The sequence below is a fragment of the Chiloscyllium punctatum genome, chromosome 2 (genome assembly GCF_047496795.1).
Source record: "Chiloscyllium punctatum isolate Juve2018m chromosome 2, sChiPun1.3, whole genome shotgun sequence".
Lineage (NCBI taxonomy): Eukaryota > Metazoa > Chordata > Chondrichthyes > Orectolobiformes > Hemiscylliidae > Chiloscyllium > Chiloscyllium punctatum.
The window spans coordinates 97,957,575-98,223,612 of record NC_092740.1 but is presented as its reverse complement, the minus strand read 5'-3'; the positions used below and the strand labels follow the sequence as shown (position 1 = coordinate 98,223,612).

General features: G+C 41.1%; 1 protein-coding gene across 1 annotated transcript; it reads right to left on the bottom strand.

Moving 5' to 3' along the window:
- Positions 1–38,805: 38,805 nt before the first annotated feature.
- On the bottom strand, positions 38,806–259,592 carry LOC140493413 (kelch domain-containing protein 3). Its single transcript, XM_072591833.1, has 18 exons — positions 259,531–259,592; positions 238,688–238,754; positions 237,730–237,772; positions 232,194–232,272; positions 230,068–230,156; positions 219,187–219,333; positions 216,765–216,816; positions 194,459–194,559; positions 184,048–184,133; positions 183,865–183,946; positions 158,369–158,454; positions 136,657–136,744; positions 128,451–128,499; positions 77,489–77,576; positions 54,932–55,032; positions 50,970–51,054; positions 46,174–46,278; positions 38,806–38,910 (listed from the first exon to the last, which is right to left on the bottom strand). Exons 1-18 carry the CDS (start codon positions 259,590–259,592, stop codon positions 38,806–38,808), a joined length of 1,515 nt encoding a protein of 504 aa, XP_072447934.1.
- Positions 259,593–266,038: the final 6,446 nt, after the last annotated feature.

Sequence of the window (266,038 nt, the reverse complement as noted above, 5' to 3'; positions counted from 1 at the left end):
CCTCCCAGTCGGAGAACACTTCAGCGGTCCAGGACATTAGACTACGGACCTTTGGGTGACCATCCTCCAAGGCGGACTTTGGGACAGGCAACAACGGAAAGCTGCCAAGCAGAGGCTAATAGCCAAGTTCGGCAGCCATGAGGATGGTCTCAACCGGGGCCTTGGTTCACATCACACTAACAAATGACCCCATTGCACTAAACACACACACCCCTCATTAACATTCCCCCCCCCCACCCCACCACACACACACATATAAGTTTGTGGGGGTGAATTTGAACTTGCAGAATTACATTTTGCTTTGCTCAAAAACTGCATGAATCCATATAAGATTCTGTAAATCCATTATTTTAAGATTAGAATCAGTCTGACCACTGTGGCACAGGCAACCTCACACAGGGCAGCTCACACCTTCAATGCATTATCTGGGCTGACATGACACCAGTTGTTAAAGTTCACTTGAGAATGTAACTTTTAAAAAAGTTTTGGGATTTACATATGAAAGAACTGAAACCAACATGGTTAAAAATCACACAACACCAGGTTATAATCCAACAGGTTTAATTGGAAGCACTAACTTTCAGAACGCCACTCCTTCATCAGGTGGTTGTGGTGGTAGCACAACCACCTGATAAAGAAGCGGCACTCCGAACGCTAGTTCTTCCAATTAAACCTGTTGGACTCTAACCTGGTGTTGTGTGATTTTTAACTTTGTACACCCCAGTCCAACACCGGCATCTCCAAATCAAAACCAACATGGTCATTCTAACAGATGAGAGACTTAACAAACAATCTAGGTCTTTTTCAATATATAATTTCAGTTACATCAGACTATAAACTTTTCCTATAAATTCTGTGTCTTACAATCTTATACTCCACAACCACCAGATGAAGGAGCAACGCTCTGAAAGCTAGTGCTTCTAAATAAACCTGTTGGATTATAACCCGGTGTTGTGAGTTTTAAACAAGATTTTGGGTGTGTAAGAAGTTTGTTAAACATTTATACCCAAGTGCCTCCCACATCATGCCACCAGCTAAGTAAACTTTGAACCAGATTCATAAAAAACTCATTGGTTCAAAAGTGGAGAAATACATGTAGTGGAATGTCTTTTTTAAATAACTAACAACTATTTTGGGATATTAAAAACAAAATTGGCCAACTGAATGGCATGCTGGGACAAGAACTAAAGTAGAAAGCCAGGAAGCTTGCAGAATTCACTGTCAAATTGGATCCGGCCAGACAGATATCGAGCCATTTACCTTGATTGACTATATTGAATATGTGTTGATGAGAAAATTCCACAAGGTATCAGATTGGAATTGCAGTTTGAAGTTGTTTTTAAAACAACCCAGTTCCCAGGGTCGGCTCAATCAATAGGGAAATTACAATATCCAATAAACCCTTCCTGGGACAGAAACCCATTTATATGGAATAACTGAATTATGTTAATTACATTGTCGTATCAAACTGCTGTAACTACACAGGAGGAATGTTGGTTACTATGCCGACATAGTAAGCTGTAGTAAATCATTGTACTGGAGAATGACAGAAGAACTGTATTTAAAGGGGCCACTCAAATCAGAGGGGCTGAAATTCCACATGTCAGTGCAAGAAGCAGGAACCTTGGGAGTAAGAAGAACAGCCTCAACCTTAGTTTGGCCAACAGTAATCTCAGTAGTGTAAACTTCTTTAACGAGCTTCCAAAGCAGATATTAAATCAATGTGAGAACACAGAAATTTAAGAACTGTAAGGTTACTCAGGAAATAGAACGATGGGTTTCACAAAATTGTGTTTCAATGACACTAAGCCACGTCTTATGGTAAACTATGTCTCATTATAAGTAAGCAAGCAAGCAAGCATGTAAATCAAACAGATACAAAACTGACACTTATAGAGCCTGCTCTGCAAGTCATTCGGATCATGGCTAATCCAACATTCCTGCCCTTTCCCCAAAGCCCTTGACTTCCAAACTGATCAAGAAACTATCTCAGCCCCCCAAGTATATACAAGGACTCTGCTCTCAAAGCTCTCTGTGGCAAGAAGTTCCAAAAACTCACAACCCTATGACAGAAGAAATTCTTTCTTACCTCAATCTTAAACTGGCATCCTTTATTCTGACAAAATGCACTCTGGTCCTAGACTATCCCTAATGGGGAAACATCCTCTCAACATTTACCCTGTCAAGCTGCTTAAGAATCTGACATATTTCAATGAGATCACCTCTCATTCTTCTAAACTCCAGTGAGTTGAGACCCAACCTGTTTAGCCTTTGCTTTAAGATAGTCCATCCATACTGGGGATCATCGTAGTAAACCTTCTCTGAACTGCCTCCAAAGAACTCCAACTGCATCTACTGATGTAGGAAATGAACTGATATTTTACAGCTTTGTAGGTAATTTTATCTCTAAAGCTCAGTGATCAAGAATTATGACTGGCAAAATCTGGTACTAAATTTAACAACTTTATTAAGAATTTTAAAAATCAATATAAAGTTTCAAGCAGTTTGTAAGTTTAACGCTAAGGTAATCAATCTAAGACGACTGTAGGCCAATCTTTGACTGAGATCTTAATGCTTAGTTCATCAGAACTATCCCCATAAATCATACATTCTGTCTTCTTTCTTTGAATTCTCCTAGTTGACAAGTATCTTTTTCTTGAAGGCTTCAGTTTGGGTCTTTTTCAAGGGTTTACATAAAGAATATAGGTTTTGAAAGAGCTGAGGTACAGTTCTTTTCTAAATGTGGCTTAGTTGGTTGGGTTCACGGTCAGCTATTAGTGTATTTCCAGTTGTTTACCATTGTCTTATCCATATACAAACCTGGTCCTGCCCACATTGATTCCAGATATTTTCTGATCAACTACACACCTCTAGAACAGATGGGACCCAAAACAAGACCTCCTGGTCCAGAGATTGGGACAGTTCTATGCTGCAAGAGTCCTGAGGGAAAGAGCAAAAGTAGGACATCAGTTTTATTAAATCAGCCTCTGTCTTTTCCAACAATTTTTACTGATTCCGGATATTTTGTAATCAACCTCTTCAGAGATGTTATGACACACATCGGGACCAGGTGGGCCTTGAACCCCGATCTGATGGGTGCAAGTAAGGTCATAAGAGCCCTCCTGACTGGTTTTAATCAGCGTCAAGATTAGAGAAGTGTTGGAAAAGCACAGCAGGTCAGGCAGCATCCGAAGAGTAGGAAAATCGAATTTTCAGGCAAATGAAGGGCTTTTGCCCAAAACGTCGATTTTCCTGCTCCTCGGATGCTGCCTGACCTGCTGTGCTTTTCCAGTACAAATCTAGTCTTGACTCTAATCTCCAGCATCTGCAGTACTCACTTTCACCTAATTGGTTTTAATCAGCTTCCACTGATTTCAACCAGCTTGCTGCAATTCATATTTCTATAGAACTCAAATTGTTCCATTCAATTCAGGATTATCAGTAACAGGCACCTATAAATTTAGTAAGTATCTCATTTATCCAATTTTCATATAAACACTTCTCTGAAAATGTAACCAGAATATTAGTCCTTTCCTTGCTGCTTATTGTAGGCTAGCTTTTGAATATCCATAAAGACAAATTGCAGAATCATATAGAAATTTGTGAGGAAGATGTTGTTCTTTACCCCAAGCCTAAGGCACAGTGGATGAGAGTAGTATAGCACAAGTGTGTATGTAGAATATAAACGAACATAGAAATATCTCAATGGACCAAACATTTGGCACTGATATGGAGAGAAATTTATTCAAATGATGTAAATCTTTGGAATTTTCTGAGATGCCTTTGGCAGCTCAATTGTTTATTCAAGACTACTCAACCTATGCTACCCATGGTTATAGTCCAACAGGTTTAATTGGAAGCACACTAGCTTTCGGAGCGTCACTCCTTCATCAGGTGATAGTGGAGGACTCAAGCCTATGACACAGAATTTATAGCAACGTTTACAGTGTGATATAACTGAAATTATACATTGAAAAATACCTTGATTTTCTGTTGAGTCTTTCATCTGTTTGAAAACCATGATCGTTTCACTTCTTTCATGTGTAAATCTCAAAACCTTTTTTTAAAAGTTGCATTTTCAGGTTAGCTGTTAACAATGGTGATAGCTAGACAATATGTTGAAGGTTCTGGATTAGTGGTGCTGGAAGAGCACAGCAGTTCAGGCAGCATCCAAGTAGCTTCGAAATCGACGTTTCGGGCAAAAGCCCTTCATCGAAGGTGTTGGCCCCCTGTGTTCTCTGTCTATGCCATGATGTTTAGATTGATTCTAATCTAAAAAGTGAGATAATAGGGTTTTACGTGAATTCATGCAGTTTTTGAGCAAAGTACAATGTAACTCTGCAAGCACAAATTCACCCCACAAAATATATGTGTGCATGTGGGGCTTTGTCTGTGTGTGTGTGTGTGTGTGTGTGTGTGTGTGTGTGTGTGTGTGTGTGTGTGTGTGTGTGTGTCTGTCTGTCTGTCTGTCTGTCTGGGTTGGGGGTTGTGTGTGTTTGTGTGGTGAGTGTAGAGTGTCTTAAGTCTGTAAGGGGGTGCATGTGAGAGTATGGGAGTGTGCGCGCGTGTCTCGGGTGGGGGATTGTGAGTGTCTGTGAGAGAGAGTGTATATGTGTGTGCATGAGTGTAGAGTGGTCTAAATCTCTGAGAGGATGCCTATGAGTGTGTGTGTCTGTAAGGGTGTGTGTGGGTGTCTGTGTATGCGTCTGTGTTTATGTTTGTCCGTGTGTATGCACACATATTTTGTGGGGTGAATTTGTATTTGTACAGTTACAGAGATTGGGGCTGGGGAGATTTTGAAACTGGTGAACTCTATGTTGAGGCCATTGGACTGTAAGCTCCCAAGGCAGAATATAAGGTGTTGTTCCTCCAGTTTGCCTGTGGCCTCATTTTGACAGTGAAGGAGGCCCAGGATGGACATGTTACCAGGGGAGTGGGAATGAGAATTGAAATGGCTGGCAACCAGAAGGTGGTGTTGATTGGAGTGTACAGAACACAGATGATCTGTGAACTGGTCCCCGAGTCTGCACTTGGTCTCCCAATGTAAAGGAGACCAAATCGGGAGCAACGGATGCAATAGATCAAGTTAGAAGTGCAAGTGAATCTCTGCCAGATTTGCAACGATTGTTTGGGGCCTTGGACGGAGGTGAGAGAGGTGGTGTCGGGCAGGTGTTGCACTTTCTGTGGTTGCAGGGAAAGGTGCTGTGTGTGAAGGAGAGGTTGGTGGAGTGTGTGGAACTGACAAGGGAATCACGGAATGAGTGGTCTCTGTGGAAAGCAGATAAAGGTGGGGAAGGAAATATCTGTTTGGTGGTGGGGTCTGACTGCAAGTAGCGAAAAGGTAGAGGACGATGCATTGGATTTGGAAATTGGTGGGGTGGTATGTGGGGCTTTCTATCCTAACTGTGGTTGGGGTGATGGGGGGGGGTTTAAGGGCAGAGGTGCGGGAAATGAAGGAGATGCGGTTGAGTGCATTATTTGTCACGGAGAGAGAAAATTACTCCTTGAAGTAGGAATACACCTGAGATGTCCTGGAGTGGAATCTCTCATTCTGGGAGCAGATGTGGCCAATACACAGGAATTAGGAGCATGGAATTACATTTTTATGAGTGGGTGTGGATGAGAGGAAGTGTAGTCGAGGTAGCTGTGGAAGTTGGTGAGTTTGAAATGGATGTTGGTGCTAACTCTGTTACAAGAGACGGACACAGAGAGATCTAGGTAGGGGAGGGAGGTGTCAGAGATGGTCCAGGTGAATTTGAGGTCAGGGTGGAAGGTGTGGGTGAAGTTGATGAATTGTTCAAACTCTCCTGGGAGCAAGAGGCAGTGCTAACATGTCATCAATGTAGCGGTGAAAAGCTGATCGATGGTGCCGGTGTAGCTGCAGAAGAAGGACTGTTCCACATATCCTACAAAGAGACAGGCATAGCCAGGACCCATGTGGGTACCCATAGCTTGTAGGAAGTGGGAGTCAAAGGAAAAATTGTTCAGGGTAAGGACCATATCTGCCAAGTGAATGTGTTTGTTGGTGGAAGGGGACTGGTTGGGCCTGCGTAAGAGGAAGAAATTGAGGACTTTTAAGCCCTTCTCATATGGGAAACAGGTATAGAGAGACTGAATGTCCATGGTAAAGATGAGGTGTTGGGGGCTGGGGAATTGAAAGTCTTAGAGAAGGTGGAGGGCATAGGTTGTGTCCTGAACATAGGTGGGGAGACCCTGGGGAGAAGACTGAGCCAAGGTTTATGGATTTTGGGTAGGAGATAGAAACTCCTAACTCCAGCTTAACACTAAGCCCCAGCCACAAGCCCTGCCAGGTATTCACCATCCCTGCAGGCATCCCCTTTACTGAGGGCGAACGGTCAGTCCTCAGCATAGGATTCACCTTCATTCCCCTACATCCACACGTCAACGAACTTCACTCACATCAGGATGTTGAACTCTTTTTTTACCCCCCCTGCCTCCATGCCTATTTCTTTGTGAATCCAACTCACCCTTTGTAGACCCCTTCTCCTGCCTCCACCAAACTCCATCCTCCTGGATACCTCCTCCTGGCTTCGTACCCACTCTCAACCTCTTCATCTCCAACTGTTGTCGCGATATCACTCAACCCTTCCCACCTCCTCCAACTTCACCCCATTGGAACAGACAGCCCTCCCCTCCAACCCCAACTTCACTATTAAACCAGTTAACAATGGGGCTGTGGTAGTAGTATGGCTTACTGACCTCCACAATGCTAAAGTGAGATGCCAATTCTCTGTCCCCTCAATCATGACCCCACCTCTCATCATCAAACCATCATCTCCCAGACCATCAACAACCTCATCAACACAGGTGATCTCCCATCCACAGCCTCCAACCTGATAGTTCCCCAACCCCCCCTTTGCCTGTTTCTATCTCCTACCCAAAATCCATAAACCTGACTTCTCCAGTCGACCAATTGTCTTTGCCTGCTCCTGCCCCACTGAACTCATCTCCACTTATCCTGACTCAGTCTTCTTCCCTTTGGCCCAGGGACTCTCCACCTACGTTCAGGACACAACCCATGCCCTCCACCTTCTCCAAGACTTTTAATACCCCAGCCCCCAACATCTCATCTTCACCATGGACACTCAGTCCCAGTACACCTGTACTCCCCATGAGGGCCTAAAAGCTATCCAGTTGTTCCTCTTCTGCAGGCCCAACAAGTCCCCCTTCATCGACACACATTTGCTTGGTGGAACTAGTCCTCACGTTCAACACTTGACTCATCCCACTTCCTACTAACCAAAAAGATTGCTACGGGCACCCACATGGGTCCAGGCTATACCTGCGTCTTCATAGGATATGTAAGACATTTCTTCTTCTGCAGCTACACTGGCACCTTCCCTCACAATCATCAATGCAGCAGAGGAAAAGGTATCAGCGCTGCCCGCTAGGAGCTTGAACAGTTCATCAACTTCCCAACCTGACCTCAAATTCACCTGGACCATTTCTGACACCTCCCCCTCCCTTCCTGGGCCTTGCTGTCTCCATCACTGTTAAATGACTTAGCACCAACATTCTTTTCCAACACATTGACTCCCACAACTACACCTCCTCTCACTCACTCTCCCACAAAAATGCGATCCTGTATTCCCAATTCCTCCATCGTATCTGCTCCCAGGTTGAGCGATTCCACTCTAGGACATTCCAGATGTCCTTCTACTTCAAGGACCATAATTTCCCCTTTCCGTGATTAATGATGCCCTCAACCACATTTCCTCCATTTCCCACACATCTGCCCTCAAACAACACCACACCCCTTTCCCCCCCCCCACCACCACAATAAGGATAGAGACTGCTGGTCTTCACATACCACCTGACCAATTTACAAATCCAACACATCATCCACTGCCATTTTCGCCACCTACAGTAGGACCCCAACACCAAACAGATATTTCCTTCCTCACCTCTATCTGCTTACCATAGGGACCAGTCACTCTGCGACTCCCTTGTCAGTTCCACACTCTCCACTAATCTCTTCTCCACACACAGCACCTTTCCCTGCAACTGTGGGAAGTGCAACATCTGCCTCCACTCCTCGCCTCTTACCTCCGTCCCAAGGCCCCAAACAATCGTTCCAATTCTGGCAGAGATTCATCTGTACTTCTAACCTGATCTAATCCATCCAATGTGGTTTCCTTTACACTGGGGAGACCAAATGCAGATTTAGGGACCGGTTCGCGGAGCATCTGCGCTCTGTACACTCCAATCAACACCACCTTCTGGTTGCCAGCCATTTCAATTCCACCTCCCACTCCCCTGGCAACATGTCCATCCTGGGTCTCCTCCACTGTCAAAATGAGAGGAAACTTGTAGAACCACACCTTACATTCCACCTCGGAAGCTTACAGCCCAATGACCTCAACGTAGAGTTCCCCAGCTTCAAAATCTCCCCCGCCCCAGTTTCATCCTATGTCTAGCCCTCCCTACCTCCTTGACCTGACCTGACCTAACCTGCTCATCTTTCCTCTCAGTATCTGCTCCACTCTTCTCCCTGACCAATCACATTAACCCTCTATCTGCATCCTTCTATCACTATCCCAACTGCCTCTCCCCCAGCCCCACCCTCCATTTACTTCTGAGCTCTCTCTCTGCTCTCCAGTCCTGATGTACTGTCCTGACTTTCCTGCTTCTCTGATGCTGTTTGACCTGCTGTGCTTTTCCAGCTCCAGATTTTATTGAGTCTGTCTTCCAGTCTCTGCAGTCCTGACTATTTCCAAGCAAAGGAGTCTCCGTCAATGACATGCTGCTGCATATGTTACCTGCCTCCCCCACCTAAAGAAGCAAACTGCTGTTATTCTTTAAATGTGCTGGCAATCTTTTGTCTTGGAAGACGATGGCTTGTGCTAATGGTGTTCAAGTCTGTCAAGTATTACCTTGTGTGGCTCAGGCATCCCACTCAGTCATGGAAGTTTCTGTTGCAGAGGAAAACACTGGATTAGACACTGCACAATATTGTGGCCTCTCAGTTTTCACTTATTCATTTTAATGCCTGATTTACTAAGGTTTATTTCAGGAAACCAGCTATTTAAACTATTACTATTTTGCTTATTGAGGCCAGCAGCAAACACAACATATTTGAGCTATATAAGCATCCAATGGAGTCACAACTGGTAAGGTGAAAATGCTGGTTAATATATCATATGATATATATTTGTCATGTGCAATAAGCTAAAACATCTAAAGGAAATTTTGATTGACAGGAAAAGCTCTCATCACTGAATGCGAGCAAGTTCTATTCCAATTATTGCCCTATTCGGCTCAGACTTCAAATGAAATTTAAACCACCTGTACTAAACTAATATCATTTTCATTTGAAATCATTTTCCTGTATTTAAGCAAGTAATAAGGATGTGCATGTCAGATGACAATTAACACTCCTTGCCCAGATAACTTCACCTATGGCATGTCAGCTCATTAAGAGCTGACAGGCAGTAGGTATGTGGGTTTCTTGACCTAGCACAGGCTTCAACACTTATCTTGGATCACCAGATTGCCTTCAGAATATGACAGCATCTAGGTCCCAAAGATGCCAACACCTAAGGAAATTCAGCAACAAAAATGTGTTCTTTATCTTCTTGTCATGGAGTCGGGCTTGTGGTGAGAGGGATTTCAGGCAGGTCAGAAGCAAGGGCAGCAGGATGGCTCTTGCTCCTATCATGCCTCTTTTTTTCCCCCCAAAAAGAGGAAGGAATTCCCCCCCCCACCCCCAACCCCAACCTCCCCACTCCAAGCCTACAGGCAGGTCATCAAGGTTTCCCATTTCAGAAACTAGTCAACTTTCTTGCCTGCTAAGAAGCAGCGATTCCAGGAGGTGTTGCATTACACCTTTACATGGCCTTTAATTAAACTAGTTTAATTGGCAGGTCAAGGAAGTCCCTAATGGATCTTCTCACCCAGAACTAAATTGGTGAAGTGACAAGAAGGGGTGATAGCTTTCCAGGATTATCCAGGGAGGAGTAAATTCATTCTATAGTCTTTTTTTTCCAATGATCTTTCATTATCAGTCAATAATAAAAATAGTTTATTAAAAATGAGTCTTTCAGGGTTCCTTACTGCCTTTGTCATTCACAGTTAGATTACTGAATTACTGAAGAATATGTCAAGCCGGTCTAACTCTGTATCTCTTCCCTGTTAATGCTTAAGCTGGTAAACCAGAAAATGAAAAAGAATAATTCATAATCAAATACACTTCTCCAACCACATCAATGACAGGAAATGTTCATAAACTATGTTGTTTGGCAGTAACGCACTTATTCTTTTCCCAAGAGATAACGACAGCTGCATTGTGCGCAGATTATCTTTTTAATAAACAAAGCCTAACTTAAGTCATTCAACCATTAAACACAACAGCTGTTGAGCTAAGAATGGGCCAAAAGCCACAAATAATTATATAATGTTAACTTACATTCTTTGAAAATTGTTGATATTACCAAAATGAATCTGAGATCTGTTACTCAATTGCAGAAATTAAATCTACCAAATCAGACCCTCACTATGCACATTTCAAGAATCCAAAACGACTCAGTATACAAAAGAAATGAAACTGATGGACCATCCAACATCAACTTCAGCACTGGAAATAACAATGACAAACTGAGTGTCAAGCCAGCACAGTCCTCTTTGCTAACATCTGGGAGCTTTTGTCAAGTTGGAAGGGCTATATCACAGACTAGTCAAATGTCAGCCTGACGTAGTCATACTTATGGAATCATACCTAATAAATAATGTCCCAAACATGCCATTACTTTCACTGGGTAAGTCCTGTCCCACAGTCAAGATAAACCTACCACAGGTTAAAGCCTCGTGGTGTATTGATGGGAAGGAGTTGCCTTAAATTTTTTTCAACTTTAATTCCAAATCCCATGAATTGTCAAGGTATTAGGTCAAATGTGGTCAAGGAGACCTGACGATTGGCACGTCCTGCACCCTCTCAACTGATGATTCAGCTTTCAGCCACGTTGGTCATCACTTGGGAAAGCACTATTGATGGCAAGGGAGTGTAACGTATTCTGGGTGGGGAACTTCAATATCCATTGCTGAGCGAGGACAGCAGAACCACCAAGACTTAGTCAGATTGGTCAGTAAAGGGCACAGCTGCTAGACCATGTGTACTGCAGGTGTTAAGGGAACCACTAAGAGGAAACATGTATTTGACTTCATCTTTACCAAACCACTTGTCTCAGCTGCATTTATTCATGATAGTATTGGTAGGAGTGACTACTGCACAGTCCGTGTGGTGACAAAATCCCATATTCATACTGAGGTAACTCTCCATCGCGTTGTTTGGTATTGCCACCACGTTAAATAGGACAGAATATGAACAGATCCAACAACTCAAAACTGGACATCCATGAGGGACCAAAAGCCATCAACTGCAAAAGTGTGTTCAACTACTCTCTATAACCTCTTGGCCCAACACATTGCCAAATATCTTGAGCAAAACTAGAGTCAATCGGAATCAGGGATGAAACTCTCTGCTTGCTGGAAAAATACCTAGAACAAAGGATAATGATTGTGATTGTTGGAAGATAATCATCTTAGTATCTCAGTTCCAGGACATCACTGCAGGAGTTCCTCAGGATGGTAGTCTAAGTCCAACTCCTTTCAGCTCCATCATTAATAATCTTTTATCCATTATACAGTCAAATATTTCCTGATGATGCACAATATTTTGTACCAATCATGACTTCTCTGATACGGCAGCAGCTTGTGTTCATATGCAGAAAGGCCTGGACAACATCCAGGCTTGGGTTGATAAGTAGCAAGTAATATTTGTGCCATCCAGGTACCAGGCAATGACCAAACTAATCTAATCATCGCCACTTCACGTTCAAAAGCATTACCATAACTTAAGCCCGCTGCCCCACCCCACCATGATCAATATCCTTGGGGTTACCTTTGACTAGATACCAAACAGGACCAACAATATAAATACAGCAGGTACAAAAGTAGATCAGAGGATAGGAATTCTATGGCAATTAACTCACTTTCTAACATCTACAGGGCTTAAGTCAAGAGTATGATGGAACACTCTTCATTTGAAATGGGGAACAGAGCTCCAATAATACTGAGGAAGCTCAATCCCATCCTGAACAAAGCAGCTACTTGACAAGCACCCTCCACAGTTATTCCCTTCACTATGATGCACAGTATCAGCTGTGTGTACCATGTACAAGATGCACTGCAATAACCAAAGATCCAACATAAGCAACTTCTAAACCCATTATCCTTAACACTTAGAAGGAGAAAGGTAGCAGATACACAAGATTACCATCTCTTGCAAGTTCCCTTTGATGTTACACACCATCCTGACTGGAACTATACCACCATTCATTTAATGTCACTGTGTCAAATGCATCTCCCTCCCTAATTGCACTATGGGTACGCCAATACCTTAAGAACTGCAGAAAGTTCAAGAAGGTATCCCACTACTACCTTTTCAAGGGCAGTTAAGGATGGGCAATAAATTCTGACTGAGCTAGTGACACCACATCCCATGAATGAATAAGAAAAACTCGCTATCCTTGCAGCTCAATTGTCTTTCATTACTGTACTTCACGGCAAGTCATATATTGCTGACTGTAATTTAAGAATGTAAACTGTGACAAAATTGGAACATTACTATATAAGTTCAATTAATTGTTCAGATTATTTTATATTAATCATGCATCTAAAGGTGTTAAAACAATATCTATATAAGATCTTTCCCATAATAACAACAACTTGCATTTATATTAGGTCTTTAAAGCAGTTCACAGGAGCATTATCAAAAATAATCACGTTGAGTTGATATGGAGGTATTAAGACAGAGGAACAAATGCTTTATCAAACAGATGATTTTAAAGAGCATCTTAAGGGAGGAAAGCTATGGAGAGAGAAAATGTATGCAGTGAATTCCAAAGCTTAGTTACCAAGTAGCTGGTAGTACAGCCACCAGTGATGGATTGAAGAGGCCAAAACTGGGCAAAGGCAAAGCTGTTTGGATATTGCAGAGGTAGCGGAGGTTAATTCTGATTTTCCCTCCACCGTTGTTGCCAAACCTGCTGAGCTTTTCCAGCAATTTCTGTTTTGTTGGCAATTTCTAGCATTCACAGTTCTGTGTTTTTTAGTTTCATGTAATTAATAATGCTGTAATTGATGTTGTTCTGGTCCAAGATGGCAGCGGAGTAGGGCACATGTGCCAGATCGAGTCCACTCCAACTGCTTTTCTTTTTCCATCTCTTTTCTCTTTATTAAACTTACTTACCTCATCCTGAGCTTGGATGGCAGTGGCAAGAGTGGACCCAGGGTGCAGTCCTTGGATCGGCCTACCACAGACCTCGAGCCGGTTCAGGGTGCGGACTTCGTGCGGTCCCAAACTGGACCCAGGGTACAGACCAGGGTGCGCCTTGACCGGGCCCAGTGCAGAGGGGAATGAGACTCAACTTATTTTTCCAGAGTAAGCACAGGACCTGGAATCAATGGCTGCTATATTGACAAAGACAATGTCAGTGAGGTATGCCCAGGGCAAAAGATGGTGTCTGAGGATCGGTGACTTCGTTGTGGATTGGATCTGACACTGGCAAAAGTGAAGCAGCAGCACAAGAGCATCATGGCAACAATGAGGTAGGCCCAGTGGTAAAACAACAGTCTGACTTTGGTTGGTCTAGCACAGGTGGTGATGAGGCAGTGGTGGAGGAGTATTGGCCCAGTGGCAAAGATGGTGCCTGAAGATCAGCGACTTCAGTGTTGGTTGGTTTGGTGATGAGCTGCCTCAAGACTGATGGACTATACTCAAGCTAGATCGTTTTTTTCTGTTTCTCATTTTTTGTAAATTATACAAAATGGTGCAGTTTTGAGGCTTAAAATTACATTTTTTTCATTGTATTTCACTGTATTCTTACTGTAAAATACACCTGACAATAAAATCAAAATCAACAACCCAGTTTTTAATATTTCTGTTGCAAACGGAAGACAATTAGATTGTTAAGCAATAATTCTTTCAAGTTCTAGCATAAAGTGCATAGCTTTAAGTATTGTTACAGTAATGAAGCATGTTTGTGAGAGCTACAGTGTGTTAATTTTTTTTCCCGGTGTCTTGTCTTCACATGATCTTGCTGAGTCATTCAAATTATCTGGGACAGGCCACAGTATAAATCATTCTGAAGTATTAAGTTGATTGACAATGATGCCTAGCATACATCAAATCTGAGTGTAATTGTTTCTTCATCGTTTTAGTGACTTCCGTGATCTAATCCTCCAATTGGAGCTCATACGTTTTTGTGACAAACAATCAGAATGTTATTTTTAATCCATGTTTTATTTCAGGATTTGATGTTAGCTCTTCTACTCAACTTTATTGTCAGTGACCATTCCTTTGAGTTGATCCTGTGTCCTCTATGAAATCAGAATTGTCTCCATCTGCCCAAATATGGATAGATAAATGATAGTGAGATCCTCAAATCAAACAGAAAATTCAATTTTTTTGTCATATAAGTAGTACGCAACCCCTTTCAAGATTCAATACTACACTTAACAATAGCTTAGAAAAAGAAATGGTGTTTTTGCTTTAACCTGGAGCAGTATCCCTTTATACCAAATATTGTTCACAAATCTATTCAATGTGTTGTGTTGTGTGTTGGTTTACAACTTCATAACAATTTGCCCCTGAAGACAACAAGAATCATATGATGGCATGTATACATTTCAGAAAGGCAAAAAAACACTCGAACAACAAGGGTTCTCTGATCAATGTGGCTCACTCTATTGTTTATCCAGACATTGGGAAGGTGACAGAACACTCCAGTTCATAAGAGGTCTAAGACCCATTTTGAGACAATGAAGCTATGAAAAATAACTGATCATTAGGAAAAAATCAGAACTCAGACTGTACTAATTATATATGATAGAATCATTCTATCCTAAATATAGACTCAGGAATGAAAAATCCCTCAGTCAGTATTAAGGAACCATTGCCAACCATACATACAGTGTAGCCGCTCACTCCCCCCAACTCCCCACTCTGCCCCATACACATTTAAAAATCAGAAGCACTTTTACACACAATGATCAGTCATAAAACAATCATAAGCACCCATCAGTATGCATTCAAAAATCAGATAACCCTCATTCCAGTCAGAAATCAGACACTTCTTATAATATTTTCAGGAATCAGACATCCTTCACTACACAGCAATCAGACACTCCTCGCTGCACACAGTCAGAAAATAATCATCCTTCACTACATGGGCAAGAAATCAGACATCCTTAAACTATACAGTAGGAGGACAGACACATGTTTGAAATCAGACAGCCCTCATCATGCAGAGACAGAAATTAGGCAGACATCACAATTCTGACAAAAAACAGCAATCTTCATCATAGTCAGAACTCAAACACTCTTCACTGCATAGTCAGTATCAGACAGCCTTCACCATGCAAGGAGAAATCAGACACTCCTCATTGCACAGTCCAAAATCAAACAATGCCCTCAAACAGTCAGCATCATATACCCTTCACTGCATAGGCTGACACCCTCACTAGCATGAGGAAACTGAAACTCAATATCCAAAAACTGTAATCGACTACTTTGCTTTCAATACCCAATTTCTTTCAATAAAAAGCTGAAGCTTTTAAATCAGACATATTTATGTTCTTATGGACTAGCCACACTGAACATTGCCCACCATTCTGCAGTATGACTGACGTACATTGCCGTTTCACTGTTAAGTACAGCGCTTCTCTGAATTAGAGTTTTTTCAAATTCAAATAATTTACATCTAATATGAGGAATCATTTTCCAAATTTTATTCAGTTCTTAATTAAATTGTATTTTGTTGCACAGTATTGTAAATCAGACACTTTTTTGTATTCAGAACTCTATATTAGGTGCTAAGTCCATGACGTAACAAACTACTAGATTTGAAAAGAATATTATTGTTTTGGTGAATGTAGCACAGTTAAATGCAATAGTCAATAAAACGTTTCTCCAATAAAACAATTACTTACCAAATTTCTTTTATTTATAGATCAGTAATGATCTTCAAAAGTATAGGTAAAGGGATTTCAAGAAACAAGAAGATGATCTTTACTTCCCTTGTAGTATGTTAAAGGTGATATATTCTCAAGGTATTTTCAGGAGCAGATCCTTCAGGCTTTGTCTTGTAAATTTGAAACATTTTATTAACTGGAACTGGAACTGGAACCATTTCAGGTTTATGATGAAAGTAGTTGCTTTCAGATTTGCAGATGTTATTCAGGAAAGCTCACGTTTTCCAATCAAATCTTGATGACGCAATGTGGTTCCTGATTTTAATTCAGATATGAATATCACTTGTTGCTGAAGGAAGATGCAATATATCTCAGAGGGGCATGTTACAATTGCAGCAGATTACATGCAGCTCTGTACTGGTGTGTAATTGGTGCCATGGGAAATAGTTAATTGGCAAAATGAAATGGAATACTGGAGGGACCTTCAAAGTTACCTGAACCAAGAGATATACCAGAGTCTGCAAAGACTATCCCTAAAAAAAAAAGAGGAGCAATAATATTAACCACAAATTATACCCTGTACTGTTAACTCCTTGGGATTGGGAAACATGACAAATTATGTTGCCACAGGTTTTTTTTGGGGAGAGTAGAGTTAACTGGACATGTATAATAATATAATATGCATTATACATAAATTCCTACAGCAGTTGTGAAAAGGACAAGGAATGCAGTAAATCAGGACAAATGCTGGACAATTTGCACTACCATGTCATCAGTATGAGAAAGATTGGATACTCGTTGATAACCATAAAACCTCTACAGTGTGGAAATAGGCATTCTCTCACATCAACCCTCCAAAGAGCATCCAACCCAGACCCAGCCCATCCCTGTAACCCTGGATTTCCCATGGGTAATCCATCTAGCATACACATTCCTAGATACTCTGGGCAATTTAGCAAAGCCAATCCACCTAAGCTGCACATCTTTGGACAATGGAAGGAAACATTGCCACCCCAACCACACAGCCACTGTACCATAAGACCATAAGACATAGGAGCGGAAGTAAGGCCATTCGGCCCATCGAGTCCACTCCGCCATTCAATCGTGGCTGATGGGCATTTCAACACTCACTCACCCGCATTCTCCCCGTAGCCCTTAATTCCTTGTGACATCAAGAATTTATCAATTTCTGCCTTGAAGACATTTAATGTCCCGGCCTCCACTGCACAGGCCCACCACTCTCTGGCTGAAGAAATGTCTCCGCATTTCTGTTCTGAATTGACCCCCTCTAATTCTTTGTAATCTCCTCATGAATTTCAGAAATTGCTGTATTTGTGCGGAATGAAATTCAACTCCAAATGTGTGCTTGCATTTAGTGACCCAAGTGTCATATTCATGATGACATTTGTGTTCCCCCAATGCCACTAAAACACAAAGGACCAGAAAATGAATAACTGGAATTCTACAGTCTCATTCTTGCAAGTTGTAAATTGTCCTGAAAAGTTTTACAAGTTAAAATGTCAATTTGATTTTCCTTACTTTGTCTTATTGTTTCTTTTTTCAATTCAAATGTTCTTTTCCCACTATGTTTCACTTACCATGATACTGTAACACAGTGGCTCAGTAGTCAGCACTGTTGCTTCACAACACCAGAGCCCTGGGTTCAACTCCAACCTTGGGTGATTTTGTAGTGAAGTTTGCACATTCTCCCTGTGTCTGTGTGGGTTCCCTCCAGGTGCTCTGATTTCCTCCCATGGTTTAAAGATGTGCAATTTAGGTGGATTGGGCATGCTAAATTGCCTATAGTGTCCACGGATGTGTAGGTTAAGTGGATTACCTATGGGAAATGCAAGGATAGGGTAGTGGGTTCAGCCGAGGTGGAATGCTCTTTGGAGGGGCTGTGTGGACTGCTTCCACAATGCAGGGATTCTGTGTGTCAAATTTGACTTTAATTCATCTTATTTGTTGCTGTATCTTCTCTATCTTTAAATTGAATTGAAGCGATAGACAATTAGTTGCATCGCTAATCCTTTATTCCTAATGAAGGGCTTTTGCCCGAAACTTCGATTTCGAAGCTCCTTGGATGCTGCCTGAACTGCTGTGCTCTTCCAGCACCACTAATCCAGAATCGCTAATCCTACTGATCTTTATGCATTGTTATCAGTTCACACTCCTTGCAATTTGTGGCAGCAAACAGTGAAGAAAAGAATCTCATTCACAAGACATCTCATGAAATGTCCTGTGCAGGTTTATTGTTCATAGTGAATCCGAGGTAATAAAAAAATTATTTAATTCGAAGAAAGCCTCACAATTGGAGAATAGGAAGCAGTTTTGTCCAGCTCCTGCTCCTCAGTAAATTAATAACCTCAAAACTGACACCAGTTTTTCAATAGAATGTAGGTTTAAAAAATGTACTTTTTGTGGGATATTAATATTGTTTACAAGGTAAACAGATGGTGTTATCCCACATTGACTCTGATGAAGTGGTTGTGAACTGCCTCTTTCAAGTGCAACAGTCCATTTTATGTACTATATACTTAGAACACAGTTTGTAAGGGAATTTAAGGTTCTTGACCCAGAGAGTGTAAAAGGAATGATGATGCAGTTTCAAGGCAGAATGATGTGTGACTTGGGGAACTTGGAGGCAGTGGTTTTCTCACATGTCTGCTACTAGTGTCCTTCAAGGGAGTGAAGATCACGGGTTTGAAAACTGCATTGGTAGGTGAAAGGAGTAACATGCAGATGGCACACACTGTTGCCAATATGTATCAGTGGTGGGAGAATGAATGTCGAGTGTGGTGGATGGGGTGATATTTATCACCAAGATTCTTGAACGTTGTTGGATCTGTACTCAGCCAGGTGAGTGCAAAGTATTCCGTCACACTCTTGTGCTTTGCAGGTCGTAGATAATGTTCAGCTAGCTGAGATTAGTTATTCACAGAATTCACAGCTTTTAATGCTATTGTAGTCATTTTATTTTTAATCGCTGGTCTAGTTCAGTTTCTATTCAACAACAATATCTAGGAACAGAAACAGAAATTGCTGGAGAAACTCAGCAGTTCTGGCAACATTTATAGAGAGAAAGCAGAGTTAATGTTAGTTGATAGTAGCTAGGAAAATGTGATATTAGAGAGAGAGAGAGAGAGAGAGGGAGAGAGAGAATGACAGTTAGGCACACAAAAGGAATTCATGTTTAGAGTGTAGATTTGCTCGCTGAGCTGTAGGTTTGATATCCAGATGTTTCATTACCTGGCTAGGTAACGTCATCAGTGGTGACCTCCAACTGAAGCGAAGCTGTTGTCTCCTGCTTTTATTTATATGCTTGTCCTGGACGAGGTTCCTGGGGTTTGTGGTGATGTCATTTCCTGTTTGTTTTCTGAGGGGTTGATAGATGGTATCTAGATCTATGGCGTTGTGGTTGGAGTGCCAGGCCTCTTAGGAATTCTCTGGCATATCTTTGCTTAGCCTGTCCCAGGATAGATGTGTTGTCCCAGTCGAAATGGTGTTTTTTTTTTCTTCCGTGTGTAGGGCTACGAGGGAGAGAGGGTCGTGTCTTTTTGTGGCTAGCTGGTGTTCGTGTATCCTGGTGACTAACTTTCTTCCGATTTGTCCTACGTAGTGTTTGTGGCAGTCCTTGCATGGAATTTTGTAGACGGCGTTGGTATTGTCCATGGGTGTACTGGGTCTTTTAAGTTTGTTAGTTTTTGTTTGAGAGTGCTGGTGGGTTTGTGTGCTACTAGGATTCCGAGGGGTCTTAGTAGTCTGGCTGTCATTCCTGAAACTTCTTCTGATGTATGGTAAGGTGGTTAGGGTTTCTGGCTGTGTTTGGTCTGCTTGTCGTGGTTTGTTTTTGAGGAATCTGCGGACTGTATTTTTTGAGTATTCGTTCATCTTGAATACGTTGTTTAGGTGGTTCTCCTCTGTTTTCCAAAGTTCTTCTGTGCTGCAGTGGGAGGTGGCTCGTTGGAATAGTGTTCTGATACAGCTTCGTTTGTGTGTGTTGGGATGGTTGCTGGTGTAGTTAAGTATTTGGTCAGTGTTTGTCGGTTTTCTGTATACGCAGGTTTGTAGTTCTTCGTTGTCTGTTCTTTCGACTGTGATGTCCAGGAATGCGAGTTTGTTGTCGGTTTCTTCCTCCTTGGTGAACTTTATGCCTGTGAGGGTGTTATTGATGATGTTAAAAGGTCTCCTCTATCTTATTTTGTTTTGTGATGACAGGACTGACACCCCACGATTCTACGGACTACCAAAAATCCATAAACCAGGATTCCCCCCTCAGACCCATAGTCTCACTACCCAGAACACCAACTTACAGACTAGCCAAAGAACTACACGTGAGACTGAAATACCTAGAAGAGTCACAGCACTCCATCCACTCCACCCAGGAATTCCTAAAAATCATCAAAAACACCAAAATAGAGGAAGACGAAACAATGATCTCATTCGACATAATAGCACTGTTTACCTCCATCAACATCGGCCTGGCAAAGGAAACACTTACCACACTTTTAGAAGAGACCATCACAAACATCCCAACCACCATCAATCACATTACCAACAAAAATATCATGAAGCTAGTGGACCTGTGCCTCACCACCCACTTCACTTTCAACAACATAATCTACAAACAAACCAACGGCACACCCATGGGATCTCCGCTATCAGGATTCATAGCAGAAGCAGTAATGTAAAGGCTAGAACAAACAGCACTACCAACCATCGAACCAAAAATCTGGGTCCGCTTCGTAGGTGACACCTTTGTCATCACAAAACGAAACAAGATAGAAGAGACATTTAACATCAACAACACCCTCACAGGCATAAAGTTCACTAAGGAGGAAGAAACCGACAACAAACTCGCATTCCTGGACGTCACAGTCAAAAGAAAGGACAACAGAGAACTACAAACCTGCGTATACAGAAAACCGACAAACACTGACCAAATACTTAACCACACCAGCAACCATCCCAACACACACAAACGAAGCTGTATCAGAACACTATTCCAACGAGCCACCTCACACTGCAGCACAGCCTAACTTCGGAAAACAGAGGAGAACCACCAATACAACATATTCAAGATGAACGTATACTCAAAAGAATACAGTCCGCAGATTCCTCAAGAACAAACCACGACAAGCAGACCAAACACAGCCAGAAACCCTAACCACCTTACCATACATCAAAAGAAGTTTCAGGAATGACAGCCAGACTACTAAGACCCCTCGGAATCCTAGTAGCACACAAACCTACCAGCACTCTCAAACAAAAACTAACAAACTTAAAAGACCCAGTACAACCCATGGACAATACGAACGCCATCTACAAAATTCCATGCAATCAGTGCCACAAACACTACATAGGACAAACAGGAAGAAAGTTAGCCACCAGGATACACGAACACCAGCTAGCCACAAAAAGTCACGACCCTCTCTCCCTCGTAGCCCTACACACGGAAGCAAAAAAACCCACCATTTCGACTGGGACAACACATCTATCCTGGGACAGGCTAAGCAAAGACATGCCAGAGAATTCCTAGACGCCTGGCACTCCAACCACAACACCATAAACAAACACGTAGATCGAGATACCATCTGTCAACCCCTCAGAAAACAAACAGGAAATGACATCACCACAAACCCCAGGAACCTCGTCCAGGACAAGCATATAAATAGAAAGCAGGAGACAACAGCTTCGCTTCAGTTGGAGGTCGCCACTGATGAGGTTACCTAGCCAGGTAATGAAACATCTGGATATCAAACCTACAGCTCAGCGAGCAAACCTACACCTGATAATTGGGACCATAAGTAAGTGAAAATGGGATGGCTATGCTGATAGCAGCCAGTAGGATGAAGGGCTTATGCCTGAAACTTTGATTTTCCTGCTCCTCAAACACTGCCTGACCTGCTTTTCCAGCGCCACACTCTCGACATTGATAGTAGCCAGGACCTGGGGTGAGGGGGTGACTAAAGATGTTCACATTATAAAATTATTGAACTTGATATTGGGTCCTGAATATTGCAAGGGCTCCAAATGCAAAATTAGATGTTGTTCTTCCTGCCTGCATTGAGCCTCCTATGAGTACTACAGCAGGCCTGAGCTAAAGATGTCGACCAGGTAACACAGTAGTGTATTGAAGCAGTAGGTAACTGAAAGCTTGGGGTCATTTTTGCGGACAGAATGTGGGTGTTCTGCAATGCAGTAGCCCAATCATTTCACCTCGCAATGTAGGAGAGAGACCACATTTGAGCAGTGAACACAGTAGACTAGATTGAGTGAAGTGCAGGTAAAATTGCTGCTTCACCCAGAAGCTGTTATCGAGTCTTGGATAGTGAGGAGGGAGGAAGTAAATGGGCAGCTGTTACACTTCCTGCAATTGCATGAGAGAGTTCCATGTGGGTGTCGGAAGTGGAGGAGAAGTGGAACAGGGTGTTCTTGAAGTTATGATCTCTGCAATGTTCTGACAAAGGAGGGAGGAGAATAGGCATCTGGTGGTGGCATCCCACTAGAGATGCTGGAAGTAGCATCTTATGATCCTCTGGATATGGATGCTGGTAGACTGAAAAGTAAGGACGGGGGAGGATCCTATAGTGTTGTGGGAGGGGAGAAAAGGGGTTAGGGCAGAAGTGCAGAAAATAGATTGGATATGCCTAAGTGCCTTGTCAACCATCGTGGTGGGGAATTCTCAGTTGAGAAAAAAGGTGGCCATTTCTGAGGATTCCCCGTGGAAAGTGACATCGTCAGACAAAAAGTGACTGAGATAGAGAAATTGGAAGAATGGAATGAAATCTTTATAGGAAGCAAAGCTTGAGAATGTATAATCCAAGTAACTGTGGGAACCATGGCTTTATAAAGATAATTGCTAACCTGCCTATCCCCAGAGATAGAACCAAGGATTTTGAGGAAGGGAAGGGAGAAGTCAGAGATGGACCAGGTGAAGGTGAGAGCAGGTGGAAAATGGAAACAAAATTGAAAACTTTTTCAATTCCAAACCAGAGAGACAGAAGCTACATCAATGATTTCGTCAATGTATGGGGAAAGAATTATGGGGAGGGACCAGAGTAGGATTGGAACAAAAAATGTTCCATGTGCCCCACAAAGAGTCAGACTCAAATTGGTCCAATGCAGGTACCTACGGCCTTACCTTCAGCCTCCTTCATCATCATTCAGAGAAAATAATTTTTTAACATACTGATCGCTTTTTTTGTCTGATAAGACCAATTTCACTTACCTTATTTGAATTGTTAACACCCACCTGATAGAACTAGTTCCCATGGACAATGATGTCAAGCATCTGGAATAATTTATTCTTCCTTATTTTGTTTTTAATGTTGTTCTTTGTTTGTTACCTCCTTTATGTGTGAGAGCTTATTATAAGTTTAGAAGTGCAGTCGTTTGTCTGCCCTCACTCTCTTCCACATATCTCAGGGGACCTTCATTATTCTTAAGCAATAGAACAGCCCTTTTCATGTATTGTTGATTATATGCACATCTAAATAAATGTAACAGTTTGCTTTCAACATGCTTTGGAACATTTATCTTTACGTCAGCAAAGTCCTTGTTACATTTTCTCTCCATCAAGCCGTTCCAGCAACAACGCATCCTTCTTTTTCAGGCACATACATTTTAGCATATCTAAATATTTAACTCTTTTCTGTATAGTTGAATTTTCAAAGATACTTAATTTTAGTTAGCACTGCATAACATTTGTATTTTTGTGATAAATTTACTTTGTTTGTGCTGTTGAGTCAGGAAGTTAGTGTGCGTTCTTACATTCTGGACATATGCTGTGGGTGCATATTTTAATTTGTGGGACAAAAAAAAAACTAACTGTTAAAACATACAACACGATAGTAATATTACTATAAAGGATCTCTCTTTAAACATAGCCTAATCTCAGTATGATAAAACTAAATTATTAGTAACATCCATATTGAACATTTTCATGTCTACAAACTGTTGTTTGCTAAATTAATATGGTTCATATGAATAACAAGTTGTTTGAATGGTTTAATTAAGAACAGTAAGCCGGTTAACTCAGTTGCAGTGTGTGTGAAGTAGTACTATTGGGACAGGTTCAGTCCTTGCACTAACAGTTCTTGGGCCAGGCCTCTTCTACTTGCTCAACTGAGATCACGGAATCATAGACCATCACATAATCAAGGATGTAATAAGAAGAGAGAATTAAGGATAAAATTTTGCAGACTGATCCAAGAGCTACAATAAACTAAACTCTTGTTAACCATATACATGTTATATTATTCTAATATGAATTAAGAATTATAAATTTGATAAGAATCCAGAGTGCTATATCACTCACTACTTTTGATATAGGTACTGTATTAGACTATATCAAAACCCTCAACAATGTGTTAGTCCACAGCACAGGTTGAGATCTGAGAAACATATTAATTAAAGTTTCAGCATTGGACTCCAAACGTATTCCGGGAATGATAAGACATATCAATACAGCAACTAGTATGCAGTTAGTTTTCATTTTGGACTTTCTCTGAATCTTTGCAGTTCTATGTACAGCATGAAGTTTAATAATTTCTGGTAACAGTTGAACAGATTTATTTTAATAAGGTAAAAAATAGACAAAACTGGAGGGCATAAATCCAGCAAGGAGTGATCATCTAATAGTTGTTATGGACCAGACCAAACTACCTCAAAATATATTAAGAAGATGGCCTTGACTCTAACTTTTCTTATTTCATAGGTAAGTGTAAGGTGTTGCATTCTAGATGCAATTTTATTGGTCAAACGACTAGACTTTAAGCAAAACACACCTTATTTTCACACTGCAGTTATACAGACAAAATAACCATAAATGAAAAGAATTAGCTTAATTGTAACTCTATCAAAATGCTTAACAAAATAGTCTATATCAATTACTACTAATTAACTGCTCTAATTCACCCTTAGCAAAGGCAAATTCAGTAAAATATATAATCTCACATGCAATTCTACATCAGGAAGAGAACCCCAGCTTTTAGTTATAAAAGCAAGAGAAATCAGAGCTTCCACATTCAGCTTCAAAACCTGAGCAACTGCAGAAAGATAAAATTAAAACTCCTGCATCAGTGGGAGCTTGACCCCACCCTTTCAGGGTGCTTCTATTGTTCTAACTTTAAAAACAAACCCAAGGCCTCATCAGCTGTTTAATTTATTATATTTGATCAGATTGCTTAGTATCTCTGTCTCAACCTATCTTCATAAGAAAATCAGAACAAATACACCTTCCAAACCAAAGTATCATCATTCAGTGTTAAACATTCAGTTTTTCCCATGCATCTTCCTGCATTCCAGCCAAAATCTACACACATGTAAAAATTGATAAGGATTTAGCATTGATCTCTCAGGTTTTTTTTATATAAGTCTGAATTTTAACTCTGGAGTGAGCATTACATGTAGAGAATAGGAATCAATTTTGTATCATTCATATATATGTCATAATTCAGCCATCAGAAAAAAACCAATACATTAACTGATTTTCTTTTAAAAGATGTTAAGCTTATATAACCTTTAATAATACAATTTGACTGTACAAATATGCTTTGGAAACTGTGTATATCAAGTCAGTCTTTTATTTTCAAATAAAAATTGTCAGTGAATGGGAACTGTTATCAAAATGGTGCACTATTATTGATAATTTAATCTCAAGGACTTCAATACAAAATGTGTAAGGTCAAGCAAAGTAAATCCCTATTTGTCTTGGCTATGTTTCCTCCGCATTCCTCTTGATAGTAGACATAACACTGACACATAATATGAGACAATTCTAATGGAAAAAAAAGAAACTAATTTAATATGTACGCCACCCTTTAACATTGCACGTATACAATTTTCTCAAATCAGTATTATCGGGATTTCTCAATTACTTTGAATTCCACTTACCAAATTTGTCATTTCATCCAAGTCTTAAATACATGATTTAATATAAAAAGTTTGTAACTGTACTATGTAGTATAAGCATTGATGCATTAACATGCTAAATGTATTTAATTGATACAGTAAATAAGTACATTTAGCACATAGCCCAGTTATTTGAATAGAACAAAGAACATTACAGCACAGGAACAGGCCTTCGGCCCTCCAAGCCTGCGCTGATCCATATCCTCTATCTAAACCTGCCACCTATTTTCTAAGGATCTATATCCCTTTGCTCTCTGCCCATTCATGCATTTGTCTAGATACATTTTAAATGATGCTATCGTTCCCACCCCACCCCCTCCGCTGCAATGCATTCCAGGCAGCCACCACCCCCTGCTTGAAGAACTTCCCATGTATACAGAGGAACCTTGATTATCTGAACAAGATGGGCAAGCAGTATTTCGCTTGGATAATTGACTATTCAGTAAATTGATTCAATGCCCGTCCTCTGGGGCTCGGAGTTTTCTTAAGTTTCCTTTTTCCTCACCCTGCCTGCCGTTCTCCCCCTCTGTCACAGAGTTTGTTTATGAGCAGACACACATTTGTGTGTAAGGGGCTTGCTGCATTGCTGAAGCCCCCTCACTCCCCCACTCCCATTAGTTCAATGGGATTGATATAGCGAGCACTTGTTGAGTCCGCTCCCATTCAGGAGACTAGGCAGCAGCACACTACGTGTGAGCACCTGACCGACCCCCCCCCCCCCCCCCCCCCCCTCCACTACCCCGTCCAACCCTGCTCCTGTCCACCCCTGTTGCCCCCCCAAACACCATCCAATTCTGCCCCCGTGCACTGACCTGCCCCCCCCCCGTCTGACCCCCCTCCCCCCCCCCCATCCCCACTTCCCCTGTTAGACCTCCCACCTCCTCCGGGCAGCCAGACTGGACAGCAAAAGTAGGACTGCTGCTGCCTTTGAAAAGGGAGTCTCAAAATAGCATTTACACGCACACACACAACTTTTTACTGCAACGTTTTGACAGGTTCCGCCTTTGCCCTGTACAGGAAATGTTGGAGAGATTATCTGGGGAAGTGGGGGGGGGGGGGGGGTTTAAGGTACAGCCCTATGTAGAATTCCATGGAAAGTGTGGACAGAGAGAGAGAGGGGGCAGGCCGTCAGTCATTTGGAGGTGGTGCCTGGGCTCTTATCGATGTCCAGGACTGTTCTCTGCAGCATTTCAGTAAGCCAAATCCACTTTTAATCATTGTAAACAAAAGACGCAATCAGTGTTGGAAACGCCTCTTTGATGTAATGTTTCTATCAGGATTTTGAGATCTTCTTTGGATAATCCGAAATTTGGATAATTGATATTCAGATAATTGAGGTTCCTCTGTATCTCCCCTAAACTTTCCCCCTCACACTCATGTTCCCAGTAATTGAGTCCCCCACTCTGGGGAGAAAGTTTCTTGCTATCCACCTTGTCTACACCTCTGATTTTGTAGGCCTCAAATCAGGTCCTCCCTCAAACTCCTTCTTTCCAATGAAAATAATCCTAATCTACTCAACCTCTCTTCATAGCTAGCACCCTCCATACCAGGCAACGTCCTGGCAAACTTCCTCTGCACCCTCTCCAAAGCATCCACACCATTTTGGTAATGTGATGACCAGAACCGTATGCAGTATTTCAAATGTGGCCAAACCAAAATCTCATAACTGTAACATGACCTGCCAACTCTTCTACTCAATACACCGTCCAATAATGAAAAGCATGTCATATGCCTTCTTGACCAATCTACTGACCAATGTTGCCACCTTCAGGGAACAATGGACCTGAACACCCAAATCTCTCTGTCCATCAATTTTCCCCAGGACTTTTCCATTTACTGTATAGTTCACTCTGGAATTGCATCTTCCAAGATGCATCACCTCGCATTTGGCCGGATTGAACTCCATCTGCCATTTCTCTGCCCAACTCTCCAATCTATCTGTATTCTGCTGTATTCTCCGAAAGTCCCTTTCGCTATCTGCTACTCCACCAATCTTAGTGTCATCTGCAAACCTGCTAATGAGGCAACCTACACCTTCCTCCAAATCATCAATGTGTATCTTTTGCGGGGGGGGGGGGGGGGGGGGGGGGGGAGGGGAAGCTGTAATACACTCGCAGTAAAATGGCTGCCCCCTTAACTTTCCTACGTTTTCACATAAAGCCTCAATTGAAGATCCTTCCAAAATATCATCTCTCCTTAATACTGTACTTGAACCTTTAATTAGTAATGCTACACCACTACCAATTTTATACCCTCGTCTGCCTTGCCTAAAGATCCTATGGAATGGTGCACTATTGCTGATAATTTGATCTCAAGGACTTCAATGCGTTATACGAATATGCTAAAATGAATGGACAATAACATTTCACTGATGTTTGTTGCAAATAATAACACAGCACAATTCAATCCAAGATAAATCAAAGAATTTATATTCTTACCATTTCAGTCTTTTGAGTAAATCCATATTTTGCAGAGATTTTTTCATCAGCATTTTCTTTCCATCCTTAATTACCAAGGTAAGCAACATGATACCAGGAAACTAACTACTTCAGATATACATGTCCTGATTCTCAAGTCAGTTTTTGGTTAGAAATACAAAAGATTGTTCCATTGTTGTGATCATTTTGCTTGTCCCTCTCCTGATTCCACTTATAGCTATTTAGTCATTGTAAAATAATCTCTTGCAATAGCTTTTCCTCCTACCCCATTAGTTCTAGATGCCCCAAATAATTTACTCTTCACCACTGCCCACCCCTGACATGTTTCCCATGTTTATGCTACCCCTTAATGAGATAATCTGAAGTCATAGCATTGTATGTGTACATCAAAAGCAAATACCTCTGTGCAAGCTCTTGAACATCTAATTGTCCATGACAGTATATCAAACAAGCAGATCTAGATCAGACAAATTTTCTTTCCATTAATTGTTTTTTTTAAAAAGAATTAAATTCATGGGACAGAGGTATCACCAGCTATGCCTGCATTTATTGCCCAGAAAACAATTAAGAGTCAAGCACATTGCTGTGGATCTAGTCACATATATTCCAGACCAGGCGGTAGTTTTGCTTCACTTAAGGGGCATTAGTAAACCATATTTTTAAAAAATCAACAATCAACAGTGACCATTAGGCTAGCTTTTTAATTCTCAATTTTAACTGGATTCAAATTTCACCATCTATCATGGTGATTTGAAGTCTTGTGCCCAGACCATTAACCTGTGGATCTGGGTTACTAGTCCAGTGACATTACCACCAAGCTATCACCTATGTCATGAGCTCTGTGCCTAGCCATTGGTTCCATCCCATTTCTGGCTACCACATTAGACTGAACCAAGCTGGCTTCAATATTGGCTTCCTAATTATAGAGTCAAAGAACTGTACAGCACAGAACCAGACTCTTTGTTCCAACTAGGCCATGCCAACCAGATGTCCTAAATTAATCTAGTCCCATTTGCCAGCATTTGGCCCATATCCCTCCAAACCCTTCCTATTTATTTATCCATCCAGATGCCTTTTTAATGTTGTAAATGTACCAGCCTCCATCACTTTCTCTGGCAGTTCATTCCATACACACACCACACATTGCATGAAAAAGTTGTCCCTTAGGTCCCTTTTAAATTTTTCCCCACAAACCTATGCCCTCTAGTTTTGGACTCCACTACCCTGGGCAAAAGACCTTGGCTATTCAGCCTTTCTATGCCCCTCATGATTTTACAAATTTCTGTCAGGTCCTCCCTTAGCCTCTGAGTGCTTTAGCGAAATGAACTCCAGCCTATTCAGCCCCTCCCTATAGCTCAAGCCCTCCAACGTTGGCAACATCCTTGTGTATCTTTTCTGAATCATTTCAAGTTTCACAACATCCTTCCAATAGCAGGCAGACCAGAATTGAATGTAGCATTCCAGAAGTGTCCTGTATAGCCACAACATGCCCTTCCAACTCCAATACTAAATGCATTAACCAATAAAGGCAAGCATACCAAATCCTTTCTTCACTCTCCTGTCTACCTTTGACTCTTTCAAGGAACTATGAACCTGCTGAAATTTACATTTGACTCTGTGCTCTATCCATCACCAAGACATACTATTCCCAGTTTTTTTGTATGGTCCACTTCTTTATCAGCTCATTTGCTGCTGAAATCCTTACAATGATTTTATGATCTGAGAACTTGACTATTCCAACAATCTCATGGCTAGCCTTCCAATTTTCACTGACTGTAACATAATTTTATCCAAAACTGCTGCCTGCAGTGAGTTGGAGGCATCCTATTGGATTGAAAATTGCTTGATAGTAGTACGCAGAAAGTAGATATAATAGGTTTGTATTCTTATTGGTAAAATGTAACCTCCCTGGATCTGCATTATGGATTCAGTTTTTCACTATATTTATAAATGAATTGAATGAAGGAGTAGAGAGATTGGCAATAACACTAAGTTGGGTGAAATGGGAAATAATGTAAGTGGGAGAAGAAATGCATAGACAGCTTGCTAGATTAAAAAGTGCATAGAAATGTGGCAAAGGAAGCTTAACTTGGAATCTACGAGGCCATCAATTTTAGAACCAAGGAAGGTAGGTTGAAGTAATTGCTAAATGACAAGAAGCCGTGAAATGTAAGTGCAAAAATCACTGACAACTAGTGGCCAGAAGTAGAAAAAAGTTAATTAAATCTATGGGCTGAACTTAAGGTTTTAGGCTAAGCGCTCAGTTTATTGGAGGATTTGTAACATGAGGCCTAACAGAATTTCTCATCATATTTTACCAAGTTCATTACCAATGGTTTGCCTCAATAGAATCCACATCATCGGATTCTAGACCCATTTACCACCTGATATTCCCAGAAAAATTTCCCAAAGTCCATATTCATGAAAAGACCAAAATTCCATGAATCCAAGCCATTTGTAAAAGACAATTGTGGACTTGGATGACCACTACAATTCTGAAGCTGCTCTGCTCAATGACAGACACAGTGTGAAGACATCAAAGAAGGAAAAGATGGTGCTGCCAGGACCAGGAACCTGGATGTCCAGGTGGAGGGGGTGGTGCAGAGAAGGGGTGTCCCATTTCTGCAGGACCATCAGAGGAAGACACAGACCAGATCCTGGTTGTTGATCTGAGGTTGCCACCAAGAATCATAGAGATCTTTATCACAGAAAAGGGCCCTTGATCTATTGCATCCATGCTAGTCAAAATCAAACACCCAACTATTCTCAGACCATTTTCCAGCCTGGTATGCCTTGGTATTGCAAGAGAACATTTAAACAGTTATTAAGTTATGAGGCTTTCTAACTCTACCACCCTTACAGGCAGTGAGTTGCCGGTTCCCATCAACCTCTGGGTGATATTTTTCCCCTCACATCTCCTCTAAACCTTCTGCTGCTGCCATAAATCTATGCACTTGATCACTGATCCCTCCATCAATGTGAAAACTTCCTTCCTGTGTACCCTATCTATGTCCCACGTGATTTTAGACATCTCAATCATGTACCCTCTCAATCATCTCTGCTCTAGGGAAAACAACTCAAGTCTGTCCAATCTCCTTTCAAACTGAAACTCTCCAGCACAGGCAAAATACTGATAAATCTCTGCATTCTGTCTCATGCAATCACAAAAAACAGATTCCAGAACTACACACTATACTCTAGCCATGTTCTGACCAATGTTCTATATAGTTCCACCATAACATTCCTGCTCTTAAACATCCATGTACTGACCAATAAAGGGAAGTCTATCATATGCCTTCTTAACCACTTTATTCACCTGTGCTCGTACCTTAAGAGACTGGTGAATATGCATATCAAGGTCCCTCTGATCCTTGGTGCTTCTGCGAGTCCGACCATTCATTATATATTCCCTTGCCTTGTTTGTCTTGCCCAGGTGCATCATATCACATCTATCCAGATTGAGTTCCATTTGCCACCGATCAGCCACTCTAACTGATCTATATCCTCTTATTGTCCAAGGCCATCCTCCTCACTATTTATCACTCCACCAATTTTTGTTTCATCTGTGAACTTGATAATTAAACCTCCTACTTTCAGGTCTAAATAATTTATGTAAACCATAAATAGCAAAGGCCCCAGCACTAACCCTTTGTTGGATCCTACTGGACACAGACAGCCACAGAAATACACCCTTGCTTCCCACCACTCAGTCAACTATGTATCCAATTTTCTAAATTTCCTTGGATCTTACCTTTGGTATCAATGTGGAACCTTATCAAAAACCTTGACCCCATCTACACACCTGGTCACTTCTTTGAAAAATTCAATACATTTGGTCAGATATGACTTTCCCTTATCAAATCAATGTTGACAGTTCTTGATTAATCCCGGCCTATCCAAATTCAGAATTACTCTATCCTGCAGAAGTGCTTCCAAAACTTTCTTCACCATTGAAGTTGGACTGACCGGTCTGTAGTTTCCATGCTTATCCTTTGGCGGTCCTCCTGTCCTCTGGCACCTCTCCTGTGGCCAGAGAGGAATTGAGAAGTTTTGCAAGCGCCCCTATTGTTTCCTCTCCTGCTTTTCATTACCTTTCAACTCCCGGCCTGGCACGAACATCTGTGTTACCCATTTTCAGTTTTCTCATTCCGGGAAGAGTGCGGGTTGGCTGACGCCAAAGAATTCTGAGCGTAGACTCCTGCCCCTCACGTAGTGGACGCCGAGACATCCCTGTCCTGCCAACCAATTAAGTACCACTCCTCAAACTGATACACGTACACAGCACACTTTTATATCAGCGTACACTCTCAAAATATAAACTAAACTCTAAATATCTCCAGATCCTAAGATCCAGGGGAGAGAAACACAAAATAATACAAGACAGTATTCTGACAACCAACAAATGAAAATGCACACGAACCAGATCACAAAAAGTTAACAGTTCAGGGATTGTGGACACTCGAAGAATTCACATGCAGACAGAAAACATTTATTACCTCAATCAAACACAAAAGTTGGTTTCTCTCCCTCCTACAATCTATGAACATTTTCTTCCAATCTCAGGTTTTTTTTAATGCTTATCTACTCGCAGTGAGGATGAGATGTACAAACAGTCTCACGTCCAATGATATACAATCCGTAAGCACCAGTTATAGTGCACCCTCATGATATGGGAGTGTTGTCTCCGCGATTCCAGCACTCGTTTTGTTAATTCTACACAAGCTTGGAGTAAGACTGGTTCTGGCAATACAGGTCCTGCTGGCAATAATTTAGCCATCTGTTGGTTGTTTGGTTTCATATATGTTTCCCTTTATTCATGTGTCGATCACACTAGGCTGGCTTTTTCAGTGAAATCCTGCCTGTGGGCGGCAACGCTCGCAGATCTGCCATTGAGGACTTGTAGCTGTTGCGTCCGGCTAACTTTCAACCGCTCAAAAGGTCGTGACTGTGCTCCGTTACTAATTTTTTGTCTACCGCCCTTTGATATAGAGTAGACCTTCGTGTAAAGAGAATACATAACACTTGTAGGTGTACCATCTATTTTCAAAAGGCACCGACCATTTTATTTTGTTTCCTCCTGCTTTTGTTCCTGTCTTTTCTCAGGATTCCCTTTACGCCACTCCCCTGCATCACCCAAGTCTTAACTTGGCTTTCTTCTATATCCGCTAACTGTCCTATTAACATTACAACTTCACCTTCTGGACTTCCCTGTGCCGGCTCCGACAGAGCCACGAGTGCGTCCACCCTCCGTTCACCGCAGGTGGGTCAGTCCACTGGCAGTTCCCTTTGCTATAGTAATCAAAGGGGCAGTCTCCTGCTCCCAATATTTGGGAGCTCAGAAACTGAGCCAACCTCTTTACTAGCGCCACAAGCCCATTATTACAAGACTATCATGGGATAAGCAAATGTTTTCTCCACCAGGGTGTCCTCCTTCTTCTTGAACAGTTGACTGGAACAGGGTGTCTCGAAGACCCTGCGGTCGCCTCGACCAGCGTCCGCAACATTGATTCACCCAGACACCTTAGCATGTATCGGAAAGGACTACACAGAATATACTTTCATCAAATGCGCATAAAAATTAATAGTTACTTATCAGATATTCATAATAAATGATATTGCAAGGTCTTCGAGGATAAATCATTCTAGGAAACTATTGACTCAAACCTTCAGTATTGAACTTCACCAGGTATGCTCACATATTTGAATTAACAATTTTAAGTTGTTGGATAATTATGGGTTATTCACTTGGCTAAGCAAGTTTTGTTGTCTAAGATACCTTCCAAATTGTTAAAGTGCTCTTAGTACTACTTTATCACCTGCTCCCATTTTATAAACATTACCTTTGATCCAGTGTACTGAGCGTCTTCAACAAATCTGCTTGCTTCTTTGTCTATATGTGCTTTTGTATGAAGTTATTAATGGCTGACACCATGGGGATTATCTCACCTTCACAGGTAACAGGTGGGATATTTTCAACCCATCATGATCTTAATCCAAGTTGCATGTACGAGTAGTCTATGTTTGCCCTTCATGTTTAAAGTATCCATTCATTAAATCTTTTAGTTAGTCCATTCATTTACAATTGAACTGCTAGTACAGCCTTCCATCTCCAAAGACAATGTTTATAATGGTGTTTCAACTCTGCATCAAACATCATCTCACATGACTGAAAACAACATTCTCCCCCCATCCATCCATCCATCCATCCATCAACTATCCAATCCAGGACTGAATGGACAGGCTGACACCTGAAAAGAATTTGCATTCACAGCAGCATCAGGAAAACCAATATCATAGCATCATCTATCAGCTTTGACAATGTGACACTAGAGGATGCTGATAAGTTCACCTATCTAGGGTGTCCAGTCACCCGCAATTTCACAGTATTGACATCAACATAATCAGAAAAGCTGAAGCTGTTATGCCAAAGGTGAATAAGAGATGTGGAACATTAGCAACCTAATTCAGAACACCAAACTGTGAGTCCATCAAGCCTACTCACCCCTTTCGTGACATCTAGACAACACAAACCAGTCATAAGAAAAGAATAGACAATTACCATTCATGTTCTTTCAGATATATCCTTGTAAGGCATCTCTGGATTGTATAAAGGGTATGTTTTGTCATTTTTGTGCTTGTTAAAATTGTGGACTGAAGTGAGAAAGAACTGTTTGAAAGGATTGCTGCATGTTTTGAAAAGCAAGTACTCTAGCACAGATGGCATGTATTGTGTAAACAGCTGTTTGAACAAGCAGTAAAATCAAAGTTTGGATTCTACATAACCTAGAGCTGAGGGGTAGTGTACAAATGCAGCTGGGTGACAACTGGTTTACCGATGGACCAAATGATAGAAAGCATTCATAAGTTCTAAATAAAAGCAGAAAATGCTGGAGAAACTCAGCATTTAGTATTTCTGGAAAGAGAAAATAAATTAATGTTTCAAGTTGCCTTCATTGGTCAGTGCATTGAGCATAGGAGTTGGGATATCATGTTGTGGTCATATAGGACATTGGTGAGGCCACTTTTAGAATACTGCTTGCAATTTTGGTCTCCTTGCTTAAGAAAGAAATTGTTAAACTTGAAAGGGTTCAGAAAAGATTTATAAGGATGCAACGGGAATTGGAGGTTTTGAGTTATAGGGAGAGGCTGGATAAGCTGGAGCTATTTTCCCTGAAACATTGGAGGCTGAGAGATGACTTGATAGATAAAATGATGAGGGACATGGATAAGGTGAATAATCACAGTCTTTTTCCCAGCATATTTTGTGTCCAAAGCTAGAGAGCATAGGTTTAAGGTGAGTGGGGAAAGATTTGAAAGGGACCTATGGGAAACTTTTTCATTCAGAGGGTGGTGGTATGTATAAAACAAGTTACCAAAGGAGTTAAAGGCATCTGGATGGGTACATGAACAGGAAGTGTTTAGAGGGATATGGGCCAAATACTGGCAAATGGGACTAGATCAGTTTAGGACATTTGGTTGGCATAGACAAGTTGGACCGAAGGGTCTGTATCTATACTATATAACTCTATGAGTTCAAAATGACTCTAGTTTAATGTCAGCCCCAGCATGGGTGTACCTGTGAATGTAATACTTGAACAGCAGTAATAAATGTCTGTTGGATCTTTCAATACCGCAGTACCCATATCTAGATTGCTATGCTGCAGAAAGTAACATATGTATTACTGCTTCAGTTAAGAACCACACTGGAGTCAAAATATCAGTTCATGCTTCTGCGGTCTGATGGTATTTCATCAGGTCAGTTGGAATGGTGGATACAGTAAACAACCTCTGCCAAACATTACTGGCAGAGGTTGCACTGGATTTGGTTTCAGATTTAACTCAGTGGAATGCACTTCAAGTCTTGGTCCAAATCCCCCCGTTAGCAATGATGCAAAGCAATCACTTCTGATTGTGAAAATCACTGCAGCTCATTTGTTTGAGGTTTTTTGGTTGGGACTTTGTGGAATAATGATGCTCCTGTTCTGATGTACACATAGTGAACTCGCAAAAAGGAGCACCGCAAAGACCCCCTTTTATCAATTCAGCTGTTGCATTCAGGTTAAAGATCTCAGAGGTTTTCAATGGGTTAGAGGGTGGTTGAGTGGTGGATGGGTGGTTTAATGATTGGCTGGGAGGATGGCTGTATGAGTGGGTGAGTCTGTGAATGAGTGGATTGGTGAATTGTGGGCAACAAGAGGGTAGGTGAGTAGATAGATGAATGGTGGTTGATTGGGTGCATGAATGGTGGGGTATAGTTGGTGATGTAGGAAATTTGCTTTGGGATCACTAGATGGGCCAGGGCTGGGAAGTCAATTTATTTGGGTTGGTGGTACATATATACAGACACACACAAACACACACAGTCAGCCTGCCTATAATGCTGTGTCATGGTAGCCTTCTTTTTGTCTAACTTATTTACCAATTTTCATGATAAAGCAGCCTTTACCACTTCTGCCCACTTCAAATGCCTATAATAATATGACAGAGGAAGCATTTAAGGCTCTTCATCAACAATTAATTGGGCCCAAGAACCCACTTTACTTGCTGGAAACATGCCTGGTACAATGTGGGAAGGTGGGCATTAAATCTAGCCCAATTTTATCCCAGTAATAGTGTTGAAACTTACATTTATTCATATAACTTCAATATTAACTGAGGTGGCTTAAAAACACTTGCATTGAGAACATTCAGAAAAGATTAAGTATGCTGATTCTTGAAATGATTTGGCCTTATGAGAAAAGATTGAACAGGATAGTCTTATACTCATTGGTCTTTAGACTTAAGAGGCAACCTTATTGAAACATGAAAGTTTCTTAAGGGGTTTGACAGGGTAACTCAAAGTACAGTTTCAAAATGAGAAGTCTCACATTTAAGATGGAGATTTGACAGTAATCCTTCTCTCAGAAGATCATTAGTGTTGGAATTCTGTTCCCCAACAAGCAATGAAGGTTGGGTCATTGAGGAAGTGGCCTTGTGGTAATGTCACTGACATACTAATCAAGAACCTTAGGCAAATGTTCTGGGCATATAGATTTGAACTCCACCATGTCAGGTGATGAAAGTTGAATCTAGTAAAAATTTGGAATGAAGCGACCAGCTAACATAAATTGTGTTATAAAATGAAGGTTGCCCCCCCCCCCCTTAAAACTAAAACTGAAACTCACAAACAGGAGCACCTTGCCCTATAATCTGTTTAAAGAGTGTGAAAAGTGGTATAACTTGCTTTTCAGCAAACTCCAGTGGTTAAATAAAATAAATCCCTGACACTCACTTTATAAATCAACAAGTAACAATTTATTTATTTAACTGTAACAGTGAACAAATTAACTAAACTATTAAGAAACCAAATACATCCCTTCTAACTACTAATTATTCTAGAATATTCAAATGGCATGCTGTTCCAATAACTACAAGTGCCACTCAGATACAAAAAAGTAGAATTTAGTCTCTCGAAATTACAGCCAAGTTACGCATCTTCTGGAATGTTCTGTGCCTTCTCTCATCAAGTCTCCTGTCAGAAATGCTTCCTCTGATTTTTCTTTCAGGAATGCCTTTTTCCATCGTTGGTACCAATATCTTTGAGATGATATTTTTTCTAATACATAGATGACCGTGAGAGCCAATTTCTCTCAAGAGTGAGAGCTGAGAACTGATAGCTCTGGCGGATGGCAGTTAGCTCTGAGGTCTTTGTCCAACTGTCCCCTTCTTTTATATCCATGAAGACATAACAATATTTCTCACATTGGATTGGTCTTATGTTGTCAAAACCATCAGATTTAAATTTAATAGGTTTTTGGTATCTAAGTACCTAGTTCAAATTGATTGGCTAAATTTAAAACCTGTTGTCTTGATAAAACCTGCTGCTTGGTCTGCTAACTGTGGCCTTTATCCAAATCTACAATTACTCGACCCAACTTTGCAACAATTGTAAAAACCAACTGGTTCCCCAGGGAAGGAAATCTGTTGTGCTTATTCAGGCTGGCAACATGTGACTTCAGATCCACAGCATTGTGATTAAGTCCTAATTGCCCTCCTGGATGCCAAACATGCCCATCAACAAATAAATGAAAGCGAGTCGAGGGTTATCAGGGACAAAAAGTGGAGTCAAGGCCTGCTTGAAAGGTGGAGCAGGCCTGGGGGGTCAAGTTAACTACTCCTGCTCCTGTTTTTATGTTCTTAGCTCTCAGTATCAATTAAAACATCAAAGAATTTCAGCTGAACAAAGAAATATGTAGAAATTTAGAATTCATAGTGAGGAGTAAGTCAGCCACTTAAATACAGTCCTATTAAGGAAAACTTACAAATAGATAAAGCTTCCATCTTATTCCTTATAAGACTGCGTGTCAATACTACCTTGACTTTTCTCATACCTATTTGCAGAATTTTGGTACCTAACAGTAGAAGAAGGAAAGGCTAACAAAATAGGGCAATTTTAAACATTTTTAATTCTCAATGTTACTCCTCACATTCCCTTAAATTGCTGCATTAAGGAGAGTAGCTGCTGACTACGCATTTGAAGGTTTTTCTGCTCTTCACGCAACTTCTCTTGTTCCTGAAGCAATTCCGCCTGTAAATGGAGATTAATTTGTTAATTTAAAAGGGTATCTTCCCTCACAGCTGATTTTATCATCTTTGCATCCATCGCTTACAAATCTTTGGATCCATTGTTTACAAATCGGACCATTAAAAATCATCTTTTTAGAAGTGTTTTCATCTTTTGATCAGAAAAATGGATATTTTTACTCCAACAACAGGAGCCATTTTTTGTACTTTGTGAATGTTCATCTTTGTGGACATTTCATCGACCCCTCTCAAAACCTATAGTCAACCCATCCCTTTTAAAGAGGAAACAAAAACAGAAATTGCTGGAAAGGATTAGCAGGTGTGGAGAGACATCAGAGTTAATGATTTGGGTACAGTGACCTTTCCTCAGAACCTTCCTTTTAAAGAGGAGCTGTACTCTTGAAACGAATTGACAGCAAACTGTTTGGACTTAGATAGCAGCAAAAGCATTACAAATAGAGCAACTAATAACAAAGGCACTTTTACTTTTTCTTTTCTGATGCTAATGCATCAGGAGACAAGGTAGGAAAAAGGAAAGAAGCAACATTTTCATGAAGATCCAGAAAGGGAACAGGCTTGGCTGGCCAAATAGCATATTCCTATGTCGTGTATTCAAGGCACTGAGAAGCAAATGAGAGCAGGTGGCATAAAGCGCAAGCTGCAGATAGTGTGACCATAAACCTTTCAATTCTATCTTATTTTCCCTAACTGCAAACTTCTGCTTCTGGATTTTTGCCTTCAGATACCTGAGAAGTGCCACCTGGGCAGCCAGTGCATCGTCACTAAATAGGGTGAGAACCACAGCAAACCCCTGATGATGCCAAATTAACAAAAAAAAGAGCAAATGCATTCATGGATTACATGGGACTTACCAGCTCTGGCCTGTAAAAGACAGGTATATTATTAAATTTTCTGTATCTTAATCTTTATCATTAAATCATAGAATCCCCACAGGGTGGAAATAGGCCCTTTAGCCCAAGTCCACACCGATCTTCTGAAGAGTAACCCGCCCAGACCCATTTCCCGACCCTATTATCCTATATTTACCCTTGTCTAATTCTCCTAACCTACATATCCCTGAACACTATGGGCAATTTAGCATAGCTAATTCACCTAACCTGAACATCTTTGGACTGTGGGAGGAAACCGGAGCACCCAGAAGAAACTCATGCAGACACAGGGAGAATGTGCAAACTCCACACAGATATCGTGCAAGAATGGAATTGAACCTGTCAATGAACCGTGGCTCAGATATTAGTGTTGCTGCCTTACAACCCCAGGGACCTGTGTTCAATTCCACTTTCAGGCAGCTGTGTGGAGTTTGCACACTCTCCCCGTGTCTGTGTGGGTTTCTTCTGGGCGCTCTGGCTTTTTCCCACAATCCAAAGATATGAAGTTTAGGTGCTAAGTTTCCCATTGTGTCCAGGATGTGCAATCTAGGTGGATTAGCCATGAGAAATGCAAGGTTACGGCGATGGGATGGGTCTGGTGGGATGTTCTTCAGAGGATCAATGTGGATTCAATGGGCTGAATCTGTGACTCTACGATCAATGCTCCTCCTGCAGCAGGTCACTGTTAGGTGTGCACACCAGATATTTACTCCCAGGATCTACATGTGGGCCAACTTGGCATCTGAGGCCACCAATTGGGGAAATTGTGGTGGTGAAATCTAAGAGCAAAGGTGTAGACAGTCTCATGGTGTTGGGTTAAAATCAACGAGGTAAAAACAATGACTGCAGATGCTGGAAACCAGATTCTGGATTAGTGGTGCTGGAAGAGCACAGCAGCTCAGGCAGCATCCAAGTAGCTTCGAAATCGACGTTTCGGGCAAACTACCTGGTCAGGTCCACGCCCCCAAACAACCCACCCTCCAATCCTGGCACTTTCCCCTGCCACCCGCAGGAACTGTAAAACCAGCGCCCACACCTCCTCCCTCACCTCTATCCAAGGCCCCAAAGCAGCCTTCCACATCCAAAGTTTTACTTGCACATCCACTAATATTATTTATTGTATCCGTTGCTCCCGATGCAGTCTCCTCTACATTGGGGAGACTGGGCGTCTCCTAGCAGAGCGCTTTAGGGAACATTTCCGGGACATCCGCACCAATCAACCAAACCGCCCCGTGGCCCAACATTTCAACTCCCCCTCCCACTCTGCCGAGGACATGGAGGTCCTGGGCCTCCTTCACAGCCGCTCCCTCACCACCAGATGCCTGGAGGAAGAACGCCTCATCTTCCGCCTCAGAACACTTCAACCCCAGGGCATCAATGTGGACTTCAACAGTTTCCAGTTTCCTCATTTCCCCTTCCCCCACCTCACCCTAGTTCTAAACTTCCAGCTCAGTAACTGTCCCCATAACTTGTCCGGACTTGTCCTACCTGCCTATCTTCTTTTCCACCTATCCACTCCACCCTCTCCTCCTTGACCTATCACCTTCATCCCCTCCCCCACTCACCCATTGTACTCTATGCTACTTTCTCCCCACCCCCACCCTCCTCTAGCATATCTCTCCACGCTTCAGGATCACTGCCTTTATTCCTGATGAAGGGCTTTTGCCCGAAACATCGATTTCGAAGCTACTTGGATGCTGCCTGAACTGCTGTGCTCTTCCAGCACCACTAATCCAGAATCATGGTGTTGGGTGTAATACTTTAGTATGTAAAGAGTTCTGGCTAACTAACAGGAAACAAAGTCAGATTAATGGTTTATTTTCTGTTTGGCAAACAGTAGTGAATGGAATGTCACAGGAATCAGTGTTTGGAGCTCAACTATTTGCAATCCATATTAACGATGTGGATGGATGGACAGTGTGATTTAGTCGATTTTGCTAATGTTACGTGGACAAATAGGAAAGCATGGGTATGTTGTGAAAATGACACAAAGAGTCTGCAAAGGGATACACATATTTTAAGTGAATGGAAAGATAATTTGGCAGAGGAAGTATATTGTAGAAAAATGTGAGTTTATGCATTTTGAAAAGAATAGAAAAACAGAATATTATTTAAATTGAGTCTTCAGAATGATGTCATACAGAGGGACCTAGTTACTTGTTAATTAATCATGGAATCTTAACATGCAGGTACAGAAAGTAATCAGAAAGGCAATTGGTAAGATCACACTCGGAGGGCTGGATACAGTTTTCCTTAATTAAGGAGGGATGATAATTGCTTTGAGGCAGTTTAGAGAAGGTTCATTAAATTCATTCCTGGGATGAAAGGTTGTGTACATTGCATCTATACTTATTGGAACTTGAGAGGTGATCTTTATTGAAGGTAATGTAATATACATTTATATAAGATTCTGAGAGAGCTTGATAGGGCAGATGCTGAGAGGACATTTGCCCTCATTGATGAATCTAGTACTATGAGCACAGATTAGGAATGAAATGTTATCAAGTTAGGATGGAGATGATGAGAAACGTTTTCTCTCATAGTGTTAGTTGTACAGTCATACAGCATAGACACAGACCCTTTGCTCCCCCATGTCTGTGCTGACCAGCAAACAGCAAATTACTCTAAACTTGTTTACCAGCACTTGATCCATAGCCTGGCATTTTAATTGCTTGTCCAGATGCTTCTTAAATGTTGTGAGAGTACCTGCCCCCACCACCCTCTCAGGCCACATGTTCCACATTTCTACCACCTTCTTTGTGAAAAATCTTTTCCTCAAAGCCCCCGTGTGAATTCCTCACATTAACCACTTGCCTTCTGGTTTTAGACACATTGCCATGGTGAAAAGATTCTCATGATCTCCCCTGTAATGTGTCTCATAATTTCGCAAACAGGTAGTTCTCCTATAATGCTGTAGTTATAGAAAATTGTGCAATAGGAATATGCACTATGAGAAAAACAGGGTTAGGGGTGAACCATCAACAATGCCAGTAAAAGTTGAAACAAAATAGTAGTTAGCCTAACACAAACAACACCACTGTCTGAGTAAATTTTGACCTGTTGTAACTGACCTACTGTAAGGTATTGTATAGTGCAATTCATCAGAGTCTTCATATGATTACTCTCAATTGGCATCTATACCTGCTGTATGCTTCTTCTGATCCCATCCAAAGGTAACATTGCACAAGTCAAATCCTAGAATGAAACCTGCCATAATAGACAAAGCATTGAATCTTAATTTCTTTCACTAAGTGTCAGTTTTGTCAAGTTTCTTGGAGGGTTTCACATCATGATGCTTGGGGACATCTATCACCTTATTTTACAAAATCCACCTGACTTATTACCTACCCCACCCTTTGGTGCACCTCTCACGCATTTAGATTAGATTAGATTACTTACAGTGTGGAAACAGGCCCTTCGGCCCAACAAGTCCACACCGCCCCGCCGAAGCGCAACCCACCCACACCCCTACATTTACCCCTTACCTAACACTACGGGCAATTTAGCGTGGCCAATTTACCTGACCTGCACATCTTTGGACTGTGGGAGGAAACCGGAGCACCCAATTTAAGCGCCATCATACCCCTGTCATTTACAAAACAACTCACCAATTCCTGGATATTCCAGAATTGACCAACATATGTGTTGCAGCACCATCTTTAAAAAGATATTGTGCACCCAGACAAGACTTGTCAATCCAGAACTGCCCTGCATGGTTCCTGACATTAGCCTGGATGTGGCAGACAATGGGAAATTGGTGCCTCCATTTGTGGGCAGGGACATGGAGGTGCTGCAGATGAAGATGGGGTGATGCAGAGGCAGGATGTCCTTTTCTCCCAGGCCAACAGAGGACACCATTCTACTGGAATCACACCAACCTGGACCAGTGTTACCATCCAAGGGCAGTGCAGTCTCAACCATCTGAAGGAATACACAGAATGTATAAAGAAGATCAATGACCTTCTCCACTCTGCCAGTGAAAGTGGCACCATCTTCTTGTTGATACCTCACACTCTCTATTTCTATTACAGTACCATTTCGTGCAATGTCTTCCCCATTCACTCTCATCCTCGCTAATATCTGACCCTGACTGACCCTGAATCTCTTCTGCACATCCTATTCACCCCCTCAGGACAGCTCACAAAGGAAACAGTGTGCCACCCACCTTTCTCTCCCTCACCCACTATGTGCAGACTTCCCTGGCTCTGAGTAGCTGACTGACCATGTCCAAGCCCCTGTACTGGTATTTTTCGTAGTTGGTTACCATAGTGATTAGTTACTGAAACAGTTTCACATAGATCCACAGATATCCTTTAACACCTAATATATTTTTTAAACAAAAAGAGAGAAAATAAATCTCTTAATACAAACAACAACGAAGGTACCAGTGTGGGACTGGGGTGGACAAAGTTAAGAATCACACAACACCAGCTTATAGTTCTTCACTAGCTAACTGAAGAAGAAGTGGCAGTCTGAAAGCTTGTACTTCTAAATAAACCCGTTGGACTATAATATGATGTCGTGTGATTTTCAACTACGAACAACAAAGCCAAGTTTCAAACTGCTCCTCATCACTATCCTTTTACTGTTAGTCAATTCCAGTGAAATTTCACTCTTATCACAACTCTTTAAGTATTTAAATTAACAGATTGTTCCCAGCTTCTTGTCTTCAGGCTGTAGAGATATTTTCACAATGCTTTTCCAAGTCGACTAGCACAATACCTATCATGAAGCTCCTCACAAGAAAGCGATCATGCGATGCCGATGCAAGGTCCTGTCCTCTGCACACATAGTGCTGGGAACAAGAATCGTGTAACAGCAAACAGGTGTTTGCTTTAGTAAAAAAAAGTTCAGCAATTCACAAATCGTGTTACAGATAAATCATGTTTAATAAATGTGCTTTATAGGATAACTACCTATGCCTTAATCAGATACCCCTCAGCCTCCTCTGCTCCAAGGGAAACAAACCCAACCTATCCAATCATTTCTTATAACTGAAAATTTTCCATCCGAGGCAAAATTCTGGTGAATCTCCTCTGCACTCTCTCCTGTGCCAGCATATCTTTCCAATAGTGTGGCAACCAGAACTGCAGACAGCATTCCATCTGTGATCTAACCAATGCTTTATAAAATCATAAGAAAACTTTCTTGCTGCTATATTCTATAACCTGACGAGCGAAGACAAGCATTCCTTATGTCTACTTCCCCATCTTGTCTCTCTGTGCTGACACCTTCAGGGATCTATGGACTTGTACACCAAAGGCCCTTTGTTCCTCAGTACTCCCCAGGGACCTACCATGCATTGCATACCTCCCAGAATACCTCACACTTATTAGGATTAAATTCCATCAGCCATTGCTCTGCCCAACTTACCAATTCATCAATATCAAACTGTAGCCTGAGACCATCCTCTTCATTATCAACAATACCACCAATTTTTATGTCATCTGTAAATTTACTAATTATACTTTCTATATTCACATTCAACCTGTTAATGTATATAAAATATATCAAGGCTCCCAGCACTGATCCCTGTTTATCACAGCTGGTCACAGACTTCCAATCACAAAGACAACTTCCACCATCATCCTTTGACTCCTATTTATGAGCAAATTTTCGAACCATTTTGCCAATTTGCTTGGGATCCCATGGGCTCTTAGCTTGTGGACCATCCTTCGATTTGGGACCTTGTCAAAGGCTTTACTGTGATCAATGTAGACCACATCAACTGCAATATCCTCATTGACATATTTTAGTCAACTTTTCAAAAAAACTCAAGTTAGTTAGTCAGACTGGATCTCCTTCCTGTTAATCTTTGGAGTACAATGGAGCAATGGAGACAGTGTCTTAGAATACATTCGAGGTTGAGTTTGACAGAATTTAACAAGGGAATGAAAGGTTTTGGGGTCAGACAAGATAGTGAACTCAATCAGATCAGCCATTTATCTTACTGAGTGCTGGAGCAGACTCAACGAATGACTGGCTTACTCCTGCTATTTTTTACGATGTGAAGGTCTTTGTCTGGGGTGGACAAAGTCAGAAGTAATTAGGTTATAGGCCAAGAGGTTTATTTGAATTCACAAACTTTCAGAGTGCTGCCCCTTCATCACATGAAATAATGAAGGATGCAGCACTGATGAACTGTACCTTCACCTGATGAACTAGCAGCTGTTTGAAATTTTGTGATTTCAAATAAACCTGTTGGATTATAACCTGGTGCTGTGTGATTCCTATTTTTTATGTTCTTGAGTTTCTGGCTTCAGGTTTGAATTTTCAACACATATTTCCTTTTGTGCTAGTACCAGCAATGATCCAAGTTTACTCCTTAAGTTTTGGAAGTGCATCATAACATTTAGGAATAAATGGACAATTCCCACCCTTTGTCTGAACAACACTTGTCTTTCTCGATCATTTTGCTCAGCCCGTGTTTTAAGCCAGGCTTCATTCTGAGATTTATGTTTTTCTAGCATCTCCTGAAGTTCCTGAAAGACAATGACAAGAACATTTTATTCACAAAATCTAAAAAAAATTGGAATTTATTCAAATTGAATTTGAAAATTTTTTCCCCAAAATTTAGGGTTTTAATTTTTCAGGTCTTCCAGGTCACAAAAGAAAGACACTCTAAACTGAAATAAAGACAAAGTATCTGTGGAGAGAGGAACAGAGTTAATATTTCAAGTCCAATGTGACTTTTCTTTGAAACCCTAAATTAAGTTTGAATTCTATCATGTTGAAATTAAAAGTCAATTTTGGCAATTTGCTCAAACTAAAAGTATCTACAACACCAACAAAGAGAACACTGAACATTATACGTTATGGGTTTGCTATTATGATTCTCAATGCAGTGCATTCCTTATTTGGAAAGCAAAATGTTTAGTCCGAGCATTATCCCAAAGTGTAGCAAATTATAGCACCAGTCACCTTGACAGAATATGCACAGATTTTAGCTATTGGTTTAGGAAGGATATGGGAATACGTCTTAGCCAGCAGGATGCATGTTGCAAAGTTAAATGAAAATACAATTAAATGAAGAAATATACAATAGAAAGTAACTTACTATTTAAGAAAAAAAATTTTAAGAGTCAGAGAGCATGGAAAGAGATCCTTCAGTCCAACTCATCCGTGCCGACCAGACATCCTACTCTGACCTAGTCCCATTTGCCAGCATTTGGCCCATTTCCCTTTAAACCCTTCCCATTCATGTATCCATCCAGATGCCTGTTAAATGTTGTAATTGTACCAGTCTCCACCACTTCCTCTGGCAGCAAATTCTGCATGAAAAGGTTACCCTCAGGACCTTTTTAAATCTTTCCCCTATCACCTTAAACCGATGTCCTCTTGTTTTGGACCCTCCTATCCTCAGAAAAATACCTTGGCTATTCACACTATCCATGCTCCTCATGATTTTATGAACTTCTGTAAGGTCACCCCTCAGTCTCCTACTAAAGATGTTGATGCTACATAATTGAAACATGTATAATTGCAAGTTCAGGGTCTGTTTTGACATTGTAACTCATTCATGCAATTAATTCTAGGTAGTTGATATCACAGTTACCATCTTGCAAATAGATTTCATATAAATTATTGTAACAACATATAGCTTATAAAATAAAGAATCTCCCTTCAAGATTTTCCAAAGCACTTCAAAACTTATTTTATTAAATTGAAATATAATCATTATTGCAAAGTAGAAGCAGGTGACAGCCAACATGACCACAGAAAAATACATAAACTATAATAAGATGAATAACCTCATATTGAGAGTGGAATTTGATAACCATAAAAATGATTGTCAGGATCATGATAAGTTAAATGATTGTGGCATGCAGCCAGCATTAAGCACACTGTTGAATACCTGCACATTTGAATTGAATTAATTGTCACATGTACCGAGGCACAGTGAAAAGCTTTGTCTTGTGAGCAATACAGGCAGATAACAAAATTAAGTAGCATAGATAGTAAATAATAGGTAAACAGTGGAAAAAACAAAAACACAGGTACAAGCGCATGTTAAGAGTTTGTGAGTCCATTCAGTATTCTAACAACAGTAGGGTAGAAACTGTTGTGAAACTTGCTGGTGTGTGTGTGTGTGTGTTCAGGCTTCTGTACCTTCTCCCTGATGGTAGAGGTTGCAGAAAAACCTGCAGATGGATCTTTGAGAATGCTGATGGCCTTTCCTTGACAGCGGGCCTGGTAGATGGATTCTATAGATGAGAGGTTATAGTGGAATGCAAAATCATGTTGGCGTAGCACAATTTCACACTACCCTACACTACTTGAAGCAGATCTGCTTAGAAGGAAGGTGTACTTTGGTTGGACAGGTGCTGGAAACCATTCTAAAAGATTTTGATTTGCGCAACAGGTCAGAAAGAAAGCTTCAAGATTGGACACAATGGCACAACTGGTTTAATGATTTCATAAGAGAATCAAGGTCAGTGAATATATCTTCAAATGTCATATCTCACCAACTCCATCACTATCCTCACACCTTCAAAATGCATCACATCACCCCTAGCACTTCCCATTAAAATTCCATTAATCTTAAGTGAGTCCCACCTCACTTCCATGCACATAACATATGTTAGTCACACCTAGCACAAAGGAAAATGGTGATAGCGTTTGGAGGCCAATCACCTCAGCCCAGGACAGTTGTTTCTCAAGGTACAGCCTCACACCCAGAGTTGCAGTTACTACTGCAGTACACTTCCTTTCAACATAAGGTCAGGGTTATAGGTGTTCATTTATGATTGCACAGTACCCAGAACTATTCGTGATTCCTCAGATACTGAATTAGTCTGTGTCTAAATACAGCAAGACTTGGGCAATATGCAAGCTTGAGCTGACAAGTAGTAAATAACATTTTTGCACTACAGGCAATGACTACATCCAACAAGAGAGAATCATCCACGTGCCCTTGATGATCAACAGCATTACCATCACTGAACTCCTCACGTGTGACTACCATTGGCCTGAATTTGAAATGGGCAGCAGGACAGAGGTTGGGAATTGTGTGGCAAGCACCTCCTTAGTCCCTAAAGCCTGTCCACTATCTACAACACACAAGTCAGGGGTGTGATGGAATACTTGCCTGCTTGAGCGCAGTTTCAACAACATTCAAGAAGATTAATTTCAGCCAGGATAAAAAACTCACTTGACTGACATGCCATTCAGCCTCTTAGCTATTCATTCATCCACTAACAAGATACAAATGTACATTGTAGTGACTTGCCGAAACACCTTCCAAACCCATGATCTCTATCCCCTTGAAGAACCTTGGCAGTAGATGCATGAGTACACCATGACCAACAAGTTCTTATCCAAGCCTCGTACATTCATGACTTCAAACTCTTTCATCTTGCCTCAACTGGGTCAAAAGCTTGAGATTCTATTCCTAACACTACTACTTGAATAGCTATACCAGACAATGTACAAGAGTACGCCAGCATCTTCTCAAGGGTTGGGCAGTAGGGTTGGTCCTTACAGCTTGGCGATCCCAAGAATGAATTTTAAAAGCAGATGTGCAGAAAGCAACATACATGCAGTTAATGGCTTCATACTTCACGGCAAGATGGCAACCTGCGAATTCATGTTCTCACATTGCTTGCTTGTTTGTGGCAAGAGAGAATGAAATGTATCCAACTTTCTTGACATGCAAAGCATCACTGCCCTTTTGTATTGCAACAGCATGGAACAAATTGCAAAATTTTGAAAGTTTTACCTGTTCTAACTGAGAAAAAAGATTAAGGATCCTGGTCAAAGTAACATTCAGTCACCAGTAATTCGATCTTTGCCTTGCTCAGAGACTATAGTTATGTCTGCAACAGGTGGTAGATTTGAGCGAGAATATCCTTAGTGAAGAGGAGGCATCTGACAGACTGGCCTGAAATTTTCACAAAGTTGGGCTGACTTAGGAGCTTTTAAAAATTGTAATAGGACCTCAATTATGGGATTCCCAACCCCATTTCTGGTGCCAGCTATTTTTGGCAACACAAAATGAAGGTGTATGTAGCAAGCATGCATCATGCACCCTGGCCTTTTGGCTCCATTGCAGTGGACAACTCATAACTGCAGTAACTTTGTGGATTTAGGCCAGATCCTCCATGATTTGTGGTTCATTTCACCTCAGAAGAATCTTGAATTATGGTTTGGATCAGGAATCTTTTGAAAGTTGAGTTCAAAAGGTCTTGCCCATGTTCCCCATAACCCTTGTTACCATTCCACCTCCATTAGCCCAGAACTCCTTCGACCTCCATACTCTCTTTATGGACACTCCATGATCTCCATGTTCACTTTATGCCCTTCTATGGCCTCCATAGCATCAACATGTCCATTTACCCAGAGGACAGTGTATTCTGAAAAAATGAACAGATCTAATAACAAATGTAGAAATGCTGAGGAGAAAAACCCAACTGCTGTTCCTACAGCTCTATGAAACTTTCAATTGTACAGAACAATTATAATATAAATAATAGAAACTTTAACAACTGTATATCTCCTAATTTCATCTAAATCAATATTTAAATGTCGACAAATGAGACCACAGAAAAATGTTTTACTATAACCACATACAGATGCTAATCATAAAACAAAGACTCCATTCATTTGTCAAAACAGTTAATACTTAGCTAATACATTTGGAAGTCTTAGAACATCAATGTGCATTAATAATGGGCACTGGTGGAGAACCTAACCCTGACTTTTCTCTCAATGACTTCCATAAAAATCAGGCAGGACTTGTGGCCTTTGGGTAAACACCATAAAGATTAGAACAGTTCCAATGCCTCATTGCCTGAAGAAGAAGCATATCAGACTTGAAATATTAACTTGTTTTTCTCTTAACAAATGCAGCCAGACTTGCTGAGTACCCAGAGTAATCTTGAGAGCTATTCCAATTTCTCTTCTTTGTTGCTAGAGTATCTGAGCTGAAAATGTGTTGCTGGAAAAGCGCAGCAGGTCAGGCAGCATCCAAGGAACAGGAGAATCGACGTTTCGGGCATCAGCCTTCTTCAGGAATCTTCAGGAAAAGATTCCTGAAGAAGGCTGATGCCCGAAACGTCGATTCTCCTGTTCCTTGGAAGCTGCCTGACCTGCTGCGCTTTTCCAGCAACACATTTTCAGCTCTGATCTCCAGCAGCTGCAGTCCTCACTTTCTCCTCCTGCTAGAGTATCTCACCTGTTGCTGATTTTTGTATTGCTTATTGTAAGCCTCTTTTTCTTGCTGAAAAGCTATTTTGGCCCGTGCAAGTTCTCCTTTCTCACTGTGATCAAAAATTGGACAAAGATTATTCACATATCTGTTATTCTGTTTTGTATGCAACATAAATATCCTTTTTAATACAGTTAGATTAGTGAGCTAAATGGTTATCTTACAGTCCATATCGCCAACAATGTGGGTTTGATTCCTGTTTCAGTTGAGCTACACCTGAGACCAGGCTCATTGTTTTGTTTTTGTTGGGGGCTACATTTTGGCTTTCAGGGAACTCCTTTTTCAGCCTCAATAATGCCCTCATTATGTGATCCAGTAACTTAGTTGCAAATTTTCTGTATTTGTGCGTATATGTGAGGGGTTTTGACATTAAGGTAGAATTTGAAAAATTCATTAACTTTGCCAATAATCATCAAAGCCATAATGCACAAGGAAAGAATTAATCACATAGGCACCACTGTAGTTGAGTTGGCACAAGACAACAGGCATAAGTTAGCAATAATTGTTTTTAGAAAATAATTGATACATTTCCATCCATCACTGTCAATATGCCTTCTGCAAACTGATGAGGTCACAATTTATTTCCAATATGTCTTTGCACATCAGGTAATTCATTGTATGTTTGACACTTTGAGATGTGAAAACACATAAATGCATATCTTTATGAAATAGAACTGTTTAAAATTAATTTATACAATTAACACCGTGTTCATGTATAATAGGATCAACTACATTATTGCCCAATAGTAGCCCCTGAACTCCGACAGCTTTAATTTAGAAACTCCACATAATTTTAAAAAATTAATTACCTCAGTGCTCCTAATACCAGTGACACAAGATATCCTTTATTGAAAAGATTAAAACTGTTTTCTTACATTCGCAGCTCCTTTGTCCTCTTTCAGATCTTTTTCATCCTTTGTGCACCCTCTTCCCCTTTCAAAATGCTCATTCCCCTTTGCAATTCCTCATAATTGCAGCCCCTCTTGCCCCATTGCACCTTCTCTTCCACTTTCAGACTCTTTCCCCTCTCTCAACATATTCAGTAGTCTTTCTGCCACTTCCCTACCCTCTTTGCAGCTTCTTTTCCGCATCTCTCCCCATCTTGCAGATCCTTTCCCCACTTTGCAGACTTTTACTTCTCTTTCTATGTCTCAGTCCCCCTGCAGCATTCTCTCCCCATTTGCAGCTCTCGTATACCTATTTTGCAGTGCCTTTCCACTCTCCTTTTGCATCTCCTCCTGTTTACCTTTGCAACTCCTCATACCGCACTTTGCAGGTTTACAACTCCACCCACCCTCATCACCTCCTCTCCCTTCCACCCTACAACCATCACCAGTCCTTAGACAATCAATCTTGCTCCCTGGGCATCAATGTCACATCCATGCTCATCACTCTCTCCAACCTCAACCCTAATCTGTGTTTGCCCTCTGACTTTACTCCTTGACCTTGGCCCTTGGCCTCGGGCCTAGTAGCCTCACAACCCACTCCCATTCATGTTTTCTCCATTGCTTCCTAGGGAACCATTCAGTAGTAAATGCAAGAAAAAAGATCAGCCTGTGATTGGAACAGTAGATCCTCACCATACATTTCCTTTCTACTTAGAAATCGAGTTTGCTTTGGTTGCTTGCCCCATGCTGGAAATCTTTCAGGAAACTTCGGGATTTTGAGAGTGAATTCACCTACTGTCCCTTTGTTTTTTTAGCCTTGCTTAGAAGTTATTTTGTCCTAAACCTGAGAGTGGCAAGCAACAGTGAACTACCACAAAGAAAATACTGCCAAGGACACAGCTCAGTATTAAGCATCAGCAGCTAATGATCTGAAGGGCGGGCAGGACCCAAATGAAGAAATAATCTATTGAGATTGCCTATGTTGGCATGAGAATTGTTTCATTCTGTAACAGAAAGTAAATTGCAGACTTTATAGGTGTTGTGGAAAAGTTTTCTAATCCTATCACCACTGAACGCAGATCAGAAAACAAAAGTCAGCATAATTTGTTGGAAGATGCAAAAACTAAGAATAAGAATGAGCAGTAAAATCCACTTGAACTCACTGACATTGAACAAATTGGGATAGAGCAGATTTGATATTTTGCCAAAGATGAACCAACACAATATCAAGAGTAACATTTCAATGCTTACTAAGTGATAATGCTAAATTAACAGCAGGGCTCTGCTAATAGAACTGAGTCCATGGAAATCTTTAATTCACCAGTAACACAACAACAGAATGAATGAAAATGCCCAACCTAATTGGCAAGTTGCATGTTGAACGTAAAGAACTGATATACTTCAACACAGACAGATTGAGAATAAATATTTAATTGAATAAAATCGAGATGAGTTGTATATGACTTCACTGAAGACAGACTAACATCCACAGATTCAGGACCCAGTCAAAAGCAATGAGTTTCTTGCCCTGAAAACCCAGATACAGCAAAAGAAGATTGCTTGATCTTAAGAGCCAGGATACTGTGAGGAAGAAAATAATTGCTTTAAAATAATAGCCATCATCAATGATGACCCTTAATGGTCCACCAATTGATGTTATGGGCTAACTACTTGAGGTAGGAAAGAGGAGTTTCTCTGTGAATGGAATTCAGGAGATTAAAGGTCCTCCAGATAAAATAATAGACCTACTACTGTACTGGGTTTAGCAAGAACATCATCACGCACAAAGGACATCCAGGGAATAAGTGAACCTCTCAGAAGAAATGGGTTACAGTCAGTCAGAATCAAGATTAATTGTCCTCAATCCAATGCCTCTCAATTTTCTAATCTGAAGGAATGCATACTGGAAAATTTGTGAAATCTCCAGACCACATGAACTGTAAAGTCAGAGAGAAGGAGAGATGAGATACTGGCAAATTTAGAAAGTAAACATATATGTGAATGTGTAATAGTTAACGATAGGGGGAAAATTGGAGAAACGAATATCGAAAAAAATGGCTTGAAAGAGTTAATGTTGAAACTGCATTAAGCTCTAGCCAGTCTCATGATGTTACAAAATCATGGGATGAAGATGAAGCAGTCAACCTCAGGTGCTGATGGAAACTACAGGTCTGGATCCATGTCCCACCTTCCCCAGACATATGTTATAACATCCTTGAACAGGTTCATTAAAAACAACTGGAAATAAGATTTGGAAGCATTATTCTACCTTAGCCACAAAATGTCACCGGTTAGTCCCACAACATATGGGAGACACAGTCTCAGAATAAGGTGAGGCAATTTAGAAATGAGGCGATGAACTGACCAATTAAAAACATTAAAATATATGGAGATACTACAGGAAGAAGATGTGGAAACAGACTAGCCACAGTCTCATTGAATAACGTCTGGGTTCAAAGGAATGAATGATCTACATTCTTATGTTTGTTCTGAACGTACAAATGTACTTGCCACATTAACAGCTCCTTTCTATAGCTGTCCTCCACAAATATATTTACCTACCATCTGAAATCTACTCGACAGCTAATTAATGTTGAACAGGAATCAGAAGTCGGTTTTGCACCAGAAACATTGCAGACGATCTGACGAAATAAATTACCTGCCAGCATACAAGTCTGCAAAATTTGCTGTTGCATTGACAATGTAAAGTCTAAGATCACACTTTCACGCATCATTCTGCAACATTTATGAAGAAAGAAGTGAAAAAATCTTTGTTACTCCACCTTTCTTTTCTTTTTTAAGACTCCTATTAAAACAAATTCATCAACCAAGCTTTTTGTCATTCATATTAATATATGCTCCTTTGACTGGGTGTTCATTTGCTCTACTTGTCTCTATGCATGTATCTTCAAAAGTACAGTTTCAATTATGGTAGAGAATGAGAAATTATATTTCATGTAAATTGATTAATCCAATGTTTGCACTGATACCAATTATATTAAAAGTGAGTTTAAAGTATATTTAAAATGTGACATAACATACATATCCAGTTTCTGAAACTCCACGTCCAACATAGCGAAAGCATTTGTGATCATTTCTATAGCTTGCTTGTAAATGGAACTCAAATCCCTGGATTCTGTTGCCTACAAATAAAATTTAAAAAAGAAAGATCATAAGGTGTTCACTGCAGCTATAGACCTTTGGCATGAACATCTTGGATTATTTCATATCTGGTGAGCTTATGATCTCACTTGGGCTTGGGATGGAAACTTCAGATGTAGTTGATGCTATTCACTGAATCAAGTACAACATGGTTGATGATTGTCTAACCAAATTCTCAGTGGAAAATGGTGTGGCATAGAGAAAAATTTACACTATGCCCCTCAACCTGCAGCATGGTGCAACGATGAAAATCAGGCAAGCATTTTTTAGCACCATCAAATCAGCTTGTTTCGATTTTCTCCAAGGTGTAGTTTAACATCTGAATGGTAATTGAGATTTATAAACTACATTGCATAAATTCTTAGCATTATTGTAAAGTTGACAATCTGATGGATGAGCACCAAACTGACTACAAAAGTTGACTTGTGGAGTTTCAAATATTGTTTCATAAAATCATAGCATTCCTACAGTAAGGAAAGAAACTATTCAGCCTATTCAGTCTGCACTGACCCTCTAAACAGCAACCCACCCAAACCCTGTAATCCCACATTTACTATGGCTAATCCACCTAACCTACACATCTTTAGAATATGGGAGAAAACCTGAGCACCCCGAGGAAACCCAACAGAAACAGGGAGAACGTGGAAACTCCACACAGATAGTCACCCAATGCTGGAATCAAATCCAGGTCCTGAGCATTTTGAGGCAGCAGTGCTAACCATTGCGCCACAATGCCAGTGATTGTCTATTAAGTTTTTCTGTTCTCTAGAACAAATTGGGGTGGCCATGCACTTTTAATCATCTTTTTTTTTGGTTTTAACAGCCAGTAATTTTCCTATTCACTTCTTACCCTCCTTTCAGGAGTGATCAAGCAGTTTTAAAGTAATTTGTAGAATTCATACTCCAGCTAAGTTAGCCAAAACTAAGAATTAACTTTGGGGCTTGCTGAGTATAAGACACTTTTATGCATCAAGTCAAGAAATATTACTGAGCACTTTGCACAGTTTTAAATTATACTCATTAGGTACAATATTAACTTCCCAGCCTAGGCAAGCTAAGACAGATGAACATTCCTGAGGCTTTGCACAGATGCAAAAATCTGGCTTTTTTAACTAATAAGACTATTTTTGATTTAGTATCTCTGCAAGACTAAGTCTGGCAACTTCATCGATGACCTCCATCTTAAGTGGCGATGTTTGTTGATGCTACACGATGCTTAGCACCATTCAAAATTCCTTAGAGACTGATTCAGTCCATGTCTGTATGCAGCAAGATCTACATTCAAGATCCACTCACCTTCCTTACTATGGCTGACTGAGATCATGCCATCAGATGGATGAGAGGGACTCCAACACAATATAGCTTTTTAAGTCCAACCCTCATAGACCCATGAGGCATCTGGGTTCTGTTCTCACAATCTTGGCATGAAGACTGTGGGGCCTTGTATCAATTTAAGTCTTTCACAATGCTGCAGATAATGCCTTTGTTTTTAGGTGTTCTTGTACTCTCCTGCTTTCCTCAGTAACAACTAACTTTCCTGGTGGGGATGTCAGTTACAAAATGTCCTCTTGTTTCTTTGGTCTGCCTGCTATTAAGATTTGATTGGTTTCTGGAGCTAACCTGTTGATTGGTCACTTCTGAGAAGCTCACAATAAATATCCCAACATGGGCACCTAGTTTATCAGTCTAGAATTGAGGCCAAGATTGGGATTGCAACCAAACCAGGAAAATTCACTTATCGTCTTACCTTCCTTAGATAAGGTGACCAAAAGCTTTCCTCCAGGTATGACCTCCTGATGCCCTATACAATTGTACTCAGACTTCTTTACTCTAATATCTAATCCTTTGCAACTTAAGCTAGCATAAGGTTTGTCTTCCTAATCGCTTGCTGTTCCTGCATGTAATGGTTTTGTGATTTACATACATGGAAAACCAAGTTCCTCTGAATGCATTCACTTTTTAAAAAAGTTTTTCCAGCCCGAATACATAACATCATACTTCTTTACATTGCATTAAATCTGTTGTGGTTTTGCCCAATCACGCAATTGTTTCTATCCCTCTGTATCCTGCTTCTCAGCATTCTGCTCATGACTTACTTATTGTATGGACTGTCAAATTCAGCAGGCTGTCTGGGCTGTTACTCAGGATGAATATGCAACACCAATCTCTTTAACACCAGGGCGTGCTTGGTCTTGTTTGCTACAGGAAAAGCACAGCAGGTCAGGCAGCATCCTTGGATCAGGAGAATCAATGTTTTGGGCGACTTGGATGCTGCCTGACCTGCTGTGCTTTTCCAGTGCCACACTCTCAACTCTGATCTCCAGCATCTGCAATCCTCACTTTCTCCTTGCTACAGACAAACCTAATCCTGGTCTACAGCAAAGAATCTCTTGTAGTTGACAAGTTTTTTTGTTGCATGTTAGCAACTAGCTTCAAGTTACATTGATATGAGGACATTGTCACTGAGAGTTTGAAGAGGACCAGGTATTAGATCTCATCCTTAGTTCTGTTCTGCCACAAGTCATATCACCATTGTGGATAATGCTTATGACACTAATCAGTATTAACCTTTCTAAACCTTTTCAGATGAATATACAATTACTTTGCCACATAACTTTATTTAACCATCAAATTTACTTACATTACATTCTTTCCTTATCTCAAACATTTAGACTGTAAATAGCTGAAGCTGCCTAAGTAGAATCACAACATTTAAAAGGCATTTGGATGAGTATATGAATAGGAAGGCTTTAGAGGGATATGGACCAAATGCTGGCAAATGGAGACTAGACTAATTTAGGACTCATGGTCGGTATGAACAAGTTGGATTGAACAGTCTATTTCCGTGCTTTTCATCTCTATGATTCTAATAACCATTGAAGTACACTACCAGTTACAGCTCAGCAACCTGAAAATATTTTATTTGTTCCTATGTCTGGTTTCTGCTCATTAAACAATCTTAATTCCACTCTAATACACTATCTTCAATCCCATGTGCAATATCTTGTCAAACAGATTTTCACATTTTGCGTACTGCTGACACTAAGGTATCGATCTTATAGTTCCTGTATTTTTCCTTTTTCCTTTCTTAAATAGCTGGAATATGCACACTACTTTATATCTTCATAAACTATTCTGGAATCTAAAGCATTCTGAAAATTAAAATCAAAGCATCCAGTACCTCTGCAGCTACGTCTCATAAAACTCTGAGGATTTTAATAATTTGGTACAGGGAATTTGTCTCCTCATAGTTCTATTCATTTTCCCAATAATATTTCTTCACGTAGAGACATAGAGGTCTACAGCACAGAAAATGGCCTTTTGGCCCATAGAATCTGTGCTAATCAAAAATAACCAGCTAACTATTTTAACTCCATTTTCCAGGACTTGGTCTATAGCCCTGTATGCCTTTATATCACAAACGAACACCTAAATATTGCATCTACCTAATACCTTATAGGCAGTGAGCTCCAGATTGCCATGACCTCCAGGTGAAAAACAAATTTTTCACATCCCCTCCAAACCTCCCACCTTCAATCTATGACATGGAGGTTTGCCTGGTATGGAGGGAAGGTCTTACAAGGAAGGGTTGAGGGACTTGAGGCTGTTTCGTTAGAGAGAAGGTTGAGAGGTGACTTAATTGAGACATATAATATAGTCAGAGGGTTAAATTGGATGAATAGTGAGAGCCTTTTTCCTAGGATGATGATGGCTAGCACAAGAGGAAACAGCATCAAATTGAGGAGTGATAGATATAGGACAGTTATCAGGGGTAGTTTCTTTACTCAGAGAGTAGTAGGGGCATAGAATGCACTGCCTGCAACAGTTTTGGACTTGCCAACTTTACGGGCATTTAAGTGGTCATTGGATAGGCATATGGATGAGAATGGAATAGTGCAGGTTAGATGGGCTTCCGATTGGTTTCACAGGGCAGCACAACATTGAGAGCTGAAGGGCCTGTACTGTGCTGTAATGTTCTATGTTCTATGCCCCCTAACACAATGGAAATTCCACCATCTGCTCTAGTAAGATTTGAACCTGGATCCCCAGAACATTACCTTGGTCTCTGCAACACTACACCATCACCTACCCTCTTAAAAGCAGTCCTTCAGCTCTGCCCCTTGGGCCAAGAAGTCCACCATGCACATTCAGTGATCTCACATCCCCAGATACCTGGCTGGGGGAGTTCCCTTGCAATACCCCCGATCCCCTAGCCCTGCTACATCACTAAGAGTCCTCAAGTCAGGCTCACCGGTCCTCCAGTCCAATCCAGAATAAGGTCAGCAGATGTTCTTCCCTGAAAGGCATGAGTGAACCAAACCAAATGGGGTTTTACAATAATTAGCAGTGATTATATTAGATGTGCTACTTACTGCCAGATTTTATTTTTAGTGAAGTCAAGTTTTATTGTCAGCCAAGTTGGGATTTAAATCAAGGTCATCAGAGCATTTGTCTCAATAACTAGTTCAGTGATTATACCACAAGACCATATATCCCTGGGATTGCTCCAGAATGTCAGTTTGGGATTCTGGATTACAACTTTGTGACATTACATACCATCCCCTCCTAGAATTTTAAATAGCCCCAGTTGCCCTCTTCTATCTCACCTAAGAGCCCAATCTGCACATATCAGCCTAACTAATGAGTCCGAAGATATTTTCTAATCAACCTGTTAGAAATATTATGACACACCTCTGGAGCATGTGGAATTGAACCAGGCCTACTAGCTCAGAGGTAGGGACATTACCACTGTACCACAAGAGTCCTTAAAAACTTGACTTGGATAGGGCTCAAACGCACAACCTTTAAATAATTCCTTTATCAATCGATTAGAAGTCCAATGTATTGGCCATTACACTACAGAACCTCACATCCTCACTTATACTGATACAGTTTTGCAATAATTGTGTTGTCCAATATATTCTCCAATAGGCACATGCCTCAGATAGATGGTGAATAACTGCCATTGGCCCAGACATACCAAGGAGTGATAAACATAGTCAGATTGCCACTTGACTCATTTATTATTTTGTAAATATTGAGCTCTGCATTTCTGGCCAGGTATTCTGATTCCAGCTTCTTCTTGTGTAGCTGAAATCAATATTATCCCCCTTATAGTGCAAGATGATTAAAGGAAATCAAAGCAGGCGATCTTTTGCAGCAGTGTGTCATTTCTGAGATTTAAATACCAGATACTTTAACACATACTGTAGAAGTGTAATTATGTAAGGTAATAGGGTTCTGGCGACCTGGGTTCAAATCTCACCAGAGCAGATCGGGAAATTTTAATCTAATGAAGAAGCTGGAATTAAGAGTCTAAAGATGACCATGAAATCATTGTTGATTGTTAGAAAAATCCATCACTAATATCTTTTAGGGAAGAAAATCTGTCTAACCTACATGTGACTCCAGACCCATAGCAATGTATCTGTAATTGCTATCTGGACAATTAAGGATAGGCAATAAATGCTGGCCTAGCCAGCGATGCCCACATCCCTTGAGTGAGTGAAAAAAGAATCATGGGGGAATGTGTGGCAATTGGTTAAGGGATTAAGATGCTAGATGGATAGAAAGCTAGGGTGCCATGATGGTAGGGTGTGAGGTAAGTAGGGAGTAAATTGGATAGGGTGTGGATAAGTAGGGTGCCAGATGGGTGGAGTCCCAGGTGCTTGTAGTGGCACCAGGTTGGTAGGGTTCCAGGTGGGTAGAATGCTGGGTAAGTACTGTAATGGTACGTCAGGGAAGTTTTCGATGTTTCAGGCTGGCGTCAGCTACTGAGATAGGAATAAGTCAATGACAGTGGTTAGGGGAGAGGCACATGGCTGCAGGCAGTGGAATGTCCTTTTTAAATAAATAACAGCTCTTTTGGGACACAAAAAATTGGCCAACTGAACGGCTTGCTGGGAAGGGAACTGTGATACAGCAATAAGCTTGGAAGCTTGCAGAATTCACTGTCAAAATGGATCAGGCCAGACAGAAATGAAAGCCATTTATCTTGATTGACTATATTGAATAGATATTGAGGAGATAATGCCACAATGTTTCAGATGAAACAATAGATCAGAATTTCAGTAAAACTGTTTTTGAAAAAGCCTGTCTCCCAGTTTGGTTTAATCAATCGGCAAATTACAATATCCAATACTATCTTTTGTAATACCCTTCCTGGAATAGAAACTCATTCACATGGAATAATTGAATTATGTTATTTACATTGCTGTATTAAGCCTTTGTAACTACATAGGAGGAATCTGCACGTTGGTTAACATTTTTAATTCATTAACAGGATGGGAATGTCACTGGCTAGGCCAGCATTTATTGCCCATTCCTACTTGCCCAGAGGACAATTAACAGTCAATCACATTGTTGTGGGTCTGGAGTCACATTTAAGCCAGGCCAGGTAAGGATGACAGTTTTCTTCCCTAAAGGACATTAGTGAACCAGATGGGTTTTTTAAAATGACGATTGACAATGATTTTGTGATCATCATTAGACTCTTGATTCCAGATACTTTATTGAATTCAAACTCAACTATCTGCCATGGCTAGATTCAAACACAAGACACCAGAACATTAGTTGGGTCTCTGGAGTAATACTGGATTAGTGGTGCTGGAAGAGCACAGCAGTTCAGGCAGCATCCAACGAGCAGTGAAATCGACGTTTCGGGCAAAAGCCCTTCTTCACTGTATTGGGGAATGATCCAGAGAACTGCATTTAAAGGGGCCTTTCGAATCAGAGAGGCTGAAATTCCAGACAACATTAGCACAAGAAACAGGAATCTTGAGAGTGAGAAGAACAGCCTCAGCCTTAGTTCAGCCAGCTAAAATCTGGGTAATATCAACTTCTTTACTATCTTGAGCTTCCAAAACAGATTTTAAACCAGTGTGAGAACATACTAATTTACAAACTGCAAGGTTACTTGAGAAATGGAAGGAAAGCTGGGTTTTGTAGAATTACACATATCGATCTTGTGTTTCAATGCTAATAAACTACAGCTCATGGTAAACCATATCTCATTATCAGTAACTAAGCAAGTAAATCAAATACATATGGCTTACACGGCATGTCAATGCCAGCACTTATAAAATTAATTCCTGTAATGTGGGCATTGCTGGTTGGACAGCATTCATTACCCATTCCCATCTGCCCTTGAGAAGGTGATGGTGAGCTGTTGTCCATATGGTGCATGGAGATCCACAATTCAATTAGGGAGGGAGATCAGATTTTCAACACACTTCATTGAAGGAACAGTGATTTATTTCCAAAGGGGAGTGCTTAGAGGGGAATATGCAAGTGGCATTGTTCCCATTGTATCTGCTGCCTTTGTCTTTCTAGATGGTAGTATTTGGGGGCTTGGAAGATGGTATCTAAGGAGTCTTGGTGAGTTTCTGCATTGTATCTTTTAGATGGTACAGACTATTATTACTACTGAGCGTGGGTATTGGAGGGACTAGTTACTTGTGCATGTGGTGCCAATCAAGCTAGCTGTTTTGTCCTGCAAAAGCTGAATAATAGTTGTTGGAGCTGCAGTCATCCAGGTATGTAGAAGGTATTCCATCTCTTTCCTGACCTGTGCCTCGTATATGGTGGACAGGCATTTGGGTATCAGAAGATAAAATTATTTGGTGTAGAATTCCTATGTCTGAGGTGCTTAATTTATAGTCCAGTTCATTTGCGGTCAATGGTAACCCATAGGATGTTGATAGTGGGGAACTCAGAGATAGTGGATCTCATTTAATGTCAAGGAATAATAGATTCCCTTTTGTTAGAGATAGTCATTACCTGCCACTTGAATGGTATGAATGTTACTCGACACTTGTCAACATTGCCTTGGTTTGCTGCATTTAGGCATGGAAGACTTTACTATCTGAGGGCAGATGGTGTGGATGTCATGTCCAAGAAGGAGTTGGAATTGTGTTAGGTTGTGAGAAATTTGGTTTGGATGTGTTGGTTGTCAGGATTCTTGGGATATAAGGCATGAAAAAAGATGTAGTTGGGTGTGTACGATTTATATTTGGGCTGGGAGCAGATCAATAGAACATAAAATAAAGAACAGTACAGCCAAGTTTTTCTAGCCTCTCGTTATAGTTCATACCTCTAACCCAGGCAGTATCCTTGTAAACCTCTGCTGCACCCTCTCCAAAACCTCCACATCTTTCTTGTAATGTGGCGATCAGAATTGATCACAATACTATAAGCGTTGCCTAACCAAAGTCTTGTAAAGCTGCAACATGACATCGTGACTCTTGTACTCAATACCCTGACCAATAAAGGCAAGCGTGCCACATGCCTTCTTTACTACCCTATCGACTTGCAAGACTAGTTTAAGGGACCTTTGGACTTGAACCCCAAGATCCCTCTGTACATTAATGCTATTCAGGGTCCTACCATTCATATAACATTTGATCTCCCACAGTGCAGCACTTCACATTTACCTGGATTAAACTCCACCCTGCCATTTCCCTGCCTATATCTGCAACTGACCTATATCCCATTGTATCCTTTGACAACTTTCTCTACCATCCACAATTCCGCCAATCTTTGTATTGTCTGCAGCTGAATAATCCACCCATCTAAATTTTTATCCAAGTCATTCATATATATCACAAACAGCAGAGGTTCCTGTACAGATCCCTGCCGAACACCATTAGTCACAGACCTCCAGCCAGAAAAACACCCTTCTACCACTACCCTCAAGTGGATTTTTATTTGTTTAACTTTTCCTGGTAAGTGTTAATATAATGGAAGCTGTACCCTCCAAATTCTCTGATGGGATGGGCTATTGTCAGAGTGATTCAGATGCAGGATAATTTCCTATTTCCTATTTCCTGGGAAATTCCCATGCTATGTCGCACTTCTGGGATTTGCTGCTGTCCTCAAGCACATCTCCAGTTTGCACTGCATAATAGACTCCCTGGCCATTAAAATATCCAGGCCTTTGTCTTAAAGTGCTGCCTGAAAAGCTATTTATCAATTGTAGCTATTTGAAAAAGGAAGGATGAAGATCATCTAGACTCGCAACGTTATATTGCTCCCTCACCATGGATGCAGTCTGATCTGCTGTGATCTCCAGCATTTGTTGTTTTCACAAAAGAACAATTATGTTGTTATAGAGTCATAGAGTTGTATAGCATGAAAACAGATCCTTCAGCCCAACCCGTCCATGCTGACCAGATATCCCAACCCAATTTAGTCCCACCTGCCAGTACCCGGCCCATATCCCTTCAAACCCTTCCTATTCATATACCCATCCAAATCCCTCTTAAATGTTGCAATAGTACCTGCCTCCACCACTTCCTCTGGCAGCTTATTCCATACACGTACCACCTTCTGTGTGAAAAAGTTGCCCATTAGGCCTCTTTTATATCTTTCCCCTCTCACCCTAAACCTATGCCCTCTAGTTCTGGATTCCCCAAACCCAGGGAAAAGACTTTGTTTATTTATCCTATCCATGTCCCTCATAATTTTGGAAACCTCTATAAGGTCACCCCTCAGCCTCCGATGCTCCAGGGAAAACAGCCCAAGCCTGTTCAGCCTCTCCCTATTAGCTCAAATCCTCCAACCCTGGCAACATCCTTGTAAATCTTTTCTGAACCCTTTCAAGTTTCACAACATCTTTCTGATAGGAAGGAAACCAGAATACACACAATATTCCAACAGTGGCCTAACCAATGTCCTGTTCAGCCGCAAATGACCTCCCAACTCCTGTACTCAATACTCTGACCAATAAAAGAAAGCATACCAAATGCCTTCTTCACTATCCTATCTACCTGTGACTCCACTTTCAAGGAGCTATGAACCTGCACTCCAAGGTCTTTTTGTTCAGCAACACTCCCGAGGACCTTACCATTAAGTGTATAAGTCCTGCTAAGATTTGCTTTCCCAAAATGCAGCACCTTGCATTTATCCGAATTAAACTCCATCTGCCACTTCTCGGCCCATTGGCCCATCTGATTAAGATCCTGTTGTAATCTGATGTAACTCTCTTCACTGTCCACTACACCTCCAATTTTGGTGTCATCTGCAAACTTACTAACTGTACCTCTTATGCTCGCATTCGAATCATTAATGTAAATGACAAAAAGTAGAGGATTCAGCACTCCACTGGTCTCAGGCCTCCAGTCTGAAAAACCACCCTCCACCACCACTCTGTCTTCTACCTTTGAGCCAGTTCTGTATGCAAATGGCTCATTCTCCCTTTATTCCGTGAGACCTAACCTTGCTAACCAGTCTCCCATGGGGGACCTTGTTGAACGCTTTTCTGACATCCATATAGATCACATTTACTGCTCTGTCCTCATCAATCCTCTTTGTTACTTCTTCAAAGAACTCAATCAAGTTTGTGAGACACGATTTCTCACGCACAAAGCCATGTTGACTATCCGAATCAGTCCTTGCCTTTCCAAATATATGTACATCCTGTCCCTCAGGATTTCCTCCAACAACTTGCCCACCACCGACGTCAGGCCCACTGGTCTATAGTTCCCTGGCTTGTCCTTACTACCCTTCTTAAACAGTGGCACCACTTTAGCCAACCTCCGGTTTTCCAGCACCTCACCCTTGACTATCGATGATATAAACATCTCAGCAAGAGGTCTAGCAATCACTTCCCTAGCTTCCCATAGAGTTCTAGGGTACACCTGATCAGGTCCTGGGGATTTATCCACCTTTATGTGTTTCAAGACATCCAGCCCTTCCTCCTCTGTAATATGAGCATTTTGCAAGGTGTCACCATCTATTTCCCTACTTTTTATATCTTCCATATCCTTTTCCACAGTAAATACTGATGCAAAATATTTGTTTAGTATCTCTCCCATTTTCTGCGGCTTCACACAAAGGCTGCCTACTGATCTTTGAGGGGCCCTATTCTCTCCCTCGTTATCCTTTTGTCCTTAATGTATTTGTAAAAGCCCTTTGGATTCTCCTTAACTGTATTTGCCAAAGCTATTTCGTGTTCCCTTTTTGCCTTCCTGATTTCCCTCTTAAATATACTCCTACTGCCTTTATACTCTTCTAAGGATTCACTCGATCTATCCTGTCTATACCTTACATATGCGTCCTTCTTTTCTTAACCAAACCCTCAATTTCTTTAGTCATCCAGCATTCCCTATACCTACCAACCTTTCTTTTCACCCTGACAGGAATATACTTTCTCTGGATTCTCACTATCTCATTTCTGAAGGCTTTCTATTTTCCAGCTGTCCCTTTACCTGCTAACATCTGCCCCCAGTCAGCTTTCGAAAGTTCTTGCCTAATACCATCAAAATTGGCCTTTCTCCAATTTAGAACTTCAACTTTTAGATCTCATCTATCCTTTTCCATCACTATTTTAAATCTAATAGAATTATGGTCGCTGGCCCCAAAGTGCTCCCCCACTGACACCTCAGTCACCTGCCCTGCCTGATTTCCCAAGTGTAGGTCACGTTTTGCACCTTCTGTAGTAGGTACATCCACATACTGAATCAGAAAATTTTCTTGTACACACTTAACAAATTCCTCTCCATCTAAACCCTTAACACTATGGTAATCCCAGTCTATGTTCAGAAAGTTAAAATCCCCTACCATAACCACCCTATTATTCTTACAGATAGCTGAGATCTCCTCACAAGTTTGTTTCTCAATTTCCCTCTGACTATTAGGGGGTCTATAATACAATCCCACTAAGATGATCATCCCTTTCTTATTTCTCAGTTCCACCCAAATAACCTCCCTGGATGTATTTCCAGAAATATCCTCCCTCAGCTGTAATGCTATGTCTTATCAAAAACGCCACTCCCCCTCCTCTCTTGCCTCCCTTTTTCCCTTTCCTGTAGCATTTGTATCCTGGAACATTAAGCTGCCAGTCCTGCCCATCCCTGAGCCATGTTTCTGTAATTGCTATGTTCCTAACCATGCCAGGTTCATCTGTCTTCCCTGTTAGGCTCCTCGCATTGAAATAAATGCAGTTTAATTTATTAGTCCTACCTTGTTCCTGCCTGCCCTGACTGTTTGACTCGCTTCTGTTCTTAAGTGTACCAGTCTCAGATTGATCTCTTTCCTCACTATCTCCCTGTGTCCCATCTCCCCCCCCCCCACCTTACTAGTTTAAATCCTCCTGAGCAGCTCTAGCAAATCTCCCTGCCAGTATATTAGTTCCCTTCCAGTCTAAGTGCAATCCATCCTTCTTGTACAGGTCACTTCTCCCTGAAAAGAGATTGCAATGGTCCAAAAATGTGAGTCCTTCTCCCATACACCAGCTCCTCAGTCATGCATTCATCTGCTCTATCCTCCTATTCCTGCCCTCACTTGCTTTTAGCACCGGGAGTAATTCAAGTATTACTACTCTCGAGGACCTCCTTTTTAAATTTTTGCCTAACTCTCCGTAATGTCCCTTCAAAATCTAAACCTTTTCCCTTCCTATGTCGTTGGTTACAGTTTGGCCAATGTCCTCTTGCTGGCCCCTCTCCCCGTTGAGAACACTCTATACCCTCTCTGAGACATCCTTGATCCTGGCACCAGGAAAGCAGCACACCATTCTGATTTTTCGCTGCTGGCCACAGAAACATCTGTCTGTACCTTGGACTGGAGAGTCCCCGAACACAATTGATCTCTTTGATCCTGATGTACCCCTCATTGCATTCGATCCAGTCTCAATACCGGAAACTTGGCTGTTCATGTTACGTTCCCCTGAGAATCCATCACATTTTCCAAAACAGCATACGTGTTTGAAATGGGTATAGCCACAGAAGGCTCCTGCACTAGCTGCCTACCTCTCTTACCTTTCCTGGAGTTAACCCATCTATGTGACTGTATCCGAGACTTTCCTCCTTCCTATAACTGCCATCCGTCACATACTGTTCCTGTTGCAAATTCCTCATTGCTTCTAACTGTCTCTCCAACTGATCCATTCGATCTGATAGAATTCGCAACCAACAGCATTTATTGCAGATATAATCCGCAGTAACCCTTAAACTCTCTTTAAACTCCCACATCTGACAAGCGCATATCACTCTATTTAAGGCCAACTTTGCCTCTTCACAATCTACAGATCCTGAAAATAACACCGTCGTATTCCTCTACAAAACACTGCCCCAGTTAAATTAATAGTTATGGCTTATATTTTAAGTTTAATCAAAAGACATATCTCAAAAATGTATAATCATGAAAGAACCCACCCTACTCACTACTGCAGACTTTCTGTAGGTCCCACTTAAAAACAATACACTTATCTACTTCTATGCTGTGAACTTCGCCCAAACAATTCCTCCAAGATCAGTTGTGAATTTCACTATTTGTTAATTTTCCCAGATGCACTCTGATGACCAGCAATATATGAATTCAAAACAGCAAAGGCAGTAACTGTGCAGGTTCACTGTGGTGTCAGTTTCTTTCTCTCTCTCTCTCCTGCACTGACCTCACCATGCGCTTCCTTTGTCTGTTCTTCTCCATTTTAAAACTGATGTTGTTTTGACTTTTTTTTTCCAAAGTTCCAAAACAATGCAACAGCATATAAAACAGTAATTGCTGCTCCTGGAATTCGAGGAAATCACCTCCAACACCTAAAATACCTCAATAAAGGAGCAGGTGTTACAGCCAGAAATTTTTCCCATCCTCCATCTTAGATTACCCAGAATCCTTCCTTCTTAAACAAGAGTTATGTATCATTCAGTTTATGGATGTATTTATCAAAATATAGTTTATGTTTCTATTAACCTGAAATCTGAAGGTCATTTGCTCAATGAAACCAAAACAAAGTCTGCTTTTGACACTTTCTTTATTCCAATTATCTTTGCTGTCTTGAAGTGATAATACATTGAGATTTGCATGGCCTCTGTATAAAGTGCTATAAAGGCTTTTGGAAGGATGTTGGTCTGATTGTTCTCAAACCTTCTTGGGAAATCTAGTTGCACAAAGGATGCTAACTAAAGAATTTATTTTTGCTGGCATGTGGTTTTTGTGCAATAGTTGAGGTGTGTGACCAATAGGCTATGCCTCATGGTTGCTGATTATGGTTAAAGTGTGGAATTTAACGTGGGCAATGAGCAGTGTCGCAATATCAAAATGTGTTCAGCTTTTTTCTTCATAGAACTATTGAACCAAGAGATTGGAAGGAATAGGGCACTACTGGTAAAAAAGGAGATTTCTTGAGGCTGGTCATAAGCCAAAGATCAAAAATGTCTGTACATTGGCCTGGATGTTCTGATGAACAGATAATTGCTTTGAAATGTAGATGATGTTGCGCATGGAGACCCTGTGAATTCCCCATCACAGCTGACTCTGAAGAAATTCCCCAGGAAACTGAAAATTCTGCTCAACAATTCCCTATCATTTGGGATCCTCTGAAAGTATCCAATTAAATAAAGACTTTGAAATGTTCCTCTGCAGTCGGGATCCTCTGAAAGTATCCAATTAAACTAAAGACTTTGAAATGTTCCTCTGCAGTCAAGTAAATAGTTGCTCAAGAAAAGTTTGGTTCCAAAACACCTAGTGTACTTGCTAAGGATAAGGAAGCACTCTTACACACAAAACATGGTAGATGTTTGGAACTCTCTCCCACAACGCCATTGGATGCAGTATCATTTGTTAATTTTATATCTGAGATACACAATTGTTTGTTCAGCAAAGGTATTAGGGATACCAGCAAAAGGCAGGGCCACAGATCAGACATGAGCTCGTTGAATGGTGGAACAGGCTTGAGGGACTGAATGGCCTACTCCTGTTCTTATGTTCCTGAGTAACTGTTCAACTGTCCCTGCATTTACCTCATATACCTTAATTGCACTGCATAAGGCCCCTTAACGGCCTGATCCAAACCTCCAACCCAACCTCTTGGACCCAAAACCTCCCTCACCCCAATGACCACCGGACACTGCTGGGATCTGAACCCCCCCCCCCAGCCACCATACCCAATATCTCCCAGCTCCAGACCAATGCCCTGGACCATAACAATTCCTTTCCCCCGCCACTGGATCATGCTCCCACTCCATCACCAGAAGACCCAATGTCCCCACCCCTTGGCACCCAAACGCCAGTCCCAACATCAAACCTAACTCCCCTTCTCCCCTCACTGGGCTCAATACCATGTTTTCCTGGGATCTTAAACTGCACACCTCAGCTCTCGCTGGGTTAGTCTGGGACCCTACTTACCTGGAACCCTGCACTAACTCCAGCTGCCTACCCTCCCAGCACACGAACCTCACATTTATCTTATATGCTTACCTTTTCACTAGAACTGTCTGTGATGCTGGAAGTTTAAGTTACATAATACAATCACTGAATGCTGTGACAGGGGACTGTTCTGAACTATGAGCATTCTGTCAGGATGGAAATATGGCTTTGCATTTCTGAAGGAGCCCTGATTGAAATTTCCTGTCAGAACACACAGCTCTTTTGTTTTGTAAAGAAAGGAGCAGAGTGACTATCCGTGTATTACATTGCTTTTATATTTTATCTTGTAATGAATCTGAAATATTGAAGGTCACAAGTTTGGCAAGCAGCAAATTCCTGTTGGATAACATTTGCTACATTCTTGGTCCCCCTTTATACTGGAGTGTTCTGTGCCTTCGAAGATGAAAGCAGATAAAGAGAATTTGTTTAATATCTCTGCCACTTTGTTATTTCCCCATTGTCCTCTTTCCCTCACTTTCATTCAGACAGCCCTGGACAATTAAAGCAGAAGGCAAAGAGTTTCAATATCTGTACAGGTCATTAATGTTTAAAGAGAAATTTGAACACCAGTAATTCACTGTCAGGACTATGACAGATGATTTCACACTTTTCTTAAAAGAGAAACCTTAATGTACAGATAAATAAAAACAAAAGCAAGCAGTACTAATTTCAAAAGGTACTTTATAACTATGATTGCCAAGCATCCAGTTTTACTTTTATTCCCTTATCTTACAAAATCTTGAAGATTCATTCACTTTTTCTAGGACCCAAATATATGCCATACCCTCTGGGATTCACTTTGCTTTTCTCTCAATGTTCACGCAATTTGCTGACATATGAAATTTTACAGTGACTCTTCCATTAGCTTTGGGATGAGAAATCCCTAAAATATTTCAAAACCTCTTGACTTTTCAGACTCAGACTTCCTCCAGCAGCATTCTTGATTGCCATTCTATTCAATATTTATTCTCTCAACCACTAATGCATAGTGTCAGTAGCATATACCAACTAAAAAATATACTGCAACAATTCACCAAGGTTCTTTTGAATAGTACCTTCCAAACCAGCAATCTCTTTCATTTAGAAGGACAAGGGCAGCAGGTACATGAGAATACCAAAACTTTCAATATCCTCTCCAAACAATGTGCCATCCAGATTTGGAACTAAATCTCATTCCTTCTCTGTTGCTCGATAAAAACCCTGGAACTCCCTTCTTAAAAGCACTACAATGACTGTAGTGGTTCAGAGCAGCACTCTGAAGGGAAGGGCAATGAATGTTGGTCTAGCTAGCAATGCTCACATCCTGTGAAGCTTTTAAGTGAGTTCCAACCTACTCATGACAAAATTCCTCTGTGAGAAACAGTCAGTCAAATTAAATTCGAGAACCTTCGAACCCACACAACCCATATGGCAACATGCTATGTTTTGGCATTCTTCAAAGCAGAAATGCAATCTAATCAACACTACATTTGATTTTGAGACCCAATGAGTATTCTTTATCTCTAATGAACGTGACTGCCCTCTCTCCAGACTTGCTAGATCCATCAAGAATCTTCCATGTTCACAAACTGCCCCCAATTTCTTTTCATCTGAGAAATACATAAATTATCTAAATTATTTTTAAAAATATGTGTAGACCTCCTGGCTTCACTACAAACTTAGAAATGGGTCATTCATTGTTCAATTTCTCTCACTATTAACCCTGACTGAATCAGATAAATTTAAGTTTCTTTTTCAATGTAATTAATTCAGTCTTGATTGAAATGAATTGACTTTAGACAATTAAGTTCTTAGTAAGGTCTCCCAGGAATTCTAGAACAAGGGGGCATAGTTTAAAAATTAATGCCGGACCAGAGGGATATTAGGAAATGCTTCCATATGTAAAGGATCATAGAGGTTTGGAACTTCACAAAGGTCAGCTGTTGATAGATCAGTTGTTAATTTTAAATCTGAGTTTGATAAACTTCTGTTAAGCAAAGGTATTAAGGGATTTGGGTAAAAGGCAGGTATATGGAATTAGACCACAGATCAGCTGTGATCTCATTGACTAAGTGGAACAGGCTTGAGCAGCTGAATGGCTCGATGGCACAAATCAAGATAAATGGATCTGATCTCATAGCCATTAAGAACTGGGACTTTGACATTCAGGGACAATGTGAACTTTCTAGAGGAAAACATGGTGGGGTAACACTGTTAATAAGTGATGAAATGAGGACAGTTATGAGAGATTATCTGGGCTCAGATGATGTTGACTCTATTTCGGTGGAGGTGAATAACTGCAAAGGAAAGAGGAAACTGGTAGTAGTGTATAGACCCCGAAACAGTAGACAAACTGTAAGAAAGGGCATACACCCACAAATAATGGACGTAAAAAGAATAGGGAAATAATTGTGGATGATTTAATCTGCTTTTCGATTGGGCCAATCAAGTTAGAAAGTGCAACTATGACAACAAATTCATAAGGTGCACTAGGGAAAGTTTCCTAGAGCAATACATCATGGAGTCAACTAAGGAACATGTTGTTTTGGACATGGTAATAGGTAATCGGGCAGCTATAATAAATGGCCTGAAAGTAAAAGGTCCCCTAAAAGCAGGGATTGTAAAATATTTGAAGTTAATATTCAGTTGAAGAGTGAGCGAGTTTTGAGAACCTCATAGAATATTTCCCAAATTGGGGCTGTTAATCTGGTCCAATCAGGGATCCCTGGCTAACAGATAAAAGGAGGAGTGTGGCGGGCTGCCTTAGAGTGGCCGGAAGGTGGGAGGAATGGGGGCTTGCTGGGTCTGTATTGTCTGCACTTTTTTTTAATGTAACTGGATTGTCTTATGTATAAAGGTCATTGTTGCTGTCTTTTTATATTTGAAACTGGGATTTGTGGTTTGTCCTCAATTCCCTGTAAACTGGTTGAACGATAGGGTTTGGGCCTGGCTTTGCTGCTCCTCTCTCTTGTAAAGTTGCTGTTGTAAACAGCTGTAAATGTTAACTGTTTTTTGTAAATTGTTTTGTAATTTGTTTAATAAAATATTATAAACAGGAAAAAAAAGGAGTGTCCTCCTGCAGCAAAAAAAAGAAGAAAAAGGAGGAGTGTCAGACATTCTGACACTTTCAGAGCTAGTTCTGAGGGAGTTGGATCAATGTCAAAGACTTATCATTTGTAAATAAAGGGTGACTTGATGACTGGATATCAACCTCTGAGGCATTATTTCAAGAACCTTGTGTCAGAAACAACCATCTTTCACTTAAATAAAAGGAATTAGAGTGAAATGAGGACAGAGCTAGCTAAAGTGGACTGTGAAGATGGATGAGCAGGAAAGATATAAGCAGGCAATGGCAGACATTTAAGAGAGGTAATTCATGAGTTTCCATTAAAAAAAATCCTACTCAGAAATAAAGATTCTAAGAGAGTAATAAACCAACCATGGATAACCAAGCAGGTTAAGGAGAGTACAAAGTTGAAAGAAAAAGCATATAAGGAGGCAAAAATCAATGGGAGCACTGAAGACAGGGATACATGGAGAATCCAGCAAAGGAGGACTAATAAGATAATAAAGAGCAAGGAAATAAACTATAAAGACAAATTAGCAACGAATATAAAAACTTGACAATTAAAGCTTCTTCAAATATATGAAAAGGAAGCGAGAGGTCAAAATGAACATAGATATCATGGAAATAAATCTGGGGATATAGTTACAGGGAAGAAGGAAATGGCAATGGTATTAAATGTATATGTTATATCAGTGATTATGGTGAAAGATACCTTGAACATTCCACTAATTCTAAAAAGTATCAGAGGTGACTTAAATTCCATCAATAGAGAATCAGTATTAGATAAACCAATGAGGCTAAAGGCCTTGATTTGCATCCTAGGCTCCTAAAAGAGGTGAAATGGTTGAAGCATTGGTTGTAATTTTCCAAACATCCATGAATACTGGAGGTTTGGAAATCTGCCCTTATTCAAAAAAGAAGGGAGGCAAGAAGCTGATAACTGTAGGCCAATTAGCCTAACATCTATTGCTGAAAAAATGTTGGAGTCAATTATTAAGGAAGTAATATAAGCACATTTGGAAAAACATATTCTAAATCAAGCTGAATCAGCATGGCTTCATGAAGTGGAAATTGTGTCTGACTAATTTATTACAATTTTTCAAAGAAGTCACAACCAGAGTGGATAGAGGACCAGTATTGTATTTGGACTTATAGAAGGCATTTGAAAAGGCACCTTACAAACAATTAAGTCATAAGATAAGAGCTGATCATGTGGACACAGTGTATTGGTGTGGATAGAGATTTGGCTAATGGGCATGAAACAGTGAAAGGCAATAAGGAGTTCTTTTTCAGACTGGTAGCCTTTAACCAGTGGAGTTTCACAGGAATCGGTGCTGGACCACAACAGTTTATAATATATGTTACTGAAGGAGGAAGGAAGCAAATGCATTATTGTCAAATTTGCAAATGACACAAAAATAGGTGAAAAGGCGATTAGCGAGAGGGATACAAATAGTTCACAAAGAGATATGGATGGGTTAAGTAAGGGAAAATAATTGACAAATGGAGTGTAACATGGGAAAATGTGAAGAATATAATGTTATTTTAACAGAAAAATTGCAGAAAGCTGCAACACTGGGACTTCGGAGAATTAGTGCATGAAACAAAGAAAACAAACACACAGGTGTAGCAGGTAATCAGGAAATCTAACATTGGTCCTTAGTTCAAGGGTGTTAGAGTATAAGAGTAGGGAAGTCTTATTGGTGAGACCATATCTGGGGTGCTGTGATCAGTTTTGGTCCCCTTATTTGGCAAAAGATATTTTATATCTTAAGAAAAGGTTTACTAGGATAATCACAGGTATAGAGGCATTGTCGTATGAGCACAGGCTAACAACTTGGGACTCTATTCATTGGAGTTTTGAAGAATTAGAGATGATCTAATTGAGAAAAAAGGGGCTTTATAGAGTCAATGCTAAGAGGATGTTTTCACTTGTGGGACAGACTTGGAACAGAGGGCAGAGACTCAGAATAAAAGAGTGCCAATTTAAGACAGATTTGAGGAGGAATTTCTTCTCTCAGATGTTTGAGAGTCTTTGGAACTCCTTGCCACAGAGAGCTATGGTGAAAGTGTATACTTAATGCTGAAACAGATGATTCTTAACATGTATGGGAATTGAAGGTTATGGGGAAAATGCAGGTAAGTGGACATGAAGAATGTCAGATTAGCCATAATCCTAGCCTCAAGCGGAGCAGCTTGAGGGGCTAAAATGGCCTACTCCTCTCCTATATCTTATGGTCTTATGGCCTACTCGTGTTCCTACTTTTCTCTGTTAATCTCCAAACCTTAAAGTTATATTCCTGAAACAAAAGGTTATATTCTAAAACATGTGAATTATGCAATCAGATATCTACAACAAGGGTTAAGTCTTCAAATAAATATTTCTTACATGGTCATTTTTTTACATATCTCACAGAGATTTACTACACACCTCAAAATGTGCACTAATTAACTACATGAGTAAGTGCAGTCATGCTGATTTTCTAATCTGCAGGGATTTTGTTTTTTTTACCTTTAACTACACCTACACTAATTCCCCCACAGATTCTCAATTGGTGTATTACAGTCAGTAATTTAATTTCATTAAAGAAAAAAACAGTGTATCTGATGATTCAAAAAATTCTAAACTTTGCTTTCAGACTTTTGGTCAACAGGGATATTTTTCCTTTGGCTCTTTTGTTGAAAACATGACCCCTGCAGACCCTGATTTTTTTGTGTTGTGTGTGTGTGTTTGCTTTGGGAAAAGGGGGATATAAGTCTAATTCCAAGTTTTAAATTAAATGTTAACTAATGTTAGCCACTTGTTTTTAAGAGCACATGCTTTTTTTTTAATAATAACTGAATTATTTTGATTTCATTAAAGAAGCTTGGTAAAATTCTCATTTATTGTGGAAAAAAAAGTAAATCAATTGGCCATTTTGGCAATCAAATCTAAACATTTTGACTAATTACCACACCTCACTTGCACTGCAAATTGAGCCCTGTTATTCCTAGAATTGTCATAAAGTGTAAAGAGTTAGAAAGTTCACAAAGATTCCTCAATTTACCTGTCTTTTAGACCCAAGTTGACAGAAAGCATGGAGCAAGTTTCTGTACTTTAAAAAATGACTATGTAATACAAGTAAATAGACTCTAGTTACAGGCAGACAATTATGTACTGTCAGCATATAACTCTATTAAATCAACCTCTTGTAAATTCCTGCTCTCACTTTGTCTCACTCACAAGCAAATGTGTTTTGGATGAAGGGAAATCTGGCAAAGAAGTTCAGTGGTCTCTGTTCACAGGATCTACTGAAACAGTTCTTGTGTTGGTCAGAATGCTGCTTCTCAGTCTCCTTCTGCAGATATGTCCTCTCATTTGCAAGAGACAAAGGATAGTTTGTTCACTTATAAAAGGTCGCTCACTTATGAATTAAATGTCATAGCTTATAGCAATAAACTGGCTTTCTTCAGGCTTAAAATGGCTTTTACTGCAGAGAACAGAAAGACCTCCTGAGCTGATAGAGATCTGATGACTTTTCTGAACCTTGTTTACAGCACCAGCTGTTCAGTTCCCTGGGAACTAATCACATGCTTGTTGGCAAGCAGAAGGCGTTTGTTATTGATAATTAGTCAATAGACCACAGACCAATCAGCTACTTGCACCCACCAAAGCACCATTTATACACAACTCCTCAGCTCCAATGCATCTGATGTACATTTTAACTACTGGTCAAACAAATTATGTAAATGGTACTTTCAAAACATGCACCAATCATTTTAGTTCACAACTAAAATACAGAAAAATTAAAAAATCATCATCTTTACGTAATGGTGGGAGCAGTGGAGCTTGATTACCAGTGCATTCCTCCAATACTATTGCAACAGACTTGTGTGAAATGATGTTGAACAATATGAAATAGTTCATAATATTCACAAGCTCAGAGTGCAGTTGACTTAAAATGCAGTCACAAGATTGAAAATTGGATAAGTGTCACACAAATGCACTACAGGGTATGAGATTAGAACAGAGGGACACACTGTGAGGTAAGAGTGCTTTATTCTGTGGCTAAGCTGAGGTATGGATGTCAAAAGTGGAATGTGCATGAACACTCTTCATTTTCACATTTTCATAAGCAAAGTATTCATAAAGCAAAACCACTTAAATTTATAAAGATCATCAATATCTAGCAAACTAGATCACCAATAACTAGCAAAAGCTAATCAGTTACATAGTTAACAAATATTATTGAAAGTGATTTACTTACTGGCACAGGTGGTGGTGAGTCTGCTCGTGCAGGAAATGGGCAGACTGCCAATTCATATTTTACCTTGGGGATCCTTGTAGGTGAAAACCTTCATAACAATAATTTTTTATAATTAAATGAAATTGCACAGAATAAATGACGATTTTCCGCTTAAATGATTTGCTAACGAGATGATTATTTTTAAATATTTCCAATCCCTTGCTTTCAAGTAAAGCATCAAAATACTAAAACTATAGTGCAGGAAGGGGAACAGGTCAAAGGCTGGAAATTCTGTAGCAAGTAACTTACCTCCTGATTCACAAAGCCTGCCCACAGATGTAAGTCAGGAATGATGATGGAATATTCTTCATTTGCCCAGATGGGTGCAGATACAGCTCAAGAAGCTTGACCTCATCCAGGACAAAAAAGCCTTTTCTCATTTTGCTCTTCCATACTTGAACTATCTTCACTTACAGGATCCGTATCCCTCTATTCCCTTCCTATTCACATATTCATCCAGGTGTTTCTTGAATGCTGTTATTGGGTCTACTTCCATCACCACCTCTGGCATTGCATTCCAGGACTTACCACCCTTTGTGTGAAAAACCTGCCTCGCACATATCTTTTAAACTCCTCCCCCCCCCATACCCCCTGCACCTTGAACCTGTCCTCTTGTCATTGACCCTCCACCCTGACAAAAGCCTCACACTTTCCACTCTTATCAGTGCTATTCACAATCCTATAAACTTCTATCAGGTCAGCCCTCAACTTCCTGCATTCCAGTGAAAAGAAACCCAGCAAACCAACCTTTCTTCATGGCTAAAATCCCCCATACCAGGCAACATCCTGGTAAACCTTTTCTGTACCCTCTCTAAATCATTCATATCTTTCTATGTTGTGGTGACCAGAACTGTATGCAATTTTCCAAGTGTGGTCTAATTAAACTTCTATAAAGCTGCAGCATAACTTGCCTATCCTTATAATCAATGCCCCTTCTAATGAAGGAAAGCATTCCATAGGTCTTTTTTACTATCTTACCTACTTGCGCTGCTGCCTTCAGCGATCTGTGGACCTGCACACCCAGATCTGTCTGCACATCAATACTCCTAAAGGTTATACTATTCACTGTATAAATTCCACCTGTACTTGACCTTCCAAAATGCATCACATCACATTTGTCCAGATTAGACTCCATTTGCTATTTTTATGCCCATGCCTCCAACTGATCTGTATCCTGCTGTATCCTCTGACAATTCTCCTCACTATCCATAACTGCAACAATCTTTGTATCATCCACAAATTTAATAATTAGACACGCTATGTTTTCCTCTGAATTATTTATGTAGATCACGAATAGCAGAGGTCCCAGTACAGATCCCTGTGGAACACTGCTACTCACAACCCTCCATTCTGTCCTTCCGCTGCTACCCTCTGTCTCCTATGACTAAGCCAGTTCTGTATCCATCTTGCTAGCTCACCACTAATACCATGTGATTTCACCTTTTGTACCGGTCTGCGATGAGGGATCTTGTCAAAGGCTTTACTGGAGTCCATGTAGACAAAATCAACTGCTTTTCCCTCATTAATCATCTTCATCATCTCCTCAAAAAACTGAATTGAGTCGGTGAGGCACGACCTCCCCTGCAGAAAACTATGTTGTCTATTGCTAATAAGTCCATTTGCTTCGAAATGTGTTTCGATCTTGTCCCTGAGAATCTTTTCCAATAATTTCCCTACCACCAACATGAGGCTCACAGGCCTAGAATTTCCTGGATTATTCCTGCCCTCCTTCTTAAACAGTGGAACAACATTGGCCAAACCCTAACCACCTGACACCTGGAGGAAGAACACCTCATTTTCCGCCTTGGGAATCTGCAACCACGTGGAATTAATGTGGATTTCACAGTCTCCTCATTTCCCCTCCACCACCTTATCCCTGTCCCAAGCCTCTGACTCAGCACTGCCCTCTTGACCTGTCCATCCTCTTTCCTGTCTATCCACTCCACCCTCCTCTCTGATCTATCATCATCTCCGCCATGTCAATCTACCTGTTGTATTCTCAGTTACCTTCCCCCCCTCTCAGCCCCCCGACCCACAAGCCTCATTCCTGATGAAGGGCTTATGCCAGAAACATCGATTCTCCTGCTCCTTGGATGCTGCCTGACCTGCTATGCTTTTCCATCAATTTCTGTTTTTGTTGCTAAAGGCAGGCACGTCACCTGGCAACGCATCCCATGGTATTAAAAGAGATGGTGGGGGAAATAGAAAATGTGCTTGTGATAATTTACCAAAATTCGCTGGACTCTGGAGCGATTACAGAAGATTAGAAACAGAAAATATGATGCCACTGTTTAAAAATGGAGGTAGTCAAAAAGTGGGCAACTATAGACCCATTCATTTAACTTCTGTTGTGAGGGAAATGCTTGAATCTAACATTAAGGAAGAAATAGTGAGACAGCTGGATAGAAATTCTCCATCAGGCAAGTGTGGGTTCATGAAAGGCAGGTTGTGTTTGTCTAATTTACTGGAATTCTTTGAGGACATTAAAAGCATGGTGGACAATAGGGAACCAGTGGATGTGATGTATTTGGATTTTCATTTGACAAAGTGCCTCACAAAAAGTTACTGCATAAGATAAAGATATACAGTATTACAGGTAAGGAATTAGCATAGGTCAAAGATTGGTTAACGAACAGAAAGCAAAGAGTGAGGATAAATGGATGTTTTCTTGATGGAGATCAATGACTAGTGGTGTGCCTCAGGGATTAGTGTTGGAACTTCAATTGTTTACAATTTATATAAATGATTAGGAATTTGGGAAGAAGTGTAGTGTGTCAAAGTTCATAGATGACATTAAGATGAATGGTACATCAAAGTGTGCAGAGGACACTAAAAATCTGCAGAGGGATATACATAGTTAAGTGAGGCCTGACAGATGGAGGGACCTGGGATCATTGTAAATGAATCACAAAAGATGCAGATGCAGCAAGTAACTAAGAAGACAAATGAAATATTGTCCTTCATTGCTGGAGGGATGGAGTTTAAAAACAGGGAGATTATGCTGCAGCTGTAGAGGGTGCTGGTATGCCTTCATCTGGAGTACTGTGCACAGTTTTTGCCTCCTTACTTGAGTAAGGATGTACTGGCACTGGAAGGGGTGCAAAAGTGGTTCAATAAGTTGATTCTGGAGTTAAAAGGGTTGGCTTGTAGGGTGAGATTAAGTAGTCTGGAACTATACTCATTGGAAGTGGGGAGAGGTGCAGGGGAGTGTGGATTCTTTTAGAAACATATAAAATTATCAAGTGAATAGACAAGATAGAATCAGGGAGGTTGTTTCCACTGGTCAGTGACAGTAGCACTGGGGGCATAGCCTCAAAATAAGGGGGAGCAGATTAAGGCCTAAGTTGAGGAGCAAATTTGTCTCCCAAAGGGTTGTGAATTTGTGGAATTCCTGCCAAGTGAAGCAGTTAAGGCCACCTCGTTGAATGTTTTAAGGCAAAGATAGATTTTTGAACAGTAAAGGAATTAAGGGTTATGGTGAGTGGGCGAGTAAGTGGAGCTGAGGCCACAAAATGATCAGCCATAATTTTGTTGAAAGCCACTGAAGGTCTAAGGGCCTGATGACCTACTTCTGCTCCTTTTTCTTATGTTAACAACATTCATTCCTTCCACCACCAATGCTCAGTGGCAGAACTTTGTAGCATCTACAAGATGCACTGCAGAAATTAATGAAGGTTCTTTGAAGAGCACCTTCTAAATCCATGAACACTAAACCCATGAAGGACAAGCAAAACAGATGCATGGGAACACCACCACTTTGAATGTCTCCTCCAAGCCATTCACCATCCTAACATGAAAACATGTTGCTGCTCCTTCAGTGTTAAAGGGTCAAAATCATGGAACTTCCTCTATCGCTGCATTGTGCATCCAGCTACAGCACGTGACAGCAGCATCTCAAGAAGGCACCGCACCATCAACTTCTCAAGGGCAATGGAGTGGGAGTGGGTGGGGTGGGGGCAGGCCAGTGTTTGGTGAAAATTAGTGTGATTGACTGTGGGTCAGGGTGAGAATTGGGAGTCAGGTAGCCAGGAGTTTGAGCAGGTCTTACCTCCTTCTGGTTAACTATTAAGGTTAGTAAATCAGAACCCTCCAAAGTCTCCGAAATTAACTCAGAGATTGGAGACTTTTTGGCAAGGTTCCCATTTGGAAGTTTAAATTCACTGCATAGTTATTGCATCAGGACTTTCAAGGGATCCTGAAATATAATTGTTAAGGTATCACCAGTCTCCAACTTTCTGGATACTGAAAGATCTATGCCCAAATCTTTCTCTTAAGTATTTATGTTCCTGTCATATGCACTATGTGACTTGTGCAGTATGCTGTTGGAAAATGTGAGCTCTGACTATCTAATGCAAGTTATTTTTACTATATTTTCTCCATTGCACTGATACTGTGGATGTAGTGTGGTAATAGCTTAATATTCTCATTTCTCAGTTGCATCCTCCTCCACCCTTATTTAATTAAAGATCATTTACAGGGAAGTTGTCAATACAGTGCTGTTCATACCCCTGGTGGTTTCTGCTTGTGAAACTAAGGAGAAAAATCATTTTTAGCTTCCTGCACCATATGAGACCATTTCCTCTTGGCTGCGCTCAGTATAAAGAAGCACATTAAATAATCCAGAATAATTACTCAGCAGACCTGAAAATCACACACACAATTAAATTGGTTTCATTCCCTTTTGTCCCTGATGCTCCAAACTGCAGTGATTCAAGCTCAGTTATAATTCTATTTACATTGGCAGGTCCTTCCAGGTGCCTTACACAAATCGTCATGAAATTTTGTTTTAGATTAGACAATTATTATGGTAATCAAGATTAGAGTGGTGCTTGAAAAGCACAGCAGGTCAGGCAGCATCCGAGGAGCAGGAAAATCAATGTTTCGGGTAAAAGCCCTTCATCAGGAATAGTGATTACTATGGTAGGCAATTCGACCCTGAAGAAGGAAAGTGTTTTGCTGCTCAGTCAATCCTATTGTTATCCAACATACACAGAAACAAAGTGTTATATTGAATGTCACTGGATGATTGAGAGTAGAGTTGCTGATTGCTCCCAGCTTCAGTCATTGATACAACTTGGAAGTTCTCTGTTGAAGATTTTTTTTAATGAGATGAATGTCTTTTTACTGCAAGTGAAATGTTAATCATTCACGTGACACAAGTATAAGATTAATTCTATTTGAATTGGTAAGATTCCAATGCCTCAACAGCACGTTCCTTGCTGGTATTGTTACTTAAAAAAAAGACAGATTATATCTACTGGAATAAAGAGCGCATACAGAAATGTAGCGGCTTACTGAACATTGGAATGGGAACTTTGCAATCTTAATTTCCATCCCTTCGGTTCACAAACGAACTATGTTGCCAATTTTCAGTGAAGCATTGACACGTTCTCAGTGAGTAGATTTGGGCAAAAAAAAATTTGGCAGTTCAGATTAACAATGCACTCAAACCCGATGAATACTATTCAAAGTTGTTTTTGTAACACAATGCAATGTGTTAGGACATGGCAGTAAACCCTCCCTCTAATTAAACCAAGCCCACAGGAAAGCTCACCTCGCTTTGTAATCTGTTAAAGTTTGAGTGACAGAGAACTACCCAAAGTCCATTATTTAACAAAAACTATCAATTTAATTCTTTATTGATAAAGTGAACATTAAACAACAACTATTTACAACTCTAAGCCTCCATTCTCTTCAAGGTTTGTTATCTACCTCCCACTCTATAACCATATACTGATCCAAAAAAGCCCCTATTCAATTTACAGAAACTCTATTTTCAAACCAAACAGTTGCTGTCAACTCTGGAGTACCAAGTTAAAAATCACAACACCAGGTTATAGTCCAACAGGTTTATTTGGAAGCACTAGCTTTCAGAGCGTTGTTCTTTCATCAGGTGGTTGTTGAGTACACAATTGTAAGACACAGAATTTATAGAAAAAGTCAGTAGTGTGATGTAACTGAAATTATACATTTAAAAATACCTTGATTGTTCGTTAAGTCTCTCATCTGTTAGAATGACTATGATAGTTTCACTTCTTTTATATGTAAATCACAAAACTTGTTTTAAAAGTTACATTCTCAGGTTGTCAGACCTGTAGCAATTGGTATTAGACAGATAAGATGTTGAAGGTGTTAGCCTCCTGTGTTCTGTTATCTGTGCCATAATGTTTAGACTGATTCTAATCTAAAAAAAATGAGTTAACAGAATCTTACATGGATTCATGCAGTTTTTGAGCAAAGTACAATGCAACTCTGCAAGTACAAATTCACCCCACAAACGTAAATATCTATGTGTGCATGTGGTATGCATGTTGTGTGTGTGTGAGTGTGTGTGTTGGTGGTGGGGGGAGGGGGTGAGTTGTGATTGTCTGTGAGAGAGAGAATGTGTGTGTGTAAAGGGGTCTAAGTCTGTGAGAGGATGCATATGTGAGTGTGGGAGTCTGTGTGTCTGTAGGAGTGTGCATGTGTGTGTATCTGGGGTGGGGGGTTGTGAGTGTCTGTGAGAGGGAGTGCATGGGTATGTGTGAGGGTAAAGTTGTCTAAGCCTGTGAAAGGGTGCATGTGTGAGTGTGAGAGTGTGTGTCTGTAGGAGTGTGCGTGTGTGTCTGGGGTGGGGGTTTGAGAGTGTTTGTGAGAGAGTGTTTATGTGCGTGTGAGTGTAAAGGGGTCTGTCTGTGAAACACTGCATGTGTTAGTGTTGGAGTGTGTGTCTGTAGGAGTGTATGTGTGTGTATAGTGCAATGGTGGTCACCTGTAGTGTGACATGAACCCAAGGTCTCAGTTGAGACCCTCCCTATGGGTACCGAACTTAGCTATCAGCCTCTGTTCGACCACTCTTCGCTGCTGCCTGTCCTGAAGTCCACCTTAGAGGATGGTCACCCAAAGGTCTGAGGTCAAATGTACCCCCCACCCTAGACACACACACACACACACACGCACACACACTCCTACAGACACACACAATCCCACACTCACACATGCATCCTCTCACAGGCTTAGACTCCTTCACATTCACACACACACACATATACACTCTCTCTCACAGACACTCACAAACTCCCATCCCATACACACACACATGCACATTCCTACAGACACACACACACTCCCACACTCACACATGCATCCTCTCACAGACTTAGACCACTTTAGACACACACATATACACTGTCTCTCACAAACACTCACAACCTCCGATCTCTCTCTCTCTCTCTCTCTCACACACACACACACACACACACACACACACAAGCACACATTCACATTTGTGAGGTGAATTTGTGTTTGCAGAGTTACATTGTACTTTGCTCAAAAACTGCATGAATCCATGTAAGACTCTGTTAACCTATTTTTTAGATTAGAATCAGTCTAAACATTATGGCACAGACAACAGAACGCAGGAGGCTAACACCTTCAACATCTTATCTGTCTGACACCAATCGCTACAGTTAACCTGAGAATGTAACTTTTAAAAAAGGTTTTGTGATTTACATATGAAAGAAATGAAACTATCATGGTCATTCTAACAGATGAGAGACTTAACAAACAATCAAGGTATTTTTCAATGTATAATTTCATTTACATGACACTGTAAACGTTTTCTATAAATTCTGTGTCTTACAATTGTGTACTCCACAACCACCAGATGAAGGAGGAGCGCTCCGAAAGTTAGTGCTTCCAATTAAACCTGTTGGACTATAACCTGGTGTTGTGTGATTCTTTTTAACTTTGTACACCCCAGTCCAACACCAGCATCCCATCTCCAAAATCATAACTCTGGTGTCAATCTTCCTCTGTTCATAGATCTCCCTGGGCTATCTTCAGTCTTTGCTGCACAGATTTTTCATATGAAAAAGGTCCTTTTGACAGAGAGTTTTCAGACAGTCTGTCTGACAATGGCAGGTGGTGTTCTTTCTGGCTAACTGTCCAACATGTCTGCATTTTACACCCCAAACATTGTATCATCTCATTGGTTCAATGTTGTCAAAACAGTAAAATTCAAATTTGATTGGGTTTAGTATCTTTGGGCATAATTTGAACTGATTGGTTAAATTCAAACTGCTGTGAAAGCAACTGGTGTGTAGGTTACAGCCAAAATGTTACACCTTTAATTTTCTAGCACACTCTGTGACATGACAGGTGCTTGCCAGCTTTTACTCTCTTTTAAAGGTACAGTACACACCTTCAACTTCTTAACAAATGTTATTACTTGAAACAACAGTAACAATGCTCTTTCTTTGGCTTTTGAATACAGAAATATATATATATATATATATATATATATATAAAACATATATAATATATATGAGTCATAGAGAAGTACAGCATAGAAACAGACCCTTCAGTCCAACTTGTCCATGCCGACCAGATATCTCAACCCAATCTAGTTCCACCTGCCAGCACCCGGCCTATATCCCTCCAAACCCTTCCAATACACCCTTCCATACAACCATCCAGATGCCTTTTAAATTTCACAATTGTACCAGCCTCCACCACTTCCTCTGACAGCTCATTCCATATATGTACCTCCCTCTGCATGAAAACGTTGCCCCTTAGGTCTCTTTAATATCTTTCCCCTCTTACCCTAAACCTAGGCCCTTTAGTTCTGGACTCACCCACCCCAAGGAAAGGACTTTGTCTATTTATCCTATCCATGCCCCTCATGATTTTATAAACCTCTACGAGGTCACCCCTCAGCATCTGATGCTCTAGGGAAAACAGCCCCAGCCTATTCAACCTCTCCCTTTAGCTCAAATCCTCCAACCCTGGCAAAATTCTTGTAAATCTTTTCTGAACCCGACCAAGTTTCACATCTTTCCAATAGGAAGGAGACCAGAATTGCATGCAGTATTCCAACAGTAGCCTAACCAATGTCCAGTACAGCCGCAACATGACCTCCTAACTTCTGTACTCAATACACTGACCAATAAAGGAAAGCATACCAAGCGCATTCTTCACTATCCGATCAACCTGCGACTCCACTTTCAAGGAGCTATGAACCTGCACTCCAAGGTCTCTTTGTTCAGCAACACTCCCTAGAACCTTACCATTAAGTGAATGAGTCCTGCTAAGATTTGCTTTCCCAAAATGCAGCACCTTGCATTTATCTGAATTAACTCCATCTGCCACTTCTCAGCACATTGGCCCGTCTGATCAAAATTCTGTTGTAATCTGAGGTAACCTTCTTCGCTGCCCACTGCACCTCCAAGTTTGGTGTCATCTGCAAACTTACTAACAATGCCTCTTATGCTCACATTCAAATCATTTATATAAATGATGAAAAGTAGTGGACCTGGCACTGTTCCTTGTGGAACTCCAGTCACGGCCTCCAGTCTGAAAAACGTTGGTATACTGTTGAATCTTATCAATACTTTATCCATTAAATCCACGAAACACATCTGCTATCAGATTCTTATGAATCGCAACATGTATAATTTGTAAATCAAAAGTCGATAACATAAGACATCAACAAAATAGACTCATATTCTTGTCTTCATAGCATTTCAAGAATGTAAGAGGATTGTGATCTGTATCTCCGACACATTGTTCGTGACATAGACATTAAAATGTTGTAAGGCCAGTACCAAACTCAATAGTTCCTTTTCGAGTGGAGAGTATTGGTGGGTGTTGAGTTTCTTTGAAAAGTAACCAACTGGCAGTTCAATTTGGTCATCATCTTCTTGTAGTAGTACAGCTCTAACGTTACTGTCAACTTTGAAGGGTTTCAGAAAGTTTGGTGTAGCTAAAACTGGTGCGGCAGTTAATACTGCTTTTAAATTGTCAAATGTCTCCTGGCATGTTCGGGCCACCAGAATTTTGTATTCTTCTTCAGCAAGTCTGTTAATGGTTGGAACGTTGGAACAAACTTCCAGTAGAATCCGCTTAGTCCCAAAAATCGAAGTACCTCTCTGTTCAAGATTGGTTGTGGCCTTCATCTTTGTGTTCTTTTGGGTCAACCTTCCATGACCGATATTATGTCCCAAGAACGTCACCTCTGCCTTCACAAATTCTGTTTTCTTTAAGTTTATTACCAGTTTTGCCCCTCTTAATTGTTCAATGAGTTGAGCCAACTGTACCATGTGATTTTTCCCAGGACTCACTAAAGATCACTGCATTGTCCAGATAGACTGCACTGTTTGTTAACCCAGCCACAACTCTGTTCATGAATGTGGCAGGTGTGTTCTTCATTCCAAAGGGCACCATTTTGAACTGATAAAGCTCATTTAGGGTTACAAAGGCAGAAATTTCTTTTGCTTTCTCTCATAAAGGTACCTGCCAATAACCACACAGTAAGTCTAACTTTGTGATGTAACTGGCTTGTCCAACTTTCTCTATACAGTCCTCCGAGCTCAGTATTGGTTATAAGTCTGATTTTGTTACAACATTGCCCTTCCAATAATCCACACAAAATTGTTGAATCCTGTCAGGTTTGTGAATTTACATGATGAACGAACTCTACTCGCTCTGACTCGGTTTGATGATATCTTCATTGAGCATCACCTCCACCTCCTTCTGGACCTGTCTGGCTTCGAAAAGATTAAGTCTGTAGGAGTGTTGTTTCATCAGAACAGCATTTCTGACATCTACCTCATGCACAATAGCATTAGTCCTCCCCAGCTTAATCCTGCATATTTCCTCATACTGCTGTAACAAACCTTTTAGCTGCGTTCTTTGCTCCTGAGGCCGATTGTTTATTGACCTATCCCACTACTCAAGGAATTCCTCATTGTTTAACATATTTTGAGGCACATCAAACTCCACAATATCTGAATTTGATTTCTCACTCTGTGGGACAATAATTAACACCAGTTTCTCCAGTTCCCAGTCTTTATCAGATCATTTACCTGACTCAACTTTTTCTCAATTTGCTAGCAACTACTAAATCTGGCTTTGAAGGGATCTCCTACCACTAGTAACAATACTAATACATCATCCCCATGGGAAACATCCGAATTTCCGAGTTTATCTGCCACCTGCTTCATTCTATGCTGTGCCCATTTTTAATTTCTGTTTAGCTAACTCATCTACCTGATTTAATCTCACCCTAACCTCCAATACATAATCCAAGTGTGAGATCACCAACTGTGGTCCTGTCCATTTCTCTTTAATTAATTACAAAGGGTCTCTCACGTCATGTCCTTATATTAACACAAAGGGAGCAAACTGTGTAGATTAATTTAGGGCACCCTATTGGCAAACAATACGAATAGGATACCTTCATCTCAATCATTTAGGTAATCCTGAAAGTACGCTCTTATCATGTCTTCAGGGTCTGATGCCACCTTTCTAAAGCTCCTTGATGATATGCCTTTGATTTAAAGTGCTGTATGCTAAGCTATCCATGACTTCTTTCAACAGCCTAGCAGTAAAATTAGACCCTTGGTCTGACTCAATCTCTCTGGGTAGCCCATACCATGTGAAGAAAGTACTAACTCCTCTACCACCCTTTTTGCCTTAATACTCCATAATGGAATTGCCTCTGGAAATCTGGATTCTGGGGAATCCAAAATGGAGGATGGGAAAAATTTCTGGCTGTAAAAGCAGCTTTTTTTTAGGTATTTTAGGTGCTGGAGGTGACTTCCTGGAATTCCAGGAGCAGCAATTACTGTTTTATATGCTGTTGCATTGTTTAGGAACTTTGGGAAAAAAATCAAAACAATAGCAGTTTTAAAAGGGAGAAGAACAGACAAAGGAAGCACATGGTGAGGTCAGTGCAGGACAGAGAGAGAGAAATAAACTGACACCACTGTGAACCTGCACAGTTACTGCCTTTGCTGTTTGAATTCATGTATTGCTGGACATTGGAGTGTGTCTGGGAAAATTAACAAACAGTGAAATTCACAATTGATCTTGGAGGAACTGTTTGAGCGAAGTTCACAGCACAGAAGCAGATAAGTGTATTGTTTTTAAGTGTAACCTACAGAAAGTCTGCAGTAGTGAGTAGAGTGGGTTCTTACTTGATTATATGTTTTGAGATAAGTCTCTTGATTACACTTAAAATATAAGCCATAACTATTAATTTAACCCTGGGGCAGTGTTTTGTGGATGAATAAACAGTGTTATTTTCTGGGTCTGTAGATTGTGAAGGAGCAAAAATGGTCTTTAGTAGAATGGTATGCGCTTCTTATCAGATGTGGGAGTTTAAAGAGAGCTTAAGGGTTACTGCAGATTATATCTGCAATAAATGCTGTTGGTTGCGAATCTTATCAGATCGAATGGATAGGTTGGAGAGACAATTAGAAGCAATGAGGAATTTGCAACAGCAATAGTATGTGATGGATGACAGTTATAGGAACAGGGGAAAGTCTCAGATATAGTCACGTAGATGGGTTAACTCCAGGAAAGGTAGGAAAGGTAAGCAGGTAGTGTAGGAGCCTTCTGTGGCTATACCCATGTTGTTGTTGGAAAATCTAGGGGGTGATGGATTCTCAGGGGAACGTAACATGAACAGCCAAGTTTCCGGTATTGAGACTGGATCGAATGCAATGAGGGGTACATCAGGATTCAAGAGATCAATTGTGTTCGGGGACTCTCCAGTCCAAGGTACAGACAGATGTTTCCGTGGCCAGCAGCGAAAAATCAGAATGGTGTGCTGCTTTCCTGGTGCCAGGATCAAGGATGTCTCAGAGAGGGTGTAGAGTGTTCTCAACGGGGAGAGGGGCCAGCAAGAGGACATTGGCCAAACTGTAACCAACGACATAGGAAGGGAAAAGGTTGAGATTTTGAAGGGACATTACGGAGAGTTAGGCAAAAGTTTAAAAAGGAGGTCCTCGAGAGTAGTAATACTTGAATTACTCCCGGTGCTAAAAGCAAGTGAGGGCAGGAATAGGAGGATAGAGCAGATGAATGCATGACTGAGGAGCTGGTGTATGGGAGATGGACTCACATTTTTGGACCATTGCAATCTCTTTTCAGGGAGAAGTGACTGTACAAGAAGGACGGATTGCACTTAGACTGGAAGGGAACTAATATACTGGCAGGGAGATTTGCTAGAGCTGCTCAAGAGGATTTAAACTAGTAAGGTGGGGGGGGGATGGGACACAGGGAGATAGTGAGGAAAGAGATCAATCTGAGACTGGTACAGTTGAAAACAGAAGCAAGTCAAACAGTCAGGGCAGGCAGGGACAAGGTAGGACTAATAAATTAAACTGCATTTATTTCAATGCAAGGGGCCTAACAGGCAAGGCAGATGAACTCAGGGCATGGTTAGGAACATGGACCGGGATATCATAGCAATTACAGAGACATGGCTCAGGGATGGGCAGGACTGTTCCAGGATACAAATGCTACAGGAAGGATAGAAAAGGAGGCAAGAGAGGGGAGTGGCATTTTTGATAAGGGATAGTAATACACCTGTGCTGAGGGAGGATATTCCTGGAAATACATCCAGGCAAGTTATTTAGGTGGAACTGAGAAATAAGAAAGGGATGATCACCTTATTGGGATTGTATTATAGACCCCCTAATAGTCAGAGGGAAATTGAGAAACAAACTTCTAAGGAGATCTCAACTATTTGTAAGAATAATAGGGTGGTTATGGTAGGGGATTTTAAGTTTCCAAACATAGACTGGGACTACCATAGTGTTAAGGGTTTAGATGGACAGGAATTTGTTAAGTGTGTACAAGAAAAGTTTCTAATTCAGTATGTGGATGTAACCTACTAAAGAAGGTGCAAAATTTTACCTGCTCTTGGGAAATCAGGCAGGGCAGGTGACTGAGGTGTCAGTGGGGGAGCACTTTGGGGCCAGCGACCATAATTCTATTAGATTTAAAATAGTGATAAAATAGGATAGACCATACCAAAAATTTGAAGTTCTAAATTGGAGAAGGGCCAATTTTGATGGTATTAGGCAAGAACTTTCAAAAGGTGATTGGGGCCAGATGTTTGCAGGTAAAGGGACGGCTGGAAAATGGGAAGCCTTCAGAAATGAGATTAGGAGAGCCCAGAGAGTCCTGTTAGGGTGAAAGGAAAGGCTGGTAGGTGTAGGGAATGCTGGATGACTAAAGAAATTGAGGGTTTGATTAAGAAAAAGAAGGAAGTATTTGTAAGGTATAGACATGATAGATCGAGTTAATCCTTAGAAGAGTATAAAGGCAGCAGGAATATACTTAAGAGGGAAATCAGGAGGGCAAAAAGGGGACATGAAATAGCTTTGGCAAATAGAATTAAGGAGAATCCAAAGGGTTTTTACAAATACATTAAGGACAATAGGGTAACTAGGGAGAGAATAAGGCCCCTCAAAGATCAGCATGGCGGCCTTTGGGTGGAGGCGCAGAAAATGGGGGAGATACTAAACAAGTATTTTGCATCAGTATTTACTGTGGAAAATGAAATGGAAGATATAGAAAGTATTGAAAAATGTCCATATTACAGAGGAGGCAGTGCTGGATATCTTGAAAAGCATACAGGTGGATAAATCCCTAGGCCCTGATCGGGTGTATCCGAGACCTCTGTGGGAAGCTAGGGAAGTGATTCTTGGCCTCTTGCTGAGATATTTGTATCATCGATAGTCACAGGTGAGGTGCCAGAAGACTGGAGGTTGGCTAACATGGTGCCACTCTTTAAGAAGGGTAGTAAGTACAAGCTGGGGAACTATAGACCGGTGAGCCTCATGTCGGTGGTGGGCATGTTGTTGGAGAGAATCCTGAGGGACAGGATGTACATGTATTTGAGAAGGCAAGGACTGATTCGAGATAGTCAGCATGGGTTTGTGCATGGGAAATCATGTCTCACAAGCTTGATTGAGTGTTTTGAAGAAGTAACAAAGAGGATTGATGAGGAAAGAGCAGTAGATGCGATCTATATGGACTTCAGTAAGGTGTTCAACAAGGTTCCCCATGAGAGACTGGTTAACAAGGTTAGATCTCACAGAATACCGGGAGAACTCACCATTTGGATACAGAACTGGCTCAAAGTTGAAGACAGAGGGTGGTGGTGGAGGGTTGTTTTTCAGACTGGAGACCTGTGACCAGTGGAGTGCCACAAGGATCAGTGCTGGATCCCCTCCTTTTTGTCATTTATATAAATGATTTAGATGCGAGCATAATAGGTATAGTAAGTAGGTTTGCAGATGACGCCAAAATTCAAGGTGTGGTGGACAGTGAAGAAGGTTAACTCAGATTACAATAGGATCTTGATCAAATGGGCCAATGGACTGAGAAGTGGCAGATGGAGTTTAATTCATATAAACGTGAGGTGCTGCATTTTGGGAAAGCAAATCTTAGCAGGACTTATACACTTAATGGTAAGGTCCTCGGGAGTGTTGCTGAACAAAGAGACCTTGGAGTGCAGGTTCATAGCTCCTTGAAAGTGGAGTCACAAGTAGATAGGATAGAGAAGAAGGTGTTTGGTATGCTTTCCTTTATTGGTCAGAGTATTGAGTACAGGAATTGGGAGGTCATGTTGCGGCTGTACAGGACATTGTATCAGCCACTGTTGGAATTTTGCATGCAATTCTGGTCTCCTTCCTATCGGAAAGATGTTGTGAAACTTGAAAGGATTCAAAAAAGATTTACAAGAATGTTGCCAGGGTTGGAGGATTTGAGCTACAGGGAGAGGCTGAACAGGCTGGGGTTGTTTTCCCTGGAGCATCGGAGGTTGAGGGGTGACCTCCTAGACGTTTACAAAGTTATGAGTGGCATGGATAGGATAAGTAGACAAAGTTTTTTCCCTGGAGTCGGGGAGTCCAGAACTAGAGGGCATAGGTTTAGGGTGAGAGGGGGAAGATATAAAAGGGACTTAAGAGGCAACTTTTTCACGCAGAGGGTGGTACGTGTATGGAATGAGCTGTCAGAGGAAGTGATGGAGGCTGGTACAATTGCAACATTTAAAAGGCATTTGGATGGGTATATGAATAGGAAGGGTTTGATGTATATGGGCCGGGTGCTGGTAGGTGGGTCTAGATTGGGTTGGGATATGTGGTTGGCATGGATGGGTTGGACCAAAGGGTCTGTTTCCATGCTGTACTTCTCTATGACACTATGATACACACATCGATTATGGTTAGCAAGTACTGGTTCCCACTTTTAGTTCTCAGGATTGGACCTACAGAATCAATCATAACCTGCTTTATGATTCTTCGAATGCAGGAATTGGCAACAAAGGTGCTGGCTTTATTACTGCCTGTGTCTTACCTATCATTTGGCATGTATGACATGTACAGCAAAAGTTAACTATATCCTGATGCATTCCAGGCCAATAGAAATGTTTTTGTACCTTAGCCTGAGTCTTCTGTCCACCTAAATGACCTCCTACAGGTAGTTCATGTGCTACCCATAACACCTTCTGTCTGTATGGTCCTGGCAACACAATTTGGTGCACTACGGCCCATTTCTCCTCTGCACTCACCTGCCGTGGCCTCCAGTTTCGTCTTAGGATTCTACCTGTAAGATAATAACTCTCAGAAATATTCTCTGCCTCCTTTTCTGAGTATGTATCAACATATATATCTTTTATTATCTTGTCTTTCTGTTGTAAGTCCATCACCTTTCAGGACTAAACTTTTCTGCCTGACTTTCTGCTTGTTTAGGATTTTCCTGCACCATTTCATCAAACAGGGTGTTCGCTAATTGAGCCTCAACTCCTTCATCTTTCTCTTCATCTTTTGCTTTATGCTGTGGCTTATGATAGTGGGATCTTGTTATGATACAGTAGGGGAAAATTTCAAGGTATTTTTCTTTTAACTCCTTAGTTCCCTGGTCTTCTTTGGGCTTCTCCACAACAGTGGGTGTTACTCCCACCTTGGATCCTGCCAAATCTTTCTCAAGAGCAAACTGGATTCTTGGGATTGACACTATTAATCGCTGCCACTGTTACTTCCCCAGTCTTGAGTTGGTACTCCAATCTGATCTTACATATGGGAAGGCTGAATTTCTGTCAATCTATCCAAATTACCACTCTCTAGTAGGCTAACAGATCAAAGAGAGTACAAATACGTTCAAATCTTACTATTAGAGACTGGTTAGATCCTGTATCTCTCATAATTGTAACTTGTTTCCCTTGTCCCCCTGTTCTTTCTGAGCAAACTTTACCCACAGAGGCAAATTCTTTATAGAGATCAGACACTAACTCCATACCCAGCCCTTGCCTAGGCTGTGCACTCTCCTGCAGGCTCCTCGACATTTCTTGGGGTTTCCTTTACTACTTTTACTAATGCCACTGGCTTAGTGTCTTTTTACAACATATTTTCCTACAATGCTTTTCTTTAACAACCAGCACTGTGACTTTATGAGTCCCACCTTCGGGCAGTGAAACACCTTTTCCCAGTGCTCTTCTTAAATCACCAGCACTGTATTTTCTGTGTCCCGCTCCATTACAGTGAAAATACCTGAAGCCTTTTATCTCCATTTTACCCCCTTAGGCTTCTTTTTTAACCTGTGGTAAACAATTACCAGTGTGCTCTACCCCTTGTTTTGTAGTGTAGGATCTCCCCTTCTCCCAATTTCTATCCCTTACAGGACGAAATTCTTGCCAGAGCTAATGCACCAATGCATATTCATCAGGCATCTCTGCTGCTCTTCTCACTTCTTGAACTTTCTGTTCATCCACATGAATTCTTATGTTCTCTGGAAGTGAGTTTTTAAAACTCCTCCAGCTCTCTGAACCTCATAGGTCTTATCTATTTGTAAGGCCTGCAGCCATCTATCAAAATGACTGTGGTTAATTCTTTCGAACCCAACATAAGTCGGACCTGGTTCTTTCCTTATGTTTCTGAACTGCTGTCTATGCGTGCCTGGTACCAATTCGTAAATATTCAAAATAGCCTGTTTGACCTCTTCATAATCTCTTGACTCCTTCATCTGAAAGCGCTGCAAATACCTCATTAGTTCGCCTATCAGTTTAGTCTGAACTAGCGTTACCCACAAGTCCTCTAACCACACCATCTGTCTTGTCAATTTTTCAAATGAAATAAAGAAGACTTCAAAATCATTCTCATCAAAATGTGGCAGTGTTTTAACACATTTATATCTATCACTACCTTCTCTCTTCATTGCCATCCTGTTAACTTGACTTTGCTGACTAAGTAGCAACTTCTAAAATTCAAACTCTCTCTCCCCCTTTCTTCTGCCTCTCTTTGCTCAGCTATAAACCTTCTTTCTCTCTCTTTTTCTCTCTCTCTCTATCCCCCTTTCTTTATCTTCCAACTCCATTTTCCTCAAATGTAATTTAATTTTTTCTAACTTATCCTCACTTTTCTGTTTCTCTGACACACCTAAGTGCTTGAATAGCTCCCTTAAAATTTCAGCTTTACTTCTGTCCTTGGTTAAACCCAATGTGAATCTCTTTGCTAATTCTAAATGTGTGGCCTTTTCTTTTCTTTCTAAACTTTCTTGGCAAATTTGGGAATCATCTTCAAATCTCAGAACCTCTTTAGCAATTTTAAGAGCCATTTCTCTCACTTTTAATTTAACCAACCACAAATAACCGAAATTAAACAAATTGTTTCCTCTACATTTTATTTAAAGATCTAGGACACTAATTGGCAAGCATTTTAATCTGCTGGGATCTTTTGCCCCAAATCTGCCCAAATCTCAGACTGGTTCTGTCTCAACCTGTCCAAATCATGGACACGAGCCCCCAAACTGTTCCAACATGGCGGTAAACCCTTCTGCTAATTAAACCAAACCCACAGAAAAGCTCACCTCACCTTGTAATTTGTTAAAGTATGAGTGACAGACAACTGCCCAAATTCCATTATTTAACAAAAAAATATCAATTTTATTCTTTAACTCTAAAGTGAATATTAAAGAACAATTACTTACATCTTTAAGCCTCCTTTCTCTTCAAGGTTTGTTATTTACCTCCCACTCTATAACAATATACTGATCCAAGAAAGCCCCTATTAAATTTACAGCAACTAAATTTTCAAAACCATAAAGCAGCTATCATCTTCGGTGTCAATCTTCTTCTGTTCATAGATCTCCCTGAGTTGCCTTTGGTCTTCTGCTGCACAGAGTTTTCATATGAAAAAGGTACCTTTGATGAAGAGTTTTCGGGCAGTCTGTCTGACAGTGGCAAGTGGTGCTCTTTCCAGTGAACTGTCCAAAATGCCTCCTTTTTATACCCCAAACATTAGATCATCTCATTGGCTTGATGTTGTAAAAATAGTAAAATTCAAATTCGATTTAGGTTTTAGTATCCTGGGGCATAATTTAATCTGTTTGTTTAAATTTGAACTGCTGTGAAAGCAACTGGTATGTAAGTTACAGCCAAAATATTACATCTTTCAATTTTCCAGCACATTCTGTGACATGACAGCTGCTTGCCAACTTTCACTCTCTCTTAAAGGTACAGTACACGCCTTCAACTTCATAACAAATGTTATTACTTGAAACAACAGTAACAATGTTCTTTCTTTGGCCTTTGAATATAGAAATTATGAAGTAAATAATTATTCAATAATAACACTAAAATAATGGACTTCTATTCCCAGAAAGAATGTTGACTGGAAAGTAGATGCCTACAGGTAGCTCAACAAGCAGTCACAACATACTGGAGATGAGCTAAAGAGGATGAGAGTGGGACTTATGTCCCTTAATGAGAGAAAGTCCTGCCCTCAGGAGATGCCATTCTATCTGATTGGCAGCTCTTGTGGTCCCACCAGTGTCACTCCCTCGAATGAGGTGGCCTTCCCTTCCTTTTTGCCACTTTTCATCTCAATAATTAAAAATGGCCTACCCACAAAAGCCATATTATGGCAAAAATAGTGAATTATCTTGATGAACAGACTTGCCAACAAGGTTAATTGATGTAGACTATTTAATTTATAGTTTAACTTTATTTCTGATGATCATCTCCAATACTTGCTTACCTATTCATCTTATTTTCAGACAAGTATAAATAAGTTCAGGAAATAGTGATGTAGTTTAAGGCACCAATGCAGCTCATTAAAGACAAACGTTCAAATATCAATTTTATGGCATATTTTAGAATACTTAAATTAGGTGTATTCCTACTATAAAGACAAAATCTAAAGCAAGAAGCCATCATTCATAGAAGTTCGGGAAAACATGAACATTTAGATAAAAATATATAATTGTCCAAAGATGTATGGCAGATTATATAATTGGTCCGAAAATTAAGAACATGAAGAACAGAGATTGACAAAAACGTTAATCAAGAAGAATAAACTAGGGTATGAGAGCAAATTATCTGGGAAGGTAAAAAAAAGATAGTAAAGATGTTACGGGTATTAAAAAAGGTGGTATTAAAATGAATGTTAGCCCGCTAGAGAATGGAAATGGGGACTTCATAGCAGATGAAAACAATATGGTGATGAAATGAACAAATATTTTGCTTCTGTGTTCATTACACAGAGTATAAAAATATTCGGGTAATAGTAGTTAATCTGGAAGTGGAAGAGAGAGAAGAGCTTTGCAAAATCACAATGACAAGGGAAACAGTACCAAGCAAACTGATGGAGCTACAGGTTGGCAGCCAAGAGGTGCACATGAGCTTCATCCTAGGGTATTAAAACAGGTAGCTAATGAGATAGTTGCTACATTGATATTAACTTTCCAAACTTCATTAGGTTTAGGAAAGGTTCCTTTGGACTGGAAGTTAACAAATATTCAATAAGGAAGGGAGATGACACCTTTTGTCGGAAACAAGTTAGAATTACTCATTAGTTATAGCTATGCACTTGGAAAACCTCAAGGTCTTCAGGAAGGATCAACATGGCTTTCTGAAAAGTAAATCATGTTTAATTAATTTATTGGTCTTCTTTGAAGGAGTAAAATATGCTTAGGCGAATGGGAAACATGTGAATATACTATTCTTAGATTGGTGGAAAGCATTTGGTAAAGGTACCACATCAAGAGTTATTATGGAACATAAAAACTCTTGGCTTCGGATGTGAGATATTAGCACGGACAGAAGATTGGATATCAAGCAGAAAACAGAATATACAGATAAATGTGTGTTTGTTTGTTGGCAGGATCTGACAATTGCAGTCCCCAGGAGTCTATGACAGGGCCTCACCATTTTGCAACTTAGATCAATGACTTAGATGAGGGGAGCAATGCATGTTAACTAAATTTACAGATGGCCCAAAGATCAGTAGGAAAGCATGTTATGAAGACATAAGGAGTTTGCAAATGAATATAGATAGGTTGAATGAGTGGACATAATACTGGCAGATGGAGTACAAATGAAAAAAAACCAAGTTATTACTTAAATGGAGAATGACTAGATCAGATTATCAGACCAATCAAGAAGCTCATATCCTATGAGGTCCACCTGGCTGACTTTGTTACAATCATTACATCCCTCTCCCACTGAGTCCAAGGACATAGGCTGGTTCTCTTTTTTTGTAGTTTCTCCTGGAGCATTTTAACAGCAAGTCAGGTTCCTCCAACTCTTCCTCTAATAGAGGTGAGGTTTAGAGAACAGTAGCTCACCTCTTGTGCACAGGGCCTTGGAGGATATTCATCCTGTTCTTCAAGTGGCAAAGGCTTTGAGGCGGCAACATGTGTCAGATTCTGAGGTACATTTCATGCTTGATGGAGAAGGAGAATCCATGAGTTTGGGAACAATCAGAAAGGTTGTTGTGGAGCCAAGCAAGTTTTGCTCCTGCACTGTTTGCAAGTGTGCAGCTTTCATATCATTCACCTGCTTGTTCAGGACCCAATCTTCATGCGTTACTGGACCTGACCTCACATCAACCATGGCATGGGAGTTGCAGTGGGAGAGGGACTCCCTGAGATTCTTGTAGAGAGAGGAGGAAAACTTCTTCAAGGCAGGCATCCTTGCAAGAGGATTCGCAGTAGGGTTAAAATCAACGAGGTAAAAACAATGACTGCAGATGCTGGAAACCAGATTCTGGATCAGTGGTGCTGGAAGAGCACAGCAGTTCAGGCAGCATCCAAGGAGCTTCGAAATCGACGTTTCGGGCAAAAGCCCTTCATCAGGAATAAAGGCAGTGAGCCTGAAGCGTGGAGAGATAAGCTAGAGGAGGGTGGGGATGGGGAGAGAGTAACATAGAGTACAATGGGTAAGTGGGGGAGGGGATGAAGGTGATAGGTCAGGGAGGAGAGGGTGGAGTGGATAGGTGGAAAAGGAGATAGGCAGGTAGGACAAGTCCAGACAAGTTAAGGGGACAGTGCAGAGCTGGAAGTTTGGAATTAGGGTGAGGTGGGGGAAGGGGAAATGAGGAAACTGTTGAAATCCACATTGATGCCCTGGGGTTGAAGTGTTCTGAGGCGGAAGATGAGGCGTTCTTCCTCCAGGCGTCTGGTGGTGAGGGAGCGGCGATGAAGGAGGCCCAGGACCTCCATGCCTTTTACCCATTGAGGGTCAGTCCCATAGTTCCTATACTAAAAATCCTTCCCTGAAGTAAACAGTCTCTCTTGCTTCGTGGAGTTTCACTGGTGCTCCTCATGCTGTTTCACCCACCAAAACCAGGTCTGGGAAGATCAGTTTTAACCTGGTGCAGAGTCTTCGTTGCATTAGTAACTCTGCTGGAGCTGTTCCTGTTGTTGCATGAGGGATGTTCCTATAATCAAATAGGAACCAGGACAGTTTGATATCTAGTGAATCTCTAGGCTGTTTCTTTAACACTACTTTCAAAGTTTAGATTGCATTTCCCGCCTGGCCATTGGATGATCAATAGAGTGGAGTTGTCCTTATATGTCTAATACCATTTGACTTCCCTGGTGGTGAATGATGGCCCATTATGTGTGACCAACACTTCCAGGATTCTGTGTAATGCAAATGAGGCACAAATTTTTCTACCGTTATCCATTTGATAGATGAACTCTACGCACGTCCAACCACTTAAGAGTCATTCACAATGACTAAGAATATTGAGCCCATGAAAAGACCTCCATAGTTGATGTATAACTGAGACCAAGGTTTACTCAGCCATTCTTATTAATGTGGGGGAGCTGCTGGCAGTAATTTTTGTTCTTGGTGGGCACCAACGTGGATATATCCACATCCAATCTTGGCCACCAGATGTATCTTCATTTTGGAAAGCCCTAGAAGACTCTGGTGGAGTTCAGTAGCAACCTTTGCTGGGCACAATCACTCTTATAATCTGGTCTCTCCAGGCTCAAAACGGTTTCAATGCTGGTTTCCCCCATCACCATCAGCTGTTTCAGTTTTGCCTGGATCAGATCTTTCTGTGTCCAAAGTTTGATATTGTCAGCTATGACTGGAAGTGTGCCCAGAAAATTTGAAACCATTGCTCTTCCAATAGCGGTACGACTGGTGGTGTGTCTGCCAGTGAGAGATAGCTCAATGCATCCCAATTTGCGACTTGGCTTCCTGGATAGTGTTCTAACTTGTAATTATACACACTTAGTATTAGAGCCCACTGCTGAATTCCACCTGAAGATATGGGTGGCACTGCCTTATCCTCTTTAAGTAGACCTAGCAAGGGTTTGTGATCCATTATCGTTAACATTTTATGTCCATAAAGGCATTGGTGGAAGTTCCTGACTGCAAATATGATCACCAAGCTTTACTTCTCTATCTGGGCATATAGACACTCTGCATTAGCTAAAGTCCTGGGTGCTCACACTATTGGGCTTTCCTATCCATTGTGCCACTTATGAGTTATTACTACCCCAATTCCAAAGGGGAGGCACCGCACATCAGTATCAGATCTCTCTTGGGACCATAGTGTGCTAACACTTTGGAGATGATAGCTGTTTCTTCACTTCCTTAAAATCTATGGCTTGGCTATGTGATCATTTGTAAGGCTGATGCATTTTTAAAAGTTGTTGCAAAGATTTCAGGATGGAGGCCCGGTTATGGTTGAGCTTTCCTAATAATTTACCAGTCCAAGGAAAGACCTAAGCTCCAGAACAGAAGTAGAAGCCAGGGCACCTTTGATCACCATCACTTTATCTTTGAACAAGTGTACCCTGGTCTTGTTGATTCTGTAGCCTACATAGGTCACTTGGGGTGCCTGAAACACACATGTTTCCCTTCTAAGGCATACACCTACCTGGGGGAAGCACCAAAGGGCTATGTCCAAGTTCTTTAAGTGCTCCTTATTGGTCTTCCCCGTTATCAGCATGTCATCTAGATAATTGGTGACCTGAGGTAAACCTTGTGAAACGTTCTCCATCATCCACTGAAAAATCGCAAAGGCTGATGGTACTCAAAATGGCAGATTTGTACATAGGTACAAACCTTTATGGGTATTAACTGTAACATATTTCTGGGAAATCTCATCTAACTGCAATTGCAAGTACGTATGGGTCCAGCTTTGTGAAGGACTGCCCATCCTGCTTTGCATATACATTCTCTGAGAGAGAGATTGGGTATTTATCCAGCTGTGAAAAGCAGTTTACCATTTGTTTGACATCCCTACAAAGGCGAACCAACCCGCTGGGCTTCACAATCATTCTGCCAGCACTGCTTATTCTGCAAACTGGACCAATTTGATGCTTCCTTCACTTTCCAGCTTTCTGAGTTCTGTCTCTACTTGCCCATAAGACAAATGACACTGGGAAGTTCATGCAGAATCATGGAATTGCTTCCTGGTAAACATGCGAAGTGGCCTTGGCTCCTCTGAAAGTCCCTAGACCTTCCTGAAACCCTCTTGGGTACTTAATTAAGGTTTTACTCATGCAGCCATTTTCTAATTGAAAAATGGTAAGCTGATCTCGGTGATTTCTTTCTCAACCAATTTTGCCTCTTCAAGCTTGTGCCAAAGCCTTTTACTACAAAAAGTAGAAACTGAAACAGCTGCTTCTCATAAGAGACTTGACCTGAAGTTATATCCTTAATTCGTTTAAGATTCCCTGGGAGAAGTTCTCAGTCAAGCTGAGGTATTGTGCAAATTTAAAATTTGGAGCCGAGAGTGAATATTGTTAAAGACTAGTTCTATGATCCCTGAAGCAGCCATGTTGGTATCAATCTCCAGGTGACCACTTAACCAGATGTTTATTTTGATTTTTATGGGAAAAATAGATTTTTTAGTATTACAAGTACAAAACAATACAATTCATAACAATACAAAAAAATCACAAGTTGAAAAAACCCAACCCACCCTCATGTACAAAGGTATAAACATATATAGAAAAATATAGAATAAAAAAGAACTGGCTATTTAACTACTTAAAAATAATAACCAACAACAAACTAATAAATAGAATAACTCAGCCCATCCAAACAAAATGTTCATACGTTCACAGTTCCTCCTCTCTGGATATTGGACTTGTAAAACACATTTGTTACAGCTATATAAAAACCCTTGTTAGTGTGGCAGACAAATCTGTCTCCAGGTAGTCCAAAAAGGGCAACCATGTCTTATAAAAATTCTCAGTTTTCTGGTGTATCATATTTGTGAGAAAATCCAATGCAACATGCTCCATAACAATCTTCCGCCAACCCGACAGGCCCGGGGAGTTTTCAGATATCCAACCTAGCAAGGTATTCTTTCTTGCACAGAAAATTAGGATATTGAAAAGCTTTTTCTTATGCGCATCTGCAGGAAATACAGTGGGCAGGCCAAAAGGAGAGAGATAGAGTCCTTCTCCACCCTTACACCCAAAATGCTCTCCTTTGCATCCGCCACAGCACTCCAATGTGTTTGAAGCTTATCGCAAGACCAGAGACAATGGGTAAGAGTGCCCGTGCAGACCCTGCACTTGGGACTTGTTGAAGATACCCCTGGTTTAAATTTTGATGAATGGTCCAGAGTCAAGTGGACCCTGTGGAGAATCTTCAATTGTAAAGCATGGGTCCTATTGCAAATTGATATCTTCCTTGCATTCCCCCAAATATCCTCTCATGCCTCTGAGGAAACTTCAACACCCAAATCTCTCTCCCACACCTTGCAGAGTCGATCAAACTCATCTGAGGGGGCACTCCCTAGTTGATGATATAATGTGCTGACAGAAAGTGTACTTAGAACATATAGAACATAGAACATAGAAGAATACAGCGCAGTACAGGCCAGTTGGCCCTCGATGTTGCGCTGATCCAAGCCCACCTAACCTACACTAGCCCACTATCCTCCATATGCCTATCCAATGCCCGTTTAAATGCCCATAAAGAGGGAGAGTCCACCACTGCTACTGGCAGGGCATTCCATGAACTCCCGACTCGCTGAGTAAAGAATCTACCCCTAACATCTGTCCTATACCTACTACCCCTTAATTTAAAGTTATGCCAACTCGTAATAGCTGACTCCATACGTGGAAAAAGGTTCTCATGGTCAACCCTATCTAAACCTCTAATCATCTTGTACACCTCTATCAAGTCACCCCTAAACCTCCCTTTCTCCAATGAAAACAGCCCCAAGTGCCTCAGCCTTTCCCCATACGATCTTCCTACCATACCAGGCAACATCCTGGTAAACCTCCTCTGCACCCGTTCCAGTGCCTCCACATCCTTCCTATAGTATGGCGACCAAAACTGCACACAATACTCCAGATGCGGGCGCACCAGAGTCTTATACAACTGCAACATGACCTCAGGACTCCGGAACTCAATCCTCTACCAATAAAAGCCAGTACACCATATGCCTTCTTCACCGCACTATTTACCTGGGTGGCAACTTTCAGAGATCTGTGTATATGGACACCAAGATCCCTCTGCTCATCCACACTACCAAGTATCCGACCATTAGCCCAGTACCCCATCTTTTTGTTACTCTTACCAAAGTGAATCACCTCACACTTAGCTACGTTGAACTCCATTTGCCACCTTTCTGCCCAGCTCTGCAGCTTCTCTATATCCCGCTGTAACCTGACACATCCTTCCTCACTGTCAACAACTCCACTGACTTTCATATTATCCGCAAACTTGCTCACCCAACCTTCTAGCCCCTCCTCCAGGTCATTTATAAAAATTACAAACAGCAATGGTCCCAAAACAGATCCTTGCGGAACACTGCTAGTAACTGCACTCTAAGATGAATCTTTACCATCAACTACTACCCTCTGTCTTCTTCCAGCCAGCCAATTCCTAATCCAAACCTCCAACTCACCCTCAATGCCATACCTCAGTATTTTTTGCAGTAGCCTACCATGGGGAACCTTATCAAACGCCTTACTAAAATCCATATACACCACATCTACCGCTTTCCCCTTGTCCAACTCCTTAGTCACCTTTTTGAAGAATTCAATAAGGTTTGTGAGGCACGACCGGCCTTTCACAAAACCATGCTGACTATCCATGATCACATTATTCCTATCCAGATGTTCATAAATCCTATCCCTTACAATTCTCTCTAAGACTTTGCCCACAACAGAAGTGAGACTCACCGGCATATAGTTACTAGGGATATCCTACCTTTAGCACTTAGCACCCTCATATCTATGTCGGATTTGTAGGGCTCAGTCAAATGTGTGGTCTTCTTTTGAATAATATCCCTAACTTGGCAAAAAACAGAAGAGGTCTCTATTAGGTAACTCATACTTCCGTACTAACTGATCGAAGGACATTATTACGTCTCCCTCAAATAAAATCGCCCATGCAAGACACACCCCTAGCTGCCCAACATTTAAATCCTGAATCTGTCATCCCCGGTTGAAAACCTGGCATACCCACTAAAGGTGAAAACGAAGATGTTTTACCAACACTGTCTTCCCTCTGCCGAATTGCCCTCCATGCTGTAACAGTGTTGATGACCATTGGGTTATGGCAATATTTCTTAACTGTCCTCATTTTGTCCAAAAACAGCAAACTGGTAAAGGGACACCTTACCTGGGAAGCTTCAATATCTAGCCAAATTGAAAGAGGATCCCCACAAGCTCAATCACTCACATAAGATAAAAGTGAGCTTAGTTGGTAATTTTTAATGTCCAGAAGGTCCACTCCCCAATCTGTGAGACAGATGCAGTTTAGCCAGTTGAATGAGGGGCCGCTTACGATGCCAAATAAAGGAGCTGAACCAGCTGTTCAGCCTCCTGAATGTTTGCTTACTGAAAGTCAGGGGGAAGCATCCGTATAGGGTATAAAAAACGGGGGAGAATATTTCTCTGAATAATTATCCGACCCAACCACGAGACTGGATGTGCCTCCTATCTTTGAAGACCTTGTTTAATTTTAGCAAATAATTGGATAAAATTGGCTTTGAACAGTCAATCCAGAAGTGGAGTGGTGAATATGCCCAAATACACAAACCCTCCGTGACCACCTAAATGGGAATCCATAGTCGCCCTCAAGACCTAGCTCCTTTGTAAGACCACCCATTGGCATAGCCTCTGATTTCGCGAAATTAATCTTGTACCTGAAAAAACGCCAAACGCGTGAATGCATTGTATCAGGTGAGGCACTGAAACTGCTAGATTTGTCAAAAAAATTAGGACGTCATCTGCATAGAACAAAATCTTATGTAATTTTGACCCCACTTCTGGAGCTGATATATTGGGATCCCCCACGAATGGCCTCCACCAATGCTTCAATCACCAACATAAAAAACAATAGTGAAAGGGGACAGCCCTGCTGGTTGCCCCTAAAAATATTAAAATTGCTTGATTGTACTCCATTGGTGATGACTGTCATGAGAGGGCCACTGTAGAGAACCTTTACCCATCTTATAAAGACTTCGCTCAAACCAAACCACTCTAGAGTATAGAAAAGGTACGGCCACTCAACTTGGTCAAATGCCTTCTCTGCACCTAGAGAAATCACCAATCCCTGTATTGACTGCTGTTGTCAAGCTTGACTTACATTAAGCAGCATCCTAACATTATTGGAGGATCTGCAACCCTTTATGAAACCCGTCTGATCCTCTTTAATAATAGAAGGTAACACAGTCTCCAGCCTTAACGCAAGAGTCTTAGAGAGGATTTTAAAGTCCACATTTAAGAGTGAAATGGGCCTGTACGAAGCACAGTCTTCCGGGTCCTTCTCTTTTTTAAGGATAAGTAAAAATATTGGCCTCTCTCAGAGATGGTGGGAGACAATCATGGCTGTATGAAGTCAAAAATCACACACCAGGTTATAGTCCAACAGGTTTAATTGGAAGCACACTAGCTTTCGGAGCACCGCTCCTTCATCAGGTGATTGTGGAGGGCTCAATCGTAACACAGAATTTATAGCAAAAATTTGCAGTGTGATGTAACTGAAATTATACATTGAAAAATTGATTGTCTGTTAAGCCTTTCATCTGTTAGACTACAGTGATAGTTTCACTTCTTTCATATGTAAATCACAAAACCCTTTTTTTTAAAAGTTGCATTCTCGGGTTAGCTGTTAACAATGGTGATAGCTAGACAATATGTTCCCGGTTAGGTATTTGCCTGGCTTGTCACCATGCTCATATAACCTTTGCTTTGCAAAAGCCTGCTGCTTCTTTGCCATCTGTGTAAGCATGACATTCAATGCAGACTACAGTGCCTAATCCTCTGTAGTTTGACCAATCCTCTGTAGTATAAGCCTTTTCGGCTGCCTTCAACCATGCTTTAAGGAGACGTTGCTGCTCACCCTTCTGCCGCTTCCTACTGGCAGAATAGGAAATAACTAACCCCCTCGCATAAGCTTTGGCAGTTTCCCAGAGGACGGATGAACTACCAACTGAGCCTAAGTTTATGTCCAGCAACACCCAACATTCCCACAAAATACTCAACAAACTTATTATCGTTGAGGATAAAGGCATCCATTTGCCAGTGCCTTGAACTCACTGTAACATCCTTAATCCTAACCATAAGGTACACTGGAGTACGATCTGAGATGGTAATATTACCAATCATACAAGATGCCACCAAGTCCAGGTTTGCCGCAGTGGTCAGAAAAAAATCAATCCTAGTGTGACATCTATGCGGATTGGAGAAAAACTTAAAATCCCTACCTGTACGGTGGAGACGCCTCCAGACATCCACCAACCCTAAGTCCCCACACAGATCCACTAACTGTTTAGTTTGTACAGAGGGTATCTAGGGACTTTTGAGCAACTGCCTACCGTGGGATCCATGAGACCGTTAAAATCTCCTCCTATAATGATCTGCCAGGACTCGAGATTTATCAGTTTAGAAAAAGCATCTACCAAATATTTGAGGGGATGAGCTGGAGGGCAATAAACATTTAAAACACCATATTCTTCCCCATTTATCAAGGCTTTAAGAATTACAAACCTCCCATGTGTGACTTTTACACACTCTGGCAACTTAAATGTGAGATTCTTCCTAACCAATATAGCCACTCCCCTATTTTTGGTATTAAATGATGAAAAATAAACTCGGTCAAAGCCAATCTGCTGTAATTTCAGGTGCTCCTTGCCATCCAAGTGTGTCTCCTGTAACAAAGTATTATCCACCTTCTCCTTTCTAAGACTCAAGAGTACCTTCTTCCTCTTAATTGGTGAGTGATTTCCCTTGATATTCCAGGTACACCATTTAATCAAGTCATGAGCCATAACCTTCTGCAATAACATTTAAATTCCAGAGAGGAAGAACCCGAACCACAAATCACTGAGCCTTAGTGTTGTATGATCCACCAAATATAAAAACTCCATAAACTAAAACCACTACATTTAACAAACCTACAAAGCAATTAAAGACTAAAAACAATGAAAACCAAAAAAACAAATCAACATATATAGCGGCAACGGTACTGAGTAGGGGAACTCACCCCCTTGGAGAAAGTGAGGACTGCAGATGCTGGAGACCAGAGTTGAAAAATGTGATGCTGGAAAAACACAGCAGGCCAGGCAGCATCTGAGGAGCCGGAGAATCGACGTTTTGGGCATAAGCCCTTCTTCAGGAATGAGGCTGGTGTGCCAGGCGGGCTGAGATAAAAGGTAGGGGGGAGGGGATTTGGGGGAGGGGTGCTGGGAATACGATAGGTGGAAGGAGGTGAGGGTGAGGGTGATAGGCCGGAGAGGGGGTGGGGGTGGAGAGGTCGGGAAGAAGATTGCAGGTCAAGAGGGCGGTGCTGAATCCGGGGGTTGGGAGTGAGATAAGGTGGGGGGAGGGGAAATGAGGAAGCTGGAGAAATCTACATTCATCCCGTGTGGTTGGAGGGTTCCTAGGTGGAAGATGAGGCGCTTTTTCTCCAGGCGTCATGTGGTCAGGGTCTTGCGATGGAGGAGGCCAAGGACCTGCATGTCGTTGGAGGGAGGTGAGGGAGGAGGTGTGGGCGCAAGTTTTGCACTTTTTGCGGTTGCAGGAGAAGGTGCCGGGAGTGGAGGTTGGGTTGGTGAGGGGTGTGGACCTGACGAGGGAGTCGCGGAGTCCCACCACCAGGGATATATTTCACTCCCTACCCCTATCAGCGTTCCGGAGATACCACTCCCTCCGTGACTCCCTCGTCAGATCCATACCCCCCACCAACCCAACCTCCACTCCCGGCACCTTCCCCTGCAACCGCAAGAAATGCAAAACTTGCGCCCACACCTCCCCCCTCACCTCCCTCCAAGGCCCCAATGGATCCTTTCATATCCGCCACAAATTCACCTGCACCTCCACACACATCATTTACTGTATACATTGCACCCGATGTGGTCTCCTCTACAGTTGGGAGACAGGCCGCCTACTTGCGGAACGTTTCAGGGAACACCTCTGGGACACCCGGACCAACCAACCCAACCACCCTGTGGCTGAACACTTTAACTCCCCCTCCCACTCTGCCAAGGACATGCAGGTCCTTGGCCTCCTCCATCCCTGGCCACACAACGCCTGGAGGAAGAGCGCCTCATCTTCCACCTAGGAACCCTCCAACCACATGGGATGAATGTAGATTTCTCCAGCTTCCTCATTTCCCCTCCCCCCACCTTATCTCAGTCCCGACCCCCAGATTCAGTACCAACCTCTTGACGGCAATCTTCTTCCCGACCTCTCCACCCCCACCCCCTCTCCGGCCTATCACCCTCACCCTCACCTCCTTTCACCTATCGTATTCCCAGCGCCCCTCCCCCAAATCCCCTCCGCCCTACCTTTTATCTCAGCCCGCCTGGCACACCAGCCTCATTCCTGAAGAAGGGCTTATCCCCGAAACGTCGATTCTCCGGCTCCTCAGATGCTGCCTGGCCTGCTGTGTTTTTCTAGTATCACATTTTTTCAACTCACCCCCTGCCCTGAGGGGGCAACTACCCGTCGCATAAATAGGCATCTAACCATTCCAGCCACCTTCACTTCTCCGAGCTAGAGCCGCACCGCAAACACAAGCAGAAAAGAGTAAACACACCATGGCATACCAATATGAATAAAAAAAGAATTCTTTCTAAAAAAAAGGAATAAATACCCCACCCATCCTTTGGCATATCCTAACTTTGAAATCGAAAATATACATCTCAACCACCTCCCAACGTAGTTTAAACCAAATTATTATCAATAGGAAAAAAAAAGAAAAATAAAGCTCCAATCGGACTTCCTCCATTTCTTTTACAAAACAATAAACGCATACCTACACAATGCTATTTATCAATATAAAATTGTTCAAATTAGGTTAAATTGTCCACAAAGTCTCTTGCCTTCTCCGACATGTCAAAGAGATGTATGGATCCATCTAAGGTGAACCGAAGTTCCTGATGAAGGGCTTTTGCCCGAAACGTCGATTTTCCTGCTCCTCGGATGCTGCCTGAACTGCTGTGCTTTTCTAGTACCACTCTAATCTTCACTCTCCGAGACATGAGTTCTCTTACTCAGTTTAGGTCTAGTTGGACTCTTGTTGTCTTGAGTCCTCATACTGACAGCAACTACAATGGCTGCCAGCCCAGATCCTGAAGAAAATTCTAACCATACGGTTAAGGCATGGCTTTGTTTTGGGTTTTGCTGTGGGATGACCTATAGTCACTCTTTGCCAGATATGTCCTGAGTGAGGTTATGACCGACTATTGATCAGACCCGATTCAGGAATAATTTCTTGCCCACTGTCTATTGATCAGACCCAATTCAGGAATAATGTCTTGCCCACTGTTATTAGACTTCTGAATGTATATCTCAAATTTTAAATTTAATGATGATCTCGCTTTTTGTGCAGCTGCAATATTGAATTCCTTACTCTGTTCTATTGCCTTTATGCACTTTCTATTATCTGCTTCTACAGCACATAACACAAAACGTTTCACTGCACCTAGGTACATGTGACAATAGGAAATCAAATCAATTGTCTTCATTCAAGTGGTGATCCCCAGGCTCAGTCAGACTGGTGAGAGTGCCCATTCCTATCGAATATCCTGCAACTCATATGCTCTACTTGCATCCAAAGATAAAAGCCAGTTGTAGTCCCTGTTTAAAGTCCAGTTGGACTTCTGCTAGTAGGCGCTTTTGCATGATTACATCATTAATCTCACATACCAAACTGTCTCTGAGCATCTCATTAAGGGTTAAACCAAAATTACATAACTCTGCCAGTCATCTTAACCTAATCAAAAATCCTGAAATGGATTGCCCTTGTTCTCGATGTGCTGAGTAAAACTGATAACGTCTCAGAATTAGAGGAGGCTTGGGGTCATAATATTCCTTAGCTAAATCCATCAACTCTTGAAAGGCTTTAGTATCTGGTGTCTCAGGAAAAGTTAAGCTCCTAATAACCGAAAATGCTGCAGGTCCACAAACTGTCAGGAGTATTATTTATTGCTTTCCATCTGCCCCAATATCATTTGTCTGGAAAACAAAATGCATCTGGGCCCAGTCTTTGATGGCAGGATTGAATGAGTCAAGCTTTCCAAATAATGGCATGATGCCAGAAATGCTTACCTCAATTCAACTATTGCAACTGAATTTCTTCAGGAGTGTGCTTTTCTTTTGTCACCACTGAAGTAAGTCCACAGCAGCTGCTATCCCATCACCAAACCACCCTCATTTACATGTGGAGAGTCATTGACACTGATCCAGTTTCCTCAGAACCAGCTCTCAAAGTGAATAAGTTGCCTAATACACCTGTTCTTATCTGTCAGTCAGGGCTCCCTGATTGGACCAAATTAACAGCCTCATCATTCTATGAGGTCCACCTGGCCAACCCCGTTACAGTCACTGAAAGGACATGTACTTTTTGGTTTTTTTTTAAAAATACATTTACCTGAGTGGCTTGTAGTAATAAACTTACCTCTCTAACTGAGGAATGCTTGTTTGGTTTATTTGTTACAAGGTTGTATACAGTTTTAAATTGGCAAACCAGTATCCTCTGCTAAAGTTTTAAAAATACTTGTTGCTGTTAAATGAGGAATAGGAAAAGAGGAAAACCAGTGACCTTTCCTCTCTGCATCATAACATTCATAAGGATCTGTGGTTTCTGCACATCAAATCACAATATAACGAGAAAGGTTTAGATTGTTAAAACAATGTTTGCTATTGCAGACTGGTTTGTCAAATTTGCAAGTAGATTAGCAGTTTCCTTTCTACTCTGATGCTCTCGATTTTCAAGTTATCTGAGCAATATGAACAATAGGCAAGTGATAAACCATTGCAAGAAATGTTAGCATCCAATCAATTTCAGGCATTTCCACCTCTTTCCTCTGGCCTTACAGGTCTGAATATTAAGTAATGACTGATGATCGAAGTAAAGAGAAAGATTCTTCTGCTAGTCGACTTCATAAACTTCAAAGTTTGTTGGTATAAATTAACTTCTAAAATGTCACAAATACCATTGGTGAATATCAAGGTCCTGTGTCTAATCTTGTTGAGGGTGACAAAATTCTCTGGCAGGTGACAAAGAAGGAGGCAAGAAATGTTGACATTTAAGACAGATAATTAGCCACACAAAGTGCAAAAGACAGAGAAGTGAAAAATCACTGCATGTTCATCCCCTCCCTTCCCACTAGAGAAAATCATCAAGAACTCTGCTTTTCCACCCAAGGGAAATTACAAATTGTGCACAATTTAGCAGTAACTAGTGAGAGCTTGTAATTCTGGTAAACATACCAATTACTTGCGTAATAATCTCAATGATGATTTTCCTTCAGAATCTTAGTGCTTTAAATTTGTAGACTGCTTCTGAATTCAGGAAACCCAATTCCCTCTCTAACCCTGGCTGTTGCATAATCAGCTCATTAATCAGATCAGTCAATTGAAATTGAAATAAACATCGATATTACAGTGATTATTGAGGTATTGACCCTTCTGGTCTCTGAATATTTGGAGACTGGACATACCTCAAAGAAATTCATACAAATTCCTCACAGGTTCTAATGGATATTGCCTGGCAAGTTTAAACTTCTGATGGGTAATTCCCCAGCTCTGTGGGAGCCTGTGCAAATGTCTGAGACTCTGAGTTACTACCCTGTCTAAGTGCTACCCTGTCACTCTATCCAGTTACATCACTCATATTCATTTGTTAACACCCTTAAAATCTGTATAAATGTCCCACAAGCCTTTCAGTGTGTTAGTGAGTGATGAAATATGACAATATAGCAGTTTGTGCTGTTACAATAGAGGGCATGATTTGGCTTCCCTTGACCATCCTGCACTACAAAGAAGGATTCCAATTTCAAGAGCATGAAGTCCTGGCCAGAAATGCAGAACTTGGTTGTACAGGTTTTAGTACAATCTGATAATGATTGTTGTTCTGGGAAAATTTGGGTTAGTCGCGCCATTATATTATAGTGTTACATTCCTAAAATTAATAACTAAACAATTTTTTAAAAACTTTACATACATTTTTCTAACCAAAGGCAATATTCCACTTCATCATAATCATCTTTTTCATTTTGAGGTTCAAAGTTTCCTCTCTATTGTCTTGATTCTTTGTTCCTACTTCCCATTTTCCAGGTGGGAGCAATTTTCACTTGCTGGAAAACAACTTTAAAGTCTAATTTTCTAGTTTTAGTTTTAGTTTTCCAATATATATTATATCAAGCCTCTCAAAATTATCCTTAGTTGAGCTGTCACCAATTTTTAATCTATAAAATCACATCCAAACAAGACATGATGCTCTTGGCAGACATAGGCTTATACTTAAATATGAAAACTCCCCAAATCCAGATTCTCCATAGAGGTCATTTTAGAAAATCCTTTCTTCTAATATGCAATACTTCACATGCATTTCAGTGTCATGTTTTATTTGCCATTGTTCTAACATTTGGCAGTTTGTCCAATTAATTTTGTAAATTCTGAACTGCCTTTCATAGCTAAAATCACAGAAAAGAGATCATGCAGTCCAAATTATGCTAGTTCTTTGAAGGAGCAATTCACCTAAAGCCACTTAGTTGTTTTTTTCCCATATTCCTGCAACATCTTGCCTTTACAGATAAATCCCACTTAAAAGCCTCAAGAGCCTCTGGCTTCACCATGCATTTAGGGAGTGCATTCCAGATTCTAACCACTTCCTACATGAAAATGTTTTTCCTCAGGTCTCCATTGCTTCTTTTGTTAATTGCCTTAAGTCTGTATTTTCGTTCTTGATCCATCCATAAATGGGAACACTTTCTCTTATCTAGTCTATCCACATCTTTGTCATTTTAACTATCTCAATTGAATCTCCTCTGAGCCTTATTTTGTCTGATGAGAAAAATCACAAATTCTCTAATAAGATAAAAGCAAAGTACTGGGGATGAAATTAATCATGATACTAAAAGGTACTGGAAATACTCCATGGGTTCAGGAGAGAGAAGTAGAATTAACGTGTTCAATGTGACTCTTCTTCAGAAGTGAACTTCTACAATGTATTGATGTAAGCTTTATTTTATACTTCGATTGGGAATGGGTATCAATATTTGTTACCCATCTTTAATTGTCCTTGAAAAGGTGTTGATGAGCCATTTTCTTGTATCCTTTAAATCTGATCTGTTATGGTTCTGTTAGGAATGGATTTCCAAGATTTTGATCCTGTCATAGTGAAGGAATGGTGATATAGCTTCCGTGTCAGGAGGGTGTGTGGTTTGAAGAGGACTTTGCAGATGTTGTTGAACATGTGCTGAACTTGCCCTTCTGGGGAGTAGAAATTGCTAGGTGCTGGTGAAGGAGCCTTGGTGAGGTGCTGCGTTGAAGTTTGTACACAGTACACATTGCTGCCACCATGTGTTGCTGGTGGAGGAGTGAATGTTTAAGGTGTTAAGTCAGGTATCAATCAAACATACCTCAAGATTCTCCAGTGTTGTTGGAGCCACACTCATCCATATAAACAGAGAGCATTGGTTCACAACTCCTGATTTGTCAATTAACTTCCCAATCTCAGGAATAATTCTCAAAAATCTGTTCTGCCACCTCTCAAATGCCTTCACATCCTTTCTAAAGGGGTACACTGAGTCAGTGTTTTATTCAAAGTTTAAAGTAACTTCCTTGCTCTTATGTGCTGTACTTTTAATATTAAAGCCCAGCATCCTTAATCTCTTTCAACTTCTCCTGATATTTTCATTCATTCGTGCGTGAAAAAACCAAGTCTCATCTGCCTTCTAAAACTGCAACCTTCATTTGATATCATCTTTCTGCTTTCTTCCTACTAAAATAAATCACGTCGCACTGCTATACATCAATTTCTGCTTGACATTGATTCATCTATTATACTAACATGTAATAACATAATACAACTATTGTGGGCAGCACGGTGGCTCAGTAGTTAACACTGCTGCCTCACAGCACCAGGGACCCAGGTACGATGACTGCCTCAGGTGACTGTCTATGTAGAGTTTGCACATTCTCCCTGTGACTGTGTAGGCTTCCTCCGGGTGCAGGCCAGATGAATTGGCTATGCTAAATTGCCTATAGTGTTAGGTGCGTTAGTCAGAGAGAAATGGGTCTGGGTGGGTTACTCTTCAGAGGGTCAGTATGAATTTGTTGGGCTGAAGGGCCTGTTTCCACACTGTAGGGTATTAAATCTAAATCTTAAATTAAACTAGTAATAATACAAATCAATTCCATAAAAGAACAAGCTTGTTATGTGTGATGATTTTTAAAAAGGTCAAAAATGAACATGCATTTATGTTTCAAAGGATGCCAAAAGTTTGATTTATTTATTGTCATGTGTATTTATCATAAATACAGCAAAAAGTATTGCTAGTGTGTTGCCATTCCCTAGCACTATCTTAAAATGCAGAAAATAAACCAAAACACAGACTATAAAGCCAAAAAACCAATCAAGTTCAATTTATAGTCTCAAGTCAATAAAGGTAGATCATTTTTGGAATAGCTCACACTTCGTGCTCAGCCATGGGCCTGGATTTGGTCTCCTTGCTTAATAGACAGTGAATTAATTTGAAAAAATATAGTTATTATTGTCATATAGCTTCAAAATGTAAGCTATTGATATAAATAAAAAGCAAATGCTAGGGGAAGCAACTTACTCAATAATATTCTCCATCTAGGCATAGCTCTTTGAACAGCGAGAGCATTTGCTGCTTTCGAAACTTTAGTTTTCTTTCATTCTTAATGTATCATGAGATTTGAACATGTGAGTGGCCCAAAGATCATGAAGCAGGTTCTTTCTTCCACTGGCATCTGGTCATTTCACGCATAAGGGAAATAAGGTGAAACACAGAAAACACAGTATTTACTTGGAATTATGCTTCTGATTTACTTCTGGTTGAGGAAATTGTCATCAGTCTGATCCTTGTAACCGTGGGCTTCCTTTCCCTCATATGAGCCTCTTATAATAATCAACAATGTAACTATTGACTTGGCCATTTCCAGTAAAGGATGTGATGAGCCCAAAGAGATGTTTGACAGTGAATACTGAGGTAAAATATAGCAAAAGACTCATAGAAGCTGGAAATCTGAAAGTACTTGGATAAAATCGGATGTACTGGAGTTTGTCCAAAGAAAAGATCATATGGAAAATAGCCAGTGGATGATTGTGGAGTGCCCTTATAAGGATAAAACAGCTCCAGAAGACACTCAGCGCTGCTTTTGTTTATTCTCAGGAAGAATGGTGTTCATAGAACATAGAACAGTACAGTACAGGCCCTTCGTCCCTCCATATTGTGCCAACCTTTTATCCTTCTCTAAGTTCAGACTAGCCCTTCATTTTACTATCATGTGCCTGTCAAGAGTCACTTAAATGTCCTTCATGTATCTGACACTACTACCATTGCTAGCGTGCATTCCACATACCCAGCACTCTCTGTACAAAGAACCTACCTCTAACATCTCCCCTAATCTTTCCTCCAATCACCTTAAAATTATATTCCCTGATGATAGCTTTTTCCACCCTGGGAAAAAGTCTATGCCTATCCACTCTATCTATGCCTTTCATTATCTTGCACACCTCGATCAAGCCACCTCTCATCCATCTTCACTCCAATGAGAAAAACCCTAGTTCCCTCAATCTTTCTTCATAAGACATGCCCTCCAGTCCAGTCCATCCTGGTAAACCTCCTCTGCACCCTCTTGAAAGCTTCCACATCCTTCCTATAATGAGACAACCAGAACTGAGCACAATATTCCAAGTGTGGGTCTAACCAGGGGTCTATAGAGCTGCAGAGTAACCTTGCAACTCTAAACTCAATCACCCTGCTAATGAAAACCAATACACCATACACCTTCTTTACAACCCTATCAACTTGGATGGCAACTTTGAGGGATCTATGGACGTGGACTCCAAGACCCCTCTGTTCCTCCACAATGTCAAGAATCCTGCCTTTAATCCAGTAATCCGCATTCAAATTCTACCTTCCAAAATGAATCACTTCACACTTTTCCAGGCTGAACTCCATCTGCCACTTATCAGCCCAGCTCTGCATCATGTCAATGTCCAGGTGAAACCTACAACAGCCCTCCATACTATCCACCACTCCACCAACCTTTCGTGTCATCAGCAAACTTACTAACCCACCCTTCCACTTACACATCCAAGTCACTTTAAAAAGTGACAAAGAGGGATCCACGATGGTGACGATATAGAAAGATCATGTTGCAGAGCTCCGCACCACATCACAAGTGGGACGAAGTCCTAATCCACCCTACGTGGATTACTGCAATATCCTGGGGCTCTGGAAAGGTTGTGGAGTCCCAGGAAACTGTTAAAGAACAACTTACCTTGGTTTTCACTGTCCAGGGATGCTGAAGAAGGGAGCAGGTAGGTTCGGCCCAGCCTGCAGAATCCTCGGGTTCAATATCCTACCTCCAAGACCCCTCTGTTCCTCCACAATGCTGTACTGAGGCAACCTGGGAGGTACTCTTTGAGGTATCCGGCGGTGCTTTGTATCACCTTAGATGGATCTGTACATCTCTTTGACAAACTGGAGAAGGCAAGGGACTTTGTGGACAAATTAACTTAATCTGAACAATTTAGTATGTACAAATAGTAGTATTGTTTGTGTATGTCTCTACTTTTCTTCAAAAAAAAGAGGAAGTCTGGTCGGGGCTTTCTTTTCCTATTTTTCATTGGTAATAGTTTGGTCTAAACTATGCTTAGGGGTGGCTGGGATGTTTACTTTCAATTTCTAAGTTAAGTTATACCAAAGGATGGGTGGAGTACTTAATCTTTTTCAAAATTTCTTTGTTCACATTATTATTCCATGGTGTATTTCTTTGCTGCTTGTGTTTATGGTTTGGTTCTAGCTAGGAGGAGAGAAAATGGTTGGGGTGGCTAGATGCCAACTTATGCCCGGTTCAGGTATGCTCTGGCTGCTGCATTGGTAGTGGGATGGCAAGTTGGGTTTTGGGATGTGTCGATGCCCTCTTTGGGCAGGGGGTGAATTTCCCAGTTTAGAGTGATTGGTGCTTTATATTTGGTTTGTTTTTTGGTTTTTATTGTATATAGTCTTTGAAAGCTTTGTAGGTTTGTTAACTTTAGTGGGTTTAGTTTATGTAGTTTTTATATACAATGGATCTTGCGACAGTAAGGCTCGGTGATTTGTAATTCGAGGTTCCCGTCTCTGTAAACTAAATATTACTGCAGAAGTTTATGGCTAATGACTTGATTAAATAATATACCTGGAAAATCAAGGGGAGTCACTCACCAATTAAGAAGAAAAAGGTACTTCTGACTCTTAGAAAGGAGAAGGTGGATATTACTTTGTTACAGGAGACACACTTGGATGATAGGGAGCATTTGATCGGGTTTACTTTTCATTTTTTAATACCAGAAGTAGGGGAGTGGCTATATTGTTTAGGAGGAATTTCCCATTTAAGTTACTTGATGTGTTAAAGACACATGCAGGAGGTTTGTAATCCTCAAAGCCCTAATAAACGGGGAAGAGTATGGTGTTTTAAATGTTTACTGCCCTCTGGCACATCCCCTCAAATATCTGGTAGATATGTTCTCTAAATTGATCAGTTTTGAGTCCTGGCATATCATTCTAGGGGGAGATTTTAATTGTCTTATGGATCCCACGGTAGACAGGTTGCACAAAGGCCTCCCTATACCCTCTGTACAAACTAAACAATTAGTGGATCTGTGTGTGGAGGTAGGGTTGGTACGTCTGGAGGCTTCTCCACCCTATCGGCAGGGATTTTACGATTTTTTCTAATTCACACAGATATCACACTAGGATTGATTTTTTTCTGACCCCCGTGGCAACCCTGGACTTAGTGACATCTTGTATGGTTGGTAATATTACCAACTCTGATCACCCTCCAGTGTACCTGTTGGTGAAGTTTAAGGACGAGATAGTGGAGCCAAGGCACAGGCAAATGCATCCCTTGATCCTGAAGGATAATATGTTTGTGGAGTACTTCTCCAAAGAATTTAGGGCGTTCCTAGACATTAATTCAGGCTAGGTTAGTAGCCTGTCTGTCCTTTGAGAAACCGCCAAAGCCTATGCTGGGGGTTAGTTATTTCCCACTCTGCCAATAGGAAGCGGCAGAAGGGCAAGCAGCAACGTCTCCTCAAAGCACGGTTGAAGGCAGCCAAGAAGGCTTACTTTGACAGGTCTTTGTTGGCCAAACTACAGAGGATTACGGCACTGTGATCTGCATTGAATTCTGTGCTCACACAGACAGAAAAGAAGGAGCTTACTTTCACAAAACAAAGGTTATATGAGCATGGTTACAAACGGGGCAAGTACCTAGCATATCTCGCCAGGAAAAAGAGTGCCCCTCAAGCCATTACATCGATTAGGGAAGGTGCTGGGAACCTGTAAGCAATTCTAAAAAGATTAATGTGGCATTTCAGAGATTTTACTCTGAATTGTATCAATCTGAGGGCTGTGAGGAGGGGCAGGCCAAGGTGGAATCCTTTTTCAAGAATCTGGAGCTTCCGGCTGTGGCCCGTGAACACCAGTCTTTTCTCAATGGCCCCTTATCAGAGCAAGAGGTGCAGCAGCTTCAGAGTGGAGAGGTGCCCAGTCCTGATGGACTTATCAGTGAGTTCTATAAGGAACTTATAAACAGATTGTCAGGCCTGAAGCTCAACATGTTCAAGAGAGGCTAATATTTCACTTATTCTTAAAAATGGAAAGGTCCTGGAAAACTGTGTTTCTTACAGGCCCATTTCACTCTTTAATGTTGACTTTAAAATCCTCTCTAAGAGGATTAAAGCTGGAAACTGTTATCTTCTATTGTTAAAGTGGACCAGACAGGCTTCATAATGGGTCGCAGATCCTCCAATAATGTTGGGTGGCTGCTTAATATAATTCAAGGGTGTCAACAACAGTCAATACAGGAATTGGTGACCTCTCTAGATGCAGAGAAGGCATTTGACTGAGTTGAGTGGCCATGTCTTTTTGATACTCTAGACCAGTTTGGCTTGGGCAAAGCCTTTATAAGATGGTAAAGGTAAAGGTTCTCTACAATGATCCTCTCGCTGTGGTCATCACTAATGGGGTACGACCAAGCAATCTAAAAGATTTTAGGGGCAGCCGACAGGGCTGTCCCCTTTCACCATTGCTTTTTACATTGGTGATTGAACATTGGTGGAGGCCATTTGTAGGGATCCCAATATATCGGCTGCAGAAGTAAGGTCAAAATTATTTAAAATTTCATTGTACATGGACGATGTCCTCATTTTAAAAATTAAATCCTGCAGTTTTGGTGCTTCATCCGTTACAATGCATTAGCTTGTTTGGCAGCTTTTTGGGGTACAAGATTAATTTTGCAAATTCAGAAGCTATGCCTATGGGTGATTTTTTGAAGGTGCTAGGTCTTGAGGGCGAATCCCGATTCCTATTTAAGTGGTCACGGGGAGATGCGGGTTTATGTATTTGGGCATATTCGTCACTCCAGTTTTTGATTGGTTGTTTAAAGCTAATTTTGTTCAATTATTTGACAAAATCAAACAAGACCTTCAAAGATGGGAGGCACTTCTGGTCTCATGGTTAGGTTGGATAGCTCTTATTAAGATGAATATTCTCCCCTGTTTGTTGTACCCTATATGAATGCTGCCCCGGATTTTCGATAAGCTAGTGTTCAGGAGACCAAGTGGTCTTTAATTTGGCATCGTACGTGACCCCTTATTAAATTAGCTAAACTGCAACTGCCTCACAAACTGAGGGGAGTGAATCTCCCGGACACTAAAAACTATCAGCTAAGCTTGTTTTGGTCTTACGTGAGTGATTGGACTTGTGGGGACCCTCTTTCAATATGGTTAGAGATTGAAACCTCTCAGGCGAAGTGCCCCCTTATTAGCTTGCTGTTTTTGGACAAAATGAGAACAGTTAAGGAATATTGCCATAACCCAATGGTTATCAATACTGTTAAAGCATGCAGGGCAATTTGGCAAAGGGAAGGCAATAATGGCAAAACATCTTTTCTTACATCTATAGTGATTATGCCAGGTTTTCAACTGGGGATGATGGATTCAGGATTCAAACATTGGGCAGCTGGGGTGTGTCTTGCATCGGTGATTTATTTGAGGGAGACACAATGATGTCTTTTAACCAGTTAGCATGGAATATGAGCTATCTAGCAGCCACCTCTTCTGCTTTTTTCAAGTTAGGGATTTTATTCAAAAAAATCTACACTTTTGACTGATCCCAATAAATTCGACATAGAGAAGAAGGTGCTCAGTGCTAAGAGTACAATTTCTGTCAGCACTCTATATCATCAATTGTGGGGGGGGGGGGGGGGGGCAACACCTCAGTGAGTTCGATCAGCTTTGCAGGGTGTGGAGAGAGAGCTAGGCATTGAGGTCTCCTCAGAGGCATGGGAAAATATTTGGGAAAATGCAAGAAAGATATCAATTTGCAATAGGACTCATGCTTTACACTTGAAGATTCTCCACAGGGTCCACTTGGCTCTGGATCATTTGTCAAAATTTAAACCAGGGGTATCTTCAATATGCCCCAAGTATAACAGTAGTACGGGCACTCTTACCCATTGTCTCTGTCCTCTGGAGCGCTGTAGCAGGTGCAATGGAGAGGATTTTGGGTGTAAGGGTGGAGAAGGACTCAATCTCTTTTCTTCTTGGCCTGCCCAGTGTATTCCCTGTAGATGCGCATAAGAAAAATCTTTTCAACATGCTCACTTTCTACGCAAGAAAGAATATCTTGTTAGGTTGAGTGTGCGAAAATTCCCAGGCCTGTCGAGTTGGTGTAAAATTGTTATGGAGCAGATCCCCTTGGATTTTCTTACAAGAATGATAGACCACAAAACTGAGAATATCTATAAGACATGGCAGCCCTTTTTGGACTACCTGGAGACAGATTTGTCGGCCATACTAATAAGGGCTTTTATATAGCCATAACAGTTATGAGTCCAATATCCAAAGAAGAGGAACTGCGAACGTATGAATATGTGAAAATTAATGTTCTTGATATCAGAGAGTTAGTGTTTTGTTTTGCTGAGTTGTATTATTATTATTTATTAGTTTGTTGTTAGTTATTATTTATTTAGTTAAGTAGTTGGTTGGGTTTTTAAAAATTTTTATATATATTTATACATTTGTACATGAGGGTGGTTAAGGTTTTTAAAATGTTTGTGTTCTTTCTTTGTATTGTTTTGAATGGAATTGTTTTGTATTTGTTGTAATATTAAAACATCTATTTTCAATAAAAATATATTTAAAACAAAAGTGTCAAAGAGCAGAGGTCCCAGAACAGGTCCCTGCAGAATATCACTGGTCCAGGTTGAATACTGTAGCCAATTCTGAATCAATTCAGCCAAATTTCACAGTAATCCATACCTCCTTACTTTCTGGATGAGCCTAATGTGGAGAACCTTATCAAAAGCTTTTGTGAAATCCATATACACCACATCCACTGCTTCACCGATATGTTTTGTTACATCCTCAAAGAATTCAATAAGGCTGGTGAGGCATTACCTACCCCTCACAAAGCCATGCTGACTATCTCTAATCAAACTATGCTTTTCCAAATAATCATAAATCCTGTCTCTCAGAATCCTCTCCAATAATTTGCCCACTATCAACATAAGACTGACTGGTCTGTAATCCCCAGTTATCCCTATTCCCTTTCTTGAACAAGAGAATAACATTCACCACCCTCCAATCATCTGGTACTACTCCAGTGGACAGTGAGGATGCAAAGATCTCTTGAAGCAAAGTATTTATTAAGGACCTCCTCTTCATCCTGTGACTCCACTATCCCTGATTGGTATCCTGTACCCTCACTCTATCCATCCTCTTTATCCTCACCTAAGTGTCGAATACATTGGGGTTTTCCTTAATTTGACCTGCCAAGGCTTTTTCATGACCCCTTCTAGATCTTCTAAGTCCATTCTTCAGTTCCATCCTGGCTACCTTGTAAGCCTCTAGAGCCCTGTCTGACACTGCTTCCTTAACCTTAAGTAAGCTTCTTTCTTCCTCTTGACTCAATGTTTCACATCTCTTGTTATACAGTCTAAGCTTGAATTATTCGCACAAACTAATTGATGATAGAGGGTGGTTCAACGTATGACAGTGCCATTGGGGTAATTTTCCATATTCCTGTCATTTAGCTTCAGAAGGACAGACATAAGCAATAACCACTCTCTTCTGCCCTTGAACCTGATACAGCATCACTCCTTAAGCCAAGGAAATTGTTGTCAGGTTCTGAGTAAAAGGGAGGTGGGAATCTTGATAGCTAAGAACAGGTGATGAGACAGGTTCAACTTGAAGGTATAAAAGGATACTTCACATGCTAGGGTTAAAACGCCTTGTGATGCTCAGTATCACACCTTGTAAATCCTTTCCCAATGACTCCTGCAGTATTTGCTGATTTCCAAAGCAAATTGTGGAGTGGAACAACAAACTGTGCAAAGCCTTGGCCAAATCTCAAGCTAGACCAAGGAACCCACGTGGTTCTCTTCCTGTCTGAGGCCAGGGCATTCTTCTCCAGTTTGAACTTACTTATCACCAGGCTAGCAAAGCGCCCAAGATAGAGTATTTTGGGGTAAAAATATTGTTACTTCTTAGATTTTACTTTCAAACTAACTGCGAAAAGTTACGATAAAGGTCTCCTGAAATAATAAGCTGAAGATGAGTAAACCTGTCAGATACACAAAGAGGGACTCAAAATTCTAAAGTTGGGGCATGGATAGGGTAAACAGATAAGTTCTTTTACCTGGGTTGGGAGAGTCCAGAACAAGAGGGCATAGGTTTAGGGTGAGAGGGGAAAGATTTAAAAGGGACCTAAGGGGCAATTTTTTCACATAATGGGCGGTGTGTGTTTGGAATGAGCTGTCAGAGGAAGTGGTACAATTACAGCATTTAAAAGGCATCTGGATGAGTATATGAATAGGAAGGGTTTAGAGGGATATGGATTTAGGATATCTGGTCAGCATGGATGAATTGGACTGAAGGGTCTGTTTCCATGCTGTACATTTCCATGACACTATGACTCCATGTTTTCTCCAGAAACCAACACTGAATTTGATAGTCTGTCTTTCTTTGTCCACATCTGTATTCTATGCAGTGAAGATTTATTCTCTCATTAAATTGTTAGAATTTAGATAGACTGTCACTTGAATGACAGTGCATGTACAGATTTTGCTTTCTATCCTTCCTGTGCTTCTCCTGTGCATTTGAGTTGCCAACAGAAACAGAGCATGTGCTCTGTGCTGCAATGTAAAGTTTTTGTTATCTTTCTGCTTCTGTTGGCCTCTCTCTTTTCTTCTCTTATTGCTGTTTTAAAGATTGCAAGTTTAAAACAAGCCGCCCAGTTTTAAATGGCATCTAAGATTGCAGCAGTAGGGTAGGAAGTGTTTGGGCTTTTGAAGCACATTGGCTTCTGATTTCCTGGCCAGCCACATTCTCCTTTTGTTTCCCCATTTATTATTTTGAACTTTTGATCTTCTTTAAGAATAGAATCACCACAGTATGGAAACAGGCCCTTGGGCCCAACAAGTCCACACTGACACTCCGAAGAGTAACCCATCCCGACATATTCCCCTACTCTCTTATCCTATATTTGTCCCTGACTTCGGTGGAGGAGGAATGATTTGGGAAGCTGCTGTGGCCGTGATAGTGGTTCCTCATGGCCATTGTGACCGCATCTGCTGATGGTCAGCTTTGGTATCTTCAGTGGCACGGCTCAGATTGCACTGGTCCAGGTTAGTACCAGCCTTGGCAAAGGGGTGGTTTAGGCCAGGCATCCAATGGCCCGGGATTCCTTTGGATGGTTTCTGCGACGGCAATAACTGAATTGGTGAGGCTTCGGGATTCTGCAAAGTCTAGTAACTCAAGAATCTAGCAAAAAGGATGTCCAGCTTCAGCGATGAGATTGGTACTTTGGGCAGCTTGTGCAGAATCTTGCGGCATGGGATTCCAGTGGCCCAGCACAGATGGGCTGCTTCAGTAACAGCTTTCAGTCCAGTACGCCAATGGCTCAGCGTGGCAGTTTTGTTCTTCAGCGGCAGCTTCATCAGCTTTGTACAATGGTACTGTCTTTTCCCGAACCCAGGAACCATTAATTGAACTAAGATGGACTTTGTCTTAATTTTTTTTTCTTATCTATGCCATCTGTTAGTAATACAGTGTCATGATATGGCGACTTAAACACTTTTCACTTTTTTTTGTAGATAGTGTTTGCTTTGTGGTTTTCTATACATTGGTCCACAAAGATATACCACAGAGAGACTGGCTTATATTGAGTCAGATATCTCGAAGTTTATTAACAATTATCAATGCATATTAATATATTGTCTTAAATTTACATATGCAGTCTGGGTTAAATGTTTATTTAGATTACGGTTAAATTGTATACATAGTTGACTACCTCCTGAATGTACAGAGAATAATATGCCTTTAAGACATCTGTCCAATGATACAGCACAATGGACCCTCTCCTGAGGATAACCACTAACTACATAGAATTACATCATATAGAACATGCAACACAGAAACAGGCCATTAATTTAATCTAATCTGCGCTGATATTTATATTTCACATCAACCTTCCTCTATTCTTTCTATCTCATCTCAGCTGTTCAGTATATTTTTCTGAACACTTTTCTATCACGTACACATCCAAGCTAGTTGCACTATCTGTGGCTAACCAAAGAACTTAATGATGTAAAAACGTTGGGAAATCTTTAGAAACCAGCATAGGTTGCTAATGACTAAAAATATAAGTAATGATAAATAGTAGAGAAATTATGATATAAATAATAGAGAAATTACATATGATCTGAAGTTAGCAAGAAATACAAAGCAAACAGTAAAAGCCATTAAAAACTATATAAAAGAAAAAGTCTAAAGAAAGAATTGTTCCCTTAGAGGTTGAGACTAGGACAACAATAATACAAACAGGAAATGGCAGAAATTTGGACAAATATTTTATGTCTGTCTTCTCAGTAAAATACATTTAAAAAGTATCTCAGGAATAGCAGAAAATGATAAGGCAAATGTGAGGGAGGAACTTAGAATAATGCTTACCACTGGAAAAAAAAGTACTGAGAAAACTGATGTGATGTGACAAATTCCCTGGACCTGAGGCTTGCATACTTGGATCTTAAAAGAAGTAGTTGTAGTGATAATGCAAATTGCAATGGTTATAGTCTTCCAAATTCCCTAAATTCTGGGAATATGATGGTAGCTTGGAAAACTGCAAATGTAATATCTCTATTGAAGATTGGACATGGAAACTCTTGGTCAGTTTAGCCTGATATCTGTCACCAGAAAATGTTAGAATCCATTATTAAGGAAGCAACAAGAGTCAATATAGCTTTGTGAAAGAAAAATCATGTTTGACAAATGTACTAGAATTCTCTGATGACTTAACAAGCAGGTTAGATACAGTGGAACCAGAAATTGTAGTATATTTGGATTTCCAAAAAACATCAGATTGTTGCCACATTAAAGGTTACTACAAAAGATAAAATGTTGGGAGGTGATACACTAACATGGATAGATGATTACATAACAAACAGGAAACAAAGAATACGATAACAGGATCATTTTCAACCGGAGAAGTTGTACCTCATGTAACTAATGGCATGCCACAGGGACCAATGCTAAGATTTTATTTATTTATAATCTGTATTAATAACTTGGTTGAAGGAACCAACTGTATGATAGCTAAATTTGCTTATGATACATAAATAGATAGGAAAAAATTGTGAGAAGGACATAAAGAATTTGCAAAGGGACATAAATAGATAGATTATATGAGTAGCCATAGTTTAGTCAGGCAATGTGATGTGAAGAAAATATGAGGTAGTCAACTTTGATAGAAAGAATGGGTGTGTGGGATGGGAAACATAGTCAGACAGGAAAGTGGAATAAAGGTTACAATCAAATCAGTCCTAATCTAATTGAAGGATGGAGCAGGCTCACAAGTCCAATGGCCTATTCCAGCTCTTGTTTGTTATGACCTTAAGATCATTTCCAACAGTAGTGAGTATCACATTATAACCATTCTGCTATAACAGGAGATTTCCTTAATGGATTTAATATTAATTGTATTTATTACTGCCAGATTTGGACTTTGGGCTGTATTTAACATGCACCTGGTGTGTGGAAAGATGGCATAGATGACAAAATGGGTCAGATGACTAGCCAACATCTTTCTGCTCACCATATATTATACTAAGTAGGTAGGTGCTGAAATCAGTAGCATAATAATAAGCAAGGCTCACTCAGGATCTTAACAAATGTACTGACCTGAGTAATATCATGTTCATGCAAAAATGGGGCTGATGTTGGTAGTTTAAGTTTAAAGGACTGCATGAGAAAAGGCATGAAGGGGGCACATAATTTGGGGAGGTGGGGGCATTTCGATGTAACCCCACCCCCAACTTCCTTTCATGCTGACTGAACTCAACCCCTCCCTCAGCTCTGGGATCACTGTCAGCCTGAGACCTCAAGACCTAACTTCTCTGGTCTCCCATTACTCAGCTCTGGCATTGCTAAGTGTGATGGACCCACAAGCTGTCCATGGTAGGTCATCTTCCTGAGTGTGGGGGTGGGGGGGGGTGTAGAAGGCACAGGGTGATTAAGCAGTTTGCTGCTCCCTGCAGTGCATGATGGCTGTGTGACAGACTTTCTCAATGCAAACCAATTTCCAGCTAACCTTTCTTCTGCCTAAGTGAGCAAACCACCTCTCGTTTCCCCAACCCCCCCCATAAAAAAGCAGTTCATTATCATCATCTAATCTGTCCAGGTGATTTATAATTTTAAAGAAATTATAGTTTTCTCTTTTCAAATTTAAAAATGCCCTAACCTATCCAATCTTCCATGATTACAAAAATCTTTCATTTCTGATGACAGTTTTGTGAAATTTTCATGCATTTTATTCATTGCTTTAGTGTCATTCTCACAGAATAGAAACCAAAGTAGTGCATGGAACTGCCTTGGTAGTCTATGAAGTTCTTGAGAGTAATGACAAAAAGGCCCACTTCTCACCATAATTTACACACAGTAAACAATGCCTGCCATGTCTGCTGCTTTGCAGTAAAATTGAAGTTGGTACAATGATGCCAATCTGGTTTACTTTAATCTTCCCTATTCAGCTATTCTATTTGACCAGGTGATACAAAAGAGTAAATCAATACCCTTTTTGTTTAATTTTCTTTCCCCACTTAAGGGAAGACATCAAGTTACTGCTCATTGCTATTTTAAGCAACATAGCACAGCTGAGAGTATAAGGCCCTACGGGATTACTTCCGTTTTCCAGAACTTTCTGATATATTAAAGTTTCGACTTGGAGTACTATGGCCCAGCGAGGAGAAAATAGGAGTAATAAAGTGCAAAGGAGGTGAGTTATTTTTATTGAGCTTTTATTCTTTAGTTGATAAATCAGCAAGCAATTTAAGTGAAATTAAAAGTACTAACCTGTAACCAACTTCATTGATTCCAAATTCTGACAGAATCTCTTTCATCACTGAAATTAAAAGAAAATCAGTTTTCACACAGACTAATATTATAAACAATAAAAATGCTAGTGTGGTCAAAAGCAAGAATGATTAAGAGAGTATTATAAGGTGTAATTCATCGTGCAGAGGAGCCAAAATAATGCACAAATTACAACAATGTTTACACAGTGTTCCAAGACTCAAAGGTAGCCTGCTATCAAATTCAATTGAAGACTTTTGAGCCAGACTTTTGCCAAGTCAGGTTGATTTAAGAGCCCTTGAAAATGGCAGGCCAGTCCCAAATCCAGGATTCCTGACCCCATTCTCAGGTTTTGCAATTTTCAGAAATCCCTTTAAGGGTGTGGACTTGTTCAGGTTGCAAACAAATGAATAACTGATTTGACTGGATCCTGGAGGTAGTGGCAGCCAGCAAGAAGAGACATAGTTGTCTCTCACAAAGATGTCACCAGTGGCTACAACATGGCCAGGATTAAGTGACTGCTCAACCGGTCACCTGGAGCTTGATGAGTACTCTAAAGACTTCCTGGTGCAGACCATATTTAGCAGTGCAGCAAGCTCTTTCTGAGAGTTGGGGATGGATAGAAATTGCAAGTCTAAAAGCACAGGCAGATGTGACACATCAGAAGGCACAGGGAGGAGCCTTTTGTTCAACAGTCACACAGCAGGAGAGGAGATGCCAAGATGGCACCAATTGGGCCATGTAAATAATGGATCTCACCACGCTCAACAAGTTTACAGACTGCAATGACTTACAACCATGAAAGCAATAATTTACCATGTTTACAAGGAAATATTAAATGAGAACTTTCTGTATCAATTTCACAATGATTGTATACACAAACTTAAGTAGTTTCAAGTATCTTGCAGTTTCAGGTATTGAAACTTTAAACAGTTAGAATAATTGATACTGTTATTACCATACAGTGAAAAGAACTTTTTTTTAAGTGAAGTGCATTTAACATCATAGAAGGCCACAATTGATTCCTTGTTTAAGAGCTTTTTTATACATACTACTAGCACTATAGGATTAATTGCTTCTATACAGTACATAAGTTTGCATAATCCTCCCAAACTTATAGGGCTCAATGGAGAAAGATACCTGGTGGTGGCTTAACCTGGGGGTCACCACACCTCAAATGAAGGGAGAGATTGAGAAGGAGAGTCCTTCATGGTAACCTCAGCCAATGTGGGAAGTGAACCCACGCTGTTAGCATCATTCTGCATCACAAGCTGACCATTCAGCCATCTGAGCTAAACAACCCCACAGCAGAGTGTATAGTGAGTGAATGGACCTGGAAGTGCCACACCTTGCATGAGAGTATGAAGGGCTATATGGAATGGAAAAGGGCATACACACTGGCATGCAGGCTTGGTGAGTTATGGTGGGTATCTGGGGCCGTCTGACATGGTCTGGGTAGCGCATTTAGTTGTGTGTGGATTATTGCATTTGGAATGAAGTACCTTGGCATCAAGACAGGCATTTTAGATAGCCCAATTCTGAAGTTGGCTACCTCTGAACATTTTCTGGGGTCAGCTGTTATGGTTCAGCCAGCACCCAACACCCAGCAATGAAGATCCCACCTCAGAAGTCAATATTACCAGAGATGAGGGCACAAAGTTGGGAATCTTGCTGAATCAAAGGAACAGGATGGGCCCATTTAAGCTTTTGAGCTTGCCCTGCATTCAATATGATCATAGCTGATCAAACACTTCACTGCCTTTTACACTCCCTATTCTCATGAACCTGTAAATCACTGTTATCAGAAATCTTCCAATCTCCTCCATAAACACAGTGTGGCTGAGCCACCACAGCCCTGTGTGGTACAGAATTCCAAAAGTTCACAAACTTGCGAGCAAAATAATTTCTCCACATCTTGAAACTAAGTAATATTCCTCTTTATTTAAAATTGTGCCTTTGGTTTTAGATTGCCCAACAGGGGAATCATCTTGCCTACATCTTTAGGTATTTTCTAAGGTTCAGTGAGATCATCTCCCATTCTTTGAAACTCTAGCAGGTACAGGCCCAGTTTGCCCCATTTTTCTTAATAGAATAATCCATTCATTCTGGGAATAAGTTTATTGAGCTTCCATTGCACTCTCTCTAATATCTTTCCTGCAATAAGACCAAAAGTGCACAAAGTAATCTAGGTGTGATCTAATAAAGTTGTTACATAATTTAAACAAGATTTCACTATTCCTATACTCAATCTTCTTGTAATAAAAGCTAACATTCCATTGGTTTTCTTAATATTTTGCTGATTTACCTGTTAGCCTTCAGTGATTCATTGACAAGGACATCTGGTTCATTTTGTACATATACACTTTCCATGCAGTTCCCATTTAAGAAATACTCTGCACATCTGTTTCTCCTGCCAAAGTGGGATAACCTCACATTTCTCCACCAGATATCCCATCTGTCACATTCTTGCCTATTCACTGTCCAAATCCTCCTGGAACCTCTTTATATCTTCCTCCTGACACACTTTGAATCATTCGCAAATTCGAAATATTACACTTAGTCACCATATCCAAGTTATTTAAATGTATTGAGAACAGTTGGGACCAAGTCCTTGTGGTAGTCTACTAAATACAACTAGCTAATGCTAGAATGGCCCTTTTTTTCCTACTCTCTGATTTCTGAATGCTGGCCAATCATTAATCCATGCCAACACCTTACCTCCTATCCCATGCGTTTTAATCTTTCTAAGCAGCCTTCTATATGGCATATATCAAAACCCTTCTGAAAATATAACTATACTACATCCATCAGCTCTCCTTTCAGTGAGTTTTCAGAAGATTTCAGTTTTCTTAGTAAAACCTTCAAAAATTTCCAAGTTCATCAAATACCATTTCCCATTCGCAAATCTATGCTGACGATGCTGAATCAAATCATTATCAACCAAGTATTTACTTATCCGATCTTTTATAATAGATTCTATCACTCTCCCTACTGATCCAAGGCTGACAGGTTCTGTAGTGCTGTGTTTTCTCTCTCAGTTCCTTCTTAAATAGTGGGCGACATTTGCTACCTTCCATTTTGCATAATTAATTCTAGAATTTATAACTTTGGAAGAGAGCCAATTATCTCTAGAGTCACCTCCTTCAACTTTGGAATATAGACTTCCATTCATGGAAACTTATCAACTGTCAGCACTATTAATTTCTCCAGTACAATCTTCTTCCTGATGCTAATTTACTTCAACTCCTCATTCTACGTCTGGGAGATTTCCTGCATCTTCCTTTGTGAAAACAGACACAAAGAAATCATTTAGCTTCTCTGCCATTTCTCTATTGCCCTTATAAATTCTCCTGACTCTTATCTTTAATGAACTCACATTTATTTTAACCAAACATTTCCAATTTAGGCTACAGAAGCTCTTACAGTCTTTTTTTTCCTGCTAGATTACATTTATATTGTATTGTCCCTTTCCTTATCTAGGGTTATCAGTTTCTTGGGCCTCCTTGTTGTATTCTATAAGCCTCCTAATCCTTAGAATAATAATTTTTTTCTGAAAACTTTACAGGCCTGTCCTTTTAATCTTATGCAATCCTGAACTTGCTTTGTTAGCTGATCTCTTGTTCATTGATCTTTTTCGAGTTTTTATAATTGTAGGAATGTAAAGTTGCTGTCAGACATGCAATAGTCCTTTAAATATTATCTATTGTCTATGTTCAGTCATGCCCTAATGAATTTTCCCAATCCTCCTCAGCCAGTTTGTACCTCATGCTTTCATAACTTATCTTATTCAAATTAAACACCATTGCTTCAGAATGAATGGCCTCACTTTCAAACATACAGTATTGCAAAATGTCGTCACTCATCCCTTAAAGATTCTTTATCAATAAGCTTATCATTAACCCTTTTTCATTGCATAATATTAGGTGTAAAATACAAGTCCTCTGGTTGGCTCCTCAACATACTGCTCTAGAAAATTATCCCTAAGACACTCCAGAAACTCGTCCTCCACAGCTTTAGTGCTCAACTGGTCTACCTAGTCCAAATGCAGATTGAAATCACCCATGTTACATGCTTTTGTCCATATTCATGCTTCTCTTATTTCCTGATTTATGCCACACTCCCCAATACCATCATTATTTGTTGGCTTATAACTAACTTCAATTAATATCTGATGACGATTGCTGATTCTAAGCTCTACTCAAACAGTTTCCACACATTGCTCCTCTCATCTGAGATCCTTCCTTACTCATGAACTGATCCCATTCCTTATGTTCAGCTCAAAACCATATCTTTTTCCTTCTCGTCTGTCTTTCCTAAACATGAAATGTCCTTAAACATGGAGTTCCTAGTCCAGGTCACCATGCAGCCATGTTTCTGCAATGGCAATTAGAGCAGGTCAATTTACTTTTATTTATGCTTTTAGTTTGTCTATTGGTGCAAATGCTGTGCACATTCAGGTACAATGCCCTGTCATTCTGATAATAACCCCACTGTCAAAGCAAACTTGATGCTCAACCTTGGTTTTCCTGTCTTCTAATCTCCCTAGCATCTTTTCTACTTCTGTTGTCAACTTTATTTCCTTCCAGTTTGGGTTATCCCTCAGGTTCCCAACCCCTGACAAGCTAGTCTGAATCCATCATAGCAACACCAGCAAATCAGACCCAGTCCTTTAAGGTGTAGACTCTCCAGCATATGGTACACGTCCCATCTGCCCCAGAACTGATCATAATTCCTAAGAAGTCTCCCAGCTATGCCAGTTCTGAAATCCGGCATTCAAATGATCAATTCTACTGTTCTCAGTGTAACCAACATGTGGTACTGGGAATAATCCTGAGATTACAGCTCTTGAGGTCCTGCTTTTCCACTTACTTCCCAACATTCTGAAATTTGCTTTCAGGACCTCATCCTTGTTCTAACCTATGATCACAAATACTGGCTGTTGCCCTCCTCTGTAGGATGTTTTGAAACTGGTACATGACAATCTTGATCCTGACACCAGGGAGGTAATACACCATCCTACACCCATGTTTACTACTGTATAAATGCCTGCCCGATCCCCTGACTATAGAATCGCCTATGACTATTGCTCTTCCAATCTTCTTCCTCCACCTCTGAACAGCTGAGTTACCCGTGGTACTGTGGGCTTGACTTTGGCTGCACTCCCCTGAGGAAACAAAGTCCTCACCAGTTTCCAAAATGGAAGACCAGATAGCAAGCGTGATAGATTAAGAAGATTCCTGCACTACTGGCATAGTTTTCTTAGTCTGTCTCGCAGTCACTATTCTCTCTCCAACTGTACGTTTTTCATCTGCAGTGTGACACTTCCCTATATGTGCTATCCACATAGTCCTGTCTTGTCTGTACAACAGTGATTCCAGCTGCCGCTCAAGTTCTGAACCCCACAGTTCAAACTGTGCAGCTGGTGACACTTCCTGAAGATGTATTTGTCTGTCCAAGATGTCTACATACTGCAGGATGTACACACTGCCTGACCCTTTTGACCTGTCATTCCATAATTGTAAAATTTATTCAGTACCATTTGAATAAATCCTACTATGAAAATTTAAGCTATTTCTCAGAAAAAAAAGGGGAAAAATTGTCTAGAGACTTGAACATAAACTAAATACCCAACTTCAAGATTGGAAATACTGATCAAACCTCCTCACCAAACATTTGTCATGCCACCCTTTGTCTGAGTGAAGCTGGCCTCTTGATCTGCACCTTATTTCCTATCTCACGCCAGAGACTTTATTTCTTGCAGTGAACCTTAATTAAAGCAGCTCTCTATCACCTTTTCAAAGGCAACTAGGGATGGGCAGTAAGTGCTGGCCCAGCCAATGATGGCCACGTACCAAAGCTTAATAAAAATGTTGTTTTTCCATTCAAATATGGATAATCCAGGAAATCATAGACTGATGAGTCTTACACCAGTGGTTGGGAAGCTATTGGAGAGAATTCATAGAGCTAGGATTTACTGCATTTGAGAAAGCATGGCCTAATTAGGGACAGTCAGCATGGCTTTGTGCAAGGCAGGTCATGTCTTACTAACTTTATTGAATTTTTTGAGGAGGTGAAGAAAGTGATTGAGGAGGGTAGAGCAGTGGATGTTGATAACAAGGATTTTAGTAAGGCTTTCGACAAGGTCCCTCATGGTTTGTTCATCCAGGAGATTAAGATGCATAGGATCGACAATGACTTGGCCACATCTATTCAGAATTAATGTGCCCATAGAAGGCAGAGGGTAGTGCTAGAAGGTTGGTTTTCAGGCTGGAGGTCATGACTCAAAGTATTCCACAGGGATCCATACTGGGACCTCTGCTGTTTGTGATATATATATTAATGACTTGGATGAAAGCGTGGATGGGTGGGTTATTAAGTTTGCATTCCTGATGAAGGGCTTTTGCCCGAAACGTCGATTTTCCTGCTCCTCGGATGCTGCCTGACCTGCTGTGCTTTTTCAGCACCACTCTTATCTAAATTCTGGTTTCCAGCATCTGCAGTCCTCACTTTTGCCTATTAAGTTTGCAGATGAGTTGTGGATAGTGTAGAAAGTTGTCAAAGCATACGACGGGATACAGACCAGTTGCAGATATGAGCAGAGAAATGGCAGATTTAGTTTAATCCAGGTAAGCGTGAGGTGCCATATTTTGAAGGATCAAATATTAAGGAAAAGTATACAGTTAATGGCAGAACTCTGATCAGCATTGATGTACAAAGGGATCTTGGGGTTCAAGTCCATTACAGGAAGGATGTGGAGGCTTTGTAGAGGGTACAGAAGAGGTTTACAAGGATGATGTCTGGATTAGAGGATATGAACTATAATGAAAGGTTTGAAAAACTTGGGTTGTTTTCTCTAGAGCAGAGGAGGCTGAGGGGAGATTTGAAAGAAGTCTATAAAACTATGAGATGCGTCAATAGGGTTGACGATCAGAATCTTTTTCCCGGAGTTGAAATGTCTAAAACTAAGGGACATGTGTTTAAGGTGAGAGGGGGAACATGATAGGAATGTTGAACACACTGCCAGAGGTGGTGGTGGAGGCAAATACAATAAGGGCATTGAAGAGACTTTTAAAAAGAACATGAATATGCAAGGAATGGGAGGGATAAAGACAAAGGGCAGGCAAAAGAGATTAGTTTAATTTGGTGTCATTTTCACACAACATTGTGGACCAAAGGGCCTGTTCCCGAGCTGTACAGTTCTATATTCTATGCTAAAAATTAAATTCAGTGGTGAAAGTGACAAGATTCTTTAGGATTCCTCTGAAATCTGTGCCTATCATGAGAAATTTCACCACACAACACATGGATATGAGCCATACCATCGTATGAGCATACAGTAAAAGGCCCCTTGGCCTATCAAGTCTGTTGACTGATAGGCTGGCTGAAACATTAGGAGCGAATTCACCTTAGTGCCTGCGATGCTTGTTCGCTGTGCCACTGATGCTGCTTTTCTCCCGTTAGTCAATGGCACATGTAATACCTGAAAATGGCATCACTTGAGTGACGCATGTAATCAGATGTATAATAAGACATTTAAGAACTGCTAAAACAACACAGTCCTCACATACCATTCAAATTGGGTACATTTATTTACTAAACCAATGGGAGAAGGTTTATTTGTCTGAAAGACAGGAAATACAGCTTACTAGTCTCCAAACAAAGTAGCTGAGAAATGGAAGTAGGTAGCGTTTCAGGATGGTAAATATGGAGATTGAGTTCCTTCTGTATAATAAAGTATTTAGCTGAGGCCATTAATTATAGATACAAATTTGGAAGAATGTAGCTCCAAAACAGAACGATTCAAATCCAGATGTGAAGTCTTGACCCTCAGTAGCACAAGTCAGAGAATAACAGATTTACGGCACTAATAATATTTGAGGCATTAATCAGGAACCGCACAAAATAAGTGTGCAGTTCTAACAATAACCTTCAGTTTTTCAAAGTCAGTGTCAGAGCTGGAGGACTGACAATTGTACTATCATTTAAATCTTGGTGCTAATCCATTTAGCGTGGTGATTTATTTTATTTAACATCGCAGATGAGACTTAATTTTAGAAAATTGGCAACATTCTCCTGACAATGACCTTGACCCCCCCTAGGTATGCTCCATCCCTGGATTCCTAGTGAGCAAAACTGTATGATATTGGGATGCAATTTCATAATCCAGTACATTTTTATGACCACTTATCAGAACCATGAAACTTACTTGGTTGTCTGTCAGATGGATTTATTAGTTTCATTGCCTTTATGTCATTAAATTCCTGCTCCTCATTAACTCCACCGAAAATGTAAAGCTGAAAGAAAGAGTATTTATTTCCCTTTCATTAGTCGATTAACATGATGATGGCAGCCAAAAGCAATACAAAAAAAATCAGAAAATACTGGGTTTCAACACAAAACATTTTTCTTTTTAGCTATTGACTGCATTGGTCCATATTGCAGCAATTTTATTTTTCTCTCAGTGTTCTACCATTTGCAAATTTTATTGCTTATATTTTATTCAAAAATAGCTTGACTTCATTGTGATCCAACTTCTGTTGATTTTGTTTCATTCGTTGACCAAAACATTTCTTAAACACATTGGATTTTTTGTGTAGAAGACAAATTAGTCAGAAAATACTGCTTCTAAGTAATTTGCTCCAAATATCACAGCATAGTCCCGTTCAGTTCTAGAGCAGACATTTCTCATGGAGGTTCATAGACTGCTGTAATCAACGTAAGTTGATGCTATGCCAGAGCAATATGCAGTTAATTCCTGTCTGCCTGTTAGCGACATCTGTTCCAAAGAAGGTAAAGGTCCATAGAACTAACAAGCCACAAAACACAATCAAGCAAAAGAAAATAAGCTTATTCCTGAAATAAACAAGGAGTGCCAATTTTCTTTGGGCTTTATAGTGATTTGTTTTGTTTTGTAGAGGCTAATTAACTAGCTGATGTCAGAATCCACAAGGGTCCGAACGTAGCCAGGGCTCAATTAAATAACCCCTGAGTACTGACACAGGAATCGTGATGTGCAAATTTTCCTGCACCTGCTCATTGCAATGCAGGCAACATAAAACATTATCATCAGTGCTGGTTGGCACCATTTAAAAGCAGGTCTGAACTAATGCGTCGTGGCAGTTATACAAGTTGTGAACCTTAACTGAGCAACATTGAAGAATGGCATAGCATAGCTGAGAGCGATCTCACATGAAAGCCTTGGTGGAGGACAAAGAAATGAAACATGATTAAATCCGAGATGGGTAAAATTTTGTGAACTAAAGTTATCAATGGATATGGAGTTATGACTTAAAGTTATGATCTCATTGTATTACCAAGAAAGCTTAAGAGGCAAAATGTTACTAAGTTTGTTGGTCTTATGATCCAAATACTCAACAAGCAGTGATAGCTAACAATGGTATCTAACATTGTTACACTCTACAATATCCTCTTAGCACTTAGCACTACACCAAGGTCTGTATCCACATCTTGCAACCTATTCACACTGTCAGCTATGCAGTTATTAGATTAGATTACTTACAGTGTGAAAACAGGCCCTTCAGCCCAACAAGTCCACACTGACCTGCCGAAACACAACCCACCCAGACCCTTTCCCCGACATTTACCCCTTCACCTAACACTACGGGCAATTTAGCATGGCCAATTCACCTGACCTGCACATTTTTGGACTGTGGGAGGAAACCGGAGCACCCGGAGGAAACCCATGCAGACACGGGGAGAATGTGCAAACTCCACACAGTCAGTCGCCTGAGGTGGGAATTGAACCCGGGTCTCTGGTGCTGTGAGGCAGCAATGCTAACCACTGTGCCACCGTGCTGCCCACTGACAGACACATAGCCAAACAGATCGCAGGACACTCACTGCATACTTTCCTTTCCCTTACATGCAAGGTGGTGCATAACTGATGGCATCAGGATCCAACTCAAAGGGAACAGATACAGCTGCACATCTTGACCTCCAATGGAGCAGATAGCACTCCCGTAACATAGTCACCAATTGCAGCCGTGGCCATCACTAAGACTGAAACCATTGGAAATCATTGATCATTATAACTCCTCCTTTTGCACTCCACATTTTCCTCATCTCTCATTTGTTTCTAATTTACAGATTGTGTAATCATGCATCGTATACTTTCGCTGCACTGTACATGGGCCCTTCCTTTCAAATAACTCGGGTTATGGAAGAACATTAAGAACATAAAGAACACAATGACAATGAAGATGCATTGTCACTTGATATCACACTCCCAATCATCAGATACCAAACTACATACAATTTAAAGGTTAGCATTGAGGCACAAACTGTGCATGATTAGACAGTGGCACCATTAATGTGTAACCAGGACAGGGAGCATGGAGGGTAAGGTGTACAAAATTCTACAGATGATTCACTGAAGAATTTCAAAAGACAGTCTACAGAAGAGACTTGCTGGGAAAGCACAATAAAGCAAATTCCCTTCTATATGGAAGTGATTTCCTACTGTGCACTCACCATGATCCATCCTGTAGCTGAGGATATCCTTTCAGCTGTTTGCAACAAACGCAATGATCAGAGTACGGTGTTCAACAACAGACACAATTCTGCAATTGGACAACATTTATTACATAGTTCTGAGTGTGCAAAAAATTATGCTGAAAATCATTCAGGCTCACAACATACTGGAACTACATATATCCTGAACTGATTTTCCACTGCCTCTATGCGCAGTTCTCAGGTGTCACCATACACTAGGAGATCATCTAGGTATGTCACACAATTAGATAAACTTGCCACTACCTGGTTAATCAGCCTTTTGAATGAGCGTGGGGCTTCTTGGAGTACAAATGCATGCCACAGGTTTAACCTATCTTGAGATATACACCAAACATTTCCCTCTCACTGGCAGTCAAAGAAATATTCCAGAATTCATTGATAAGTCTTGGTAATGTGGGTTACTTCATCTACCTTATGTATGCAATATTCAAGCAGGATATCAGTAGGAGACAACTCTTGGCACTGCATTAACTTTTCAGTTATCAATGTAAGACATTGTGGAGACAGTCGGCTTAGCCATGAGAACAACTAGGGAGCTCCAGCTATTGCTACAAGACCAATTCTAATTCTATTTATTGGTGCAACAATATCCACTGGAATCTCAGCCAGCTTTTCTGAACCTAACTAATATAGAATATTGCTTTATTGCAACCATCTGTCCACATCCATATCATGTGGTACAGTCAGGCTTGTCTCTGCATAAACCTCATTAGGTCTGCTGTCTATTTGGCACCTACAATGGTAAATAAGGAGTCTAGTTTTGCTAGCATTTCTGCATTAGTTAGCAGATTAGAAAGGATTCAATGTGGGCCTCACCCACATCTTTCTCAGATTCAACCCCGCTGCTACCCTCATCCACTGAGGTCAGTGACAAAGGGATGAACCATGACCTTCTTATCCCCTTCTCAGCAGGGGCATTGCTTCACCATGCTGACATAACACTCTTCTTTGCTTTTTGTCCTCCTGGTCTTGGGGATCAATCTGATCATTTGCTTTCCTGAACTCTTGGCTACCCTGTATGGGCCATTGAACGAGCTTTGAAGGATTCACAGTGTTGGTACGAGTGCTAACTCATAATTTCCTGGCTGAAAGATATGTGTTATGACGTGTTTCACTGCATGTTCTTTCATTCTATTTTTGGGAGATTTTAAGGGTTCTCAGGTCACACCAAAGGTTCATGAGAATTGTTCTCTGAACTCTGCTCTGTTTTCTACTTGAACATGGTGTCTTCCACATTTTGTCCTGAACAAAACACCTCCTTGAATAGTTTTAAAGACCCTCACACTGTGCCTGTTAATTAATTGAATTGAAGTAAACCAGTGGACTCATTGGGGAAATACCTGGTGGTGAACTGAATAAATATTTTCCTTTGATCCTAGTCATGGGATATCCATGGCAGTATGCCCGGATCATTACATTAGTGGTGGGCAAGTTGTTGGAAAGAATCCTAAGGGACAGAATTTTCATGTATTTGGGAAGGCATGGAAAATCATATCTCACTAACTTGATTGAGCTTTTTGAAGAAATAATGAAGAGGATTGATGAGGGCAAAGCAGCAGACATGATCTAAATGGACTTCAGTAAGCCATTCAACAAGATTCCTCATGGGCAACTGTTTAGCAAGGTTAGATCACATAGAATATAGGGAGAACAAGCCATTTGGATACAGAACTGGCTCAAAGGTAGGAAACAGAGGGTGCTGGTGGACGTGTTTTTCAGTCTGGAAACCTGTGACCAGCAGTGTGCCCCAAGGATCAGTGCTGGGTCCACTTCATTTCATCATTTATATAAATGATTTGGATGTGAACATAGGATTTATGTTTAGTAAGTTTGCAGATGACACCAAAATTGGAGGTGTAGTGGACAGCAAAGAAGATTACCTCAGAGTAGAGTGGGATCAGATGGGCCAATGGACCAAAGAGTAGCTGATGGATTTTAATTTAGATAATTATTAGGTGCTTCATTTTGGAAAGGCAAATCAGGGTAGGACTTAGACACTAAATGGAAAGGCCCTGGAGGAGTGTTGCTGAAAATAAAAAAAGAGATCTTGGAGTGCAGGTTCATGGTTCCTTGAAAATGGAGTCACAGATGGACAGGATAGCGAAGAAGGCATTTGGTATGCATGTCTTTATTCATCAGTGCATTGAGGATAGGAGTTGGGGGGTCACTTTTCAGGCTGTATAGGATATTGGTTCAGCCACTATTGGAAGACTACATTCAGTTCTGGTCTACCTCCTATAGGAAGGATGTTGTGAAACGTGAAAGGTTCAGAAAAGATTTACAAGGATGCAGTCAGGGGTGGAGGATTTGAGCTACAGTGAGAGACTGAATAAACAGGGGCTATTTTTCCTGGAGTGTTGGAGGATGATGGGTGATCTTATAGAGCTTTACAAAATCATGAGGGGCATGGATATATTTTCTCCAGGGTGGGGGCATCCAAATTTAGAGGGCTAGGTTTAAGGTGAGAGCGGAAAATTTAGAAGGGATCTAAAGGGCAATTTTTTCAGCCAGAGGATGGTGCATGTTTAAAATGACCAGCCAGGGGAAGTGGGGGAGGCTGTTAGAATAGCAACATTTAAAAGGCGTTTGGATGAGAATATGAGTGGGGAAGGTTGAGAGGGATAGGGCAAAATGGAATTAGATTTATTTAGAATATCTGGTAGACATGGAGGAATTGGACCGAAAGGTCTATTTCCGTGCTGTATATCTCGATGACTCTACCGATCTTGGAGTTTTCAGAGCCTAAGTCAAAAATGAGAGATTTTGTGGTTTTTAGACAAGTGTGAATTCTATCAGTGGATTGTTTCAAATCTCAGCACCACCATGGCTCCCCTGACAAGCATGTTGCAAATGCAGATTTACTGTCACAGTAAAACATATTTATACCAAATACACAAGAACTTGACATATAAATCATATTCTACACAAGTCCATTTTGATCATGACATTTGAGGTCCTCCACTGCAGGGGTTCTTCAGCTGCTGAACATGTTGTTCAATTATACAAGATTAACAGTGATGTTAATGTAGAGCGCTGATCTCAAAGAGTGCTATGGTAGTATCAATCAAAATTGCAATTTCATTGTGCTTGCACAGTACCCTCACAAATATGGTAGCTGGCATGATTCACTCTAACAACCTGTATACATGCTGAGAATGCCAGTTTTAAATCCTAAGGGCACCCATTGTGTCAAAAAAGTGCATTAACAAGCCCAGCTCTCATCAAACACATGCAACAGCATGACTAATCCTACAAGATCTAAGTATTTGGAATAATAGGTGACATGTTGAGATGGATACCTTACTGTCTCCTAGGCTGTATGCAGCTATATATAATTCTTCCAGGCTCATAAGAGAAAGAGTCTGAAAATTATTTTAAAAGACTAATGTGAAATAAAGGTCCCAAGATTTCCAAAAGCAGTGTATTTGTTAAATGATAACTCTAAGGCAACATATGAATTTAGGAACTAATGACAAAAGCATAACAATTTCACTTCTTTTGAAATTGGTAAAATCAGAATTTATTCAATTATGAAGTCAGTTACAATATCAGTTGAGGCAGTCATAGTTTTGTTTTAAAAAAAATAAAAGATCCAAAATGAAGCAAACTTGGCTAAAATAAAATCAGTCTTGTTAATTTTAGAATCTCTAACCACATTCAATTCTCTGAAAAAAGTACTATCTAACCAAACACTTGAATCATCCTCCTTCTCAACTGATTCTGAACCAACATTATGAGTCTGAACCCTAGTTTTGCACAACCTACAAGCAATCCAATGCGTTCCTCATGCAAAACTCTCTCTGAAACTCTCGGAGATGCTCATACTCTCAAATCTGTGAATTCATTACCCTATGTAAAATTGAACTCTTCTTAAGTAACATTTCCCTCAGTATATCGAATATAGAACATTACAGCGCAGTACAGGCCCTTCAGCCCTCGATGTTGCGCCGACCTGTGGAACCAATCTGAAGCCCATTTAACCTAAGCTATTCCATCCTCATCCATATGCCAATCCAATGATTTAAATGTCCTTAAAGTTGATGAGTCTTCCACAGTAACAGTCCTGTTTAGTCTATCACTTTGTCATTTAATGTTACACAAGGAAACATGTTCGTAATTGCCATGAATATCCAACAGCAAAGCTTTTGTTGCCATTAAACTTTCTGGAAGACAAATTGCAGCATCAGCTATTATCAATGACTGGTACTGCCCAGTATCTTTCAGAACATCAAAATTGGTAGTAGCCTCCTGGCTGCTAAAACACAGATAGATTTTTAACTTGGCCAAACAGCAAGGATGCTAGGTACATTGGCCAAGTAAAATTCTGAAATCACAAAAACCTGCACATCAGACACATATAATCACAGCAACCGGGAGCTAATGACATTAGCATAATGTAAAAGGCAACAGTTATCCTGAACAACTTGTCCACCAAACAAAGGAGGGCCTCAACAGAAAGACACCTGATGAAGGGCTTTTGCCCGAAACATCGATTTCGAAGCTCCTTGGATGCTGCCTGAACTGCTGTGCTCTTCCAGCACCACTAATCCAGAATCTGTTTCCAGCATCTACAGTCATTGTTTTTACCTAGAAAGACACCTGGTCCTGCTGCACAAGGAAACAAACAGTAGCAAGCCAGCCTATGACTGACACAGTTTCAAACTATCAAGTATATCTCCCAAATTGACCAGATCTATAGAAAGTTCTAGAAAAACATCTTAAAGATATAGAAACAAATTTCACTGCACACTTCACTCTTGAATTTTCTGAGGCCCTCCGAGGAGACTAGCATGCCAAGAAGTAGGGACAAACTGACTATCCAGAGAGACAGAGAGTGAGAAAGGAAAACCGCTTTGCAGACCCAAAGACTGAGGCACAGAGAGAGAGAAAGAGAGACTGTGAAAATCTATTGGAGACTTGGACAGTATTGTAACCTTAAAGGGCTAAATACGATTAGCGATAGTATGTTTAGTATTAAAAATTACTGTAACTTTGTTCCTAATGTGGGCGGCACGATGGCACAGTGGTTAGCACTGCTGCCTCACAGCGCCAGAGACCCGGGTTCATTTCCCGCCTCAGGCGACTAACTGTGTGGAGTTTGCACGTTCTCCCCATGTCTGCGTGGGTTTCCTCCGGGTGCTCCGGTTTCCTCCCACAGTCCAAAGATGTGCAGGTCAGGTGAATTGGCCATCCTAAATTGCCCGTAGTGTAGGTAAGGGGTAGATGTAGGGGTATGGGTGGGTTGCGCTTCGGCGGGGCGGTGTGGACTTGTTGGGCCGAAGGGCCTGTTTCCACACTGTAAGTAATCTAATCTAATCTAATAAAGTTGGGACTGTTTTGCATTGGTACTAGTTTATGTTCGTGTTGCTTTGATCACTTCGGTATTGCGAGACACCTGGGTGAATTCATTCATAACATTTTGGTCAGAGTTATTAAACTTATTTAAGGAGGAGCTAGACAACAATATCTTTCCTTGCTTTGTTGGAGGAGTAAGAGAATACTTCTCTCTTAAAGATAAATAAACAAGCTAAATGTACATTTTGGCAAGTTCCATGAAAGGTTTCATTTTGGGTTTTCTCATGTTATTCTCCACAGCACACCTCATTAACTGTGCACCACTTTCACATATCTTCCTTATCAACAGAAGCAGAAGTACTCACTGCTGCTGGCATGGCTGGGATTCTTGGGCCTTTGACATTATTTTTAAAACACAGTTGTGCACCAGGTCAAGTACTGTCAGTCGGAGGTGAGGCTACTGTTTCTCAAGATATCGACTACAGATGTCCCAGAAAGGGAAGTTAACTCCCTATGTTGCCAACAGGCACCAGAAGTCGGGTGAATGGACTGATGCAGGGGAAGGTTCTTCTCTTTCCCCAGGCCTGCCAGAGAAAACCAGGTTCACCAGGGTCAGTGCGTTGTCAACAGTCTGGAGAAACACTGACATTCTGCACTCCATGAGGGTAAAAACTACCACCTTTTCTGCTCTGTTACATTCACTCTATCTCTGCTACTGAATAACCTCCAATAAGGCAGATGGTCTGCCACTCTCACTTTTATATGAAACGTCTTCTCTCACTCACATTCACCATCGCCAGCCCAGGCCCACCATCAGACTACTTACCCTGCATGCCCTCTGCATTTATTACTCTCACTAAGGACACCTCACCACCTTTGCTCCATCTGCACCAGGACTAATAGCAATGCCAGCCACTTACATGCCATTCAGAAATTGCTGGAAAAGCTCAGCAGCTCTGGTAGCAACTACAGACAGAAATCAGAGTTAATGTTTTGGGTTGAGTGACCCTTCCTCAGAACTGGGTTCTGAAATGAAACGTTAACTCTGATTTCTCTTCACAGATGCTGCTGACCTGCTGAGCTTTTCCAGTAATTTCTGTTTTTGTTTCTGACTTTTAGGATCCACAGTTCTTTTGGTTTTTACGTAAATCAATTCCTCTTTTTGTCTCATTCCAGAAGAAAACAACCCACAGTAGGCCTGACAGACCCAGAATGGTGGTAAGGTGCCTGATACTCATGCCCTTGCCCCCAGCAAAGAAAGAATCCGTGTTTTAGCTGAAGACAACCATGACTGTTCATGTGGTGATGCCTCTCATGTCTTGGCAAATAAATAAGAATCACTGGTCAAGACATTGCTGCTCTTCCATTACCGCCACTGTGGATGAAATTTTGACATGTTCAAATGTCGATCCCTATTTCACAGCACATTCTTTCTTCTGTATCCTGGAGTCATCAGTGTTATGTTTACAGTCTCTGGCCCTGCAAGACACTCTTCCTCCACCTCTGAGGATGAAGCCACTGCTCTCTCAAAGGAAGCACTGGCAAAGCTGCCTCCTGTGCACTTCAGCAGCTCACATACTGAAATCTTCATGGGTATTTTAACAAGATTACAATCAGGAGAACAAGCTGGTGAACACCTCACTGCCATGTCTCAGCAGCTGGTTGAGACAGATGTGCCACAAGGCACTGGGTCTCAGAGGAATTCCAGAGGCCAGTTACTTGCTCAGCCCAGGCAGGAGAGGATTGGCTTGAAGATTGGAGGATTCCACCAATACTGTTTGTATTCTGCTGAACACAGTCAGCTGATTTCTCAGCAACAAACCCAAACAAGCAGACAAAACACATCCAGAAACCCTAGCCCATTCTCCCCTACATCAAAGACATCTCAGAAATGACTGCCAGACTATTCAGACCCCTTGGCATCATGGTAGCCCACAAACCGACCAACACACTAAAACAGCAGCTAATGAACTTGACAGGACCTATACAGACAATGAGCAAAACTAACGTCATTTACAAAATACCGTGCAAGGACTGTAACAAATACTACATTGGACAAACAGGCAGAAAACCTACCACCAGGATAAATGAACACCAACACCCTCTCTCACTAGTATCCTCACGTACAGATGAGGAAGGACACCACTTCGACTGGGACAACAAATCCATCCTAGGACAAGCCAAACAAAGACACGCACGAGAATTCCTAGAAGCATGGCACTCCAACCAGAACTCTGTCAACAAACGCTTTGAGTTAGACCCCATCTACCACCCCCTGAGAAAAGGAACAGGAAGTGACTTCACCACAGGAAATGAAATCACCAACCCAAAGAAACCCAAATATATAAATAGAAAGCAGGAACTTTCAGCATTGCTTCGCATGAGATCCACTGAAGATGTTACCTAGTAAGGTAACAAACAATTTGGAAATGAATCTTCCAGCTCAGTGAGCAAACCTGCATCCAAAACCTCTACACTCCATCTCTCTACCCTTGGTGCTTAACACCAACAGTAAGATGACAAGAGGATGAAGGACCTTGAATTCATTGCAGCTGCCTCTTCCTCACAAGGAGACAGGACAGTGCCAGCATGCACGCAGTCAGAGGTAAAACCATACATGGGTCCCCAGACATCTCCTCTCAGAAAGTTCCAGACATGGCAAGGCCTTTGATGTCCATACTGCCTGCCACACTCAATTCCGTGGAAATTCAAGCCAAGGATGGTACACTTGCCTTTGGATAGGATTTCTCTGCATGTCTGGGTTCTCAAGCCACAAAGGTCACTGAGAGTCGTCTGACTAAGACACCAAGGCCAACATGCTCTACTGTCGGGCAGGCTCCCTCCACCCCAGAGTTAGAATTAGGTTTATTGTCGTGTGTACTCAAGTACAGGGATACAAGTGTACAGTGAAAAGTCCCGGTAGCATCTCAGGAACAAAGATACCCAGGCACTCCAGCTGTGGACCCAGGACTGCACCTAGATGTACTGAGATGGAAAGGAAGGAGGCAACCTTCTGATGTTGCACAGATGACATTGGTGAAATTTCATTGTAAACTCATTTACCCATTTGGAAACAATGATTCTTATTTAGTTGCCAAATGATGGAAAATTTTTTCATCATTACTATACATGAACAAGTATTACTCTCACTGCAACTTTAGGAATGAAAGTCCAAAGGCTAGCCATCCTCAGTGCTATAAGAAATGGCTATCCTGTCCACAGCACCCATATCAGCATGAAACATTGTCAGGATTGAATAAAGGAGCATCTGATGTTGTGAGGCTTCCTTTCATCTGTAACCTTTATTTTTATTGAACAGCTTGAACCTCGTAGAAGGATCAAACCATTAAGCAGCAATTGTAGTTGGTATTACACAGGGAATGATGGCCTTAGCAGCATCAAAACATTTGCAATCAGTGAAAGATAATTCTTGTGATTCAGTTCCACTGAACAAAATTCACAAGGAAGTCTTTGTGTTGTTATGACCAATGCTGCTACACAACTGGATGCTGAAATCATTGTTCCCTATGAAGAATATCATTATAGTTGCAAAGCTGATGTTTCATGGATCCCCATTGTCCATCCCACAGCCTCAGGGCATCCTGCAATAGTCTGCAGCAGAAATTCCATGGACCAGGTGATGGACGGACAGTACTGGTATGAAACCCCAGACAGGACCAGCACAGAAACCTCTGGGGAGCGGCCATCCAATATCCTATGTTTGCCCCTTTAGAAGGAGGGCTTTCATTTGAAAAGTGTCATTTGACAATGTGACATGGGATTTCAACCTCCACTTCTGAACAGAGTATGCCACCACTGCCCACTCACATCTGAGGGAGCCCCCTCTGTCACAGAATGAAAGACTTGTTCTAGGTGCAGTGGCAGCCATTTTCCACATACTATTTGGATGAAAATGTAAGGAAACAGCAGTCCTACTTCATGGAGTGACTCACAGACTTTGTCTCTCATACAACGTGACTCCCAGATCTTCAGATTTCCTTCTGCCCTCCCTGTCAACTCCATCAACTTTTATCTTCCTCAAGTTCTCACCATACGTTTGCCATACGTGCTGCTGGCACATGGTGCAGATGTGACATTGACATAACACAGTGCTGTTCAGCAAGATATACATCCTTTTGATTGATCACTGCTGCAACCATGACAAACTATCTGACTTTGTGTCAGTGCTAAGCAGAAAGCAAGTCAAAATTACTGTGACTCTTCAAGTTCTGACTAAGGGGGCCAAGATCAAAAAGATAAGGAAAGGAAGAAATGTTGTGGGCATGAGGGTGGTGGTGGAGAGTTGCTTTTCAGATTGGAGGCCTGTGGCCCACAAGGATCGGTGCTGGATCCACTGCATTTCGTCATTTATATAAATGATTCAGATGTGAACATGGGAGTCATGGTAGTAAATTTACAGATGACACCAACACTGGAGGTGCAGTGGACAGAAAAGAGGCTACCTCAGCGTTTAATGGGATCTTGATCAGATGGGCCAATAGGCTGAGGAGTAGCAGATGGAGTTTAATTTAGATAAATGTGAGGTGCTGCATTTTGGAAAGGCAAATCAGGGCAGGACTTATACACTTAATAGTAAGGTCCTGGGGAGTGTTGCGAAACAAAGAGACCTTGGAGTGCAGGTTCATAGTTCCTTGAAACTGAAGTCACAGGTAGACAGGATAGAGAAGAAGGTGTTTGGTATGCTAGCCTTTATTGGTCAATGCATTGAGGAAAGGAGTTGGGAGGTCATGTTGCGCCTATACAGGACATTGGTTAGGTCACTATTGGAATATTGCATTCAGTCTGGTCTCCCTGCTGTGGGAAAGGTGTTGTGAAACTTGAAATGGTTCAGAAAAAATTTACAAGGATGTTGCCAGGGTTGGGGATCTGAGCTACAGGGAGAGGCTGAACAGGCTGGGGCTGCTTTTCCTGGAGATTGGAGGCTGAGGGATGACATTATTGAGGTTTATAAAATCAAGAAGGGCATGGGTAAGGTAAATAGACAAGGTGTTCTCCCCATGGTGGGGGAGTCCAAAATTAGAGGGCGTAGATTTAAGGTGAGGGTGGGGGGGGGAAAGATTTAAAAGGGTCCTAAGGGGCAACTGTTTCCACACAGAGGGTTTTACATGAGCTGCTAGGGGAAGTGGTGGAGGCTGGTACAATTACAAAAATTTAAAAGACATCTGGATAGGTATATGAATAGGAAGGGTTTAGAGGGATATGGGCCAAATGCTAGCAAATGGAACTACATTTCTTTAGGATACCTGGTAGGCATGGAGGAGTTAGACCAAAAGGTCTGTTTCCATGCTGAATAAATCGATAACTCTGTGACTATCCAAAAGGGTGCAAAATAAGTGAGCTTTAAGACTGCAAACAAGGAGCCCTGAGGTGAATTCTGGTCAAATATGTGAGCTGGATGGCTGTCTTGCATGCAATTTGTCCTGCCAGCAGCATTCCAATTAAAGGTGCCAGTGAACTTGAAAGTGCAGCATTGATATGCAGGACTGTATTGCTCATGAATTGGAGATGTGCTATGATGGTATAGCTTGGCATGTATTTGATGCCAATCTCCATGGATGGGCTGCAGCCAGCCCTTGTGCATGGAACTTGCCCTGAGATTTTGGGGACTGCCGGCCAAGATAGAGGTCTGGATGATTACGTGGAGAACTGGAATCAGTTCACTCTCTGACTTTCATGTCAGTGTGACCAGACAGGCTGTACAAAATGATGAATTTGCAAACTTGGACAATAAATGAAATATGCTGGGAAATTGAGACAAGCCTTGACCAAAGTGACTGTGCTAATAAACATGCTGCAGAATCCAGACAGGCTGCAGCTATAGAAAAACAATATATAATTAACCCAGCAGCTGCAGACAACACAATATGTATTTGAATTCGCATAGAATAGAACCAACCTGAATGCCATCCCCAGGACAACTAAAAACATTGAGTTTTTTGCTTCACACTCTTAGTTGGAGAGGGCTACCTGACCTACATGCATCTAACACCTCCAGGAATGGATGCCCAAGGACACCCGGACCAACCAACCCAACCACCCCGTAGCCCAACACTTCAACTCCCCATCCCACTCCACCAAGGACATGCAGTTCCTTGGACTCCTCCATCGCCAGACCATGGCAACACGACGGTTGGAGGAAGAGCGCCTCATCTTCCGCCTGGGAACCCTCCAACCACAAGGGATGAACTCAGATTTCTCCAGTTTCCTCATTTCCCCTCCCCCCACCTTGTCTCAGTCAAATCCCTCAAACTCAGCACCGCCTTCCTAACTTGCAATCTTCTTCCTGACTCTCTGCCCCCACCCCAGCCTATCACCCTCACCTTGACCTCCCTCCACCTATCGCATTCCCAACACCCCTCCCCCAAGTCCCTCCTCCCTACCTTTTATCTTAGCCTGCGGGACACACTTTCCTCATTCCTGAAGAAGGGCTGATGCCCAAAACGTCGATTCTCCTGTTCCTTGGATGCTGCCTGACCTGCTGCGCTTTTCCAGCAACACATTTTCAGCTCTGATCTCCAGCATCTGCAGTCCTCACTTTCTCCTGCCCAAGGACCACCCTGCCATTGACATGTCCATGCCTGGTTGGGTCTGATTGATCAGGATGATCAAGCCCTGATCAAAGACCTTTCCAAAATAGCTGGACCAACTACGAAGTATAAGAATTGACGCAACAACATCTTCAGAGGCAGTATCTTGAGACCAACCACTATGAAGAGAAGTCATCCCTGGGACCACCAGGAGAAGACGACCAGACAATCAATCCCACGTGGATCAAGGTCAAGATCTAGTGCAGTGATATACAGTAGCGCCTCGACATACGAACGACCCTGTTCACAAACAAATCAGTTTATGAATAGGATTGTATGTAAACTTTTGCTTCAACATATGTACAAAATTTAAGGTACGAACGAAGGTACAAACGCAAAAAGCCCGTGTGCGACCATGTGGTTTCATTGTTCTGCTTTGCTACGCGCTTATTGAATGAGAAAGCTCTCAGGCCCCGCGTGATCTCATTCTGTTCGTCTTTGGCGCGTGCGCTGTGAACAGCCGTCCAAGCGTACTTACGCTATCCGAACAATGGGAAAAATTGATTCAGTTCGCGAACTTTTCGGTTCACGAACTGGGTCCCGGAACGGATTAAGTTCGTAAGAAGAGGCGTTACTGTACAGAGTCAAAGAGTCATAGAGATGTACAGCATGGAAACAGACCCTTCAGTCCAACCTGTCCATGCCGACCAGACATCCCAACCCAATCTAGTCCCACCTGCCAGCACCCAGCCCATATCTCTCCAAAACCTTCCTATTCATATACCCATCCAAATGCCTCTTAAATATTGCAATTGTAGCAGCTTCCACCACATCCTCTGGCAGCTCATTCCATACACGTACCACCCTTTGCATGAAAAGGTTGCCCCTTAGGTCTCTTTTATATCTTTCCCCTCTCACCCTAAACCTACGCCCTCTAGTTCTGAACTCCCCGACCCCAAGGAAAAGACTTTGTCTATTTATCTGATCCATGCCCCTCATAATTTTGTAAACTTCTATAAGGTCACACCTCAGCCTCCGACGCTCCAGGGAAAACAGCCCCAGCCTGTTCAACTTCTCCCTATACCTCAAATCCTCCAACCCTGGCAACATCCTTGTCAATCTTTTCTGAACCCTTTCAAGTTTCACAACATCTTTCCGATAGGAAGGAGACCAGAATTGCATGCAATATTCCAAGTGGCCTAACCAATGTCCTGTACAGCTGCAACATGACCTCCCAATTCCTGTACTCAATACTCTGACTAATAAAGGAAAGCATACTAAACGCCTTCTTCATTATCCTATCTACCTGTGACTCCACTTTCAAGGAGCTATGAACCTGCACTCCAAGGTCTCTTTGTTCAGCAACACTCCCTAGGACCTTACCATTAAGTGTATAAGTCCTGCTAAGATTTGCTTTCCCAAAATGCAGCACCTCGCATTTATCTGAATTAAACCCCATCTGCCACTTCTCAGCCCATTGGCCCATCTGGTCCAGATCCTGTTGTAATCTGAGGTAACCCTCTTCACTGTCCACTATACCTCCAATTTTGGTGTCATCTGCAAACTTACGAACTATACCTCTTATGCTTGCATCCAAATCATTTATGTAAATGACAAAAAGTAGAGGACCCAGCACTGATCCTTGTGGCACTCCAATGGTCACAGGCTCCAGTCTTAAAAACAACCGTCCACCACCACCCTCTGTCTTCTACCTTTGAGACCTTTTCTGTATCCAAATGGCTAGTTCTCCCTGTATTCCATGAGATCGAACCTTGCTAATCAGTCTCCCACGGGGAACCTTGTCGAACACCTTTCTGAAGTTCATATAGATCACATCTACTGCTCTGCCCTCATCAATCTTCTTTGTTACTTCTTCAAAAACTTAATCAAGTTTGTGAGACATGATTTCCCATGCACAAAGCCATGTTGACTATCCCTAATCAGTCCTTGCCTTTCCAAATACATGTACATCCTGTTCCTCAGGATTCCCTCCAACAACTTGCCGAGGTCAGGCTTACCGGTCTATAGTTCCCTGGCTTATCTTTACTGCCCTTCTTAAACAGTGGCACCACGTTTGCTAACCTCCAGTCTTCCGGCACCTCACTTGTGACTATCGATGATACAAATATCTCAGCAAGAGGCCCAGCAATCACTTCTCTAGCTTCCTACAGAGTTCTCGGGTACACCTGATCAGGTCTTGAGGATTTATCCACCTTTAACAGTTTCAAGACATCCATCACTTCGTCCTGTGTAATCTGGACATTATACAAGGTGTCACCATCTATTTCCCTACAGTCTATATCTTCCATATCCTTTTCCACAATAAATACTGATGCAAAATATTTATTTAGTATCTCCCCCATTTTCTGCGGCTCCACACAAAGGCTGCCTTGCTGATCTTTGAGAGGCCCTATTCTCTCCCTAGTTAGCCTTTTGCCCTTAATATATTTGTAAAAACCCTTTGGATTCTCCTTAATTCTATTTGCCAAAGCTATCTCACGTCCCCTTTTTGCCCTCCTGATTTACCTCTTAAGTATACTCCTACTTCCTTTTTACTCTTCTAAGGATTCACTTGATCTATACCTGACATATGCTTCCTTCTTTTTTTTAACCAAACCTTTAGTCATCCAGCATTCCCTATACCTACCAGCCTTTCCTTTCACCCTGACAGGAATATTCTTTCTCTGGATTCTTGTTATCTCATTTACGAAGGCTTCCCATTTTCCAGCCGATGCTTTACCTGCAAACATCCGCCTCCAATCAGCTTTCGAAAGTTCTTGCCTTATACTGTCAAAATTGGCCTTTCTCCAATTTAGGATTTCAACTTTTAGATCTGGTCTATCCTTTTCCATCACTATTTTAAATCTAATAGAATTACGGTTGCTGGCCCCAAAGTGCTCCCCCACTAACACCTCAGTCACCTGCCCTGCCTTATTTCCCAAGAGTAGGTCAAGTTTTGCACCTTCTCTAGTAGGTACATCCACATACTGAATCAGAAAATTGTCTTGTTCACACTTAACAAATTCCTCTCCATCTAAACCTTTAACATTATGGCAGTCCCAGTCGATGTTTGGAAAGTTAAAATCCCTGACCATAACTACCCTATTATTCTTACAGATAGCTGAGATCTCCTTACAAGTTTGCTTCTCAATTTCCCTCTGACTATTAGGGGGTCTATAATACAATCCCAATAAGGTGATCATCCCTTTCTTATTTCTCAGTTCCACACAAATAACTTCCCTGGATATATTTCCGGGAATATCTTCCCTCAGCACGGCTGTAATGCTATCCCTTATCAAAAACGCCACTCCCCTCCTCTCTTGCCTCCCTTTCTATCCTTCCTGTAGCATTTTGTATCCTGGAACATTAAGCTGCCCATCCCTGAGCCATGTTTCTGTAATTGCTATGATATCCCAGTCCCATGTTCCTAACTATGCCCTGAGTTCATCTGCCTTCCCTGTTAGGCTCCTTGCACTGAAATAAATGCAGTTTAATTTATTAATCCTACCTTGTCCCTGCCTGCCCTGGCTGTTTGACTCATTTCTGTTCTCCACTGTACCAGTCTCAGATTGACCTCTTTCCTCACTATCTCCCTGGGTCCCATCCCCCCACCTTACTAGTTTAAATCCATCCAGAGTTAGTTAAAGCACAGGACAGTTGATTTGGATTATAATGTAAATTGCTAGTTTATACTGTATTTTGTGTTATAGTATTAATTGTGTTAAATAAATAAATATTGCTGTTTATTATTATTAAGAGTCAACTCAGTTTCTTTGCTTTATATAAAAGTTAACACACTGTGTGGCAGGAGCAGCATCAGGAATTGCTGCAATCTTATTTCTATCTGGACTATGGATAGAGGGGAGATTATGCAATTGTGTATGTGAATGAGCCTCTTGTTGTGAAAGAGGAGATTTACATCTCACTGCTCAAAACCTCTTGGAGAATTGGACATTTTTCTCCTTCGATATCGAGAATCTCATTTCTGCCGATCTCACCACATTTTCCCAAGTGACTCGCTGATGGCCACAAACATACAGGAATTAATTACCATTACACTTATGATTCATAATTGGAAGATTGCTTGGCTTAAAAACTTGAAAATACATCCAACACTTCTCCTACTAAGACATTTTTTTAAAGAATAGTCTGCTTCTCTTGTGATCAAGCTTTTATCAAATTTCTCAAAGAACACAAAGTAGTTGTTAACTCCTCCCTCACTAAATGTAGGTACCATCTGATATTCCTTGCTAAATTGAAACCTAGGTATAAATTCAAATCAACGTATCAGTTATTCCTTGTCCATGTAAATAAAACATCTTTTTTCTATATAGTTCATGCTACCGAATTTGTTTCTTTCACTGAAACTCTCTCACCTGCTTTTTTTTATTCCCTTTTCAAACTTCTCTTTCTGGAAGTCAATATCAAAGTTTCACTAATCTCTTTCTTTTCCCATCTACTGCTGTTCAATTGCAGCTGAGTCATAGTTAACTCAATCTGTGATTTATCTAGGCCAGGCTTTTTCTCTTCCAACAAAAATGCTTGACTATTATCACAATTGGTTCTGTTTTTAGCCTCTGCTTTTAGTTCTATTTTCTGCAAATGCATTTTTTAATCCATTCCCAGCATGTGGGTAACATTGGCCAGGCCAGCATTTATTACCCATCCTATTGCATTAAGTGTCAACCGCATTGCTGTGGGTCTGGGCTTACCCATAGGCCAGAGCAGGTAAGGATGCCAATTTCCTTCCCTAAAGGACATCAGTAAACCAGATGAAATCCAATTCCTGGCAATTGGTAATGGTTTCATGGTTATCATTAAATTCCATATTTCAAATATTTTTAGAATCTAAATTCCCCAATCTGTCATGACAGGATTTGAACACTGGTTCTCACAATATTACCAGGATTTTTGGATTAACAGTCTAGCAATAATACCACTAGGCCATCATCCCCCATACAATTTAAATTCGTCCAGCTGCAATGATGGGATTTGAACCCATGGTGCTAGAGAATTAACCCCTCAGATTATTAGTTCAGTGGCATTAATACAAAACCAGCACTTAATTTAATCCAACTTTAATAATTGTTGCAAATCACTTGATGATAAATTTTTCAACAAAAGCCTCAGCAATAGAAAAGGCCAATCTGAATCCCAATAGGTACAGCAAAATTCAAAACATGTTAGTAAAATTGAAGTAAAATGGGTATCAGGCTACATCCTCCGCTGGTGGGATCATACCATGCACAAAGGAAAATATTTGTACTGTTAGAGGTCAAATATCTCTACTGCATAATAACACCAAATGATTTCCTCAGAATCAACCAGCTTTACCTGCTTTATCAATGATCCTCCCTCCAGGTTAAGGTCAGGGACGGTTATTGCCCTGTGTTCAGTTCCATTTGCATCTCCTCCAATAATGAAATATTTCATGACTGAACACAACAAGACCTAGTCAATATCAAGGCTTAGTTAATTCTCAGCAAGCAATGATCATTTTTTGCAAAAGGAAATGTAGCCTTCATTCCCATCTTCACCCCACTCAGGAATCACGACTATTGAATCACCCCACCATTAGCAAGTCATCACTGACCAGAAATGTAACTGAACCAGCCACATTAGTACTATGATTACAAGAGCAAATCAGAGGCTATGTGTACTGTGATAGTAACTCATCTCTTCCAAGGCTTTTGCACCATCTACAAAGCATAAGTCAAGAATGTGATAAAGTACTTTCCACTTGTCTGGATTCAAAACATTCAAAATACTCAATATCTTTCAGGCCAAAACATCGAGCTTGATTCTCTTGGTGACAAAAATTCAGCCTCACAGTTGTGAGATATATGTCATGATTCTCTTTACTAACTCATTCACAAGTGCTCTACGTTTACTATTACGCATTTCCATTCATTCATTCATAAAAGCGCTTTTTTGTAGTACATTTTACTCTTACAAGATAAACTAAAGTAAACATCCCTTCCTAGGCTGCCAACCCATTACTGCTTCTTTACAACTTTCAATTCTTATTGGCCCCATGCTGCAAGCAGCATTTAGACCTTTTGCTGAATCCAAGGCTACCTCTGAATAAGTGTAAATACTGTAACTTACTTAGAACAATGCCATCCTCATCATCATGTCTCCATAACTCACTCCACATATGGAAAGATGATAATATTAATTAGCCTTAGTAACCGTCTCTTGGGACCTGCTCCTGAATAGGCTGCAGGACATCAAACAGTTTCCTCCAACAGCACATCCCTCTAGTCTGCTACTTTTTACCTCTTTGAAATTTCCTTATACACTACCTATTTCTAATTTTTTTTGAGGAGTACAACCTTCTACAAATGTATGGACTTATAATTTTTAAATACATATTAAATAGGGCTGCTACCCCTATTAAGAAACTTACTATCAAAACAGCACTTCCATGAAACTGCATGAATGAAAGTGTAGGAACTGTCAAAAACCTGCTCTTGTAGACGAAATCTCATGACCCAGCTGTGGGAGATCAGTTTAATACCCTCTATACTTTTATTTAGTACATATATAATTTCTCATTTACTTGGATCACATAGGTCTCGCATTTCTACTAACATTACTAACTTTAAAGACAAAAGGACTAACACCTCTTAATTATGCAAGCTCAGACTGGACAGACATTCTAATCCCATCAGGAGTAACAGCCAACATTTAGTAAGTGGTTTCCCCGGGACAGATGTCACGCAAACTTGTGTACAAGAGATACAACTATGTGACAACATCTTGCTAAAATTTTCATGCACGTAAAATCTGTCTATAAAAGAAGCTACTGTAAAACTGTATTTTGGATTCGATCGCCGCCTTGAACTGTGCCACTGCAGATGCTCAATAAAGAGGCTATTTTCTCCACTCACCGATCTTTGACGTCATTGAACACAATCCCACACAACTCACTTCATTAGGTCACAGCCACCAGCAGAAACTTGCATACAATTAAACAGACCTTTGGGCCAATTACAGGACTATCAGGTATGAGTCTCTGCTTCATAGATGCCATTGCTACCTCAGAGCTCATGACCCCATGAGAGGTCATGACCCAGAGTTTGAGAAATCTGATCTTAGGCAATGATTTCCAAACAATATCACCTCATTGAGGTGAAATTCTCAAATCTCCCCAAATCTTTTGTCAATTATTTTAAATCTGTGCCTGCTGTTTACCAATCCTTCTGCCAGTGGAAGCAATTTCTCAATATGTATTAACAAAAACCTTCAAATTCTCAAGACTACTTTAAATTGTCAACTGAGCTTTGCCTGTTTGTAAGAGATTTATCCCTAATAAATAGAACAAAGTAGGTAACATCTTTTTTTCATCAAGTTTGTCTGAGGGTTCTCAGGTAAAACCTATACTGTGTCTCAAACTATCATAAATTCATTGATGTTTATCACCCAATGTCAAGAAATTTCTAGATTTAATTGTGTCACTAAAGGTCATAGAGTGTCTTGAATTCAGAAATGGGAAAACATTGAAGGGGCATGTTCAAAGGGTTTGGCTCCTGTACTTACATGACTATGAAGAAGGAATGCCGCATGGCTCTGCCTACGTTCAGGGGGAATTCCAACATATAAAGGCATCTTCCACTTCATTTTTGCTGAAATGAAAATTATATTAACATGAGACTTACTACATCTCTCAAATCGCATCAGTCAAGCTCAGGCTAAAATACACTGCACAAAACAAACTGTAAAAAAAGTGTATTAGACTATTTATCTTTGGTACAGAATTCCTGAATCTTTGAGTTTGATTTATTCTCAACATACAAATTGAGAAGGTGATAGCGCTGGGAAACCTTAAGGTCTGATTCCAAAAGGAGACTGTTGGACCTCCATGACAATGGCTGAAAACAGCAATCTCCTAGAGGCCAAGGGAAAATTACTTCAATTCAAATAGTTTGTTAGTTTCCCGTTTTTATAATTATTCCCCTTTACAAACCTCTGATATTCTCAAATAATTTAAACTTAAATATAACGGCATGATTTAGAAGGTTGCAGATAATACAAAATTGGCTGTGCAGTTGATAGCAAGACAGAAAGCTGGACATTACAGAATGATACCAATGAACTGGTCAAGTGGGAGAAAAATGTTACATAAAATTCAAGGAAGAGAAGTGTGAGGTAAGAAATTTGGAGCAGACCAACAAAAGCAAGGGAAATCACAATTAAATGATAGGATGCTGATAATTGTAAAGAAAAATCTCATGACTGTAACTGGGAAAATTTAAATTCAGTTCATAAATCTAGAGTTAGTCCCTGGTCAGATGGATAAGGTGGTGAAAAGGGCATATGGGATACTTTCTTTTTTTCAGTATAGAATATAAAAGCAGGGAGGTTTCCTAAATTCTAAAGACCAATAGTTAGGCCAAGCTAGCCTACCTTATACAATTCACCACAGAAAGGATTATGTTTGCATGAGAGAGGGTATGGAAGGAATTTACAAGAATGTTGTCAGGAACGGAGAAATTTGCATTTTTTTTTGGAATAGAAGAGCCGAAGGTTTTATTGAGGTGTATGAAATTATGAGGAGCTTTGTCATTGTGGATAGGAGGAATCTATTTCCCTCAGCTGCTCAGATGGTGATGTAGTAGTAATGTCACTAGTTAATCATTATGAGAACTCGGTTGATGTTGTGCAGACATGGGCTCAAATCTCATGACAGGAACTGGGAAAAATTTAATTCAATTCATAAATCTAGAATATAAAAACAAGATGCTGGTCTCACAATCAGTGACCATCCATTGTGATAAAAACTTATCTGATTCACTCAAGCCCTTTAGGGAAGGAAGCCTTCCATCCTTACCTGGTATAAAATCATAGAGTTATAGAGAGAAACAGCTTGGAAACAGACCCTTCAGATCAACTTGTCCATGCCGTCCAGATATCTGAAATTAATCTAGTCCCGTTTGCCAGCACTTGGCCCATATCCCTCTAAACTCTTCCTATGCACATTCCATCTGATGCCTTTTAAAGGCTTAAAGAAGTGAAACTATCATGGTATTCGAACAGATGAAAGACTCAACAGACAATCAAGGTATTTTTCAATGTATAATTTCAGCGACATCACACCATAAATTTTTGCTATAAATTCTGTGCCTCAGAATTGTGTCCTCCACTATCACCTGATGAAGGAGCAGTGCTCCGAAAGCTAGTGTGCTTCCAATTAAACCTGTTGGACTATAACCTGGTGCTGTGTGATTTTTAACTGTTAAATACTGTAATTGTTCTAGCCTCCACCACTTCCTCTGGCAGCTCATTCCATATATGTACCACCTTTTCCATGAAAACGTTGCCCCTTTGGTCACTTTTAAATTTTTCCCCTCTCACCCCAAACCTATGTCCTCTAGTTCTGGATTCCCCCACCCCAGGGAAAAGACCTTTCCTGTTTACCCTATCCATGCCCCTCATGATTTTATAAACCTCTTATAAGGTCACCCCCTCAGCCTCCAATGCTCCAGGGAAAACAGCCCCAGCCTATTCTGCATCTCTCTATTGCTCAAACCATCCAAACCCGGAAACATCCTTGTAAATCTTTTCTGAACCCTTTCAGGTTTCACAACATCCTTCTGATAGGAAGGAGATGCGACTTGTACACAATATTATAAAAGTGGCCTAACCAATGTCCTGTACAGCTGAAACATGACTGCCCAACACCTATACTTGATGCTCAGACCAATAAAGGAAAGCATACCAAATGCTTTCTTCGCTATCCTATCGACCTGCGACTCCACTTTCAAAGATCTATGAACCTGCACTCCAAGGTCTCTTTGTTCAACAGTACTCCCCAGGACCTTACCATTAAGTGTATAAGTCCTGCCCTGATTTGCTTTTCCAAAATGCAGCACCTCATATTGATCTAAATTCAACTCCATCTGCCACTCCTCGGGTCATTGTTATATCTGATCAAGATCCCGTTGTACTTTGAGGTAACCTTCTTCGCTATCCACAATACCTCCAATTTTGGTTTAGCCATTGTATGACCCTTATATGATTCCAAATCCATAACAATGCAATTGATTCTCTGAGAGTATTCGCTTTCAGAGCATTGCTCCTACCTGATGAAGGATCAGCACTCTGAAAAGCTTGTACTTTCAAATAAACCTTTTTGGACTATAACCTGGCGTTGTGTGATATTTAACTTTACCCACCCCAGTACAACACCAGCGCCTTCAAATTATAACTGATTCTCAAAGGAGCACTGCAAACTTTGACATGTGACAAGTGCTCCTCAGGAAGGCAGCCAATATAACCAAAAATCTCTCCCACCCTAATTATAATCTCTTCCAACCTCTTCCAGTTGGCAGAAGATACAAAAGCTTAAACACATACCAACATTCTTCCCCACTGTTTCTTCCCCACTGTCATTAGACTTCTGAATGGACCTCTTAAATTTTAAATTAAGTGTTGACCTCACTCTTTATGCACCTTCTCTGTAGCTGTAACATTGTATTCTTTGCACCATTCTATTATCCTTATGCACTTTGTATGATATTAATTGTCTGTACTGCTTGCAAAACAAAACTTTTCACAAGGTATATGTGACAATAATGCTATGAATGAAAAAATGGCTGAGCAAGTCACTCAATACTGGGATAATTAGGGATGGGCAACAGCTGTTGGCCTTACTAATGATCATGTCCCATCAAAGAATACCAAGGAATGATACAGTTGGACATTAAAAGCTGATAAAATATTATTTAAGCTGAACAAATGTACAGCCTTCAGACTCAAGTATTCAGACTTTTTTATAACACATTGCAAGTAATAAACTGTTTCTCTTGCTGAAGGTATTAGAATGTAAGAACTAGGAGTAGGAGTCGGCCATCTGGCCATTCCGGCCTGCTCCACCATTCAACAAGATCAGGGCTGATCTTTTCATGGCCTCAGCTCCACTTACCCACCCTCTCACCGTAACCTTTAATTCCTCATTGTTCAAAAAAAAATCTATTTTAGCTTTAAAAACATTACTGAAGTAGCATCAACTACTTCACTGGGCTGGAAATTCCATAGATTCACAACCGTCTGGGTGAAAAGGTTCCTTCTCAATTCAATCCGAAATCTGCTCCACCTAATTTTGAGGCTATGCCCTCTTGTCCTATTTTAACCTGCCAGCGGAAACACCCTCTCTACATCTATCTTATCTTTTCCCTTCATAATTTTATATGTTTTCACAAGATCCCTCCTCATTCTTCTAAATTCCAATGAATATAATCCTAGTCAACTCAGTCTCTCCTCATAAGCCAACCCCTCAACTCCAGAATCAACCTAGTGATTCCCCTGCAGCCCCCTCTGGTGCCAGTACATCCTTTCTCAAAAAACCAAAACTGCATGCACTACTCCAGGTGTGGCCTCACCAGCCCCCTATGCAGCTGCAATATAACCTCCCTGCTTTTAAATTCAATCCCTTTAGCAATGATGGACAGAGTTCCATTTGCCTTCCTAATTACTTGTTGTACCTGCAGACCAACCTTCTGTGATTAATGCACAAGGACACCCAGGTCCCTCTGCATAGCAGCACACTGCAATTTTTTACCATTCAAGTGATAATCCTTTTCACTGTTACTCCTACCAAAATGGATGACTTCACATTTTTTAACATTGTATTCCATCTTCCAGACCTTTGCCTACTCACTTAAAGTATTTATGTTCCACTACAAAGGTTCTCAGTCCTCTGCACACTTTGCTCTGCCACTCATCGTAGTGTCATCTGCAAACTTTGACACGTGACACATGGTCCCCAACTCCAAATCATCTACGTACATTGTGAATAAATGCAGTCCCAAAACTGATCCCTGAGGGACATCATTGGTCACTGATTGCCAGCCAGAATAGGACTCATTTATCCCCACTCTTTGCTTCCTGTTCGTTAACCAATCCTCAATTCATGCTAATACTTTACCCATAATACCATGCATATTTATCTTATGCAGCAGCCTCTTGTGTGGCACCTTGTCAAAGACCTTTTGGAAATCTAGGTACACCACATCTCCTAGGTCCCTGTTGTCCACCTTGCTCATAATATAGTCATAGAGATGTACAGCATGGAAACAGAATCTTTGGTCCAATTCATCCATGTCGACCAGCTATCCCAACCCAAACTAGTCCCACCTGACAGCACCCGACCCATATCCCTCCAAACCCTTCCTATTCACATACTTATCCAGATGTTTTTTAAATGTTGCAATTGTACTAGCCTCCACCACTTCCTCTGGCAGCTCATTCCATACACATACCACAATCTGTGTGAAAACGTTGCTCATTCGGTCTCTTTTATATCTCTCCCTTCTCACCCTAAACCTATGCCCTCTAGTTCTGGACTCCTCCCACCCCGAGAGAAGGTACTTTGTCTATCAGATCCATGCACCTCATGATTTTATAAACCTCTATAAGGTCACCCCTCAGCCCCTGACGCTCCAGGGAAAACAGGCCTAGCCTATTCAACCTCTCCTTATAGCTCAAATCCTCCAACCCTGGCAACATCCTTGTAAGTCTTTTCTGAACCTTTTCAAGTTTCACAATATCTTTCCAATAGGAAGGAGACCAGAATTGCACACATTATTCCAACAGTGGCCCAACCATTGTCCTGTACAGCTGCAACATGATCTCCCAACTCCTGTACTCAATACTCTGGCCAATAAAAGAAAAGCATACCAAACGCCTTCATCACTATCCTATCTACCTGTGACTCCGCTTTCAAGGAGCTATGAACCTGCACTCCAAGGTCTCTTTGTTCAGCAACACTCCTTAGGACCTTACCATTAAGTGTATAAGTCCTGCTAAGATTTGTTTTCCCAAAATGCTGCACATCACATTTATCTAAATAAAACTCCATCTGCCACTTCTCAGCCCATTGGCTCATCTGATCAAGATCCCACTTTAATCTGAGGCAACCTTCTTCACTGTCCACTACACCTCCAATTTTGGTGTCATCTGCAGACTTATTAACTATACCTCTTATGCTCACATACAAATCATTTATATAAATGATGAGAAGTAGTGGACCCAGCACCATCCTTGTGGCACTCCACTGGTCATAGGCCTCCGACATGAAAAACAACCCTCCAACACCATCCTCTGTCTTCTACCTTTGATCCAGTTCTGTATCCAAATGGCTAGTTCTCCCTGTATTGCATGAGATCTCACCTTGCTAACCAGTCTCCCATGGGGAATCTTGCCTTCATAGAATTCCAAAAGATTAGTTAAGCATAACCCGCCCTTTATGAACACATACTGCATCTACCCAATGGGATAATTTCTATCTAGATGCCTTGCTATTTCTTCCTTGATGTTAGACTAAAGCATCCTCCCCTCTACAGTGGTTAAGCTAACTGGTCTATAATTCCCCATATTTCGTCGACTGCCCTTTTTAAACAGTCGGGTCGCATTTGATGTTTTCCAATCTGCTGGAACTGCCCCAGAGTCCAGCAAATTTTGGACAATTACCACAAATGCACTTGCTATTTCTCCCACCATCTCTTTTAGTACCCTGGGATGCATTCCATCAGGGCCAGGATACTTGTGTATCCTTAGCTCCAAAAGCTTGCCCAACATTACTCTTCTGAGATAATTAATGTTTCCAAGTCCTCACCTACCTTCATCCCTTTGTCAATTACTGCCATGCTATGAAGCTGTGAAAACCGGTCCACTGTGAAGACCGACACAAAATACCTGTTCAATAACTCGGCCATTTTATCATATCCCATAACTAAATGGAGAGTGGTTGCCTCCTCGCAGAGCGCTTTAGGGAACATCTCCGTGACATCCGCACCAATCAACCCCACCACCCTGTGGCCCAACATTTCAACTCCCCCTCCCACTCTGACGAGGACATGCAGGTCCTGGGCCTCCTCCACCGCCGTTCCCTCACCACCCGCGCCTGGAGGAAGAACGCCTCATCTTCCGCCTCAGAACACTTCAGTCCCTGGGCATCAAAGTGGACTTCACCAGTTTCTTCATTTTCCCTCCCCCCACCTTACCCCAGTTCCAACCTTCCAGCTCAGCACCGTCCCCATGACCTGTCCTACCTGCCTATCTTCCTTTCCATCTATCCACTCCACCCTCCTCTCTGACCTATCACTTTCATCCCCACCCCCATTCACCCATTGTACTCTTTGCTACCTCCCCCCACCCTCCTCTCTGATCTATCACCTTCATCCCCACCCCCATTCACCCATTGCACTCTTTTCTACCTTCCCCCACCCGCCTCTCTGACCTATCACCTTCATCTCCACCCCCATTCACCTATTGTACTCTATGATACTTTATCCCCACCCCCACCGCCCTCTCATTTATCTCTCCACCCTGCAGGCTCCCTGCCTCTATTCCTGGTGAAGGGCTTTTGCCCGAAACGTTGATTTTCCTGCTCCTTGGATACTGCCTGACCTGCTGTGCTTTTCCAGCACCACTCTGATCTAGAGTCTGGCTTCCAGCGTCTGCAGTCCTTGTTTTTACCTCCCATAACTAAATGCCTCTTCTCATCTGCTAAAGGACCAATGTTTACATAAGTCACTCATTTTCATTTTATATATTTATCGAAACTTTTGCTATCTGTCTTTATATTCTGTGCTTTTTTTTGTCATGTTCTATCTTATTTTACTTTATAGATCTTCTTGTGGCTTTCTGTTGATCTTTAAAGTTTTCCCAAACTTTTAGTTTCCTGCTGATCTTGGCCACTTTGTATGCCTTCTCTTTCAATTTGATAGCCTCCCTTATTTCCTTAGACACCCATGGCAGATTACCCCTTTTCTTACAGTCCTTCCTTTTCACTGGAATATACTTCTGCTGAGCACTTTGAAAAATTGCTTTGAAAGTCCTCCACTGCTCGTCAACTGTCCCACCATAAAGTCTTTGTTTTCAGTCAACTTTAGCCAAGTCCTCCCTCAAACAATTGTTGTCTCCCTTGTTTAAGGACCCTGGTATTGCATTTTATCTTCACATTCCCCATCTGTATTCTAAATTCAACCATGCCGTGATTGCTCCTTCCAAGGGGATTCCTTCGTTGAGGTCATTAATTATTCCTCTCTCATTACATAGGGCCAGATCTGGATAGCTTGCTCCCTCACTGGTTCCATTACATGCTGTTCAACAAAATATTATTTGTTATACAAAAGCACTATTCGCGTTTATATGATAACATACAACCCAGTCACTAAGGTTTGGCTGCTATATTCTCAAATGGGTACTTGAATCATTAATGATGAGCTTGACAATATTCAGCACTATGTGAAAATGACCTATAATGTTTTGACATGTACAGCTTACGATAAATATGTAAAAAAGTACTGTCAACCTGCTTATTAGCAGATCTTTGATAGTTTAGCGAGTCCTAATGAGTTTTGAGAAGATTTGTAGCTCAGGTTGGGGTTTTGGATGTAGGTTTGCTCACTGAGCTGGAAGGTTCATTTCCAGATGTTTTGTTACCCTACTAGGTAACATCTTCAGTGGGCCTCAGGCGAAGCAATGCTGAAAATTCCTGCTTTCTATTTATATGTTTGGCTTTTTTTGGGTTGGTGATTTCATTTCCTGTGGTGAAGTCACTTTCTGTTCCTTTTCTCAGGGGGTGGTAGATGGGGTCTAACTCAATGCGTTTGTTTATAGATTTCTGGTTGGAATGCCATGCTTCTAGGAATTCTCATCCGTGTCTTTGTTTGGCTTGTCCTAGGATGGATTTGTTGTCCAGTCGAAGTGGTGTCCTTCCTTATCTGTATGTAAGGATACTAGTGAGAGAGGGTCATGTCTTTTTGTGGCTAGTTGATGTTCATGTATCCTGGTGGCTAGTTTTCTGCCTGTTTGTCCAATATAGTATTTGTTACAGTCCTTGCACGGTATTTTGTAAATGACATTAGTTTTGCTTGTTGTCTGTATAGGGTCTTTCAAGTTCATTAGCTGCTGTTTTAGTGTGTTGGTGGGTTTGTGGGCTACCATGATGCCAAGAGGTCTGAGTAGTCTGGCAGTCATTTCCGAGATGTCTTTGATGTAGGGGAGAGTGGCTGGGGTTTCTGGATGTGTTTTGTCTGCTTGTTTGGGTTTGTTGCTGAGAAATCAGCTGACTGTGTCTGAACATATCCATCCTAGGACAGGCCAAACAAAGACTGAGGCCCACTGAAGATGTTACCTCATAGGGTAACGAAACGTGTGGAAATGAACCTTCCAGCTCAGCAAGCAAACCCACATCCAGTTTACAGTCCTTTCCTATATTTGCATATGTTTGTGAGATCTAACCTGTTTCTAAAAAAGCTCTAAAATATCTTAGTTATATTTTGTGCACACACTGTAATGTGCAGTTACTGGTTTCAAAACTAAACAAGCTCAATAACAACAAACATACAACATAGAACAGTACAGCAGAGGAATGGGCCCTTTGGCTCATAACGTTGCGCTAACACATGACACCAACTTAAACTAATCCCTTCTGCCTGCTCTTGGTCCAGATCCCTCCATTCCTTGCATATTCATGCATTTGTCTGAAAGTCCCTTAAATGCCCCAATCATATCTATCTCCACTACCACCCCAACAGCATGTCCCAGACTCCCACCACTCTATGTGTAAAAATCTTGCCCCTCATATCTCCTTTGAACTTTCCTCCCTCACCTTAAATGAATGCCCCCAAACACTTCGTAACATCAAAAATGTATTATTGTCATCAAAACACAAAGTTAGATGAAAATGGGAATCATTTAACTTATTATTTTCATTAATTGAAAGTGCAATAATTAATTGTCCTAGTTATAAAATTGATCAATGCCAGCAATGAATAATGCAAGCAGTATCCTCAGTGTTAACAATTATTTTGAAAGAATTCTGATGCTTTATTCATCATGATAAACATAAGTTTTTGGTTGCACAAAATCATGTTATAAATCTACATATAAAATATTATATTTGTATTTAGGTTAAATATTCATTATTTGGGCCCACTATTCAGCAATGCAATGTTTCAATATGACTTCCATATTTTGTCAGAAATCTGCATGTACCTGCAAATATCCATCACTAGATGGCGCTACATAGCAAATCAGTCACAACTTGTCCTGATAGTTCTTGCACTTGACGTGCATTAGAGTCTGACACTATTTCCTACTGTTATTCTCCGAATTTACTTCATGTCTCATTTCATAACCATTAGTTGATTACCCCTCAATATGTTTGAGATTAAGATTGAATTCCTTTGATCAATTAGCTGTAGATTTCTTACCCACTGCACAGGCCATTCTCCTATAATGTGCATTTTGTTGACGCTATTTGGCTGTAACTCAATTGGTGAATTGGGATTTTTTTAAAAATATGAACTCCCATTGGCTATTATATGGACGTTATTGTTGATCTCGTTGAGGATTTTTTTTTGAATTATTGCAGGAGAAAAGATTTGTATTTCAAGATTCTCCTCAATCTGGACAATTCACCAAGCCATCCTCCCACCACTGGTGAGCTTTCTGAAAACATTTCTGGTATTTCTAACTCTGAATACAACATCTTTCATTCAACCCATGGACCAGGATGCAATAGCAGCTTTTAAAGCTTATGATTTAAAGCGCACATTCAGGAAGTTGATTGCAACTACTGACTGGATAATAATGTCATTGTTTTTACCTAGTTACACTTCAACCCGGGCATCAATGTGGACTTCAACAGTTTCCTCATTTCCCCTTCCCCCACCTCACCCTAGTTCCAAACTTCCATAGAACATAGAACAATACAGCACAGAACAGGCCCTTCGGCCCACGATGTTGTGCCGAACATTTGTCCTAGCTTAAGCACCCATCCATGTACCTATCCAATTGCCGCTTAAAGGTCACTGATGATTCTGACTCTGCCACTCCCACAAGCAGCGCATTCCCTGCCCCCACCACTCTCTGGGTACTCCAGATTGTACTCCAGCTCAGCACTGTCCCCATGACTTGTCCTACCTGCCTATCTTCTTTTCCACCTATCCACTCCACCCTCCCCCCGCCCCCGACCTATCACCTTCATCCCCTCCCCCACTCACCCATTGTACTCTATGCTACTTTCTCCCCACCCCCACCCTCCTCTAGCTTATCTCTCCACGCTTCAGGCTCTCTGCCTTTATTCCTGATGAAGGGCTTTTGCCTGAAATATCAATTTTACTGCTCCTCGGATGCTGCCTGAACTGCTGTGCTCTTCCAACACCACTAATCCAGAATCTGGTTTCCAGCATCTGCAGGCATTGTTTTTACCTGGATAATAAGGACAGTGTTCTTCAATTTTGGAAGAGCTTCAACATTAAGAATGCTACTGATATCATTGTGGAGGCGTTGGGTGGTGTCTGTAGGGACTGCTTGCATGGAGTTTGGTGGAAGCTTCTCCCAGATTTTCTTCTGTATTTATGTCTTCTGGATTCCACATGTCCCACCATTGGAATTTCATGGGGCCATGCTTAACATCGGCTGATGATATTTGAGCAACACCATTATCTGTTGAACTGCATCCACTTTGCAATAGCAAGTGTGTGAGGAAGTCTCTGTTTTCTCATCAGCACCTCCTTTTTAATATACTGGCATTCCAGAACTACCTCTGCCTCAATTTTGTTTGAATTGATTGTGCTATCTCACACGGTGTTTTATTTTTGCTGAGTTTAAATCAGTGGAGAGTCATTTAGCATTTCCTTTGGATTATTAAAATCATTAAGGCAAGTTTCAGATAATCAAATAGTTATGGTGCCAATTTGACATCTGACAATAGAACTTATAACTTACCACAGGACAAGAAGGAAACACTTGAAGGGGACAGAAGTTAAAAAGCTCAGGTGTTTTCACTGCAATAAAGTAGGCCAAATGAAATCGCAGTATTGGTGGGTTAGGAAAAGCACCAGGAAGCCAGATGTAGGAAAACAGGATAAGCCAGTAAATTTTGTTGGAATGGTAACAGCACAGTGGTGGCTAGAAAGCTGCACCAGAATGTACAAGCTAGACGGAGGTTGGGTAAGGAGGAAGTGCCATATCTTCTTAAACCACAAACCTGTGAAGGTAGAGTTCATTCACATAGGCCTGAAGCAGCAGGTAAAGAGGTTACAATATTAAGAGACAATCTCAATCTGTGATGCTGAAAGCTGAGATACGTACTTCAGAAGGACTATTGCCAGAAAAGGTAATAGTAATGGGAATTCACAGTGAGACAAGAAGCACTCAATTATGTAGAGTGAGGTTAGAGTGTCCAGTGAAGAGTGGGGAAGCTGTGGTAGGAGTACAGGACAAACTCTCAGCTCCAGGAGTACAATTTGTCCTTGCTAATGATATAGCTGGTTCACAGGTAGTTGTGTTGCCTACTGTGGTTGGAGATCCAGTGGAAACTCAGGCAACTGAATGTTTGCAGGACACATATCCTGGAATTTTTACCAACTGTGTGGTAATGAGGTCACAAAGTCACCAGTCGAAATAGGAGAGGTCAAAGAGTACACACAGGAAAGTTGAAGTGGAATTAGCAGAGACCCTATTTGATCAAATTGTTGAATCAAGCTGGCAGCAGATAGATGGCACAGCAGACATCTTTAGATCGATAAATTAACTGAGTTACAGCAGAAAGATGAAGATTTAAAGCAATTGTATCAAAAGGTATACTCAGAAAAAGAATTTGAATGTATCCCTGAATGTTATTACCTTAAAAGTGATGTCTTAATGAGGAAATGGAGATCATCACATATTCAGGCAGATGATAATTGGGCAGATGTTCATCAAATCGTATCACCAGTGGGTTATTGTAAGGTGTTGCGTGTGGCACATGAGCTACCTCTATGAGGTCATTTAGGAGTGAGGAAAATACGTGACATATAAAGACACTTTTACTGGCCTGGACTGCACAAGAATGTAATTGAATTTTGCCAGACATATTGTGCATGTCAGGTAATTGGAAAACCATAGGCAGTAATAAAACCCGCACCTTTAATGTCTATTTCTTCATTTAAGGAACCTTTTACAAGAGTCTTAATTGATTGCGTAGGTGCCCAACCTCAAACAAAAAGTGGGAATCAGTACGTGATAACAATAATGGCTATGTTGACGAGATTTACAGAGGCCGTTCCATTACACAATATCACAGCTAAAAGGATCGTAAAGGAATTACCCAAAGTTTTCACTATTACGGATTACCTACAGAGATACAATCAGATCAAGGGTCAAACTTCACATCAAAATTATTCAAGGAAGTTATGGATAGCTTGGGAATAAAACAATCCAAAACTACAGCATAGCATCCAGAATTGCAGGGAACGATAGAAAGGTGGCATCAGACATTAAAGACTATCAGGTTGTAAATTTGCTCACTGAGCTGGTAGATCTGTTCTCAGACGTTTCGTCACCATGTTGGGTAACATCATCAGTGAGCCTCCGATGAAGCGCAAATGTTCTGTCCCACTTTCTATTTATGTGTCTTGGTCTGTTTTGGTTGGTGTGATCACTTCTGGTTCTTTTTCTGTAATTACTTAAATAAGCCACAATGCACTGCAGCACCCAGGAATGACGAGAAGCCGAGGTAAAGCACCTACACAATGTATTCAGGAACAACAAGATAAAGTATTGGCACTACTTCCAGTGTTAGGTAAACCTTTAAAAGCAAGATTTAGTGGACATTATCAAATCAAAAGGACATTGAGTGAGGTGAACTACTTGATAGGGACTCCAGACAGAAAGAAATCTCACAGTGTATTATATGAATATGCTCAAAAGGTATTTGACAGGGAAGGAAAGCAAGAGGAGAATGTGTCATTGATTACAACACAGAGGGAAGAACGAAATTCAGAGGAATCTGAATTGGACATTCCTCAAATTAAATTGGATAATGAGGAGGTTGTCAAAAATTGGGATAAATTACCTTCCAGAGGAAAATTGAAATGACCTGAAAGAGTTATTACCATCACATGGGGAGATAAGTGGAAATAAGCTGGGAAGTATTAGCCTAATTATGCATGTAGATATAGGAGATGCTGTTCTGATTAAACAACATCTTTATATGCATAACCCTCTAAAGTTGGCACAGGATCAAAAGGAGATTGAATGCATACTCCAAGACGACATAACTGAAGTGAGTTACAGTGACTGAAGCTCACCCATAGTAATGGTGCTAAAACCAGATGGTACCCAACGATTATGTGTGGACTGTCACAAAGTCAATGCATTTACAAAGACTGATGCATATTTGATTCTGCTTTTGGAAAACTGTGTTGAGAAGGTGGGTCAAGCAACTTATATTGCTAGGTTGGATTTGCTCAGAGGATATTGGCAGAAAGAGCAAAGGCAATTTTGGCTTTTGGCATAAAAAATGTACCAGCCACGTTTCCAAGACTAACTAATAAGGTCATTGCTGGATTACCTAACTGTGTCGTATATATCTATGATCTGGTGGTTTTTAGTCACACATGGAAAGAACATTTACAGCATTTATCAGAATTATTTGATCAATTTTGAAAAGCAGGCTTAGTGATAAGAGTTTGCCAAAGCCCAAGGCACCTTCCTGGGCCATGTTATTGGACATGGACAAATGGCCCCACGAAATGTAAAAACAAAGGTAATTGGGGAGTTTCCCATACCATTGACAAAGAAAGCATCGCTGCAGTTCCTGGGAATGAGTGGATTTTATCGAAAATTCATACCAAATTGTAGCAGTGTGGCTGCTCTACTTACTGAATTGCTAAAGAAAGGCACGAAGTTTCAGTGGACAGCGAACTGTCAGAAGGCATTTGACTGTGTAAAGTTGTGTTAACCACTGCCCCATGTTAGCCATACCTAATTACACCAAGCCATTCAAGGTGGCTATCGATGCAAGTAATGTGGGTGTTGGTGCTGTGCTCTTACAGGAAGATGACAAGAAGATAGAAAGATCTATCAGGTATTTCCCCAGGAAACTGAACGTTCATCAGCAGAAATATTCAATGGTTGAGAAGGAGAATTTGAGTTTGGAGCTGGCATTACAACACTTCAGTGTTTATGTTAGCAGCAACTCATCTGAGACGATATACACACTGATCATAACCCATTGTTTTGTGGAGAAATATAGGACAAAAATACCAGATTGTTTAGATGGAGCTTGTTGTTAAAGCCAATGAATTTGAAAATTGTGCATGTGGCAGGACAAAAAAATGTGATTGCCGATGCATTGTCGAGATTCGAATGAGAAACGGAGGACTTAGGTGGCAGAAATACAACAGAATGTAGTTCTGGAATGGAATGTAGTTGTGCATGTTTGCATGGTTACAGTCAATGTAATGTACTAACAATCTAGGTTTAAGGGGTTTTTAAATGAAGCCATCTTTGGATATTGATGGTTCATTATTTTTTCAAGGGGTGAGGTGTGACATAATTGCTCCTTTAGCAAGGTTATGCTGATCTTAGCTGTTTTTCAGAGGGCCGTAAATGACACAGACTCCAAAAAGTCTGGAAATGAAGGGTTTTAGGGCCAATGTGTTTATAGCTAACAGATACTGTCTCAAGCAGAAGGCTTTCAAGTTCAAAAAGACTTGTACAATGAAAGGGGAGTGGACAGTTCTCCCAGCTCAGCTTTTCTCTGGTTTGATTTGGTTTGGTTTTTAGCAGGAGTGTGGAAAAAAGCTGCTGGACCTAAAGAAGCAGGACCAGGCTGGTACTCTCTCTCTCTGACCTCTATCCTGTAAGAACCGTGTTTGATTTTACCTTTTGTGCCAAGGGGTTTTTATGGGGATTGTTGTAAATATTTGGAACAGCATCATTAAGTTAGGATAGACTGTTGGGTTTTCGGATAGGACAAGTCATTTGGTATTCTGTTCTCTTTTGTTTGTGTTTCATTCGGTAATTTTGTAAATAAATTGTTTTGTTTAAAGCTAAGTGGTTTGACCAGCTAATACTCTCCTAGAATACCCACTTTACACCCACTTAAAACACCCAGCAAGGTTAAGGTCCAGGCTACCTTCTTGAAATGTTTTGAGGGTGTCTGGCCTGGTTCATAACACGGTATTTTAAAAACTATTTTCTTTCTCGCTCCCATTCTCTTTTCTGGCTTATGGTGTATTTTCCCCTCTGCAATTCTAATCAGAGAATACCAACAGAATTGTAAGGCTTGAACCTTTGACACAGCCATGCTGGCTCCATTGCACTTCGAAGTTCTCCGCAATCTCACCCTTATAATGGACCTTAAGATCTGACTGACAACCGAGGTCAGGCTCACTGGTCTATAGTTTCCTATCTTCTGCCTTCCTCCCTTCTGAACTGAAATTCCATCTGAATTGCTTTCTCATTCTTCCAATTTCAAATGCTGTGCTATTACCTTAACTATGACATTAGGCATGAACATTCAACAGTTGATTTGGAAAGGCTAAACACAGGTAAAAGGACAGTTGGACACTGGGAGGCCTTCAAAAATAAGATAATAGAGTCCAAAGGCAGTATGTTCCTGTTCGTGTGAAGGGCATGGCTGGTATGTGTAAGGAATGCTGGATGATAAGAGAAATTTAGGCTCTGGGTAAGAAAAAGAAGGAGGCACATATCAGGTATAGACAATTGGGATTGAGTGATTCCCTTGAGGAGTATAAGGGCATTAGGAGTATGGTCAAGAGGAAAATCAGGAGGGCATAAAGGGGACATGAGACAGCTTTGGCAAATAGGGTTAAGGAGAATCTAAAGGGATTCTACAAATATTTTAAGGGCAAAAGAGTAACTAGGAAGAGAATAGGGCCCCTTAAAGGTCAACAAGGCTGACTATATGTGTAGAAGGTGGATGAGATACTAAATGAGTATTTTGCATCAGTATTTATTGTAGAGATGCATATGGAAGCTGGAGAACTTGGAGAAATGAAAAGTGATATCTTGAAAAGTGTCCTTATTACAAGGAGGAGGTGCTGGACATCTTAAAATGTATAAAGGTGGATAAATCCCCAGGCCCCTTTCAGAGATACTTGCATCATCAACAACAATGGGTGAGCTGCTGGAAAACTGAAGGGTAGCTGATATGGTGCTATTATTGAAGGTAGGTGGCAAGGAAAAGACAGAGAACTATAGACCAGTAAGCCTGACATCAGTGGTGGTTAAGGGGAGGTGATGGTCTAGTGATATTATCACTGGACTATTAATCTAGTGACCCAGATAATGCTCCGGGGACCTGGGTTTGATACCAACACGGCAGATGGTGGAATTTGAATTCAATTAAAAAGGAAAATAAATCTGGAGTTAAGAGTCGAATGCCGAACATGTTGATTGTCAGGAAAATCCATCTGATTCACTAATGTCCTTTAGGGAGTGAAGCTGCCATCCTACCTGGTCTAGAATAGACCAGCAGGAGGCTGGAAGAACACAGCAAGCCAGGCAGCATCAGGAGGTGGAGAAATTGATGTTTCGGGTGTAACCCTCCTTCAGGACCGGGGGCAGGTGTAGGGGAACTGCAGATAAAGGGGGTGGCTGGGGCAGGTTGGTGAAGTGGGGATAGGGGAAGATAGGTAGAGGGTATGAATGCATTGGTCAATGGGAGGAATAAATCCCGTTAGTGGCAGGGAGCAGTGGAAGGGATGGGAAGGGCAGGAAATGGAGTCAGAAATGGGAAGGGAGATTATTTGAAATTGGAGAACTCAATGTTGAATCCTCTGGGCTGTCGGCTGCCCAGGCAGAAGATGAGGTATTGTTCCTTCAATTTGCGCTGTGGATCGTTTTAGCAATGGAGGAGGCCAAGGATGGTCATGTCGGAAAGGGAGTGGTTAGGGAAATTGAAATGGGCGTTGACTGGGAGGTCCGGTTGGCCCCTGCGGGCCCGACTGTTATGCTTGGTGAACTGCTCACTAAGTTTACGTTCGGTCTCCCCGATGCAGAGAAGAGCATATCGGGAGCACCTGATGCAGTAAACTAGGTTAGAAGAAAGACAGGTTAACCTCTGTCTCACCTGGAAGGAATGTTTGGGACCCTGGATGGAGATGAGGGGGGTGGCGTACTGGCAGGTTTTGCATCTTTTCTGGTTGCAGGAGAAGGTATCTGGGAGTTTGTGGGGGTGGGGAGGGGTGTCAATGGGGAGAGTGGTGCAAACCAAGGATTGTCGAAGGGAATGGTCCTTGTGGAAGACAGAGAAGGGTATGGAGGGGAAGATGTTCTTGGTTCTGGGGTCCAGTTGGAGTTGGCAGAAGTGTTTAAGCATGATGCGTTGGATGCAGAGACTTGTGGGGTGGTAGGTAAGGACAAGGGACAACTCTGTCTTTATTGCGTTGGGAGGGGGTGTTTAGAGCGATGAAACTGGGAATAGAGGTGGTGTGGTGGAGGGCTGTCTGGATGACAGAGGGAGGAAAAGCACATTGTTCAAAACAGGTGGACACCTGGGATGCTCATGAGTGGAGTGTCTCCTCATCCAAACAGAAGGTGAGGATGAGCTTGACCAGGTGGAGGAGGCTGGTGGTGGGTGGGGATGTTTCGGCTCATTTTATTCCAAGAAAACATGGAGAGCCCTGAAACCACCTTGATCTGGGATAGACTTGTAAAGGGATTGCACTTCCATGATAAAGAGGAGGCAGTTACAGCCTGCAAGCTGGAAATTCTGAAGCTGACGTTAAGCGATAAGCAGATATAAATTGGAAGAGATTGGACAAGGGGAGAAATCTCGACTCAATTCTTTTCTGTTTTTGTTAGGAATAGTCAACATGGCTTTATGCATGAGAAATTATGTCTCACTAACTTGATTGAGATTTTTGAAGAAGTGATAAAGAAGACTGATGAAGGCAGATCAGTTTTTGTTTTCTACATGGACTTCATCAAGGCATTTGACGAGGTTCTATATGGTAAACTGGTTAGTAAGGTTAGATCACATGGAAACCAGGGAGACTTAGCCACTTGGATCCAAAACTGGCTTTAAGGTAGGAGACAAAGGGTTGTGATGGAGGTTATATTTCAGACTGGAGGCCTGTGATTAGCAGTTTACTGTAAGAATCAGTGCTGGACCCACTGCTTTTTGTCATTTATATAAATGATTTGGATGTCAAGAGAGTAGGAATGGTTAATAAGTTTGCAGATGACATCAAAATTGATGGTCAATCAAGAAGGTTATCTCAGAGTACATCGAGACCTTCATCAGGTGGGCCAATGGGCTGAGGATTAGCAGATGGAGTTTTATTTAGATAAATGTGAGATACTGCATTTTGATAAGGTAAATGAGAGTAGGACTTATACACTTAATGGTCAGGTGCTAGGGACTATTGCTGAACAAAGAGACATCGGTTGCAGGTTTGTTGCTCCTTGAAAGTGGAATTGCAGGTAGAAAGGGTAGTGCAGAAGCATTTAGTATGCTTATCTTCATTGGTCAGTACATTGAATATAGAAGTTGGGATGTTATGTTCTGGGACATTGGTGAGGCCACTTTTGGAATATTGAGTTCAATTCTGGTCTCCCTGCTATAGGAATGACATTGTGAAACTTAGAAGGGTTCAGAAAAGATTTATAAGGATGTTGCCAGGGTTGGACGGTTTGAGCAACAGGGAGAGGCTGAATAGACCGGGGCTATTTTCTCTGGAGCATTGGATGCTGAGGGATGATCTTATAGAAGTTCATAAAATCATGAAGCATGGATAGAATGAATAGCCCAGGTCTTTTTCTCAGTGTAGGGGAGTCCAAAACTAGCTGAGAGGGAAAGATTTAAAAGAGACCTAAGAGGCAACTTTTTTGCACAGAGGGTGGTGCATGTATGGAATGAGCTGCAAGAGGAAGTGGTGTGGAGGCTGGTTCAATTACATTTCGAAGGCATCTAGATGGGTTCATGAATAGGAAGGGTTTAGAGAGATATGGCCCAAATGCCAGCAAACAGGACTAGATTAAATTACGATATGTTTTTGGCATGGATAAGTTGGATCAAAGTATCCGTTTGTGAAATGTGCAACTCTATGACTATGAATCTCCATCTGCTTTCTGATTCCTTACTTCTAACCCTAACTACTCTGCCAAAACAATTTGCCTAATCTTGGTTAGCTTCTGCAAATCAGTCAGGGATAAAGTTTCCTTCTCAGAAACCCACACCAGCTGACAAAAACCATTTCAATTTTATAAACTTTATAAACTTTTACAAACTTTACTTTAGTACACAAAAACATGGTGTCATTCCAATTATCCTTTTCAATTATTATTACCCTACGTCCAATCACATCCTTCCAGTTGGGTTATTCTACATGCCTCCTATTTAAGGGGTGGTGAAGTACATTGCCCATCTCTGGTACCATGACTCTACTGGTCACCACATAAATTTAAATGTTTAACCAGTTACTGATATAGCCATATGGACAATCTGTCTACACCAGACTTAGAATAAAAAGATTAATTGGTTTCATTAATAAACATCAAAATTCGTGATTTATTATATAAACAAGACTTTTTCAAAAAGACACAAATAGTACTTTTTATTTTTTCATCTCATTTCTAGAATTAAAATTGACATCTCTGGCAGATGCTTAGTTCATTGGCAGGGAGTGTGTGATTGATCAGGAGAGTATGGGCTGTTATGGACTAGGCCAGACCACTCAAAACATTCTTAAGCAGGCAGCCCAGACCATAACATTGCAATTTGTTTCAGTAAGTGTACAGTGAAAATTATCCGGAGTAAGTTAGTTAGGTTGACTACTAGGTTTTAAACAGACAATAAATTTATTCACAAAATTACACAATGAACACAAGGAACAGAATAAAGAACTCCTAAAGAATGAAGTCTATCCAAACTAGACATAATTATGCTGTTCCGAATATACACAATAGTCCCATTAGCAAAGCCCTTAAGCACAGTAAAAAATGAAACAAAGGCTTACAGGTCGAAGTTAGAAGGGCAGAAGGGCAGCCTTTCTTCACACAGCCCACAGCTGAACTCCCTAACCAGTTCCGGACTGAACTGCTCAGCTTAAGAGCTGGCCATTCCTCCTTGACTTATACAATTTACTTCTAAAAACATAAAAGCTTTGGCCTAAAGTCTCATCTGTTGACATATAAACAAAAAGGCCTCTTTGTACGCCTTTATCTCTGTACCGAACCCAGCCAAGGGCCAAGAGTGTTTTATGACCCCTCTGAAAAAAACCAAGGACACAGTATCCTTGAGAAAAGCTTTAGGTAAAAAGGGACCAGCTTTGTGACAGGGCTAAGGATCATGACTCCTCCTCAACTTGTGGCCAGCTATCTTATCCAGGAGTCAATTGAGATTCTTAGGTGCCCATTTAAAGCCTTCATCTTGCCAATGCTTGCATTAACTCAGTGATGGGTGGATATTTACCATACAGGGGGATCAACAAGCAAACATAAGTAGGTCCCTTATTCAAATTAAGGCACCCAGTGCTCAATTGAAAGACCTGACATCAAGTAAACCTCAGGTGACCTCTGAGATCCAACTCTTTTCCTTTCCTTTCACTTTCTCGTCCACTCTCTGGTGAACGTTTACCCGTGACCATGATCCCACTGTCACTTTATCCAGAGATTTCATGATGCATTCTAGTGAAGATTTGGAGATGCCAGTGTTGGACTGGGGTGTACAAAGTTAAAAATCACACAACACCAGGTTATAGTCCAACAGGTTTATTTGGAAGCACTAGCTTTCAGAGCGCTGCTACTTCATCAGGTGGTTGTGGAGAATAAGATACTAAATAGAAATAAATAGTTTCTGAAGAAGGATCACAGGACCCAAAATGTTAACACTTCTTTCTCTCCACAGATCCTGCTGAGTTTCTACAGCTATTTATGTTTTTTTTCAAATTTCCAACATTCACCATTATTGTTATGGTATTATAAGCAGCAGCCGTCTCTTCATTGGCACTGTCTAAAGGCAGAAATAGAACATAGAGCATAGAACATAGAAGCATACAGCACAGAACAGGCCGTTCAGCCTACGATGTGCTGAGGATGAATCCTAATGTAAAATAAAATAACCTTACCTACGCACCCCTCAATTCATTGCTGTCCATGTGCATGTCCAGCAGGCGCTTAAATGTCCCCAATGACTCTGCTTCCACCATCACTGCTGCCAACGCAGTCCATGCATTCACAATTCTCTGCATAAAAAACTTACCTCTGACGTCTCCTCTATACTTCCTCCTAATATCTTAAAACTATGACCCCTCGTCTCTGTCAATCCTGCCCTGGGGAAAAGTCTCTGGCTATTGACTCTATCCAGGCCTCTCATTACCTTGTATACCTCAATCAGGTCACCTCTCTTCCTCCTTCTCTTCAGAGAAAAGTCCAAGCTTAGTCAACCGCTCTTCATAAGACAAGCCCTCCAGTCCAGGCAGCATCCTGGTAAACCTTCTTTGCATCCTGTCCAAAGCCTCTGTATCTTTCCTATAGTAGGGCGACTAGAACTGGACACAATATTCCAAGTGTGGTCTCACCAGGGACCCTCAGAGCTGTAGCAAAACCTCAAACCCCTGTTAATGAAAGCCAAAACATCATATACTTTCTGAACAACCCTATCCACTTGGGTGGCAACTTTGAGGGGTCCATATACTGGAACACCAAGATCCCTCTTTCCTCCACACTGCCAAGAATCCTGTTTTTAATCCTATATTCAGCATTCAAGTTCAATCTTCCAAAATGCATCAGTTCACATTTATACAGGTTGAACTCCATCTGCCATTTCTCAGCCCAGCTTTGCATCCTGTCTGTCACGCTGCACCTGTAATAGCCCTCAATACCATCAATAACACCTCCAACCTTTGTGTCGTCTGCAAATTTACTAACCCACCCCTCAATCTCCTCATCCAAGTCAATTATAAAAACTACAAAGCCCAAGAACAGAGCCCTGCGGGACACCACTCAACCCTGACCTCCAGGCAGAATATTTTCCATCTACAACCGCTTTCTGTCAGCCACCCAATTCTGAATCCAGATAGCCAAATCTCCCTGTATCCCATACCTCCTGACTTTATGAATGAGCCTACCATGGGGAACCTTATCAAATGCCTTGCTGAAGCCCAAATACACCATATCTACTGCTCAACCTTTGTTGACCTGATTGTCTCCTTCTTGAAGGAGAAGAACTCAATAAGATTAGTTAGGCATGACCTGCCCCTCACAAAGCCTTGCTAACTGCCTTTAATCATGCTATGCTTTTCCATAAACCATATCCCTCAGCATTCTTTCCAAAACCTTGCTGACCACAGATGTAAGACTGACTGGTCTATAATTGCCAGGGATTTCCCTATTACCTTTCTTGAAAAGAGGAACAATATTCGCCTCTTTCCAATCCTCTGGTATGACTCCTGTGGAGAGTGAGGAAGCAAAGATCTTCACCAGCAGCTTAGCAACCTCCTTTCTCACTTCCAGGAGCAGCCGAGGATAAACCTGGTCTGGTCCTGAGGACCTATCAATCTTAATGTCCACCAAAATTTCCAACACATCAACTTCATCAATCTTGATCTGTTCAAGCCCATGTCCCAGCTCCTCAAAGTTTTCATTCACAACAAGATCCCTTTCCTGAGTGAAAACTGAGGCAAAAAACTCATTTAGGGCTTCCTCTATCTGCTCAGACTCCACACACAAGTTCCCTAAGCTATCCCTGATCGGCCCTACCTTCTCCTTGATCGTTCTCTTATTTATCACGTATGAGTAAAATGCCTTTGGGTTCTCCCTAATCCTTCCTGCCAAGTCTTTCTCGTGCCCCCCCACCCCCAGCTCTCCTCAGTCTATTTCTGAGCTCCTTTCTAGTAAGCCTGTAATCCTCTAAAGTTGTGCTAGATCCTTGCTTCCTCCGCCTTACATAAGCTGCCTTCTTCCTTTTGATGAGAAGCTCCTCTGTTCTTGTCATCCAAGCTCCTTAATCTTACCCCTGCTTACCTGTCTCAGAGGAACAAATTTGTACATCATTCGCAACAACTGTTCCTTCAACAGTCTCCACATGTCTGCTGTGCCCTTTCTGTGGAACAATTGCTCCCAGTCTGTACTTCCCAACTCCTGTTTGATAGCGTCATAATTTCCTTTTCCCCAATTAAATATCTTCCCTTTGTGACTGTTCCTTTCCCTCTCCAAGGCTATGGTAAATGTGAGGCAGTTATGGTCACTGTCACCACAGTGGCTCAGTGGTTAGCACTGCTGCCTCGATTCCAACCTCAGGCGATTGTCTCCGTGGAGTTTGCACATTTTCCCTGTGTCTGCGTGGGTTTCCTCCGGGTGCTCCAGTTTCCTCCCACAGTCCAAAGATGTGCGGGTCAGGTGAATTGACCATGCTAAATTGCCCATAGTGATAGGTGCATTAGTAGGGAGTAGGTGAATGGGTCTGGGTGGGTTATTCTTTGAAGGGACTTGTTGGGCCAAAGGGCCTGTTTCCGCACGGTAGGGAATCTAATCTAATCTAATCTGATCTCCCACCACAAAATCTGATACCTGTCCAGGCTCATTGCCAAGCACCAAATCCAAACGGCCTCTCCCCTCGTCGGCCTGAGTAAGGAAAATCTTCTGAACACACCTAACAAAAATGGCTCCATCCAAACCATCTGCATTAAGGAGGTTCCAGTCAATATTGGGAAAGTTGAAGTCATCCATAACAACAACCCTGTTACATCTGCATTTTTCCAAAATCTGCTGGCTTATCAGTTCTTCAATTTCTCTACTACTATTAGGGGGTCTGTAGAAAACCCCCAATGAGGTGGCTACTCCCTTGCTGTTCCTAACTTCCACCCATACTGACAAAGTAAGTACAACAATGAAATATCCCTATGGAGCCAGAAGCCGCAGGAGCAGGATTCCTGCTGCCAAGCAGGGACATAATTTCCCTTTAATTACAGACATGGATATAATTGGTGCCATCAATTTTGGTCATGGACATCAAGCCCCTTACTGGCCTCATTACTTTGTGTCTTATGACACAAATGTTCAATAATAGCTCTATGCTCAATCAGAAATATACCATAGTTCAGTTCAGTTAGTTTACCAGGCAATGTTTCATAGTAATTCAGTTCAACTGGCCTCATGGAGCTCTATAATGTAATTCTAACAATCAATGTAATTATCAATTCAAATATCAGAATATTGTGCTTTTTAATTATTCCTTTTATACACAAGGAGCAATTATTAGTTGGATTTTCTGTAAGTTAGCAAGCAGTGATATTTTCACTTGTGGCTTCTTATCGATTTTAAATTAATTATCATGTAATTTATAGTTAAACTATGTTCTGATTGAATGTTTAATTTACCACACTTTGAAGCTTTGGAAATCATAGGTGGCTCATGTCTTATCCAATAAAGAAACAGTAATAGTAAAAAGTATTTTGTTTTGGCCATTCACGAATATGAAATATTATTAAATATTTAGTTTTGTAGGAAGCAAGGCCTTATTTACAGTGGCTAAAAATCACACAACACCAGGTTATAGTCCAACAGGTTTAATTGGAAGCACTAGATCTTGGAGCACTGCTCTTTCATCAGATGATTGTGGAGAGAACAATTGTAAGACACAGAATTTATAGCAAACGTTTACAGTGATGTAACTGAAATTATACATTGAAAAATACCTTGATTGTCTGTTAAGTCGCTCATCTGTTAGGATTTACAGTGGGTCATCCGTGTTGCTGAATATAAGATAAATACATCCACGTTTAACTTGCAATTTGGCACCTATATAAATATTTTGCCTTCCTCCTCCCCAACTCCTCCAACTCCACTCTTCATGGACGAGTATTGCCTAAATTTAGACATTTTCTCTGAAGCAGTTTATGTGAAATCATGAGTTTTCTACACATGGAACCAAAGAAGTAAATTCTCATCCAACAATGATGAAGGAGCATCACTGCGAAAGCTAGTGTGCTTCCAATTAAACCTGTTGGACTATAACCTGGTGTTGTGTGATTTTTAACCTCATCCAACAAAGATTCTTGCACAAGACCTATTACACAAGCAGGCTGTCTTCAAGCTGTTCAAAACATCAAAACAACATTTTTTTCTGTCAAAGCAATGTAGTGCTGCCCTGAATCAGCTGCACAAGTCTTGTTTCCTGCATTACAGTTTTCAGTCTAATTTTGTTCTTGTCAAGATAATTTCACATGTGTTTATATCACAATTACATGAGATATTAGATAAAATAAAGCCAGCAAGGTACTTACCAAGGCTTAATTTCACAACATCATTTAAAGTTGTTATATTTCCCCCTTGAGTGTGATAAGATCCACCAAATACATAAATGTCCTGTATTTAACAATATTGTCACTGTCATTTCAAACATTTTAACAAAGCAACTGAATTTGCAGAAAATACAACAATAACAATATAATAAACTTTAAATCAACCTTATCATGGTGCGGTGTGAAGGTATGGAAACCCCTGCCAGATGATCCTTCACCTTTGACCTCACATTGGCTCCATGTTAATGATACTAAAATAACAAAATGCCATTTATTGACTAATGAATAAAAATAGGTTGTTATGCATTAGATAGTAGAAAAACAGAAATTTGTAGCACAAGAGGCCATTTAGCCCATTATATATGTGCCAGTTATTTGCTAATGTGCCCGATTAAAGGGCCTTCTAGCTACGGAGACTGTGAAACGGCCCCTCCTTTCCTGCTCAATTACATTGTCGTTGAACTTAAGAACTGAAAGCACAAATGTAGCAGGATGGTTTTCACAATTAAACTTCAATTGTAAATATTTCACTTTAATTGATTTTAATTTAATCACGAATGCCCGTTGTTATTTGTCAAGACTAACTTAGAGAGATAAATATACTGGCATGCCACATGGTTGTCATCCATCGATGGTTACATTTATTATGGAAGAAACAATGTGACACACTTGCATTCATTTGGTTGAATATTAACAGAAGTGTTCAGTGTTTGACTAGCACTCTGGAAATTTCAGGTTTGGATTTGTGCTCCCTTCTATGCTTTGTAAAGGACATTGTGTGACAGCCATCTCAGTGTGAATAATTAAAAAGATGCAGGTGAAGTCAAAGCCAGCCAAGGTTCTGCCAGTCAACATCCAGAGACAAATACATCAAGCCCACCCCACCTCATTCTTCATGATCCCACTCTCTATCCTCTCCTGGAAGCGATTTCTATTCTTCCATGCCCCCTACTCAAGTCTTCACTGAACCAATTTTGCCAGCTCTGAGCCTGCATTAAAGAATCCATACTTCTGCTCCTTTCCCTTGTGCCTTAGAGACGAAACAGGGAAAACAGCTGACCTTTCACACAATTAGAGAAAGGCACCAGGTCCATACCACCTTGAAATAAATTTAGAGATTCTTGTTTGTTAATTACTTTATCCTGAAGGTAGAACATAATTTTAAAACATTTTATGCTATTGAGGATCCATGTAGTCAATATATTACAAGAAGGAATGTACCTCAGGCCCACGTGAGGCTTGATACATCTCAAATATAAAACACCAGGATCTCGTCCAATAGTTTATTTTGAAGTACAAGCTCTCGGAGCACTGCACCTTTATCAAGTAGCTAGTGGGGCAGGATCATAGGACGGAGAATTTATAGTAAAAGATCAATGTATCATACAACTGATGCAATATATTAAACAAACCTGGATTGCTGTTAAGTCTTTAATCACATGCTGCCTGGAAATCAAACTTTCCCTTTCCAACTAATTAAATCACTCTGCACGCCATGTTGCCCACCCATCTGGGCTCCACAAATTAGCTTCATAACATTTTAACTTAGGGACTGTCCATGGGCTGCATTTTTGCCCTTGGATCTTAAAACTACTCTGGAGGAAAGAATCACTTTTTAGGATTTTGACTTGGGATAATTTGACAGAGATACATAAAATGATGAAAGATTTGTATAGAATAACTAATTAATGAGGAACTTCTCCAAAAGCTGAAAGAACTGACGGCGAGACAGCACAAATTTAAAGTGATTGGCAAAAGAATTGGAGGCAACATGAGCAATTTTACTTTTTACCATGAATGGTTAAGATTTAGAATATACTGCCAGTAAGGGTCCATATAGACCAAATAGCTGTCCTCAAAAGGGAATTGAATAAATGAAGAATAAATGTTTGGAAGGATTTGGAAGAGAGGTGGTCACACCGCAGCTCAAGGGACGAGAGGAAAGAAGGGAATGAGTGACCACCAGACAGTCCAGAAAGAACAGGCAAGTATTGCAGAAGTCTCCTGGGATGCCACTCACTAACCAGTATTCCATTTTGGAAACTGATGAGTGTGCTGCTACTTGGAGGACTGCAGTCAGGGCCACGTTTCTGACATCACAAGTGGCTTGACTGTACAGTGGGGGGAGGAAGAAGAAAGGAAGAGCAATAGTGATAGAAGATTCTTTAGTCAGGGGAATAGATAGGTGTTTCTGCGGCCAAAGACATGATTCCAGGATGGTATGTTGCCTCCCTGGTGCCAAGGTCAGGAATGTCACTGAACGGCTGCAGGGCACCCAGAAAGGGGAGGGTGATGAGTTAGAGATTGTGGTACATATTAGTACCAATGACATGGGCAAAGTGATGAATAAGGTCTTGCATCAAGAATTCAATGAGCTAGGCAGTAGATTAAAAAGCAGGACCTTAATGGTCGTAATCTCTGGATTATTTCTGGTGACATGCTGTAGCAAATATAGAAATAGGAAAACAGAACAGATGAACACATGGTGCAGGACGTAGAATTTTATGTTCCTGGATCACTGGGATAATTTTTGGGGAAGTGGGACATGTGCAAATGGGATGGTCTGCATTTGAACCACATTGGGACCAACATACTCGCAGGTAAGTTTACTAGTGCTGTTGGGAGGAGTTTAAACTAGTCTGGCAGGGGGAGAGAACACACAATATCATTGAAACAGAAACACATCATGCTACAGCAAAGGAAGCAAGTCACAATGAGTTCAGCTATGTTCGGTGTCACGAGAGTTAAGGCAAGGCTGGATGGTCTTTAATGCTAGGAGTATAATAGGTAAAAATGATAAGTTAATGGTGTGGATTGACAAATAGAAGTATGATATTGTCGCTATCACAAAAACATGGTTGAGAGAAGGGCAGGACTGGCAATTCAACATTCTGATGCATAGGATCTTTAGGTGAGACAAAGGAGTGTGTAAAAAGGGTACTGGTGTAGCACTATTATTAAGGATTACTGCAGTTACTGCAATAAGGAGAGATGATATCTTCGAAGGGTCCTCAAATGAGACTTTGTGGGTAGAACTTAGGAATGTTAAGGGGCAGCTACTTCACTGGGAGTGTATTATAGGCTCCCAAAGAATCAGTGGGAAATAGAGGAGCAACTATTTAGACAGTTCACAGAGGTGTATAAAAGTAATACAGAACAACTTCGATTATCCAGCTTTCGATTATCTGAATTTCAGAATATCTGAACAAGATCACAAGTTCCCAATACTTGGCTAAACTGTGTTATCCAGCATTCGATTATCTGAACATTCAATTATCTGAACAAAATACTCCCTGCCCATGTCAGTGGGATAATCGAGGTTGCTTTGTAGTCTGGTAATTATGCCAGGGGATTTCAACTTTTCCAACATAAGTTGAGATAATCGTGCTGTTAAGGGTCTAGAAGGGGTGGACTTCTTGAAATGTATCAAGGGGAGTTTGTTTGTATCAATATGTACAGGGGGGCCACAAAGGATGGCACAGTGCTGGATCTGGTTCTGGGGAAAGAATTCAGTCAATTGTTTGATGTGGCAGTGGGGGAGCATTTTAGTGATTGTAATCACAACTCAACATTGTTCAAATTTGTTCTGGACAAGGAAAAAGATAGCCTGCAAAAGATGGCTTTGGAATGGAGGAAGGCAAGTTTCATTAAAATAAAGCAGGATCTGGCCAGTTGACTGGGAACAGATCCTTGGAAGTCAGGAGCCTACAGCAAAGGTCATCGAAAAAGGAGCTGGGGAGAATATGGGTCTAACATGTACCCTTTAGAGGGAAATGTAGGAGCAATAAGTTCAGAAACCCCTGGATGTCGAGGCCAATTCCGGACTGGATGGGGAAGAAGTGCGGTCTTTCAACAAGTCCATAGGAATCAATTCAGCTACGGCGCTAGAGGAATACAGGAAGCGTAGGAAGAAACTGAAGAAAGCAATTAGAAAAGCAAAATGCTGGCATGAAAAAGGACTTGCAAAGAGGATTAGGGAGAATCCTAAAATATTTTATAAATACATCAAAGGTAAGGTGTTAACTAGGGGAAGAGTAGGACTCATTAGGGACCAAGGGGTAATTTCAGTGTAAAGCTGCAGGATATTGGAAGGGTGTTAACTGAATATTTCTCTTCAGTCTTCACTCTGGAAAAGGACAGCATAGGTATGGAATTCAGGAAATGGGACAATGAGGAACTTGGATAGTTTGTCATAGGAAGTGGGGAGGTATTGGAGACTCTGTTGGGTTTAAAATGAACTGCATCCCAGGTTGTTATGGGAGGCAAGACAGGAAATTGCAGGGACTCTGACCCATTTTTTAAATTCCTCTCTGGCCACGGGGGAAGTGTCAGAGTACTGGAGGATGGCTAATGTGGTGCCACTTTTCAAGAAAGATGGTAGAAATGAACCAGGAAATTATAGACCAGTGAGTCTCAGTCAGTGGTAGGAAACCACTGGAAAAAATTCTTAAGGAATGCATTAAGACCCACTCGGAAAGACACGGGTTAATTAGTGACAGTCACCATGGCTTTATCAGAGGGAGATCATGCCTAGTGAATTTGTTAGAATCTTTTGAAAATTTGATCAAGTGTATGGATGAGGGAAGTTCTTTTGATGTAGTTTATATGGATTTTAACAAAGATTTTGACAAGATCCCAGATAGGAGACTTATTGAGAAGGTTAAAGCACATGGAATTGTAAAAACTTGGAAAATGGATCAGAAACTAGCCTAGTAATAGGACACAAAGAGTTATGATAAAAAGCTGTTCGGGTGACAAGAGGTTGGTGGCCAGTGATGACAACAAGAATCAGTACTAGGATCTTATTGTTTGTTATATACATAAATGATATCAATGAAAATGTGGGGGAGATCTTAAGCAAATTTGCAGATGACACCAAGATTGGTTGAGTTGTTAAAGCAAAGAAGATATAGATAGGTTGGTCAGATGGGCAGACCAGTGGCAGATGTTATTTTACCCTGGTAAGTGCTAGGTAATGCACTCAGAAGAAGAAACAAGATGAATGAGTATTTAATGAATGGCAAGAGCTTAGAGGAACAGAGGGATCTTGGGGTAATTATACACAGATCACTGAAGTTGGCAGAACACTTGAATATGATAGTTAAGAAGGAAATGGGATACTTGCTTTCATCAGTCATGGCACAGAATATATTGGCAAGGAGGTAATGTAGTAGTTGTACAGAGCATTTAGTGAGGCCACAGCTGGATATTGTGTGCAGTTCTGGTCACCTCACTACAGGAAAGATGTGATAACAGTAGAGGGTGTACAGAGGAGGTTCACCAGGATGTTGCCTGGGATGAAGAAATTGAGTTATAAAGAGAACTACAGAGAATCTCGATTATCCGAATACCAATTATCCGAAAATCCGAAGGAGATCTCGAGGTCCCGATAGAAACATTACGTCAAAGACGTGTTTCCAACAGTCATCATGTCTTTTGTTTACAGTGATTAAACAGGCACCAGCTCCAAATGACTGACCTCCCGCCCCCTCTCTCCCTTTCTCCCCACACACTTTCACTGGAGTTCTACAGAGGGGTGAATCCTAAACCCGCCCCCACCTTCCCCAGATAATCTGACCAACATTGTCCTGTACGGGGTAAAAGTGGAACCTGTCAAAAAGTTGCAGCAAAAAGTTGTGTGTGTGTGTATGTGTGTTATTTGGATACTTAACCCCCAAAGGCAATAGCTGCAGTGGCAGCAGCAGCCTTGTTGTTGATGTCCAGTCCGGCTGCACCAGAGAGGGGGTGGGGGGTCGGGGGGCGGGGTTGGCTGGGGTTATGGGGTGGGGGAGCGAGGTTTGGGGGGTGGGGGGCATTGTTGGAAGAGGTTGGGGTCAGTGTTGGGGGCGGGGTCTCGCACGCTGTGTGCTGCTGCTAGTTTCCTGAACGGGGAGGAGACTTTAAAAACTCCGAGCCCCAGAGGAAAGGTATTTTATCGATTAACCGAATAATTGATTATCTGAACAAAATAGTGCCCGCTCATTTCGTTCGGATAATCGAGGTTCCCCTGTAGATAGGTTTGGATTGTATTCTTTAGAGGAGAGAAGAGTGAGGGGGGGACATGATTGAGATTATGAGGGATATGGACAAGGTAAATAGAGAGCATCTGTTCCCCTTGGTTGAGGGATCAATCATGAGAGGACATAGTTTTTGGGTAAGAGACAGGAGATTTAATGGGGATTTGGGAAAAAACATTTTCACTCAGTGGTTGGTGGGAATCTAGAATCCACTGCTTGGGAAGGTAGTAGAGACTGGAAACTTAGAAATTGTAAAGAATATTTGGATGAGCACTTGAGATATCATAGCATTCAGTGATATGGAAAAAGTGCAGGAAATTAGGATTAGCGCACTGTTTGTGGTAGCTATGTCGGTGCAGATTCGATGGGATTAAGGGCCTTTTCTGAGCTGTACGAATGTCTGAATTTATGATTTGGAAAAAGATGACGTGAGGAGGAATTATCTGGATGAGCTCCATGGATAGAATGGTTTCTTAAAATCATCCTCTGAGATGATAATGCTATTTAGCACTCGGTCACAACATAGGACTCATTAAAGGATTCAGGATACATTTTAAACTGTTTATACTTATGGGATGGCAACAGTGATTTTATTCCATTTTAAATTATTTGCTCAGATGGATGACTGTTAAGTGCCCTCTGAAATGGCCGACCAACCCACTCTGTTCAAGGACAATCAGGGATAGGCAACAAATGAAGTCCTTGCCAATCTCACTCACATCCTGTGCAGAGTGGAAAGAACATGCTGATGTGGGTTGGTTTAATCAAATAGTTCTGTTGTGTGCAGTAAATTCTACAGATTTGTATACATTTAGAACAAAGAAACAAAGAACAAAACAGCACGGGAATATGCCCTTTGGCCCTTCAAGACTGCACTTACACATTTTGCCATTCTGTACTAAAACTATCTTCAAGCATAGGATCTGAACTTTACTATTTCCCTCCTATTCATATATTCACCCAGGTGCTTCTTGAATGCTGTTATTGTGTCTGCTTCCATCACCTCCTCTGGCAGCATGTTCCAGGCACTCATTGCCCTTTGAACATCTCTTTTAAACAGTTCCGCCCCCCCCCCCCCCACCACACCTTGAACCAGTATCCCCTAGTAATTCACCTCTCCACCCTGAGAAAAAGCCTCATACTTTCCACTCTATCCATGCCATTCACAATCTTATCCAATTATTCACTTCTATCAGATCACCCTTCAACCTCCTGTGTTCCAGTGAAAACAAACCCAGTCGATCCAAACTTTCTTCATAGTTAAAATCCCCCATAGCAAGGAATGTCCAGGCAAACCTTTTCTGTACCCTCTCCAAATCATCCACATCATTAGTGTGGCCTAATTAAAGTTTTATACAGTTGCTGCATAACGTGCCTATCCTTATACTGACTGCCCCATCCAATGAAGGCAAACATGCCATAGGCCTTTTTTTACTACCTTATTCACCTGCACTGCCACCTTCAGTGATCTGTGAACTTGTGCATCCAGATCCCTCTGCATATCAATACTCCGAAGAGTTCTGCTATTTACTGTGTAATTTCCACCTGTACTTGAACTTTCAAAATGTTCACCTCACATTTGTTCAGATTAAACTCCATCTGCCATTTTTCTGCCCATGCCTCCAACTGGTCTATACCCTGTGACAATCCTCCCCACTATCCGCAACACCAGCTATCTTTGCATTGTCTGAAAACTTACTAATTAGCACAGCCATGTTTTTCTCCAAGTTATTTATGTAGACCACAAGCAGTAGAGGTCCCAGCACTGATCCCTGTGGAACACCCACAACTCACAACCCTCCATTCCGAACAGTATTCTTCCTTCCATCACTACCCTCTGTCTCCTGTGACTAAGCCAGTTCTGTATCCATCTTGCTAGCTCACCCTTAATACTATGTGACTTCACCTTTTGTACCAGTCTGCCATGAGAGACCTTGTCAAAGGCTTTACTGAAGTCCATGTCGACAACATCAATTGCTTTTCCCTCATCAATCATCTTCTCCACCTCCTCAAAAAAACTCAATCAAGTTAGTGAGGCACAACATCCCCTGCACAAAACCCTGCTGTCTATCACTGATAAGTCCATTTGCTCCTAAATGTGTTTCAATTTTGTCCCTGAGAATCTTTTCCAATAATATTCCTACCACCAACGTGAGGCTCATGGGCTTGTAGTTTCCTGGATTATCCCTGCCCTCCTTCTGAAATAGTGGGACAACATTGGCTATTCTCCTGGCTTCTGGGACCTCACCTGTGGCCAATGAGGAGGGAAATATTTATGCCAATGCTCCGGCTATTTGTTCTTTTGCCTCCCTCACTATTCTGGGATAAATACCATCAGGATCAGGGACTTATCTACCTTAAGACTTTTTAAGATGCACATCTTAAAGTGGGCGGCACGGTGGCACAGTGGTTAGTACTGCTGCCTCATAGCGCCAGAGACCCGGGTTCAATTCCCGCCTCAGGCGACTGACTGTGTGGAGTTTGCACGTTCTCCCCGTGTCTGCGTGGGTTTCCTCTGGGTGCTCCGGTTTCCTCCCACAGTCCAAAAATGTGCAGGTCAGGTAAATTGGTCACGCTAAATTGCCCGTAGTGTTAGGTAAGGAGTAAATGTAGGGGTATGGGTGGGTTGCGCTTCGGCGGGGCGGTGTGGACTTGTTGGGCCGAAGGGCCTGTTTCCACACTGTAAGTAATCTAATCTAATCACCTCTTCCTTTCTAACAGCAACTTGGTTTAGAGATTCAACACTACCTTCGCTGAGACCATCCTCCATCAATTACTTCTCTATGGTGAATACCAACAGAAAGTATTCGTTTAGGACCTCACCTACCTCGTCTGACTCCACACATAAGAGGTATGTGTCCTTGAGAGGGCCAACCCTTTCACTACCTACCCTCTTGCATTTTATATTTGTATAAAAAGCCTTGGGATTCTCCTTTATCAAGTTTGCTAACAAGTTTTCATTACTCCTTTTAGTCTTTCTTTTTCCTTGCTTAAATTCTTTCCTACTTTCTTCACATACTTCATGGGCTTTGTCAGTTCCCATCTTCCTAGATTTTCCTTCTTCTTTTTGACCAAGGTCATAACATCCCTGTTCATTCAGGTTCATATAACTTATCATACCTATCCTTCATTCTTGCAGGAACTCTTATCAACTGCCGTTTGAAATACTCCCACATGTCCAATATGGATTTCCTCTCAAAATAGCCTCCAGTCAAAATTCCCCATTCCTGCCGAGATCATCATCCCCCAAATTAACACCTGTTTAACTGCTGTTATCCCTACACATGAATACCTTAAAACTCAACATAATATGGTCACTACTCGTGAAATGCTCTCTAAAACTTCACTCACTTGGCTGGACTCATTTCCCAAAACCAGGTCCAGTATAACACCTTCCCTGGTTGGACTGTTTACATACTGAGTCAAGAAACCCTCCTGAATGGTCCTTACAAATTCTGCCCTATCCTAGCATGAAGCGAGTCCTCATTAATACAGGGCAAGTTAAAATCAACCACCACAACAACCCTGCTGAATTTACAACTTTTCAAAACCTGCTTGCATATTCTCTCCCCTATCTCTTGCTTGCTGTTTGGAGGCCTGTAGTATACCCCCAACATTGTGATTTCACTTTTCCTATTCCTCACTGCATGAATCCTCTGATGTATCTTCCCTCAGTACAGCTGTGAGATACTCCTTTAGCAGTAATGCAACTCCCCCATCACTTTCACATTGTCTTCTATCACACCGAGACGTTTAAATCCTGAAACATTCAGCTGCTGATCCTGTCCCTCTTTCAGCTAAGTCTCCATAATTGTACTAATGTCATAGTTCCAAGTATTAACCAAAGCTCTAAGTTCATCTACCTTGCCTAACACACTCCTTGCATTGAAACACATGCATTTCAGACCACGTCCCCTGCTCTTTGCAGCAGCACTTGCCTGACTATTGTTATTCTTAGTCAAGTTTGTCTTGGTTTCTACATATACCTCAATTTCTGCAACTACTGCCCTACTCTGGTTCTCATTTCCCTTCCACACTAGCTTAAACCCTCCCCGACCACTCTGCCAAAAAACTGTTGCTGTTTACCACCACCTCCCCCCCCACCCCCCCCAACTCCAAGGACATCAGTCCTGTCCCTGCCTAGGTGTAACCCATCCAGTTTGTGCAAGTCCCCATCTCCGCCAGAACTGGTCCCAATGCCCCATGAATCTGAAACCTTCCAACTCACGCCATCTTTTCAGCCATGTGTTCATCCTATATATCCTGCTGTTTCTACTCTGATTAGCTCATGGCACTGGTAGTAATCCTGAGATAACTACCTTTGAGATCCTACATTTCTATTTTCTTCCTAGTTCTTATTGATTTATTTGTATGCAATAGGTATTATGAAGGCTCGGAGCTTTTTGTCAATAAATTGAAGTGTAGTGAGACCACACACTTGTTATGGAAAGGATATGTGGTTTCACAAACCATAAGAAAGAAAGATTATATTATGGATATAGTACACGGTACAATGAAATAAATTTTATTAAATGAAAATAAAGGATTAAGTTAAATACCTGTATCAAGCACATGGATATCCTTAAAATATAAATTCTCACACGCAGTGCCCCCAAATAAATAGAGAAATTCTCCAACTGCCGCAAAGGTGTGGGCATACCTTTAAAAAAAGTGAATATTTAGTTATTGTTACATAACAAAAATTCAAGGAAATTTAAAAATTTTTTTGAAATGAGGCTAACAATCCTCACACATTGCAAATTAAGTTTTCCAGACAATTCCTGCTTTTTATATCTCAGCAATTTTAGAACCATGTCAAAACGCTCCATAAAACACTATAAATACTGTTTTGTAAAGCATTAGAAAAATGGCATCTTCTCTAAGATGTATAACTGAAGGTCTATTGCTGGGGCAGAATGGTTTCTTACTTAGGTGCAACTAATGTATTCCAAACTAATCAAGAGAACCACTTTGAGATCTTCAGTCTCGTGATAAATATGTAAATCCAAATAATTTCCTTCATAAGAACAAAGATGATCCTGACATTCAGTCAAATGATTTTAACTCAAGTAATGATAAGTTCATCTGAGTATTTTACCAACTGTTATTGTGTAAGGTACATCATCAGGGATATTGTAGTTTACTGCTTACGCTGAATGATTACTAATCCAGAGGCTCCAACTAATGGTGCACATATGAGTTCAAATTGGAATTTAAATTTAACTCATTGAATAAATCTGCAATAAAACTTAGGCACAGATATTTGCAATGACATCGACCTTCTCTACCTTGGCTAAAATGCTGGAAGAGGTCCTGTCTCCAAGTTTGACAATTCCCATTTTTGCAACAGTGAACTTAGGAGTCGATGTGGTTCATGCACGCAGGATTTATAGAGGAACTTAGATGATCAGCAGCCTCCATTGAAGTTGGATTTTGGACTCTTCATGTTTCAATATGATCTAAGGGGTACAGACTCAACCAGTCTAGTCTTTCCTTATAAGACAATCCCTTCTTCCCTCAGCTGGGTGATCGTTCTGCACTGTTTCCAATGCAATAATATCCTTTCTTAAATAAGGAGACCAAAACTGTACAGGATACTCCAAATGAGGTCATCCCCAGGTGTCTACGCTTTCCAATCAAACTGTTCAAAGATGGCATTACATTCCTCTGGAGCAGTGGGATTTGAACACAGTCCAGGGGTACGGACACTACCACTGCCACAAGACCCCTAAAGGACAATCCTTCATGATAACCTTGGCCAGTGCACTGAACCCACTGAACCCACATAGTGGGTGTCACTTTGCAAAACAAACCAGCCATTTAGCCAACTGAACTAAACCGGCTTCTATTACTGAGGCCCCTATCATTTTGCGGTTTATAAGGATTAATGTATGGGATTGTGTAAATAGCACCTGTGAAATGATTATATAAGAGAACACATGACAGAAAGACTTGAAGAAACATCATTGCTCCACAGAATAAGACATAGTTATGGGGAGCTGTACAGTTACTTAATACATAATAAACGGATTGTTATTTCAATATATCAATTACACAGTAATCTTTCAGAAGTTAGACCAGACAACATACAACTTCGTGGCAGCTGAGATAGACCCCAAAATACTAGAAATTTAACCTGAAAGAGGAATTATAGTCAGGCCTGAAAGAATGGTTATAAAATTGCAGAATTCTGTAAGAAATCTATGACAAACTCCAATTCTGTTCCATAGATGCAGCGGAAGGAGGCAGAGTAAGAAAATCAACTTTCCTAAGCGTCCATGGCTATACCACAGAAATGTGGTGATCTTAGAAGAGTAATCAAATGTTCAGAAGTTTCAAGTTGGATAACCAAGCAAGCCTCATGGAGCTATGAACAATCCTCAGAAAGAGTAAAAAATTGATCTTAACAACACAGTGGACAGGCAGTACCTATACTGGGCAAAAGTGAGGACTGCAGATGTTGGAGATCAGAGCCTAGATTAGAGTGGTGCTGGAAAAGCACAGCAGGTCAGGCAGCATCCGAGGAGCAGGAAGATTGACGTTTCGGGCAAAAGCCCTTCATCAGGAAAGGACAAGAAAATCCCTGTCAAGAGCAGTTTAAAATGTAAGTCCTATGGTCTGTGTCCAAGGTTATGCTATCATATATGGTGTCTGCAAGATAACAAACAAAAATCAAGAAATCGATGCAAGTACTCAATACTCCAGGAGAAGAGAATGAAGAGATCACTGAAATAGCTTAAAGCAAAGCAATTTTCAATGATTGTTCACCATTTAAAAAGTAAAGATCTAGTTTACTGCAAGATTCACCAAGAAAGTACTGTGAGTGCAATAGGAGTCAGTGCAAGGCTGAGCAGGACTTCAAATGTCACAAGGTATTCAGTGACTTCACAAGTGGAGAAAGTCAATGAGTGTATCACCACATCCTAACAATAGCACCAGTAAGCACAGACACAGCTCAATTCACCACAACTCTATCAGTAACTTCTATCTGTCAAATTCATGTGGCCAGCAGAGGTACTGAAACTTTCAGAGACCATGGTATCATTATATCTATTCTCCTTCATTTCATGCTCTCTTCTGTGATAAAAACTGTATTTGGTGCAAATATGGACCACTTTTTTATCTCCTCTTTTCTGGCATCACAAATTTATCTGTGTACCTTTCTCCATGAAGTGCAATTTTAATGTAGAGTGTAAGAAGTCAGCAAGAAGTCAGCGAAGTTGAACACGACAGTGAAGACAACATCATCAATTGATTTCACCTTTGCAATCATCAAAGGTATTTTGGAGGATAGCACAGAAATCGGATCTGCATGAGGTGAGACATCAAGTATGAATGGCCTGCATCCAGGGCAGGGGCAGCTCACCAAAAGTCTGCTCAGAGTCACAGAGATGTACAGCACAGAAACAGACCCTTTGGTCCAACTCGTCCATGCCGAACAGATATCCCGAACTCATCTAGTCCCATTTGCCAGCACATGGCCCATATCGCCCCAAACCCTTCCTATTTATATACCCATCCAGACACTTTTTAAATGCTGTTATTGTACCAGCCTCCACCACATCCTCTGGCAGCTCATTCCATACACGCACCACCCTCTGCGTGAAAACGTTGCCCCTAAGGACCCTTTTATATCTTTCCTGTCTCACCCTAAACTTATGCTCTCTAGTTCTGGACTTCCTGACCCCAGGGAAAAAACTTTGTCTATTTACGCTCTCCATGCCCCTCATAATTTTATAAACCTCTTTAAGGTAACCCTCAGCCTTCAACGCTCCAGGAAAAACTGCCCTAGCCTATTCAGCCTCTTCCCTATAGCTCAAGCCCTCCAACCCTGGCAACGTCCTTGTAAATCTTTTCTGCACCCTTGTAGGTTTCACAACATCCTTCCAATAGGCTGATGGGTATTCACAACAAAATGCTTGTTGCATTAGGAAATTTGGCAGAAATCAGTGTTAAAGGACACGGAGGAACACAGCACATACCTGGCATATGGCTTTGTACAGAGCTTGGAGCTTATGTGGTCAAACATGGAAGTGGTGACAAACTACTTCAGCATGTTCATGGACTTAACAGAAATGTTATGATTCATTTCAAAGGAAGTTGCGACATTGGCAACACCACCCCTAGACACCCACATTCTAAGCACTGGAGTGGGAGCTAACGCAAGATCAGCTTACTACCATGTAAGCCGAAACTGCTGCCACCGTGATTGTGGATTACACTGTGCAAACCTTCATGGAGGATGTCACAGCAGAACTGCAATCTGTCCTCCAACACATTGCTAAAAATCCTGAGGAAACATCCCAAGAGTAACAGTGTCTTCCTAGGAGCTAAAACTGATTTCTCTCTCAGGGAATCAGCCATCATCCTGTCACCACCACCATACTACGAATGCCCTTGCTTAAGCCAATCAGCTCATCACGGTTTGGTGCTTCCCATGGCTGAGATGATGTAGACCACACTTGGGCCATAGCTGTCTGCAGTATCCCCCATTTAAAGGTTTAAACATTTAAACGATTTAAACATAAAAACGATTTAAACATAAAGGTTTATTGTTCCAGAATCCCAACACTTAACTGCAGTGTAGTGCTGGGATTAATGAAGAACAGGAACATCTGATATCACAGCTGCATTTGAACAATACTCCATAGATGTTCCGAGACACTTGCATTCTTTTATACTGAAAATCAAAGGTCACGCTGGAGCCAAAAGTTGTGTAAACATCTGCCATTTGTGCTATGAATCAGTCAAGTAAGATTTATCACTTGGCCAACAGAATGGGCTAAATACTTAGATTAATGATCCTGTACACCCCTGTAAGATGCCGTGTCAGCTTCCCATTGGCACCCTGTCTGATTTATCACAAAACAAATCATTGTGTACAGTGTCTCATGTATTTACATATATTTATGTGAACATTTTTCACATCAAAACAGAGGAAAATTCTATTAGGCTTTAAGAGCCACAGGAAAATGAGTCAGCTACGCCTGTCAGTTTTCATGGTATTCTATCTGCAAATATTTTTCCCTTCTTCTCTCCTGAATAGAGATTTTTGTTTAAATATTGTTCCACAGGCACTAGCATAGTTCGTTGAGATAAGCGTTCGACTTGGGCACTCTAAAGCAGCAAGTCTTTACATGTTGAAGGCAGACTCCCCAGATTCTGCCTTTAACCCTGCCATGGTCAACATGGAAATGAGAAATGATCAGCCACAGTGGCCCGCTACTGTGCAGTGATGTAAGCTGTGTCTTTGCTGCCAGAAAAAGGCTAATCCTACTCCCTAGTATGTGCATAGCCATGTTTCTCAAGCTAGAGGACAAGCCTTTGCTGTCAGTAATATTTAGTTGGAAGCTCCAAACATCCTGTAAACACTGGACAGTAAGTCTAACATGAGCTAAACATTTTATTGAAGCAATTAACTGGAGTGCTTTAAAGATATAGGCTGAATTTTTGACACCCTCCCATCCCTCTGAAATTCATGAAATCCTGTTTGAGAGATAGGGGTGTCAGCCAAAATTATCTGTGCAACATTTCAATTTCAAGATGCCAATTCTAGCAGCTGTAATAATCATCAGATCAGAGAGATAGCCGGACTGGAATCCCACTCTTCTCTCCATTGAAGCCAATTAAAACCATTTAAAAGCTAGCTGAGAGTTTGACAACTCTTGAAATCTAAACTTTTGAAGGGTCACATGATTATTCATAAACTAAAACAGAAATTACTGCAAAAGCTCAGCAGGTTTGGCAGCATCTGGGAGAGAAAGCAGAATTATTGTTTCGAGTCCAGTGACCTTTCATCAGTACAGCATAATTATTCATTTTTCAGGATGTTGAAGTGCCAGTGTTGGACTGGGGTGGACTTTTTAACTTCATGTTTTCAGAAATGAGTTATCTGCAAAAGAAGTAGGTAGAGACAGGAATCGATCATGAGCATCCCAAGAAATCATTAGGTGGTTAGCACTTAAAGAAGGATGTTAACTGGTAAGGGGGCAACCTTTATGCGGATAAGCGGCAGGAAGAGTAGCCACTCAGCATTTGGATATTACCCCAGCATCATGGGAGAGAACAGCAGGGGCCAAGGCTACCAAAGACAATTGAACAGCCATTTGTCCAGAAAGAAGGCTGCAGCTGGCAATGGGGACACAATTGTTAGGTTTTGCATTCCACTGGCAAACTGGGGCAACTCTCTCACAGGAAGGACAACACCATAGGCATCGGGAGTGCACAGAAGAGAGATGGGGCAAGGTGTCATTGGAAGCAAAGTGTCATCACACACTCCTCTGCCAAGTGTACAGCTGTCTGAAGATGACTGAGATACAGCTCTGCAGCTAACTTTGAATCTTTAGGCAGATAGCTGCAGGCACCTCTGACCTTGTTTCCAAAATCCTTTCACTTCATAGTTACATGTTACATGCTGGCCAGACCAGGTAAGGATGGCAGATTTCCTTCTCTACAGAGAGATTAATGAACTAGATGAGTTTTTTATGACATAGATGAAAGTTTCATGGCACCATTACTGAGATTAGTTTTCATTCCAAATTTATTAATAGAATATAAATTCTATCAATTGACATGGTGGAGTTTGATTTTGTATCTAAGGGTGTTAGCCTGGACCTCTGGATTACTAGTTTAGTGACAATACAACTGGACTAATATCTCCACTAAGGAACCATTAACAGCTCTGCACAACCATTTTTTACTCTGCTGAAGCATTAATCATTTTTACTTAAGTCTTTCAGCCACGTTTTCTATTCCATCATCATCTGTCCAGTGCTGTGTAGGTTGGCCCAGACATTAAACCCTCCAATCTCTTAATACTGCATCTCATTCAAGTATTCATTATTATTTTTTGCATTCATATTTGCATACTACTCACCTGCTCTAAGTGATTCAATCTGATCAGTAGTTTCTCTCTTGCCTTGACTTGGACAGCCTTCAGTGATGTTTGTAGTATCTAGTTCTTTATTAATTTCTGGCTCAATGTCTGGTTCATCTATATGTGTGCCTGATTGCTATCTTTGATCAATAAAAATGATATGATTCTACATAATGTGCCTTCTGAAGTACGTACAAAGGAAGACCTCTATTGATTATTATCTTTGCAGGCTGTTACTCTTTCTCTGCCTTGGTCGCTTTCCCATAAATTTTTACCTTCCATAAATATGAGTAAGTTCCTAGTCCTCCACCCATCATTTTTGCTAAGACTGCTCCTTGTCTTAAGCAAGTTGATAATCCTGTTCTTTTAGCCCTGGCAATAATCCTTTTGGTAGAATCAGAAACTGTGTTTGGAGATTTCTGCCCACCATGCCCATTAGATAGTACCAATCCACATTGTAATGGAGTAGACATAGTGAAGTAGACATGTATCTGAACAGTGCAAACCATTCTTCTTCAATAATGCTTTGATGGTTCTGGTACCTTTTTGGAGACTTCAAGGAATCATTAAATATCCAGCATGTAAGCAGCATTCAGGAATTCATTAATGCCTCTTGATTTTGCAGGTCTGCCATTATCCCCTTGTTGCTAATAATGTGCATTGGCAAAAGAAAATAGACATTTAGGAGAATACGTTTGGACAACATAATTGAATTTTCATCCGCTCAGGTCATTGGATGAATTGCTCTTCCTCCTGTATAATTAAATTGAGCTAAGTCTAAGTTCTATAAGTTTATGAATTGAAACTATACCAGAGTACCATTCTGCAAGCTTCAGAACAGGAGAAATGACACCCAGTTGGTGCTTTCTTCCACATGTCATTGAAGTTACTTTATTCATGGCCTTTTTAAAAAATTCACTCAGGAAATCTGGGCACGTGTGCTCAGTTGCCCTTGAGAAGTTGTTGATGAGCTGCCTTCTTGTACTGCTGCAGCTTACTTGGTGTAGGTACACCCACATTATTATTGGTGGTGGTGATGGGGGGTTCCAACATTTTAACCCTGCAATGCTGAAGGAAAAGTGATTTTACACTTCAGGATGATGAGTAGCTTGGAGGGGAATTTGCAGGTGGTGGTGTTCCCAAGTATCTGCTGCCATGGTCCTTCTAGATGGTAGTGGTTGTGGGTTTAGGAGTTGGTACCTAAGAAGCTTTGATGAGTTTTGCAGTGCATCTTGTAGAATGTAGACATTGCTGTTTCTGAGCATTAGTGATGGAGGGAGTGAATATTTTTGGATGTGGTATAAATCAACTGGGATGCTTTGCCCTGGATGATGTTAAACTTTTTCAATGTTGTGGAATCTTTACTCATTCAGAAAGTATTTAATCACACTCCTAACTTGCACCTTGTACAGGCTTTTGGCAGTCAGAAGGTGAGTGATTCACCATAGGATTCCTTGCTTCTGACTTGTTCTAGTAGCCACAGTATTTATTTGGCTATCCAGTTCAATGTCTGTGCAATGATAACCATCAGGATGTTGAGAATGGAAGATTCAGTAATAGTAATCCCAATGAATTTCAAGAGGTGATGGTTAGATTCTCTATTTTTGGAGGTATTCATTGCCTGGCACTTGAAAGACAGAAATGTTATTTGCCACTTGTTACTTCCAGGAGATAGTGAAGACTGCAGATGTTGGAGAGTCAGAGTCAATAAAGTGTGATGCTGGAAAAAGCACAGCAGGTCAGGTAGCATCCGAGAAGCAAGAGAGTCGATGTTTTAGACAGGACCCTTCATCAGGACTGGGGAGGGGGGGTGTGGGGCTGGGGGAAATTTAGGTGGGATGGCGATAGATGTAGGTAGGTGGTGATTGTGTTTGGTCAGTGGGAAGGGTGGAGGAGATAGTTGGAAAGGAAGATGAACAGATATTTCAGGTCAAGAGGTAGTGCCAAGTCGGAGGGTTCGATCTGGAATAGGGTGGGGAGTGGGGAGATTTGGAAACTGGTGAATTCAATGTTGAGGTCATGTGGTTGTAGGCTCCCGAGGCAGAAATTGAGGTGTTCTTCCTCCAGTTTGCTGGTGACCTTGTTTAAGTGGTAGAGGAGGACCAGAATGGACATGTCATCGGGAAGTGGGTGGAGGAATTGAAATGGTTGGCCATCGGAAGGTGGGGTTGATAGGTGCGTACAAACCAGAGATGTTCCCTGAACCATTCTGCGAGTTTGCGTTCGGTCTTGTAACCTAGATATTTTCCAGGTGGTTTGTTTGGTTATGTTTGGTTATGGACTGTTTCAATATCTTACGAGTCACAAGTAGGGTTGAACACTGCAGTAATCAGCAAATATCCCCACTTCTGACCTTATGATGTATGAATGGTCATTGAGGATGTTGTTGAAGATGATTGGGCTTAGGACATTATCATTAGGAATCCTTGGAGAGATGACCCAGAACTAAGATGACTAATCTCCAACAGCCACAAATATATTACTTTATGCATAATATTTCTCAAACCAGCAGAGAGATTTCTTCCTTATTCCCATTGACACCTGGTTTTCCTAGCACTTCTTGATGCCATACTTGGTCAAATGCAGCCTTCAATTCAGCTCTTTTGTCCATATTTGAACTCAGCTGTGGTGAGGTCACAATCTGAGGGACCCTGATACAGCCAGAATCGAACATCAATGAGCAGGTTATAGCTAAGCGAGTGCTGTTTGATGGCACTGTTGATGTCACCTTCCATCACTTAGCTCATGATTGAGAGTACGCTGAGGGGGCAGTAAATGGCCTGGGTTGGATTTGTCCTGCTTCTTGTTATAGGACTTACCTGGGCAGTGTTCCACATTGTTGGGCAGATACCTGTGGTGTAGCTGTACTGGAACAGCTTGTCTGGAGCACATATCTTCAATATTATTGCTGGAATATTGACAGCGCCACAGCCTTTGTGGTATTCAGTGCTTCCATCCATTTACTCGAATTGGTTGAAAACTGGTAACTGTAACCTTTTGAGGAGGCTGAGATGAATCATCCACTCGGCACTTCTGGCTGAAGATTGTTACAAATGGTTCAGCCTCAATTTTGCACTGATGTACTGGCCTCCTCCATCGTTGAGGATAGGAATGTTTGTGGAACATCTTCCTCCAGTGAGTTATTGAGTTGTCCATCATAATTCACAACTGGATCTTGCAGGACTTTGGAGCTTAGATATGAGCCATTGGTGTCAGTGCATTGTTCCATATTCAAGAACTCAGTGGCCAACCTAAATGAGTATGCTACTACCCTCACAGACTTCATCAGTAAGTGTCTCGAGGACTGCGTGATTAAAAAAAAAGTTAATCTGAGTGTTCCCCAGATAGAATTGCAGATGAACCAGGAGATCCTTTTCCTACTGAAGTCTAGGTCTGAGTCTTCAGGTTAGGTGACCCTGACTTTTACAGCAAAGCTAACAGAGATGCCAAGAGACAATATCGGACTAAATAAGACTACTAGACTAACTACATGAAGACAGGTCACTTGTAGCAAGGCTTATATGATATAATGGGCTACAAAGCAACTTTGAGCAGGCTAGATGGATTAGCCAAGGGAAATGCAAAGTTTCAGGAATAGGGTAGGGGGAAGCTCTTCAAAGGGTCAGTGTCTACTTGATGGGTCAAATAGCCTGCTTCCACACTAGTAATTCTGTGAGTAGAATTGCTGGCAACAATGCATCCCTCAGCAATAAGCTCAATGTATTATATGGTCATTTTGAACAGAAGGTCAGTGAAATTACGTCACCGGCCCCGACAGCAAATGTTGCACCTGCACCTACAGTCACAGCCACACATGTGGCTTCTTGAGAGTGAACCTATGGAAAGCAACTGGCCCAGATGGAGTCCCCAGCCATACACTCAGATCCTGAGCAGACCAGCTTTGGGTGGCATGGTGGCACAGTGGTTATCACTGTTGCTTCACAGTGCAAGAGACCCGGGTTCAATTCCCGCCTCAGGCGACTGACATTGTGGAGTTAGCACATTCCCCCCGTGTCTGCGTGGGTTTCCTCCAGGTGCTCCAGTTTCCTCCCACAGTCCAAAAATGTGCAGGTTAGGTGAATTAGCCACGCTAAATTGCCCGTAGTGTAAGGTAAGTGTAGGGGAATGGGTCTGGGTGAGTTGCGCTTCGGCCAGTCGGTGTGGACTTGTTGGGCCGAAGGGCCTGTTTCCACACTAAGTAAGAAGTAATCTAATCCAAAAAAACTGCTCCTTCCTCTGATTTGAGGTTCTCACCGGCTTCAAGAAGACCATTATTATCCCAGTGCCAAAGAAAGGTCAGGCAGGGTGCCTTAATGGCATCCATCATTATGAAGTACTTTGAAAGATTGGTAATGCACACATCAACTCAGGCCTCTCAGATTGCCTTGAATCACTATAATTCACCTATCATCACAACAGGCTGACGGCAGAAGCCATCTCCCTGGCCATACACTCATCTCTGGAACATCTGGATAACATGGCTCCTATGCCAGGCTCCTATTTATTGAATTTGGCTCCAAAGTCAACACCATAATCCCAGTTAAACTCATCTTCATACTCAGAGACCGAGGACACTGCTCTCGCCTCTGGAACTAGATTCTCAACTTCCTTACCTACAGACTGCAAACAGTAAGAATGGTGACAACACCTCCTCCACAGTAATCCTCAACAATGGTGTCCCACAAGGCTGCGTACTTAGCCCCTTACTAATCTCCTTACACACACATAACTGTGTGGCCAAAGTTTGCTCTAACTCCATATACAGGTTTGCTGATAACACCACTGTTGTGCTTTGGATCTTACTCAACGACGAGGCCTGGTGTAAAAACAACAATCTCTCCCTTAATGTCAGCAAAACAAAGGAGCTAGTCATTAACTTCAGGAAGCAGAGTGCAGGACATGCCCCTGTCTGTATCAATGGTGCTGAAGTGGAGATGGTCAAGAGCTTCAAGTTCCTAGAAGCCAATATCACCAACAATCTGTCCTGGTCCATCCACATTGATATTATGGTCAAAAAAGTCTCTATTTCCTCTGAAGCCTAATGAAGGCAATGACTCTTATCAATTTTTATACATGCACCATAGAAAGTGTCCTATCCATGCATCAGGACTTGGTATGGCAACTGCTCTGCCGAATATATCAAGAAATTAAAGAGACTACTGAGAGATAGGGTATGAGACTGGTTAGAATTGAGGTTCACAAGGAGGAGGTGCTAGAAATTCTGGCAAGTGTGTAAATAGATAAATACGTGGGCTAAATGGGATTTATCCTAGGATTCTCTGGGAAGCCAGGGACGAGATTGCCGAGACTTTGGTTTTGATCTTTATGTTGTCATTGTCTGCGGGAATAGCACCAGAAGACTGGTGGATAGCACATATTGTTCCCTTGTTCAACAAGGTGAGTAGAGACAACCCTGGTAATTATAGACAGTGAGCCTTATTTCAGTTATGGGTAAAGTGTTGGAAATGATTAGATAAGTTAGGATTTATAATCATCTCGATAGAATTAAGTTGATGAGGGATAGTCAGCATGGTTTTGCGAAGGATAGGTCATGCCTCACAAACCTTATTGAGTTTTTTGAGAAGGTGACCAAACAGGTGACTGAGGGTAAAGCGGTTGATGTGGTGTCTATGGATTTCAGTAAGGCGTTTGATGAGTTCCCCCATTGTAGGCTACTTCACAAAATATGGAGGCATGGGAGTTTGGATGATTTGGCAGTTTGGATGATTTGGCAGTTTGGATCAGAAAGAAGACAGAGGGTGGTGGTTGATGGGAAATGTTCATCCTGGAGTTCAATTACTAGTGGTGTATCGCAAGGATCGATTTTGGGTCCACTGCTGTTTGTCATTTATATAAATGACCTGGATGAGGACATAGAAGGATGGGTTTGTAAATTTGTGGATGACACTAAGGTCAGTACAGTTGTGAATAGTGACAAAGGATGTTGTAGATTACAGAGGGACATAGATAAACTGCAGAGCTGGGTTGAGAGGTGGCAAGTGGAGTTTAATGCAGAAAAGTGTGAAGTGATTCACTTTGGAATGAGTAACAGGAATACAGAGTACTGGGCTAACAGTACGATTCTTGGTAATGTAGGTGAGCAGAGAGATCTCGTTGGCCACGTATGTAGATCCCAGGGTTGATGGGGCCATTACGAAGACATACGGTGTGTTAGCTTTTATTAGTAGAGGGATCGAGTTTCGGAAACATGAGGTCATGCTGCAGCTGTACAAACTCTAGTGCAGCCACACTTGAAGTATCGCCTGCAATTCTAGTCACCGCATTATAGGAAGGATGTGGAAGCTTTGGCTAGGATTCAGAGGAGGTTTACTGGGATGTTGCCTGGTTTGGAGGAAAAGTCTTAAGAGGGAAGGTTGAGGGACTTGAGGCTGTTGTCGTTAGAAAGAAGGTTGAGAGGTGACTTAATTGAGACATACAAGTTAATCAGAGGGTTAGATTGGGTGGACAGTGAGAGCCTTTTGCCTAGGATGGTGATGGCTAGCACGACAGGGCATAGCTTTAAATTGCGGAGTGATAGATATGGGATAGATGGTAAAGGTAGTTTCTTCACTCAGAGAATAGTAGGGGCATAGAATACACTGTCTGCAACAGTTGTAGACTGGCCAACTTTACAGGCACTTAAGTGGTCATTGGATAGACATATGGACGTGATGGAATAGTGTAGATTAGATGGGCTTCCGGTTGGTTTCACAGGCCAAAGGGCCTATACTGTGCTGTAATGTTCAATGTGGAGTTCTTAATGCAGTCCAGTCCATCAGGCAAACCAGCCTTTCATTCATTGACTCCATCTGTACTTCTCACTCCCTCAGGAAAGCAGTCAACATAATTAAAAACCCCTCCCACCCCAAAGATACTCTCTTCCATCCCCTTGGACAGAAGATAAACGTTTGAGGCTATGTACCAACATACTCAAGAACAGTTTCTTCCCCACTGTTATCAGTCTTTTGAATGGACATCTCATATATCAAAGTTGATCTTTCTCTGCACCTTCTCAGTAGCTGTAACACTATGTTCTGTATTCTGTTATATTACCCAGAGGAACATATACAAAGTATAATTTGCTTGGATAGCACACAAAACAATACTTTTCACTCTATATCTTGGTACGTGTGACAATAATAAATCAAATCAAAATTAGTGTGGAATTTCTTAGCACTTTCTATTAATTTCTGCTTATGCTGTTTGGGACACAAGTGATAACTTCTTCGGTTTGACAAGATATATGGCTTTTTCCTTTCACAAAGTTATATTTGATCTTATGTCTCCCCAGACTGTAAATAATTTTGGAAAATCTTGACTGCAGTCACTTGTCATTCCTTGATTCATTTTACTTAAAAGAGAGAAGTCCTGATTCTGGGTAACAGACAGTTTTTAAATTACTGTGTCCACTTGTGCTGGCATATTGCTTGCCCTTTTCCTTTGACTTTAAATTCAATCCTCCTGGACCATGTAACTGGGTTTATGTCAGCAGCAGGCAATTTATTGTGAACCATGTTTGATGGATAAAACTGTTACTTACACTCACTCCAATATCCAGTTTAAACTTGTAGTACAGCCGGTGATATACATATCTGCGTTTCATAATGCTAATTAGGGTCATTGATCAACCAGGGAAATATATTTATTATACTTCCAGTAAAAATTATGATGGAGTCAAAGAATTTCATGTGTAAAGACATTTTGTCTGGACTTCAAGAAAGTGGAAGTTTTATCTTGGCACATCTTCTTAAAGTGGCTAATTTTTCTTGTCCCCTGTGGACGCAGATTATCTCCACCACTTTGCACCTCCTCCAACAAAACCTCCAGTGCGTCATCCAAGAAACATGGAGCCCACCATAAATTTTAATAAATGATAAACATGAGTCATGCCTTCAAAATGTAACAGATCCAGGAGCCCCAGGTGAATTAGCAGCTGTTGCATTTTGTGACTAACAAGAATTTGATACCGAAAGTGACAGATGGCAGCAAGATTAATTTTCAGGTTACGTTCTAATACTGATGAGCAACACAGTTAAGGTGCCACAACAATGGGTGCTGAAATAATACATAAAATTCACAACTTTCTTTGCTCAGGAAAATATTAAATACATATAATTCCCTATTAATCATGTGTAATTTATACTTTGCAAAAGGATTACCAAATTTACTTAAAATCATTACTAATTCATAGATTTAATTTTAATATCTACTATCCTGTAAACACTGAAGGCAAATTTTATAATTCATTGGTTTATTGTATTTACACAAAAGCTATTAACATACAATGGAGCTCGACTCATTAAGGAGCTCCGCAATACTTTAAGATAATATGGACTTTAATACTTCATTGATAAATTTTATGATTGCATTAATTAATCCTCAAAGGAAGTCTTGGATTATATTTAAAATTGTTAGTTTTTTTACAATTGCTTATGAATAGAAAACCTTTAGAACAATTCTTAAACACAGAGTTTAAAAACTTTTGAGCATTGATTTATAAATCAAATGGAATTTTAGCCTTTATTGCTGGCGCACTGGAGCCTAAAATTAGGGAACTGCTGTTATAGCTGTGTAAGATGTTGGTGAGGCCACACTGGTAATATTGGGAGAAAGTGAGGACTGCAAATGCTGGAGATCAGAGTCGAGAGTGTGGTGCTGGAAAAGCATAGCAGATCAGGCAGCATCCAAGGAGGAGAATCAATGTTTCAGGCAAGAGCGCTTCATCATGAATTCCTGATGAAGGGCTCTTGCCGAAACATCGATTCTCCTGCCCTTTGGATGCTGCCTGACCTGCTGTGCTTTGCCAGTACCACACACTCCATACTGGTAATATTGTCTACCTCCTCATCTTTGTAGTTAAGAAAAGATGGACTGACATTGAAGGCAATTCAGAAGCGATTCACTTGGCTAATTCCTAGCATGAAGGGATTGACATATCAAGAATGATTAAGCAGGTTAGACCTTTGTTCATTAGAGTTTAGAAGAATAAACAGTGTGCTTCTTGAAATGTACAAGATTCTGAGATGGCTTGACAGGGTAGGTACTGAGAACATATTTCCATTGAGGGGAAATTTAAAATTAAGAGTCATGGTTACAGAATAACAGGATACTCATTTAAAAATGAGATGCGAAGGATTTTTTTTCTCACAGAGGATAGTAAATGTGTAGGGATTCAGTTAGCTCAGGTAGCTGGTTAGCAATGCAGACTGACACCATAATGTGGGTTCAATGCCCACACTGGCTGATGTCACCATGAAGGACATTCCTCCTCACACTGTCCCCTTGTTGAGGTATGATGCCCCTGAGGCTAAACCACTGCCAGTCGCCTGTCTCCAATGAGATAGCAGCCCTGTGGTCTAGTAAGATTATGGTGACTGTAACTTCATCTTTAGTGAATCTCTGAACTACAGCATGGAGCTACGTAACAGCAAACATTGATAGGAGTGGTTTACAGGCTAGGATATAATATAAATGAGGAAGCAGAATGTAGTAATCATGGATACTTTCAATCTACATATAGACTGGATGAATCAAATGCAACCTAATGCTGTAGAAGATGAATTCCTGGAATGCATATGAGATAGTTTTCTGAAACAATATTATAAGGAACTAATTGGAGCTCGGGTGAGTTTAAAACTATTTTATGAGATGCGAAAGAGTTGATTAATAACATGTTTTAATTGAATCCTTATGGAATAGTGACCAGGATTCTAGGACTATCATAAAATGGAATTTTCCATTAACTTTGTAAAGATTAGCACTGCTGTCTCACAATGCCAGGGACCTAGGTTCGATTCCAGCCTTGGGTCAATGACAATGTTGAGTTTGCACTTGCTCCCCGAGCTTGCATGGGTTTCCTCTGGATGCTCTGATTTATGTTGGCACAGTGGTTCAGTGGTTAGCACTGCTGCCTCACAGCACCAGGGTCCCAGGTCCAATTCCTGCCTCGGGCAACTGCCTGTGTGGAGTTTGCACATTCTCCCCCTGTCTGCATGGTGCTCTGGTTTCTTCCCACAATGCAAAGATGTGCAGGTCAGGTGAATTTGCCATTCAAAATTGCCCATAGCATTAGGTGCATTAGTCATAGGGAAATCGGTCTGGGTGAGTTACTCTTCGGAGGGTCAGTGTGGACTTGTTGGGCTGAAGGGCCTGTTTCCACACTGTAGGGAATCTAATCTAATCTAAAAAATGTAGTTCAATCTGAAACTATGATATTAAATTTAAACATGATACACAGATAGTGTACATGATCAGAACATTTTTCCCAGAGTTGAAATATCTAAAATGAATTGAAGGTGAGAGAGAGAAAGTTCAAAGGATATTTGAGGGGCAGGTTTTTTTACACAGAGAGTGGTTGGAGTCTGGACCGCACTGCAAGGGGTGGTGGTTGGAAGCAGATACTGTAGGGATTTAAGGGACGTTTAGATAAGCACATGATTAGGCAAGGAATGTGGACCGAGGGCAGGCAGAAAGGATTAGTTTAATTTGGCATCATATTCAGCATAACATGGTGAACTGAAGGGCTTGTTCCTGTGCTATTCAGTTCTATGTCCTAAACAATTGCAATTATGAGGCTGTTGACTTGCTCACTGAGCTGATAAGTTTGTTAACAGACGTTTCGTCACCATTCTAGGTAACATCATCAGTGCGCCTCCAGTGAAGCGGTGTTCTGACCTGCTTGCCACCAGGGTACATGAACACTAACTAGCCACGAAGAGACATGACCAGCAATCACTTGTATCCATACAAAGGGACAATGAAGGGCATCAATTTGACTGGGACGACATATCCATCCCAGGACAAGGCAAACAGAGACATGCACAGGAATTCCTGGAAACCTGGCACTAAACGTGGAACTCCATTAACAAACATATAGAGTTGGACCCCCTATATCAACAACTAAGAAACAGAACCAGCAACGAAACTGGAAATGAGCAACCCCAGCAGACCCAGGCACATAAATAGTAAGCTGGACAGAACACCAATGCTTCACTGGAGGTGCATTGATGACGTTACCTAGCATGGTGATGAATCGTCTGTGAACAAATTTACCAACTCAGCGAGCAAGTCAACAACCTCATCCACAACCTGAGCTACAAATCTTCTTGAATACAATGGCAATTATGAAGATATGAGAAGACATTTAACTGATGCAGATTGGAAAAATACAGTGAAAGTTTCAACAGTGGATAGGCAATGTCTAGATTTTTAAAAATTACTTTGTGGGATGTGGTGCTTTGTTAGCCAGGGCAGCATTTACTGCTCATCATAGTTTCCCTTGAAAAGATGGAAATGCGCAGCCTCTTGAACTGCTGTAATTTGAACTGAAGCCCATTTGATGCAGGTAGACTCAATTGCAATAGGCAGGGAGTTCCAGGATTTTGACCTAGCAGTACTGAAGGAATGGCGACATATTTCTTAGTCAGGGTGATGATTGACTTGAGGGAACTTGAAAGTGGTGGTGTTCCCATGTACCTGCCACTCTTATCCCTCCAAATGGAAGTGGTTGTGTCTTTTGAAGGTGTTATCGAAGGAGCCTTGAGGAATTTCTGCAGTACATCTTGTAGATGGTATGCACTCCCGGTACTGAGCATCAAAGGGAGGGAATGTTTGTGATGTGGTGCCAATCAAGTGGACTGTTTTGTTCTGAATTGTCAGGTAATCAGGAAGGTTAATGGAATATTTGCCCTTATTTCAAGGAGGTTGGAGTAGGAAAGTCTTAATGCAACTGTACAAGGGGCTGGTGAGACTACATCTGGATTACTGCAAGCAATTTCAGTTGCCTTATTGAAGAAAAGATTTCATTAGAGGCAAGTCAGAGAAGGTTCAATAGAATGAGCCCCATTATAGAGCGATTATCTTATGAACAAAGGCTAAACAGGTTGGAACGCAACTCATGAGTGTTGAAAAGAATTAAAGGTGCTCTCATTGGAGCATAAACTTTATGGGGAACTTGACAGGTAAATGGTGAGAAGATGTTTCCCTGGTAGGATAGTCAGAGTAGAGGTCAAAATAGGAAATGAGCAGTCACTTTATTGTGAGTTTTCTACAGGCCCCCCAACAACAATAGAGACATGGAGGAGCAGATTGGGAGGCAGATTTTGGAAAGGTGCAGAAGTAACATGGTTGTTGTCATGGGTGACTTTAATTTCCCTAATATTGATTGGACCCTGCTTAATTCAAATAGTTTGGATGGAGCGGTTTTTGTCAGGTGTGTCCACTAAAGGTTCCTGACACAATATGTAGATAGGCTGACTAGAGGGGAGGCCATATTGGATTTGGTGCTTGGCAACGAATCATGCCAGGTGTCAGATCTCTGGGTGGGAGAGCGTTTCAGTGATAGTGATCACAACTCCTTGACCTTTACTATACTCGTGGAGAGGGATATGAGCAGATGGTATGGGAAAGTATTTAATTGGGGGAGGGGGAATTACAAAGCTATTAGGCACGAACTGGCACACCAAAATTGGGAACAGATATTCTCAGGGAAATGCACAACAGAAATGTGGAGGCTGTTTAGGATGCACTTGCTGATAGTGCTGGACAGGTTTGTCCCACTAAGGCAAGGAAGGGATGGTGGGTGACAAAGGATGTGGAACATCTAGTCAAGAGGAAGAAGGAAACTTACTGAAGGTTAAGGAGGCAAGGATCAGACAGGGCTTTAGTGGATTACAAGGTAGTCAGGAAGGAACTGAAGGGTGGATTTAGGAGAGCTAGAAGGGGACATGAAAAAGCTTTAGTGAGTAGGATTAAGGAAAACCTTAAGGTGCTCTACACTTATGTAAGGAAGAGGATGGCCAGAGTGAAGGTAGGGCTGATCAGGGATAGTGGAGGGAACTTGCGCCTGGAGTCGGAGGAAGTAGAGGAGGTCAATAATGAATACTTTGCTTCAGTATTCACGACTGAAAGGGACCTTGACATTTCTGAGGACAGCATGAAACAGACTGATATGCTCGAACAGGTTGATATTTGGAAGGAGGATGTGCTGAAAGTTTGAAAAACATAAGGATAGATAAATCCCCTGGGCCAGATGGGATATACCCTAGGTTTCTACAGGAAGTGAGGGAAAAGATTGCTGTGGCTGTGGCAATGATCTTTGCTTTTCATTGTCCACTGGAATACTGCCAGATGATTGGAGGGTAGCAAATATTATTCCCTTGTTCAAGAAAGGAATAGGTATAATCCTGGGAATTACAGATAAATCAGTCTATGTCAGTGGTGGGCAAAGTTATTGGAGAGAATTCTGAGAGACAGGATTTATGATTATATGGAAAACCATAGTTTGATTAGAGATAACCAGCATGGCTTTGTGAGGGGCAGGTCATGCCTCACAAACCTTACGGACTTCTTTGAGGATGTGACAAACCACAGTGATGAAGGCTCAGCAGTGAATGTGGTTTACCTGAATTTTAGCAAGGCATTTGGTAAGGTTCCCATGGTAGCCTCATTCAGAAAGTAAAGATGCATGGGTTACAGGGAAATCTGGCCATCTGGATACAGAGTTGGCTGACTCATAAACGACAGAGCGTGGTGGTAGATGGTAAGCATTCAGCCTGGAGCTCAGTGATCAATGGTGCTCTGCAGGAATCATTTCTATGACCTCAGCGCTTTGTGATTTTTAGCAATGACTTGGATGAGGAAATGGAAGTGAATTAGTATGATGACACAAAGGTTGGTGGAGTTGTGGATAGTGTAGAGGGCTGTTGTAGGTTGCAATGGGACATTGACAGAATGCAGAACTGGGCTGATTCAATCTGGACAATTGTGAAGTCATTCACTTTGGAAGGTCCAACTTGAATGCAGAATACAGGGTTAAAGACTGGATTCTTGACAGTGTGGAGGAACAGAGGGATCTTGGGGTCCATGTACATAGATCCCTCAAAGTTGCCACCCAAGTTGATAGGGTTTTTAAGAAGGCGTAAGGTGTGTTGGCTTTTATTAACAGGGGGATTGAGTTTAAAGCTGCGAGGTTATGCTGCAGGTCTATAGAGCCCTGGTTAGACCACATTTGGTATATTGTGTTCAGTTCTGGTCGGCTCATTTTAGGAAAGATGTGGAAGCTCTAGAGACGGTATAGAAGAGGTTTATCAGGATGCTTCCTGGACTGGAGGGCATGTCTTATGAAGAAAGGTTTAGGGAGCTAGTGTTTTTTGCATTGGAGCGAAGGAGGATGAGAGGTGACTTGATAGAGATGAACAAGATGAGGAGAGGCATAGAGTGGAGAGCCAGGGACTTTTTCCCATGGCAGAAATGTCTATCATGAGGGAGCATAATTTTAAGGTAGTTGGAGGACGGTTTAAAGGGAGATGTCTGAGGTAGGTTCTTTATACAGAAAGTGGTGGGTACATGGAATGCACTGCTGGCAGTTGTAGTAAAGTCAAATACATTAGGGACACTTAAGTGACTCTTGGTAGGCACATGGATGATAGTAAAATGAAGGGTATGTAGTTTAGTCTGATCTTAGAGCAGGATAAAAGGCTGGCACAACATCGAGGGCCAAAGGGCCTATACTGTGCTGTACTGTGCTATGTTCTAGATAGTCTAGGACCAGAGGGCATAACCTCAGAAGAAAGACTGTCAATTTAAGACAGAGATGAAGAGGAATTTTTTTCTCTTAGACAGTATTTAGAAATCCTTGCCAGAGAGAACGCTGGGGCAGAATGCTTGTGCAAATTTAAGGCTGAGATAAAAGATTCTTGATCAGTTGGGGAATTGAGAGTTATGGGAAAAAGACAGGAAAGTAGATGTGAGGAAGGTGGTTGCATCAGCCATTGAATGGAACCAGAGTGAGAGGCCAAACATCCTTTACCTGTTCCTATTTCTTATGGTGTTATGGTCTTATGGATTGTGTCATGATCCTAGAATGTTGTTGGAGCTGCACTCGTTCAAGCAAGTGGAGAGTATTCCATTACACTCCTGACTTGTGCCTTGTACATGGTAGACAGACGTTTAGGAGTCAGAAGTTGAGTTACAAGCCACGGGTTCCCTAGCCACTGACCAGCTCTTGTTGCCATTGTAATTATATAGCTAGTCCAATTCAATTTCTGGTCAAAGTCATTTAGTTTCAGACTTGCACTCAATCCTTGAAGTTTAATTATTGCAGGGTTGTACCTTTCTCCATGAAGATGGACACAAAGTACTTCTTTATCCTCTTTGCCATTTTTGTATTATAAATTATAATTGTAACTCCCATGATGTTGATCGTGGTGATTCAGTACTAGTAATATCACTGAATGTCAAGAGGCGATGGCTCAACTCATTCTTCTTGGAGCCAGTTATTGACTGATACTTGTGCAGATAGCATATTATTTGCATTTAGTATTTAAAGAATTAATGCTCAGGGTACAAAATGACACGTTCTTTTAAGCCAAGAATACCCAATATGAAAAGCAGGAAAGCCAGAGCTAACAAGGGAAGTCAAGGATAACCTCAGATCAAAGGAGGAGGCTTAAAGCCTAAAAGGTTGCAAAGTTGAAGATAGGGAGAAAACAAACCCATCTGGTTAACTAATGCTCCTTAGAGAAGGAAACTGCCATCCTTACCTGGTCTGGCCTACATATGACTCCATACCTACAACAATGTGGTTGATTCTTAAAAGTCCTCTGGGATGGGTAATAAATACTGGCCTAGCCACTGACGCATAAAAGGATACATTTTTAAAAGAAATGGCTAACTCTCTGCCTGTAAATGCCCTCAGGCAACAAGCTTGCTCTTTGCTCTGATTGTATCTCAACTTCAGTATACACGATCTGGCAAAATATCCAACACCACTACCCCTACCCCTTCCCCTCCCCCACCACCACCTCAACAACAGTTGGGACAATGACCAAATATTTAGTGAAGAGTTACATTTTAAGAAGGAAGATATTTCTATGTTAAAATACTTTGATCAGAATGTTGATCACCTGGACTTATTTCACCATATTTATAATTTTTGCTATTTTATTTATGATGCTTTGTCAACTGATTAAGCTTAAACCAGAATGTACCTGGGAGCTGGAGTCAAGCCAACTGTTTTAACTGGAGTCCAAGTCAGAGATACTAAATAACATAAAACAGGTAGTTAGATCATTTAAAAAGAGCATGTAAGCAAGCAAATGTTTTGATTTGAAACAGCGACCTACAAAATGAGAATATTTAAAATTATTTTCAAAGCTATTTCTTATCTACCACATCAGTTTCAGTAACCTATATATGCTCATGCATCTTTAAATTGCAGACTGCAATTACCTTAATTCATAATTGGTAAAGTATTAGCTACTCTGGTCATAAAGACCTGGAAATACAGACCATAAGAAGATAAAGTTGCCACAGTCCTACTGGATTCTACATTAAAGTGGTGCTGGAAAAGCACAGCAGTTCAGGCAGCATCCGAGGAGCAGGAAAATCGACGTTTTGGGCAAACGTTGATTTTCCTGCTCCTCGGATCCTGCCTGAACTGCTGTGCTTTTCCAGCACCACTCTAATCCAGAATCTGGTTTCCAGCATCTGCAGCCCTTGTTTTTACACAGTCCTACTGGACCATAGGGCTGCTCTTTCATCAGACAGAGAGAGAGAGACTACTGGTGGTTTGACCTGAGAGTCACTACACATCTGGTGAGGGGAGAAATTAGAAGCTGGGGCCTTCATGGTAACCTCTGGTTTAACTGAATGCACGCTGTTGGCATTACTTTATATTGCAAACCAGCCATCCAGCTAATTACATTGCATTTATATAATGCGAGAAAATTTCAGAGAAAAAAAAACAGCAAAAACACCTAAACATAGCCTCTGTAATACAGTCCAACAGCAGACAAAATATCTGCCCTGTCTCATTTCTCAATTAGTTTGTTAAAATATGTGCTTGTTTGGATAGAACTATCTTCAATGTCAAGTTCTTTTTCAATCAAATGGTTGAAAAGGTTATCCACAAATGGATCTATATTTGCCTCTATGTTTGGGGTTTCTGCAGAAGCACATCAAGGTGGGACACATACATGCTAGATTTCCCCCACTCTGAATCTGGTGTATTTCCGAATGCCAATAAAGTATTTATAATGGAATGCCAGTGTGAATTGTTCTCTGTTTCAAGATTTCACCTCTGGGAAAGGAACAAAAGTTAGCTGCGCGGCACATGAAGAGAATATTACATATCCATTGTTTCAGAGATTCCAAATTCTCATTGATCTGCACTCAGTAAAGTAAATATCACCTTAGTAAGCTTTCCATAGTTCCGAACCACACTTAGATATATTGGGAGCCATGTTCAAGAGTAGAAGTTGCAAAAAAAAGGGCTACATCAGTTCAATAAAGCAATTCATCTTCACGAAAGCAATTTAGAGTTGGGTAATTTATATGCTGGCTTTACCAGCAATGCTCACACCACATGAAAGCAAGTACAAATGACTGGAACCTTTTTATAACTTTTGTCTAAATTACTTATAAGCATTTGTCCATTTTAGCAGATAAGCACTGAATGAATACTAATCGTTTCATTTTGCAAATGTAAAGGTGCATTCATTGTTTATTTTGAACAGATTAACATCTCTTATAAAACAGCAGACATAATCAATTAAAATGTATTATGTGTTCATATTGCCAATATCATGTATAGAAATTTCCAGAATCTCACAATTCAGCTAGGATGCAGCAAACCAAATTAAATGAACTTTGAGCTCCATAATGTGTTCTTATTTATGCATTTTACATAATTGGATGCATTTGCTGACCTCTCATCCCTAGTAAGGAGCTCTGTTCACAGATGAGTTTGGATATTGGTTTGCAAGGTTGCAGCATTTGAGTGTAATCAATTTTAAATATGCATTCCTTCGATTTGAAGGAATTTAAAATCACTAATAAAATCAATAATAACATTTAAAAGTAACTTTTCCAATGGTTCATCAAGTTTATTAACTAATTATCTAAACCATACAATATAGGAAGTCCAGGAGACAATGCATTTTATTCTCAGTTAGCTGCTGTTTGGTTAATATTATAGCAGAGGTGTTACAATTAATTTCTGAACTCCTAGTTTAGGGAGTGAAAAAAAGGAATTATCAAGCATTTAAACTCCCTATTATTATTTCATGATCATTGTTAAAGCAGCCAAAGCACTGTGGAAAAATGTTAAGACACCTGCTGAATTTGAATAAGTTTCAACACTGACTACTTGGATAAAACATGGAGTGATTAGTTGGGTGAATCCAGATGTAGTGATCATTTTGGTGATCAGAGGGCCCCTGTGAGAGTTAAACCTAGCAAAGACTTATAGGTTAATTTTGATGGTGAAATTATTGGAAAAGAAGATCTGGAGAGATGTAAAATACCATTGCTCCTACATTACCCATTTCTCTCTATTGTCCAAACTCAAATACAACTCTATTGTCTCTAGTGTTCCATTAATTGGGAAACATGATGCAGTACTCTACTAACCTGTGTTAAACATGAACAGGTTATCAGAAACGGCTCCATTCTGAATTCCACCGAAGACAAAAATGTTGTCGCCAACTAATGCTGCACTGTGGTTCAAAGTACATGGTGCAATGCCATTTATCTGCAGCTTCTCCCATGTTAAGGATTCTGAACAATTCAATAAAAAGAACATTAGAATTCTGCGTCTGGTTTAAAAAGGCAAGTCACGATGAAATCTTTCCAAATCAAGTTACTCCACAAAAGCTTTTCTCAAAATTTAATGTGGAGTTGTTTTGGGATGCAGTAAGTCACTTTGGTATTATTTGGACTTTAAAATGATGAGTTCAGCAAAATTTAAAAAGTATAATAATTGGTAATATATTTCATCACAATTTTTCCAAAGAGATTCTTGAACCATTCCGTGGATGAAATCAAAAACTATTTTCTGTTAATGTTAGGTAGGTTTCGGATTGATTATCACAATTCTATTAAAGAAGTATTTTCTTCACCTCTATAGGGTTTCATACATAATTTGAATTGTTAAGGAATTGAACAATTTGATTTCCAAATTAATGGCAAACCACTGTTTTGAATACATATAATTGATCTAAACCTGGAGTTACTCATTTAATGGTTTCATCGAAGACGGCAGTGTCTGATTTAAATGCGTGTCATTTGGTATAATGAAAAACAGGACATCCCCCTCACTCTGCTGAGCTCCCAAGCTTGGTTTTGGCAATTGTGATAAACGTGCATTTTTGATAGTTACATAGAGCAGCGTTTATAATTGTTTCTCAAGGTCATTCCTCTCCACATAGTAAAGTTGAGGGGAAATTGAACTTCCTTGGTGCCTTTCAGGCTCTCAGGGGTAAATGTGTTGCACTGAATCATGCAGACCAGGCAGGTTCAATTACTGGTCTAGGTATTGATCAGACCACAGCTGGAATACTGTGAACAATTTTGGGCTCTTACCAAAGGAAAAATATACTAGCATTGGAGACAGTCCAGACAAGGTTCACTGGGCTGATACCAGGTATGGAGGGACTGTCTTTCAAGGACAGGCTGTGTAGATTGGGCCCTTATGCACTGTCGGAGGTTGAGGGGTGACCTTATAGAGGTTTACAAAATTATGAGAGGCATGGATAGGGTAAATAGACAAAGTCTTTTCCCTGGGGTCAGGGAGTCCAGAACTAGAGGGCATAGGTTTAAGGTGAGAGGGGACAGATATAAAAGAGACCTAAGGGGCAACTTTTTCACACAGAGGGTGGTACACATATGGAATTAGCTGCTAGAGGATGTGGTGGAAGCTGGTACAATTGCAACATTTAAGAGGCATTTGGATGGGTATATAAATAGGAAGGGTTTGGAGGGATAGGGGCTGGGTGACGGCAGGTGGGACGAGATTGGGTTGGGATATCTGGTCGGCATGGACAGGTTGGACCGAAGGGTCTGTTTCCATGCTGTACATCTCCATGACTCTATGAATGAGAATAAACCTTTTTGAAACATACAGAATTCTTAGGGGACTTGTCATGGTAGATGTGGAGTGGTTATTTCTTCATGTTAGAGAATCTAGGATCACATAATCTCAGAATATCTCACATTTAAGACAGGGATAAGGAGGAACCTCTTCTGTCACAGGGTAATGGATGTCTGGAATTCCTTAATGCAGGGGTGATGTGCAAGAGCTAGTGTTGAACTGGGGCGGACCAAGCTAAAATATCACACAACACCAGGTTATAGTCCAATAGGTTTATTTGGAAGCACTAGCTTTTGGAGCGCTGCTCCTTCATCAGGTGGTTGTGGAGAATAATGTAATATTTTGTAAATTACACTTTGGAAATAGAACAGTCTGACTCAAGATTGTGATACGGTCAGATGAACTTCACACTTTTAATGCATGTCTGAGCTGAGATGTCACCTTTTGTTATAAAACTTTAAATTGTCTTGAGAAGGTGACTTAAAAGAAGTTTTGGGATTTACATATAAATGAACCAAAACCTGCAATCTATTCTAAAAGATGAAACACTTAACAACAATCCAGGTTCGTTCAATATATAATTCCAGTTGCATGACACCATAGTCTTTTGCTATAAATTCTGAGTCTTATAGTCTTATTTTCCACAACCTCCTGATGAAGGAGCAGTGCACCGAAAGCTAGCGCTTCCAAATAACCTGTTAGACTATAACTTGGTGTTGTGTGATTTTTATCTTACTGTAGGGAGCTATTGATGCTGGGTCACTAAGTATATTCAAGGCTCTGATCCACAGATTTTTAATCAGGAAGGGAATCAAGCATTGTCAGGAAAAGGCAGGAAAGTGAAAAAAGGATTATCAGGATTTTTATTATTATTGTTAGTACTATGAAGACTGAAAACAATAAATGCTGGAGACCACAGCAGGTCAGGCAACATCATTGGAGACAGAGCGAGCTAATGTTTTCAGTCTAGATAACTCTTCATCAGAGCTGGTATGAGATGTGAGTCTGTCCCTGTTGCTCAGGAGGAAAGTGGAAAGAGGAGCAGACCATTAGTCACTGGGGACTCCATAGTTAGGAGGTCAGATAGGATGTTCTGTGGGAAAGACAGAGAACCACAGTTGGTGTGTTGCCTCCCAGGTGCCAGGGTCTGTAATGTCTCTGACCATGTTTTTGGGATCCTGAGGGGGAGGTAGAGTAGTCCCAAGTCGTGGTCCACATAGGCACCAACGAAATAGGTAGGAAGAGAAATGGGGATTTAAGGTAGAAATTCAGGGAGCTAGGGTGGAAACTGAGAGCTAGAACAAACATAGTAATTACCTCTGGTTTGTTGCACATGCCATGTGCTAGTGAGGTGAGGAATGGGGAGAGACAGGAGTTTAACATGTGGCAACAGAGATGGTGCAGGAGGGAGGGTTTTGGATTCCTGGATAATTTGGGCTGTTTCTGAGGTAGGTGGGACCTCTACAAACAGAATGTTGTTTACCTAAACCAGAGGGGTATGAATATCCTGGGGGGGGGGGTGGGGGAAGGAATTTGCTAATGCTATTTGGGAGGGTTTAAACTAATTTAGCAGGGGGATGGGAACCTAAATTGTAGTTCCAGTATACAGAGGGTTGAGAGTAGTGAGGTCAGAAATAAGGTTTGAGAATCACAAGAGGGCATCAGCAAGCAAGAATTGGTTTGAAGTGTGTCCAGTTCAACGCCAGGAGCATCTGGAATAAGATGGGTGAACTTGCAGCATGGATTTGTACCTGGGATTTCGATGTTGTGGCCATTCCGGAGACATGGATAGAGCAGGGACAGGGATTCTTGTTGCAGGTTCTGGGATTTAGATGTTTCAGTGGGAACAGAGAAGATGGTAAATAAGGGGGAGGTGTGGCATTGTTATTCAAGGATGGTATTACAGTTGCAGGAAGATCGTTTGAGGACTTGTCTACTAAGGTAATATGGGCTGAGGTTAGAAACAGTAAAGGAGAGGTCACCCTGTTGCGAGTTTACTACAGGCCTCCGAATAATTCCAGAGATGTAGAGGAAAGGAAAGCAAAGTTAAGTTAGTTCTCGGTAGAAGCGAGAGTAACAGGTTAGTTGTTATGGGGGACTTTAATTTTCCAAATATTGACTGGGAGTACTATAGTTCGAGTAATTTAGATGGGTCAGTTTTTGTCCAATGAGTGCAGGAGGGTTTCCTGACACAGTATGTAGACAGGCCAACAAGGGGTGAGACCACATTAGATTTGGTACTGGGTAATGAACCCGGCCAGGTGTTAGATTTGGAGGTAGGTGAGCACTTTGGTAATAGTGACCATAATTCGGTTATATTTACATTAGCAATTGAAAGGGATAGGTATATACTGCAGGGCAAGAGTTATAGCTGGGGGAATACAATTACAATGCGATTAGGCAAGATTTAGGATGCATAGGATGGGGAAAGAAACAGCAGGGGATAGGCACAATTGAAATGTGGAACTTATTCAAAGAAAAGCTACTGTGTCTCCTTGATAAGTATGTATCTGTCAGGCAGGAAGGAATTGATCGAGCGAGGGAGCCATATTTTACTAAAGAAATTGAAGCTCTTGTCAAGAGGAAAAAGGAGGCTTATGTTAGGATGAGATGTGAAGACTCAGTTAGGGCACCTGAGAGTTATAAATTAGCTAGGAAAGACCTAAAGAGAGAAGTAAGAAGAGCCAGGAGAGGACATAAGAAGTTGTTGGCAAAAGAATCAAGGAAAACCCCACGGCTTTCGATAGGTATATCTGGAATAAAAGAATGACTAGAGCAAGATTAGGGCCAATCAAGGGTAGTAGTGGAAAGTTGTGCTTGAAGTCAGAGGAGATGGGGAAGTGCTAAATGAATATTTTTCATCACTATTAACACTGAAAAAAGATGATATTGTCGAGAAGAAGACTGACTAGATGGGATTGAGGTACACTAGGAGGAGGTGTTAGCAATTCTGGAAAGTGTGAAAATAGATAAGTCCCCTGGGCCGGATGGAATTTATCCTAGGTTCTAGGTTTCTCTGGGAAGACAGAGTGGAGATTGCAGAGCCTTTGGCTTTGACCTTTATGTCATCATTGTCTACAGGAATAGTGCCAGAAGGCTGGAGGATAGGAAATGTTGCTCCCTTGTTCAAGAAGGTGAGTAGAGACTACCCTGGTAATTATAGACCAGTGACCCTTACTTTGGTTGTGGGTAAAGTGTTAGAAAAGGTTATAAGAGATAGGATTTATAATCATCTAGAAAGGAATAAGTTGATTAGGGATAGTTAACATGGTTTTATGAAGAGTAGATCGTGCCTCACAAACCTTATTGAGTTTTTTGAGAAGGTGGATAAGGGTAAAGCGGTTGATGTGGTGCATATGGATTTCGGTAAGGTGTTTGATAAGGTTCCCCATAGTAGACTATCACACAAAATACAGAGGCATGGGATTGAGTGTGATTTCACGGTTTGGATCAGAAATTGACTAGGTGAAAGAAGACAGAGGTTGGTGGTTGATGGGAAATATACATCCAGGAGTTCAATTACTAGTGGTGTACTGCAAGAATCTGTTTTGGGGGCACCGCTGTTTGCCATTTTTATAGATGACCTAGATGAGGGAGTAGAAGGATGGGTTAGTAAATTTGCGGATGACACTAAGGTCAGTAGAGTTGTGGATAGTGACGAAGGATGTTGAGGGTTACAGAGGGACATAGATAAGCTGTAGAGCTGGACTGAGAGGTGGCAAATGGAGTTTAATGTGGAAAAATGTGAGGTGATTCACTTTGGAAGGAGCAACAGGAATACAGAGTACTGGGCTAAAGGTAAGATTCTTGGTACTGTAGATGAACAGGGAGATCTCTGTGTCCATGTACATCCTTTAAAGTCGCCACCCAGGTTGATAGGGTTGTTAAGCCGGCATACAGTGTGTTAGCTTTTATTAGTAAAGGGATTGAGTTTCAGAGCCACAAGGTCATGCTCCAGCTGTACAAAACTCTGTTGTGGCCGCAGTAGGAGTGCTGTGTACAGTTCTGGTCATTGCATTATATGAAGGATGTGGAAGCTTTGGAAAGGGTTCAGAGGAGATTTACTAGGATGTTGCCTGGTATGGAGGGAAGGTCTTACGAGGAAAGGCTAAGAGACTTGAGGCTGTTTTCATTAGAGAGAAGAAGGTTGAGAAGTGACTTAATTGAAACATAGAAGATAATCAGAGGGATAGATCGGGTGGACAGTGAGAACCCTTTTCTTTGGATGGTGATGGCTAGCACGAGGGGACATAGCTTTAAATTGAGGGGTGATAGATATAGGACAGATGTTAGAGGTAGTTTCTTTATTCAGAGAGTAGTAGGGGCATGGAATGGCCTGCCTACAACAGTAGTAGACTCGTCAACTTTAAGGGCATTTAAATGGTCATTGAATAGACAAATGGATGAAAATGGAATAGTGTTGGTTAGATAGGCTTCAGATTGTTGCGCTGACCTGTGGAACCATCGAGGGCCGAAGCGTCTGTACTGCACTGAAATGTTGTATATTCTATGTAAGACTCTATGTGTAGAGGAGGCAACGTTTATGCAATAGTGGGGTGGGGGCGCACAATAGTGGTGTGTCTAACTGTCAGACTTCAAAGAACTGACAGTCCCACTGGTGTGGGGGGAGGGGAGAGAGGACATGGTGACAGAATGTAACAAGTAAAGCTAAAAGAAAGGGAAGGAATGGAGTTGGTTCACAATTTGAAGGTATTGAATTCAGTCTTGAGTCCAGAAGGTTGTAAAGTGCCTATCTGAAGACGAGATGTTGTTCCTCCAGTTTGCACTGTGATTCACTGGAACACTGCAGCATGCTGAGGACAGACAAATGAGTGTGCGAGCAGGATGCTATGTTAAATTGACTGGCTACAGGAAGATTGGGGCCATGCTTGCACATGTTCTGCAAAGTGACCACCCAGTCTCCATCTGGATTCTCCAATGCGGAGTAGGCCACCTTGGGTGCAGCAAACACAATACTCAAGATTGGAGGAGGTACAGGTGAAATGCTGCTTCATCTGGAAAGACTGTTTAGACCCTTGGATGGCAAGCAGGAAGGAGGAATGGGCAGGTATTGCACCTTCTGCAGTTACAGAGGAAGGTGCTGTGGGAAGGGGGAGGGGTGATCGATGAATGATCCAGTGTGTCCCTGAGGGAATGATCTCTGTGAAATGCAGGTGGAGGAGTGAGGGGAAGATGCATTTGGTGACGGCGTTCTGCTGGAATTGTCCAAAATGTTGGAGAATGGTCCTTTGAACGTGGAGGCTGGTGGAATGAAAAGTGAGGCCAAGGGGTACCCAATCATGCTGTTGAGAGTGATGGGAAGGGCCAGGGCAGACGCATGGGTGACAGGTCGGAAGCAGTTGAGGGCCCTCTCAACACAGTGGGCGGGGAATCAGGTTATAGAAGAAGAAAGCCATATCAGCAGCATTGTTTCAGAAGGTGGCATCATCCAAACAGACACAGACACAGACACAATGTAGGCAAAGGAACTGGGAGAATGGGATGGCATCCTTGCAGGAAGTGGGTTGTGAAGAGCTGTAGTAAGGTAGGTATGGAAGTCAGTGGCTTTGTAGGATTATCAGATCAGCCAAGATGTCATTGAATGGCAGAGCAGACTCAATGGGCTGAATGGCCTACTTGTGCCCCTATGTCTATTGTCTCAATTCCACCTGGGTGAGATGGAATAATTATCAACAGCACTCCCCCATTAGCAAGAATTGCAGAAGACTAGTCTGCATGCAAGAAGGAAGACAAATGGAATTTTGGCATTTATTGCTGAAGAATACAGTATAAAAGTGTAACAAGGCATTAGTGAGACAGCACCTGGAGTACAATTTTGGTCCCCTTACTTGAGAAGGGATGTAGCTGTGTTGGAGGCAATTCAGAAGAGGTTCACTAGATTACAATCAGAGAGTCAGAGAGCTGTACAGCATGGAAACAGACCCTCCAGTCCAACTCATCCATGCGAATCAAATATCCCAAATTAATCAAGTTCCATTTGCCAGCATTTGGCCCATATCCCTCCAAGCGCTTCATAATTCATGTACCCATCCAGATGCCTTTTGAACATTGTAATTGTACTATCTCCACACCTCCTCTGGCATCTCATTCCATACACACACCACCCTTTGTGTGAAAAAAGTTGCCCCTTAGGTCGATTTTAAATCTTTCCCCTTTCACCTTAAACCTCTAGTTTTGGATTCTGCTATGCTAGGGAAAAGTCCTTGGTTATTCACCCTATCTACGCCCCTTGCAATTTTATAAACCTCTATAAGGTTACCCCTCAGCCTCCGACACACAAGGGAAAACAGCCACAGCCTATTCAGCCTCTGCCTCTCGCTCAAACCCTCTAACCCTGATAACATTCTTGTAAATCTTCTGAATCCTTCCAAGTTTCACAACAACCTTCCTATAACAGGGAGACCAGAATTGAACACAGTATTCCAAAAATAGCCTAACCAATGTCCTGTACAACCACAACATGATCTCCAAATTCTTACACTCAATGCACTAACCAATAAAGGCAAGCATACCAAATGCCTTATTCACTGCCCTGTCCACCTGCAACTTACTTTCAAGGAACTATGAACCTGTACTCTAAGGTCTCTTTGTTCAGCAACACTCCCCAGAACCTTACCATTAAGTGTATAAGTCCTGTCCTGATTTGCCTTTCCAAAATGCAGCACCTCACATTTATCTAAATTAAACTCCATCCGACATTTCTCATCACATCGGACCATCTAATCAAGGTCCCTTGAATTGTGAGGTAACCTACTTGGCTCTACACCACCAATTTTGGTGTCATTGGCAAAATTACTAAGCATATTTCCCATGTTCATATCTGAATCAATTACGTAAATGACAAAAACCAGTGGACATAGCACCGGTCCATGTGTACACCATGGTCACAGGTCTCTAGTCTAAAAAGCAACCCTCCATCACAACCCTCTGTCTCCTATCTTTGAGCCAATCTCATATCCAAATGGCTAGTTCTCTCTGCATTCCATGTGATCTAATTGATTCAGGAGATAAGGGGTTTGTCTAATGAAGAGATTGAACGGTTTAGGTGTATACTCTCTGGAGTTTAAAGTATGACAGGAGATCTAATTGAAGTATAAAAGATACTGAAGGGGATTGACAAAATTGATATACAAAATATGCTCCTTCATATGGGGCAATCTAGAATAAAAAGTCATAGTTTTAGGATAAGGGGTTGCAGATTTAAAACGAAATGAGGAGGATATTTCCTCACAAAGGGTCATTGATGTGCGGAATTCACTCCACCGAAGTGTGGTGGATGCTAGGATACTGAATAAATTTGAGGAGATTGATAAATTTTTAATTCAGTAATTGGTTATGGACAGCAGGCAGGAAAATGAAGTTGAGGCAGAGATGAAATTTGTCATTACTATATCAAATGGCGGATCAGGCACGAGGGGCTCAATTGCCTGCTCCTACTCTTAGCTCTTATGATCATAAGAGTAAACGTAAAATGGTTACCACAAATTGCTGTTCATAGCAGCATGTTCGGCAGTACCAGGCAACAGCTCTAAGTCGCCTGCTTTGGGGAAGGCCCGTCGAGTTATGTAGTGGCCAGGGGTGGCCTTTCTCAGGATTGAAGATACCTGGGGATGAAATCCCATCCTCTGAGAACTGCCTGTGAATCAGAGTGCTGGCTTCCCCATTCCTGTTGCTGGGTCCCTCCATCAGACACTTGCTTGAAGGAACCCTATGGGGTCCAAAAAAGATTGGCTTTTCAGGCTTCCCATGAAGTCTCCATCCTGCCTGTCTCTGGTTGAATTAATTTCACACTTAAGGGTTTCAATTCACAGTGGCGCAGGAAGGCTGTCCACTAGCATCTCCAGCCCAGACTTAATCAGGACATTGCCAATAAGATAGCAAGAACATACCAGCATGTTCCCATCTTCCAAATGCATTACATTGCATTCTTCATTACTGAAGGCTTGTATGCAAGCTCCTTGACATGGAGTTGCTTATCTCAAAAACATTAACAAAATGTGAGAAAATGATCAAAGAAAACTATAAAACATTGAACAGTAATTTTCAAAAATGTCTCTTGAGATAATGACACTCCGTCTCCTAACATAGTGTCCTCAAATTGGAGCAAAGGAAAACAAGAATAGATAAAGCTATTCATTTACCAACAAGAGAAAGCCACTTATAAATAACCTCAATTCTCAAAGGTAACGAAGCAAAATTTAAAATATTCACGTTCACAAATCTAGTCATCTGATGCCCTCCACATATACTGGGATTCATTTTAAAGGGGAAGGAGAATTGGTTGAAAGTTGACACTCTCCATGCAATCCCACACCATAGCTGTAAGAGGCTGCGAGTGGGTTAAGTCGGTTTACCATGGGACTTCTGCTCCTCTGTAGAATGAAGTACTGCCCTTGGGAATAGTGGTGCCAGAACTCTCAGCAGTATTGGAACTGAAGGATGAAGCGGAATCATAATGGTCGTAAACAGTCAGGTCTCAGGATTTTGATGTGGGAGTCTAGGGAGGGGTGGGGGTAGTTCTGTCAGAAAGGCAATGCAAATTAAATGGGCATGTCACTGATCATGCATTAAATGATGTACTGCTTTCCCTTCCCAGTTGCCTTTCCACCTCAATTTTTTTACTTACTCCAATAAAAATAGCCTATCATTTCTGCCTGACTGCACGGATTAACTGTATTTTGATGTGAGCAGCTTTTTATTAAATCAATAGGCTTGTTAACAAGCCTAAGTAACTCTGAATTATTGTTTCAATGTGCCTGATCGGCTGCTGATTTTGGCACCCAGCACTTAACTTATTATGTGTTCGAACTGAGGAGTGAGCCAGGTAATCGATAGAATCCAAAAGAACTGCAGGGTGCTGTAAATCATAAACAAAAACAAAGATTGCTGGAAAAGCTCAGCAGGTCTGGCAGCATCTGTGAAAAGAAATCAGAGATAACTTTTCCGATCTGGTGACCCTGCCTCAAAATTGAATGTAAAAGTGATCATTATTGCTGCTATGCTGATCCTGCTGCCATCTCTTATGAGAGGGTCATGAAGGTGGCAAGGTGGTAAGAAGGTTGAATGGGAGAGAATAGAGTGCAATGGGCAGAAGAAAGCTGCTACTGACAGGTGAAAGGAGGAGAAAGATAGAGGTTGTGAATGGCCATGCAGCCCAACATTGTTCTGCTTCTATTACTGAACTTGCTGTCAATGTAATCTATGTGGTCTTCACTTCTTTTATAAATTCTATTCATTCTGTGAGAAACAATATCTAAACCTTAAGTATTTTCATAATTGCCATTTTAGAACCGGCAATAATTTCAATTAAGAACTAGGTGATTTGTACAAATTACAACAATTATGAAGAAGTTTAAACTTCAAAAGGTAAAAGGTGAGAAATAAATTTGGTATAAACTCACCTATATCAAAACAATACATTCCAGGTAAGCATTCTTGTACAAGGTGGTGAGACCGGCCTCCAAACAAATAGACTTTTCCTTTCATAACACTTAAAAACAAAGTTCTTATTTAAACTTGTGCAAAAGTTGAAATAGCTTGCTACTGTATTTAACTTTACATAACTTTAAGTGCAAGAAAAGCCGGAGGCGAGCAGATAATGCAGGAAGAGTAAATTTTTCAAACATAAGCAAAGGGATTGCAACATGGAAGGCTTATTTTATCTTCAATAAAGGGAATGGGAAATAAAAAGAAGGGTAAAAAATGTTACCTACTTAATTTAATGCCAAGTTGCCAACAAATTGCTTCAAGCCCAGATGTATAAATTAGTTTTAGTTGATATATATTATTAGAAATTATAAAATCATAGAATCATACAGTGCAGAAGAAGCTGTTCAGCCCATTAAGTTTGGACCACTAAAGTTAAACTAAACCTTCACTCGTCCCATTTTCCAGCACTAGGCATGCGGTCCTGAATCTGGATTAGTGGTGCTGGAAGAGCACAGCAGTTCAGGCAGCATCCAAGGAGCTTCGAAATCGACGTTTCGGGCAAAAGCCTTTCATCAGGAATAAATGATGAAGGGCTTTTGCCCGAAACATCGATTTCGAAGGTCCTTGGATGCTGCCTGAACTGCTGTGCTCTTCCAGCACCACTAATCCAGAATCTGGTTTCTAGCATCTACAGTCATTGCTTTTACCTATGTGGTCCTGAATGTTATGACATTTAAAGTGCTCATCCAAGTGATTTTTTTTAAAAGGTTGTGAATGTATCTACCTCAATTACTGTCCCAGGCACTGCATTCCCCGCCTCTGCGTGATTTTTTTTTCTCAAATCCTCTCTAAACCTCTTGCCTTTCACCTTAAAATTACACCCCCTGTTATTGACCTTTCGACTAAGGGGAACAGCTGCCTTCTATCCACTTTGTCCATGTTTGTTTAATATCAAATTTAAAAACAAATTTGGAGGAATACTCATAGAATCAAAGAATGATTCCAGATCAAAGTGAAACCATTTGGCCCTGCTAGTCTTTTGAACCAAGAGATTTCACTTGATGTCACTCCACTGCCGTTTCTCTCTTGCCCTGCAAATATTTTCTTTTCAGAGTTAAGCAACACCATAATTTGTAATACCTTGCAGGAATCTGTTTTTATTTAGAGAAAGGAGTAAGATATTTATAATAAAGGAGATAGCTTAGCTGAAGACACCTGACATTTACACCGATCCCCTGTCTCTTTCACTCACACCCTTTTTCAATCATTTTCAACAGAACTGAAAGCAACACAACTACCATATCTGCTAAAACAAACTATTCTTGCAATGAAAATGAACAAGAAATTAATCAGGTAACATATTCTGTTCAATATATTCAAAATCACAAATTCCATAAAACAAAAATAATAAAGGCTCAGTTTTCACTTGCTGGTTGAAAAGAGCTCCCAAATGACATGTGATTAAGTGGTCATTTCAAGACAAATGACATCTCAGAGCTTGGCTCCTGACAAAGAAGCAGCTATTTTGACTGTCCATCATGGTGGCATTAGCTGTATCATTGCACGATTAATGTGAATGAACCTTGCTTCCTGCACAAATTTTCAATCTCATTTGCTGCTGGTAGCAGTAAATGCAAACGTGCCAATGCCAGTATCCAAGTGGCTTTATATGCAAATCAATTTGTCCACTTTTGTTGTCACTAGTGATTATTGTAAGATGATAATACTGGTTAGATTTTGCTCCAAACTCAGCAATTACCATCACAACAAATAGCTTGACTCCTGCTCCACCGAGAACTAGAACTGAACCTGTCTGTAACTAACTCCATCAATATTCCTGACTCCATGAAATGGACAGAAATTAATGATATTGAAAATTATATAAACCCATTCCACTTAAGACCTTCAGAACAAAAGGGAGATACTTTGATGCTGGCGGTGCAAAAGTAAGTTGAAGCCAGCTGTAGACAGGCGCTTTTTTTGCTGTTATTACTCCCCGCAAATTATGTTGTGAAGGCAACAATCTTCGTCAGTACAATCAGATAGCCAGTCAGTATCCTATTGTTAACCATTTCACTAATCCCATGTTCTCTCTTACCACATGGAATGCCCTTCTCTGGAAGATGGAATGTATCCACTTTGTGGTATTATTTCCCAAGTTAGATCAGAAGGAGTTACTGTTATAAAAAGAAACCATATTACTAAATAACACTGCAAATTTTACAAGTACCAAGAGTCATTTTGTTATTGTAAACATCACAGCTTTAAGGCCATTCATTGATTCTGTTTACCATCAACAACATCAGCTGCATGGACTCATTTGAAACTAATTTTAAAAATGCAATGCTCATTGAGTCAATTAATGTGTTGCGTGATATAGATTAGATTACTTACAGTGTGGAAACAGGCCCTTCGGCCCAACAAGTCCACACTGCCCCGCCGAAGTGCAACCCACCCATACCCCTACATCTACCCCTTACCTAACACTACGGGCAATTTAGCATGGCCAATTCACCTGACCTGCACATCTTTGGACTGTGGGAGGAAACCCACGCAGACACGGGGAGAATGTGCAAACTCCACACAGTCAGTCGCCTGAGGCGGGAATTGAACCCGGGTCTCTGGCGCTGTGAGGCAGCAGTGCTAACCACTGTGCCACCATGCCACCCTATATATATATATACATATATATAGAGAGAGAGAGAGAGAGAGAGAGAGAGAGAGAGAGAGAGAGCGAGAGAGAGAGAGAGAGAGAGAGAGAGAGAGAGAGAGAGAGAGAGAGAGAAGGAATGTGTCAAATTCATAGCATTCCAAGAAATGTATAGCACTAAACAAAGCCACTTGATCCATCATGTTCATGCTGGCTGACGAGAAAGCATTCAGCAAATTTGCCAAATATTTCTTAAATGTCCTGAGGGTTTCTCCCTCTACCACCCTTTCAATCACACCCCTGACTGACAAAGTATATCTCATAAATGCCCCTATCTCTCATATTGAATCAATATCTGGTGGTCATGGCCTCTCAACCAAGTTGGACAGAGTTTCCTTTCAACTCTAACTCGACCCCTCATAATTTTATATACTTCAGCGGTGTCCTCTTTAGCCTCTTCTGTTCCAATGAAAACTCTAACCTGTCCAATCTTCCATCTTACTCTCCAGACCCAGGCAGCAGCCCTGTAAAGATGCTCTGTACTCTGTCCATATCTTTAGGATAGTACAGTGATCAAAACTGCATGAAGTATTCTTGATGTAGCTTAATCATTATTCATACAGTTCCGTATTAACCTCCTAGACTTTATATTTCATTCCTTATCCAATGAGGCAAGTAACCCAAATACCTTATTTACAACGATTCCTATGTGACCAGCCACTTTTAGAGGTCCATACACATGCATGCCAAGGATTCACTAAACCTCTACATTTCTCAATATACATTAATTGTGCATTCTCTTGCTTTGTTAGCTACCCTCAAAAAAACCTCGCATTTCACTGGATTGAACACCACTTACCATTGTCTGTCAACCGTATCTAGTCCATTGATTTCTTCAAACAGTCTAATTTTCTTCTTTATTTTCAACCACATGGTCCATTTTTGTACTGCCTGCAAGCTTCTTAATCATACCCCCTACATTCAAGTCCAAGTCATAGATGCATATCAGAAAAAGCAAGTGTACCCATACAGTGCGCTGTTGAACCCCACAGAAAACAGACTTTGGGTCACAAAAACTGACCACCACCTTTTGCTTTCTGTGAAAGAAGGTGCTGTTCAGTCTTTTACAAATCAAGGAGTAGTCTAACAAAGGAATCAGAAAAACGGAAGACATTAAATTTGAAATCTATTGTCAATAATGACTAGTAATATATGCCATAGTTAACGAGGAACCTGTAGACACAAGGTACTTGAACCTACAGAAAGATTTGACAAGCTACCACCTAAAATTATTGCTCAAAGTAGGAACTCATGATGAAGTGGTAACATATAAGCATGGATAGAAGATTGGCTGACACACACAAAACTGGAAATATGCAGAATAAGTCGCTTTCTGGTTGGCAGGATGTGACAAGTTCCGCAGGGGTCTGGGCCAGGACCTCAGCATTTTACAACTTATATTAATACTTTAGTTGAAAGCCCAGATCTCTTTCCTTATGCCGCAAAGATAGATAGGAATGTATGTTGTGAAGAGGACAAAAAGAGAATAAAGATGGATGTGAATAGGTTGAGTGAGGGGACAAAAAATCTGACAAATGGAGTATGACATGATACAAAATTTAGCAGAAAGAATGAAAAAGCAGAGTATTACTTATGTGGATAAAAATTGATGAATTCTGAGGTGCAGCAGGATCTAAGTATTCTAGTATCTAAGTCACAAAAAGATAGCATGCAGGTACAAGAATCAATTAGGAAGGTGAATCGGAAGGTATTCTTTATTATAAGAAGAAATGAGCATTAATGTAAGGTCTCCTCTACACTGGGGCAAACAGACTGGGTGACCGCTTTGCAGAATATCTGTGCTTTGTCCACAAAAATGACTCAGAGCATCCAGTTGCCTGCCATGTCAACACACTATCAAGTTCCAATGCCAACATTTCTGCCTCAGGCCTGCTGCAGTGCTCCTTGCAGCCTTCAGGATTCAGTATCAAATATTATAATTTTAGAACCTGAACACCTCCTTCCATATTTTTACTCATTCTCACAACCCAGATTCATAGAATCATAGATTCTGTATAGTGTGGAAGCAGGCTATTCGGCCCATTGAATCGACACCAACCCTCTGAAAAGCACCCCACACAGACCTGCGCCCCTTATCCTATCCCTTTTACCCAGTATTTCCCATGACTAATGCATCTAGCCTGTGCATCCCTGGACACTCTGGGGGCATTTTGCATAGCCAATCCATATCTTTGGACTGTGAGAGGAAACCGGACCACCCAGGCTAGAGTGTGCAAACTCCACATAGACAGTCGCCCAAGTTTGGAATCAAAGCCGGGTCTCTGGTGCTGTGAGGCAACAGTGCTAACCACTGAACCACAGTACCACCCCCACCCCAGAATTTTGTCATGACATGGGTTTGCTTTCAGCACAGCTAAAAAGGATAAACAGCTAAAAAAAGCACAGCAGGTCAAGCGGCATCAGAGAAGAAAGTGACTTAGAGACAAAAACAGAAATTGCTGGAAAAAATTCTGCAAGTCTGGCAGCATCTATGGTCAGAAATCAGAGTTAATATTTTACTCCAATTTCTCTCTGCAGATGCTGCCAGACCTGCTGAGCTTTTCCAGCAAATTTTATTTTTGTCTCTAATTTACAGCATTTACAATTCTTTCAGTTTTTATTAAGGATGGGACAGTCTGTGCAGTTTGATCCTTGTAGCTGGAGTTACAATGACAGACAATCAGAGAGGTAATGACGTAAACAAACAATATGCTGCTGAATGTGAATTTCTATTTCCAATTAAGTGTCACCTGTACCATCCAGAAGCCCTCAGAAACTTTTATTTTGTTTCTCTCCTCTGCCTTGCACTGTGAGGGGCTATTTGTTGCTGGCAGGGATGCCCTAGTGCATAGTTGAGATCCTAATTTGGCATGGGCAACATAAATCCCAGAAGGTCCCAGCAGTGGCAATTACCTCCATCACTCGTGGGCATGTAATAGCACAAGTGCAGCAGCACAGAGGCATGGTGCATACATAATGAGGTGAACAGTGGAAAATTATGTGAGATGTTTACTCGAGCTCATATAGAGAAACCCTCCATGATACTCCCTGAAATTGACACTAAGCTGATTTATGGTAAAGTTCAGCCCATTAACTAAATTTGTCATTTACCGGTGAGATACAAAAAGGTGGACACGATATTGAATGATGAAATGAGCAATGAGTTAATTGCATTCAAATGAAAGAAAGGATATGTGGAACAATCTAAATGAATTGAAGGGGGAAGAAGATCTGACGTGCAAACTCCACACAGGCGACTGACTGTGTGGAGTTTGCACGTTCTCCCCGTGTCTGCGTGGGTTTCCTCCGGGTGCTCCGGTTTCCTCCCACTGTCCAAAAATGTGCAGGTCAGGTGAATTGGCTATGCTAAATTGCCCGTAGTGTTAGGTAAGGGGTAGATGTAGATGTAGATGTAGATGTAGGGGTATGGGTGGGTTACGCTTCGGCGGGGCGGTATGGACTTGTTGGGCCGAAGGGCCTGTTTCCACACTGTAAGTAATCTAATCTAATCTAATCTCTGGTCTGGATCAATTCTGTCCATGTATTTAAAAGAAGTGAGGGAAGAGATGGCAAAGGCATGAGTAAACATGCCTAATATTTTATTGGAAAAAGATGTTGTGCCAGAAGATTGGTTCACAGTTTAAGAAGGTAACAACATGCCGAGGAAATACAGAACAATCACTTTAACATCAATCATAGAAAAATAATATAATTCCTATTAAAGGAAATAATTGAAAACCCCCTAGAAATTAAAAATAGATTAATAATTAGGGACCAGGGATTTCAAAAGGTAAAATCTTGTCTGACTAACCTTGTTTTGTTTTTGCTGTTGCATGGTCTCTGGCCTTTCGAGGCTCTGTCATTGAATATGTTAAAGGAAACACTTTGATAGATTTTTGATCAACAAAGGCATCATGGACTACGGGTAACAGTGAGAAAAGTGGAGTTAACGGCCCAGTCAGACCAGCCATTTTATCAAAAGATGAGGCTGGCTCAAACAGCCTACTTATGTGTTTCTATGTATCCTTTTTGAGGAGGCAAGAGAGGGAATTGACAATGGTGACGCAGTAGATCTAATTTATCAATTCCACTTGATATCTCCTCAAATAAGCATGGTTCTAATCAGAACTTTATTTCAGCAAAATCAATAAAAGGGACCATCCGATTGCCATGATAATTCATCTAGTTCACAAATGTCCTTAAAGGAAGGAAATCTGCTGTTTTTACCTTGTCTAGCCTTTAAGTAATTCCAATTCCTTTACCTTAAGCTAGTCTCCTTGACCACTTTCATTCGCTCCTAGCAATCTGTGAGCTGACTACTATCAGGGACAATTGATCCAGTAAACTTTCTTCCTCTGTCAGCCTTCAGAAATCATCTAGCTGACTCTCATATAAACAACTATCTGCTTGGTCCTCTGACTCAGCATCAGACAACATAGAATATTTGCCTAGAAGTGGTATTTCTAATCATCAATGTCAATCATTTGTATCTGAGCCTGATTACCGCAAATGCTATTTGTCTACTTTACATTAGGTCACGAGCTACTATTACTTGAAAAATAAACTGACTTATCAAAATTAAAATGCAGAAAGATCATTGCATCAAAATGAGTATCAACAATAATGGTGTCTAGATTTCTGCGAGTATCCAGTTTAGCAACTGCCAGATCTCTCCCTGTGTCGCTCTGCTGTCTTTGGGAGAGGCCTCTGACCTCCACTGAATAACTCCCCCACAATGATTCAAATGAGATTAAGAGCATATCCAGTGGAGAGGTACAGGACCAAAGCTACACTTTATAACGTGACTCTTAGCAACTGCAGATCACCAGAATAACATATAATAAAGCAATTGCAGTTTTAAATAAACTATTCATTATTTCATATTTGTTTAAATAGTTAAAAGATAATCATTATAGCTACATACCTGTAAGCATGTAGAAGTCACTAAAATACTTGGGCTGCTCACCCTAAAAATGAAATTATTGTTTCAGAATTATATTCAAACATTTCATAGTGATATATCTGTATCATTACATATTACAACTGAAGTGTTAACTTTTCTGAGTGCTGAATATCTTACTAACTTTTTCAGCATATTCTGTTTTTATTTCTACACCTATGGTTTTGTTTTCTCCTTAAGAAAGAAATGTAATCTGTAGCTTCTAAAGAAATCTAAAAATATTCTATTCAAATATGTAAACCATTTTTGTTATTGAGCTAGCTCTTACTCAACTCCCTTGACAATTGATGTCAATTCCCCGGTCAGGAAAGTTTCAGCTTAAGGAAAAAAATAGAAATCAAAAATGATCTCTGCTCCTAATTGCTATTTCATGCCCTTTACTAAAAACGAGAAAAAGTAAAAGTAAGAAAGATGATTTAGTGGCAATAGTGATAAACAAATGCTGCATAGTGTCAGAAAACAGTATGAATTATCAATATGGTTATAATTCAGTTTAAAAACATGATTTAACCATATTAATAATGGTATGTTAAAGGCCTCCAAATCAAGGGGAAAGGAAATTGAAGGGAAAATTTGGAATTTTTTGGAGAGATGAATGCAAACAATAAACTTATCATTGAGAGATTTTTGTTATTGACAGAGTAAAAAGAATGATATATTTAAAATGTGTACAGAGTCCATCAAGCAGTATGCCAGCAGTCCTATGATAGCAAAGGTGTTGCTAAATTTGGTTATGATTAATGCAATACTGTAAATCAGAGTTAACTGAATTTGAGCCTGTTTGGGGCAGTGGTTAAAATATGACAAGGTTTAAGATCCAACTAGAAAGACAGAAAGTCAGTCCAAAAACTAGAATCTTAAATAAACGTTATCTTGAAATACACTGAATAGAAATGAAAGTAACACCGGCAAGATTACTCACTTTCATACTGGCACAGCCTCCAAATATGAATGCAATGTTTCCAGCAACTGTCAATCCATGGCCATACCTACAAATGACAAAACTTAATTTTAAAGATTGCCTTGACAAAAAAAAATTAAATTACATATGGGTAGAAGACAAAGATGGATGCCAGAGTGGATTGGTTCATGTTATTTTGTGAGTTTGCAACTTTACACCCTGGAGATATTTCTATTATTTCATGGAATGTGGACATCATTGGCTAGACCAATATTTATTGCCCGCCCTTAATTATCCTGGAGAAGGTGTTGGTGTGCTGTCTTCTTGAGCTGCGGCAATCCTTGGATGTAGGAACTCCCAGAATGCTATTGGGAAAGAGGTTCCAAGAATGCTTATACAGTTCCAAATCAGAATGGTATGTGGTTTGGTGGGAAACTTGAAAGTTGTGGTTTTCCACACGTCTGCTGAACTTTTCCATGTACATGATATTGGTACAAGTATGGAAGGTGTTGTTGGGGGAGCCTCATGAGTTGTGCAGAGCACCTCGTAGATAGCACACATTGTTGCCACTGAGCATCAGTGGTGAAAGGAATGAATGTTCAAGGTGGTGGATGGGGTGTCAAATAAGAGGAAAGATTTGTCTCAAAAGTACCTGTTATGTGTGTAGTTGGGAATGCATGCTGTCCCTTTACGAGAGTGGGTCAGATGACAGGAGGGGAAGCTTTGGGTCAGTCTAGGTCTTACTGCATAGCTGTAAAGACATAAAATAAATTGTTCCTGGTTCAAGTTCGACAGGCCTACCACTTGGTCTTTTTATAATTTCTAAATTGACCTAAATAACCAAAGAGGCTAAGTCACAGTCCATTAACCATTTCTGTAAGGGAGGGAGGAGATCAAACATCACTAAGACTTTAAAAATGGTGCGAAATTGAAAACATAATGTGATGGACTTGCTGGGAGACAGACCAAAATGTCAAGGGAAGTGGTCATGATGGGACAGTCGATGCCGGAGTAGAAAGGGTGTTCACATGGTGATTGTGAGGTGACTCAGTTTGAAGCAAATGGCTGAAAAGGGGATACTAACTTGGGAGCTTCCTAAAATCATCACTGAAAGTGTTCACTGAGGAGACTCAGGTTGTAAGTGGCCACTGGCTACCTAGACACAAGTGGCAAGAAAATAGTGGTGGACCAATTTGTTGTGATGGGATTGTTCAAGAAACAGACAGCAAGTTGGATTCTGTATACTAAACACTTTAATGCTTACTTGAAAGCAAACAGAATGGGTGATGATCCAATGGTACTGGTTTTCTTGAGCACCATTGGGAGCAAGACATTTGGAAATCTAAGGAGCCTGATGCAACCATAGAAACCAGTGGAGAAGACCTATAAAGAATTATGTGAAATGTTGGAAAGTCCTTTTGCATCAAAGCCACTGATGATTGTGCAACATTTCTGATTTTATAAATGGGTACAACAGGAGAGAAAATCTATTACCCAATTTGTAGCTGCCTTAAAGAGGTTAGCTGACCATTGCAAAATCAGAGGGTTCCTCCAGGATGCCTTACAGGACCAGTTGGCTTGTGGCCTCCGACATGAAGACATTCAATGGAAGCTACTAACCTGGATTTCAAGCTAGCTTTCAAAATCATTACCTTGATGGAGTTAGCAGCCAGTGAAGCAATACAGTTGGGTGTTGACCCCAGGTGCATAAAGCAGTGGATGTTCAGCAGAGTGTGGGACGAACTACAAAATTCTGCCAATGGGCAAGTTTTACCACATAGAGTCAATGTATTGGATTCAATAAGCCCAGTGACGAAAACGTAAGGAAGTAGGCCAAATTGCCCAAAATTGTCAGTTACAATCCAATCAAAAGGAAATAATCCTAAGGGCAAGGCATAAGGTGCATGTCAACAGGGTTTGCAGAAGCAGAATGCTCAGCATTTCAGTTAAACATTCTGTCGCTGCAGGGTGAAATTGATTTTTTCTGGGTTCTTCCTAAATTTAGAAGCTTGCAGTGGTGTCTCTGATTCCTGAAGCAGGCTATCGGGTGAAGGTAAAAGCATTCCCATTGAAACTTGCCAAGATTATGCTATGGACAAAGACAGGACAAGTAGTGCCATTGAAGGGCTATGTACTGGTGGAAGTAAGGTAAGGGACCAGTGTGCAGAACTGCCTCTATATGTAGTGAAAGGTGACTACATTGCTTTATTTGTATGCTTCTGGTTATGGAAATTAAACTGGGGTGAGAGTAATAGACTATAGTGAGGATCGCCGATGTTGGAGAGTCAGAATCAATAAAGTGTGGCGCTGGAAAAGGCACAGCAGGTCAGGCAGCATCTGAGGAGCAAGAGAGTCAAAGCTTCAGGCATAACCCTTCATTAGGACTGTGCAATCCCGATGAAGGGTTATGCCTGAAATGTCGACTATCTTGCTCCTCAGATGCTGCCTGACCTGCTGCGCCTTTTCCAGCGCCACACTTCAACAAGGTTAATAGGCTGGCAGATTCAAACATGAGTTTGCAAGAAATCCTAGACAAGTACAAAGATGTCTTCAAGGAATTCTGGATAAATGAAAGGAGTTGAAATTAAAATACAGCTAAAGCTGGAGGCTTGTGCAAAGAACCTGAAGGCACATCCAGTATAGTACACCATTTGGCTTAAAGTGGAGGTGGAACTGAAACAGCTGGTGAACCTGGAAGTAAATACCAGTGAATGAGTCATTCCAATCATCTTGGTTTTAAATATGACTTCAGCCAGTGGAGAGATTTCCCCGGATTCTCATTAACTCCTGTTTTGCTAAGGCTTAGTAAGTTTGCAGATGACACCAAATTTGGAAGTGTACTAGACAGCGAAGAAGGTTACCTCAGGTTACAGCAGGATCTTAATCAGATGGGCCAATGGACTGAGGAATGGCAGATGGAATTTAACTTAAATAGGAAGTGCTACATTTTGGAAAAGCATATCAGAGCAGGATTTATACACTTAATGGTAAGGTCCTGGGGAGTGTTGCTGAACAAAGAGACCTTGGAGTGCAGGTTCATAGTTCCTTGGAAGTAGAGTCATAGGTAGACAGGATAGTGAAGAAGGCATTTGGTATGCTTTCCTTTATTGGTCAGAGCTTTAAGTATGGGAATTGGAAGGTCATGTGGCGACTGTACAGGACATTTATTAGGCCAGTTTTTGAATCTTGCATGCAATTTTGATCTCCTTCCTATCAGAAGCATTTTGTGAAACTTGAAAGGGTTCAGAAAAGATTTACAAGGATGTTGCCAGAGTTGGAGGATTTGAGCTATAGTGAGAGGCTGAATAGGCTGGAGCAGTTTTCCTTAGAACGTTAGAGGCTGAGTGGTGACCTTATAGAGGTTTATAAAATCATGAGAGGCATGGATAGGATAAATAGACAAGTTATTTTCCCTGTCAAAAGTGTGGTGCTGGAAAAGCACAGCAGGTCAGGCAACATCCAAGGAGCAGGAGAATCAACGTTTCAGGCATAAGTCCTTCATCAGGAATGGTCTTTGGGATCGGGGAGTCCAGAACTAGAGGGCATAGGTTTAGGTTGAGTGGAGAAAGATATAAAAGGGACCTAAGGGGCAACCTTTTCATGCAGAGGGTGGTGCATGTATGGAATGAGCTGCCAGAGAAAGTGGTTGAGGCTTGCACAATTACAGCATTTAAAAGACATCTGGATGGGTATATGAATAGGAAGGGTTTAGAGGGATATGAGCCAAGTGCAGGCAAATGGGACTAGGTTAGGTTAGATGAGGATACCTGGTCAGCATGGATGAGTTGGATCGAAGGGTCTGTTTTCGTGCTGTACATCTCTATAACTATGGCTCTTTGATACCACAATCAAATATAGTCTTGATGTCAACGAGTTGCTTGTCATTCACCTTTGGATTTTAGCTGTTTTGTCTATGTTCAGACCAAGGTGTAATGAGTTCAGGAGCTGAGTGTCCTTGGCACAGCCCAAACTCATCAATAAGCAGTTTATTCTTTTGCAAGGTGCCACTTGATAACACTATCAACAGACACCTCCATTTTTTTGCTGATGATCTAGGGTACACTACAGGGAAGTACTTGGCCAGGTTGGATTTGTCCTGCTAGTTGGACACAGACATACTATGTAGCTGTCCACTATGCTGTTGGATGTTAATGTTATTGTGATAGTGACACAGCTTGGCTAGTGACATGGTTAATTCTGGAGCACAAATATTCAGTAATATCATCAGAACTCTGTCAGGATCGGTTGCCTTTGCAGTGTCCAATACCTTTAACCATTTCTTGATTTCATATGAAGTGAATCAAATTGGCAAAAAACTGACGTCTCTGATGCTGGGGAAATCAAAAGAAGGCCAAGATAGACTATCCACTCGATACTTTTGAGTCAGAGTCGTATAGCCAGATAGTATGGAAACAGACCCTTCAGTCCAACTCGTCCAGGACAAGGTATTCTAAATTAATCTAGTCACACCTGCCAGCATTTGGCCCATATGCTTTCCTATTCATGTACCCATCCAAGTGCCTTTTTAAATGTTGTAATTGTACTACCCTCCACCACTTCCTCTAGCAGCTTATTCCATATAAGCAGCACCCGCTGTGTGAAAAGGTTGCCCCTTAGTTCCCTTTTAAATCTTTCCCCTGTCACCTTAAACCTATGCCCTCTAGTTTTGGACTCCCTGACCCTGGGGAAAAGACATTGGGTATTCACCCTATCCATGCCCCTCAAAATTTTATAAACCTCTATAAGGTCACCCGTTAGCCTCCAACGCTCCAAAGAAAAAAATCCGATTGAATATTTCATTTGATGTTTTGCACCAATATCTTGAGGATAGGGATACCTGTTTGGTTTGCACTCCTGTTGCTTTTTTAATTGTTCACTACCATTCATAACTAAAGCTAACAAGCCCACAGTGCCTCCTGGATGTCCACATTTGAGTTTCCAGATCTGTTCACAGCAAAGTGTTTTCTTTTCATAGAATCCCTATAGTGCAGAAAGAGGCCATTTAGCCATTTGGGTCTGCATGAACTCTCTAAAGAACATTCCACCCACACCTAGACATGCCACCCCATCCCCCCATCCCTGTAACTCTGCATAAGGTTTTCATTATGGCTAAACCACCTCGCATACACATCCTTGGACAATACAGGGCAATTTACCATGTCCAATCCACTTAACCTGCAAATCTTTGGGCTGTGGGAGAAACTGGAGCACCTGGAGGAAACCCACATGTACACTGTGAGAAAGTGCAGACTCCACATACACAGGGATCCAAGGCTGGCATCAAACTCAGATCCCTGGTTTTGTGAGACCACAGTGCTAACTACTATGCCACCATGCTGCCCGGTCATGGTAGTGGTAGTTCCATGCAATACGCTGGAGGATATTCTCAATGTGAAGGAGGACATCATCCCCACACTGACTGTGCGATGGTCACTTCTCTTCCTACTATCATGGACACATGGATCTGCAACAGATGGATCGGTGATGATGTGATCAAGTAAATTTTTCCATCTCATTGGTTGCCTCCCCACCTGCTATAGACCTAGTTTTGCAGCCACATCCTTTAGGTCTTGGCTAGCTCAGTCAATAGAAATGTTACTGATCCACTTTGGGAATGGACACGCAAGTCCAAAGTAGATTCTGCATCCTTGCCACTCTCAAATTCTCCATCCAAGCAGTGTAAAATATGGAGGAGTGTAAAATATGCTGATTCATCAACAACAGAAGTTTTTCTTCCCACACTTGACCGGATACCATGGGACATCATGGGGTCCAGAGTCAATGTTGAGGACCACCAAGACAATTCGTTCCTGAGAGGATGCCATTGTGAGAAAGTGAGGTCTGTAGATGCTGGAGATCAAAGTCAAAAAGTGTGATGTTGGAAAAGCACAGCAGGTCAGGCAGCATTTGAGGAGCATGATAGTTAATGTCTCGGACATAAGCCCTTCATCAGGAATGTGTAGAGAGAGGGTAAGGGGGCTCAGAGATAAATAGGAGGGAGGGATGGGTTGGGGGGGTAGGAAGGTAGCTGAAAAGTGATAGGTAGATGCAGGTGGGGTGATGGTGATAGGTCAGAGCAGAGATAGGAGCAGATCGTGGGAAGGAAGATGGACAGGTGTTACAGTTCAAGAAGGCAGTGCCGAGTTGGAGGATTGGATCTGGGATGTGGTGGGGGGAAGGGAGATGAGGAAACTGGTGAAATCGACGTTGACGCTGTGTGGTTGGAGGACGCTAAGGTGGAAGATAAGGCAGTCTTGCTCCAGGTGCCAGGTGGCTAGGATTTGACAGTGGAGGAGGACCAGGACATGCATGTCTTTGGCAGAATGGTAAAGGGAGTTGAAGTGGTCGGCCAAAGGACAGTGGCATACCACTGTACTGCTACTTCTGGTGAGTCTGTGGGTCAGAACACATCCAGGGATGGCAATGGTTGCGTCTGGACATTATCTGCAATGATTTTGAAGAAGGTAATGAATCTGATTCCATGAGAATTATTATGCTATGAGACAGTTCTTCCAATTTTGGTTCGAGCCAGCATGGCTTGCTTAGCCATTTCAGAGGTCAAAATCAACTAGGTAAAAGTGAAGACTGCAGATGCTGGAAATCACAGTCTAGGTTAGAGTGGTGCTGGAAAAGCACAGCAGGTCAGGCAGCATCTGACGAGTATGAAAATCAACGTTTCGGGCAAAAGCCCTTCATCAGGACTGAAGGCAGGGAGCCTCCAGGGTAGAGAGATAAATGGGCTCTCTCTGCCTTTTTTCCCCTCTCTCAGAGGTCTGTTAACTGCATTGCTATAGGTTTGAAATCACATGTAGGTCAGACCAGGTAAGGAGAGGGTTGTTTTTAATTTTAGATTTAATTTTAATTTTGCCATCTGCCATGGTGTGATTGAAACCCATGTCCCCAGGGCATTAGCCTTGAGTTCTAGACTACTCCTCCAGTGACATTACCACTAGATCACCACCTATCAATAATATTGGAAAAGTGCAAAGCCATAGAGAAGTGTCTTGTAATTTCCAATTATGTACTACTAGAAGTGATAGAGGAAAGGAAAAATGCCTTTTGTTCACTTTGAGCTTCTTCTAAATAAATTTCCATTTGAAGGGTGGATGTTTTCATTTTAATTTCATTTCCATTGAAATGAAAAGCCAGGGCAGGAATGTATGAGGCAAAAAAAAATTCAGATGTTGGAATCCTAGGTAGACAAGCAGGAGGTTGGAAGAACACAGCAAGCCAGGCAGCATCAGGAGGTGGAGAAGTCAACTTTCCCAGAAGAAGGGTTACACCCGAAATGTTGACTTCTCCACCTCCTGATGCTACCTGGCTTGCTGTGTTCTTCCAGTATCCAGCCTGTCTACCAGGGCAGGAATGTATAGCTGATAAAAACTTAGCGGAGTCAAAACTGATATTATCAGTCAAGTGCGTAGACCTTCATAAGTTATGCAGCTGTGAGATAGCTGACTTAGTAATGGTGCCAGACTTTTGGCTAATTGAAACTTGGTTGCCAAATTCCTCAGACAATGGCCTATGGTCAAGTGAGAACTAAAGCATTGTGATTCTGTAACTATCACCAGTTGAATTATTTTACTAATAACTCAGAAAAGGGTAAATTGAATGGAACAACAGGTTAAAACTAAAACTCCTGCTGAAGAGCTTATGCCAGAAACATCGACTCTCCTGCTCCTTGGATGCTGCCTGACCTGCTGTGCTTTTCCAGCACCACACACTTTGATTTTGATCTCCAGTATCTGCACTCCTCACTTTCTCCTAAAGCTAATGTTCGTTAAGTAAACAGTGAGGTATTCCTTAAATTCAGAATGGAGAAATAAATGTATAAAAAGATGTGTCAAAAATGATTCTTCAAGAACCTGTCAAGCCCGGATCTGCTGTTTACCCTTTGAGTTTGAAAATCTGTAAAGCAGTGAATAATTCCGTTAAACTGTATTCTTGTTCATATAATATTAAATATATATGTTACCACTACTAATAAACATTAAGTATACACTAATAACGAAGAATGCCAATAAGTGGCACTGAACTCCTTTACCTCAAGGGATTGCTTTTCTCCTTGTAAGTACAAAAGATTATTGTGGAACAGTAACCCTCAACACCATCAAGAAATTTTTGGAAAACCATCAAAACTTTTTTTTTCACCTTGCAGGACTGTCAGCAAATCCAGATCAAACCAATGGAAAGAAAGCCATTTTCCCACCGGTTCCAAAGGCTCAAACTGAAATGATTTTTATTAGTCAACCTTGCCCTTGTGGGTATAAATGCAGACATGGTATTGCAAATAATAGGCATCAGATGAGGACCGTTGTGGAAATCATAAAAGTCACACTAACACAAACTGCAGAAGAGAATGGTCTTTTAGACAGAGTTAGCAGTAAAATACATGTGGGTACAGAGAACTGCATTATGCAAATATCCTTTGGACTGCAATGGTGGCAACATTGGGTGACATTCTCCTAAGCTGATTAAAATTAAGAAACAAGGAAAATTACATTTCATGGAGGTATAGGATGTCTTATTATTTAAGTACGATTGTAAAACTCACAATGACAATACTGATTTGGAGATGTTGGTGTTGGAATGTTATACTCAAAACTATTTCTCCAGAAGGGAGACAGCAACAATGAAAAGTCAAATTAAGCAAATTTAGCACTGATTGTTGTACTATTAGCTGTGCACTTGCTTCTGATTTTAAACGTCAATAGTCTCTATTTTGCAAAATACACAATAATGTACTTAATTCTATTCAATTTTAATACAATTCTGCTTCACAGGTGGAACAATATAACAACGATATATGGGTTTATTTTCAAATGATTATCCTAATGCACTTGCCTCCCTTCACTCCAGTGACTTCCACTTGGTGGCAGAGATCTTGTTTAAAGGTGAGCCTTCAATATTGAACAAATTTACTTGCGTCAAGGTTGTAGTGGAATGGAGGTCACAGGAACATAGAAAATTGGTGCAGGATTAGGCCATTCGGCACTTCGAGCCTGCACCAATATTCAATATGATCATGGCTGATCATGCAATCTCAGTATCCCATTCCCACCCTCTCCCCATACCCCTTGATCCCTTTAGCTACAAGGGCAACATAAAGCTCCGTACTGAATATATCAAATGAACTAGCTCCAACAGCTTCCTTTGATTGAGAATTCCACAGGTTCACAACTCTCTGAGTGAAGAAATGCTTCCTTATCTCAGTCTTGAATGGTTTACCCCTTATTCTTCGACAGTGATCCCAAGCTCTGGATTTCCCCAACATCAGGAACATTCTGCTCACATCTCGACTGTCTATTTCCAACAGGATTTTACATATTCATATGAGATGCACCCTCATTCTTCTAAATTCCAGCGAATACAAGCCCAGTTGATCCAGTCTTTCCTAAAAGGTCAGTCCTGCCATCCAGGGAATCTGTCTGCCAAACCTATGCTGGACTCCCTGAACAGCCAGAATGTCCTTCCTCAAACTAGAAGACCAATATTGCACACAACACTCAAGCTGTGGCCTCACCGAGGACCTGTATAACTGCAGCAAGGCATCCTTATTCTGATACTCAAATCCTCTCCCTGTGAAGGATACCATTAACTTGCCTCACCATCTACTGCATCTGCATGTCAACCTTCAGCAACTGTTCCACCGTGACACCCAGATCTCATTGCACCTCACCTTTTCCTAAACTGCCATAATTAAGATAATAATCTGTCTTCCTGTTTTTGCAACTAAAATGGAGAATTTTATCCACATCATATTGCATTTGCTACATATTTGCCAACTCAGCTAGTCTGTCCAAGACACCCTGCTAAGAAGCCTCTTAGTATCCTCCTCACAGCACAAACTGCCACCCAGCTTAGTTTCATCTGCAAATTTGGAGAAGTTTCTTCAATTCCTTTGTCCAAGTCATTAATGTATATTGTGAGCAGCTGAGGTCCAGCACTGAACCCGGTGGCCGCTCACTTGTCACTGCCTGCCACTCTGAAAAGGACCCATTTATTCCAACTCTCTGCTTCTTGTCTGCTTATCAGTTCTCTATCTATATATGAGTTTGAATTTCTGTTACTAATCTCTTGTGTGGAAACTTGTGAAAAGCCTTTTGAAAGTCCAGATATACAACATTTACTCATTCACCATTGTCCATTCTACTGGTACATCCTCAAAATATTCCAGAAGATTTGACAAGCATGATTTTCCTTGAGTGAACTCATGTTGACTAGGACTGATGCTGTCACCATTTTCCATTTGCTCAGATATCACATTCTTAATGATTGACTCCAGTATTTCCCCTACCATCGATGTCAGGCTAACTGGCCTATAATTCCCCATTTTCTCTCTCTCCCTCCCTTTTCAAAGAGTGGAGTACATTAGCTACCCTCCAGTCCATTGGAAATTAGTCGACAGAATGCTGGAAAATGATCACCAATGCATCGACCCTTCTCTGCCAGCAGAGAAATCTATTCTTGATTGCCAGCAACTCTAATTTCCTCTTTTCAATTTGTCAGAAATTGTAGCTTATCTATAAATAAATATTAAACCATAATTTGGTTGATAGAAATAACGACACACATTTGACTATACAATGGGAGTTGAATTAGGATCTACATGTCATGACATAATTATACCTCATCCCTCTAATACTCATCTGAAATCTACTGAGACTGGTGAGTTAATAGTAGGAAACAGTACCAAGATTTTGAGCCAGCAATATGTATATGTGTTCATAGTACAGGTAGAAGATATTGGAAATATCTCAAGATTAGAAGAAAATCAAGAGTCAGAAAAGAGGGGGTAATTAAAGTAGTCACTATTGCTTGAGCAGAATATTTGAAAAAGTAATTTAACGCTGTTAAAATACTGGACCTGCATCCTTGGTACTTCAAAAAGAGGCTGCAGAGATAACAGGTTAATTGGTTGCAATCTTCCAAAATTTCTTGAATTCTTGAGGGGTTTCAATGGATTGAAAACCTGCAAGAGTAACACCTGTGTTCAAAAAAGGAGGGAGCTGGAAAGGACTAAAATACAGACTAATATACAGTTTCTGACATTCTAGATTGTGACCCCCGCAAAGGGGTTGTCAGCCAGAATTTTGGTGTTGCAAACTCTGAGTCAGCAACGTTTGCCATTGAATTCTGAACACATACAGATATGTGGCCGCTTTAAACCATTTTAATAGTGGAGACCTTTTAATAGTGAATGTGGCCTAATTGTGGATCCTGGAGGCCTGAATGCCTGAATGTAAAGATTGGGTGCTTTATAATTTGGATTAAACAGCTTCCCCCAAGAAATAGCTCCATAGAGGCCAGTATTCTGTCACCAAGTCACCCATCATTTACATGTGGACAGTCCTTGATAATGACCCAGCTGCGTCAGGGCCAGCTCTCAGAATCTGTCACCCTGGACTTATCTGTCAGCCAGGATTGGACCAGGTTAACTGCCCTAAGCAGGGAACTCATATTCTGTGAGGTCCGCTGGGCTGACCTCATTACAATCACTACAATCTACAACTATTGTTCTCATAGCTCTTTGATCACCTATCATACACCATCCCAACCCATCCATCCACTCACACAGATCTCCTCTCCTGCTCATGTTCCCACAAGAGTGCAGCCCCATTATAGGCTACTCACTTTCACCAAATTCACAGGTCTACACTCCCATCCTCCAAATGAAAATGCTTAAGAAGCATTGATCTGACATCTGTCATTGGGAAAATGCTAAAATCCAATATTAAGGCTGTAGTTACAGAACACCTAGAAAATCATAAGGTAATCAAACTGAGTCAACATTGTTTTGTGAAAGAACTACAAAAATAGGTATCAATCTGGGTATCTTTGTATATGAATCCAAAACTGTTAATTTGTAGGTGCTACAATTATTAGGAAGGCAAATTGATTGTTGACCTTTATTGCAAGGGCATTAAAGTATGAACATACAGATGTCTTGATACAACTGTAAGGACAAATGAGAACTCAACTAGAATCTGGTATACAGTTTCAGTCTCCTAACATAAGGATGAACATACTTGTATTGAAAGAAGTTCAACGAAGGCTCACTTGGCAGAGTTCTACAATGATTGTGGTTGCCAAATAAAAGTAAGGTTGAGCCTTTATCATGAGGGAATTTGTGCTTTTAAAGTTTGCAATTTTTGAGGTAAACCCTAACTGGAAGGGAAACAGAAAATTGAAATTAAAAACAGGAAATAAAAAGAGGAAGGTTGGTAAGGAAAAAAAACTCAGACAGGAGAGATATTAAATGAACATTTTGGGTCAATTTTTTTGTTGAAAAAGAAATGGAGGCGAGAGAACACGGAAGTCAATTTTTATGTTTTGAAAACAGTTCTCATTACAGAAGAGTAAATACATAAAGGCAGACAAACCTCTAAGACCTGATCAAGTGTATCTGAGGATATTGTCAGAATTTACAGAAGAAATTGTAGGGCCCTGAACAGAAATATTTGTATCATATATAAACATGGGTGAAGTACTGGAGGGTGGCTGATTTTGTAACCTTTATTTAAGAAAGGGTGTAAGGAGAAGCCTAGAAACTATAGACCATTTGAGTCTGACATCAGTGGTGGGTTTATTGTTGGAGGTGATTCTGAAAGATCAGATATCCATGCATGTGGAGAGGCAAGGAATGATCACAAACCTGATTGAATCTTTTAATGAAGCAACCAAAAAGATTGATTAGATTAGATTAGATTAGATTAGATTACTTACAGTGTGGAAACAGGCCCTTCGGCCCAACAAGTCCACACCGCCCCGCCGAAGCGCAACCCACCCATACCCCTACATTTACCCCTTACCTAACACTACGGGCAATTTAGCATGGCCAATTCACCTGACCTGCACATCTTTTGGACTGTGGGAGGAAACCGGAGCACCCGGAGGAAACCCACGCAGACACTGGGAGAATGTGCAAACTCCACACAGTTAGTCGCCTGAGGCGGGAATTGAACCCGGATCTCTGGCGCTGTGAGGCAGCAGTGCTAACCACTGAGAACAGAGCAGTAGACGTTCTTTACTTAGACTTTAGTGAAGCTTTTGACAAGGTTCCACACGACAGACTAATTAATAAGATCAAATCACTTGGGATTCAGGATGAGCTTGCCAATTGGATACAAAATTAGCTTTAAAATAGGATACAGAAAATGATGGTGGAGTATTGCTTTTCAGAATGGAGGACTGTGACTAGTGGTGTTCCACAGGGATCAGTACTGGGTCCACTTTATATTTTGTCATTTATATCAATGATTTGGATGAGAATAAATTGTTAGTGAGTTTGCTGATAACACCAAAATTAGTGAAATGGGGACAGTGAAGAAGGTTATTTAAGATTACAAAGAGATATTAATCATTTGGGCAAATGGGCCAAGGAGTAGCAGATCGAGTTTAATTTGGATTAATGTGAGGTATCGCATTTTGGTAATGCAAACAAAGACATCACTTATACAGTTAATGGAAGGGCCTTAGGTAGTGTGGTCGAACAGACAGACCTAGGGGTTCAGCGACCTAATTGCTTGAGATTTGTAGAACATAGAACATAGAACATTACAGCGCAGTACAGGCCCTTCGGCCCTCGATGTTGCGCCGATCAAAGCACACCTAACCTACACTAACCCACTATCCTCCATATACCTATCCAATGCCCGCTTAAATACCCATAAAGAGGGAGAGTCCACTACTGCTACTGGCAGGGCATTCCATGAACTTACGACTCGCTGAGTGAAGAACTTACCCCTAACATCAGTCCTATATCTACCCCCCCTTAATTTAAAGCTATGCCCCCTTGTAATAGCTGACTCCATACGTGGAAAAAGGTTCTCACTGTCAACCCTATCTAACCCCCTAATCATCTTGTACACCTCTATCAAGTCACCCCTAAACCTTCTTTTCTCCAATGAAAACAACCCCAAGTGCCTCAGCCTTTCCTCATAGGATCTTCCTACCATACCAGGCAACATCCTGGTAAACTTCCTCTGCACCCGTTCCAGTGCCTCCACATCCTTCCTATAGTATGGCGACCAAAACTGCACACAATATTCCAGATGCGGCCGCACCAGAGTCTTATACAACTGCAGCATGACCTCAGGACTCCGGAACTCAATTCCTCTACCAATAAAAGCCAGTACGCCATATGCCTTCTTCACTGCACTATTTACCTGGGTGGCAACTTTCAGAGATCTGTGTACATGGACACCAAGATCCCTCTGCTCTTCCACACTACCAAGTATCCGACCATTAGCCCAGTACCCCATCTTTTTATTACTCTTACCAAAGTGAATCACCTCACACTTAGCTACATTGAACTCCATTTGCCACCTTTCTGCCCAGCTCTGCAGCTTCTCTATATCCCGCTGTAACCTGCCACATCCTTCCTCACTGTCTAGAACTCCTCCGACTTTCATATCATCTGCAAACTTGCTCAACCAACCTTCTAACCCTTCCTCCAGGTCATTTATAAAAATGACAAACAGCAATGGTCCCAAAACAGATCCTTGCGGAACACCGCTAGTGACGGCACTCCAAGATGAACCTTTGCCATCAACTACTACCCTCTGTCTTCTTCCAGCCAGCCAATTCCTAATCCAAACCTCCAACTCACCCTCAATGCCATATCTCTGTATTTTCTGCAGTAGCCTACCATGGGGGACCTTATCAAACGCCTTACTAAAATCCATATATACCACATCTACCGCTTTCCCCTCATCTACCTCCTTAGTCACCTTCTCAAAGAATTCAATAAGGTTTGTGAGGCACGACCTGCCCTTCACAAAACCATGCTGACTATCCTTGATCACATTATTCTTATCCAGATGTGCATAAATCCTATCCCTTACAATTCTCTCTAAGACTTTGCCCACAACAGAAGTGAGACTCACTGGCCTATAGTTACTAGGATTATCCCTACTCCCCTTCTTGAACAAGGGAACCACGTTTGCTAGCCTCCAGTCCTCTGGCACTACTCCTGTAGACAAAGAGGACACAAAAATCAAGGCCAATGGCTCTGCAATCTCCTCCCTTGCTTCCCAGAGAATCCTAGGATAAATGCCATCAGGCCCAGGGGACTTATCTATTTTATCACAGGTAGACGGGATAGTTTAGAAGTTATTTAGCACAATTGCTTTCATTGCTCGGATCTTTGAATATGGGAGAAGGCATGTCATGTTGAAGATGTACAGGACATTGGTGAGGCCTCTTCTGGAGTACTGTATGCAGTTCTGGTTGCCCTGTTATAGGAAGGATATTATTAAACTGGAGAGAGTTCAGAAATGATTTTCCAGATGTTGCTGGGAATGGAGCGTTTGAGATATAAAAATGGACTGGAAAGGCTGGGACTTTTTTTTCACTGAAGTATAGGAAGTTGAGGCTTATAAAATCATGAGCAGCATAGATAAGGTGAATGAAAAAGGCCTTTTCTCTGGGGTGAGGGAGTTAAAAATTGGGGGCATATTTTTGAGGGGAGAGGACAAAGGTTTAAAAAAGACAAGAGGGCAATGTTTTTACACAGAGAGTGGTTCATGTGTGGATTGAACTGACAGACAAAGTGGTGGATGCAGATACAGTTGCAACGCTTGAAAGACATTTTAATAAATTCACGAACAGGAACGGTTTGGAAGGATATGGGCTAAACACAGGGGACTGGCACTAGTTTAGTTTGAGAACATGATCAGTGTAGAATGGTTGGACCAAATGGTCTGTTTCCACGCTGTATAACTCTATGAGTATAAGCCAAATGAGATTTGGAATCCTAAATATCTGTGAAGACAGCCTGTTGAACGATCAATCCAGGCTTGTTATAGTAGTTGATGAGAAAAGCAGGATAAAGTGAAGAAGGCAGAATTTAGATCCAGAAGCTGAGAATAAATTCCTGAACTTATTTCAGGTAACAACAGATTAAGATCTAACAACCAAAGATAAGATTAGTGGATCTGCACCATTCAGACAGAATTGAGCAGACATGTGCCATTCAATGTGAAGAATGTGCCCATGGAACTAAGGTTATTTGTGAGTTTCCATCAGCTGGGGATTAACTAGATATCAAAAGGAGAGGAGCTTAATTCTTTATAAGGAAGACTGAGTTTAAAAAAAACTTTAATGCCAAAAAAGGTGCTTGGACTGCTCAAACAATTTGTAGGATCTGCCTCAGCTGTATTTGCTATTTAAGATATAATCTCCAGTTTATAATTGACCACAATTTGCCTGTTAATTTATGTTTGATTTACTTTGATTCTGGATGTTAGAATATTGGTTATCTAACATAGTATTTAGTAATGGCTTGTTTGCCTGTTGTATAGAAAAAGCTTGTTTGTCTTAAACCATGGAATCTTAGATTCGTGGACTCAGAGAGGTTCTTCAGTCGCTGGAGTCTGCATCAAGTTACGTCTTGTGGCATCATTGCTTTCATTAAAAAAATCCTGGGATTTTGACCTCTTCTCTTTATACATAAAAATTACTGTTCCTTGCTGAGATTTTAGCAATGTTCATTGGAGTTAAGAGAATGAAAGGTGGTCTTACTGAAGCATGGTAGCGCAGTGGTTAGCACTGCTGCCTCACAGCACCAGGAACTTGGGTTCAATTCCAGCATTGGGTGACTGTCTATGTGAATTTTGCAGGTTCTCCCTGTGTCTGGGCAAGTTTCCTCCGGGTGCTCCAGATTCCTCCTACAGTTCAAAGATGTGCAGGTTAGATGGATTGGTCATGCTAAAATTGTCCATGGTGTCTAGGATGTGCAAGCTAGGTGGGTTAGCTGTGGGAAAATGCAGGTAAGTGTACAGTAGGTGGATCATAGTGGGATGCTGTTCAGAGGGTCAGTGTTGCCTTGATGAGGTGAATGCCTGCTTCCTCACTATAGGGCTTCTATGTCATTCTATGCCAAAAGATTTTGAGGGGGTTTCACAGGGTGGATGCAGAGGGAATGCTTCCCCTTCTGGGGGTATCTTGAACGAGTGGGCATAGTTTAGAAAATAAAGAACCTCCAATTTGAAATGCAGAAGAGGAAGAACTTCTTCTCTCAGAGGATTGTTAGTCTTTGGCATTATTTTCCACAGAGAGCAGGACATTGAATACATTGAAGACATTGAATACATTTGATCAACAGAAAGCCAAGGATATGGAGGACAGTCAGGTAGGATCTTGCTGAATGGTGTAGCAGGTTTTTAAATGTTTACTCAACTTTTTTATCTTTATGAAGAAGAAATTATATGCAATTATGCAAAATTCACCTGTGCTCAGTGAGTTACACTGGCTCGTAGTTAAGTGATTTCCCAATTTTCAAATTATATCCTCAATTTCAATCTATCTATGGTCTTACCCCTTCCCATATTAGTACCTAAGTCCAGCCCCAGAGTCTACCCAAATAGCTGCACTTATCCAATTCTGGCCCCTTGAGCATCCCCGATTTTAATTGGTTGTGTCTGTAGGTCTGGAATTCCATCCCTAACTCTCTTTTCTTTAACATAATCTTTGAAACTACTTTTCCTCTTTCAGTTTGGTGTCAAGCTTAATTTGATATCACTTTTGCATAAATAGAAGTTGTTGTTATCTTTGTTGTTGTTGAAAGAAGGTCTCAAGCTTGCAGGTTATAAGCACACCACTAAACACCATGAAGCTCTAAGGAATATATGACCGGTGACACTGAACTATTCACTATGGAGTAGTCTCTAGAAATAAAGCCACATCTTAGACTTCACCTTCTGTAGTGAGATATCACAAGAAGTCAAGGAAAAAGAAGCTATTCCCTGTGCCCTGTCAATACCTGCATCTGAATAAGTGACATACATAGTTCAAGACATTCAAGCCTTCAACATTTAAAGCTTTTCCAGGCAAATACGTGATTATCTCAATCTGTAATCATTTAAAATTAGCCAAGCAAAATTGTCACACAGATTCTCAAGACTTTTCATGTATTATCTGTTATTACTCTGACTGGAGATGATTTGCAAATATTATGCGGAAAATATTATTAATTTATGAAAGACCATGGAGCTACAGAACGTCACGTTAATAATGCATGTATATGTGTTCACATTAAATTAATCACTTGAAGTAGTGCAGGAGTAGCTGCTGCCACCATCATGCACTTGTAGAAGTTTGCCTTGTTGTTGCTGCTCTCCAGTTACCTGCTATTATATTCTATAAATTCAACATTCTGATTATTCTGTCAGCTCTCCCTGATTTATTCTCCAAACTACCAGCAGAATAATCCAAACATTGCAAATGTGTGGGCAATTTTATCAAGCCCATTAATGGGGTTTCCAGTCCAATATCTGTACTGTACAAAATAGATTCTCAATTGTAAATATATATTTGTATAGTATACATACAAATTTCCCACTACATACTTCATTTGCCACTGAATTTATCTGGAACATGGGCTTAAACTAACTCAGCAGTGGGGAGGGCTTCCAGCATGAATATTAGAAAGAAGAGACAACATATATTGGATTGGAAGAGATGAACAGCATTAGAAGAGGGTGGAAATGTGAGGCAGTCTAAGATGGATTTGAGTGCATTTATGCAAGTACATGGAACGTTGTTAGGATTATAGTGAGTTGCAGACACAAGTATCGTGTGGAATTCTAGCTATGTGGCAACAAAGGAGATCTAATTTAAACAAGAGGAAAACTAAACATGTAAAATTCATTGAGAAAGAGGAAATACTTTAAAGAGTCCAGTTGGGAAGCATTGTGAGTTTCTGAGAAAAACAAGAATGGTAATTGTAGAGTATCTGGCCACAATCTTCTAAACTTCATTGGATTGAGGAGCCTAGCCAGTGGACTAGAGGACTGCAAATGGTATAGCACATTTCAACAACAGAGAGGAAATTAAGTGCAGCAATTACAAATCAGTTAGCTAAATGTCAGTGGTCAGGAAACTTATAAGGGCAGGCAGTGGAACAGAACTAGAAATACAACTAGAAAACCAAAACCCAGCCTATTTTTTTCTGGGACATTAGTTCAAGTCACACCATAGCAGATAATGACATTTAAATTTGATATAGTTTTAAAATCTGAAGTTAAATATTAGCCTCATGGTGACTGTCTACCCATTGTCATAAAAACCCAGCTGATTCACTAACGCCTTTAGAGAAGAAAATCTACGTGGCCTATGCGTGACTCTAGACCCACGGCAATGGGCAGTTAAGAATGGGAAATAACTGCTGGTAAAACCAGCAATGCTCATATCTCATTAATGAATAAACAAAAGAACAAAATGAATTAGCATTTGGTTAATAATTGAAAGCCAACATAGATATATTAATTAAAATATTGTTTGATTAAATGGTGGCACGGTGACACAGTGGTTAGCACTGCTGCCTCACAGCGCCAGAGACCCGGGTTCAATTCCTGGCTCAGGCGACTCTCTGTGCGGAGTTTGCATGTTCTCCCCGTTTCTGCGTGGGTTTCCTCCGGGTGCTCCGGTTTCCTCCCACACTCCAAAGATGTGCAGGTCAGGTGAATTGGCCATGCTAAATTGCCCGTAGTGTTAGGTAAGGGGTAGAAGTATGGGTATGGGTGGGTTGCGCTTCGGCGGGTCGGTGTGGACTTGTTGGGCCGAAGGGCCTGTTTCCACGCTGTAATGTAATCTAATCTAATGTGAGTATTTTTGTTGAAATAAATGAGAAGATTAATCACGTACCTCATTATCTCCCACAGTCCACCCTGTGGAGATTTAAGGTCATCCAAAGTTTTGCTGCCTATATTCTTACTCACACCACATCCTGTTCAGCCATCACTCCTGATTCACTGACCTGCATTGACTTCTGGTTCTGCAAAACCCTGATTTCAAAATCCTTATTTTCAAATCCCTTGTGCCTCTGCTCCATGTCTTGTTCACCACATCTCGATTCACAACACTGAGATAACAGCAATCCTCTGATTTCAGCCTCCTGAGCACCCACAGTTTGAGTTGCTCCACCACAGGAAGCAGTCCTTCATCTGCCTACGATCTAAGGTTTATGGTCCTTCTCTAAACTTCTAACCTCTCTTTCCTCTTTTGAAATGCTTCTTAAAACTCAATTCTTTAACAAAGCTTTTACTATTGCTTTACATGGCTCAATGTCAACTTTTCTTTTGTAATGCGCCCCGTAAAGCATTAGTTAAAATACGATCCAAGTACAGATTGTTGTTACTGTTGCAGCAGTTTGGATGATGTTGAGAATGTATACTTCAAAAAAGATATTTGGTAAAAAAAAAACCACTTATGAACGAAAATGAAGGGATGACGGGGGAAACATACAATAAATTGTTTATGAAATGGGGGCAGAGTAATTGGTGAAAGGTTAAATTGAAGACAAGAATGAAGTGAGGTTCGCCTGGAATTCGTTCCTACTCATCCAACGGTTCACCCTCCATAAAACTTAAGGCCATCAAAGTTCTGTGCTTTCACTTTCTCGGCTGATGTCTCACGCAAGTGAGAAAAGCCTTGCTTGCAAAGGAGGCCAGATTAATCAATTTATTTGCTGAATGGAATCACACCTCAACATAGCACAGACGTTTCCAGAATTTATTCATTCACTAGATGTGGCATCAATAGCAAAGCCAGAATCTATTGACCAAATGGCTTTTTGGGAGGTGTTAACGATCTATTCAGACATACAAATCAAGTTTAACAAAAAATGTTTGCTTCACATATAAATATCCAGTGCCTTCTAGTACTATAACTAGTGCAGCAATTTTAACATACAGTAGTTGGTAAATGGATTTCTGAGTAGGAAATGAAAACGCATACGCTTAAACCTATTCCATGTAACATAGATTTTAATATACTTGCAGAAATCTATATAGATAAAATAGTTGGATTTCTTAGGTAAGCTTCTGCACCCAAACTGCTGTTTTTTGTTTTCTGTAATTTACCTGGGACACGGAGGATCTCCCCTGACTTCTTTCTTAATCCAGTGTCCGCTTGCCAGGGCCATTTCGTGTAACTTGCTGCAAACGGTTCACGTCAAATTCATTCTGCAATGTAAACATATTCGTGATATTGGAGTATATACCTCAGATCACCAAGAATTTGCAGGTAGTTACGCTGCGTTGCAAAGCAATGTATTCCGAATATGTCACCGCTAATCCTATAACATTAACGTCCTGTAACCCTGCATTAACTACCTTCAATCGACAATTAAGATCGCTGCTATATCTACTCCAGATATAAATGCGCCTTATTCTGACGCTAACTCAATGTAATTGTAGACGTTTCACATTGTCCAGGTGCAGTTGCTACGCTACCTGCACACTGTCAATGATTACCAACTGAATAACATTCCCAGGGTTCCAACTATCAATAATATTGCCACACAAAAAAATAGCTAACGCTTCAAGATTTGTAACTAGTTGATTTTTAGTCACAAATTAAAATGCATATCAAGAATTGCTGGAGGTTTAGTTCGAATGAAAAGTTAATTTTTGTTTTTGTCCAACTACATATCCTGTGTACTTCAACGAGTTTGAATGTATAGTAGAACTAAAGCACTGGGAACAACCTAAGATTTTTTTCTACGTAAACATGGAATTAAAGTGTTCCTTGCTATAAATTTGATGGATCTAAAAACAAATCAAAATCACATGTAACTTTCTATGCTTTGAAACTTTTTTTCTGGACTCAAAGATCATTTTAAAAATAATGAGTAATGAGAGGGCCTGTGGCCATGATGCACGTTAATGTTAAATCCCGAGTAAATCTTGCCTCTGCATCATATATAGCTTTGATCAGACATTTCAAAACATATTGACATTCAAAAATTGGTGCTTTTCTGGCAACAGGCTGAGCTGTTTTTAAAATGTGCATTATTTATTCATGAAATCCATTTACACCAAGAAACCTGAGCTGAGTTTGCCGATTAAAACCTGAAATGGTCTTGATCTTCCAGAGCCCTCTTTAATCTGGTATACTGATCTTTCAGGTTATGGTATATACTTGAACATAACTCCAAGGTAGAGGAAATTTCAATGGTTCAGCTCTATCAACTAGCGACTTAGAGATGTTGTATTTGCATGCTGCCTACTAAATTAAAAAATCTAGTATTTAAGAACTACAATTTTTCTATTTTATAATTGTATATTGTCATTCCCCATTTCAAAGTTAGTGCTACAAGGCCTCATCAATGAATGAACTGTATTCTAGCTGCAGGCTCAAACCAACAGAATACTATTTTAGGAGGTCAACATTATTGAACCTATAATTTGACAGCTTGACTCAGCAATATAACTAGGACAACTAGTCAGAATATTATACTTTCAAGTCCCATCGAATTTCAAGCTGACATTCTAATGCAGTGCACATCATGCATCGTCAAATGTGCTGTATTTTGAGTGATGTTAAACCGAAGTCCAAGGGGCTGACTTGGTGGGAGAAAGAGATCTGCCTGAAGAAGAAGGTTGTGTATTAGGTTCTTAACAGAAATATACCAAAATTGCTAGTGATTTGTAATCTAAACGAAGGGCTCTTTGTTAAAGAATAACAAAATTCCAGGAGAGTGCTTCACACACCTTTTATCCACCAAACAAAGTGTTTCATTATTATATCACATATTAACTTTTATCACTTTTTTCAGTAACATAATGACTATACAAAGATCTCCATCTACACCAGTCATTAAAAAAGCTCCATATTTTGGACACTATTCATCTCTCTTCAATTTTAGATTGTATTAGCAGCTGTTTAAAAATCAGATTTTCTACAAAACAGTTGTTGTGGTTCTGTTCGCCGAGCTGGGAATTTGTGTTGCAAACGTTTCGTCTCCTGTCTAGGTGACATCCTCAGTGCTTGGGAGCCTCCTGTGAAGCGCTTCTGTGATGTTTCCTCCGGCATTTATAGTGGCTTGTCTCTGCCGCTTCCGGTTGTCAGTTCCAGCTGTCCGCTGCAGTGGTTGGTATATTGGGTCCAGGTCGATGTGTTTGTTGATAGAATCTGTGGATGAGTGCCATGCCTCTGGGAATTCCCTGGCTGTTCTCTGTTTGGCTTGCCCTATAATAGTAGTGTTGTCCCAGTCGAATTCATATTGCTTGTCATCTGCGTGTGTGGCTACTAAGGATAGCTGGTCGTGTCGTTTCGTGGCTAGTTGGTGTTCATGGATGCGAACTGACAGCCAGACTACTGCGACCACTAGGACTCATAACAGTACACAAACCAACAGCCGCTCTCAGACAACAACTCACCAGAACAAAGGACCCAATACCCAGCATGAGCAAAACCAATGTAGTGTACAAAATCCCATGCAAGGACTGCACAAAACACGACATAGGACAAACAGGAAGACAGCTAACGATCCGCATCCATGAACACCAACTAGCCACGAAACGACACGACCAGCTATCCTTAGTAGCCACACACACAGATGACAAGCAATATGAATTCGACTGGGACAATACTACTATTATAGGACAAGCCAAACAGAGAACAGCCAGGGAATTCCTAGAGGCATGGCACTCATCCACAGATTCTATCAACAAACACATCGACCTGGACCCAATATACCGGCCACTGCAGCGGACAGCTGGAACTTACAGCCGGAAGTGGCAGAGACAAGCCACTATAAATGCCAGAGGAAACATCACAGAAGCGCTTCACAGGAGGCTCCCAAGCACTGAGGATGTCACCTAGGCAGGGGACGAAACGTTTGCAATACAAATTCCCAGCTCGGCGAACAGAACCACAACAACGAGCACCCGAGCTACAAATCTTCTCCCAAACTTTGAATCTACAAAACAGTACTTTCCACGATAATGATTTGTATGAATTCTGAACAATATAATTTTGGCTGATTTAATACCTGGTATGCTTTAATTCCTGATGGAACTGGTTGGCACTCCTCACGTCCTGATGTACCTTGACAGAACAATGCGTATTTTTCACAAGTGCCTCCATGTGTGAAGGTATCAGTTGAACTTCACAGACTATAGGGAAATCTGTCACTGATCAAGATATGGAAAAGAATGCAGCAACTGTATGAGGGCTTAGGATGCTAAACATAAAAAAAAGGGTTGCATCTGTATAATAATCTTCATGAACATAAAATGGCTTAAAGTTATTAAGTCCTTTCGAAGTGCGGACACTGCTGTAATGAAGAAAACGCAGCAGCAACCAACGTGCCCCTAACAACAACTTGATAGTCATGACAATCAGATGAAATATTTAAATAAACAAGAACTGTGGATGCTGAAGATCTGAAAGGAAAACAGAAATTGCTGGAGAAACTCAGCAGGTCATCCTGTATCCTTTGCATACCTGGAGTCTCCAAACCTTTCTTGATATCACGTGGAGTGAATCAAATTGGCTGAAGACTGGTATCTTTAATGCTGGGAAGGGGCCAAGCCTGTGGAGAGAAAACAGAGTTAATGTTTCAAGTCTAAAGCTGCTTTAGAACTGTACTGAAGAAGAGTCTCTGGACTCAAAACATTAACTCTGTTTTCTCTCCACAGGCTTGGCCCCTTCCCAGCATTAAAGATACCAGTCTTCAGCCAATTTGAATCACTCCATGTGATATCAAGAAAGGTTTGGAGACTCCAGGTCTGCAAAGGATACAGGCCCTGGCAAGATTCCAGTAGTAGTACTGAAGGCATGTGTTCCAGAACTTGCCACTTCCCTCGCCAAGCTCTTTCAGTACAGCATCAACAATGTGGAAAATTGCCTAGATATGTCCTGTACCTAAAATGCAGGACAAATCCAACCCAGCCAATTACTGCCTATCACTCTCCTCTCGATTATCTATAAAATGATGGAAGGTATCATCAAAAGTGGTATCAAGTAGCTCCTGCTCAGCAATAACCTGTTCACTGATGCACAGTTTGGATTCTGTGAAGGCCACTCAGCTCTTAACCTCCCTACAGCCTTGGTTCAAACATGGACAAAAGAACTGAATTCCAGAGGCAAGGTGAGAGTGACAGCCCTTGACATTAAGACTTTATTCAACTCAGTATGGCATCAAGGAGTCCTAGCAAATTGGGAATCAATGGGATAGGGGGCAAACTCTTTGGTGGTTGGTTGGAGTCATACCCCCAGCACATTGGAAGATGGTTGTGGTTGTTAGAGGTGAGTCATCCCAGCTGCAGGACATCTCTGCAGGAGTTCCTCAGGATAGTGTTCAATGCTGAACCATCTTCAGCTGCTTCATCAATGACCTTCTCGCCATCAGAAGTTCAGAAGTAGTGATGTTCACCGATGATTGCATAATGTTCAGCGCCATTCGTGACTCCTCAGATATTGAAGCAATCATGCTCAAGTGCAACAAGATCTTGACAATGTCCAGGCTTGGGCTGACAACTGGCAAGTAGCATTCGTGCCACACAAACATCAGGCTATGACCATCACCAAAAAGATAAAAACGGATGTAAAAACAATGACTGCAGATGCTGGAAATCAGATTCTGGATTAGTGGTGCTGGAAGACCACAGCAGTTCAGGCAACATCCAAGGAGCTTCGAAATTGACGTTTCGGGCAAAAGCCCTTCATCAGGAATAAAGGCAGTGAGCCTGAAGCGGGGAGAGATAAGCTAGAGGAGGGTGGGGGTGAGGAGAAAGTAGCATTGAATACAATGGGTGAGTGAGGGAGGGGATGAAGGTGATAGGTCAGGGAGGAGAGGGTGGAGTGGATAGGTGAAAAAGGAGATAGGCAGGTAGGACAAGTCCGGACAAGTCATGGGGACAGTGCTAAGCTGGAAGTTTAGAACTAGGGTGAGGTGGGGGAAGGGGAAATGAAGAAACTGTTGAAGTCCACATTGATGCCCTGGGGTTGAAGTGTTCCGAGGCAGAAGAGACAATCTAATGACTGCCCCTTGACATTCAATGATATTATCATCACTGAATCCTCCACTATCAATATCCTGGAGGTTATCATTGACCAGAAACTCAACCGGACTTGGCACACAAACACAGTGGCTACAAGACCAGGTCAGAGGATAGAAATGCTGCATCGAGTAACTTGCCTCCTGAATCCCCAAAGCCTCTCCATCATCTACAAGGGACAAGTCAGGAGTTTGATGTAATATTTCCCAGTTACCTTGATGAGTGCAGCCCCAGCAACAGTCAAGAAGCTTGACACCATTCAGAACAAAGCAGCTATCCTGATTGGCACTATATCCACAAGCATCCACTCCCTCCACCACTGATGCTCAGTAGCAGCAGTATAGTGCATACTATCTACTAGACAGAAAATCACCAAAGATTCTCTGGTAGGACCTTCTAAACTTCCATCTGGAAGGACAAGGGCTGCAGATACATGGGAACAGTATCACTTTCAAGTTCCCCTTCAAGCCACTTTTCATCCTGTCTTGGAAATATATCGCCTATTCCTTCACTGTTGCTGAGTCAAAATCCTGAAATTCCCTCCCTACTGGCATCATGGGTCAACCCACAGCAGGAGGACTGCAGTCGTTCAAGAGATCAGCTCACCACCACCTTCTCAAGGCAACTAGAGTCTGGCAATATTCCCGATGAAGACCTTATGCTCAAAAAATTGACTCTCCTGCTCCCCGGATGCCGCCTGACCAGCTGTCCTTTTCTAGCACCACACTTTTTGATACTGGCAATGAATGCTGGCCAGCCAGTGATGCCCACATCCCACAAATTAATAAGAAAAAGGTTTGTCATTATACTCTTGTTTTGTAATTGGTAGGCAAGTTTTGGGGAGTCAAGAGGTGAGTCATTCACCACAGAATTCCAAGCCTGCTGTTATAGCTACAATTTTTAGTGGCTAGTCCAGTTCAGTGCGGGATTCACGGATGATGATAGCATTGAATAGTTAGGTTCTCTCTTGTTTGAAATGGCTATTGCCTGACATGAATGATACTTGCTACCTACTCACCCAGGCCTGTATGTTGTCCAGGGTCAACACAACAGTTGCAGTTCTTTATTACTTGACTAGTTGTTCAGTGGGGTGCAATATTTTGGCTGCAAGTGACTGATACACTCTAGAGGAACACCACCACCTCCAGCCTTTTCTCAAAGTGATGTACCATTTCAGCTAGGTTGGATCTTGCTATCCCTTCATAATTCCTGGGACAAAATCCTGAAACTCCCTACCAAACAGCACTTTGGGAGTACTTCCCCTGTGTTTCTAGAAGATTTAGTGCCTCCAATGCACTTGCATTCAAAATATTTATAAAGACAAAACCTGCCAACGATGCTCATATCACAACCCTGTTTTTTTTAAAAAGGCAGGCCATATTTTGCATTACATGAGCATAGATAAGTCATTTGCATGTCAGTATATAACACAAATATGTATCTAATAGTGTTTGTATCCATGATGGTTATTAGTAATGACAGCATGCTTGAAAGTATGAACGTATTAGCAATCTGCCCAGGGTCGGGATGGTGGCTCAGTGGTTAGTACTGTTGCCTCACAGCGCCAGGGACCCGGGTTTAA

What these genes read in the sequence shown, in the direction of transcription:
- LOC140493413 (XM_072591833.1), bottom strand. Translation starts at nt 259,592, where the DNA reads ATGGCCCTGGCAAGCGGACACTGGATTAAGAAAGAAGTCAGGGGAGAT. An exon ending in GGCTTGACTCCAGCTCCCAG is followed by an intron (nt 194,560 to 216,764) that starts GTACATTCTGGT and finishes CTTTTTTTAAAG; the next exon opens with GTATGCCCACACCTTTGCGG. An exon ending in ACTCACCACCACCTGTGCCA is followed by an intron (nt 55,033 to 77,488) that starts GTAAGTAAATCA and finishes TTTTATTTGTAG; the next exon opens with GCAACAGAATCCAGGGATTT.